This window comes from Podarcis filfolensis (assembly GCF_964270895.1).
Source record: "Podarcis filfolensis genome assembly, chromosome: 8".
Taxonomy (NCBI): Eukaryota; Metazoa; Chordata; class Lepidosauria; order Squamata; family Lacertidae; genus Podarcis; species Podarcis filfolensis.
Window position 1 is genome coordinate 55624450 of NC_139611.1, and position 226479 is coordinate 55850928.

The 226479-nt window shown below is 49.8% G+C and overlaps 9 protein-coding genes and 5 long non-coding RNA genes across 22 annotated transcripts; 9 read left to right on the forward strand and 5 right to left on the reverse strand.

The window, feature by feature from the left end:
• Positions 1-18927: 18927 nt before the first annotated feature.
• LOC310767879 lies at positions 18928-21249 on the reverse strand. Its single transcript, XR_014551086.1, has 2 exons — positions 21094-21249; positions 18928-20044 (listed from the first exon to the last, which is right to left on the reverse strand). It is a non-coding gene; the product is annotated as an uncharacterized lncRNA (long non-coding RNA).
• An 87-nt stretch (positions 21250-21336) lies between these two features.
• On the forward strand, positions 21337-24907 carry LOC310767910. Its single transcript, XR_014551121.1, has 2 exons — positions 21337-21686; positions 24775-24907. It is a non-coding gene; the product is annotated as an uncharacterized lncRNA (long non-coding RNA).
• A 53744-nt stretch (positions 24908-78651) lies between these two features.
• On the forward strand, positions 78652-79903 carry LOC310767886. The gene is made up of 2 exons (XR_014551093.1): positions 78652-79546; positions 79738-79903. It is a non-coding gene; the product is annotated as an uncharacterized lncRNA (long non-coding RNA).
• An 863-nt stretch (positions 79904-80766) lies between these two features.
• Positions 80767-85940, reverse strand: LOC310767877. Of its 2 annotated transcripts, XR_014551084.1 has the most exons (4): positions 85842-85940; positions 85063-85302; positions 83662-83766; positions 80775-80895 (listed from the first exon to the last, which is right to left on the reverse strand). It is a non-coding gene; the product is annotated as an uncharacterized lncRNA (long non-coding RNA). The 2 variants fall into 2 exon arrangements; XR_014551083.1 differs by lacking the exon at positions 83662-83766 and having other exon boundaries at positions 80767-80895.
• Positions 85941-86213: 273 nt separating this feature from the next.
• POU3F1 (POU class 3 homeobox 1) lies at positions 86214-91032 on the forward strand. 2 transcript variants are annotated; one of them, XR_014551061.1, is made up of 2 exons: positions 86214-87876; positions 89861-91032. XR_014551061.1 is itself a non-coding variant. In XM_083625307.1 (1 exon), the coding sequence occupies exon 1, from the start codon at positions 86302-86304 to the stop codon at positions 87526-87528; it is 1227 nt and encodes a 408-aa protein (XP_083481433.1). In that variant the 5' UTR covers positions 86214-86301; the 3' UTR covers positions 87529-88243. The 2 variants fall into 2 exon arrangements, 1 of the variants encoding a protein (XP_083481433.1); XM_083625307.1 differs by lacking the exon at positions 89861-91032 and having other exon boundaries at positions 86214-88243.
• An 8800-nt stretch (positions 91033-99832) lies between these two features.
• LOC310767907 lies at positions 99833-109424 on the forward strand. The gene is made up of 2 exons (XR_014551118.1): positions 99833-100421; positions 103485-109424. It is a non-coding gene; the product is annotated as an uncharacterized lncRNA (long non-coding RNA).
• Positions 109164-115894, reverse strand: UTP11 (UTP11 small subunit processome component). Its single transcript, XM_083625366.1, has 8 exons — positions 115779-115894; positions 114828-114889; positions 113564-113666; positions 112670-112783; positions 112009-112102; positions 111411-111541; positions 109777-109887; positions 109164-109423 (listed from the first exon to the last, which is right to left on the reverse strand). Exons 1-8 carry the CDS (start codon positions 115839-115841, stop codon positions 109340-109342), a joined length of 762 nt encoding a protein of 253 aa, XP_083481492.1. The 5' UTR covers positions 115842-115894; the 3' UTR covers positions 109164-109339.
• A 4893-nt stretch (positions 115895-120787) lies between these two features.
• FHL3 (four and a half LIM domains 3) lies at positions 120788-143239 on the reverse strand. Of its 2 annotated transcripts, none has more exons than XM_083625357.1 (6): positions 142988-143239; positions 124751-124938; positions 123613-123787; positions 123273-123442; positions 122166-122352; positions 120788-122030 (listed from the first exon to the last, which is right to left on the reverse strand). In XM_083625357.1, exons 2-6 carry the CDS (start codon positions 124904-124906, stop codon positions 121879-121881), a joined length of 840 nt encoding a protein of 279 aa, XP_083481483.1. In that variant the 5' UTR covers positions 124907-124938; positions 142988-143239; the 3' UTR covers positions 120788-121878. The 2 variants fall into 2 exon arrangements, with proteins under 2 accessions (XP_083481483.1, XP_083481484.1); XM_083625358.1 differs by lacking the exon at positions 142988-143239 and adding an exon at positions 131826-131982.
• A 4747-nt stretch (positions 143240-147986) lies between these two features.
• Positions 147987-156155, forward strand: SF3A3 (splicing factor 3a subunit 3). Its single transcript, XM_083625249.1, has 17 exons — positions 147987-148184; positions 148292-148339; positions 148952-149004; positions 149260-149365; positions 150617-150689; positions 150929-151020; positions 151424-151506; positions 151844-151982; positions 152165-152233; positions 152652-152719; positions 153256-153363; positions 153613-153682; positions 153784-153948; positions 154062-154172; positions 154512-154602; positions 154968-155023; positions 155898-156155. Exons 1-17 carry the CDS (start codon positions 148089-148091, stop codon positions 155973-155975), a joined length of 1506 nt encoding a protein of 501 aa, XP_083481375.1. The 5' UTR covers positions 147987-148088; the 3' UTR covers positions 155976-156155.
• Positions 156156-158524: 2369 nt separating this feature from the next.
• On the forward strand, positions 158525-166213 carry LOC310767836 (uncharacterized protein). Its single transcript, XM_083625349.1, has 9 exons — positions 158525-158579; positions 162203-162274; positions 162800-162859; positions 163108-163175; positions 163526-163624; positions 164104-164269; positions 164545-164609; positions 165127-165222; positions 165684-166213. The coding sequence occupies exons 2-9, from the start codon at positions 162235-162237 to the stop codon at positions 165933-165935; spliced, it is 846 nt and encodes a 281-aa protein (XP_083481475.1). The 5' UTR covers positions 158525-158579; positions 162203-162234; the 3' UTR covers positions 165936-166213.
• Positions 166214-167009: 796 nt separating this feature from the next.
• On the forward strand, positions 167010-188603 carry INPP5B (inositol polyphosphate-5-phosphatase B). 6 transcript variants are annotated; one of them, XM_083625166.1, is made up of 22 exons: positions 167010-167595; positions 167708-167778; positions 168143-168240; positions 168725-168754; positions 169516-169632; positions 174219-174321; positions 175203-175373; positions 175863-175964; positions 176673-176787; positions 178550-178666; positions 179556-179743; positions 180761-180872; positions 181386-181495; positions 182830-182965; positions 183553-183663; positions 184309-184471; positions 185448-185683; positions 186023-186139; positions 186485-186569; positions 187375-187502; positions 187624-187735; positions 188096-188603. In XM_083625166.1, exons 1-22 carry the CDS (start codon positions 167539-167541, stop codon positions 188218-188220), a joined length of 2604 nt encoding a protein of 867 aa, XP_083481292.1. In that variant the 5' UTR covers positions 167010-167538; the 3' UTR covers positions 188221-188603. The 6 variants fall into 6 exon arrangements, with proteins under 6 accessions (XP_083481292.1, XP_083481290.1, XP_083481291.1 ...); XM_083625164.1 differs by having other exon boundaries at positions 167249-167595; positions 167708-167809; XM_083625167.1 differs by having other exon boundaries at positions 167379-167595; positions 167708-167818.
• Positions 188604-190316: 1713 nt separating this feature from the next.
• On the forward strand, positions 190317-206253 carry MTF1 (metal regulatory transcription factor 1). Its single transcript, XM_083625195.1, has 11 exons — positions 190317-190506; positions 191289-191749; positions 194676-194914; positions 196040-196171; positions 196973-197046; positions 197481-197614; positions 198644-198721; positions 198990-199092; positions 199638-200149; positions 200336-200399; positions 201680-206253. Exons 2-11 carry the CDS (start codon positions 191339-191341, stop codon positions 202168-202170), a joined length of 2238 nt encoding a protein of 745 aa, XP_083481321.1. The 5' UTR covers positions 190317-190506; positions 191289-191338; the 3' UTR covers positions 202171-206253.
• A 1329-nt stretch (positions 206254-207582) lies between these two features.
• YRDC (yrdC N6-threonylcarbamoyltransferase domain containing) lies at positions 207583-210783 on the forward strand. Its single transcript, XM_083625345.1, has 5 exons — positions 207583-208161; positions 208363-208477; positions 209348-209467; positions 209717-209859; positions 210195-210783. Exons 1-5 carry the CDS (start codon positions 207773-207775, stop codon positions 210289-210291), a joined length of 864 nt encoding a protein of 287 aa, XP_083481471.1. The 5' UTR covers positions 207583-207772; the 3' UTR covers positions 210292-210783.
• Positions 210784-211200: 417 nt separating this feature from the next.
• Positions 211201-215580, reverse strand: MANEAL (mannosidase endo-alpha like). The gene is made up of 4 exons (XM_083625288.1): positions 214989-215580; positions 213868-213977; positions 213020-213096; positions 211201-212427 (listed from the first exon to the last, which is right to left on the reverse strand). Exons 1-4 carry the CDS (start codon positions 215467-215469, stop codon positions 211791-211793), a joined length of 1305 nt encoding a protein of 434 aa, XP_083481414.1. The 5' UTR covers positions 215470-215580; the 3' UTR covers positions 211201-211790.
• Positions 215581-226479: the final 10899 nt, after the last annotated feature.

The window sequence follows — 226479 nt, forward strand, 5'->3', positions numbered from 1 at the left end:
TTCAAATACCCTACCCTGGGTAGGTTACACTCCCTTTGCAGGAGCAGGTGAGCAGTCTGGGGATGATCCTGGATGCAGGTTTGTCATTGGAGGCCCAGGTGGCCTTGATGGCTGGGAACATATTTTACCATCTTTGTCTAATGTGGCAGCTGCAACTGTTCCTGGGCTGGAGCAGCTTGACCACAGCAGTCCAGGGCTTGGTGTCTTCAAGATTGTGTTGCTGTGATGCTTCCCTTGTGGTCATATTCCAGAAACTGTGGTTAGTGCACCGTGCATCCAAGCAGCTTATTATTGCACCAGCTGTTGATTTGTTACCAGGCCAAGTTCAAGGTTTTAATAAAACAAATAAGTGGAAGGGCTCATCACCCTCTTCCATTACATCACTTCTTGGCTTCAAATTGTGTGTGTGTGTGTAACCACACACACACACACACACAAGCAACAAAAAAGATACGTAAGCTAATGGTTTTGAGCTCAGATGTTTAAATTGATATTCTGTGTAAGTCCTGATGAACACCTTTTGGAGGGGGGAGAAGCAAAGGCCTGAAAATAAAGAAATGCATGAAATGAAAGGCACTGGAATATGAATAATGAAGGAACCTATTCCCAGCAATGGAGCAAGCTGATCGGGTGCCTGGGGTGGTGCGCGTGCCCTGCACCCAGGGATGGGGCTAGCCGTCCGCGGGGGTGGGGCCAGCTGGCTGTGGGGGCAGGGCCAGCCGGGGCAGGACACTCTGTGGGGCCTCTGAGGAGTCTGCCTGCCTCCTCCCACTCAGCTGCCCTACAGCTGAGGGCGAGGCAGCGGGCGGACCATTTGGAGCAGCGTGGAGCCTGTGGGCACCCAAGCCACCACATCACTCCCAGGAGAGACACGTGGCTCAGGCGCACTGCAGGCCCCTCATTGAGTGCCGCCCAGCATTTTGACACCCCCTCAGTGGTGACATCCGGGGTGGCCCGCCTCCACAGCACCCCCCTTCCTCTGTTCCTGCCTATTCCTGCTCAGAATCAGTTCTGTTCCCCACCTTCACACTGCCAAGATGTACCTTTGCTTGTCGCCTCTTTAAAATCTATTAAATGAGTGGATTATTTTCAAAACTTGCCTTGATGTTTTTCCACTGCCATCATCTGCCACAATGGTGTTTGGAAATACAGTTATGTGCAACATGTCACATACCCCAAGGGGTGTGGGTGTGGGTGTTAACTATGGCATAAAAACATTAGAAGAGTCTGGATCAGACTGAAAACCCATCTAGCTCACCATCCTGTTTTCCCATTTTGGGAAAGCCAACATGAGCACACTGCCCATTTGTGAGTCCCAGCAACTGGAATTGAGAGACATGATGGAAGTACTACATACTAATTCAGACTCTTGGGCTTCCAAATGTGCCCATTGGATCAAAAAGATGGGTGACCACTGCACAGCACTGTCATATCCCATAACTAAAGGAATTATCACTGCATATAGCATCCACTAGGTGACTCCATCTCCAAACACTGGCATACTGGCAGAATTCTCACTTCAAAACTGGAGCGTGTGTGCACCGTATTATTATGCCAGTAGTTACTACCATAGGCTTTAATTGGGCAGAAAGAAGCTTAGTAACTTTTGAGCTGCTGCCCAGAATATCACCAAATCAATGAAAGAGTCCCATCCTTGACAAGACTGAATAAAGCACATCAATAGTTTTCACTGAAATTGGAAAGAAGGGTATGATATGATATAAATATTGAACCAAACTGGGTAAATGTGCTCAGTTTATTTTTGCACTTGTTAGCTGGCTGTAGCTGTGGAAATCAGTTTGAAATTTGGCACATTCATAGTCCTCATCAGGTACATAATGTCTGCCAAGTTTAAAGTTGTTCACTCTGTAGGTGACATTTGCAGAAGCCACAGTATTCTGAAGCTTAGTATGGTGGAGCCGACTAAATGGGCATGTCTAGGCCACTTTAATATAATTTTTGCACCAGGAGTATTGCTATACAGACCAGTCCTTAAGATATGTTGGACCAGTATGATATTACAGTTGTGCCAGTCTAGTGTTTATACTGGCCTAGCCATGATGCTTAGATTTGAAAGCTAAAGTATTCAATATGTGCATATTGCCTGTGATGTTTTATGGAGCGGAGAACTGGACCGTGATACAGAGAAATATGAAAAGTTTAAGAACAATACAACACGCCATGGAATGTGCAGTGCTAGGAATATCGTTAAAAGATAGAAAAACTAAAAACTGGATACAACAAAGATCAAAAGTTAGGGATGTAGCGGAAAGGGTTGTTAACATGGACATAAGCAGGACATAATAACATAATAACACCTCTAGGCTTCACCCCACAGATCCTACTCAACGGAGTATGAACAAGCCAAAAAACCCATCAAACTGAGCATGGAAGATACCGAACCCCAAGCAGATCTAGCCAGGTCCCCAAAATTTTTAATCAATGAAACCAAAAGACCAAAAGATGCCATATATAACCAACCTTGAAATTCCAAAACAGCGAAGGGCTTTTATTCTGGCCCACTGCCAGTCCCTCCCTTCAGCCATCCAGGAAGGCCACTTTAGGAAGACATCATAAAAGGAGAGGAAATGCCTGTGTCACTCTGGACAACAACAGGACATGTCTCTTTTCACTGCCGATACTATACAGATATATGAGCCAGGTTCATCTTGCCTATACTGTATAAATTCCCAGGTAGCACAGAACAACTTTATACCTCCCTGCTACTTCAAGGTGAAAACCCAGACATTACATACTCAGTTGCTAGATTCTGTGCCGCCATGATGGATATTCGTCGAAGGATGGCCCAAAATGCAAGACCTGTGCTCCTTCACGCTCCCTCCCTTATAGCTGCTTTTAACTGTTTGTCACTGTTTCTATCTTTTTAAGTATGTACGATATAATCACCTTTTAATTACTAGTTTTTATTCCTTTCCTGTTTTAAGTCTTATGTGTTCAGTTTATCCGTATGTTTTATCTTATCCTGGTCTGTAACTGAAGTAAAGTTTGATACCGATACTGATGTTTGCAACCGGGCAGGAGTTGTTGCAATCTCCTGGTTGCAGGGAGGTCATCTTAAGAAGGGGGTGCACCTATATTGTGGATTGCCCCACCCCTCCTGTAGCGAGGTGTCAGCCACCCCATGGAATGACCCAGCCAATCCCCACCAGCTGGAGCTTGCAAGAAGTACAGGCACTGGAGAGAGCAGGGTAACATCACTCAGGGGAGTTCAGCTGGAAGACAGCTCCACATCTCTGGGTTGCCAGCAGGCAGAGGCAAAATTGAGGCGAGGAGTAAATAAGTTTCTCCAGACACACTTGCCTTGGCTCTTGCTTGAGTTTGCTTTCCGCTCAGCTGAAAAATGTCATCAGTTAAGTAGGGATAATGGAAGAGGGATGCTGGGGAGAGCAGCTTTCAAAGGACAGCTGCCTGCCTCCGGAAGGGCTAGTTCCCCTTCCCCCCAGCGTGATAAACGGAGCTGTGCGTCTGGTAACGGCTTCCCTGGGCACATTGCTCTTCCCAGCTCACACTTTGGAGTGACATGCAATAGCCAACACCATACAAATTGCCAGGATGGGCAGCTAAATGGCGAGGTCAGGGGTTAAATGAACATGGTTGTTTATGAGGACATGGCCCGCATCCATTTGCATTTTAATATTCTCTCTGTGAGACGGAAAACCATTTTGGGGGACAGCTTGTTTGGAAATCCCATTAGCGGGTTATTTATGGGACTCCAGACTGCATGACCCTTAGCCTTGTTTTGTTAAACATGAACTAGACATGAATCAGATGGGGGGGGAGGGGCTGCCCGGCTGCAATTGTTTTCTGGAGCACTAAATACTATTGAGTTCAATTATTCTTCACCTGACATCTTCGAAGTTATCCGCGTGATGACCAATTTCCTTATATTTTCCTTCTGTTGCCACTATTTCTATCTACTTTGGAAGTATTGCTGCCTTTTAAGGTGGATAGAAATAGTGGCAACAGAAGAAAAACCTAAGAAAATTGGGGATCATGAGGATAACTTTGAAGATGTCAGGTGAAGCTGGCTGTTACCTGAGATCCAGGTGAGGAGCTGTGTGTGTTTCTGCCTGGGACATAAACCAACCACAACTGGGAAGGCAGAGCTGGGCCAAGTGGGGCAGGGAAGGACTTAACGTCTTAAGCAGAGGCTACCGCCTTTGCCCAAGGCTCTTCACTCTTAAAATTATAGAATCATAGAATTGTACAGTTGGAAGGGACCCCGAGGGTCATCTAGTCCAACCCCCTGCAATGCAGAAATCTCAACTAAAGCATCCATGACAGGTGGCCACTCAACCTCTGCTTTAAAACTTCCAGTGAAGGGTTTTGTTGGTGTCTCATTGGGCCATCTGGCTGGACATTGTGAGAACTGGATGCTGAATTAGATGGGCTTCTTTGGGCCTGACCCAGCAGGTTCCCTTTATGCCGTCCTCTCTTGCTTCCTGTGCACACTCTCACAACAGGCTGGGTGCGCCTTCAGCAGAGCTCAGCTGCTTGGCCATGGAACAACCTAAGAGATCCCTGCACATCTGAGGCAGATGTAGGAGGGTACACAGCAGTCTATGGGAGCTTAAGAACATAAGAAGTGACCAAAGGCCAGTGTGGTGTAGTGGTTAAGAGCGGTAGACTCGTAATCTGGGGAACCGGGTTCGTGTCCCCGCTCCTCCACATGCAGCTGCTGGGTGACCTTGGGCCAGTCACACTTCTCTGAAGTCTCTCAGCCCCACTCACCTCACAGAGTGTTTGTTGTAGGGGAGGAAGGGAAAGGAGAAAGTTAGCTGCTTTGAGGCTCCTTCGGGTAGTGATAAAGCGGGATACCAAATCCAAACTCTTCTTCTTCTTCTCTTCTTCTTGCCCAGCCCCCTCCATCTGCCCATGGAAAGTCCCCAAGGGGGGTTCTTGAAGGTGAGGACCCTTTCACACAACTTCTGGTGAAGAAGGTGGCAAACAGCCATCATAACTGCATCTAGGATCCATTCATAGCCCCGGCCTCCACAAATCTGCCTCCACCCCTCTTAAAGCCATCTATGCTGGTGACAAATACCACAGTACATCTGAGCGCTGTGTGAAGAAGCAATTCATCCTTCTATCATATGGTGATCACACCTCATGGAGACTGTAGCAGTCTTGTGGGGAGGGGAGACGGGAACACCAGTCCCAGCTGCCGCCAAATAATATTCACACAAAGGACTCTTGAGAAGAGGCAGGACTGACTAGCCCCCAGTCTCTTCAGGGATATGAATATGCAATTTCTGGGCCCACAGCCCCCTCCGCAGAGTGCCATGCATGGCAAAGCCCTCAGTTGCATTCCTGTCTGCACCTTTGGAATGATTTGCGTTGAAATGCAAATTGTGCTTCTTGCTGTATCTCAGTCTCAGGGTATTTTTCCCTCCAGAAAAGTTTCGGACTGAGTTTAAAATAGATATTCTGTGTGAATGGTCTGTGGGCTTTTTCTGCAATGGTTATTTCAGTCTTAATAGAACCTGATTTTTCTCCCAGAAGGAAAAGGGAACAAAGTATCTTTAGATTTTTGTGACTAATTTACATGGCGTCCTCCCCGCACTTTTACATGTGAAATTATCTCACTGTGTCTTCGAATATTGCAGCAGGCGCTTCGGCCTGGAATTAAGCTTGCCACAGAGTTGTCAAAAATGACCACATTTTGCCACCTCAAACACCCTGATTGCAATCCAAAGCAATCCTCCTCTGTGTTCTGTCCCAGACAGGACTGGGCACTTGAGGGCATGGCTGATTGGCCCAGTGCATTGCGGAGCTGGTGAATACACCTGTAAAGCGGGGGAGTGGGGGTTGCAGTATACAGAGCTGCTTAAAACATATACCCTCTTGCCTGCCCTTCACACAGTAGTCTAGAAGTTAGTGCAAAGAGCTGAATATTTTTGGCCTGATGATGTTTGCAAGGCACCGCAAGGCAAGGATTTGCTGAACATCCATGTTGCATCCAAGCACTCAGCTGTACTGGTGCAAATAGAACATTTAAGTGAGTTTTAAGTGCATTATACAAATGTTACACTAGATGGCACTGTTAAGCTAATGTGAAATTCCATATATATTTTAAAACGTTTCTTTAAAAAGCATTGTCACAGTGTTGTTTATACTGTATATGTGCAGATTCAGCCCAGGTTTTCCAGGATCAGAGCAAGGGAGCTGAGGGACAGGACCTGCTGGATCCCTGTCTCAGCCAATTTTAGGAGCATTCAGTAAACGAACTTGGCATATTTCTTCATGTGTTTGTGTGTGCGTGTGCACTTATCCTTAAAAAGAAAAGGGAAAGCAAGTTGCCCTTTTTGTTGTTTATTCGTTTAGTCGTGTCCGATGCTTCATGACCCCATGGACCAGAGCACGCCAGACACTCCTGTCTTCCACTGCCTCCCGCAGTTTGGTCAAACTCATGCTGGTAGCTTCAAGAACACTGTCCAACCATCTCGTCCTCTGTCGTCCCCTTCTCCTTGTGCCCTCCATCTTTCCCAACATCAGGGCCTTTTCCAGGGAGTCTTCTCTTCTCATGAGGTGGCCAAAGTATTGGAGCCTCAGCTTCAGGATCTGTCCTTCCAGTGAGCACTCAGGGCTGATTTCCTTCAGAATGGAGAGGTTTGATCTTCTTGCAGTCCATGGGACTCTCAAGAGTCTCCTCCAGCACCGTAGTTCAAAAGCATCAATTCTTCTGCGATCAGCCGTCTTTATGGTCCAGCTCTCACTTCCATACATCACTACTGGGAAAACATTAGCTTTAACTATATGGACCTTTGTTGGCAAGGTGATGTCTCTGCTTTTTAGGACACTGTCTAGGTTTGTCAACTATTCACTTACAGAACAAAGGAGCTAGCATAGCCACCTTGTTCTTTTCTAGATTAGCAAATTAGGCTAGAACTAGGAACATTTTCTACGCAAGTTATGGATTCCCTACAATAAATAATTTTATTATTTTCTTACCCACAAGCATCTCTTTCAGTGTGTGGTTGCAACAGGTAAAGTCTACTCTGTACCTAAGATTGACTGGTGAAATGCTGCATGCTTTGCATACTAAAGGGTTTCAATAGGTAATTGAGTCAACTATCCCAATAGAGAGAAACAAACAAACAGAATGGATTTCAACAGATATAAATGTAAAGGCATGTCACCATTTTCACTTATGCAGGTTTTCCCTCCACAGGATGCTGCCTTCCTGCGGCTTCTGCGCATCAACTGCCAACAGTACAGGGGTCCGTTCCCTCTTTGTGCAGCTAAAACAGGGAGGTATGGGAAGAGGGGTCATTGTGGGGTGGGGGCAGTTCTGTCCCCATTTCCACCCTTAACTATTCACTCAGGATTATTTTCCGTATGAATCCTGTCTCAGCTAAAACTTCTGACTGAGAACAAACAGTTGATAGCAGTAAATAACGTCTGACATTTTATTTTTACTCCTGGATAAAAAATCTCCAGCAGGGTGGTGGAAATATGGAGCCACATTTTATTCCCCAGCCAGGAAGATTTGTACATCTGGGCCTGCAGGAACTGCTGAATCTATTTTCATTATAACAAACATTGATTTTGCATTAAAAAGTCTCATTATTTGAGATAATGACTGTTGGGCTCTTTAGTTATTCTTCTGGTTTCTAAATCATTAAATCTTTTGCATTTAAACTGCAGGTGGGAAAGCCGTGGGCCCCAAACCGTATTAGAGGTTGTTCTTATTTGGGGTCTTTAATGAAGAAGTGGTCGTCTTTAAGGCAGATATATGACATCAGGAAAACATCATACCTACTGAGCTTAGTTAGGCGGCAACGCTTTATTTATTTCTGTCCATCAAAACTCCAATGGGTCCAAAGCATATCGATTGTTGGATTAATATTAAGAGAATTAGAGGCTTGTGGGTCTGACTCCCCTCCCGTTCCGGACCAGCTTAGGGAGGGGGGAGGCTGCTCTCTCCCACACCAACAAGGAAACAATTCAAAACAATCCCATGCATATTTCTGCACATGTGGCCAGAGTTGCCTTTTAAATAACTCTGGGGTTTTTAATGGGGGGGCAGAAGGAAGGTGTAAAAATCTCTCTACAACGTGGTGGAGGGGCAATCATTAATGCATTATTCTGTATATCATATCGGAGGCCAGCCAAACGCCCCCTGCCCCCCCCACCGCCCAGCAGAAGCAGCATGAATTATTGACTCTGTGTGTGCTCCCCAGTGAATACTTTTCCAAGGTTATACTCTCTGATACTGGAATTCTGAATAAGGGAGGGAGGAAAGGATGCCTTGGCACAGAAGAATGTCTGACACAATCACGTTTTAGGGGATTTCAAGACCGCGGGAAGATTTGTATAATGTGTCCTTTCAGAGGCCGAGATGGGGGTTTAGACTAAGCACGAACCTTGCTGCATGTCAATTCCAGTCCGAGGAGGGGTGGGGGGCGGGGAGATTCCCTAACATGGCTACTCTTTTACCCTAAAGTTATGCAGGTTGAACAAAGGAAGGGGGTCACCCACATCCCCTAGGCTGGCGCTTGGGATGAGGAGAATTCAGATTTAGTCCAATTTTAAAGCCACACAGAGCTACAATTACCAGACCCAATGACTTGCATTACAGGGTTTGTGCCTTCTTCTTTTTTCCAGCTAAGCAATTTTATTTCCTTTCTTCACAATAATTCCTCATCTCTTCAGTGCCTCTTCCCTGTTCTTCTGGGATATGTTTTCTCAAATTTCCCCCTTCCTTTCTCTTCTACCTTACATTCTATTGCTATTTCTTCTCACCTGTTTTGCTATGACTATAAGGGAGAAGCTGTGAATGAGGAGGTTCCTGGCGAAGGGAGGACCAGGGGGAAAGCACCAATAAGGCAGGGATGCCACCAAGGATAATTTTCTAGGCCCAGTTCACAGGATATAGATTGGGCCTTCTGCTGCACTGGCAAAAGAAGGTATAAATTTGCATCTACGTTGTCATAAGCAAATTTATGCCCTTTCTTCATAAATCAGGGGCCACACACAAGGAATAAGATGTCTGACGGACAGAATGTCAACAGATGACGTTTTCCCCTTAATGGTGTTTACATACTAGAAAATGCTTGCCCTGTTGGATTTCTGCCTTTCACACAGTCGTTAAAGGCACTAGAGCCCTGCTCTACCCCAATGCCAATATTAAACCGTGCAAAAACAGAAACAAAAAAGTTACAGGCAAAAAGAAAACAAAAGTAACATTGGGGGAACATGATCATATCTTTTTAAATTTTAAAAAGTGAGAATGAGCATCAGTCATTGTGAGGTGATGAGACACTCTAAAAGACACCCTCAAAGCTAGGCCACTGAGTCCCTCCTTGCTCTCTCTCCATGTTTGGATAGCTCCTGTCGCTCCTGATCTTTAAGGCAAAAGACAAATACAATCCAGTTTGCCCATATGGATCAATGTCAGCAAAACCATCCCAAAGCAGTTCAATATTTTAAACTCGTCAATGTTCCTACCTCACATGGCTGTTGTGAAGATACAGAAAGAAGTCTAAAATGGATGCCAAAGTGGCAAACTTTGGCAAAAGAAATGCAAGCAGGCAATAAGGGATGCTAAAAAAGAATTTAAGGAGCACATTGCTAAAAACAAAGACTATCAACAAAGTTTTCTTTATCTTAATTTGTAGCAGGAGACTGGCTGGCCAGGGAGATGGGTGTCACTTTGAACAAGGAAGTCTAAGGAAAGCTAAGGAGACTGCAGAGAAGCTGACTGAATTCTATGCATAAGCCTTTATAGTGGGAGACATAGCACACAGATCCTTGTGGCTGAACTCATTTTCGCAGGAAGAGTCTGAGGAACAGAGACAAATCATGGTGATGAGAGAGGAAGTTCCAGGTCTTATTGACAAAAGAAAAACTGACAAATCACTAGGTCCACTTGATAATTTGGAAAGAACTCAAATGTGAAATTGCTGATCTTCTTACAAAAATATGCAACTTTCCCTTAAGATCAGCCTCTGTGCCTCAGGACTGGAAAGTGGCCAATTTTGTTGGTGCCCAGAGGTTATAAAATGTTTAGGCATTTTGGTTCCTAGAAACATTTCTCAAATGATTAAAGTGAATTGACATAGATTGATGACAGATATATCTCTTGATTGGGAAAGATGGGATTTACTTACCCTTAGTATTTGCAGCAGTACCTACGAGGAATAAGTATTAAGGGGAATGAACTACAGTGGTACCTCGGGTTAAGAACTTAATTCGTTCTGGAGGTCTGTTCTTAACCTGAAACTGTTCTTAACCTGAAGCACCAGTTTAGCTAATGGGGCCTCCTGCTGCTGCTGCGCTGCCGGAGCACAATTTCTGTTCTCATCCTGAAGCAAAGTTCTTAACCCGAGGTAATATTTCTGGGTTAACGGAGTATGTAACCTGAAGCATATGTAACCTGAAGCATATGTAACCCAAGGTACCACTGTACATTGGAAGGTTGTGGAGTCTCCTTCACTGGAGGTTTTTAAGCACAGGTTGGATGGCCACCTGCCAGTGATTCTTTAGCTGTGGTTACTGCATTGCAGGGGGTTTTGGGCCCCTTCCAACTCCACAATTCTATGATTCCATAAGGTGGGATGGTAGTCAACAAGTCTCTCCTCTGTTGTCTCATTCCTGCTCCCTCTCCTTCAGAGCCCTCTTTCTCAAGTACCTCCCACTCCTAGTCTAAATCAGAGTACTTAGAGCATGGGTAGGCAAACTAAGGTCCAGGGGCCGGATCTGGCCCATTAGCCTTCTAAATCCGGCCCGCGGATTGTCCAGGAATCAGTATGTTTTTACATGAGTAGAATGTGTCCTTTTATTTAAAATGCATCTCTGGAGGTCTGAGGGAGGTCTGAGGGACAGTGGACCGGCCCCCTGCTGAAAAAGTTTGCTGACCCCTGACTTAGAGGGAATCATGGCAGTAGGGATACTTGGGAAAGGAACTGGAATAAAATGACCAGTATCATAATGCCATTATATAAACTGATGGCGCAATCACATTTGAAATACTGCTGGCAGTTCTAGTTGCCTTGCCTCAAATAGAGTTCATAAAAGGGGAATCCAAATGATCAAGGGGCTGGATCATGTGTGCGGAACCTCTGGTCCTCCAGATGTTGCTGAACGATGGCTCCCATCATCCCTGGCCATTGACCGCATTGGCTGGAGTTGTTGCGAGTTGTAGCTCAGAAGCATCTGCAAGGCCAAAGGTTCCCCACACCTGGGCCAGAGAAAGCAATATTTGGGGCTTTTTGGTTTAGAGAAAAGGTAAGGAAAAGGAGATATGATGGAGGTGAATAAAATGATGCATGGCAGGGATAAAGTGGATAGAGAAGTATTTTTCCTCCGTCTTTCATAACACTAGAACTTGGGGCCATCCAGCGGAGCTGCATTTTGGAAGATTCAGGACAGATAAAATAAAGCACTTTTTCACACAGTGCTTAGTTAAACTTTGGAATTTGTTCTTACAATAAAGTTGTGATGGCCACCAACTTAGATAGCATTAAAAGAGGATTAGACTAGTTGATGGAGGCTATCAGTGGCTACTAGCCACAATGGCAATGTTCTATCTCCGCTGTCCCAGTTGCTGGGAATCACAAGTGGGGAAAGTGCTCTTGCGCTTGAGTCCTGCTTGCAGCCTTCCCATAGGCATCTGGTCAGTCACTGTGAAAACAGGATGCTAGACTAGATGGGCCCCCTGCAGTGGCGTAGCGTGGGGGGTGCAGGGGGGGGCGGGCCGCACCGGGCGCAACATCTGGGGTTAGGGCAAATCCATGGGTTAGAGGGCGCAAATCCACGGGTTAGGGGGCGCAAATCCACGGGTTAGGGGGCGCAAATTACTTGCCTTGCCCCGGGTGCTGACAACCCACGCTACGCCACTGGCCCCCTGTAGCCTGAGGCAGCAGGGCTCTTCTTATGCCTGGAGTGGCAGTACCTTGGACAGCTCCCAACCTGGTGGAGATCAGGAGGTCCTAGGGGGACAGGGAAGGGGCTCCTCAGCAGATTTCCAGCTCTTCAGGGGACTCTGACTATTGAAGGTCACACTTAAGGGGCTCTGGGAGACAAGACCCCAAAGTTCCTGAGTCTCCTGTGCCACAGCTCAGGCTGCCTCCTTCTGAATCTGTGCCAGGTTCCCTGTTTGAAGCTGGGCCCAGGACAGAAGTTTCTTCCCTTGTTGTTCTAGGATGACTCTAGAAGGTCTGTCCTCTCTCCTTCCCTTCTTATGTTACTGTCTGTCTTCTCAATCTAGTTCCTCCTCCTCCTCCTCCTTTGGAATTCATTACCCAATAAATATTTCCTTCTTTATTCTTTATTTACTTTGTCTCCTGGTTCTTTTGCACCGTGAAGTCTGCCCTCTTATTTTTTTTTAAAAAAACCCTGCTCTGGTCCTCCATTTTTACATATCATTTCCAGAGGTCTCTAGAATATTTTCTGTCTCTTTATTTTTCCTTTCGTTTCTACCAATTCCCTTCTTGAACCTGAGTTGTAGAGGTTTTGCTCTCTTTCCGTTCGACTGAGACATGCTCCAACTCGCCCTTCCAATTAGCTTCTTGCAGCAAAACTGAAGGGTTTGTTTTCCATCCTTCTGGATGTTTCTTTGGCCTTTGACACAGCTGTCCACTCCCTTCGCCTTTCTTCTCTTCATTATCATGGTTTTCTGCATAAGGTTTCATCATGGTTTCCATTATAACTTTCTCATTACCCTGAAGTCTCTTTCAATGGTCCCATTTCTTCAACTTTCCCATTTTCTGTAGGAGTTTCTGAAAAAGGATTGCTCTTCCTATCCCCTCACTTTTGCCCCATTATTCATTCATTTCATTTTCAATGCCATCTTTATGCTGATGATCTGCAGCTGTGCAGTTCTTGATCTGAACTCTTCCCCCCACCCTGCTTTCTCATTGCCATCTCTCATTGGATGAATGGCTCATTTCTTAAAGCTGATTTCTCCCAAAACTTATTTCACTTACTTTTGTAGGCACTTGGAATTTCTGCTGGGGTAGAGGCCAGTCTAAGTTTCTGGGCTATGAGGCAGAACTCTCTGCATTTTTCCATGTAGTGTTAGGGGCAACAGCATGTCATGTTGCTGAAACTTACAAATCCACCAAGTGCATTAAAAGAACAGGAAATAAATAAATGGATGGAAAGAATGGCAGCCACTTCCCAGAAAGTCATGTGGATTTTATCTACCAGATCAACACTTATGTTAACCAGGCTGAGAATGACTAAGAAGCAGAGACCCCTAAAATTCGGGTGGGGCTAAAAGGGTCATCTACTCCACCCCCTGCAATGGAGGAATCACAGCTAAACAATCCCCAACAGGTGGCCATCCAAACTCTGTTTAAAAACCTTCAGTGAAGAAGAGTCCACCACCACAGAGGTGGTAGCGCAGAAGAGCAAGGTGGAGGGGTGAAGAAGAGGGTGGGGGTACAGTAGCAGTGGGAGGCATAATGGTGGTGGGGCATCAGCAACCAAAGCTCTCTTGAAGGAAGAGCCAGCCCTGTGCTCTGTAAATTATTTGGAAGCTTCTGCCATTTATATGAAGCTGCCTTGAAAGTGGGGGTGTCAGCATATGTCATCTAAATAAACACAAAAAGTGAAATGGGTCCAAGATTGTGCTCATGTCAGCACAGCTGCTGTTCCATGAAGGCCACAACGGGGATGGGGTGGATGGGATAGAAGTACAAACTAAAAGGGGGGAAAGTGTTTCATTAGCTAATTTATTTTGCTGGTGGAGCAAGAGAGAAGGGGGATGAATGGAGAACTCAATCCAGTCTGAGCAGGAATCTGCCTGGCTCAAGGCAGAGGGAGACACACCTGGCAGAACCACTCCAGGGACCAGGTGAGCCTCATCAAACGCAGCCATTTTGCACACCTGTAAATTGCTTGAAAGCTGATAAATCACCCCTCAAGCACCAGTTAATCAAACGCTGATGCTTATCTCTCACTGGATGGTTGAGAGAGGGAATTCCTGACACCATCTTCCTCCTCCTCCTCCTGCTGCTGCTGATGTTCATGGATTTGTAATCATTGAGTTAAATGATATCCTGATCTGTTCTGAAACCACTCTGTGTCCTCTGGCAAAGTGTGATATGGCAGAGAAACCTGCTGGGCGATTTTAATCCCTTTCCCCCAGTGGCTTCCTCCTCTTTCACCCCCTCTTCCATATTCTGAGGGGAAAGACGCCAACACGAAACTTTGCCCTCTTTTATATACATTGAAAGGTATGTGGCTGTCCTGCCCTGCCCCACACCACCCTGGTGCTCCCCAGTGGGACCTGAGCTAATCTCCTGCTTGAGTGTATGGCCACACCTCTTGGCATTTACCAATTGAGCTGGTGATTATTGAACAGGCAACTAAGACCTGGGAGACCAGGATTCAAATCCCCACTCAACCCAGAGCTCACTGAGTGACCTTGGGGGCCAGTTACTGCCTCTCAGCCTAACATACCTCACAGGCTCATTGTGGGGATTTAATGAGGAGTGGGAGAAACATATATGCCACCTTAAACCCTGTGGAGGAAAAGGAGGGATTGAAACTCAATAAATAAACAAACCTCACTTTAAACCCTCTAATGGCTTCCCCTGGCAGTGTCATAAAGGTATTGTTACAAAAGCCCAGCGCCTGTCCCTCTCTCTGCCAAGCCATGGCCAGTGGCAAAGCTGCGTGCTCCAGCACCAGGGGCAGAGAGCAAGCGGGAGTTTGGCTGGTGCGCGTCCTGGGGGCGTGGTGTGTGCCCTGGGGGTGTGGTGCCCAACGCAGTAGGGGAGGTGCACGGCATGTGTCCGGGGGGACAGCCGCAATGGTACCCCCCTCCTCGATGGTGCTGGAGGCAGTGCACTCCCCTGCTCCCCCCGTTCCTCCACCAGTGGCCATGGCAAGAGTGCATGGGATCTCAGGCATCCACACGGGGTCTGTGTACCTTTAGAAGACACAGAAGACACAGTGGAGGCTGTTGTGCTTTAAGGAATAGGATTTATTTGCCTGTTTGCACCTTCCATTTGCATGGAGGGGGTCCAGATCTTACAGCATGGCTCAAAGCACTGCAGGCAGTCCTTCCTTCTACCTCACCAAGATGGATCTCCCCCTTCTTCCTCTTTCTTCTTCCCAGAAGCACCTTGCCCTCCCCCAGAGCAGTTACCCTGGCAACCTTTCAAACCCTTGTCCCTGTTCACATCTCAGGCCAGTTCTCTTGCATTGGCAACTACCTTCAATGGGCCCTCCATGGCTCTCTATTGTTCCCTTAGCTTGGCCAGGCTGCTTTGCATAACCCAGCCCAGGAATTCCCAGTCTGGCACAGCCCTGCAGTTTATGTCTCAATCCATTCCCCAATTAATCAAAACCCTGGCATTTCTTAATTTCTAGGGTTTACCCCAAATCTCTAACACCATTAAAGAACACTGAGGGGACAAGAAAAAACCTTATGAGGCTCCACAGCACAATTGCTGTGGAGCCAAGCAGGAGCTATCAGTGCTACCTTCTGAAATCTATCCTGCCAGTAGCAAAGAGGGCACTGCGTGACCTCCTGAACTTCCAGCCCATGGGGTCAGTCCAGCAGCATGCCACAGTCAATGGTTTCAAAAGCCATTGGCAGGTCCATGAGAACCAACAGAATCACACTCCCCATCTCTTCTCTGATCATCCCTCAGGGCAACCAAGATGGCTTCAGTGCCAAACCCTAACAGAGAACCTTGCTGGAAATGATTCACCTAGCCATGCCTGAACTTGCAAAGCCAGCACCTTGCCGCCAAAGGGGATATATTTGCAGCTAGGAGAGAGCTGTTAACAATTTCCCAGGTACAAAGTGGGCTTCTTAAGGAAATCATGTATCTATTCATATATAGAAAATATTTATTTACCTTTCATAAAAGATCTCAAAGTGGTTTACAATAAAAATACATAAACCCAGTGTAGCTACCAGGGCTCTTCAAACATGCTTTGTGGGAGGGATATTGCAAGAACGTATCACCTTGTTCTTGTCTGTCCCATGTTCTTTGCTAGTCCTGCTGGATATTCAAGTCCTTCTCCTGCTATGGTTCATGCCCACACAGCCACTCCAGTCAAAACAGCTACATACTTAGCCTTGTGACTTTTAATGTTGGAACTGGGTGAACTCTTAGCTGCTGCCTCCAGTGGCATTTCCACAGCTCTCCTTGACTCTTGGAGGTCTCCTTTGGGGCACTCCAGCCAGAACAGCAGTTGGACCCATACCACGCGCAAATGAACCATGGCAGTAAGATTTGCAAGCCGTATCCCTCACCCACCCACCCACCGCACAAGCAACAAACGCAATATCTCTGCCCCACTCACATGCCCAACAACTAGGTGCGTAAGATACATTTAAGTTGTTGGTACTGTTCCTCTCCCTAAATGCACATCAGCCCCTTCTTTCTCCTGCCACAGGCACCCCTCCTCCTTTGAGCACACAATTTAAATCCTGTAGAAAAATATATTTATTCTATGCCTGCGCTTCCAGTCCAAGAAAGAGTTGTGGAAATCAACAGCTGGTCTCAGGACTGCTGGCCCCAAAGAATAATCTGTGCAAGGCCCAGATGCACACACACACAAAAACACATCTTAAGTACCTGAGCAATAATCATCACTACTGAGTGGCTGTGAAGAGGCATCACCTGAAATCCCAAAGGCATCCGCTCTGTCGCTAACACCGCATGGACATCCAGAGATGTCCTGATGTGATTTTAATCTAACCACCTCTCATTGTGAGACTGACACTTTTGATGGGTGCTTCTTCTGGGTTAAATTAATTCAGGTAATTTGGATTTATTGCCATGTCTCTTGCCTGCAGAGCCCTCGCTGTGCGTTTCCTGGGCAAGGTGTGGTTTGGCAAAATTAGTCGGAGTCGCACCAATTTGCGCTTGTTTAACTACAGCTTCCTCCCCCACTGCTATTTGTTTATCTCGCATTTATTACCCACCTCCAAATCCAAGTTAAGCACTCAAGGGCTTTTTCTAGTCGCGCTAATGGAGGAGAAGAGATGCATCATTTGTGAATAATGTATTATGATGATACAATTTGGGTCTCTTAGCTCTAACCACAAAGTCCCGCCTTACATTATTTATAATTTACACACACCTTCGTAACATTTATATGTAAATATTTAATGCCCAAAGCAAGTTAACTCTTTGTTCTTTTTAATCCAAAAGTTAGAACAAGTGCAAGTAAAGAGGGCCATTGTTGATTGTGGGGAGAGGGTAAATTAATCTCTGAATGAAGCACTGTGTATCAATAAACTGATTGATTCATTTCAATTACAGTCTTGAGTCTGTGGTCTTTTATCACCTACCCCAGGGGTTGCTAAAGTGTACATTCAGACCCAGAGCAGACCACCAAATTAAAATGGAGGAAACGGTTGGATTGGATTGTCCTTTGTCTTTTAATCACTTGGATAATTGAAAGCCAGCCTTCTGCAAACTTTGTTTTTAAGAAATGGAACTACATCAAAACCAAAGTGCATCCAGTCCTTCAAATGTCTTTTCATAGCAGAAAAGTTGGTGCGCTACTGAACTCTGGAAGGAAAGTATTCTTTGAAAAAAACTGCAATGGAGGAGATCACAAGAGCTTTTACTGAAATGCCTGCACCATCTTCTTCACAATAGTGAAAGTTGAAAATAAGCCTGAAAAAATGTATTTGAGCATTGTTTAAAGTGTGCTTCAGTAGGCAAAGCCAGGCAGTTGTGCATGGAGAATGCAGCTGAGGGAAATACTTTTTTCCCTAAGAACAAACTATAGAGAAATGAAGCAAAGGCACCTATTTATACATAAAAGATATTGGCATAAAGACAAGGAGACCTGAAGTTCCATTTCAAACTACGGAGGTTTGCTTCAGGGCCATTTCTAGGAAATACAACAACGACAGAATTGTGTCAAGGATCATGTAAAATTCAGCAAGGAAATGGTTTGCTCCTGAGTTGAGCAATGAAACCACAGAAAGGTAATATCCTAATGCCATCCTACAAATCTATGGTGCTACCGTATTCCTCGAGGAAGGATTTCTGGCAAGCGATGGGTCGCACCTCACTGTAGTTGGTAAAAATGTGTTTGCTAAGAGTCTTGTGAACCTGATCAGAAGAGCTTTAAGCTAAATCCTGAGGGTGAGGGAGACAATATTACAGATAACAGATGAATACCTGGTACTCGGGACAATAGCTTCACTGATGTACAGGAAACTGATATGGTGCTCCAGAAACTTGTTAAAGAACAGGAAACTACAAGGAGGACAGAGGGAACAACTCATGGTTTCAGTTGTCTCTATACTAATACACAGAGTATGGAAGACAAGCAAGACAAATTTGAGCTCTTAATATAGGATGGCAAACACAACCTAATAAGTTTTACTGAAACCTGGTGGGATGAGACTCATGACTGGGATATAGAAATTAAGGGTTATAACCTGTTCAAAAGGAATAGACTAAATAGAAAATGAGTAGGGGGAGCATTATGTGTAAATGATGTGTACACTTGTGAAGAGATCCATGACCTGAAGAATGGAAGGCAGATTGAATATATATGTACAAATTGGAGGATAGGGAAACAACAGTGGCCTTACTGTGGGTGTCTGCTATATCAATACCAGGAAAGGTTATAGAACAGCCAGTCTGTGAGCACTTAGAAAAGGATGTTGTGATTACTAAGACCCAGTATGGGTTTCTCAAAAACATGTCATGCCAGGCGAATCTCATTTTTCTTTTCTTTTCTTTTTTTGGGATAGAGTTACAAGCTTGGTGGATCAGGATAAAGCTGTGTATCTTGATTTCAGTAAGGTTTTTGACAAACTCCCCCATCATGATATTCCTGTGGAGAAGCTGGTAAAACGTGGACTGGAAAAGTTAACTGTTGGGTGGATTTGTTGCTGGTGGACTGACCAAACCCAAGATACCCCCCTTCTGTTTCCCTCCATTGCCCACCTTCAATGAGGAAGATCAGGACTCTTGGAGTTATTACTTTATTATACAAAAAGCATTTGCTCCGGTCCTTTTAAAAATTACGACACTGTAATTGGAGTTCACATCCCCCTAGTCACAGCAGGCTCCGAGCCAAAGGAGATGTTGATCTGATAAACATTTAGAAAGACAACGGCGTCCGAGACCCAGGAATTGAGTTATCTTTGTTTCTGACAACTTTCTGACTAACAGCCCACCTTGGCAAGCAGGGGTCCCTTCCTTTGACTTGGGTTTGTCTGATACAATTAGAGACTGGCGGAATTAAATGGCCTGCAAGGAGGGAGGCTCCCCGAGGGTGGGGGGCAAAATGCCTGAAGCAATCTCCTCGCGGAGCAGACAAGTGACACTGGCTGGTGGATCAATATTGTCTGTGTTATTAATATCAAAAGCATATTTACTTTGTTTTCGCTTGCCTGGCCATCGTCCAATTCAGGGCCATGGCTGGCCCGAGCCATTTGCGTGCGCCATAATTTACTTTGCTGCGTTTTTAAGGTATTGTTTTGTCAGGGCCAATAACTGTGATGTTATAAATGATCCCACAGTCTCTCACTCCCTCTTAGGGGTAGATGCAGCAAAATTAATTTCTAAAAGTTTCATATCAATTACTCCCGTCCTTGAGTTATGCACGGGGACAAAAGCACAGGAGGCTTCAAGGCATGGAAGGAGCAGTACGAAGCAGCTTAAGGACCAGCTCGGGCATTTGACTGTCCCCTAATAAATGCATCAAATTAAACAACACTTGAGCCAAATAAATATTGGCCACTTAGCAAAAAAAAAAAAAACACCCACAGCATTGATTTTTATGGTGAGCAACATTTACATAATAAACCACTTGAGCAGAGAACCTGTCAGTTCATGAGCAGATGCCTTGTGGAATTGCCACAACAGCTGGTGTCACTCCAAGAGGACTTGCTGGATTTCAAAGGAAAGAAAAGATGCAGATGGAGAATCCCCTGATTCTTCGACTCCTGCTTGAAGAAGGAGTGCTTTCAGCTGGGAGGAGGGCTCTGGCGTCCTTGATGGGGAACACCAGCTCGGGGAAGCCGTGTCTCTCCCCTCCTCTCATAAGACTAGCACTCACGGGCATCCAATGAAGCTGTATGCTGGAAGATTCGGGACAGATAAAAAGAAGGATTCGTCACACAGCACAGAGTTAAACTATGGAACTCACTCCCACAGGAGGCAGCGATGGCCACCAATCTAGACAGTTTTACGTGACGATTAGACAAATTCATGGAGGGGGAGAAGGCTATCAATGGCTACTAGCCAAGATAGCTATGCGTTGCCCCTACAGTCGGTGGCAGCAATGCTTTTGAATACCAGATGCTGGAAACCATGGAAAAGGAGAGTGCTCTTGTGCTCAGGTCCTGATTGTGGGTTTTCCACAGACATCTGTGAGAACAAGATGCTAGACCAGGTGGGGTCTTCTTCTGTTCCTCTTATCTTCTTATACCATGGTCAGTTCTTGGGGTGCCGCTCCTCCTGCCTTTGGTGATGCTGCTGGGGGCGGGACACAGAGTGGGTGCCTCTGCCTGCCTCCAGCACTCCCCTCCCAAAAGCCAGTCAGTTAGGGACTGAGACCCCTGGGTGGCAATTTCCAGAGGGCAGCCCCTGCTGACTGGGGGAGGGGTGATTAAACAGAGCCTGAATTCTCGGCTTTGCAAAAGCTCTGCATCTATTTTCGGGGGGCGGTGACTGAGATGGCAGCCTTCGATCCCTTCCAAACGGCCTAGCAGTGCAATCTCCTTTCCCAGGGACTGCCTGTGGCTGCCTCTTTCCAGCAGGCCCTGACATATGGAAATGCCTTGTATTCCTATTGATTAGACACTTAAGCATTCTCTGTGTTAATTATCTTATATTTATATTCTGTGGGGAGGAGGAAGAAAACCGATGCTTGCATCACTCACCCTGCAGACAGGCCCTCACAGGGCCAAACTCTTTTGGAATGCAAATGCTGCCAAGGTGAAGAATGGGAAAGGCAGAAAGGCAGGGTGGCTGCAGTTGCAAGGAAATGGCTCCCCCAGGGCTTAATGCCATTCTGCATCCCATGGGGCAACATTGATTCCCCCCTCCCAATGTATTTGTGAAGTGCCCCAAACCTGGGCACAGAATTCCAGGGAACCCCATTACTGCCATCCCTGGACATACTCACTCAGGGAAAGGTCCTGTAGGACTAACAGAGGCAGAGAAATATTTTGGAGAACCATGTCTGGAGGTGGCAGGACAAAAGATGGGGAGGGGAGAGAAATTTGATCCACTTTGCGTAAACTGCCCTAATGTTAGGTTTCTGTTATGCCACTGTGCAGTGCTTGGAGTCACAAGATTCTGTTTACATTCCAGACTATTGGAAGTCTCACGGGAGACGGGAGACGGATGTTGATGTTACTGGCTTCCTGTTTCTTTGTTCCAGTTGCTTCTCTGTCTTTCACAGAGAGTTGATGCATATTCTTTTCTGTCCTGCGTAGTTAGAAATAAAACGTAGTGAGGTAGCTCATATTTCTCGCTCTTCTGCTGCTGTTTGGATACTCTGCGAAATGGGAACGTGCCTGGAGCCTCATCAAAGGCTTAGGTCATTAATCACCATCGGAGGAGATTCCAAAGACTCGACCAGTGGAGTAGAGTTCCGACACCTAATTCCCACCTTCTCAGTAAATATGTGGACAGCAACACAGCTGTTCTTTGAAATTCTCTCTTCTCTGAATTTTGCAAATGTAGTTTCTCCAGCCAGGGAATGTTTATGGAAAGGTACATAGTAGGATAAAACGTGTGTTAAAAAGGCACAGATGCATGAAAATAACTTCCAAAAATACATTGTATGAGGGGAAATCACTTTGTAAGACGTGTGTATACTAGGCACAATGGCATACAAAACTGCGAATCTTAGGAGAAGTTCACACTAAAATGCTGGTGAATTTTCATGAGGACTTTTTAAAATAAAACACACACACAAACCCATGTGGAAATAGAAAGTACTGAGGATCATCTAGTCCAACCCCCTGCAGTGCAGGAATATGAAGCTGTCCCATAAGAGAATCAAACCTGCAGCCTTGGTGTTAGTGGCACCATGCTCTAACCACCTGAGCTATCCAGTTGGTTGTTTTAATTATTGCATTTCTACCCCACCTTTCTTTCTCCAAGGACCTCAATGGTTCTCCCCCTACTCATTTAATCCCCACAATGACCCTATGAGGTAGGTTAGGCTGAGAGGCAATGACAGATCCAAGGTCACCCAGTGAGCATACTGGCCAAGTGTGGATTTGAACCCTGGTCTCTCCCAGGTCCTGGCCTGACATTGCACCATGCTGGCTCTCAGTTTGGCCTCACAAGCCACCCAGCTGCCTTTAAAATGCCTTATTGAGCCTCTCTCTCATTTCTCCATAAATGGCCTGACATTACATTCCTCCAAGGGTTTCAAGGTGACATGTGCACACGTATATACACACACACACACACACACACACACACACACACACGGCTTTCCCTTCCTTACCCCTATTTTCACAATGACAACCCAGTGGTGCTAAAACAGGGCTAAGCGTCTCCTGCCCCCTCTGGGTGTAATTATTTTGTGGGAGCGATCCACTTGCACCAGCACAACAAATCCACATTGAAAATAAGAGCTGCTGACAACGGAATAGACAACCTCAGAAGGTGCTGGACTTTCCTTCATTGGAAGTTTTGAAGCAGAGGTTGGGTGGCCATCTGCCAGAGATTCTTGAGCTGTGATTCCTGCATTGCAAGGGGTTGGGCTATTTGACCCTTGGGGTTCCTTCCAACTATGACTCTATGAAAAAGAATCAGGCTTTCTGCTGTTTGGAAAGCAATGGGGAAAGGCATTCAGTTGTGTGGGATGAACTGGTGATTAATGGCATGATGTTTAAGTTCCTTGCAAGCAAGCTGGGGATGGATGCAGAACAAAGGCTCCCCCTGCTCCCACAAACCTATCAAGGCAAATAGCTATAATCTCACCTCTTTGTCAGCCTGCTGCCAGCAAATCAGGATGATAGATCAATTAGCAGGTTGTCTGGAGGGGCCCTAAGAGAGACTGACTGGCCCAATGTCCCCCCTTTGTGGCTGAGCTGGGAAACTGCAGGCCCTCCACCAGGGCTTAAGCAGAAGGTGACCAATGGTTCATCCAGCCCTGGGCAGTGGGTGGGAATGGCTTGAGATTTAGCCTCATGCACAAAAGTTCAGACTGCAGTTTTGCCTGCCAGGGCCAGCCTGCCCATGAGGCAGACTGAGGCAGCTGCCTTGGGCGAGAGAATCCCATGGGACAGTGCCCCTGTAGGCAACCCACCTGCCCCTGCCGCCACCACTGGAGAAGAAAGGATAAGAAAAAGCTTCTTGAGATCCCATGATCACTGTGTGACCCTGATAAGCAAGGCTTCAATGTGGGGGTGGAGGGCAGGGGGAAGCAGCAGGGGGTCACCTTCCCATTTTGCCTCGGGCGGCGAAACGGGTTGGACCACCCTTGTTGCTGGCTCCCAGTCTCCTAAGCATGAAAGACCCTGTGTTTCAAGTAAGTCCTGGGTCTTTTGATGGAGGCTGCTCCCCATAAATTGCCTAGATCAGGTTAAATAATGCTCCCCTGCCCCCTTCTCCAGCTTGCAATTTCCCTTCCTGATGTCCCAAATTTTGGTTCAGCCTGCCCTATTGCAATTACAGCATAGCTGCTGCATTGGTATAAATCTAATCGACTTTTTGGCCTTGTCAGATTAAAACCTACCTCTCAGCCCACTGCAGTCCTCTAGATCTCCTTAAATCTGTACTTGGCTGAGGATTTATGGCCAGGAATTGCATTTTGCAAAATGATTAAAGTTACCAAACAGCCATAAAAAGTTGCAGCGGCAAATATCATTTTTTTGAAAGCCTTCTTAATTTATAAGAGGTGGAAGGTTTATTGTCATTTAGAATCCACAGTGATGCAGCAATTTCACATCCCACTGGTGCTTGTACATAGACGGCAGCTGGCTCATTGGTGAGTTTTGCATGTTTTAAAGTACCAAGTTTGGATCTGAGGCTGCCTGCAGAAGAGGGGAAATGTGGGACTCAGTCACAGCCCAGCGTTCTGCTCCTGGTGAGGCTCAGCCCAGTTCCTTTCCACAAGCAGGAAGGGTGGGTGAGTGGACAGATGGACGGGCTTTCTGGCAAGGGGATGCAGGCAGCTGAGTGAGCCCTTCAGTCCTGACTGAGGCCACCCCCCAAGAGAGCTACCAAGGGTGTTTGGTTCCCCCCCCCCCTCATCAGCACATCTTTAGAGTTTGCATTTACCTGATGTGGTTCTCCTTCAGATTTTGATTTCCATAATTCTGATGCAGTCAGGTGAGAGGGAGGACCCACTGGCACCCTTTAAGCATCCCAGATCTTGTACCTCTTGGCTAGCTGGCTGTTTAACAGGGAAAGTGCTTATCCCAGCTGCATCCATGCACGAAATCCGCACTCGGCACTTGTCTGCCAATTATTCTTAATTGGCTGGGACAACAGAACAGTCCGACTTGCTTGGGACCCGGATCCTGCAATTTGCTTAGGGCAGATTTCACTATGTGTGCTGAATTTTGAAATTCCTTAAATCATTAGTATTTTAGGAGGGAGAGTAGCGAAGCATTGCAAATGCGCACAACATCTGAACTCAGAAATGTGCTCCCTGCTCTCCAGGAACATTTATTCCAAAGTAATCTGCTGCCACAACTACACCTGTTTGCTATCAGGAAGACTGTCGCCTTTAAGATGTGGGCAAGTTCATTTCAATGAGTCTACAATGAGTATGTCTAACAATGGTTATCACCTGTTTGAATATAATTTATACATCTTTTTGCTTTTGCTTTTTTAATAGACTGCTTTTCGAACAGAAGACTTCACAAAGTGGTTTACAAAAATATGCACCAACAAATAAGCCATAATGCAGTTTTAAAACAAGATGAAAACAGACATTCCATGACATTTGCAACATACAAAATACTACTAAACTCACCATATGCTGAGAGTGCTCAGGCCAAAACTCCAAAGACACCTCCAAAGCGAAGGGGAATGTTGAGAAATGTGGTGTTTGTGTGGACACTGGCAATTTTGAAGAACACGACCCACCATTTAAAGGTCTTCAATGAACTAGGAGACCTGGCGTTTTTTATTTTTTTATTTTTTCGTTATACGGTGGGACTTCATTTCTTACACTTTAGGTACAAATTCTCAACCTGCACCGATGAAGGAAATTTGGTTTATCTTGATGGATCCTGAACATACGATGCGAAAAATACTTTGATATTCGACTCCTGGAATTGCTGGGTTTTTATTGATTAAATAAAGTTGATTGCTTAAAAATAATAAGAAGAAAAAAAATACATTGCATCTACATTTTGGAAAGCTTTTCTGACCATTTGCACACCTCACATGCTATTGTAACCAGATTTTGCATGGTGGTTCCTGAGATCAAGGAGCAGGTTTTTGCCTGTCTTTCCATACAGCTGGATTCCATTTTGAATTGCGATGGAGGGATGAACTTTTCAAGACCCCGATTTTAAAAAATAAAAATAAAAATGGGGGGTGTCCTTAGAATTCCTGAGCTGTGCCAAATGCGAGGCTGCTGGTGTTCTTATAATTACCGGGTGCTTATGGGGAGCCCCTCGGGACATGGTTTCCTGTGGGAAAACAGCATCTAAATAAATTAAATTAAAACAAAATCACCTGTGGAAATCCCAGAGCCTGCATGTGGACTACAGAAGTGGCCTGCAATTTGCTGGTGGTTGTAGAGGATCCCTTGCAGAATGCTGCTAACTCTCTGACGTGGAGCGTTACATGACCTTTGGGGTCCCTTCCAACTCTACAGTTGTATGATTCTGTGGGTGCAAAGCCCTGCAGCATCCATTGTCTTCAAGGTGGGGAGGAGGAGCACAGGCCCTTGAGCTGCCCAGCCACCCTCCCCCCCCCCCGCCTTCCAAAGGGGCTCCTTTTAAGCAAGGCTTCAATGTATGAAATATAAATAAGCATTAGCCGAATGAAATTAATGCTTCCAATATTGTTCTAGGTTTGCTCATATGCAGCAGCCGTTTATGAAATTGCAGGGGGATATTAGAGTTATATATTTGCAACCTGTCAACTGGCCAGTCCCTCTCCCTTCTCACTGCTCCGTACAGGAGGGGAGCTCTTTTAGGATAACATCAACCTTGGTGAAATACATCATGTTTCACTAATATATCCTCAAATGCCTGGTAAAAAGGCCTTGCCCCAACAACATATGAATATTTAAATGACAGTTAATTATTCATAGCACAGCTTTATTAATATTTGCTGCAGTGAGCCGGTGGGGCAGCACCGACGCCTCTCCCACCGGTACCACCTGCAGGGGCTGGAGGCAAAGGTGGTCCTGGGACTTGGGCGTTTCCACCCCTGGTAGGCTGGGGAGTGGGGAGGAGAATCCGTTTCAGACTAGCAAAAGGACTCTGCCTGCTGGATCCGATATCTGGAGAGGTCAGCCCTGGCTCATCTGAATGCCCCCTCCCTCCCTCCTCTAAGAAAGGGTCCATATTAGCATTTCCATGTGCATGGGGAGGGGGATTCAACTTTTAATTATTTAATATTGTTCAATTTCCTTTGCAGACTGCCATCTTGTTTTACGAAAGTGTCATATGAATACTATTTGAAATGAATAGTGGGTGTAAATGGCCTTACAACTTTGGAATGTCATATACTGGCTATATCCCCAGATTGCAGCCGGGGGAGAGGGGGGGTTCTGCGGCCAATTTGTATTTTGATCTTTGCATTCCAAATAGAGGTGAAGATTTCTAGTGACTGACAACAATAAAGGCTCTCTCATCAAGGCACTGAGAACCGCCCCTGGAACTTGATTGGCACTTTCATTCCACGTCTCCACCCCTGCGGTCCTACACGGGACACTCCCCTGGTGAGGATCAGATTTCAGTGGGGAATTGTGCATCTCACACACAGCTCTGTCAGCAGGTTGCAGGCAACTTTCCGCTGTCCTTTGAAACCTGGGTGGCTTTAAAGGAGGCTTGGAAAGATTCGCGGAGGAGGATGAAGCTATCCATGGCTACTAGCCACAATGGCTATGCTCTGCCACCGCTGTTAGAGGCAGTCATGATTCTGAAGACCAGTTGCTGGAAACCACAGGAAAAGACTGTTGCTCTTCTGCTATGGCCCTACTTGAGGGTTTCCCACAGGCATCTGGTTGGCCCCTGTGAGGACAACGTGCTGGACTAGATGGGCCGTTGGCCTGACCCAGCAGCTGTGCTCTTCTTCTCATGTTCTTATGACCCACATGATACACCGAAGAGCAAGGAGGCCATGAGCCCACTAATTGCCCAAGCAATTCTTTGTGTCAACCTCCTCCTCATTTCCCCTGGACTGGCATTTCTGTGGCTGAATCCCACTGGGAGGGAGGGCCGCCTGCCACGCTTCCCAGGCGCATCCGAGGAGTTTAGCCTGCAGCACTTGGATAGTTGAAAATTCAAGATCCGTGTTGACTGCCTAGGAGGCCACCGCACAGGACTCAGCCATTTTGCAATTGCACCTCATTAGACATGTTTGGGGGTTTATGAGGGAGCTGCAAGTATAAATATTATATTTGCCTCCAGGTTATCTTTAAAAATGGATTTCTCTCCTCCTCCTCCTCCTCCTCCTCTCCCCTCCCCCCTCTGTTTTTGTTGTAGCTTGTCAGCCCCTCTATCCAGCAAGTTCCCATCTTCAGGGCACTGCAGCAGCACAGCGTTCAAGCACCAGGCACCCTCTTGTCAAGGGCTGATTAGCCGGGTGATGCCCTGCCAATTAGGCCAGACTGCAGCCAGAGACAGCAAGCAGGGGAAAGTCACCCTCAACCAAGGAGGAGGAGGAGAAGCAGCTCCAGCTTGTCCTTGCTGTGCGAAACCAAGGTGGACATCCAGGCTGGGAAAATCACCCGGGGCTTCTCTGTGCTCTGAGACAATAAGTTTCTGACGAGAGGGAAGCAGAGATGCCTTTTGTTGGTGTTGCTGAATCAGGGAATTGAGCTTGTGCATCTCCCACCTACTGGCCATTTACCTAGATGAGGCTCTCGGCCTGCATTCTTCCCGAGATCTTTCCATGCCATTCCTCAAAACTCTACTCTCCTCATTTGCCCTCCCTAGCAGGAAAGGCTCAGAGGATGTTGTGGAGCCAGGAACACCAGAAAGATTGGCAAAATGCTCTCCTGCTCCTCCACCTGGAAGGTGGAAACCTCTCACATGTAGCCAGCAAAGGCTTCAGCCCTCATTCTTCCCTGCCCCCCCCACCACGGTCAAACAAGCCAAGACCCCTCTCCTTTCAGTGTCCTGGAAAGATAAAAGGAAAGAATCCTAGAAACTACTGAAGTTGGGGGTGGATTGGTTGGTCACTGCCAGATCCCTTGGGGAGTTGGCAGGAGATGTTTGGGGTCTTGCATTTGATCAAGCCAAGCAGTTTTTCAGATGATTCTTAGCATAAAATGCCAAGAGGAAGGCGCTCCATTTGTTTCTTTAAAAAAAAATCAATGAGATGAAACATTCCCTCTAGACCTATAATATTTATTTCAATGTTCTGTCAATAAATATAACAAGGTTAGCTTTCTATCAGGTTAGCTGGAAAAATCACTGAAGAGAAGTTCCATTTGTTAGACTTGATTACAAAAAGCAATCAATAAGGAAGAAATTGCCCCCTACTGCTATTAAAAAAAAAAAAAGATGAAGGGTTCCATGGACCCATTCTGGGGTAGATATTGTTACATTCTACCCCACTCTCCAGCTGTGTGAGACTTCAGGGGTACCACACACCTACCCTGGTTCGGTTTCCTTGGAATGAAAGTCAGTGGAGAATGCGGTGTCTTTAGGGTACGTATATGCAAAGATATACACAACCTGAGAAGAAGATGGGGGGTGGCTGACAGCATTGACACCCCAGCAGATCTTGTGTCTCCATTAATCACAGCTTTGGATCCAGCACAGATCAAGCATGGCTCTGTGCCTCCAACTTCCAGCTTGCTTCCAGTTCAGACACACCACACTGACTATTGTTCTCCTACCTAGCAGTTAGGTGATGGGGTTGAGGAAAGGCACATCCATTAGCCTAGAGGACACCATCACTTACAGTGGTAGTATGTCTTGCAACCTAGTTCATTCTTTTGGGAGGCTGACAAGGACACTTAAGTGGTGCTGGAGAGCAGGTGAGGAGGAGGAGAGGCTGCCACCACCACCGAGACCCAGTCTCCTATGACACATCAGCTCTGAGGTGCAGGCAGAGAGCAGGGCTGCCCTGGGTGGGAAGAAAGAAGAAGTGAATCAGAGTGCAAGGAGTCTTGATTTATTTATTTTTAAGTGCTTTGTGCATCCGGGTCTAATCTTGCCCCTTTCTAAAATTTGTTTATTGGTGTGTGTTTTTCCTTTTGTGAATCTACCAAATAATAAAACAAAGTAAGATCAGGATTCAGAGGTTTTCTCAGGACAGTGGAGGGTGTGTGTGCTGGGTCCCATTGGTGAAGTGATGATGACACTCTCCCTTCTTCAGATAGGAAATGCTCTCCTGTGGGGGACAAAAATGAGAGGTCGAGGAGGGTCAGTTGTGAGGGGGTGAGAAATGCCCCAATTTTCATCTGAGGAAGGCTGAAGGATATGTACATGTTGGATGTCCAAAATCCCCTCCCTGCCTTTCAGTTTCACCTGCAGGAATGGGGAAGAGTGGCCCACTCATTGCAAGTCCTCAGGTGCTAAGCAGGGAAGAGCTCGTGAGATGGAGGGTTGCTGTGCAGACAATTAACACCCCAGTTAAGCAATTAGAGGCCTTTGTAATTATTCACTGTACTGCACAACTGTCTCCTGCTTCAGAAGGAAAACGAAAGCACAAGTTTGGGAGGAAATCACAGGTGGGCATTTGTGGGGCCATCTGAGACTTGACATTGCCCAAATAACCAGGCCCAACAGACGCCTTCTGGCAGGTGAGCTCTCCTCACACCAATGTGGGTTGTGTTGGGGCAGGGGGGTCATTGCCCCAGAGAGGCACCTCACTCGTTAATTTATTTATTTGTGTACATATTCCCCCCCCCCATGCAAATGGTTACTGCAAAGCAGGTTCCAATAAGGGGAGGGGAGACTTGTGTGTTTCCCATGGGGTAGGGAGGGAAGTGGCTGCTTTCACACATATCCTTTCCTCAGGGCCTCTGCAAGGGAACAGGTAGCTAGGAAGAACTGTGATGGGTTCCCCGCCTTTGGGGTCCAGGTCAAGTGAGAAGGGGGTTGCTAGTTACAAATGTATTTTGCCTGAGAATTACATTGGGGTCTTAACTGGCCTTTGGGGAAGCTTTATTCACCCTTAATTTCATTTCTTATGTTTTAAACGTATTGTTAATTGTTGAACATTAGTGCTATAGCATATTAGGATTTCAATTATGCATTGTACTTATTGTATGGCTGAGTTTAGACTTCTGTGGAAATGCAGCCTGTAACTAAGCTGGCTGAGAAATCCAGTATTACTGGACTAGTATAAATATACCTTCTCAACTCCAGGGAGCACTAGATGGTGGTGATTTGGGTCCATTTCAACCTGACCTCAGGCCTGGGTTTGGGATAGGAACAACCTTGGCTGTATGGCGGTCACTTAGGTCAAAGAATGGCTGGGGAGGGGAGATGGGGCTTCCTTACTGGTTCTTAGAGGCTTTGGATACCATCAGTCATGGTATCCTTCAGGGCCAACTGGCTGAATTGGGCTTTGGGTGGGGGGTAGACATAGTATTGCATTGCCTCCAGCCTTCCTTAGCTGTTGATCTCCCACAAGGGGCTGCTGGTGGCAGAAGGGTCTGAGTGTGGCCTTCTGTGCCAGCCTGTGGCTTTCAGCCCACAAGGTGTTTCAAGGTTCCTTCTTATCCACTCCGCCATTCAAAAACTACATGAGGCAGCTAGGAAACATCCTTCAGAGGACTCATGGTCATCTATATGCAGATGGCACACACAGTTCTTTCTCCACCCGCTCATCCCAGGGCTGTGGAACTCTTGAACAAGTGACTAGAAGTGATTTGGGGGAGGAATAAAGGTGAACAAGCGGAGCTCAATTCAGATATGAACACAAGAAGAGCTTGCTGGATCAAGCCAATGGCCCACCCATGAAGGTATGTTCTGTTGGCTGAAGAACTGGTGGGTTCAATGCCAATGTTTTGCAAGGAGTTTGCTGCCGTGGGTCATGCCAGACAATCAAAGAATCATGGAATTGTAGAGTCGGAAGGGACTGAAGGGACTGTCATTTAGTCTAACCCCCGGCAATGAAGGAATCACAACTAAAAACAACAACAACCCTGACAGATGGCCATCCAACCTCTGCTTTAAAACCTCCAAGGAAGGAGAGTCCACCACCTTCCAAGGGAATCTGTTCCACTCTTGAACAGCTCTTACCATCCGAAAGTTTGTCAGAATTTCCTTTCTTGTCATTTGAATCCATTGGTTGGGATCCTCTCCTCTGCAGCAGCAGAGAACAAGCTTGCTCCATGAGACAGCCCTTCAGATCTTTAAAGGTGGCTGTCATACCCTTCTCAGTCTTCTCTTCTCCAGGCTAAACAGACCCAACTTTCTCAACCACTCCGCTTCATAAGGCTTGGTTTCCTGACCCTTGGTCATTGTGGTTGCCCTCCTCTTCACACCTTCCAGCTCTGGGTCAAGCATCTTGGGTGATTTCTCTCCCTATCTGGAGTGCTGCTTTCTGTGTACGATTGAGATGTCTGATTCTTTCTCCCCCTGCCCCCCTCCACTTTCCAAAGCATGAGTTCTGGTTTTGCTGTGGCCTGAACTCTAAGCAAATGCACCCCTCATTCACGGGGGACGCACCAGCCATGGCCCAAATGACAGCGAGCCAAGCTCTTCTCAAAGTGACATCTCTGCTCCTGCCGCCACTTTCAAAAGCCAGCCGTTGGGCCAGCAGCCACACAAGTGAGCCTTATTTATAGTCCTCCCCTGTCTGGCTCATTTCCTCCAACTTCCCCACCAAACGATCTGAATAGAAATGACACTATTGACTATCTGGGCAACAATAAAGCCCTTATAGAAATAAGATTTTTATAGTTTCAAGACTGCAGGCCTGAAGAGCATATGAATTACAGGAGGAGAGGGAACTCCAGTTGAGCCCATTTGAAGCGACCCCCTTTTGCTGGGGCTTCTGCTCAGAAGATGGCTTCTTGGGCTTGCTTGGTTTTTACAGCTTCCATTTAGCCTTCAGAAGCTACATGTCAATAAATAGACCACCTTGCATAGCTTAATACTGAGGTACAGCAACCAAAGGGGTGATGGGGCCTCAATTTGCTGCTGGTTAGCAAAAGAGGAGTGAAATGCAATCCCATCTCCCCCTCCAAAAATAGAACAGACCATTTAAAATATCTTTGCATTTTCAGCTCGCCAACTGTTTTGCTATCTTAACGTAGGAGGGGTCTTAATTAGCTTGGGTAGGAGGGCTCTTTAACTGTTTGCAGGGTGCAATTTCACCACGTGGGTGTGAGAGAGCAGCACTGGTGGGGGGGGCTCCCTTCCTAGATGCAGGAATCCATATGAATTTTCTAAACCATCTCAGTACTTCTAGCACAATCTGGTGCATGTCTGCTCATATTTAAGTCCCTTTGTGTTCAATTGGGCTTTCTGCTGGATCAGGCCAATGACCCATCTGGTCCAGCATCCTGTCCTCACAGTGCCCAACCAGATGCCTGTGGGAAACCCACAAACAGGATTCGAGAACCAGAGCAACTCTCCCCTTCTGTGGTTTCCAGCAACTGGCATGGTGCCTCTGACCGTGGAGGCAGAGCACGGCCATCATGGCTAGTAGCCATTGACAGCTCTTTCCCCCTCCATGAATTTGTTGAACCCTCTTCTAAGGCCATCTAGGTTGGTGGCCATCACTGCCTCCGGTGGGACGGAGTTCCATAGTTTAACTATGCACTGCATGAACATTAGCCTTTAACACATTGTTACTGGCCACTCCAATTTCTGTTGAGCAGTGCATGAGATTACAAGGCGTCCTGGCACTCAACCAGGGTTTGTGTTCCTTTGGGGAGAAATGAGGCACAGTGGAGTCTGCTGTGTCTTTGAAATATGATTTATTTACACATATTTAGACTGGGAGCTTTCAATGGAGAGAGATTTCACAGCATTCACATCTCTGGAGGAGCCCATCTTTCACAGCAGCCCAGCACTGGATTTCCAGATATCTCCATGCCCCTCTCCCAGCCTGCCTGCTCGCCAAGAAGATTCTGGCCTTCACGGCTGCTTATTCAGTCTTCCCCCTTCTTCTCCAACCTATAAATTTCAAAAGAACACCTTTTTCCTGTGTGACATCACACTTCCAGTAACCTGCTACAGTGGTACCTCGGTTGTCAAACATAATCCGTTCCAGAAGACCTTTCGACTTCCGAAACATTCAAAAACCAAGGAGCAAGGGGGGTTGTCAAAGTTAATGGAGAAAAAAGAAAAACATTCAGCAGAAGCCTTTTGACTTTCAAGGTGCATTCAAAAATGGAAACAATTACCTCCAGGTTTTTGGTGTTTGGGTCCCAAAACATCGGCTTCTGAGACACTCAAAAACCGAGGTACCACCATATTTACCCAGAATTCAGGCAGAGGGTCAATGACCAGTAATTATACCTTGATGGCCCTTCTCCTCAGAAAATCAGGGGATTTTCTGGTTTAGTCTGCATTTTAAATCTAACCTCTGGCAACTTCCCTTCAATACTCCAAATGTTATCTAAATTCTACCATCTACAGTGGTACCTCGGTTTACGTACTTAATCCGTTCCGGAAGTCCGTTCTTAAACCAAAACCATTCTTAAACCGAGGCGTGCTTTCTCTAATGAGGCCTCCCACCGCTGGTGCCCTTCCACCATTCGGCTTCCATTCTTAGACCGAGGTAAAGTTCACAAACCGGGGCACCACTTCCAGTTTTGCAGAGTTCTTAGACCGAACAGTTCGTAAACAGGGCTGTTCTTAAACCAAGGTACCACTGTATTGATTTCTAGCATTCCCAAACTCTAGCAGTTATTATGGGTGCCCTTGTACCCCAAACTCTGTTACCCCAGATCTGTAAGAATACAAAGTGAAAATATGGATTTTGCTGTACTTTGCTACACACACACCCCCTTATCAGAGCTGGCCATGTTTCAGTGAAGCATCATGAGAAATTGTGTTTCCTTCAGAGGCATGCGAGGGAATCTTACACAACCTTTCCCTAAGAGGATGTTGGCACATCACATCAAAGTGTGGAGGACACATCATCATTGTCTGTGCACACATTAAGGCCTAAGCACTTTTCCCCCCCAAAACTTATGCCCACCATCTACCCATTTGAAGAAGGCAGATGTTCTTCAAATGTGGGAATGGAATCACAGAGATAAAAATCTCCAAGAAAGACAAGACCCTGGAAACTGTCACATTTATAAGAATGCCAGCAGAGAATTGGCCAGCTCTGGACCTCATTTTAGATGCTTAAACTTTAATGCCTCTCTGCCGGGGCTCTGCAAAATCCCTGCTATGTTAGCAAGATGAGAACCTGCAATGCTTTGCAAAGGCTTTGAAACGGGGCGTGTTTGTGATACTGCCTGCAGTTGATAACAAACTTGTGTCTGAATTTAGTCTCAGCGAGGCAAGTGGCTCCTCCTGAATCCCAGGACTTGCAGTGCTGCTGTCTGATGCTCCTGATTGCACCCAGCAGGGAGCCCTTCGCAGTGATGAGAGAGAAAGATCCAACCTGTCTCTGCAATCACAGCAGAGAGATTTTTACACTGCTTGAAAATGCAAGCGCCTGGGGGAACAAGGCCCCCTTGGAGCCACGCACAGGAGCACAGTGGGGCTGGGAAGACCCTTTCGAAGTCCAAGACTGTTTCTTGGAGCCGGGTGAAAGCAGGGTTCTTGCTTCCAGGGGCCAGGCCCACCCTCTGTGCTTCACGCATTTGATCAGAAGCTTGCAAGGCTTTTGTTTCTGTTCACCCTCAGCCACTTGGCCTTGGCTGCTGGACTTGAAAGGCATCTACAACAGCCTGCTCCTGTTTGTTCCTTTCTTAGAATCATAGAATTATAGAGTTGGAAAGGGACTGCAAGGGTCATCTAGTCCAACCCCTTGCAATTCAGGGATCACAGGTAAAGAATCACTGATTGGTAGCCACCCAACCTCTGTTTTAAAAAACCTCCAATGAATAAGAGTCCACCACTTTCCCAGCTTGTCCATTCCAAGGTTGAACAGCTCTTATAATCAGAAAGTTCTTCCTAATGTTTATTTAGTTGGAATCTTCTCTCTTGTCTTTTGAGTTCATTGGTTCAGATCCTACCCTCTGGAGCAGCAGAACACAAGCTTGCTCCTTCTTCCATGGGACAGCCCTTCAAATATTTTAAGACAGTTGTCCTATGACATCCCCAACTTCCTTAGCCATTCCTCAAAAGGTTTGCTTTCCAGACCCTTGATCATCTTGGTCGCCCTCCTCTGCACACGTTCAAGCTTGTCTATACCCTTCTGAAACTGTGGTGCCCAGAACTGGACACAGAACTCCAGATGGGACCTGACCAAGGCAGTATAGAGTGGTACCATACTTGTTTATTTTTATTTGCAAGAACATATTATTCAACAGCATACTAGAAAAAAGTACAATACAATTGAATTGATCTGAGGCATTTGGTTTTTAAATACACAATCCCTGGGAAATGTAATCATTATTATTGGTGTTTTGGAGGGGGGTAGAATTCCAAATCTCAGCATATTTCACAGGAGGCATTTGAACATTTTAATCATCATTCATTTAGAAAATAAATTGATGTCATGTGGTTGAAAATGAATATTTTTTTTTTTTGGTCCTCTAGCATACCTTAAATTTTGAGTTAACTTTTCCAAAATAAACATGGGCCAGATTTCATGATATCATAAATCCTTTTTATTATATTGTATGATATAAATCCCTCTAAATAGTTCCATTTTCTTGTGATAACCTTCCTGGCAGCTATCAGTAAATATAGAATCAATACTTTATACAAGCCATCATCACTTGGCTCAGCCCACAGCCCCAGTAAAGCTAATGAAGAAATTGGTATCAATTATTGTGTTGTAATTAAATTGATTTCCAGGAATGCCATCTCCCCAAAAGCTGCCTGGGTGACACTCCCACCATAAGTGGAAAGGCGTGGCTTTATGTTTTTTCAAGCACCAGCATTTTGAGGACAGACTGGAATTAATAAAATCCCTGGTGTGTAGCACTACCTAAATATTATTTTCAAAGTTGGTTCTGAATCTGTGCTGAGACTGATTTCATAGTCACCTTGTTCCATATTCATTCCCATTTCATGGGATCAATATGATCACCCAAATCCTTTCCCCAACATTTTGCGGTCCTGTTAGATCACTTTCTGGTCTTGGCAGTTGCTCAGAAAGTGCCAGAACTGGATGTCATGAGTTATTTCAGCTAAAACAAGCAAGAAGTTCCATCTCTGTAGAACTTATTCAAACACATTACCTTGGTAATCCCCACCACAGACTTATCATTTTCTTCAAGGGACAGGTGTATTGTGTTTTCTTCCGCTTGTTGCCGTGCAGATTGGTACCACCACAAGTTTTGGCCAGGATTCTGGGTCCTAAACCACACCTCACTCTGCACTATTTTAAGGAGGCATCTCTGGAAACGCACAATATCCCATCCATTGTGCTGTTCCTCTGTTCCAATTTTATTTCCTTCTTACTCACAAACAGGAATACAGTGGAACCTCAGTTCTCGAACGTCTCCATTGAAGAACATTTCGGAACCCAAACGCCGAAAACCTGGAAGTAAGCGCTTCCATTTTCAAATGCACCTTGGAAGTCAAACGGCTTCCACTGTGTGTTTTTCAATTTTCTCAGTTGAATTTGCTGACAACCCTTTGCGCCTCGTTTTTTGAACATTTCAGAAGTCGAACGGTCTTCCGGAATGGATTACATTTGAAAACCGAGGTTCCACTGTATTTGGTCAGTAAGAAAAACAGGGATCCCCAGGAGCTCTCCAAGCATCTGCCAGGCTCTCTCCTCTCTGCACCTCCTGCTGGGTTTAGGGATGAAGCAGTTTCTACCTGGGTCTGTCCGGCCTGAACTACCCTGGAGAGTCCCTGAGGCTTAGAGGGGGCACAAGCCTTCTCGTCTCCCCTAAGGCACAGCTCCTGCATATGGCCCCCCTGCAGGGAAGCCCCAGCAGGGCCTCTGCTCCCCCTCCCCATGGCTCTGAAGGGCCCTGCTGCCGCCTCAGCTGTTCTTCATACCCCCCTCCCCTTGCAAGAGCTTTCCTGTTAAGCAAAGTGATAAGAACATGCAGTCACACTCGAGCGAAGTGTCTGGTGTGTGTATTTTCGTTTGGTCTAAAAAAGGGAGCCGGGTTGCGTTGTGTGAATGTTGATGCTTTGATCACCGCGTCACTAGAACTGGGGGGAGGGGGGAGCACAAGCCACTGTGGGGGGGGGGGAGGACTGGGCTTTGGGCACACAAACCTCCCTCAATGGCCACCTATCTTTTGAGGCAGAAGCAAAAAAGCTGAAAGCAAATTTGGATTAATCCAGCAACAACAGAAAATAAATTTCATGGGGAGCCTCAAATATGGTAGCCTGCTTGCCCTTTCAACTGTTCTCTCCGCACACAGTGAAAAACAAAAGAAAGAAAATATGGCATGCAAAATAAAGGAAATATCATTTCCCCCCCCCCCCCAGATCTGAATCCCACAGTAAGTTGTGAAGTTCCTTCTTCCTGCCTGAAGCAAAGCAATCCAGCAAGTAGGCGAGTTTTCTGGAACAAAGTGAGGGTAGCTTTAACTCAATACCATCAGAAGAGCCTGCTGAATCAGGCCAAAGGGAGTCCATCTAGTCCAGCACCCTCTTCTCACAGTGGTCTACCACATGCCCATGATGGGAAACCTGCAAGCAGGACCTGAGCACAACAGCCCTCTCCCCTCCTGTGGCTTCCAGCAACTGGTGTTCAGAGGAACTGCTGCCTCTGACTGTGGAGGCAAAGCATAGCCATCACAGCTAGTAACAATTGATAGCCCTCTCCTCTATGAATCTGCCCGATCCTCTTTTATTGGTGGCCATCACAGTGAGTGTGAGTTCCCTAGTTTAACAATGCACGACATGAAGAAGGACTTTCTTTTGTCTGTCCTGAATCTTGATCCAGCCAGGCTCACTTTCCCTGACCAGGTGGCACCTCCAGACTTCTTGGGTGTCTGTGAGCCTCAGCATGCCTGCCCCCTCCTGCTCTCCCAGTAGAGCTGCCCACCCACCACACCCACCCAGCAGCCAACCTCTGTGCAAGGACAGCCCCAGGACTCTCTCCCAATGGTTCCTGCCTCATGTTTTGGGACAGCAGTATGTAGAACAAGGCAGTGATGCTCCTGAATGCCAGTTTCAAGGAACTGCAAGGCTGAGTGCTATTCCTTATGGTTTTGAGGAGATTAGGCGTCTGAGACTTTGACCTGCATCTTTGCCCAGCAGTGGCGTAGCGTGGGTTGTCAGCACCCGGGGCAAGGCAAGTAATTTGCGCCCCCTAACCCGTGGATTTGCGCCCCCTAACCCGTGGATTTGCGCCCCCTAACACATGGATTTGCCCTAACCCCAGATGTTGCGCCCGGTGCGGCCCGCCCCCCCTGCACCCCCCACGCTACGCCACTGTTGCCCAGTTTTGCATTGATGGAATTCCAAATTTTGTGATGAAATGAACACGGTCTGTGGCTTCTTTCAGCGGAGTTGTCCTTCTCTGAGCTCAGTATACAGTCTTCACTCACCCTATTCATAACTAAAAAAATTCCTTCCAGTAGCACTTTAGAGACCAACTGAGTTTGTTATTGGTATGAGCTTTCGTGTGCATGCCTACTTCTTCAGATACCATGCACATGAAAGCTCATACCAATAACAAACTTAGTTGGTCTCTAAAGTTCTACTGGAAGGAATCTTTTTATTTTGTTTCGACTATGGCAGACCAACGCGGCTACCTACCTGTAACTAGACCTACTCATAACTGATTCATATTACACTGAGCGCATTAAAGTGTGGATGACATTGCATTAATGACACAGCATTTGAGGACGACATTGCAATAATGTAAAGGCAATTTAAAATGGAGAGATAACAGTATTTGTACTTAGAAGCCTGACTAGAAGCATTAAAGGAAGATCGTACCTTGTACATATATACCTTGTCAAAGCCATGCCTAACTTGATTCAAATGTGTAGCAACACCAGTGTGCTCTCTCTCTCTCCAACACTGGAGAGGGAGATCCAGTATGTGATATGGCCACTGGGACATCCTCCCAGGGACCAAAGGATTGCAACCGTCATTATCTTAATTAGGCTTTCCCTATGAGATGGCCACATAGGATGGATTTCTACATAAATGTGTACGGGATTGTGCTGTTTGAGAATATAGTGTTGGAGACTGACTGAGAAGTAGTTATCAGCTTGCAGATGGTAGCTAAGATATGCATCCCAAGGTGCACAGCAGAGGCGTGTGCATCAGCCACAAGATCCAACTTGTACCTGTACCTTTGGAAAGCAGCCCAGTCTGTTTCATGACTGCTCTGTGTCATTCCAATTTGACTCGTTATTCAGGACTGAATTAGATCTGTTAAAAACGAATCTCTCCCCCTCCCATTCACTACAATGAGGAAATGAAAAACAGCTATAACATGGTTTTTCCTCTTTTTCACAGAAGTGGGTGATATTAGCAGGCATCTCAGCCCCTTTGGAGTGGATTAAGGCTGAAAGGAGATAGATTAGAGATTTTCATGTGGAGTGCCTTATAAAGTTTTATTTTAAAAAACAAAGGGGAAATCCAAAACTTTTTCATTTTCTGGCTGAGTTGGATGCAAATCACAAACAATTATAGGGGATGAAGCCTGCCAAATTTCAGAGTAGTAGAGATAGTGGTCTCTGTTGCATCCCATCCAGGGAATGCCCTCAGGAGCTACAGGGGGTATCCCAGATACAGAAGACACAAGCCTTCTCCAAAGTACTCACTAAGGAGGGCAGGGTTGCAGCTGCAGCACAGTCCAAGCAAGCTATTGTATTAGAGTAGCGCACAATACAAACACACACACACACACACACACAGAGTTTTTGTATAAAAATGGGAGGTTGTGTTCAATGGTAATATTCAAGTGGACAGCCAACGATGCCATTGTGCCAAATCACCAGTCTTGCCATCATCTCAGTAAGTTCTGCAAGCTGGAGGCAACTTCTCTGCTTGCCCAGGGTAGCTTTTAAGGAGCTCTTCTTGCAGATTCTCAGAATCCCCTTCTTCACCACACAGGGACATTTCAAATTCTCCTGTTTTTCTGTTTCAGATGAATTATTGCTAAGAGACTCAGCTTCTTTGGGAGCGGGTGATGAGAGTGACACACCCCAAAGTGATGGTTCAACAGCCCTTGACAAAAATGCTGGCCCCCATCAGCTACCTATTCTTCCCAGACAAGTCTCCTCCCGGATCTCCTGATTTGAACCAATAAAGGCATGCAGCCCATCATCACCACCCTCTAAATGCCCTTAGCGCAGCTGCCAGGTCCTCTTGGTCCACTCTGGACAGCCCTGAGGGTGTGTGATGGGGCAGCTGCTTTTGCACTGAGGGGTTCAGAATGGGCTGCAATAAACATGTCGTGTGGCACTTTGACAAAGAAGATACCCATCACCCTTTGTTCTTTTCACACCCGGCAAAGATACAGGGCCTTGGAGGATACAGGTTTTTTTTTTATGGAGGGAGCTTTAATTAAGCATCCTAGTGGAGAATTGCGCTCCGCTTGCCGTTTTTCCATAATAAATCAGCAGCAACTTTGATGCAATATCATTTTCATCTAATCAGCAGCATCCCAAAATTACCATGTTGTTTTCCATCAGACGCACCACTAGAAATCAGATAATGTTATTTAACAAAGCAGCTTACCTAACATACACTTGGGTCAGGCTCGCTGAGAGTCGGGATCTAAACCAGCATGCAACCATTTTGGGGGGAAAGAGGGCAGGCTACAACAACCGCCTGGTCTCATCCTTTGAAAAAGACGTAGGGGTAGAACCAAAGTCTCTTCACCCAGGCAGTGCTGCTAATCTTAGCTGGCCTTTCCAGCTGCAAAGTTCTCTCTGCTACCAGAAAGGGCAGAGCTCAGGGACACAGCTGGCCTTTGCCTCAATGTACACAACACAAATCCCTCTTCATCTTTTATATCCAGACTCCAGTTCAGTGATTCAGAAAACAGCCCATCTTACTCCAAGGCAATTCATAGGCTGCTTGATGGGATGAGGTGCATCTGAGTTTGCTTTGTTATATCTACCCATCCACATTAGCTATTGGGAATTTTAAAAAATCTATTAACTCCCCCCCCCCGGCTCTGCATTTTAGCAGATGTGAATAAAATTTGCATTCACAGGGTAGCCCCATCATACTGGTTAACCTCTGTCAAGTTGCAGGCATAGAGGTCCAGGAGATTTCGTGCTGAGTGCTCTTACCATTTGTGTTGTTTTTTTTAAAATGGACAGAATTTTATAAAAAAAAATTAGGCATGTTTGTCCCTTTTGAGGGCCTCTCTCTATCCCTCCCTTCCTTCCTTCCTTCCTTCCTTCCTTCCTTCCTTCCTTCCTTCCTTCCGTCCTTCCTTCCTTCCCTCCCTCCCTCCTTCCTACCTTTCTTTCTTTCTTTCTTTCTTTCTTTCTTTCTTTCTTTCTTTCTTTTCTCTCTCAGCTTCACCTGCCTCACCTGTGAAGAGAAAACAGGGAAGAAGATGAGCCAGGCAGGCTGCCGCAAACTCCATGGGAGATAGGTGAGACATATATTTCTTTACATATTTGCACTTGTCAGATGTCCCATCAAGAAAGTTATCTGGGCGATTAAAAGTTGAAAAAACAAATTATAATCACAAATCCATTGAGCTTCAATAAACAGCATAACAATCCTACGAACAGCCATCTCAGGGCAGAGTTCATCCAACTTAAGCCACAGTCTAATAATATAGCACAGAGAGTCATAAAACATCAAGTAGAGCTAAGACACACGTTCAAATCACAGTGAGATGCAAAGATTAAGATGCAATTATTGTGAATTAATTCAGACCATTAAATACTTTTTAAAACCACTTTTTAAAAGCCTGGGATAAAAATTAAAAGGTCTTTGCCTGGAGCCCCCCCCCCCTTCCAAAATTTGGGTGCCTCCTACCCCCACCCAAAGGCCTTCTCTCTCAGCATCCACTTCTTAACCCTTCAACCAGGGACTAGCTAAACCTTGGGGGTGGGAGGACAGCTACTCAGAAAAATTCACTGAGGAGGGAGAAGAGCCTGGGGTCCCTTGCAAGCATACAGAGCTGCTGGCCTGATCTCTGGGACTCTGCAGCTCCACCACAGCAGGTGGCTGGAGGGGGTACTACAGCTCTCAGGACAGGTGTCCTGTGGATCCAGTAGCCTTCTAGTAGCACTGTCTTCTTGGTTTGGACACCTTGTTGGGTAGTGCCCACCTACACCTGTGGAACTACCAGCCCTGACAAATTCTCATCCACTGCAGGGAGAAGAAGCCACCTCCAAGGTAGGCCTTTGAGTTACAGATTCCAAACAAAAAATGTGCCAGAGCCCCACAGCTCCAAAGTCTTGAAACAAGACCTCAAATGTTGATAGAACTTCCTTGGAAGATGGTGAACTAACCTTCCCTGGAGGTCTTTAAGCAGAGGTTTTGGTGGCTATCCATTAGGGATTTTTTAGCTGTTATCCCTGTGTTGCAAAGTGTTGGACTCAATGGCCCTCGTGGTCCCTTTCAGCTATACAATTCCATGATTCATTGGAGGTAACCAGACAAGAGAGACCCAGAGAGACCCCCTCTTCAAGGCCTGCTGCTCTTTGCCCATCTGTAAGCACACAAATACACACAGAGAGACCCCTCACCACTCCGTAGGCAGGACAGAGGTTGTGCCTGGAATCCTTAATGCCATGATTTGCTCATGAAAGGCTGATCATCGTCCTTCCTCCCGAGGGGGGCAGACTTTATGGAATCGGCCCACCTCCAAGCTGCTTGCCATCCCAACGCCTCCTCCCCTCGCCTAGCATGCAAAATGAACCAGCTGTTGCACTGCCACAAAGGGGAGATCCCTCCTCAATGGCAAGAGGTCAAAGGGCAGCCTGTTGGGGAAAGAACCAGAACCTACTCGGGCCTTCTTGCTCCTTGTCTCCAGGGAGGAGGCGGCGGAGGAGGAGACTCTGTAATGGTGGTCACACAGCAACACACATCCCTTCTCCTCTCAGAAATGGAGAAGCCAGGAGTGGCTTACAGGCAGCCATGCAATTGGGCGAGGAGGAAGCTGGCTTCCCTGATATTTGGGTTGCCCTCTGTGTCACCTCGGAGCAGAGATCTTCCCCTTTCCGTCTTTCATGGGCAGGATGAGAAAGGAAAAGGAGAGCCCCAGAGACTAGAGGTGGCTTGCGCAAATTAAAAACAACATAAATAAAATACAAAAAAGCTAAAAACATAGAAAAGATCAGCATTAAAAAGGAATTAAACTCTAGTAAAATCAAAACAATAAAAAACTTAATATATTAGAAAACAGATAATAAAAACAGCATAGACCTATTAAATGCCCTTTCCTTAAAGGAAAAGAAAATCAGTTCCCAAAGGTGTATCAGAATAAAGCAGTCCTCACCTGTGGGCAGAAGGATAACAAAGAGGGAGCCATTCTGGCTTCTCTAGCGAAGGAGATCCAGGGGCCTGCCTCTCACAGAACCTTTTAGTAGACAAGGTCAAAAAAGTGGGGAAGGGGACAGGCACCCATGGGAGCCCCTTCTCTGTTTATTTGTCCCCTCCCTCTCCTGCACAGCCTGGGAATTTGAGAGAGGCCAGGTCTCATTCGAGGAGAGCCCATAACTTGGGAGAGGGTTTCCCCAGCTGCAACGTAACTAATGTAAGAGAGCCTGGGCAGTTTTTATTTGAAAATATTGGCAGAGCTAAGAGTGGGCTCATCCACACTTAACATTTGCCCTGTGCTTTCCAGGCACAGGTTCACGCTTTCAAGCCTGTTGTTGTTGTTGTTTACCCCACCACTTTCTCCAGGAAAACCCACTCTTTAACACTGAATCAGAACAAATGGAAATTCTGGTTTTCCTTGGCTTGCTTTTTTGCTCCAATTCAGTGGTAAAGAGCAGGTTCTCGTGGGAAAGCACTGGGGCAAAAAAACAAAACAGAACAAAACAAAACAAAACAAAAGCACTGGAACATGGAGCTTTAAAGTGTGGACCTGTGCCTAGAAATACAATATAAAAGGGTGCCTGGATGAGCCCAGTGGGTACTGCTGACCTCAAATCTTGCTGCTATGTTTACATTTTGAATCAATTTATTATTAGGGGACACTTATACCATCGTAAATTAAGCTTCCCCACCAACTAAAATTGCCCAAATGTTCCTTTGTATTGAAGCCATTGTCTGTCTCTCAGAACAGATGCCAGCGGGAGAAGGGGCTCCTGGAAGTTTATTGCCCCCTACTTTTAACACTGTGCTTATTGTAAAGGAATATTTATTTATACAAAAAGCCTGTCATCTGTTTATTTTTTGAAATTGGCAAGAGCGAATTCAGTGGCATGCTATGTTTCTTCTAAAGCAGCAAGATGTTGACTGCGGGGGGCACGGACGTCTGGGGAGAAGAGGGATCTGCCAAGGGAGGACGAGAGCAGGGATAATAGAATTGTAGAGTTGGAAGGCACCCAGGGGTCATCTAGTCCACCCCTGCAATTCAAGAACCACAAGAGCCCCTGGATTGTGTGTGGATGGCCAAAGGGGGAGGCCTAGCAAGCCCAACTGGACCCACAGACTGGCAGTTCCTCCACGTTGGCCCCATTCCTCCGGGGGGGGGGGGGAAAGCATCACCTCCACTGACCCCTCCCAGGTAGGCAGCAGATTAACATAAGGGAAAACACAGGCATCAAAACAGAAGCAGGAAAGGAAAATCCCAATACAACTCTTTGTTTCGTCTTGAGGTTTCCCAGAGGGTCAGCACATGAAATGGAAAATATCACCTGGTTCCTGGTTCTACAGGAGAGCATGTCTTGTGGCGACATTACAGACAGTCATGCTTTGCTGTACAGTCAAAAAAGGCTCGATACCTGTGGAATAGAAAGCATCTTTTTAATACTGTGATTTAATTGGATCATATATATTTTTGCAGAATCGTCAAATTCTACATATTGAGGGCTGCCCTGTTTGTGACAGATATATTGATTGGAAAGTATGCGGGGTACCTCTGGCAAAAAAGCTCCATTTGCTCTCTGGGTGCTCTGAACTTCGCAGTGGGGGGGACTCCACTGGGAGAGGTTTGGCTGCCTTTTATTGCCAAAACGTGCACCTGAGACAGGGAGCACTGATGAGAAACACACCTCCTCACAAGAAGCTGTTTGCTGGTGAGCAGCAAGCAGGAGAGGGAGGGGCTTCCCCTGCTTGTGGGCTGCTGATTGGTCACTTAGTGAACCAGGGTTAGAAAGGTCCTGGACCCTTGGATCCAGCCATCAGGGAGGCCCACAGACAGGTATGCCCTCCAAGGAAACAGCTAGAGCTGCATTGTGGAAGGGAGACCCAAGAGGCCAGCAGTCCTCCAAGAACAGGGAATGGGGGGGAGAGAGATCAGTTTCTCTAATTTGCATGCACCATTCCTTTGACCCTAATTAGCAGCCTATGATTTCTTCCATTTGCATAACAGAAAAGAGAAAAAAAAACCATTTGCATATTTGTAAATGAGGAGTGTTTCCTCTCCATGGGGCTTTGAGCAGCTTGTCATAGAGCAGCAGGAGAAGGGAAGGAGCAGAGTGGGTGTCTAGCAGCGCCTGCCTGGCAAACTGGTGGAGGCAGCCAGCCTGCCAGCGGGGAATGCAGCAGGCTGCCCCACCAGTCTGGGTGGCCGCCTGGCCCAGCCCCAGGCAGCAACGGAGGGGGTGTCACTCAGGGGGTGTCACTCGGGACATGGCACCGTTCAGCAGGCCCAGAGCCATCTCCTCAGGTCTCCATCTCATACCAATGGCTCAGTTTCCTGAACAGCTCCCTCGGTGGACTGGTGAAAGGAACCTGGGTGGGAGCAGATCTGAAGCACAGCCTTTGATAGGCTCTGCCAGCCATTCACCAGAGAGGGAATGGGAGGGGATCCACGAGCAGTGCACAGTTAAACTCTGGAACTCTGTCCCACAGGAGGCAGTGCTGATCATCAGACCGGATGACTTTAAAAGAGGATTGGACAAGTTCATGGAGGAGAAGAAACAGTTCCACTCTATTCTCCCCTTGGGCAGAGCCCACCTGAAGTCCTAGTCCAGTTCTGGGCACCACAGTTTAAGAAGGATATCAGCAAGCTGGAAAATGTGCAGAGGAAGGTGAGCATGGGACTGGAAACCAAGCCTTATGAGGAACAGTTGAGGGAGTGGGGTATGTTTAGCCCGGGTTGGACTAGATGTCCTCATGATCCCTTCCAACTGTACCATTGTATGATTGTCTGTGATGACCCACTGCAGCAAACCCCTTGAAGAATTTGCTTCACCCTGGAATTGAACCCACTACTTCTTCAGACAGCAGAACAAACCTTCCTTGAGAGACAAAGAGATTTTGACACGTTTGAAGTTAGAATTTAGGCTCCTAAGGGATTTTGAATGTGAGCTGTTTGTTTGATTTTCAAAGGGGTCTTTCTGCCATTGTAAACTGGGGTGGGGGGCAGGTGTTTTTGTGAGAATGCTTCTTTCCTGGCTGAGCTGGTCTCCCTTGCAAAGCGATGCCATGTGCAATACTTTCCTGTTCTGAGTTGCCTTCTCCACCCGCTCTGCTGCGAGATAACAGGGACACTATTGAGAAGGGAGAGCTGTTTTTCCTGCCCCCACCCCACATGGCTTTTGCATGTGCTACCTTACACAGCCTTCTGCCTCTCTCCTTGAGCTTTCTCTCTCTCTCTCAATACACATTTAAAGTCAATTTGCTAAAACAGATCTACATTAAATATAGCATCACACAGAACTAATACTTCACGTCAGGGGGAGGGTGAGAGGGAAGGGCGAGGAGAGAGTCTGGCTAGTACAGATTGCCTCAGTCATGAATATTCATTAGTGAAGCAAGAAGGGAAGCCAGAGTTAGCTTCACGACTCCCCCGCCCCACGCCCTGCTTGACACCTTTGCCAATATGGTCCAATGAGGAGTAGATGGACGCCCCCAGGTTTGGATGGCTGATGCCACAGCAAGCAGCTTTGGGCATCTGTGCCAGTCCAGGGACAAAACAAATATCCCTTCTCCCTCACATGCAAAGCTGCTTCCATAGCCATGGTGGAACCAGTGGACCAGGAGTGCTCCTGTCTTTGCTCCTATGGAACCATAGAGCCATAGAACTGTAGAGGGGAAAGGGGCCTAAAAGGTCAAGGAGAATGATCAAGGAGGTGGAATGACTCCCTTAAGAAGGAAGATTCCAGCATCTGAGACTTTCTCGTTTAGAGAAAAAGTGAGTAATAGGCAGCATGGTAGAAGTTTATAAAATTATACATGGCAGGGAGAAAGTGGACAGGAAAAAAGTGCCCCCCATAACATTGGAACTTGTGACCATCCAATGAAATAAAATGTTGGAAGAGTCAACAGTTCATGAAGAAGTGTAAACTGTGGAACTCACTCAGGGGTATAGCCTCTGTGCATGTACAGAGTTCATGATTCAGCAACTCTATTATACCATTTAAAGAGTTGCATCCCCTGATTAAATTACCTAAGGAAGAAAGCCATGACTGGACACAGGCCTGGCCAGGACGACTTTTCTGTTATAGCTTCTGGGGTTTGCGAGGCATGTGAGCCTCACCTGTCCTGAGCCTACTCCTGCTGAGGAATCAGGCAACTCCTCCCCAAGCTAGCAAGCCCCACCTGGGCTGTGGGTCCTTGCCTTGCTTCCCTCCAGATTGACAGCTGTTAGTTCTGGAATCCTGAGGTCAGGAGTGGCACGTCCCATTTTGCCACTTGGGGCAAAACAGGAAGTGCCACCCTGCTCTGCCACACAACAACACTACCAATGGGACACTCACCACCACTTAGCCACCTGCCAGTGGCATTGCAGCGATGCTGACATTGGTCCCTCAAAGAGCTTGCAAGATCTCTCCCAAATCTCAATAGATATTTTGCTCTCCTAGCAAGACTTTGATGAGATCTCGCAAGATCTTGCAGGAAATCAGCAGGAAATCGCCTATCTGTTTAGCTGTAAGTACCCACCTTTAATTTTTTTTAAAAAAAATTACAAGTTTCTCAATCTACCAGATTTGCACAAAACAGCAGGTAGGTGTGTGTGTGTGTGTGTGTTGCTCCAAGCCAGGAAAGCTGAGATCCATGGGTAGTTGTTTACATGTGCACATACACCTTTTGTGATCTACAATGCTTTCACATAAAAGCAGTCCAAAAATAAAAAGAGAGTGCAAGGGCTCCCATTACTGCAGCAGGGCTTTCTCACCCTCGGCTCCCCACACCCCCTCCAAGCCTCCCCAAGATCTGCTCTGGAGGGTCAGAAGAATCCATAGGAAGAGAAGCAGGACAGATCATCCCATCTGGCAAGAATAAATGCTTGTGCTGAGACTAATCAGAAGAAAACAACATTGATTTCCTCCTGTTGTTTCTGTTCACGTAACCCAAGATGGCATTAGCCTTTTTCCCTCCTCCTTTACAGCTGTATCACATTGTAGCGTTGGCTCATTTTCAGCTTGTGGTCCACAAAAGTGCTCAGATTACCTTTTCACATGTGTTCCTGCTGCTGCTGCTCCTTACTCATCCTATACTTGTGCCTTTGATTCTTGGCACCTAAACACAGGACTTTACAGGATTTATCTCTGCTGAATTTCATCTGGTTGGTTTTTGCTACAATATTCCAGCCTGTCAATATCGTTTTGAATCTTGATTCTGCCTTCCGTGGCCTGAGCTATCCCTCCCAGCTTCGTGTCATCTGCAGATTTGACAGGAAGAAAAAAGAATCCAGCCAAGTAAAAACAAAAAGGGTGATGAAGTTCATCTGGCGTGAGTTATTCTTCATAAACTAGGGATGCTCCAGGAATTCAATGTGTGCATGTTCTGAATCTCGCCGGTCTAATCTGTACCTCCTGGAGTGATGTGCATATTAGTATGTAGTTCCCTTTCAGATTTCACACTTCTCTGGAAATGTACAGTGTTAGGAGGTGGTCTGAGGGCTGCCTTCAACAAATAACCCTTCTTGTTTTTCAAGGGAGAGCTGCTCCAAGCAAGTGGAGAGTGGTAGTCTCCACAACCCCCTCCCTCCCCTATACGTGTCCAAAATGGGGCTGCAAATGCCCCTGGGGATGTCTGTCCCAAGGACTTGGACCAGACAAAATGACGGATGCCCCCAAAGGGCAGGAGAAGGAGAAGGAGAACAAGTCTTTTGAATCAGTCCTCAGACCACCTCCTAACACAGCAAGTAGATATTTTAATAAGAGCTTTTTGTGTTTGATAGATTTGTAGAATTGTAGACGGTATCCCAAGGGTCATCTACTCCAGCCCCCTGCAATGCAGGAATCACAGCTAAAGAATATCTGACAGACGGCCATCCATCTTCTGTTTGAAAACCTCCCATGAAAGAGAGTCCACCAAGGGACTTCAAAAGAGTCTGTTTCACTGTCAAACAGCTCTTACCATCAGAAAGTTCTTCCTAATGTTCAACTGGAATCACCTTTATTGTATTTGAATCCATTGATTCAGGTCCTACCCTCTGGAGCAGCAGAAAACAAGCTTGCTTCATCTTCCATGGGACAGCCCTTTAGATATTTAAAGAGGGCTATCATATCCATTCTTAGTCTTCTCCAGGCGAAATCCCCAACTCCCTCAACCATTCCTCATACGGCTTAGTTCCCAGACCCTTGATCATCTTGGTCACCCTCTCTGAATACATTCCGGACCACCATCTTGTCTTTACAGCAGCCAACTAGATGTCCCAAAGGAATTGGATCTCTACTTCCTATTTCCCTGTTTTGGCAGAACTGATCCTCTGCTCTCTGCTTCCTTTTCCTGATCCATAAGAGGGCCTCTCATTTTATTCCATGGCTGCTACACTTACTCAGGGGTCTTTGGTGAGGTACTCTATCAAAAGCCTTTTGAAGGTCCAAGTACACAATGTCAACTGGATCTCTACCCATCTATATGTCTGTTGACACTCTCAAAGACATCTAGAAGATTCAGTGGCAATGCTTCCCACAGGCTTTCCTTGGACAGCCATTAAGCTAACTGGCCTATAAATGCACAGATCCCTCCTGTAACCATTTTATAAAATGCGTATTTCACTGGCCATTTTCAAGTCTTCATTATGGAGGCTGATCTTAGAGACACGTTACATATTTTCTGTTGGCAGACCAGCAATTTCACATTGAGTTCTCTAGGAATGATGTCATCAGGACCCAGTGATTTTTTCAGTTTTTAATTCATCAGTAAGGCTTAGAACGTCTTTTCTTGTCACCACTATCTGCCTCAGTTCCTCAGACTCCCTTTCTGCAAAAGTCCTTTCAAAAACAGGGTTCTGCTTTACCTCTTCCACTGTGAAGACAGGGGCAAATAATTCTTTCAGCTTCTCTTTAATCTCTATATCCTCCTTTAGCATACCTTTGACTCCTTTGTCATCCAAGGGCTTGACCACCCCCCTAGATGATCTCCTGCTCCTAATGCATTTAAAGAACTTTGGTGGTGGTCTTTATGTTTCTATCAATATGCTCCTCAAATTCCTTTTCAGCATCCCTTATTGTCTGCTCGCGTTTTCACGAATGGTAGCTGACAGTGTTGGTTGGGATCCTGGGACGAATGCAGGAATTTGACACGGAGCACGCTGAGTTATGTGCCAAGCTGAGTTATGCGCAGGGAGCATCTGACTGGAAGAAATACAGTTTAATACAAAGCTTTGCCTCTGATCTTGAGAAGATTCCTCCTGGCAGCTGCTGCCTCCCTCGGCCGCCTTGCCAGGGTAGCGGGAAGGAGTTGGAGATGCCGGCGCTGATTAAGCCAGGCAGCCGGGCTGCATCTCCCTTTCAGCCCGTGCCCCTAATTTGTGTTCCATGAAGAGATGCAAGTAATAAGGACTTCTGTGGTGAGAAATGAGGCATTGGTGGCTGCAGCAGGACTCCAAAATGCAAAGAAGAGGTTGGGTCGCTGGAAGAACCTCTGGGTGGCCCAGTTGGGTCTCTGTGTCTGCAGAAGAAGGTGGCAACACAGACATGATGTGGCTGCATCAAAATCTAAGCATCCCTGGCTGCACTTGCTGCCCGCTTACCACTGAGCCAGGTTCAAAGTCCTTGTACTAATTTACAAAACCCTTAACAACTTAGGTCCAGGGAACCTCAGGAATCGCCTTGTATCTCAGTTCAGTCACTGAGATCACCTGCAGGAGCATCGCTGGCCATTCCCCGAGTTGGTTGAGGCTGATTTGGCAACAAACCAAGCCTTTAGTGCCATTGGCCCAGTCCTGGGCAACTCTCTGCCACTGGAGATTCAGCGGGCACCTTCTGTGCAAACACCTGCTGAAAACTTTTCTATTCCACCAGGTCTTGGTGGGCAATAAAGAACACGGCCTTCTGCAATGGTGGAAGGATCTGCAGCCAAATCACAGGTGCATGATTGCTAGTCACAAACAGGGGACTCTATGATGTCATATCCTCTAAACATTTGTGGCAGGATCTTCTTCTTCCTGTCGCTGCACACTCTTCTTCTTACCCACAATGGAGCAGATTGCCAGAGAGCACACACCATTTTGAATTGGACTGTGGACTTTTGTAACTCTTAACGATTATTGCCTGCCTGATTTTCATCACTGTACTTGTTGAACCCTGGCAAATCTTTTGATGTGAGTAAACCTTACAAATATTTTGTTTGTTTGTTTGTTTGTTTACTTAAACAGTCTGAGAGACATTTATTTGGTAAGAGGGAAACATAGAAGTCATATGGTGCAAGTCTGCCTAAGCATCCTTGGATGTCGTAATTGTTCTAGAAGGTTACATAACCTTGTCTCTAAAAGCTTCCAGAGATAAACTGTACATGGGTGGTGAATTTTCCCTGCTGAAATAGTTATCTGCATTCTTACACAAGCAAGAAGAGTGAGGATAATTAATAAATAAAATATCCTCTCCTACTCATCCAAATCTAGCCAACACAACTGATACCTTTTTAAAACTTCTTCTTTAGATGTATTAAACTGTTTTCACATTTTAATGATTTCATTGTACAGTTTTATTGCTGTAAACCACTTTGATATTTGTTTTCTAATATAGGGGTATAGAAATTATTTTTATAAATAAATAAATCTCTCACCTGGCCCTAATTAAATCTCCTGCTCCTCCATCTCACTGAACATATGAGGGAACTGAGAGACTGGGTGGGGCCATTAGTCCAAAACCTGACCAAGGCCCAGGTAGTTTCTTCTTGCATGAGCTATTTGTGTTGGGTGGGGTGCTAGCAGCGGGGGCCCTGCTCTTTCTGTCTGAAACAGCTTATCATTTTCTGGCCATTTCAAGGCAAGGCCGTGGAGCCAGAGAGCTCTTTTCAATACGTTGTCATTCTTGTCACCATGACACAACGCCATTCCCTGTGGGCCATGCTCTGAGGCTGGATATGAGGAACCTTTGTCTTCTGGATGTTGCTGAATGACAGCTCCCATCGTCTCTTGCTTGTTGTGGCTGATGGGAGTTGTAGTTCAGCCGGAGGGCCAAAAGTTCCACACATACACACTTGCTCTAGGGTATTGCAACACCTTCAGGCTGCTGATGGCAACACAGCTCTGATGCTGCTTGTAGCTGAGAGTGCTGAGAGTTGTTAGGAGGCCCTGATTCCTTCCCAGAGTTCCCTGGAAAGAGGGGTTGCTTTGTAGTTCTGTGAGGGGAACAGGGGTCTCTTAGCCCCCATAGCAAACTACAGTTCCCAAGATCCTTTGGGTGAAACCATGTCTACTTCTTATGGTATAAGAAGACCTTGAATGTAGATTGCTGATGAAGCCTCCAGCTTCTGGTCAAAATGGACTTTAGCAGGCAATAAATCCTCTTCTCCTGATCGTGAGCCGATATTCTGTTCTGCAATACCTGCTGAGATGTTTGTGTCTGGGGATCAGCTGCAGAAGACACAAATGCTTTGAAATGCAAGAAGCAACTGGATTTTATATCATCTCCTCTTGAGGAGGAGGAGGAGGAGGAGGAGGAGGAGGAGGAGGAAGAAGAAGAAGAAGAAGAAGAAGAAGAAGAAGAAGAAGAAGAAGAAGAAGAAGAAGAAGAAATTTGGATTTGATATTCCACTTTATCACTACCCGAAGGAGTCTCAAAGCGGCTAACATTCTCCTTTCCCTTCCTCCCCAACAACAAACACTCTGTGAGGTGAGTGAGGCTGAGAGACTTCAAAGAAGTGTGACTAGGCCAAGGTCACCCAGCAGCTGCATGTGGAGGAGCAGGGACGCGAACCCGGTTCACCAGATTACGTGTCTACCGCTCTTAACCACTACACCACACTGGCTCTCGGGTACCAGGGAGTGGCCTCTGCACAGAGTCTTCCTCAGGGACTAGGCCACTGGCCTTGGGCCAGACAGCTGCCAGCTCCCGGCACCAGGGGCTGCTGGATGGAGAACCTCCTCCTTCTCTTCCTTCTGTGTGGAGGAACAGCCTGGAGATTGGGTGCGAAACATTTCACTTTCTACAAAACCCCACTGGCAGCTGGCTGGCATGATGGGGCAGGCTGGGCCTCCCTGCATGTCCTGCTCCCCTGGCTGACTTCTCAGCAGCTGCCCTCACCTGCTGCAGGCAAGGTAATAACTTGAACCATGCTTAAACCCGCCTTGGCCCAGAGTTAGGGTGAGGGTGAGGCTACCGGAAGCCCTTTTCCAATTGGCCTTGCTCCTGATTAAGCTGGCATTGCCCTTGTTGTTGGTTGGACATTCCTTCTTTTAGTTCTGCTCAAAAACCTCACCCGTTGCTGCCCCCTAACACCTGCCTCAGGGCACTTCCAGACTGTCACTCTTCTTGGGTGGGATTTGATCACATCAGGTGGTGCAACTGAAGTTGATTAGTGCTCTTGCGCAATTATCCCACCCCGCACCCCACCCCAAATTTCCCCTTGCAATGAGGAAAGTGATGGGAGTCAGGTGGTAAGCAGAAGTGGGGAGAAGGAGATGTTCAGGCAGGCAGCCTCCATCTCCTTCTCCCCACCACATGCGCAATCAGGTTCCTCCCCCCCCCCCCTTTTCTTGCTGGGTGAAGGCAGGATATTGTAACAGTCCCTTTTGTGCTATCAACATCCTTTGCTGCTCTTTGGTTTCTCTTCAGTTTGAGACAGTCAGATATTCTCTTCGTTTTCCAACAGGGCCTTCTCAGTAGCTGCTCCCAGATTTTAGAACTCCCTTCCTACCAAAGTTAAACTAGTTCCCTCCTTGTTGTCCTTCGACTGGCAGGTGAAGACTGTTTTATCCCAACAGGCCATTGGGAACTGATTGTTTTGAAACGGTTTTTAAGTGTGCTGTGCTGTTTTGAACTATCTGTGTTTTAATAGATTTGGCTTTTTTAATGTTGTTTTAATTCTAGTAGGGTTTAATTACTTTTTAACTTACCATTTATATGTTTTTAGCTTTTTCTATTTTATCTGTGTGCTTTTAATTTGTGTAAGCAGCCTTGAGTCTGGAAAAAGGTGCATTTACAGATTGTGCACACTGGGGAGGGGCTTCATTTGGTGTACATTTCATGCTTGGTTTTCCCTCGCTGTAACGCTGGTAGCAGACCCTCCAAGTGTCCCTTTTTTCCAGGGACATCCCTGATTTAGAGAAGCCATCACAGTTTCTGATTTGATCCCAGAATGTCCCACTTTTCCTTAGGAAGTCCCTATTTTCATTAGAGAAATGTTGGAGGGCATGGAGTTATCTGACCCCCGAGCCATCTGATGGCAATCCTGTATAGGGAATTTTCTTTAATGTTTAATATTTTATTATGTTTTTATTTATATTGGCAGCTGCCCAAAGTGGCTGGGGCAACCCAGTAAGATGTGTGAGGTATAAACAGTAAAATTATCATTATGGAATGGAATGTCCTTATTTTCATAGGAGAAATTTTGGCAGGTATGTGGTACTGCGTACCTTTGAGTACCCCGGGGGGGGGGACACTGCGTGGAACTGGGCCAATGACACTAAAGGCTCAATTTCTTGTTGTTGTCAAATGAGCCTCGCCAACTTGGGGAACAACCAGCAATGCTCCTGCAGATGATCTGTGACTGAGCTCATACCCTCCAACATTTCTCCAATCAAAATAGGGACAGCCTAAGTAAAAGCGGGACATTCTGGAATCAGATCAGAAACCAGGACGGCTTCCCAAAATCAGGGATGTCCCTGGAAAATAGGGACACTTGGAGGGTCTGTGAGCTGAGATATAAAGTGTCCACAGCCTGAATCCTCACATAATGGGGATTGCAGGCTATCTCTGCTCCATGCTGCAGGGATTGGGGGCGACCCCAGGACCCTAGACTTTTTGCCTTCAAATGGCCCAGCCATTGCTTCTTTATCCTTCATGTTCTCTGTCTGGAAAGCAGGTTTTGGGAGGCACTGTTGTGAGCCTTCTGCTTGTGTGCTCGGCAGCCTTGAGGCCCCTTGACTGGGCTGCCAGTCTCCCTTGGGATGTGACTTCCTGGTGCCTCCCACCAATGCCTGCCACCTGAACAGACCTTTGCAAGTAGATACCCGGGTGCAAGCAGCCAATGTGCCATGTTGCCTGACATTTCTGGGAGGAATACTTTGCAGCTGAAATCTCTTTCCTCCTGGGGATAAAAGCAAAACAAATTTAAGGATTAAATCACACCAAGGTATAACCCCCCAGGGAAACTTGTGTTACTTATTATGATTATTTTACAATGTATGCCTCTGGAGCTGTATGAATACCATTTCAAAGGGGAATAATTTTCCGTCTTGCAGCCAATAGCGCATTATAATGCATTTGGGCCTGTGTTGAGTAATAGCTGCAACCCTCACTCCCCTGTGCTTTTCCCCTGTGGATTCTGAGGTTTTTCCTACATTCCCTGTCCACAGAGCAAGGAAGAGCTGCAAAGGAAGCCCTGAGCCCTCAGCTCAACAGAACTCAGCTGCAGGGAATGAATGAACATTTGCAGTGGGTGCTTGGCTGCATGGCTCTTAAATGCCTACATTTGTCTTGGGTTAGGTCAGGGGGCAAGGAAAAGGACTGACTCAACTGACCTGGGGCCAGGAGAGTCAAAGGAGAGTCTCTTCCCGGGTGATCCTGCTCCACTGATCAAGATCAGCTTGAGAAGAGAGCACCCACCTCACAGAATATCCTGTCTGTCACTGTCAGGACGTAGGAGGTAGGAAGATGCATTGCAGGGCCTAAGACACAGGGCTCCTCCATGACCCAAGAATTCTTGACCATAGGCTTGTTTGGCCAAACTTCGGCCACACACACACACACACTCCTCCTTCAGAGCCTGGTCCTATTGCTGCTGCTGTGTTTTAATTGTTAAGATATTAGGACTGTTTTCAATACAGTCTTACCCTATATGTGCACACTTAACTGCTTTGATTTGTGGAATTGGCATGGTTACAGCCAAGGCCAGCCCAATAAATTTTGGCACCTGAGATCCCACCCTCCCAACCAGGGAAGAAGGCATAAAGGAAGATCTACATCAGGAACAAAGGAGGAATTAAGATCTACATCGGCAACAAGGGTGGGGGGAGGCCAGCAGTGCCTCCTATCTGCCAACAGGCCTCTGTAGAAGCAGCATTGCTAGGTGGGGCAGGGGGCTGCCAAGGAGGCGGTAGAAATGGCCTCTAAGGAATGTGCCACAGCTGCTACCACCTTTGCAACAGTGGCAGCAGCTGATGTGTTCCTTGGAGGCTGGATTTGCTGCCCCTGTGGATCTTGCTGCCCGAGGTGGTCTCCTCACCTTGCCTGATGGGTGGGCCAGCCCTGGTTACAGGTGCCACATAATACCAATTCTGCATCTACAAGAAATCAATCTTTTAGTGTATCTGAAGTGTAAGTGGGTTCCCACGAGGCAATACGTAGTGATAACAGCAAGAACCTTTATTGAACTACAGAACTGGACAACAGGGGCAATGCAGCTGCTTATATACATTTCTGAAGCCCTGGGCCACTCCCACTCCCAACATGGTTGGCTGTCTAAATTTCCAAGCTGCAAATCATGACTCAGAGTTTAAGGGCCAATGGCAGAGGCCCAAATCCTGAAATGTTCTGTGATTGGATATCATGTATCGAATCAGGGGCTCAGAATCCTTAGTCCAGTCTCAAGCTGAGGCAAACACAGACCACTGTATACATAACAGTGTCAGCCCCTACACTCTGGAACTCCCTGTCTATTGATATCAGGCAGGCACCTTCACTGTACTCTTTTCCATGCCTGCTAAGAACATGTTTGTTTAGGCAAGTCTTGTTGTGTATCCACAGCAGTGACCAGAAGAAAATTGACCAATGAGAGGAGCACAGAGAGAAGAAACACTATGGTGCATCTGTAACAGTAAAACCAGGCACCTTCACCTGCCCCAGCTGCAATAAAACATGTCTCTCCTATATTGGTCTCTACAGTCACAGCAGGCTCTGTAACTCTCCAATGGTTTGACTTTACCTCTGAGGCTGCACGCTTCCATTGTCTCTCAAGACAGATGGAAGCCAACAACCCGGATATGTAGAAAGCTGATGCAAGTTTTAATCTGGTTTTAGTTTAGTGTTATGTTAACTTTTTGAAAGTGTTAGATTATTGCTGCTATTTTTTTCCTTATTGATAATTCTATTGTCTTATCTTTTTTGTAAACCGCTTTGAGGTTGTTGTTTTTACAATCAAGGGGCATGTAAATTTTATGAAATAAAGTAAATAATATGTCCTGTTTTTCAACAGATGTGAGCTGCCTTAAATACAAAGTGGAAAGGTGGGATTAAAAAAAATCCTATGATAAGCAAAATGAATTGAGTACTATGTTGGAAGGATTTAGATGAGTAGGAGAGGCTATTTTATTTATTAATTATCCGTCCTCTTCTTCCTTATGTAAGAATGCAAATACCCATTTCAGCAGAATAAATTCACCACCCATGCACAGCTTATATTTAGAAGCTTTTGGAGTTCTAAATGGTCCACCCTTACTCTCAACATGGTGCCAAGGAATGAAATGGCCAACTCCCTCTCCTGTGAGCGGCCTGTGCAGAGCCCAGCTGGGATCAAGACAAGGCAGACCAAGCCTTCCCAGGCGGCTGACTCTTTTCCCATTCGAGGGGTCCCTCCTCCCTTCCTGGCTTTCCCTCTCGCCTCTGTCCTTTGCCTCACTGGCTCTTAAGAGAGTACCTCACCATGGAAGAGGATAGTTAAAGTGTGGAAAGTTCCAGAATGCGCTTGAATCCCACCTGCAAAACAGTGGCATGCAATGAAGCTGAACATCGGACAGAGGAATGAACGGACTTCTTCGTGCAACGCGGAATTAAATTGTGGAACTTCCTCCCACAGAAGGCAGTGATAGCCACAAACCTAAACACCTTTAAAAGAGGATCAGACAAATTCATGGAGGAGGAGAGGGCTATTGATGGCTACTAGCCACAATGGCTGTGCTCTGCCTCCACAGCTGGTGGCAGCAATGCTTCTGAATACCAGATGTTGGAAACTGCAAGAGAGGAGTCTTGCTCTTGTGCTTGGGTCCTACTGGCAAGTTTTCCATTGAGGTTAGCATCTGGTTAGCCACTGTGGGAGCAGAATGCTGGACTAGATGGGCCACTGGCCTGATCCAGCAGGGCTCTTCTTATGTTCTTATGGCTGCCGGGGCTCAGGCTCCTGCTCCTGCTTCCCCTCTTCTTCCCTTCCCTTCGTTCCTCCGCTTGCTGCTCTCCTGCCAGGTCTCCACTGAGTAATTTACTGGCAGAATCTCTCCCAGAATCCAGCTTGAAACCAAGCTGTAAAAACAGCTGAGAGTGTAAATAATTCATGCCGACAATATGACTTTTTTATGTAAATTCAGTGCATTAACCCTCTATTATAATGATGGACGACAGATATGGGCGACGTTGCCTTGGTAAGAGCTAATGGATGGCCGCCATAAATTCACTGCACATTTTATTGTGTTGCTGGAAATTGTGCCTCCAGGCCATGCTGTTTACTTTTATGTAAAACTCTGGGTTCCCTAAATATTACAAATATTTTACATCCAACTCCTCAGCATTTCGGCAGAAAGCACAAATCAAGCTTTCTTCATGCAAGTTGTAATTAAAGGTTTGTTGTTTTCTTTTCTGGGGACAATTATCCAGAACTAAAAAGAGATATATTTCCCCCTTTAGATGTTCAGTCATTGGCTTATCAAAAAAATCCTTTTGAAGGAAAAGGGGAAAACCAGTAGATGCAACTTGCTAGGCTGCTGACTTGAAGGCCAGGTGGGGGTCACAGCATCTGAACATTTAGGAGGAGGGCTTAACACCGCTTTGCCTTCTGATCGGGGTTTTTTTTCCACACAGAGAATATTCTTCTTTCTTCTTTTTTTTATTTCTTTCTTTAGTTTTATCAGTTTATGTGCACCAGGTACAGATGAGCCCCTATGCAGAAATGTATATATATATTCTGCAAGCTGGGACAACCGCTTAGAAGTAATTTTGGTATATATGCAGTATATCAAACAAATAAATAAATCAGTATGATATGCCAACTTGCACCTCCCTCTAACTATATGGCAAAATTAGACATGCAACTGAGCTCACACCCCTACCGTCACTACACCTTTAAAGACCATTCTCACAGTTACAATTCCTAGCAGCCATTTGCAGACTAGAGTGCTCAGAATTGTTTGAAAGAAATGATGTGCTTTAAAGGTATGTTGTTTACATGGCCTACAGGCACTCTTAAACCACTTTAACTGTCATGGCTTCCTCCAAAGAGTCCCGGGAAGTGTAGTTTGTACACACACACACACACACACACACACACACACAATATTCGTTCGATCATTCGTATCCAGCTTTCCACAGAGTAATTCTCTGAATCATGTCCTGGTGGAATAGACCCTTCTCAGTAAACGTGGATGATTCATTTTCGTGAGGTTTAAACCAGGATCTGCAGGATGGTCAGTTTTGAACTGGAGTCGTTTCTGGAGAAATTGGCCTAAAGAAATGGAGAAAGAGAGATGTCCTCCTCCGTTTCTTCTGCGTCTAAGCTGTGCTGCGGTTGATGCTGTGATGTGGCTGCGGATTCTTCAAGTCAGCTCCACGGTTGGCTGTGGAGGACAAAAGATGCAGGATTGATGGCTTTCTTTCCTGCCTAGCCTGTCAGCATCTCAGGGGGCAGCCTGGAAACAAGGGGCCTCTGGGGGCCTCCCCTCCTTTTCTGCAGGGCTGGGCCTTTTGTTCTGCCACCAGCACCAGCAGCTGCATTCTCTGGGTCCTCCGTGTCTGTGCCCAAATGCATGACAGTCAGGAGAGGCCAGGGGCAGGTGGCGATGCAACACCCAGACCCTCCCTTTCCCCTTTTCTCACAACCCTGACAGTGGCAGCTTGTGAAAAGCCAACATTCAAAACTCTACTCTGCTTTTGAGGGGAACTCGCTGGCTGAATCACACCAGGAAGCCGCCACTTCCTCTTTTGTTTTGCTTGCTTATTTGCTTGTTGCATTTATATCCCACCTTTTTATCTAAGGAGTTCAAGGTGGCAGACATGGTTCTCCCCTGTTCCTCATTCAGTCCCCAAAACAAGCCTTTGAGGTAGGTTAGGCTGAGAGGCAGTGACTGGCCCAAGGTTTGATAAAGCCAGACACGCCCAGCCTTCTGTACACACGCACAAGCACACCCACCCATTTGGGATAGACATTCATTGTTTTTCCTAAGAGCTCCCTAACTATGCTCTTGTGACATGTTTTGTAGACCTGAAGGTTCCTAGTAGCATCAGGATGCTGCTACAGCAGGTCCTGCAGAGAGAAAGAGATCGTGCAGTGCAGGCTGATAAAAATGAGGGCAAGAAGGACGAGTTCCTCATGAGGCCTGGGGCCTTTGTTGCAGGAAGTGTTGCTGGTCACACCAAAGCATCCAGCTAGGAGACAGCAACCCCGAAAGCTTGTGAAGAGTTTCCCCTAAAAAATGAAATTGTGGAGCAGTTGCTGAGTCAAGTCTCAAGAAGTTAAATGCAATGTGGGCCACGCCCAGACTTTGCACAAGACCAAGCAGTTAGGATACCTCCTCTGAAGGGGTGGGTGGCCCTTGGAGTGAGCCAACTGTGCTATGGGAACATCCTTTGTAAGAACATAAGAAGACCCCTGCTATAAAAGGCATTGGGAAGCCATCTAATCCAACATCCTCCTCTCACAGTGGCCAACCAGATACCCCAAGGAGAGACCCACATGCAGGACCTGAGCATAAGAGCCCTCTCTCCTCCTGTGGTTTCCAGCAATGGATATTCCAAGGATTCCTGTCCCTAATCATGGAGGCAGAGCATAGTCATTGTAGCTAGTAGCCATCAATAGTCCTCTCTTCCTCCATGAAATTGTCCTGTCCTCTTTTAAAGCCATCCAGGTTGGTGGTCATCACTGTCTCCTGTGGGAACGAGTCCCATCATTTGTAACTACGCACCTGCAGGAGGAACAACTTTATTTTATCTGCCCTGAATCTCCCAACATTCAGCATCATTGGAGGTCCATGAGTTCGAGTATTATGAGAGAGGAAGAAAACCTTTTCTCTATCCACTTTCTCCAGGCCATGCAGAATTTTATTAACTTCTGTTATGACACCTCCTAATTGCCTTTTCTCTAAACTAACAAGTCCCAGATGCTGCAGCCTTTCCTTGGCATTGGGGAAATCCCCCCCCCCAGGCCCATCCTTGTGGAAGCCCCCCTTCCACCTCAGGAGGAGCAGGCATGATGGAGGGAAACCCACACCAGAATGAGGGAAGGAGCCTGATTCCTGCCTCTGCCTCTTGTGCAGCTGGCCTCCCAGTGTCACTGTGGCTGCTGGGGAGAGAAAGAACCTCCTGACTGGGGATGATGGGAGGGCGGGGAGGTGCCTGCGGAGGGGGCTGGAGGTTGCTCTCCTCCCCCCACCCGGTCCAGCCCCCCAGAGGCAGCCTTGCCAGAGCCTTGCAAGGAGTCTGATCAGGCTTCCCGATTTAATACAGCTAAGTAGTGCACTCTCTGCATATGAGGAACCACAGCCTGCTCTGAAAGGATTCGGAAGCATCTGTTTGAATGAAATGTGTTGACAACTGCGAAAGTAAAGTTTTTGCTAAGTCTCAGGAGTTTAGCCATGACAAGCGGTATTAATGAATTGAGTTAATTAAAAAGCATTTTGAGATGAAACAGGCTCTGCTCTATGTAAAACGCTCTTGTACATTAGACAGACATTATGGAAATATTGGCTTTGTACGTCGTAATGCAGCCATTTATAAAAGCTTCTCCAGATCCATGGATAGCGGCAGCAATTTGGACGGCTTTGGCGTGTCTTTGAAATTCATTGACTGCGGGATGTGCCTGTTTTGAGGCATGAAATTGGGATGGTTCCAGTCCCCCTCCCCCCCCCAAAATCCCACCCCTCTCCTGGGCTTTTTGGGCCAGAAAGCTTTCAGAGCTGCTGAGGTGGGGGAGGGCCTGAAAAACAGAGTCAGCCCTGGGAAGCAGCTGCCCAAACCGGGTGACGCATGTTGAGGCTCCTCCAGCAATGGATCAAGGCCTGCAAGTGGAAACAGTACTGGGTCTAAGAATCCCACAGGTTACTAGTCCCTAAGCAAATGGTGTCTTACCTTTCCTGAAAGTGTCTTTCACTATCAACATTTATACTGTTATGGGTTTGCAGGGAGCAAGGATCTCCTTACAATTCCTGGGTGCCAGACCTTAGATTTAAAATGCAGGCCAAACCAGGAAATCTCCTGGGGAGAAGGGCTATCAAGGTGTAATTACTGGACAATGGCTATCCTGTTGTTGACCCTCTGCCTGAGCTCTGGGTAAATAGCAGAATTGGGGGAGGCATGATGTTGGGAAAGATGGAGGGCACAAGGAGAAGGGGACGACAGAGGATGAGATGGTTGGATGGTGTTCTTGAAGCTACCAGCATGAGTTTGATCAAACTGCAGGAGGCAGTGGAGGACAGAAGTGCCTGGCGTGCTCTGGTCCATGGGGTCACGAAGAGTCGGACACGACTTAATGACTAAACAACAACAACAACATGGTGATGGAGCAAGAGGAAAGAAAAGTGTCCTTTAAAAAAAGAGGCTGTGTGGGGCAAGCAGATAAATGGGGAGGAATTGCTTGGAGCAGGGGTTTTGGGGAAGAAGAAGGAAGTGGGGAGAACTCCATGTGGCGCTGACTGAAGGAGGCTTCCCTGAGAGACCAGGGGCCGTGACTGGCCACTCCTTTGGACCCAAACTTGCTGGAGCTATTAGGAGGGCAACGAGAGGTGGTGCAGTGTTCTTAAGCCACTTCCATTGAAGGCTTCCAGGCGTAAATATGTGTAGAATAAACTAGTCTTTGCTGAGCCTTGATTTCCCCAATGGAACCCCAACCTGGTTGAGTACCAGAAACCCCCTGGAATCTTGCTGCCGCTTGGCAAGCAATAGGGGTGTAGCAATGAACTAACTTGCAGGGTTGTCGTGAACCACTCAGAACGTGTCCTACATTATTCAAATGGGGCCTTAGGGAGGCAGCAGGTCACAGGTCACACTTTACCCAGCAGCAGCCCCTTTCAAACTGACTGGGGGGCAATCCCTTTGCTTTGGGATCCCCATTAGGAAGATGTTCTTTTTTTTAACACCTCACTCTAAATAAGAGCCAAGTTAGAAAGAGTAGGAACCTTGGCTCCTTTGGTGGAGGTGGGGTAGGGGGAGGAGGTTCAAACTTGTGCCCAATCCTGGCAATGTTAAAACTTTAAGCTGTCTCCTATGGACAATGCTTATTTAAACTAAGCTTGAAAAGGTAAAGGTAAAGCACCCCTGACAATTAAGTCCAGTCGCAGATGACTCTGGGGTTGCGGCGCTCATCTCACTTTACAGGCCAAGGGAGCCAACGTTTGTCCACAGACAGTTTTTCCAGGTCATGTGGCCAGCATGACTAAGCCATTTCTGGCACAACGGAACACCAAAACCAGAGCAGTGCACGGAAACGACATTTACCTTCCCGCCAGAGAAGTACCTATTTATCTACTTGCACTTTTTGCCGTGCTTTCAAACTGCTAGGTTGGCAGGAGCTGGGACCGAGCAACGGGAGCTCACCCCGTCATGGGGATTTGAACCGCTGACCTTCTGATTTGCAAGCCCAAGAGGCTCAGTGGTTTAGACCACAGCACCACCCATGTCCCCAAACAAAGCTTAAGCAGCACTTAATTAAACTAGAGAACTCACTCCTGCAGGAGGCAAGGATGGCTTCCAACCTGGGTGGTTTTAAAAAAGGCATCTAGTTGGCCACTCTGAGAACAGGATGTTGGGCTAGGTCAGGGGTAGGCAACCTAAGGCCCATGGGCCAGATGCGACCCAATCGTCATCTCAATCCGGCCCATGGGCGGTCCAAGAATCAGTGTGTTTTTACATGAGTAGAATATGTCCTTTTATTTAAAATGCATCTCTGGGTTATTTGTGGGGCCTGCCTGGTGTTTTTACATGAGTAGAATGTGTGCTTTCATGCATCTCTGGGTTATTTGTGGGGCATAGGAATTTGTTCATTTCCCCCCCCCAAAAAAAAATATAGTCTGGCCCAACCACATGGTCTGAGGAATGATGGACCGGCCCACGACTGAAAAGGTTGCTGACCCCTGGGCTAGGTGGACGTTAGCCTGAATCTTATCTTCTTATGCCTAGCCTGCCCTAGCCTAATTCACACAGAGGCGAGCAAATGGTGGTGGGGGGGGAGAGATTCAAAGAGGACCCTCCTCCTCTTCCTCCTCCTCCCCTCTGCTCTGCCACATCAATCAACCAATGAGATGGAATCCCCCCCTCACCTCCCTCCCTCCCTCAGACAGCCTCTTTCTGAGCCAGAGTCAAGGGAGGCTACATCTCTTCCCTCCGCCGCACATTTAACCACAGCCACATTGCAAGATTAATGCCAGGGTCCACCTCCCCGCTCCCATGTAACAAAATAATGTAAATGATAAATAATTTAAAACACAAGTGCATCTTTATGTTGAAAAATGGGCTTCCCCCCTACCCCTCCTTTCCAATGATGCTGACCTGGGTGACAAGAAGTCCCTAAGAAGGAGGGGGAGGGGGATGCCTCCATCTGCCCCCCCCCTCCTGCCTTCTCTGCTGTGGTGGGCCACGGATGGGCTTTGGTTCATTAATAAAGGCAGCTCTTTATCTCCTCCATCAGACGTGACTCTTGAACCAAAACAACCGCCGGGGCATTAAATATGGATGGGCGGCAGTTGGATGCCACGGCAGCAACCCAGGTAAGTGGGCTTTGCCACCTCCAATTAGCATCCTTGTGGAGCGGCCCCGCCAGGGCAGTTCATTAAGCCTCCAAATGGAAAGGCTAATGCAAGCAGGACTGAACTTTAGGAGCCGTCGACACCCCCCCCCAACGCCTCAGGGAGCGGGAGGGGAGTTCTTGAGCTGTTGCTGCGACCTGTCCTCTGTGGTTTCTGGCTGCTGCAGGAGAGCAGAAGAGCCTTAGACTGCAACAGGCAATGAATGGATGCCTTTTGGTTGGGGAGGGCCAGGATACACAGGTGGTGTTGATCCTCTCCAAAAGTTGGGGAAGAAGTGGGTGGTGGAGGAAGAGAGGACAATTGGGAGGGGAGGCTGGCTAATTGGACTCTCTGTTCCAAATTCGGTTTTATATATGGTCCACTAGCCTTCCTGCGGTGGGTAGTGGACAGATGAGGACGAACGTGTGTAGAGAGATTGGGGTCATTGACAAAGCAAAGTTCTCTACTGGGTGGCCTTCAAATTCTCTGTGGTCCTTCCTAGCTCTTGTAGGAGGGATGGAGGCCTCAGAGTCTGGATATATCTGACCCAGGGACTATGCCAGAAGGGTGGCCCACGTCCCACCTGGCAGCCTGGGGGTGGGGGCTGCTGCCCTGGAGACAGGAATATCCTTGCCCTGGACAGAGGGTGGAATGAGACAGGTGCCAGGGGACCTTCCAGCTCTAAAGAGTTCTGGTTCTTTATGGGTTTCCCCACCACCACTCCTTGATTGGCTCAAGGTCCCACAACTGGGCCAGGTCACTGGGTCAGGGGAGAGAAGGGTGTGGGGTTGCTCTGGGGGAATTGCAAGGCATCAATCACTGCAGAGGTGTGTGAGGTGTGAAGTGGGGGCTGGGAACACGTGGAATTCAGCAGGGCAGAGCTTGTATCCTCATCCATTGCCAGGAGGGAAAAGGCGCTCTGGAAGCAGCACCCGCCCTCCAAGCGCATTCCGCATCCAGCCCGGGCCTGTCGAGATCATGCAGGGGTGGGCTGGAGCACCCTGGGCTGCATGGAACATCAACAAGGGAGCCTCTCCCAGCAGGCAGTGTCTGCCCCAAGAGACTCCAGGAGGTGAAGGGCAGGAGGGCTGCCATGGCCGGTGGGGGCAGCTGGATGCCCCTGGATCGCCTTGCTGTGGCTCATCCATTCTGAAATATGTGCCACATTTCAGGGCAAAGCACTCCCAAGGCAGCTTACAAAAGAGATGAAAGCCACAAAGCAATTTTAAAAATGCAAATAAAGCAACCCAGCTCAAAAAACAAAAACAAAAACCCACTGAAAACTGAAAACAGCAGCAGTCCTAAGCTATTTAACCCAACATACGATGCTTTTGGTAGAACACAGAATGAAACAGGCAGGATTCAAAGGTCCACTTTCAAACTCACAATGGTGGGGGCAGCAATGCTTGTGCTTGTGTCCTGCATGTACGTTTGAAGCATGGCTAAGTAGCTATCAATAGCCCTCTTCTCCATGAATTTGTCTATTATTCCTTTAAAGCCATCCTAGCACTGTGGGTTAAACCACAGAGCCTAGGACTTGCCGATCAGAAGGTTCGAATCCCCGCGACGGGGTGAGCTCCCATTACTCAGTCCCTGCTCCTGCCAAACTAGCAGTTCGAAAGCACGTCGAAGTGCAAGTAGATAAATAGGTGCCGCTCCAGCGGGAAGGTAAACGACGTTTCCATGCGCTGCTCTGGTTCGCCAGAAGCGGCTCAGTCAAGCTGGCCACATGACCCGGAAGCTGTACGCTGGCTCCCTCAGCCAATAAAGCGAGATGAGCGCCGCAACCCCAAAGTCGGCCACGACTGGACCTAATGGTCAGGGGTCCCTTTACATTTACCTAGTAGGTGACCGTCACTGCCTCCTATAGCAGGCAGATTATCTACAGATTAAGTAGTTTCTTTTATCTCTCCTGAATCTTCCAATTTTCTACCTCACTGAATAGCCATGAGTTCTAGTGCTACGAACCTGGAAGGGACTAATAAAACTAAGGACTCTCTGTGCTGCTTAGAGAGCACCTCCCCCTTGCAGATCATCTCCTGACCCCAAGAACTGAGGCTACCAGTTTCAGGATACCTTGTAATGGCATCAAAGGAAGCAAACCATGCCAGCCTTTGCCTTGGTGAGCCTGCTGGAGGCCACATACCCCAGAGGAGTGGAGGCAAGAGCCTTTTGCTCCCTGGCATTGGATCTGCTCCTCTGACAACCCCATGCACTTCACACAGAGCTGTATGAAGGAGCCAGAGCCAATTGTTCCAGCTGCCAACATGTCATGGCAGAGCTAGCAAGCCAAAGTAATATGGGAAAGGGGTGGCAGGAGATGGAGGCCACCTGGAATCTCCCCAGAGGGCACCTGAATGGGATCTGTGCACCTGCCTGCAGGAAGGACTGAGCTGGGTGTGACCCAACTCTCCCTCTCTTCTCTCCCTCTCTCTCACTCCTTCAAAGGCACCGCTGGCTGTTTGGAAGAGCACTGCCTGTGTGTTCTCCAAGTGGCTGCCAAGTGAATCTCCCAAAAGGGCATTTGGGGGACAGGGGAGATCCCCGTGGAAGGAGACCTTGGCCTGCAGCTGGAACAGAAGCAGCAGCAAGAGTTGTTCAGGGGGTCTAACTGGATCAAAAGGTGGTCCTGTAAGTCATGGGTGGGGCTGGATTGATGTCATATAGGCCAACTGCTTCTCAGCTCAGGCATGAAGGGTGGCCTCCCTAAGCCAGAAGGCCTGAGAACTCCTGGTTGACAGAGGGCTATCAGTCATCCTCATGCACATCAGCATGCTGGAGGGTGGCAAAATCAGGAAGCAGCTGAAGAAAGGCATTAAAAACGCCATCTGCAGCTTGGAAATGAGTGCCCTCTCTCCTAACTGAACATCAAAGAATAATAGAGTTGTAGGTTTTGAAGGGATTCCCAAGGGTCATGTAGTCCAATCTCCTGCAGGAATCACAGCTAAAGAATCCCTGACAGGTCATCATCCATCCTCTGCTTAAAAACCTCCCCTACCCTCTGAGGGAGTCCGTTCCGCTGCTGAATGGTTCTTAACATCAGAAAGTTCTTCCTAAGGTTTAGTGCTTTGCTCCTTCTGAGGTTAGTGGCAAAATCTGGGCAAAACCAGCCCCTGGGAACCTCCTATGCCTGGGGAAAAGGAGCAGAGCCTCCTGGGGCTTCTCCAGCTGTAGCCTCATCCCAAAGATAGTGATGCCACCATCCAGAGTTCTCCTGCAAGGATCTGTGACTTGAATGTATTGGCTGATTGCAGATCATTTGTTTGATGATATTATTGTCCATTTGTTTCTACAATATCAGCATGTAGTACTTTTTCCCATCTGTCTTATTTGCCGGAGACCATGCACCCGCCCCGCCCCCCCAGCACCCCTTTCAGTCCCTTAATCTATGCTTGGCTCTAGGTTCCAGTTCCACCTTGGCCATTGAGGCACCTTGGAGAAGCTGCTTTCGCACAACCAAGGTTCTACAAAATAGGAAAGGGGAAACTCAAGGGGAAGGGCATGGTTGTGTCTGAAGGACAAGAGTCTTGAAAAATAAGGAGCAGTCTCCTGAGTGTTATAAGCAATAATCAATAATTAAAAGCCTTGTTAAAGTATTGTTGGATTGTACTTCAGAAGCAAAGTAGTTAATGCTGCATTTCATGGTTAATTCAATGTCAATTAACTGATTGCTAACTTCCCTCCAGCTAAATCTTACTTGGTTCAGGGAGGAGGCATCAAAAGCATCCTGGCTCTAAAAAGCTGGATGTTCCCATCACTCATCTCTAGCTTCAGGCTTGGAATCAATGTTGACAGATGCACCATTGCAGTTTGATCAGCCATTTTGTCATGTCACCATTTCCTGGATTCCGCCACCACCACCAGCCCAATGGGACTAGAAAGATCTTCAAGACAACACCAAGGAGAGGTCATCTCCGCATGGATTGTCTTTTCTTTCCAGAGAAATTGATCAGCTTCTGAGCCACCCAAGCACTGTTGCCTTCCACATGCCTATGGAGAACATGTAGACCCCTGAGGTGAATAAGCCACCAGCAACCAGCAGCCCAAAGGATCAATTATGCTGGGTTGGATTTCAGCACCATGGCCAGATCCCATGGAGACAACTCAGAAGAGGCAACAATCCAGACATCCCAGAGTGGCCTGGGCACTTCTAGGGGTGGGGCAAGGAACTGTGTTCATCCTCTTCTCCTGCTGGTGTCCCAGGATTCTGCTCCAGAACCTGAAAATGTTTGTAAGCTTATTATGCAGAAATTTTAAGGCAGCATCCTTTAAGGTGAAAGGGGCAAGGAATCATTGCCTTCCCCTTGGGAGGAATGTGGTCAGGCCCACAAACAAACACTGGGTTTGCTCAAAGCCCTGAGCACACCCTTGTTTCTCTACCTAATCTGTGGAGTTTACTGCAGATCCGAGAAAACCTATGTCTGGGGACTCAAATCTGGAACTCACCAGCCACTCTTTCTTTAAGCCACTTCATTTACCTCCAAACGTTCAAGAAAGAAGACAGTGGAAAGGGACAAACCACAGAACTAGTCATTGATTTATACAAAACAAATTAAAACAAAGGGTTGTATTTCAAAACCTAAAACTCAGTGTAAAGCTGACAGGCCAGATTGCAAAGCATGTCATTGAAGAAGCTGGTTGAACAGAATGGTGTTGCCCTACTTTGGGAAAAATCATAAAGATGGCTGGGAGGTGGGGCAAACCTTACTGAGAAGGTTTTGCATCACTGCAAAAAGAAAAAAGGCCCATATCCCTTCCTTTGGCTCTCAGAGCAAAGCCTCTGAAGAGAGTCTTAAGGTTCAGAGAGGTAAACATGGAGGAAAGTGGCTTTTCTAGTAACTTGGTCCCAAGCTGTTAGGGGTTTAAATTAGCCTCAAAAGCCAGTGTGGGTGACAAGGAAGAGGCATAATCTGGTCAAACTGCTCAGTCTCAGGATATAGTTTTGGAGAAACAGCCATTTCTGGGCCATTTGTAAAAGGCAGCCTCATGCACAGTGCAAGACATTGCAATAGTTTCAACAGAAGGTGCCCACCCTGGAAGAATGGCAGATGAAGGTGATGGACTACATGGAACTGGCGGAAATGACTGGCAGAATCCGAGACCAGGGAGAAGAGTCGGTGGAGGAAGATTGGAAGAAATTTAAAGACTATTTACAGAAACATTGCAAAATTAATGAATGTTAGAATGATGTTGGAATGAATTTATGTGATTTTAGCAGAAATGCTACAAAGATTTAGGAAAAAACAGACTGTTAATTGGTGAAAGGAGGGAAAGTAAAGTTATATTAATATCAAGATAAATTTACAGGACAAAAATTTGAAAAGAGGGAAAGGATTTGCTGAAATGGATAATTGACCTAGAATACAAAAAAGGGAGGTGTGAGGAGGTCAGGGAAATATGCTAATGAAAGATAAGTAATGGGAAGATTTGCTGTATTTTTCCTTGATTTTTCTTTTTGCTTAATGGATTTTAATTCTCTGCTCTTTCTTTTTTATTTTTATTTTTTCTTTTTTGTATTTTATCTTTTTTTGTTTAAAATGATGTTTTTTCTTTTTTCTTTTTGTACCTCTAAAAATTTTAATAAATATCTTATAAAAAAAAACAGAAGGTGACCAAAGCCTGGGTCACTGTGACCAAGCCAAGAAAGGTCACTGCTGGCATCTCAGCCAAAGCTGATAAAAGCCAATTCAAGGCACAGAGGTCACCTGAGTCTCTAATGATGGTGCTGGATCAATTAGTTCCCTTTGAACCAGTTAGCTTGACCTTTACCCAAAGACTTCTCATCAAGTGGAGGCTGTAACAGCTTCAGTTTTGTGCAAGGCAGCTGAAGGCCCCATCAGCACCACCATCACTGCAGCAATGCAAAGACTGCAGAACTCTGGAGAAAGCCTGTCTCCATCTTTACTCTGGAGTAGGCAAGTCCTATCCATTCCGTATGGATCACTGATCCACCTTGGATCAGTGGAACACTATGAACAGGCAAACTGGTAGAGGATATCCATAACAGTAGCATGTCAGAAATGCACAAAAGTCTTGTCTCGTAGTTTGGAGTGCAGAGATTAATCCATCTGCAGTCCTGGGCTCAATAAAACACCACAGGAATTTGAATGGAGGGCAGAGAATTAATTCCTATAATAAGGACATAAATTGGAGACTAGAAAGAGCCTTTTCCAACTTGTTGGGAGCCGTTGACTCTTCTTTGCTCCCCCCCCCCCAGTAGAAGGCTGTCCTGATCCCCAGATTTGCAGGTACCCCTCTCTGGATGAACAACTGGTTTCTTTTTAATAAGTATTAAACCAAAATAATATTCGAAAGAAAGTGCCAAGGGCATCTGTCCAATTCTGAAGGCATTTTTGCTTTTGAAATGAGAGCACTCATGTGATAAGTAAGTAACACTGCTCTCACCAGTAAATAATAGTTTTATCTTTATTTGTTTCCCATTGTCTCATGAACAAAATCTTTTCAGTTACAAACTGTGGTCTGTCTCCCCTGGATTTCACATTTTAGGGCAGTTGTGGAGCCATAACTTCCATCCCCCCTGCCCCTGCTTGTTGGGCCAGATGGGAGTTGTAATTCAGCCATCTCCGGATGGCCAAAGCTTTCCCACACCTGCTTTAAGGATTGGAAAACTCCCCCCGCCCCCAGTTTACCTGTGAGATCACCTTACCCTAAACATGCCCACAGCCCACTCAACCACTTCGATCAACAGAACTGAAACTATTACAGGTGCCACATAATATTCATTCCACATTTGTAAGAAATCAATCTTTTAATGCGGGGGCACCTTACACTTTGGAACTCCCTGCCTATTGACATCAGGCAGGCGCCTTCATTTTACTCTTTTTGGAACTTACTAAAAACACTTTTATTTAGGCCAGCCTTTCCAGACGTATAGAACATATAGAATGTTGACGCATGTTCTAATCTGTTTTCAGTCTACAGTGGTACCTCGGGTTACATACGGTTCAGGTTATATATGCTTCAGGTTACAGACTCCGCTAACCCAGAAATAGTACTTCAGGTTAAGAACTTTGCTTCAGGATGAGAACAGAAATTGTGCTCTGGCGGCGCGGCAGCAGCAGGAGGCCCCATTAGCTAAAGTGGTGCTTCAGGTTAAGAACAGTTTCAGGTTAAGAACGGACCTCCAGAACAAATTAAGTACTTAACCTGAGGTACCACTGTATTGCTTTAAAAAAAAAGTTTTCAATAGTTGTTTTTACATGTTTTTACTGATAACTTTATTGTTTCGTTTTCTTCGTAAACTGCTTCCTGGCAAGACCACGACAACCAGCCTCACCCTTCTGCAGCACAGAGAGCTTTCCACGCTGAGATGTGGCAGGTCTTCAGGCTTGAGGGAAGTTTCTGGTTTCAGCCTCCTCTCTGCTCCAGAACAGCATCTTTGCCTCCACAAGTCTCTGGTCCCTGCAAGCATCCAGGGTACCGATTCCCACCCTGTCTCTCCCCCCTCTTCACCGTCAACTGCAGGCTTTGCATAGCTGGCGATGCTCGGAGTGTGTCACCACCAGCGCGATGCAATCTGAGACACAGCTTGCTTTTCTGCATCTCAGATCTCAGGGCTGAGCCGCAAACTGTACATGACACAACTAAATTAATATTTAAAAATAATTACTTGCTGCCTGGAGGTAAACAGAAAAAGGGCAAATAATTGATAGCAGAGGGACTGGCAAACTCCAAGTCTGTCGAGTGTTTGTGATGAGCTGAGGAGGTTCAAAGGGGTTGCGTGCTGGCGGCTCTGAGGAGAGGGTGGTTTTTTTTCCAGAGATCAATCAAAGGCACACATACAGCACCCCAGTCCCACCCAGCCCCCATTTGGGTCTCGGCTGCATTCAGTGGGACTTCTGCACAATTCAGGCAGTTCTAGAACTCAAGGCACACAACTTTTATCCTGAAGATATTCTAAGAGGAGGGGAAGGAGACGGGTTGTCCCTCTGTCCAGCGACATCTCAAGGAGGAGAACAGATGCTCTCAGCCGGATATTATGCTTACCAAAGACAACAAAGAATTTTGTGTTGCCTGAACAACTAATGCATTTATTACGACACTGATGTTTGTTGCAACAATTGCCCCTCTGGAAATTTAGGATTAGGGATATTTCCCATTTCTTGAGCACTTCCAAAAGTGTAAAGCTTGTTACAATTTGCATCTGAAATTATGTCAAGTATTGGGAAGGGAATAAAATCTTTTCAGTTAAGGAATGGTACGTTAGCAGCACACTTCTGTAAATGTCTCGTTATACTAGCATGCACATATATAATGAAATTTGGAACTCATTTATACAAAATGCAGTAGGCTTAAAAGTGTATTTGTTAACTGTTAACAATTGTTATAGTGAGATACTATACCCTTTTTTCCTTTCTGTCTTTCTTCACTTTTTAAAAAATACATTTTATGTTCTGTATTAATTTTTTTAAAATAAACAAATTAGCAAAGGTGAAAAAGATATATAGATATATATAGATATAGATATAGATATAGATAGATAGATAGATAGATAGATAGATAGATAGATAGATATAATTGTTCTATTCAGTTGTTTGGGGCTTACTCTAAAATAAATGGGTATTGGATGTGGGTGCATTAGCTCATTCTTGCTGCTGCTTAACAAATTCTTACACCAGTGGATGCTAAGAATCACATCTGTGAGGAGGAAGGAGGAGGGGAAGGAGTATCTTGTGCCTACCAAGTCAAGTCCAACTTCAGTATGAGGACAGGCAGAATTTTGCCACCACCCACATGCCTTTGCTGGATGCAACTCAAGCTGAATGGCCTATTTTGCCTCATCACTAACAGAGACAAGGATGATGCCCCCTCCCACCCCTCCCCCACCCTCCCTTCCAGACTCTGAAGCCTCTTTTTGTCATTGAAAGTGTGCATGAGCAACAGAAGATGGGGCAGCCCCTGCCAGAGGTGCACAGCCTAGTGACTGGAAGAAGCAGGAGGCAGGAGGCCTCATTAGGGTTGCCAGCTCAGAACTGAGGACTTGGCTGTGTATGGTTCAGCCTTGTCCAAATAGCTGCTGCTGGGAGTTGATTGAACAGGGAACCAAAATTATCTTCCCAGAGCCAGCCTCCCTCCAGTGAATCCAATTGCCTCTGGAGCCCTCTAGAGAGAGTGTGCGGCCCCCACCCCCACCCCCGGAAGCAACAGGGACCTTCTGCTGGGGGAACATCAGCACCCACCTGTGCGAACCGCTCTCTGGCACCTTCTGCCACCTGGATTCGCTTCTCAACCCCGGTGGGTTATCAGTGTGACGCCAGGCATGGGATTGGCTGTCATTAATAATACATGAGGCTGCCACTTGCTGGCTGGGTGCTCTGGCACCCTCTATCGCGGAATCACCGCACGGAGTGCAGGCAGAAAAGGGGCACCTGCAAGCTCCGAGAAATTGCTTTTAAAAAATAATGTGCCAAGAGAAGCCAGCGGGACTGTCTAGGGCTTTGCATGGAATGTCACTGATATGACTGTCTGACTGCTCAGGGCAGTGACCTCCTGGCGCTCAGGTGTAGAGTTGCAAGGGATTCCCAAGAGCATCATCTAGTCCAAATCCTCAGTGCAGAAATCACAACTGAAGAATCCCTGACGGATGGCCATTCCAACCTCTGCTTAGGAACCTCAAATGAAGGAGAGTCCACCTCCTTTCCAAGGGAATCTGTTCCACTGTTGAACTGCTATTACTGGTAGGTCTGTTCCCTGGAGGTGGCTGACCTAGAAAAGCTAAGAGAGGCACAGAGGTTGGTGGGTGGGGGCTTTCAGGATGTTATACCTGTGTCCTGCTTCAAGGGTGACAGCTCCCCTGCCGTCATGAAGCTGGAGCATGTGCAGGGGAGGGCGACCAAGGTGATCAAGGGTCACCCGTGCGAGAGAGCCAGTGTGGTGTAGGGGTTAAGAGCGGTAGACTCGTAATCTGGTGAACTGGGTTCGCGTCCCCACTCCTCCACATGCAGCTGCTGGGTGACCTTGGGCTAGTCACACTTCTCTGAAGTCTCTCAGCCCCACTCACCTCACAGAGTGTTTGTTGTGGGGGAGGAAGGGAAAGGAGAATGTTAGCCGCTTTGATACTCCTTCAGGTACTGATAGAGCGGGATATCAAATCCAAACTCTTCTTCTACAAACCAAGCCTTATGAGGAACGGCTGGGGGAGCTGGGTTTGTTTATCCTGGTAAAGAGGAGACTGAGAGGAGCAGTGATAGTCATCTTCAGGTATCTAAAGGGCTGTCACATGGAAGAAGGAGCAAGCTTCTCCACCCCCACCCCACCCCATGTTCTGGAGGGTAGGACCTAAACCAATGGATTAAAGTTACAAAAATGAGATTCTGGCTAAACTTCCAAAAGAAGTTTGGTTAAGTTTTGTTTGACAGTGGAACGGACTCCCTTGGAAAGTGATTAACTCTCCTTTATTGGAGGTTTTTAAACAGAGCTTGGATGGCCGTCTGTCATGGATGCTTTAGTCGTGATTCCTGCATTGCAGGGGGATGGACTAGATGGCCCTCAGGGTTCCTTCCGACTCTACAATTCTCTATGATTCTGTGAGTCAATAATGGTGCATTAATGTTGGATTTATACTGGGCCACCCACACCTTATTCTGCTTTCTTAGTTGTTCTGCAATGCTTCCCCACAATTGCCATCTGGAGAGGCCCTTTTGCACAGTACCCCACAAAAGTGGGACAAAAAATACACCAGAACATTTATTTATTTCTTTTTATTTCTTTTTATTAAATTTATATCCCACCTTGTGCCCAAAGGAGCCCAGGGTGGCAAACATGTCTGTGAATTTTTTTAAAAAAATCAATTAAAATAAAAACATATTTAAAACATTTTTTAAAAAAAAGTTCAAAACAACACAATAAAGCTTCTTTGAAAAAGGGAAGAACTTTTCACTTGCAGTTTGAAAAGTTGCAAGAAACTCTGGGGTGTTGCTCCTGTTGCAAGTGAAGCAGGATGGCAGACTTTCACAAGTGCAAGTAGATGTGGGTATGATAACATCGTAAGTGAGACAGGGAGCCTCTCTGTGCTGCTCAGATCCCACCCCAATGCTTCCCAGGCAAAAGAATGAACCGCAACAGCCTTGGGCTTTCATCCTCCCTAGAGCCAGGATTCCCCCCACTCCCTAGATCAGATTAATTGTGCATGTTGCTTCATAGAAATGTGTGCTCTGCCAGCAGTTTTAGGGGAGAGACTCAGGCAGGAGGGAGCACCTCAGTTAAGCAATGCAGGATGGGTGGGGCCTGGGAGCTCCATCAGCATTTCCCGAGAAGGGGTCCTGGAGCAGAGAAATAACTGAAGGCAGCTTGTTTTAGAAGTGCCACCGCTGCCGCCCCTGCACTATGGACCAGGTCAGTTGAGCCAACTTTTGCCAGGACCTCAAACCCTCCACCAGATACTTGCAGCACCAGCTTGCAGGGGCAATGGTTCAGCCCTACGTACTTCTCACAGAATCATACTTGTGATTCCTGTATGGAAGGGGGTGGAAGACATGTCCCTTCAAACTCTGCAGGTTCTATGATTCTATGAAGCATGAAGGCAAAGTCATGCCACTTCTCCATCCCTTGAGGACAGGAAGAACTATGAGCTTTTCCTGTGTTAACTACCAGGGTAACAGGGCTCCCACTGTACAGTGGTACCTCGGGTTACATACGCTTCAGGTTACATACGCTTCAGGTTACATGCGCTTCAGGTTACAGACTCCGCTAACCCAGAAATAGTGCTTCAGGTTAAGAACTTTGCTTCAGGATGAGAATAGAAATCATGCAGCAGCGGCGCAGTGGCAGCAGGAGGCCCCATTAGCTAAAGTGGTGCTTCAGGTTAAGAACAGTTTCAGGTTAAAAACGGACCTCCAGAACGAATTAAGTACTTAACCTGAGGTACCACTGTAATTGTTTTCCCCAGCCAGCATTCCCCTGGGATCATGGGAGTTGCAGTCTTGTAACGTCCGGAGGACCTCAGGTTCTCCAGCTCTGGCCTAAAAGAATACCACCACTCCTACAGCTTTCCAAATAACTACTAGCCCATGATGGCTTCTCTTCAGAATCCAGGAGACATGGGAGAGGAGCAGGAGGGGAACAGGAGTGTCATGTTGACATCGCTCAGTGGCCTTGTGTCTTCCCAGTGACCAGAGGCAAGGAGAGGTGGGGGCAGTGGCCCATCTTCCCATCATGAGAACACAAGAAGATCCTGCTGGATCAGGAGAATGGCCCATCTAGTCCAGCATCCTGTTCTCACAGGGGCCAACCAGATACCCCCAAAAAGGAAACCCGTGAGCAGGATTCAGGCACAAGAGCAACACTCTTCTGTCCTGTGGTTTCCAGAAGCTGGCATTTTGAAGCATTGCTGCTTCCAACTGTAGAGGCAGAACAGAGCCACCCATACCTGTAGACCTCTCACCACTTTCCCAGGCCACCACTGAGCTCTGGAAACGGCTCTCAGGCAGCCACCGCCACCAGGAGGATGAAAAGCTCAAGAGCTGCAGCAAGAGCAGCCAAGTAGCGCATCATCACCAGCACCATCTCCTCCACCACCAGCACCACGGACGAGTTCAGGCTGGAAGAGAAGCCAGTTCCTCCTCGGGGCCTCTTTGACAGCAGTGGGAGTTTGTTGGCGAAACACAGGATGAGAAAGACGAGTTGCGGAGCAGATCTCGGCTCCAGCAAGACGGGTTTGAGAAGTCCTGGGCCTCTGCCAAGGAGGCCCTTGCAACACGCACATCTCAGAGGCAGAACGAAGCAGAGGGAAACTGCTGGGATCCTGGCGTGGAAACAGCGCTGGCAACACCCTCCGAGAAGCCACTGACAGATGCCTCAGACGCAACTTTTCCATCCCATAAGTGATTAACCGCCACGTCACAAAATGAGGTGGGGGGGTGGGATGTGTGTTTGTGTGTGTGTCTAAGGGTGACTGTTTTTCACTGTGTGCACTGAGATTCACATATCTGTAGTGGGAAATCTCCTCTTGTTTCCCTTCACGTATTCCTTCGAAGTGCATATTAAGTTAAGCCATGTGGAATCCAGTTAGGTGCTCTCCAAATACAGTGGACCCTCTGGATACAAATTTAATTCATTCTGGGGGTCCGTGCGCACCCTGAAAAATCTGTATACAGAGGCACCGCTTCTGCGCAGATGCATGGCATGATAGAGCACTTCTGTGCATGTGCGAGTGGTGAAACCTGGAAAAATACTTCCAGGTTTGCCGCTTTCGCAAACCAAAGTTTACGTTACTCGAGAGTAACATAACCTGAGGGTCTACTGTATGAAGAGGATGCAAAGGCACCTGGTGACTTAATTGTCTCTTTCTACCATTTATTTATTTATTTTTATTTTTAAAAATTGATATGCTGCTATGTCATATCTATCTATCTATCTATCTATCTATCTATCACAGGCATAGGCAATCTAAGACCCAGAAGCGGCCCATGGGGATCATTTAACCGGCCCATGGACCCCTGCTGCCCGCTCGGTTGGCTCCCATGTGCCGTGCTAAACTGGCGCAGAGCAGAGCAGGGATAACTTTCTGCAATGCTGGCCAGCTTCCCATTGGCTGCAAGAAGCTCCTGCAGCCAATGGGAAGCTGCGAACACCTCCTCCACACCGGAAGGAGTGGAAATGGTGTTTGTGTGCACGCACAAACACACACACTGGCCCACCGTGGTGTCTGCAGGATCGTGAACTGGCTCATGCCCCAAAAACGTTGACGACCCCTGATCTATCATCTATCTATCTATCTATCTATCTCAAAGCAGTTTACAGCCATAAACCGTAAAAACCATAGGTTAAAAACCATAAAAAGGTTGAAAGAGTTAAGAACCAACTTCAGTTAACCTTTGCAGAAGGATGTGTTCCAAATTGCCTGCATAGGCCTGGCAGAATAGAAATTTTTCAAGCAAGTGTTTTATTTGCACATTGACAAGCAGAGGGTTAAAAAGTAGAGGCAAGTGGGACACCTCTTGCAGGCAGAGACCCATTTCCCAGGGATCTGACAGCCAAACACATAACAACGCTGGACATTTAGGAAGCAAATCCTTAACACTGAGTGACTTTGGGCCAGTTACTGCCTCTCAGCCTAACCAACGCCACAGGGTTTTGTGGGAATTAAATGAGATGGGGCAGAGCCAAGTGCACACAGGGGGAGGTGGGATATAAATGCAGTAAGTAAATCAATAAATGAGGGGATTGGAGGAACCCGCAAGTCTTGCTCTACGGATCAACATTTTTAACCATGCAGCTGCTGGAGCATAGCAGGGAGTGAAGGTAACACCTTGGTGGTCCCTTCCCAAGGATGGATCCCCTGTTTCTCAGTGGCGTAGCGTGGGTTGTCAGCACCCGGGGCAAGGCAAGTAATTTGCGCCCCCTAACCCGTGGATTTGCGCCCCCTAACCCGTGGATTTGCCCTAAACCCCAGATGTTGCGCCCGGTGCGGCCGGCCCCCCCTGCACCCCCCACGCTACGCCAGTGCTGTTTCTATTCCCTCTCAGCCCCATATATTGTGCCCAACGATCCAAGCCATGTGGGCCTGCAGTACTTAAGGGTCCCCCATGTGGGACCACAGCCTGAAAGGTACGGGTCACTCAAGCAGAACTGAAAAATAGGCTGCAGGATTATCTTAAGATATCATTTTTTTTAAATTGCGTTTTATCATTTTGGGTGGGAGCTTCCCAGAGAACAATGGTATCGGTGTGGGAGGGTGTGCAGCCAAAATCAGAAATACATGATGGCTAGACGGTCACTAACAGAGGCAATGGCACCATGGAGGGGACCACGCATAGAGGGGACTCTATGATGTCACACCCGCAAACCTGGTGGCGGGAAAAAGAAAATGCATTAATCCCTATCTCTTCCTTCCTGCACTCACTCTTTTCCTACCTGCAATGGAGGAAGACTTCTCTTTGTTTTCCTCCAGACAGCAATCTCCATTTTGAACTGGACTGTGGATATCTGTAACATTTTAAGGATTGTTTCTTGCCTGGTTTTCATCTGTTGGATCCTGGCAAGACCTTTGATGTGAGTAAACTTTGTTTACTAAACAGTCCGAGAGTGACATTTTTGTTAAACATAAAACAGGGAGAAGATAATCCAAGTCTGCCTAAAGCATCCTTAGATATCACAATTGTTCCAGAAGGTTATGCAACCTTGTCCTAATAGCATCCAGAGGTAAGCTGCACGTGGATGGTGATTTTTAACTCTGCTGAAATAGATATTTGTATTCTCACACAAGTGAGAAAGAGGAAGTATAATAACTGAATAAAATATCCTCTCCTCCTCATCTAAATCCATCCAACAATTGGGTGTCCTTATATACAGCAAACAATTTAAAACAACAACAGAGCTGCAGCCTCTGAGACAGGAAGGTATGATATCCTAGCTCCATGAGCCTGGCTTGGTCAAATGTTTGCTCAGCTTGATGCCTGCTTGGCTTCTTGAGAGAGTCTGCACATACCTGTACAAAGGGAAAACTACCCGCAAAGCCACAGAAGGAGTTTGTGGTTGATCTGAGATGTTCACCTGAGCCCCCAGCTCATCATGCTCCTGACTCACATTCCACACAACGGCCCTGTGAGGAGCAAGACAAAGAAGTTGTTGCCGTTCGCCCAACAAATCTGCGTTGTACTTCCTAGAAGGAATAAAAGAGGGAGGATTGTGTGAATTGTTACTGTGGCACACACACACCCTTGCATGAATCCAACTGGTAAGATGATCAAGAAAAGCACCAATTCCACAGTGGCATGTATGGACAAACCAATTCCCCATGTTCAGAAGTGCAATTTTAAGCAAGCATGAGTGAGTCCTTTACTCCCGAGCAAGCAACACCCCCCAACTTAGATCTTTTAAGCCAATGAAACGTGCCTGAAGGATTTGGAGCAAGCCGCATAAGGCAACCAGACTTCATCAGAGGTGGCCTAGACTTTAAAAAAATATATAAATACTGCTCTTCACCTGAAGATTGCAGGGTGGTTTACAATACGGAAACACTAAAATGCACAACACAGTAACAAACAAGAACAATACCCCCCTTTCCCTTGCATTTTACACCTCATGCTCAGGGCTCCTTTGCTGAGGGAGGACACCTTTGTGTGACAGACCTTGGCATTTGATAGCCCATCATGGACATCATGGATGATGAGACACCGCTCTTCATCCTTCTCACCCTCCAGGTGATCTATGCAGGTTCTGAACTGTTTTTAAAGGGTTTAATAAAAGGGGAGCCCTTGTGTGCTTATGTAGTCCTTTTAAAAAGTCTGCCATTCTCCCATTTCCTCAAAGATTCTCCACCATTTTGCATTCTAGCAGACCCCCTTCTCTCTTTCCCCTCTCCTCTCTCCCAGAACTCTTTACTTAAAATAACATTTAGACCCCATCTTTCTTTGCAGACAGATACTAAGCAGCTCAGAGGGAAACAACAATGCAAAGCCAGAAGCAGCAAAATCACCAGTTCTGAAAGCTATACTAAAAAAATGCCCCAGAAATTGAACCATTTTTAAAAGCAAGGGGGACACGGACGGACACACACACACACACACACACACACACACACACAAAGCTAGAGCCAGCTATTGCTCAGCCCAGTTCTCCAGAGGACCTCCCCACCGCAGTGGGTTCACATGGAGATATTTTTGTTAGTTTGTTTTTTTTTAAAAAAAAAGACCTGGGAACAAGAGCAGCCAAAGCCAGAGCAGCGGGTCCTCAGCACCAACTTCTGGAAGGACACAAAAGGGCACTGCCAGACCCATCCCAGGATCATCTCAGGAAGGAGTTTACAGGGATGTCCAGGGCACTTCCTTGAAAATAAATAAATCCCAAAGTCCATTCCTGGCTTGTGGGATCTTTGCTTTGTTTCCCGCAAGCACCCGAAGATCTGTTCATCGGCCTAAACCAAGTGCAAAAGACAAATGCTTTGCGTCAAAGCATCTCGAGGGCAGGAGCTTCGCCTGAGTGCTCAGAACTGAAGACAGCTCACAAGGCTGCGGCGCAAACCTCCACTCCAGGCTCGCCTCGCTCTCTCGGCAGCCAGGCTCGTTTTGGTGTTGAGCAATGCTGCATCTCAGCCTAACCTGCTTCTTGCCTCTCCTGCGGGAAGAAATGACAGATCTCGCCCCCCAACCTTTCGGGTTGCTCGTGCCTTTTCCCTCCTTCCACTTTAGAGGCTATATTTTTGAGCCCCCACGCCACACACACGGAAGCCGCTTCTTCGGTACTCGCGTCCCAGTAGGGATCAAAAGAGCCTCTGAGCATGTGTAGAGTGCCCACTAGCCAACCACTGCACAACCGAGAGCCACCCCAGGCCCTGTCCGCAGCTGCCGAGCGCGGCCCGCCTGGAGTTGCGTCCCCGAAGGCGGGCTGACTGGCGCTTGTGCTCCTGCTTTTAACCTCCGCAAGAATTCTCTTCTTCAGAGCGAGACAAACGCTCCCCTCGCGCCCTTGCCCAGAGGCGAAGGCTGGCGCGAAGAAGCCGCTTGGCTGTCCCGTCCCCTCCGCAGGCCACATTTTATCCGCAGAAGAAACCTGCGAGGTAGGCTAAGACCGAGAGGGAACGAGCTTCATGGCTCGAGTACACTCCTCTTGTTCGCCTCGCCTTCTTCCTTCGGGCTGCAGATCTGGCATCGAACCGGAGCCGACGCTGCCAGAAACGCTCCGGAGCGGCGGAAAGGGACGCCCGCGGGCGCTCCTTCCAGGCGACTCGGCGCGAGCGACACTCCGGGGCGATTCTCAGGCTAGTGCGGCGGCAGGAGCGGCGCTGAAGCCCTAGGAGCCGCCGGAGCAGGCAGGCCTGCTAAAGCCCCCGTCCCGCCCCCAACTGACCAACATGGCGGGGTCGAGCTCAGCTGCCCTCCTTGTCCACTGGATAAACCGCGTTAGAGAGGAGCTGAGCACCACCCCTGTGGTTTCTGCCCCCGATCTCTGTGAGGCTCTCTCAAGCAATCGCCCTCTGCCTCTTCACCGGCGTGGAAACAGCTACAGAAAAAGAAAGTTGGAAGGAACTCAAAGGGTCGTCTTGTCCAGCCCCCTGCTACGCAGGAATCCCAGCACAGAATTTTTGCCCTAGCCGTGCGTGGGCAGTCTGCAAGCTTGTAAAGTCTAGGACTGGGAGGCACTGGAACTGGGGAAGCGGGCGAGTGGTGCCCCCCAGCCCAGCAGCCGTGAAGTATTTTGGCCAGCCACTAGCTTTCAGCTTAACCTACCCCGCAGGGTTGCTGTGAGGATGAAAAGGGAAAAGGAGGAGCACTTCAGCTTCTCGAAAGAAAACAGTTTATTCACCAATGCATATATATTGCTCTTTATTAACGCGGGAGGGGGGCTCTTTTCACTCCGAAGCTGGCAGGAAGCCAGCTGGTGACCCAGAGAATGAAGGTCTCATTCATACAACCGCTCATTAACTCACCAGTGGCTCACGTGCCATCCTGTGCCCGTGAGGATGGACAGCCTGTGAGTCATTGGCCTCCGTGGCTCCTAAGGCGATAGGGTGGTTCCATCGCATCCGTTCCCTCTGAGAAGCAGCACAAACATGATTTGCATAAGGTCAATAAACACATCCTGACGTGGCTGTAGGCTGCGGAGGGATTGGGGCGCAAGGGCCAAAGATAAGGCGCGGGGGGGGCATTTCATCCCACTCTCCTTGTGAGCAAGAAACAAAAATTTGTTAGACCCCCAGCTCTGGAGGAGGGTGACTAGGCTTCTGAGATGATGGGAGCCCCCACCCGCCCCCACCTCTCCAACCGCTTGGCCTAGTTTTGCCCAACAAGCATTTCCGCCTGTGTCCTGCTGCTGCCCTCTGGGGAGAGTGTGAAAGTTGCAGGGGGGGTGACTGCGCGGTGCTCTAAACTGCTTGAGGAAAGGGTGGCCAGGGAAGGGGGAAAAAACCCTTTTAATTTTTATTTATTTATTATTTATTGCATTTACATCCCACATTTTCTCTCTCCAAGGCGTTCAAGGTGGCAAACACATTCCCCCCCCCCTTCTCATTTATCCCCCAAACAACAACCCTGTGAGGTAGGTTAGGCTGAGAGGTGGCGACTGGTCCGCCAAGGACACCCAGTGAGCCTCATAGCCCAGTAGGGATTTTAACCCTGGTCTCTTCTAGGTCCTAGTCCGACACTACCCACTACACAACACTGCCCGGTTTTTAGATGGGGGCCACCTTGATGCTGGAACTCAGTTCTCCCGGCGCTGCCCGTTCCGTGCTGGGAAGACCCAATGTGGTGCCATGCAGGCAGGAGCGTCCCTCTCTCCTCTCCCAGGGCCAACTCCTAAATAAAGTTCCCAATGGAAAATGCCCGGAGGAGCCCGGAGTGCTGAACCCGGATCTGGCAGGTGGGCACTGGAAAGCGAAGCCTTCACGAGGGGGTCGAATAAAACCTGAAACGGTTGTGCCCCTTCCAGCTTCCTGCGTGGCAGTGATGCGAAGGAAGGGCTGAGCTCCATCAACGTGGTCTAAGGTGAGTCTCTGCCCCGCTCAGCATGCGGAGCGCGCACTTGGAGTGGCTCAGAAGCCCAGCACACCCTCATAAAAGCAGCTGGGAGGATCGTCTCATACCCACGGCGTCCCCCATTCTGCAAGGGGAGTTGGGGGAGGAAGGGAACCTCAGCAACACACGAGCCCCTTATCCCATCCCAGAACCATCAGACAACTATGGCATCCCTTTCTAGAAACAAGTGACAGGAAAGAGAATTGTAGAGTTGGAAGGAACCGCAAGGGTCATCTAGTCCAACCCCCCCCCCCCGCAATGCAGGAATCGCAGCTAATGATTCTATGAGAGATGGCCACCGTCCTCTGCTTACAAACCTCCAGCGAAGGAGAGTCCACCACCTTCCGAAGGATCCCGTTCCTCTGCCGAGCATCTCTTGCCGTCAGAAAGTTCTTCTTGACGTTAAGTCGGAATCTCCTTTCTTGTCATTTGAATCCATTGGTTGCTAGTGCCTAGGATTTACGCTTCTGTCAGCAAGCTTTGGAGAGTAAGGGCCAAACCCGCTCTGGGAAGCTCAAACTCCTTCTGCTTCTCAGAGGAAGCCGTGCGCGGCAGAGCTGTGGAAACAGACATCAGCATCAGGAATGCGGGCAAGGGGGCGAAACTAGGCACTCACCCAGCGCTGTGGCCTCAGGGCGCTCCCTCTAGGTCCATCCAGGTCCCACTGCGGAGACAATTCCCGGAGACCCAAACATGCCTGAGAGAAGCGTTGGGCGAGGAGAAGGGCCGGCTTGCTCCCCTTCGGCCTCGCTCCGGAGCAGAGGCGCGCTCTCAGCCTCTCGCAGGCACGTTTCCTCCAAATTGGAGAGGAAGGTACACCCCGCTCCGCCCGGCAGTTTTGCCAAATCGTGGGCCTTATAGTTGTTAAGGGGCCGTCACAAAAGCAAGCCGATCTCTTCTTCACCCCCGAAATTCTCTCCCCCCTTCCCCCACGCGAGACCCTCAGGCCCGAAAAGGAGAGAGAAACTGGGCAACGACGCGAGGAAACCCCCCGCCCCGAGTCTGAAATAGGACCCGTCTGGAGGGACAGGAGTGCGTATTACCCCCGCCCCCCCAAAAAAAAGACCCTAGTGCCAACCCCAGCCGGCAGACTCACCGGGGCAGCGGCGGAGCTGGGGGAACCGGCGCCCGAGCTCCGGGAGGCTCCGCAGACGCGGCGCGATTGCTAGGGCGCCGGCGACCCCGCGCTGACTGGCTGGCTGGCTCTTGCGTCGCGTCCCGTCCCGTCCAGCAGGTGCTGCCGCCTCCGCGGCCGCGCCGCTCCCCCCACGCGCTGAGTGGCCGAGCGGCGCGCCCGGCGCGCCTTCCCGCTCCAATCACGGCCGGCGCCGGCAGACGGGGCGGGGGCGTCTCCCTTCGCCGGGGGCGCCCTATGGAGGTGCGGTGCGGGCTGCCAGTCGCGGGTGGCGGAGCCAATGGGGCGCGCGTGGGGGAGTGGCCGCGCGTGGGGCCGAGCCGGGACTCTAAAGCGCGTCCCCCCGCCGAGGGGGCCCCAGTGAGAGGCGCGCTGCGCGGGCCAGCCGACGACCCGACCCCACGAGGAAGCAGCTGCCGCCATGGCCACCACCACGGCGCAGTACCTGCCGCGCGGCAGCCCCCTCCTGGCTGTGCCCACGCCGGACGCCGAGCGCCTTCACCAGGGCCCCACGTACCGCGAGGTGCAGAAGATGATGCACCACGAGTACCTACAGGGCCTGGCCGCCACGCCGGGGCACCCCATCGGCAGCCTCCCGCACCATCAGTGGCTGCCAGGCGCCACTGGAGACTGGGGCGGCGGCGGGGGGGGAACCCACCTGGAGCACGCCAAAGGGGGCGGCGCGGGCCCGCGAGGAGACCTCGACGGCTTCCACTCGCGCTCACACCTGGTGCACCAGCAAGCGGGCGGCGGAGGAGGCGGCGGCGGAGCGCACTGGGGGCAGGGGGCTCCCGCGCATCACCTGGGCGGCTGCCCCTCGGCCATGTCCCCGACGGCCGCCGGTGGGCACCAGGCGCTGCTCTACTCTCAGGCGGCCTACCCGGGGCTTAACGGGATGCTGGGCCCGCAGGCACCGGCCTTGCACCTGCCCCATGGCCACGCTCCCCACGGCGGTCACCACCAGCACCATCCGCACCAGCACGAGGAGGCGGAGGCGGCGCACCTGGAGGGCTCCCCGCCGCACCTGGGCCACGCGGGGGGCCACGAGCCGGGGTCGGCGGCGTCGGACGAGGAGGCGCCCAGCTCGGACGACCTGGAGCAGTTCGCCAAGCAGTTTAAGCAGCGGCGCATCAAGCTGGGCTTCACGCAGGCCGACGTGGGGCTGGCGCTGGGCACCCTGTACGGCAACGTCTTCTCGCAGACGACCATCTGCCGCTTCGAGGCGCTGCAGCTGAGCTTCAAGAACATGTGCAAGCTGAAGCCGCTGCTCAACAAGTGGCTGGAGGAGACCGACTCCACCACGGGCAGCCCAGCCAGCCTGGACAAGATCGCGGCGCAGGGCCGCAAGCGCAAGAAGCGCACCTCCATCGAGGTGGGCGTCAAGGGAGCGCTCGAGAGCCACTTTCTCAAATGCCCCAAGCCCTCGGCTCACGAGATCACCTCGCTGGCCGACACGCTCCAGCTGGAGAAGGAGGTGGTACGCGTCTGGTTCTGCAACCGGCGGCAGAAGGAGAAGCGCATGACGCCCGTCGCCGCACCGCACGCGCCCGCCATGGACCAGGACCTTTACGCGCAGGGCGCCGACGCCTCGCCGACGCTCCAGCACCACCATCAGCACCCGCACACGCTCCAGAGCCCCGGGCAATGACTCGGCCCGGGCGGGGACGGCTCCCGAGGACTGGACTGGCCTGCCTGGGACTGGCTGCGGGACCTGCCCGCAGCGCCAACGGACTGCGCCCTCGGGGGCCGGCCGAGAGAGCCCCCGGCGCGGCCCTAGGACAGACAGATGGCCGAGCCGCCCCGCCCGACGACGACGACGCCGGACCGGGCAAGCAGCAGCAGAGCGCGCAGAGGCGCGTCAATTTATTCCTACGCCTGCTGGCGACCGACTCTCTTTCTAATTTAAAGTCTCTGTATTTATTTGAAACTCCACCGACCGAACCTGGAGCAGCAGCAACAGCCTTATGGCCGGCGGGAGAGACGCGAGAGGCCCAAGGTTTGAGCTGGATGCGGTTTCTTCTTGCGGGGGGCGGGGGCGGAGGGGTGCAACCTCTATTGCCAGCCGGGCGGTGTCTGGGAGAGGCCGCCTGGGCTCCCCAAAGCGACCCACAAGGGACTCGGCGCTCGCTTCCACTTTGCCCCTTGAATCCGGCAGGCGCGGAGGTTGAGGGACCGGGGGTCCGAACTGCCAGCACCCGATTCCCGCCCTGGCCCGCTGTGACTTCCCTTTGCTCGCACGCCAGGCCCGTCTCGGAGCCGGGCGCCCGTCTGTTGGGCCGGGTCCGCCACTGTATCATCCTGCTCCGTTTTTATTTATGTTACAGCCAATATTTTATTACTCGCATAAAACATTTATCCAGGAACCCGCCTCGTGTCTTTTTCTTTTTTGTCCCCATAAGCGCCGGGAAAGAGGAGGAGGAAGGTAGGGCAGGGCAGGACAGGGCGCGAGGCAGCTTCCAAGGCAGCGGCGGAGACTCTGGACTCCGGCAGGATTAAGGCGCAGGGGCCCTGAGACGGCTCTCGCTTCCCGCAGCCCCAGAGGTTTTCTTTCCTGCCCCCCCCCCGCCCCCACTGCCTTAAATCTCCCTCCAACGGTGGAAAAATTCTCCAGTGCCCCCGCTGAGACCCAGCGCCGGCACCCTCAGGCCTACAGGAAGCGGCGGCGACCCCAGTCGGGCCGTGCGTTTGGCTCTCTCGGTTTCCCCAGAAAACAGTATGCTCCGGGCCACCAGGGTTGCTGAAGAAAGGGCCCGCTGCTCTTTGAATGCCCCCGAGGGTTCCTCAACTTCCCTGGGAGGCAGCCATGGGCTGCGGGCATCTCTAGCCGGTCCCGCTCGGGCGGGCAGAGCCGGACCGTACAGAGGCGCTCGCTGGCCGGGTCAGGGCCGCTCACCTGCCTGCCTGGTCTCCGCTTCCCCACGGAGGCCCCTTCTCCGTCCTCGAAGCGCTTCGGGGTGGCAGCGAGGCGCTCCTCCCGGGTGCAGAGAGCTCTTCCCAGTAGATTAGGAGGTTGTCGGGACGAAGCCGGCCGGGGAAGGGTAGTTCAGTTCAGGCTTGCCAACCAGGCTGCGAAAAAGTCAGTGGAATGCGAGGCGACATTTTTTGTTTTGTTTTGTTTTCCTGCTGGGACCTCTCGGTCCAGCTTTGTGGTCATTGCGGAAAAGTTCTTTCTTTCTGGAGGGTTTTGAACTCTCCCTTTTCAGCGGCTGCCGCGGGGGGCGAGAAATCCTGCCCCCACTGGCCGCATTTTTTGTTATGTAGGAGCCTGGACCAATTTGAAATCCCCGCAGGGCAATAATTCACCAAGTAAAAACAATCTAGCAAACACTTTTAAGACAACAGCCTTTGAAAAAAGTTCTTAGATTATACAATGAACTAATTGAAACTGGGTGGTGAACTTTCAAACTGGCGGTTAGCTCATTTTATTTAGGACAATGCTATAGATGCCTGCGTGAGCTCAGTGAGGTGGGCACAGAGAATGCGCTTCTATGCCACCTTGTCCGCTCATCTCTGCAAGGTGGCGCTTGTAAAACGAGGAGCCCTCAGTGTTCTGAGCCCGATCCAAGAGAAAGTTCTCCTTGCCTGAGCCTCACTGAAATGAAAGGGCGACCCAGAGGGCGGGGAGGGAAGCAGACAGACCCCCACTCCCCAGCCTAGGCCATCTGTCTGCCGGTTCCCCTGAATTCTGCTGCGCCACACGCAGCTCCAAAATTCGCCATTGTCTCCTGGTGACGCCGCTGCCGGGGTCACTTTCTGGCATAATCCGCCTGCTCGCGCTTGATGCAAATGAACACATTTCAGAGTAGAGGAGAGAACATGCATTTGGAAATCTGCTTCCCTCTCTGGATTGCTTTTGTCTTCCTCTTGATAATGCAAATGCCCAGGCGGAAATGAAAATGCAACTTAAAAGAAAGAAAAGAAAACCCCAGAAAAGTCAAGGAGACTCATTCAAAGTGTTTGTTTCGCTGCTGTATCTCCAGGTCAGGGAGAGTTTGCGGTGGAATCTGATAGCCCAAGTGGGGAAGAGTTTAAGGAGCATCATTGGGGGAAGATGGTAAGTCTTTTTGGAGTTAGTCAGTCGCATGGCCTTCCTCCTCCGCCCCGCTATTCACATATTGAAAATGCAGAATCCGAGGGGGAAACCAGAGGACCCGCAGTCCGCAAAGTCGGCTGTGAATTAGCCCGAGAGAAGCCGGTAAGGAGCAGAAAGCCCCTCCCTCGCCCACCTTAAGCCAGCCTCAGGCCCTGCTGCTTTCTCCGTCCTTCAGTCTGCACCCCCCGCCCCGCCGCCTTTCAGTCTTTCGAGGCCACCCAGGGAGCCCTTTTCCTCTCTTTTCTGTGCTGTCAAAGGTCGTTTTAAGACAACTTTTGTTTAGCCCTGAAATGGCATTTCGTGCGAAAGGCACGACTCGACCAGGGTTGCTGCTGCTGCTGGGGGGGGGTTGTCTTTTTTTTTTTTTTGCTTGGGTTTTTCTCTAAGCTGCCGGGAAGCTGCGCCGAAGGGACCCTCTTTTGGGGGAACCAGCAGCGCCCCCGGATGCGGCTCTTCGGCAGAGCCACTTTCTAGAGTTGTCTCTGCCCGGATGGGGCTTGCTAGTGGCGGGGAGTGGAAGGTGCTGAGCCCCACGACGCCGGTTGCTTTCTCCACTCCTCGCGAAGAAGACGAGGCCCCTTTCCTTGCGTGAAAAAAGAAGCCCTTTGCAAGAGGTGGGGGGACTAAGGGGACTCCGTCCAGCTTTTCTCCGCTAAGAAGTCAGAGGAAGGGACGTCTTGGTCGCTCTGCTTAGGCGAGCGGGTTTTCTTGGGGCGGGCCAGAGGAGAAGAAGGCCGGGAGTCTTCGCTTCAAGGCAGCGGCCTCCTCTTCCCTTTGGGAACGTGGGGGCAGCCTCTGGAAACGTGGAGGGGGGCCGGGGTGGCGAACCAACCCTTTGGGGAGCCTTTCGAAGCTGGCGACCAAGCCCCATCGACTGGCGCCTTCCCCGTCTCCCTCCCCAGGATCCTCCTTTGTTGGGGAGGAGAGCTGACCGCTCCAGCCCCTTCATTACCGGGGTCCCCCTCTCTTCTGTATCCCGACGGCTTCTTCTGACGCAAATGGGGGCCAGGCGAGAGCAGAGGGCGGCTCCCTTTGTCTCCCCAACAGTCCCAACACCCCGTTTTTTTCCCAGGGGAAAGGGTCTTTCATGTCCCCATGCCCCCCCCCGCGTTCTGGCCCATCGTGGAACTGAGCCCTGTCCCCGCCCATCTGCTGCCCCCCACCCCCCACCCCCACTGAGGCGCGCAAAGAACCGGTCGCTTCCTTATTGCCACATTTCCAGAGAAGATGCGCCTCGTCGGCCAGTTGTGTGCCTGGTGGCCCTGTGAGCTGAATGGCTTATGGAGCCGGCAGCTACCTCAGCTGTGGTGGGTCTCATGGACTTGTCCAAAGGGCCCCTCGAGTGTGCGAAAGTGCATTGTCCCCCAGGGTCACGCGGAGGGGGGGCGTTTCTGTGAAGACAGAGTGCCCCCTACCGCCTGGCAAAGGAAGCGCAGCAGAATACTAGGTCACTCTGGCAATTTGTGGGGCGTTGCGGGGGGCGGGGGTGCTTCTGCTGGAAGCAGAATATAAATGAGTTGGTAAGTTCCATCAGCTCACGAATGTTGATGAGACGGAAAGCAGGTTTCGGAGTGATGTGGAATTCTGGACACATAAGATGCCGCGGGAGGGGAGGCGGCGACGTGGCTTTTTCTTGGGCAGCTGCTTCTGAGCGTGGGGAAGATACAGGGTAGCTCAGGCCACTGGCTTCCTGACATTTGCTCTTGCCCGGCTGCTGTTAAGCAAGCCCCCCCCCCCCATTGTCATGAGCCATTTTCATTTCAGATGTGCTCCAAAATCTTTACATTGTGAGAGGAGAGGGCAGAGGGGAAGGGAGGAGGGGGCGCTCAATCCGTGGCATCCAAAAGGCAGCACCAAGCCCCCTTCTGCTACCCCCACCACGCCCCACTGCGCCAAACCGTGTCCTTATGAGCCAAACTGGGCTTTGTGGATGCCACCAGACGCGGCCCAGTCCTAACACCCCGAGGGAGGGGGTCCCTCCTATCTCCCGCAGGATCACTCCAGAGAGCAGCAAAGGGGTTGGAGCAGACGGGGCGCGGGGGGGGGGGAAGCACCACCGATTCAGTGGGGCTCCAAGAAGGGGCAGAGAGCTTGGCCTCCGCCTTGGCACCGTGTCCCGTCCTCTCACACCTCCGCCAATGGCGCGCTGCTGCTGCTGCTTCTGCCACCACTGCACAAATATAAATAGACGGTGCCTGCAGCTTAATCAGGTGTTTTCCTCGGTGACTCACATCAGCTCTATCTGCAAAAGTTTCAATTAGATCTAATAAGAGCGGGCTTTGTTGCTGTGAGTAATCACAGGAAGGGCTGGGGAATTGGGAGGCTGCAAAGGCAGCATTAAAGTGCGCCGGGCTCGGCTTGCGGGGAGGAATAATGCGCGTGTTAAATCAGGCCTCCTGCATAATTCATGCCACTCGGTATCACGTCCCCTTTTCCCGGGTTGCCCTAAACCGATGTGGCTTCCCATAAAGCCCAGGATCATTGTCTGTGGTTGCTGGAGGTGCTTCCCCAACAGCAGGACAGGCTCTGGGGCGGCGGCTGATGCTGCTCCTCGCTCTGGGCTTTAAGTGGAACAAAAAAAGGGCTTTCCTGGGTCATATTTCTGGTCACCGGTGCAGAAATGCCCAAAGGCTTAGCTCCAGCATTCAGTTCCCTTTTGCTTCCTAACAGACAGTGGCCCTTTCTCATTCTGTGGGTAGTGGAATGCTGTTCACAAGTACAAAGATTTAAATGAGCAGACATAGGATTTTCTTCTAATGATGAGCTTTTTATTTTTATATTAAATTGTGCTCTTCAGGCCACAATGGTTAAAATGTTGTTTTTCAATTTCCCTTTTTCCAGCAGTAGCCCTTTACATGGAATGATGCATTTCTCACTTGTTTTAAACAACTGTGACCTTTTAAACATAACCATTATTGGAGTATTATTCTTCGTGTTTTCATGAAATGAGCTAGAAAATGTGTTTTATTTATTCATGAGGATATCGTGAATTGCACTTAGGACATTTCAATTCAATTAAAATGTACGTGTGCATAATTTTATAATAGTTCATTTGAACTAAAATAAAATAAAATAACTGGAAAAACAAGATTAAAATAAATTACATACCAGGAAGTCTTTTTGCAAAAACTAGAATTCGGAGAAGTCAAAAGCAAATTCCCACCCCCACCCCCCACCCCGGTAATAACTTAAAGGACATCTGCTGGAGGGCGGGGGGACAATTCTCATGGTGCTGCGATCTTAAACTGAGTTGTCAGTATCTGAAATTCTTTGCTTAACTTTGCATTTGCCTGGACTGCCATGAATGTTGCTATAAACTGCGCACAAAAGAAAAGTTAAGCATTTTGAAGGATTCTTGACAGAACTGGAAAAAAATGCACCGCACTTGGAAAAAAAAGGTATCATTATTTGAATTACAATCATTTTTTCCCCCCTCTTTTAATTTCATTTGTTAAAATGGAGTTTAAAATTCAAGGAGCTCTTATGGATACAACATAAACAGTTCCTTGTTATTCTTAAGGATTTTAATTGTAATCTTGTAAACCAGGTTTTTAATTTTAAAATGGTCAGAAAGGGGATATATTTAAATTTACATGTATTTCTAAATTATTTGGACATGTGTTTAAGTCTGTTTCTAAATTATTTGTGAAACTGCACAGAGCCCACTTGCAGCTCTGTAGTTTCAGGTCCTCAATTCTGGCCATGCATTTGGAGAAAGACGACGAATTCCTCTCCCCCACCTCTTGTCCTGTGGCAAGTCTCTGATGGAGGGGTTTTGGTGCAAACTCTTTGGCTGCTACAGCCCTTTCTCCTTGACTTGGGAGGAGTCACCCCCACAAAGCACTCTATAAGCCTGAGCTGAAGGACAAGAACTGGACAGCGGTGGCAAGCTTTGATTAAAGCCCAAATTCCTCGCAACATCTTCATTCTGTTTTGTTTTTCACCCTGAAGGTTTTCAAATGTCTGCCACTGAAAGATGCCCCAAAGGGTCCCTGTGGAAAGGGCTGTTTTCTTCTCCTTTCCTGTGTTGGGGCAGGCCAGGGTGGCAGGCAGAGTGTCCTCCATGCAAGTTTATCACCCCATTTCCTCCAGTATAAACAAAGTCAAACAGAACTGGAATGCATCGTCTTTGCGAATAGGTTTCTAGAGATAACCTTTATGCAGAAATGTTTCTTGTTCGTACCTATTTTGTTTTTAACAAATGTTGTGGGTTGCTGTTTTTTTAATATATATATATATCTATATCCTGCCTTCCTATATAAAAACACGCAACGTGAAGTTTGGAACATCTTAGTTTGTAAAAAGTAATATGAAATGGGGTGCACACACATGATAGAGGGGTGTAAAATTGTGAATGGCATAGAGGAAGTGGAGAGATGGAAGTTCTCTGGCCCCCAACATTCTCATGATAGCTCAGTGGGGGGGGGGTTGAAGGACGCTTCTTCACACAGCACCCAATTAGACTGTGGGAGTTGCTCCCACACAGTGTGGTGTTGGCCACATTGTGGGGCTTTGGCCTAAAAGAGGATCAGGCAAATCCAAGTCATGGTGTCTGCCTCCAGCCACTAAGAGCAGAGAGCCACGCCTCTCAAGGGCGTGGATCAATGGGGAACAAGAGCCTTTTTCCCCACGGACTGCCTGTCAGCTTCCGAGGGGCATCTGGTTAGCCACTGTGGAAACAGGATTTATTTATCACTTATTTATTTAAAAATGTACACTGCAGTATCATTTTATAAAAATATAAAATCAAAGCAATTTACAGCAATAAAAACATAAAACTATAAAGTTAAAGACAGCCATGAATTAACCATCGTGGAGGAGGGCATTCCAAAATGCCTGGTGGAATAGAAAAGTTTTCATTTAAAAGTTGGCACAGAAGGCGACTGCTGAACCTCTATTGGCAGAGTATTCCACAGCGCTGGGCCCATGATACTAATGGCCGGTGACACTGAAGAATGATGCTGGCCTAGCAGCAAGCCCTTTGGTCTGATCCTACAGCCAGGCTCATCCTTCCACCACCTCCTGGGCAGGAACATGGAGCAATCTGGCAGCTGATGGCAATTTTGTTTTAATTTTCCTTTGACTTTTCCACGCCAGAGTTTGCTCCGCTCTAGGGGGGGAAGAGCTGCAAATTGCCAGCTCTGCGCGCTTTTCTGCCCGACTCTCAATCCATCGGCTCAGTCTGCTGCAGAATACAAATATTGCTGGAGGAAGATTAAAAACAGGCCTGGAATGGCAAGCAGCTATAACTCTTTCCCTTCACACCAGAAGTTCTTGGCTGTCAACATCCTAAGGGTGAGAACAACGGGCCCTGTTTGTGCCAAAGCCAAGAGGGATGGAGCCCAGATGAGGGGTCATGGCAGATCTCACTCTTGCCCATCTCATCCAGAAGGTCTTATAGAATCCATGGGCAAAAGATGGAGGAAGTCAAAGGGAGCAGCAGACTTAAGGAAGTCATAAGGGGGTGGGGGGGAATGAAAATAAAAATAAAAATGGCCTGCTCAATTGCTCCACCAAGCTGGCAAAGTAAGGAGCCACTCAGCAGCCTCTGAAGCATGGATAAGATCTAAGGGAGAGAAGTCCCAACCCCCCCCCCCAACCTTGTTGCCTTTGGGCTTGCATAAAACACATCACTACTGGTGGATGGGATGTGGAGGGTTTCTCCTAGCAAGCATTCAGAATCCACAATGAATAACTTTTTATGCACAGTTGGTTAGAGCATGGTACTGATAATGCCAAGGTTGCAGGTTCTATCCCCATATGGGAGAGCTGCATATTTAGGTTGAATAAGATGATCCTCAGGGTCCCTTCCAATTTTATGAATCTAGGTCTCATGTGGAGCAATATGACCTTATGCAAGAGAACTGGAAGGATGGCAGAAATGGCGGGGGGAGAAGGGCAGAAGCAAGAAAAACACCAAGGACCTTTGAGGAAGGGCTTTGGCTGTTGGTTGAATGTTTGTTCTTCCTTTCTACTAAATGGTGCTTAATGTTTATTTGCTTGCTTGCTTGCTTGTTGCATTTATTATACCCCACCTTTTTTCCTCCAAGTAGCTCAAGGTGGCATACACAGGTCTCTCTCCCCTTTTTATTTTCACAACAACCCTGTGAAGCTAATAGACAGTGAGAGGCCTAAGGTCACACCCAGCACGCTTCATGCCTGAATGGAGATTTGAACCCTGGTTTCCCAAGCACTAGTAAAACCATTTCACCACACTGGTGTTCTGTTAACGGCAAACACACACAATGGGATAGAAAAGAGCAACTGGAACATAAAAACAGGTCTGCAAAGCATCATTAAAATGAAACTAGCAAAAACAGCCACTGCCCATTGAACCAATGCCCCCCTTCACCATAGACCTGGCTTTCTGCTTTGTTGATGGGCAAGGAAATTCTCCTACCATTTTGGAGTCCTGGGAAGGAAAGGAGGGAGGTGGCCTCTGCAATGTTTGATGAAGGTGTTGAAGAAACAAACTGCAAAGCTCTCAGATTTCGGAGTCAACTGTTTCCATGCCTGTGAGTGGCTAGTTGTGGCAAGGGCAGCCCTTGATCCCTGCCTGCGTCTGCAGTCAAAGCCAGGCTCAAGGGGCAGGGACCTTGCTCCCTGGGCCACCCTTGGAAATTCTGCTGCGCTGCCCAGTGGAGCTTTGGCTCTGCCTTTAACTGCTCTTCCTGGAGGCTGGGAGGTGGGAGCCAGGAAGAAATGCCAAGGGATGATCAATGCGACATGAAATCCTCTTTATTGACCACCTTTCACCTCTGCTTAAACTAATGACGGAGCCTCCACTTATCTGTCCCAGGGCTCTAGGCACATCAATTTCACAAGGCCACATAAATAACCAGGGGTCACAGGGCACCCCAGAGCGGCCTGTCAAGTGACCTGCCTGTCTGTCACGGAAGGAGTGGTGGAGCTCCAGCTACGGAGGCCAAGCTGGGCCCCAGATCTCTCACCAGGCCAGGCCTTGCAGTGTCTGGGTCTCCCTTCTGTAAGCTGCAAACCAGAAACTTCTGGGTCCATCAACCACCGAGGGGGGGGTGTTTTAGATGGACAGTGGGAAGAAACTGGTGGGCTGGTAGCCAGCTGGGGTGGAGGCAAGTGACTCAAGTTGTGTGGCTCACAAACTAGGCTAAAGGCAAGGGGCTCTCAGAGGCATGCAACAGGGCAGACTTAAGGAGGGGATTTGCATGCCCAAGTGCCACCAACATTACCCCATTCCAGAGCAGCAGGATTTTCTCTTGGGTTCTGCTGCGTGTGAGATGTCTCCACCAGTGTACTGGGTAAAGAGGCAGATGGAACCTGCCCTTCACATTTGTTGCTGATGCAAGAAGGGGGAAAGTGGGAGTTTGCCTCTATTCTCCACACAACAACCACAAGAGCTGCTCACAGCAATGAACATAAGACTCATGGGGAGGGGGTGAGATGAGGGGGTCAGAGGATGGGACTTAGATTCAAAACACCCTCAGGCTGCTTCCAGGTGAGTGTTTATTGTGGGGGTGGGAGATGCTTCTCATCTGTGCAAGTTTTTCACAGGGTTCACATGGCATCATTGCATCAAAATGCCATCTTGCACATCTTGCACATCCGCACACGCACACACAATTTAATCTGGATTTATCCTTTCTGGGGAAAATATTATGTCAAAACAAAATGGTAGGTGAGCCACCTGCAATGTCTGGAAGACCCATTGATAGCACTAAACCCCCATCTGGAATGACCCTCAGTTGAACATCCCCTGCTATAAGGAAGAAGTTCAAGAAAGATAAAAGTAAAGGGAACACTTCTTGGCCAAAATGGTGGAGAGGCTGCCGGGATCTCTGACCCAACTGAAGTAAAGAAGCATGACAACAAGGATCTTGCAAAAGCATCACCTGCAAGGAATGCCATTTGAGGTTGCACCAATAATTCCAACATTGCAAGCAAGGGGTAGTGCTTGTGTTTGCCCTAGTGGTAGGTCATGGCCAGCGTGCTCTGCCCACTTCTGGCCAACACCTTAAAGAACTGGAGAGGACAGAGTCAGAGGAACACCACAAAGATTTTCTCTCTCACTCACACACACACACACACACACACAGAGAGAGAGAGAGAGAGAGAGAGAGAGAGAGCGCGCAGGCAAAAGCCAGAGCAACTCTGGGTATTAGCTTATGTGATTGATGCAGCGGGGCACAGGTTCTATGCAGTGGCGTAGCTAGAACGGGAAGGAGGGTAGCCATCTATGGGGACGGCGCAAGTCACCCACTGGACAGGGAGAGCCGGGGCGGGGGCCGGCCACCTCCCGCTCAGATAGAGGGCAGCTGAGATGGAGCTAGCTGTTCCAGCACCTGGAGCAGTGCACATGGGGGCGGGGCTAGTGTCCCAGAGGGTGGGATGGTGATGACACCCCCCCTCAGGGATGACACCCAGGGCAGACCGCACCCCCCGCACCCCCCTTCCTCCACCAATGCTGCCGCAGCCAGGAAGGAGGCAGTGGCTGGAGCCACATCCCATGCTGCATTTTCAGGCAGCACTGGGCCCATCCACTGGAGGGCGCCCTGCAGCTCCAGTGCAGCCTGTGGCCCCCGCCACCCCCTTCCTCCACAACTGCTTCTAAGGATGCTTCACTCCATTCTCCTGAACTTGGTGCATGGATCAGATTGTTCTTAGTTGATTTGGAAGAGTTCTGGACTATTAAGCTCAAGGTGAGCTGTTCTAGACAACAAAACATGCACCCATTTCCACACAGGTGCTCTAAGAAGGCCCGTGCAGTGCTTGTCTGAGACCCAGATGGGAGTCTTGTTAGAATAAAGTTATAAACTCAACCCAAAAAGTAGCTGGTCCCTGACAGCTCCCCGCCCCACACTGGCCAGCTTAGCCCTCTGAAGATTGGGGCAAGTGTACTTGGCTGTCCCCCCACGCCCTCCCCCCACCTTTGCACAAACCTGGCCCTAAGTGTGTAAGTTAGAAGGTGGTGGACTCTCCTTTCTTAATCAGAGATTGGATAGTCATCTGTGATGCTTGCATCGCAGGGAGTTAGACTAGATGATCCTTGAGGTCCTTTCCAACCCTACAGTTCCGTGATTCTCAGTTCATTCTGAAAAATGATGTTCAGAATGCCCAGATCCTATTAGCAAAGACATTCCATTCCATTCCCAAATCAGTCGGGTAGCTCTGTGCCAGCTAAAATAGGCAGAGAGATTAGGAACAACCCAGCAGTAGGCTCTGTTTCCGATTCTCCTGACTAAAGCCTGACCCTGGAGGAAGGTTCAGGATCCGGTGGCCGCAACAGCAGCTCCTCTCCCCCTTCTTGGCAGCCTGGCCAGTGCTGTGCAGGAGGGCCTCAGCCCCACGCCAGCCCAGCGCGCGTCACTGGCTCAGGGCATCCCTTCCTTCTGACGACAGTTGGCAAGCAGCTGCATAGATGGGATGGTTGCTGCTTCCGTCCACCCGAGGCCTCCTGGCCAGAGTTCAGCTCTCCCGTCCTGGAATGCAGCTGGAACACGGAGTGCATTCAGCTGGGGCTGGGCAGGGTGCTGCACTTCACCCAGATGTGCAGCAGGCAGGCAATGCTCCCCTGACTGTTCCAGCAAGGAGAGAGGCTCCCAAAGCGATCCCACGCACAGGGCTAGCCAGATGGGTGGCATTTGCCTGTCTGCATCTGGCAAACACAGCTGTCCCTGTGCCAAGGGCAGTGGGCACATTCCAGCAGCCCACTTTAACTACTATTTATTTATTTCATAAAATCTATACGCCACTTGATTGGTTTTAAAAAAACAACAACAATAATCTCAAAGCGGTTTACAAAAAGGATAAAACTACACAATTACCACTAAGAAGAATTAATAACAATTTAAGACTTTCAAAAAGAGAGTAAAATAGAGTAAAAAGAGATAAAAACTCGCATCCGCTTTCTGAATCTGTGGGTAGGCTTGTCTTAGCAAAGATCCTTTTAGCAGGCGTCGAAAAGAGTACAGTGAAGGCACTCGCCTGGTATCAATAGACAGGGAGTTCCAAAGTGCCAAAGAACCTTTTGGCAGCCATGAACCCTGTGGTGGCCTGGACTGAAGGGACCCCTCTTGCCTGGTCCTTCATGCTCCCACCACCTGTTGTGGGATGTGACATCACTGTAGCAGTCAAATACACCATTTCCTGTTTGCCCAGAGTCCAGAGTGGACACACACGGGGATGTTACTCCAGCCAGGAGGACTTCCTGTCATACCTGTCTGGAGCATCCTTCCCCTGCGTGTGACCAGGTAGATGGGCATGACCCTGGGAGACCCCATAAAAGGGCTGGTCACGCAGCCATCTTCCCTTCTCCTTTTGCTGATTCACCTTGTTCCATCTTGTTGTTCTTTTGCTCTCTGCTGGCTCTCAGCCAGCAGCACATGGGCTCAGTCCCCATATGGGATGAACCCACTCTCTCTTCTGTAACTGCAAGCCAAAGCCTGTCTTCAGGATCACACTGTGAACTGAATGTAAGCAAACTTCTTATTACTTTTAAGAGAACACTGTTGTGTCTTTATTCTTTTTAAGAGGGAATCAAAGGGGAATTTACCAGGAACAAATACAAACTGGACAAGCCAGACTGGATTGCTTAACTCAAGAGATTCTAACGAATCTACCAGCTAGCTTCTTGCGATATACAGGGGAATGTGCTCTGCTACCAGCTCACTAGCGTGAGTGAGGAAGGATATTTAATCAAGATATCCTCTCCTAATATCCTCAACGTTCCCACATCTGTCACCCTGATGGGATCTAGGCCAGGCAACTCTGTTAACAAGGCCCTCCATGTTCCCAAAGCAGAACACTCTGCCCCTGACCTAGGCAGAAAAAGGGGTGGGGTTGTGACTTTTCCAAGAGATGGGAGTGATGGGGTTCAGGCACACCTTGAAGCCCTTTCGAAAGGGTACTTGGCACATGCTCAAAAGCCTCTTTTTGGAAGCAGGTGTTTCCTTTTCAGAGGAGAGCTTCATCCTTTGATCTGGATATTTTGTGCAGGGGGGCTTATTGACTGCTTGAGGGGGGCTGCTGTGCCTAGCTGCTGAGCTGAGCTGCACTGCATCCTGCCCTCTGTCATTTCCGGGGGGGGTGGACTTTCTTATTTTGATATTCCCTTTCCCATTGACTTCTCTTCCACCAACCCCAGGTGTCCTTGTTGCCCTTCAAACCAAGGGGCAGAGGATGTGCCCAAACACTGCCAGGCCCACAGCCCTCCCCTATTGTTGCCGGCTCTGCTGCAGGAGCTTCTGCCCTCATGGAGCTTCTGCTGGCCATCCCAGGGGAGCTCCACCAGCCCAGCAGCTCATCCACTCATAGGAACATCGGAAGCTGCCTTATCCAGAGTCAGACCACTGGTCCATCTTGCTCAGTACTGTCTACATTGAGTGGCTCTCAGTGATTTCTCCCAAGCCTACCTGGTGATGCTGGGGATTGAACCTGGAACCTTCTGCATGCAAGGCAAATGCTCTACCACTGAGCCTGTGTGACTCCTCCTTAGCCTTGAACTGGTGGGTTGCAGCCTGATCCAAGGGCAGTTGCAACAGGATAAGAGATGAAGAAATGAGTCCCCCAAATGCATGTTTGGGTTAAAAGTGGATCCTGAACCTGAAAAGGCTGAATATACCTGCTCTATGGGATTGTACCCAGAGTCTGTAGTAATTGGGCCCCTTTAAAATCAAGTTTCAGATCTCCATAGGAACTGAATGAAGCCAGCCCAAGATTCATGGGCAGCTGCGATGAGAGATTTCACCTTTGGGGGGCCGAGACTGTGCTCCCAAGAGAGCAAGCGAAAGGCCTGACGCAGGCAGCCACCTCCCTTTGTGTGCATTTATATTATTATATGCAGCAAAGGGAACATTCTTGCCCAGAAGATGCCCGGGGAGGGGCCGAGCGGCCGCCTGAGCTCCCTTTGTGCAGCCTCAGCCTGCGTGGGCTGAGCCACGGATCGGGGTCCCTCCATGCAGCGAGCACAAGGGCCACCCTGTGAGCAGAGCGGGCCTGGGAGGGTGCCAACAATCCTCGGAAGAATCAAGGCTTGTTTTGGAAGGTCAGCCCCCTGGCCCTCGTGTAGGTGGGCAGCAGTAGATAAGAAGGAAACATTATCTCTCACCACGCAGGTCTGCAAGACCCATTTCGCAAGGCTGGCACAGGCCACAGAGCCCTCAAGCCCCCGGGGAACAAAGTCCCCAGTGTGGGCATTCAGCGAAGCCTTTTCTTCTGGAGGGAGGAGAGGAGGGGTCTCAGTGTACACTCAGCAAAAGCACACACTGCTGACAAGTCCCCTACAAAGGGCACTTGAGCCTCCGGCAGAGCCCCTCATAAGCACACAATTGTCCGCCTGCTGGGACATTTATTTGCTCGGGCAGCAGAGAGACCACTCCAAAAATGTGACTCCTGGAACCACAGTGTTTCCCACCCCCGTGCAGTGGGAGGCTAGAGCCACCTTAGAGGAGGGGGCCGGTCACTTGAGGACACGCACATGCCTCCCACCCACCCCCAACACATTCCTTGGTACTCCACCCTGTTTGTTGAGGGATTAGGAAAGACTTGGGGGCATAAACACAAGCAGGGCTCAAACTGGGCTTCAATGCACTGAACCCCTGCCAGCCAGCCACCCACCATGTGCAGCTGTGCAGACTCCTGTCTCTCTGTTCTGCTGTGGTGGGATAGCCAGGTGGAGCTGGTGACCAGCTGCTGGTGGTGGTGGTCCTCTTTGAGCCAAGGCAACCTTCTGATTTCCCTGTATGGCCGGTAAAACCAGATGCTGTCTTTCACAGGCAGACAGACAAGGGGTTCAAATTCATACTCTTTAGATGAGGTGGTGGGCTCAGTGATGACTTCTTCTGAAGTGGGTAGCTCAGTCACCACTGCTGTCCCACCAGGCCTTTTACCCCCAATCCCCCAGAGAAATGATGGTGCAGGGTTATTTCTGATGCAAGGGGCCTTATTCAGGAGGTGGGGGGAGGATTGCTACCCTACGGGCATCTGTGCTACGAACTCCTTGGAAGTAGGGCATACGTAACACTATGACCACAAGGGCCTTTTGAGTTACAGTTTCCAGTCTATGGAATACTCTCCCCAGAGAGGTCTGCCTGGCGCCTCCGTTGACCTCCCTGTCCTAAATGAGGTTCCATACCCTGGAAGGTTGAGGTCCACGGTTTAGGAGCACTCTTGGATGCTCAGGGGGCAGCTGTGGCTCCAAGTGGTTTTACCCAATTTCCAAAGTGTATTAATTCCACCTTTCCCTGGAAAAAGAGGTGGTCACTGTCAAACATGCTACCATCCTATCAAGATTAATGCCTGAAAGATGCTCTCTGTGGGGCTGCCTTTGAAATAGGTCTGGAAATCAAGAGGCAGTTGCCAGAACTTCACCCGGGCTGTTTCCAGAGTTGTACAATCTGCACAGACTGCCATTTGCTTTCTGGGCCCGATTCAATGCCCTAACAGTTTGGGGCCAGGATTTGTGAAGGGCCATATTACAAGAACTTACTGATATAACATGAACCTGCTGATATAACACTGTGTTTGCCTTGCTCCAGGTCACGTTTCCATTAGAGGTTCACTCAGCTGGGATACAGGAGGCGAGAGGAGTCTTTGCAGTTGCAGTACCCAGGAAACCAAAGGAGCCCATTCATTTAAGACCCTTTGGGCAAACTGTAAAAACATGTTTATTTCACCAAGCACTGAGTGTTTTCCTCCCCTCCACTGCATTTATTTTAGTTAGCTCCAATTTAACATTTAAAAAAATGTGTAACAAGTTCTGCATTTTATTTTTTACTGATACATTTTTAAAGATTGCAAGCCACCATAGGGCCCATTTGGACTAAAGAAAGGAAAAGAAAATCCCTGGAGGCTGTGCCAGGAGATGGTGCAGTGCTTGCAGAAGGATGAATCCCTGGAAGTGGAGCTGCCAACAAATAGTGGTTAACATCAAAACAGCTCCCCACCTCCCTGCAGGACTCCCACACCTTTACACACCTCTGCCTCATTTTATCTTCTGACCCGCTCCCCTGTGACCAGGCCAGGCCTGTCCTGTCCACTGCAGATGAACCAGATCTCACAGTGGGGTCTCTGAGGAAGCTTCCTTGCTGTGCAGAGGAACCAATGCAGTTTGGAAGGAGGGGGATGTAGGTGTTCCTTCACTGACCATCTTGGATCTTGTCCTCTGCCTCCCTGCAGCAGCCTGGCATGGATCAGCCACCGCTCTGGGTCCAAACTGGTGGGAAGGTGCTCCTGCTATGCATGGAGAAGGTTAAAGCTCACTCAGGTAGTGGGGCAGGCAAGATTCCCTTTGGTCCTCCTTCTCACCTAATTACAACAACCCTGTAAGGTAGGTTAGGCTGAGAGGCACTGACTGGCCACCAAGGTCACCCAAGTGAGTTTCACAACTCAGGTGGGGATTTGAACCCTGGTCTCCCAGATCCTAGTCTAACACTCTAAGCACTACACCACAGTGGCTCTCCAAAGCCTATCCTGGTCTCGGTCGACTGAGAGTCTCTTTCAGTCAGAGGCTGGAGAAAGAGCCAGGCCTTGGGGGAGCTCCCCCAAAAGGGCATGAAGAGGCTACTTAGACAGTAGGGAGATATTTGAACAGCTGGGGTGGATGGGTGTAGACCTTGCATGTACCAGCAGGGCTCAGAGGGTGGGCTGCATGAGGCCAGGAGCATGGAGTGTGTGCTGGGTTTTATGAATGACTGAGGGGGAAGGTGCCTGGGTGCATCTCTCTGATTCTCTCTCTGGGCTCAGGTTTGCACGCAGGGTGGGTGTTTGTTTGCTTGCCTGCCTGCCTGCCTTTGCACCTTGGCAAGGCTGCGTCTGTGTCTGTCAAGGGGGCTGGGAGTGGGAGAGCCACGCCTGGAGCTGGGAAGGAAGGAGGCTCCCTCCCTCCGCGTCTTGGCGATAAACTGCCCGCCGTTGCCAAAAATAAATGTTCACGTTCCAAAGGCGCGCTCAGATCGCACCAGCAGCAGCTCATTAGAGATGCATATCGCTTGGCGGAGGTCCCACACCCTCCAGCTCATTATAAATATGCAGTTGCTGCTGGCTCTACCCCAATCATCTCTGCAATCAGAGCTTTTAATTAGGTTAATTAAATTGTATCAAACCTCGCAGGGACACAGTTCCCTGATGCTGATGAGCAGCCAAAACAGACCTCGGCTCCAGCTCTGACTAAGAAGAAAGCCTGCCTGTCCCCCTGCCCCCAGCTCATGACAATGCATGAGGAAACTGCTCGCCCCTCCCAGAAGAGCAGCGGAGAGGGTTGACTGGGGGCTGGGGGGGGCTCCTGGCAGGGTGTCCAGGGCAGCCCATCCATGGGGCTTTCAAGTACAGGTAGGTGTGTATGTGAGTGGTTTGACTGCTTGGTCCTCTCCACCAGCAAAATTATTTCCCCAGAGGGGACCCCATGCCACTTATTTGGGCTGCTCATTCATTCTGCCCTGAAACTCCACAGAAGCCCCCAGGCTGGATTTGGCTGACCCGTGCTTCTTCTCACAGCACACAAGTTAAACTATGGAACTCGCTCCCTCAGGAGACAGTGATCGCCACCAACCTGAATGGCTTTAAAAGGTTATAGACAAATTCATGGAGGAGGTTATCAATGACTACTAGCTGCAATGGCTATGCTCTGCCTCCACAGTTAGGAGAGGCAGCAGTGCTTCTGAATACCAGCTGCTGGACACCTCAGGAGGGGAAAAACTACCCTTGTGCTCAGAGTCCTGTTTGCTGGTTTCCCTTTGGGGCATCTGGTTAAGAACCGTGAGAACAGGATGCTGGCCTAGATGGGCCTCTGGCCTGATTCACAGGCTCTTATGTTCTCCTCCTGCTCCATGCCAGGGACTGGCTTTCAAAGCAGCTGGGGCTGGAATGGGCTCCAGCAATGGTTCAAGAGAAGCCTTGTCAATATGTTTCTGGCACACTATGGCAGCTGTTATTAACTGCCCTGACCTGCCTGGGAAAGAAGCAGAGGCTACCTTGAACCACCTCCTTCTCTGAGGACTCCTCAAGCACAACGAGGCACCAAAGGCCCCTCACCAAGGACCCAGCGTGGAGCTCCAACCATGCCAATGCCATGACTTCCTGTGACGGAGTGACAGCCCATGTTCAAACCGCGGGAAGCCTCATGTTGACAGCTGTGCCCAAGATGCAGGCTAGCTGCTCCTAGCAGTGGCAATGGATTCGAAAGTGCAATTGGGTTGCTCTTTGTCAGAAGCCACTCTGGAATATATCAAACCACATGCAAAAAGTCCCAAGTTCAAACCCTGACCTCTCCCCTTCCTTTCAGCAAGACACTGCCTGAAACCATGGAGATTCGCAGCCAGTCCCAGTGAAAGCAAGGCTGAGTGAGATGGGCTGGCATGGTGGTCTAGGACAGCTCCCTACTCTATGCAGGGTGCAGGCAGGCAGAAAAGCTTCAGCTTGAATTAGCCCAGTGGGATTGCAGCCAAGGTGCTCAGTTGCCTCCTATCTGACAGAGAGAAGGCTGCTGCTGCTCTGGGACAAACTCTTGATCAATCTGCAGGCTTGCAGAGAGGATTTAAAAAGAAGCCTGCAGGGCTCTCTTCTCCACAAACATACCTCACACACCTCTGAGGGAGGCCAAATTCAGAGAGCAGGGATAGGCAAACACCCTTGGCTTCCCCCGATCAGCCACCCAGAAGCCCAGGCAAGTGGCCCCCAAGCAGCCCGGGCTCAGGACAGCAAGCGGGCAGCTGGCTCTCTGCCCGGCTGTGGCACAAGCAAGTAGGTTATTTCCCAAGAGGGCTCCACCACCCTTTGCCACACACTGAGTCACCTGGAGCCCAGATGCACCATCACCCAGCAGGGAGACGGGGAGGGAGGGAGGAGCTTCCAGCTCCCAGAAACCTGCCTGTTCAGTTCCTGTTACTATAATTATCCCCAGCTGCTTCTCTCCCCCACAGATCCCTCCAGGCAGGCGCTGGGGGCTCAGAGACCCCACCCCATGCTTCCCACTCAAGACTTCACCAGGGTTGAGAAATACAGGAAAGTCCTGCAGCAAAAGAGCTGTATGGGTGCCTCAGCACTCAGTGGGGCTGAGCATTGTCCCAGGGACACTGGAAGAGAAAAGAGATCTGTACAGCAGCCCTAGTTGCCAATCCAGGCACTTTTCTGGGCTTCTATCTGCAGCGGGAAGGGCCTGGAGGACCTTATGGAAGCCTTTTCCACATTCCAAGCATGAATGATGCCAGAGCTGGCCAAGATGACCCCAAGTCCAAAGAAATTGGGTTGGTGGGGGGGGGCTGAGCACCTCTTTTGACGAGGTAAGGAGAACCTGGCAACAAGCCTCCAGCGACCCCTTGGCTCTGAAAGCTCCATGCTGACCTGCTAGAGATAGGGGCATGAGAATCACCTTCCTACAAATGGCTCTTAGAATGCCTACTCAAGGAGGAAGACGTTACCAAATGCTACTGCTCACACTGGCTGCATCATCTCCAGGCTCAGAGATGGGAGCATGTTTCTGAATTCCAATTATTGGGGGGATCAGACGGGGCAGGGAAGTGCTCTTGCACTCAGGTCCTGCTTTTGGGCTCATTTGGGCCTTGCGAAATAAGAGTGCAAGACTAGACGGGCAGCCTTTGGTTAGATCCAGCCTCCAGGCTCTTCTCATGCTCCTCTGCAGCCTTTCACCCTCACAAAACCCTGTAGGGATTGGATGAGGTTGCAGGAAAAAATACTGCCCCAGGTGTGAGATGAGCAGGGCGACACTCTGCAAGATTGAGGGCCGAAAGAGGAAAGGAGGGACCGACCTTAGCAAAGACTTTGCATGCCTTGTCTAGGAAGCAAACCTCCCTGCACCTAATCCTGGGTTGCTGAGCTACAGCGTTCTTGATGTAGGTGGGATTGAACACCTGCCACAAGTCGGCAGGCACACTTCCAGGACAGAGGCAGCTGGGATGTCTGCCCCAAAATGCATTTCAGATCCTTCCTTTCTCCTTCTGCCTTATATAATACTGGTGTGGAGAATGCAGGAGATTCTAATGGTGTGCATCATACCAAGTAAACAGGCCTCTGCAGGATCATCAGCCTGGATCACCAAAGCCTACCACCTAACATACACCCATCAGGTGCCCAGAGGAAACCAGCAAGGCCCCACCTTGAAAGAATACAGGATGCCCCTCACTCTTTTGCCTCCTCATATGGTTGGAGAACATGGGGGGGGGGGGACCAGAGGGGCACTCATCGAGGTGAGAGCCTGCAGCCTATGATGAGGGTGTCCCAGCTGGGCTTCCCTCTCCTGGCAGCAGAAACCCATTTGCAAAGGTCCACCTCGAAGAATGCAGTTCAGCTACACACATTAAGAACAAAAGTAAACAGAAACCCCAATTGATCTTGCTGGAGACAAAGACCTGAGCCACACCACAGGGGTCTGCATGCTGAAAGCAGCATCAGCATCAACTTCAAACAACATTGGCTCAGTTCTTTGGTATCTCAGATGGGAGTCAAGGCAAGCAACCTCTGGCTGAGTGGTTAGGAGCACTCCAGCAGCTCCCTTTCCGCTCTGGCTGGCTTTCCCCCAACCAGCACAGTCCTCTGCAGCCACAGAGCAGCACTGCCACCTGCTGGGCATTCCGCACTAAGCCTCCACTGCTAGGCAAAGTCCAAGAAGCTCAGATGGGCAATGCCAGCTGGCTGCTCCTCTGGAAGGCTCTCCCTGCTGCCCTATCAGAGTGGCACAATATATTGTACCTGCGGAGAGCAGAAGGTGGGCAGAATTTTACCCTCTCCACATCCCAGGCGGGGCTCAGCCAAACCCCTTCAGAATCCTTCAGAAGCAAAGCAGCCTACGGCAGGCTAGTCAATCAGCACAGCTCACCGAGTGGGGGAATCTGGGGCTGCCATGACTCCCAGCCAATCCTTCTCTCTGCCTACACAAGAGGAAACCAAAGTAAGCCCCATCCCAGACAGGGAAAGTCAATATTTTTGTAATCTCAACTGCCAAATAACTTAATACATGGAGTGAAGAAAAGAAGTACCTTCTTTATGCAAGTCTCACTGCTCATTTTGGTTTGAATTTATTATTATTCACCCACTTGCATTACATACCCAGGTGTTCCAGTGCAGAAGTTCAAAATCTGGAGAGGAAGAGACATTTTCTTGCCAGTTCTGATGGGTTGACAAGGCCACCTTAGGGCCCCATCTCTGCATGTTCAATGAGCCCCTTCACACAAGCAATAGAAATCAGAATTGCTCCCACTGGATTTGTTTGAAAAGAAGGTATACAAGACAACATTTATTCTGAAAACGAGAAAATGAATTTGTGCAATGAGACGGCTCCACCAAGAAAAGCCACTTGCCGGGGTGAGGGTGGGGGAACCTCCTCTAAGTTATCGTGGAATAAGATGTCCTTCATCATACCCACCACAGCACACGGCAGTCAGCGCTTCCGCCTGAACTGGAATTTGTAAATAGCTGGCTGGTTGACGGTTTCTTTCTTCAGCTTCACTTTGTGGGCTTTGTCCTGAAATTGGGGGAGAAGAAAGTGGGGCTTCTTAAAGCAACATACCCTTCTCATAAGGCTCAAGAGAGAAAAGCCAGGCATAGGGTAGGGGGCTGGGAAGCAGCAAGGAGTCAAGCAACCCATCTTAGATCTCTCAGTCTCTCAAACTGGTTGTGGAACTGCCCACGTCACCCTTGGGAAGCAGGAAGGGCTGACTGATCCTCTCTGGAGACACACATTGACCCCCCTCCCATGTTCCCTGGAAAAGAGGCAGGAGAAGCCACTGTAAGGCAGTAGCAAGATACTGCCACCTCAGCCAAGAGCAAAGGGAAGCAATGGTAGGTGGAAGGCAAAGACACAGTCTGCTCCCTCACCAAAAGGTCCTTCCGGGTCTGGAGCTTCTGACCAATGACAAACATCTTCCGCTCCCTCTCAATGCGCTGCTTCAGGAGGCTGTACTGACTCTTCCTCTGGCGGGCTAATTTCTTAAGACAAAAGAGAGAGAGACATTTACTGCTTTTGGCAATGGACAGAAACAAGTCCTCTCTGAAACGCCAGGTGTCTCCAACCGATCTTAAGGAGAAGACACCATGCCCAAGGCTGCCTCCAATTCTTTCTTGGTTGGTTAAGTGAAAGTTCCCAGCATACCCCACTTTCAACCTTGCAGGCAAACCTTCCCTATTCCAATGTTCTCCAGATGTTGCTGGACTACAATTCCCATCATCATCCTTGACAAGAAGTCATGCTGGTTGCTGTGAGTTGTAACTGAGGAAGGGCACCTTCACCAGAGTCCATCTCACAGCTAAACATTCAACATGTGAAAAAGCAGTCCTCTGCAGCCAGATTCTCAAGAGAAACCACAGACACCCTGCAGTAAAACTTCTCCCCTGGATTCTCAAAGGGACTTTCCCAAAGGAGCATCTTCCTTTCAACCCAACCCTTCCTAACTATTCACAGCAACAGGCCAAGGAAGGACATAAACATATACTAGGCCAGTGGGATGGGGTGGGTTGACAAAAGCAGGCAGGCTGCTCTGGGAACCCTGGAGGTCTCACATCTCACCACAGCAGGTACAGAGGGAGTTTGGGCCTCTCCTATGGGCCTGGTTCAATGCCATTTCCAGGGAGCATGTTGCCGATCCCCACGGCACCCAGGCCCCAGGCTGCCAGACCCAGCTTTCCCGAGCAAGGCCATCTCAAGGCAGGTGTGAGCTAATTAGCACCATTGAGGACGACGGATCCAGACTTGTTGCACCTTCAGAACGTGACAGTTCTTCTGGAAGAGGAGAGAACCCACCAGTCTGAACTAGCACAGCGACTTCAGCAATATGCCAACAGGAGGGTGGGGACCTTATCTCCCATCTCCCGCCACAGCAGTCTCTGCCTCAGCAGTTCTGGATGGCCTCTGCATTCTTCTCAGGCTGCCGGGTATTGCCCAATGTTTCTGCTCCTCTAGGCTTCCTCCTCCTCCGTATCCCAGGCAGGAGTCATGTGACCTTCTGCAGAGCTTCCTGATAGGCTGGAGCCAATCAAACTGAAAGGGGAGGAAGAAAGGGGGGAATCCCCTTCCCCCACTCTCAAACACACTGAGCAGACGTCTGGCTCCCTCTGGCCCATTTCCCAAATCATGCAAGCCTGAGGACTATAAATAAAATCAGCAGCCGCCAACCCCGGGCTGAGAAATATTTTCCTTCTTATCCGCCTACCTAGATTAACACGTCACCCCTGTATCTGCAGGGAGCTGAGAGAACTCCAGCACCTCTCCGCTAGTCCTCATGGCACTTGGGGCGAAATTTAGCATTACGCAAAGTACCCAGAGTAAACCCCTTGAAATTAATAGCTGAGATCCATTCATTTAAGTGGGTCCACACGAGCAGAACTCAGCTGGCTACAAGCCGAAGTATGCAACCATGGCTCAGGACAAGAACGTGGATCCTCCCACTTCGGCACTCTCAGTTTAGCTCCCAAGCAGAAGCCTCTGGGGGCTGATAAGCAGCAACTGAACAGACCTTCAACTGGGCCTGGGTGGTGGCCCCCCGAACGGCTTCCTTCCGCAGAGTTTCAAGGGTCGGCCGGTTGTACACTCTGCCCACCAGCTCCGGCGCAGTGTTCAGATGGGTGGCAATGTCAAATCGTTGCACTGGAAAAAAGAGAAGGCCCTGGGGTTGGCAAAGTCAGCCAAGAAACACCACTCACCAGACACTCAAGAGCCCTAAGGAAGGGTCATGCAGAACAGGAAGAGCCTGGGGGCTTCTGAATACCAGGTGCTGGAGGGCACAGGAGGAGGGAGGCCTCTTGTGCTCAAATCCTGCACTCACAGGTTTCCCCTAATGGGCAACTTGTTGGCCATTGTGAGAGCAAAATGCTGGACTAGAGGGGCCCCCTTTGGCCTGATCCAGCAGGCTCTTATGCCTCTGGCAGCTCCCTCCCTTCCCCTCTTCCAACTACCATCCCACAACCCCCACAGCATTCTTCAGCACAAGCGCATTAGAGTCAAAGGAGAAGGATGAGAAGGAAGGCTCCTCTGAAGGAAAAGTAAACAAGAAAGAGGAAGGTGGGAGAGAGCAGCCAAGTGCCCCCCTCACCCGCCGTACATGCCCCCCTTACCTTCCTTCTTTGTGTCAAAAAAGAATGTGTGCTTGTTCGGCTGCTTGCCCTCAGCTTCCAGCAGGTGGAGCTCCGACTTCAGCCTTTCAATTTTCTGAGGGAGAAAAGTGACTCAAGTCTTCATCTTTGCTGGGAGCCACAGAACCAGGCGAGCTGGAAGTGGTGGGGCAGGACCTGAACTCAGGGAAGAGCACAGGCTTTGCACGCAGACTGTGAAAAGCACAGTCCCCAACACCTCTGCCTGACAAGCAGAGGCCTTCCTCTGCCTGGGATGGGCTACCACCAGTCAGAGTAGGCAACAGAGAACCAGTGGGACCAATAGGCTGGCCTGATAGAAAGGAGGGTCCCCTGAGGCCATCTGTCTAGGGCAGCCTCCCAGCACAAGGCATGACCATCCAGCTGCCAGGCAGCTCTCCATGATCATTCATCCACAAAAACCAGACCAGGGTGCCTCACACAAAACAGAAGCACGGTGGAAAGCTTGACGCATGGCTCTTGAAAGCAAGCCAAGCCACATATAGGACAGCCAAACACAACCACTACTCCTTCCCAACTCTACACGTAGTAGACCAGGGAGCAGCATTTACAGGGGTGACTGTTAACCCTTCAATGAGTGCCAGGAAGTAAATTCCCTTTAAGTCCAGTGGGAATGTGCTCTAACCTTGACTTCAGCTACCCGCTTCATCTCAATGTATTTCAGATCCTGTGTCTTCATCAGCTTCTGCTGCTCCACCGTGGTTTCTTCTTCCTGCTTTTTAATTATGTGAACTCCATCCTGCCAGTAAGAAAACATATATACTTTCCGGTCAGACACAGTCAGTGGTGCCATAAGAGCTTAGATTGGGCTGGGGCAACAGAAACCTAAAATGACAACAATCTCTGCAACAGATCTGACTGGTTAGGCACTGTAGAACAAGCCAGTAACCCCCCTTTTCCCTTTGGCAAACAAACAAGCAAACAGAACAGGAAAATTAAACAGGAATACTCCAAAGATAAAAATAGCAAGGATGGGGTTTCTTGTGCTCCACAAGATGTAGGAAAGATGGAGCGGACAAATATACAGATGCAAACAAGGGCATTTATCCCTACCACCATCCAGTCAGTCAAGCCATGAAGGTCAACAGTAGAATCTACACTGCAACTGTCTCTCCCCCAATGCAGCCCCACATAAGAAGAGCCCATCCATCTGGATGAGTCCAAAGGCCTATCTAATTCTCTTCTTACATTGGCCAACCAAATGCCCAACTGCAAGCCAATAAGGAGGACTTGAATGCAACAGCACTCTCCCCACTTCCAGTCTGCAGTAACTGGTATTCAGAATCAGACTGTTTCTGACAGTGGAGGTAAAATAGAGCCTAATCGTCTATGCATTTGTCTAATCTCTTTTAAAGCTATTCAAGTTGGTCACAGAACACACACACCCTTCAAAAATAGTCCCATCCTATTCTCTACTCAGGCTAATAAGACTATTTGATCCACTATCTGCTTCTTGGACAAACAAGCAGGAAGCCATGTCCCCCCTTTTGCAGGGCTGCTTCCCAAGGCAGACTCTCACCTGGAGCTGCACGCGGGTCATTTTGTAATAGAATTCATCCGGGTTCTTCTCCTCGGCCTTCCTGCGAAGCGCCTGGAGCGCATTCCGCTTCTTATGGTAGTCACTGAAAGGCAACAAAACATCCACATTAGCACAGCCTTTCCACACAAAGAGTTTCCTCCACAGAGAGGCTACAAATGGGCTAGAAAAGGGGGACAGGGAAGAGTTGCTCCTTCCTTTACGCTTCTGAATATCAGCTGCCAGGCATCACAAATAAGGAAAGTGCAGTTGCACTCAGTTCCTGCTTGGAGGCTTCCCACAGGGATTTGGTTCTCCACTGTGAGACTAGGATGCTCGACTAAAGAGGCTTTTGGTTTGATCCAGTGGCAGGGCTTTTGTATTTCACCAGGAACTAATGCAAGCCTCTGCCATAAACACAGAAAAGTATTACAGATGATTAGGGGAATGCTTTACCCTCCAAATGTTCCAGATTAGTTTACTGTAACACACTCCACATGGTGCTGCTCATGAAGACAACTCAAACCTCAATTTGTTCAAGCTGCAGCCGTCACATTGCAGCCTGGGACTCCATTTAGATGGCACACAACCCTTATTTTAAAACAACTACATTGGTTGCCAATTCATTCTTGGGCCCAATTCTAGCTACTCACAAGAATTGGGCCCAATAAAATTTATTGAATTGATCAATTATAATCAATAAAAATACTTAACTAACTGAGGTTCTGCCCCCCCAACAAACGCCTGCCCCCCAACAAAAAACCTGCCAATGCCCATGGCGGAGACCCCATTTCCTTGCCTGCTGCAAGAGAAGCCTTCCTGTTCATCAAGTGTTGAGCAGGGAAGTGAAGTAGCAGAGACCTCCTGCACACCATTTTGGGGTCAGCACATTTAAGGGTCAGACAAACTTGACACAGCCACATTAGTGTGGTGCAGTGGCCAGAGTGCTGGACTAGGGACCTGGGAGACCAGGGGTTGAATCCCCACTTGGACATAACATTCACTGGGTGACCTTGGGCCAGTCACGGCCTCTAAACCTAATCTACTTCACAGGATTGTTGTGGGGATGAAATGAGGAGGGATGGGTATTAAATGAAGAGTGAGGAGAACCATGTACACCACTTGGAGCTCCTTGGAGGAAAAGGTGAGATATAAATGCAATAAATGATGATGATGATGATGATCACATTGCTGCAGTGCAAGACACTGGCAGGTCCTAGTGAGCAGCTGCAGGAGGCATATTGTGAGAGTGAGGGACATTACTCACTTGGCACGGAGCTTGTAGTCCTTCTTCTTTTCAAGGATTCCAAGATTCTTTCGGGAAGCTGGCTGGGGGATGGGGAGCAGGGAAAGAGAAACAAACACACATGGGGACAAGTGCTCAATAAACATAGTAGGTGGATATATGTGCAAGGTGTCTTATTTAAAACAAACAAGTAGACTACTGAAGTTTAAGCTTGTTTTATAGCACATGTATTAATACCAGGGGAAAGGCCTGTAAGGTCAGTGGCAGGGTGCCTGGCTTCCATGCAGCAGGTCCCAGGTCCAATCCCTGCCGGCATCTCCAATTAGACCTGGAACAGGACCCTGGAGACTGGCCACCACTGCCAGTCAGTGCAGACCACACTGAGCGAAGTGGGCCCAGTTGTCTGACACCCAGCTACCTCGGAAGGTGGCGAACTCTCCTCCACTGGAGGTTTTTAAGCAGAGGACGGAAGGCCATCTCTCAGCGACGCTTTTGCTGTGATCCCTGCACTGCAGGGGGTAGGACAAGATGAACCATTGGGGTGGGGTGGGGTTCCAACCGGGCATTTCTACTGAACTTCTGGACCGTCCGCAGCGACCCAGAGGGCAGAGGGGCCTTTCCGTAAGGGAAGAAGGAGGAAACCTTCGGGTGCCCTCCTAATGCAGCTCCTCGTACAACAGGGAGGCGTCGGAAGCGACACCCCCCGAAGGCGGAGAGAGGAGCTCCAGAGACGCCGCGGCCTCGGCTCTTGAGGGGCAGCCCTAGCCACAACCTCTAACCTCTTCCCCACTCAGCCAGGGCGCAGGGCAGCGGCCTCTAAGCCAGGCGAGGCCCCTGCGAGGGTCCCTGGCCCTTCCAGCCCAAACCTGGAAGCGACACCCGAGGCAGGGGGGAGGGAAGGAAGGGAGAAGCCGCCACCGGAGATCGTCCGCCCGTCCCGCTCCCCGCGGCGCCTCTGCCTGGACGGCCAACCTGGCTCCGCTCGCGGTGCTCCCGCTGGCGGGACTTGCCCGCCTTCTTGAACGCCGCCGACATGCTTTCGAGAGCCAGGCACTTCCGCGCCGTCGACTTCCGGTCCCCATCTGGCCCACTTCCGCTCGGCGGGGACCGAAGAACTAGGAACGTGCAGAGGAGAGCGCGTACACGGATGGAAAGAGAAGCGACGCCTCCCGTTGGGATGGAACGAGGGAGAAGCGTCAGCCGCGGGGCGAGCTCAGGAGGCTTCGCCGGAATTCCTCACTCGAGCTCGCCCTAGTCCCAAGCGAGGAAATACATCTCCCTCCTCCCATTCACCCCATACCCTGGATCAGGAATCTCCAACCTTATCAGACCCGTGACCCACTTTTTTATAGAATCATTGACCTGTAGGGGTCATTGAGGGTCTCTAAATAGGTCATCTGGTCCAACCCCCTGCAGTGCAAACCCAAGCAGGCATTTGGGGACCCATTTCTTACTCTTTTATCATATATTTGCATGATGGAGTGGGCTTCTAACAAACCACCTTGGATCAGAACCCATTAGTGAGTCCTGACTCCCGACACATCCAGTGCCCTCCTTGGGGGATCCTGAGAGGTTTAAATGTGGCACAAGTCCTGCTGCCACTGAGTTCAGATGGGAGGGAGGAGGGTGTAAGAGGAGCCCCCACCCCCACTTCCTCATTCTCTTCTCATTTGTGGTGGAACAAAGCATATTTTTAGGGTGTCGCTCCCCTGCCCTAGTTTCTTATTCTTTATTTTATATTTCGGCTATAAAGGAATTTTTTATAATAATTACATTCCGTTGTGTTGTATTCGCGTTATTGAAATACCCTCAAATGCAAGATTTTAACCTAAATGTTCCGAACGTAGATGCAGGGGTTCAGGAGAGAAGTGCTCTAGGAGACAGGCACACAGTAGCAAGCAATGATCAGTGCCTGGAGCGCCTAGCAGAGACCTGAGGGCACTGGAGAGGTTTATAAGGGGGAGAGGGGATGGGTGTCCCTTGAGTACTTGTACCTCAGCCTGGGAGGGTCGTAGACTCTCCTTCCCTGGAGGTTTTTAATCAGAGGTTGGATGGCCATCTGTCAGGGACTATTGAGCAGTGATTCCTGCATTGCAGGGGGTTGGACTAGATGACCCTGGAGTCCCTTCCAGCTCTACCATTATATTCTATGACTAAGGCCATGCTTACCCTTTTCCCTGCTCTCTACATCCAGGTTGTGATTCCCAGAGTGATTCCAGGCCTTTGCAAATAGGAAGCTTAACTCCATGTTTGAGCTGAATGCTTCCCTTGGATGTAGGGTTAGGGGAGGGTTAGGCTGCTCCCTGCCGTGGGGGAGGAAGCGTCTTACAGCAGTGCGGTGTAGAAAAGTGGTGCAGGGGAGAAAACGAAGACCTTTAGCGGCAGTTGCACTTTGTAGAAAGCCAGTGTAGTACAGTAGCTAGTGTGTCAGGACACTACTTGGCCACTACTTGGGCCAGTCACTGCCTCTCAGTGATACAATCCAGAATTCTGCCGCCTTCACTTTGCTTTTGAGGTGTAGATCAGCTCTCCGTCTCTGGGTGGCAGTGGCGAGAAAGATGGCAGGGGAGAGGCAGCCCTCCAATGGAGCAGAACATCCCCAGCCCCAGAAGAACTCACTGCAGCTGGGGACCCCCCTCCTCACCCATCTATCCCTTCTCCTGTTGACCTGAAACAGCTGCTTCTGGCATTGGCTGGATGAGGAAGCTGCCTAGAAGAGGACCAGGGATGTGGGGACAGGGAATAGAGTCCACTGTTTAGGAAATGCCCTCCACCGCCGCCACCAACTTGTGCTGGGACAGCAGAGAGGCCTGTACTGCTGCTGTGGGACAGAAATGCGTGTGAAGGGGAGGCTGTGTCTATGGGAAAGGCAAGGCTAGCTGCTAGTTTACTGGGGGCAGCCATTCCAGCAGTGGGGGAGCTGGGAAGCAGATCTCACTCTATTATCAGTTCTGCTAGGACAGGCCAGCCCCATCAGGTCTCTTCTCCCTTCCATATCATCCTGGGGACAGCCATTGCATCAGACTACATCAATGGCAGAGATGGGAAGCAGAAGGCTCATTTCATCAGCTTTGCCCCGCTCCATCAGGCACCTCCTGTCCCTGAACTGAGCCAGCTGGCCAGTATAGGAACTGTTCAGAAATTGGTGCCTGAATTTGGAATTTGGTTTTCCTCTTCCCTGCCTGTCTCTTTCCCTTGTGTGTCATGTTTTGAGTTTTCTTTAGATTGTCAGCCTGTGGGTAGGGACTGTCTTGTCTTGATTGTACCTAGGCTTCCCTGAGAGCCTTTCTTACCAAATGCTCTAAATAAAATTAATAATAACATGGGCCTGGGGATCTTTGCTCTTGGAACTAGTGAACCAAACCACCGTGGTCTCTGCAACAGCCCCACAGTTGCCACTTAGGCTCCACCTTCCCTGGCTCTTCCTTTGTGCAGACTTGCCGTTGCTGACCACCTGCATGCCCATATCCCAAGCGCTTGCCTGTAGCTCCTTGAGCAAGGTGATGGGAGGCTGGGTCTGTTCTAGAGAGCCTTTCCCTGGAGGCTTTGAGCTGAGGCCGTGTTGTGGTTGGGAGGGGATGGCTGAGTCCACCAGGTGGCATGTCAGGGGCTAGAGAATTCAACTCACAGCCTTGGGGTCAGGTCGACCCATGAGCTCATCAGTGCCTAGGCCACATACCTTAGGCCAGCACTCACCTTCAAGTTGGGCAGGCTAACTGAGCCCCTTTTGGGAAGAAGCAAAGCCCTCATTCCTCTTGCTGGGGGTTCCCAGCGGACAGGTAGAATGTGGTGCATGTCTCTATAACTCAGCACACCTTGATTTGCACATCTCTCTACAATCTTGCCATGCTTCCTGTCTCAGCAGAGCCACCTGTGGGGCACAAACCTTAAGCTGTCCATGTTTCCCCTTCCCATCATCAAACTAGCCTCCTCACAGTGGGAGGCAATTGCAGAGGCACTCAGGACCATGGCTGGCACCCCTGGATGGAAGCAGTTGCTATTTGCACTAGAGTCCTGCTTGTGAACTTCCGATACAGGAACATGGTTAGCCATGGTGAGAATGCTGGACCAGATGGGCCCCCCTGGCTTGATCCAGGAAGCTCTTTTCCCAACACTGCAGAAATTTTAGGTCCCAGGGCCCAGTTGAGCTCCTTGGAAGTATGCCAGTTTTCCCCTCGTGGAGAAGGCAATGGGGTGGGGTTTGCAAGTAGCGCTTGGGGAGAGTCCTAGCCCACCTCCCTCTGAAACTAGATACTGTCCCAGGGAAGACCAGGCTGCTGGTGGGGACTGAGGACCTCGAGCCATAGTCCAGCCCAGAGTGCAAGTGGCTGAACCAGAGGCAGGAGGGCAGGAGCATAGGAAAACTGCTCTTCCTGTTGGGACATGGGAGAGTGCCAGTGGAAACTGATTTGAGTCTCTGCCCTGGACAGCACTAAAGGGGCATTTTTGGAAAGGAAAGGCATGCAGACTTAGATAAACAGGGCCAGGTGCCGAGGGAGGGAGGGAGCAGGCAATTGTATGGCTGATAAAGGCACATGGGTATGTGTAAGATTCTTCCCCTTTCACTCTTCAAAAGCCTTTTCTCACTCCAAGACTGTGAAGCTGGCAAAAGGAAGGGACCCAAGGAGGAGTGGGTACCCGCCCCCTGTCCCAGCACACACAGGTGAAAACAGGTCCAAACAAGCCAGCAAGTGACCAGCTCATCTCTCCTGGAGAGACTTCCCTGGACAGAACAGGCGGTGGGCATCTAGAACTAACCAGCCCAGTGAAGCAAGCCCAGCATGGCTCACAGGGGGCAGCTTCTGCTTGGCAGCACAGGCCTTTGCCTGATCCAGCAAGGCACTTTTTCCAAGGCTTTAAGAACTGCTGAGTGTGCACTTTTGCTTTGCAACTTAAACCCTTCAGTGGCCCACACTGGGGTTCCAGGGAAGGAAATGTCGAAGTCAGCATTGAGGAGTGCGCTGCAACTCCTAAAAATGAATGGGTGGGTTGGGGGTGGGGGAGAGACACATCTAAGAGCTAAGCAAAGGTCTCAGGCCTCACAGACCGCCTTGCAAAGCCTCCTTCCCTGCCTGAGCCACAACGCGCCCCCCCCATGTCACCCAGCCCAGCAATTTCCCTCCCTGTGGTTCCCCAGCCAGAGGAGCCTCCTGCATCCAAGGCCATTTCCACCCCCACCATCGCCTTCCAGCCTTGCCCCATTACCTCACCACCCTCCCACTCCCTCCCCACAAATAAATCAGGCAGGCAAAGCAAGTCGTGACCCATTCATGTTGGGATGGGATCCAGATGTTGCCGGCCACAGGCAGCTGGGCCATTTCCTTTTTTGGAGAGGAACGCCAGGCCGAGGGGGATCCCAGGGGCCCAGAGGTAACAAAAGCCTGGTAGCTGGATCTGTGGGGGAGGGGGGAGGGCTGAGCATCCCCCCTCCCTGCGCTCAGAGCTGGATGGGGGAAGCTGCTTTCAGAAGAAAAAAGGCTCTTCCAGAGATGCACAACAGTTAGCCTTGCCCAAGTTTGCAAGAGCGGGAGCGGTTCCACTGCATCAGCCCAGAGATCAGCTGCCCTGGGTCCATGTCCCAGCAAGTCCAGGGAGCGGGACAGGGTTGCAATTTCAAGAATATTTTGTCTTCTGTTTACAAGAGTCCAAGGAGCCCCCACCCTGCTGCAAAGAAGGCTGTATGCAGACAGATTCGGATCCCAGAATGCGTGTGTGTCCGTCCGTCCTTCTGACAAACACAGAAGGGGTGGAATTATCCAATTTTCCTTCCAAACAGCCACAGGGCAAAGTTTTGCATGTTCTCAGCCTGCTCTGAAAGCCACAAATGGGAGGTGAGGTGGGGGGAGGAGAGACAGGCACCGATTGCCCTGCCGCCGCCCCCCCCCCCCCCGAATGTGAGAAAATCAAGTGCAAATTCCTGACGGGGCAAATGCAATATTTCCCCCCTCCCTCCCACAAGTTGCTAAGAACGACATCCATGGTCCAGTAACATGGTTTATTATATAAAGCCAGAAAGCGGGGGGCGGGGGGGGGCGGGGCAGACACTGGCCAGATATGGGCAAGGCTAGGAGGAGTCCCCCCACCACCACCTCCAACAGGCAGAGAGAGAAACACACACACACACACACACACACACTGACTCCCCCACTGCAAAATATCCAAGGAACTGGCTACACAGTACATGAACAGGATGGGGACAAAATATTCCCTGGAAGAGGGGAGAGAGAAGGAGCCAGGAAGAAAGTTTAGGATATAGAGAATAGGAGCCAGAAGTGGCTTCCTGAAGCTGGAGAAGATGGGGGGGGGTCACTTTGGTATCGTTCTGGAGATCCTGCTAGGCAGAGCAGCTGGCGCTGAGCAGGCCACAAAGTCACTGTGGGTGGAGAGAGTGCCAAGGCCCACCCAAAGGGTCCTGAGCACCCTCAGCGCCCACCCTGCAAGGGAGACCCACTTCTGGAGCCTTGCCTGTTTTGACAAGTTTGCTTCCGGGTCCACTCACCCTCCCCTCCTACCACTGCAGACAACACTTGGGGGGAGAAAGATGGGTGGGGGCAGGACCCCTGGGGGGCAGGGAGGCACAGCACCCTCCCTCAGAGGCTGCTAAGAGGTGGGTGGGGCAGTGCCCTCCTTCCAGCCTCTGCTTCCACCTCCCTCACTTCAAAAGGAGGGAGAAGGGGGGACTCTTGGCAGGGGGGGAGAGCTTGGAGCTGCTAGCCTCAGAAACTGGAGACGCCACCCTAGAGGCTCAGGGCAGGGGTTGGTGGGAGGTTGGAGGGGCTGCAACGGCTTCAGACATACATCCCCCCTGCATCCCATGCCGGGATGACCTTGCATAGACAGGCTTTGCTGGGCTGCAACAGCAGGAGACAGGGGGCGGAGAGGGGGAGCAGCCTCCCACCTCACAGCACAACCTCTGGGGACAAAGTTATGAGGGCGTGTGGATCCAGCCCCCGAGGCCCAGCCACAGAGAGGCAGGGAAAGGGAAGCAGGGAGGGAGAATCCTCTCTGCCCCACTGCTGCTGCTGCTTCAGGATGCAGGAAGCCTGGAGGACAACCGGCACCAGGCCCAGCCTCAGAGGTCGCTAGCGCAATCGCGGCAGAGGATCTCCTTGTTCTCCGGGATGAAGCCCTTGCCCACAAGGGAGGCAGCACAGCGGGAGCAGCTGAAGCAGTTGTGGTGCCAGTGGCGGTCCTCAAAGGAGACGTATTTGCCCCCTCCAAAGCCTGGGGGGAGAAAGAGAGGAGGATGGAGAACGGGATGTGGGCACGGCTGGGACTTGCAACAGGGCACCCCTCCCTGGCCCCCATCCTCAGGGGTCGCAGGAGGCCTCCGTGGCTCCGCCCACCTCCCGATCTCACCTGTGATGGGCTTGGTGCAGGCGCTGCACTTCTTGGCGTAGAGGCTCCCAAAGCACTTGACACAGTAGGGCTGGTCTTCCTGAGAGGTGAACTGCTGCCCGGCCAGGGGGGTCTGGCAGCTCGTGCAGACGAAGCACTCCTTGTGCCAGGGCTCATCCCGGTAGGTCACGCCTCCCTTGGTCAGCGACTGAGCGGGAGAACAGAAGAAGAGTCTGGGTGCTGGATCGGGCCAAGAGTTGCCCCTCCAGTCCAGCATCTTGCCCTCACACTGGCCAGTCGGATGCCTCCAGTGCAATGGCAGAAAAAGAACAACTACATTTTGAAGCTGGAACTGTCATGGGGGCTCCTATGCAACCAGCAATGAGGTTTGGATCACAACTGTTAGCTTCTTCAATAGGGTTGTCCCGACACCTTTACAATGTCTGTGCTGCTGACTGTCAAACTTTGGGATTGTTGAAATATAGGTAAAGGTAAAGGGACCCCTGACCATTAGGTCCTGTCATGACTGATTCTGGGGTTGTGGCACTCATCTCGCTTTCTTGGCCGAGGGAGCCGGCGTTTGTCCGCAGATTGCTTCCGGGTCATGTGGCCAGCATGACTAAGCTGCTTCTGGCGAACCAGAGCAGCGCACAGAAACGCTGTTTACCTTCCCGCCTAAGCAGTACCTATTTATCTACTTGCACTTTGATGTTCTTTCAAACTGCTATGTTGGCAGGAGTAACAGGAGCTCACCCCAATTTGCATTGTGCCACTCCAGTTGGGTCTACTAGACCCAAAATCGTTAAGCAATGTGGACTAAATTGCTTCTGGGGTCCCTCTGGGATTAGGGGCCGTGAAGCTTCAGCTTAATTAGTTTCATAGTAGATCTGCCCCTGCTCCAGTGGGAAACCCACAAGCAGAATTTGAGCATGAGAGCAGCACTCTCCCTTCCAGCTACTGATATCCAGAAGCATTGCTGCCTCTGACTACACAGGCGGAAGAACAGGAGTAATACGCACAGAGCCCCCTGTCCACCCACCCAACCCAAGCCTGCAGGGCCTGAGAGGCCCCCTGCCCAGCTGTCCCCCTCCCCCCGCACACTAGTTAAAAAAGCAGACGGGGCCCCACCTTCTTGCAGTGGGTGCAGCGGGGGGCGAACTTGCTCTCGTAGCACGGGACGCAGTAGTAGTCCTTCTGCTCGGGGATGAAGGAGCGAGCCCCGATGGGCTGCTGGCAGCCGCTGCAGAGGAAGCAGTGCTCGTGCCACGTCTGGCCATTGTACTCCAGCTTCCGGGAGCCTGTGGTGGGGCATTGCAGGGGGTTGGATTGGATGACCTTTGGGGGTCCTTCCCAAATCAACAGCACTATGATTCTAGGGAACCCACGCTAGCCGTGGTGACCCCGGCTGCGGAGGTGGCTCCCCTTGCCCCCCTCCCTCGTGGTCGGGGGGGAGGGCAAAGCAGCCCACCTGGCATGACCACCTGCTGGCAGGCCACACACTGGGAGGAGAACTCCCGGCAATAGCAGTCGTTGCAGAGCAGCTCCTGGCCCTGGCAGGTGAAGGGCTCGTCGGCTAGGGAGCGGTCGCACCGGAAGCACCGGAAGCAGCCCTCGTGGTAATGCCGGTCCTCGTAGTAGAGCTCCTGGAGTTGGGAACGGAGGAGAGGAGAGGTCAGGGGGCAATTGCAGTGAGAGCCAGCGGGAGGGGGCTTGTCTGAGAAAACAACGCCCTTACGCTATGGTCCTGGGGTGGAGGGAAGAGGCAAACGCACACCTTTGAGGAGGAGGAATTCGGAGCCCTCTCTTACCTATCTTTCTGTGGAAGAGGCTCTAGGAGGCCAAGAAGCAACGTGCTGCTGCATCATAGGGGGCTGGACTAGATGGGCCCTGGGGTCCCTCCCAAGTCTATGATTCTATGATTCCCCAAAGGTCACCGGTGAGCAAATACAGAAGCAGCCCTAAGCGTGGGTCCATTTCCACCCATTTTGGGGGTGCAGTCAGGCCAAAGTGGGTCTACCTGCCCCAGCAGCCTCTTCTCAAGATGCTCCAATGGGAAGCCCCCAAGCAGGGCAGAGGCGGTGGCCCCCCTTTCCCATGCTGCCTAGCAGTTAAAGAGAGCCATTTGCCTTCCCCAAGGAGGTATTGTTCAGCTCACCTTGCTGGCTAGCAAACAGGGGGGCGGGTGTCAGGTCATCTCATTATCCACAAGCAAAAGCTTCTCCTTTCCTAGCCTGTCCTTTCCTTGTATCACAGCTGGTCCCTTTCAGGAGGCTGCACAGACACACACACCCCCTGCTCACGAACTAGAGAACTCGCTTTAGTTGCCAGAAGGACCTACCAAGTGGGGACCCCCCCCACTTCCCTTAGGGGTGCTGCCTGCTGGATCCATTTAGCACATGCTTGGAAAGGGGAGGGAGATCAGCTTCATCAATGGGACTGGTTGTTACTTCTAAAGGTGCCTGACATGCAGGAGGGGCACTGCAAAAATCCCCGGTGCTTGGAGGATCCCAGCTCATGCCTGGGCCAAAGGCACCAGGAAGACAAGGAGCAGCCACCACCCCCCAGGATCAGTTGAGCAGAGGGCTCCCCCCGCCTTGTCCCCTCACCCTGCAGTCGTGCCCGATGGGCTCCTTGCACTCATCACAGGTGTTGGCAAAGTGGGTATCATAGCAGGGGATGCAGAAGGGCCCCTCGTCCACCTGGATGTATTTGCGCCCGTAGAGGGACTCCTTGCAGCTGGCACAGTCAAAGCCTTCAGTCATCCTGCTGCGGGCCGGGACTCTGCACAAGGGTCCTGGGGGAAGAGGGAAGAGAGCGGCTGTTAGCCTCCTTGCCCAGGCAGAGAAGAGGGGGAGTAGGAGAGGACTGCTGCCTTGCTGGCTGGCAGACTAGCAAGGTCACCCAAACGCTTGCAGGCAGGACCGAGAGAGACTCAACTCCTTTCTTCCAACCCCTTGTGGCTTTGGGGTGCTGGTAGAAAGGACAATTCCAAAAGTACTGAATTGCATGCACCCAAATTTCCAGTGCAGCTCCACACACCTCCCTCAGCAGCTCCTAACCCTGACAAGGGTTAAAGTCCCAGTTGGCAGTGACAGAAAGCTGGGCCGAGGCTGTTCCTGAGCATGTGTTCAGCTGGTGGGGAGGGATGGGGAAGCCACTCAACCCTGTAGCAAAGGAGAGTGCCAAGTCCCACTCTGGTTTCACAGATCCAGTCACACCTCTCTCTCTCTCTCTCTCTCTCTCTCTCTCTCTCTCTCTCTCTCTCACACACACACACACACACACACACACACACACACACCCCAAGGCCTGTCATTTAGGGCCCGCTTACAGCTGCCCCTTTCTGGAAGCAGCAAACCTTCCAGGAGCCCTGGGTTGATACACTGCAGATCAGGCGCTTAGGAGGACCGAGGTTGCCTCTCCAGCATTTTGCAGTGAGGGGGGCTCTGCTAACCCTCCTGGAGAAGAGGAGCAAAGTCCCCTTCCGAGGAATCACTGCATTCCCCCAGCCCCGCAACCTGCAACCCCTTCCTGCTTGTTCCCTGTGCTAACAAAGAGGTCAAGGAACCCTTGGAAGGCAGGCATCTGCTGCTCTCCAGATTGGAACTTCTGCCGCGTGCCTGGACTAGCTGGCCTGGAACCAGAGGAGGGTGAGCCATAGTCCTGGCCTCCAGGAAATTCCAACATTTCAATCCTTTCGAAACAAACCAAAGACAAAGGGGAGGAGGGGGAGGAGGCAAATCTCACGGCCCCCCTGCAATGCTGCTTTGAAATGGGAGTCCGTGCCTGAGCTCCCTTCGGGCCATGGGACAGGGGTAGAGGGTAGGGCACACAATGGTTGGTGGTGCAATCCTATGTGAGAGTAAGCCTCACCAACACAGCGGTGTTTACATTTTGAGTAAAATACTCATGATTGTGTTAGTACTCGCAACAGATGGTTCTATGTAGTGACAGTCTATCATTCTTGTAGAGAAGCCAGCAAGTATTATCTTCAGGAAAAGGGTTACAGTACTTGACCACATCTGGCCCAATCCAATGCTGCATGCTCATGAATGTAGCAGGACTTGCTCTCCAGTAAAAGTAGACTGGGACTGCAATCTTGGATCCTCAACTTCTCCTTTCAGTTTTATACTATTTGTTTTATAAAAAAAATTATATACTGCTTACAGTGGAGAACTTTGGGCTCTCAAATTTCTCAAGACCGCCTCTGCCGCTTGACTGCAGAAAAACCTCAAAGCTGTTTACAAAAAAATTGGTTCTATTAGCTGCGCCTCTTAACGGCCACCTGACATGCAGAAATTCACCAGGTGAAGCTCTTAATGACATGGCTAGACCAGTGGTGGGAAAAGCAGGTTGCAGCCAGAGATTCTGCACATGTCCTTAGAAGAAAAAATACTTCCCTTCTTAGAGCGGAGACAGAACAGGGCAAGAGAACAATGCAAGGCTTTGATCACGGCAAGCTGGGTGACTATTCCCTTCCTGCAATAATACCTGGCATGTATCAACCCAGGTCAGAGAAGCCACGCTGAAGCTTGTGTGCATTGATGGGACATGACTCCTGGGAGGTTTTCTCAAATTTGCCCTAACGCCTTTATGTCGGAAGGACTGCACAGAACCTGGCAATTACTGCTCTAGGTGGTGGTTCTGCCCGCAGCCTCGGCCGTTTTGGAACTTGGTTTTTGGAGAAAAATTACACACCTCCCCACAAACAGGACCCTGCCGTTGACTCACGTGAACCTCTTCACAAACCGAAATCTGAGCAAAGCTTTCGTGAACAGTCTGCTGATGGCAGCCGCCTGGCTCTGGCAAAGCTCAGGGAAGACTGAAAGGGGAGTATTATCATCGCTGGAGTATTATTGGTATTGTAATTAAGGGCCTCTAGCAGCAATGATGGAGAAATTAATTAATGCAAAAGCTCAGGGTACTAAAAGGCCTCTCAAAATCAAACAAGCTTACTAAAGTGTTTTTATTAGGTGTATTAATTAATGCAAAATAGCTTTTTTATAGCATATGATTTTGCACTAACTTTCCTTTAGAGAAATTATCAGACCTATGCATTTATATCTCTTTATCCAAGCCCCCACTCCCTTTGTAGGGAGATTTGTATGCTTTTCTGTTATTGGTTATCTTTCTGTCTTTATGGTATCTGTCTGGAAATGAAAAAGGAAAAACAGTAACTTTTCTTTTTCAAGCAAATGCACTCCTGGCCATACATAAAAGCCAAAGAGCACAAATTCTGACATGCTGCTTTAGGAAGCTTCTTGCCGTGGGGCCTTGCCCCAAAGCCAGCCACAATTTTCAAAGAATGAGGAGGAGGAAGAGAATTGACTTCCTGGATACGGGATACAGGAGGAGCAACTCCGTGCCAGAGGAGGCCAGTCCCTTTGCCAGCTGAAACTCTCTCTCTGCAACTGCCAAGGCAGCATTAAGCCCAGCCCAGGCAACACCACCAATCTACCTTCCTTTCTGAATTTAGAAAAGCCCGGTCTGTCTCCTCTTGCTCACCTACGAGGGTTGCCTGTGCTACCCCAAGGTCTCTCTGGCAAGGGCTCTACTGCGTTTACTAAACACCCAAAGGGGAATCGAGTGCCACAACTGTCCCTCGCTGAGCCTCCATCTTTGAGGATCTCCCCCAGGACAGGGTGGCGTCCTGCTGCTGCTGCTGTAGGAGCAGCCGAGTTTCCCTGGTGGCAGAAGAGGGGGGCCGGCAGAGGCAACAGGCTGATATTGCTCAACGACTCAAGGAAAGTTTTCTCCAAATTTGGTCAAAACAGTCCCTCTCGCTGTGGCTCTTTGTTTGGAGAGCTGCAGCTTAGGAGGGAGTTATTTCCAGCGGGAGGGACATAAATCAGGTATCCAAAACTGAAGACACAGTGGCAGCTCTTGGACTGCAGCACAGCCAGCTTTCCCACATTTGTCCTCTTGCACCCGATATCGCAGCAGTGAGAGTTCAAGGGAAGCCATGGCAGGGAGGGGGAGAGAGTGCAGCCGAGACCAATCCTGATCCGTTTTCCAGACTATTAGACAACCATAGTCCTCCCCCTGTCCCCCCCCCCCCACAGGCAAGCCCTTCAAAATCTGGAATAGCACCAGATCCTAAGGAGCAGGAAGTCACTCAGTTTACCATCCCTCATGCAGGCATAGGAATACAGGCCATCTGCCGTGGGGCAGGGATGCAAATGGCAGCCCTTTGGGATGGGAAAGGGGTCTCTAAGAGTGTGACTTGGGGGGCGGGTGATGCTGCAGGCAGGAGGGGAACATGCAGCACCTTTTCCTCTTCCCCCATCAGAGCAGAGGTGGATTGAATTTCCATCTGCACAGCTGAGATTTTCCAGACCTGGTGAGAGTGGGCGCGCGCACACATCATCTGGTATCAATTACAGCCCCATCACAAGCCGGAGCTAACTGCAAATCCGTCTCTGCCATTGCAAAATCTCCCCATGGGGACCAGGGCGCCTTCCTTGCCAACTCCTTCCTCTGAGCAGCCTGCAGAAGGAAAGCGGCTCACAGCTGCAGGCTCTGCTGGCCAGGGCACCAGGTGGTATTAAGGGATCTCGGAGCTGGGAGCAGAGTGTTCTTTCAACAACAGGCACTTTGACTTTTTGGTGCCACAACAAACCGTTGCTTGCTCCGAGATGCCAATTTGAAGCAAAACATTCCATCCTCTTGGGAGATGTCTGGAGGTGCTATGGGACACCTGGCCGCCTTGAGTCCATCCATTTAGGACCAGGCTAAAGGGTGCTGCCTGTGGAAAACAGCAGGCTCTTGCCCACAAAACCAACTGGACAAGACTGCAGAGAGCGAAAGTCTGGCTTTTCTCGGCCTGAAGGGTCAAGGCTGAGGGAATTCCCTCTGCTTTCTTAGGAGAAGAGATCAGAAAGCCCAGAAACTGGTGGAAATAGCCTAGAAAAGACAAGCTCCCTCCATGAGGAAGGCCTCCAGAGAAGACAAGCGACCCAGTGGCTGGCCCTAGCTGTCTTAAAGGGACGATCCAGAGGATGCCTTCCCCAGCCGAGGCACGAGAGGGGAAAAGCTACCTTTGCACAGCTGACATCCCAAAGCATCCACCTTATCAGCTTGGCCCCCTTTGGGGTTTCTCATCTGCATTAGCCAAATAGGCCCGGCTTCCTCCCTGGCTTTTTCAAAACCCTGCGAGGATTTCTGCCAAGTTACAGAGCCAGATGGGATCTTGTGCCGCTAAAATGGGCGAGGGTTTCTTGAACTGAGAACCACTGCACACATAAAGAGCCTGGCTGGTGGATCAGGCCAAAGGGGGCCTGTCTAGTCTAGCACTCTGTTATCACAGGGGCCAGACAGATGCCTCTCGTCTGGAAAGCCACCAAGCAGGTCAATGGCAGGGCTATCCCCACCTGCTACTCCAAGCAGCCCATGGTACTCAAAGGCCTCCTACCTCTGGCAGGGCAGGTAAGACCATGGCCTGGGGCAACCTGTTCCATCTTCCCACATGAGGGGAAACTAGAAGGTGCAACCCTCCCACCAAAGCCCTGCTTACTGGGATCGCATAGTGGCAGCTTCTGGCAAGATCCCACATGAGCTCTGTGAGATCTTACAGGAAGCCGCCACCACTTGTCCTCACTTCTCTGGTGGTGGCGATGGCGGGCAGACTCTGAACCCAGCCATCGTGAGCCCGATCACCCTCCATGAACTTGTCCAATTCTCTTTTAAAGCCATCCATGTCAGCAGCAGGTGGCCATCACTACCTCATGGAGGCCTTCTTCCACTGGAAAAGGGAATGTTTGCTTGTTGTTGTTTAGTCGTTTAGTCGTGTCCGACTCTTCGTGACCCCATGGACCAGAGCACGCCAGGCACTCCTATCTTCCACTGCCTCCCGCAGTTTGGTCAGACTCATGCTGGTAGCTTCGAGAACACTGTCCAAGCATCTCGTCCTCTGTCGTCCCCTTCTCCTTGTGCCATGTTTGCTTACAGTCAGGCGAATCTTGGTGGAAAAGGAAGGCTGACACATGCAACACAGAATCTTCCACCCAAGCTCCATGTGTGACATTTTGGGTAGGATGTGCAATTGTTGGAGACAGATACTGTGAAAGGGCTGACGGAAACAATTGCTAGCAACAGGCAGGCAAGGTAAAAATTCCACCACACACCCACAGGAAGAGCTACAGACTCAGGGGTGTGGTGGGCATGATCCAAGAGCCTATAAGGGGCCCCCCACCCTGCAGTGCCATGGAGCAAAGGGCCTACATTCTGCACAGGGGCCTCACAGGCCAGGTGGGTTGAAGAGGCTGGAGGTGAGTCGCATTGCCTCACCCACCTGCAGAGAGACAAGCCAGCGACTGTTTGCTCAACTGAAAGGAAACACACACTCAGAGCAGTGGCATCTCCAACCCACCCACACAGGCACAGCTTGCAACACTGGAAGGAAGACGTTTGTCTTCCTACATGCTAAGCTGTTTGGTCACAATTTCCATTCGCTGCGCACACAAGCACTTTTTCTGGCCTGCCAAGGTTAGGTGAATCAGAAGGCCCCATAAAAATGAAAATAACTGAAAAGGACATGTCGCCCGCTGGCTTCAAAGAGGGCTTCCTTGCTTCCTCCCTAGCGGATGCCCTGCTTTTTGCACCAGGTGTTAAGAGGGCACAGCACTGGCACCAGCCCTTTTCACAGCACACGCAAGCCCCTCGACATGCCCTTGTCACAAGGGCAATGTGGAAGGAGGCATTCCCTGTTGGGGCCCATTGCCAGTGGGGATGGCATTTCCCCATGGCAACTCAACCCTCCTTTTCTCAAGAGCACTCAATGACACCCCAGACACAGGCAACCTCCAAATGGCAGTCAAGCTCATAATAGCGGTGTCTGCTTTCCACTGGAAGGCCTTGACCTTCGCTGTTCCTCTGGCCCGCACAGCTATCAGAAGCAACCTCTCTCCAACTGGAAAGGAGCTCCCGTATTTGGGAGGCAACCCGAGTCAAGCAGAGACTCCTGACAGTTGGTGAGTCATTTTCTGGGTTTCCTCTAGCACCTCTCTGAGCAGCAGGCTGAAGCATGAGCCGAGGTCCCTTCGGACTCCCAGCCAAGGAGTCGCTGGCTCACAGTCTCCGCGGCGCTCGAGAAGCTACGAAATTACCCCTTTGCGGAGGCTCTGTAACCTCTGCCGTTGTGCGGTTCAAACAGATACCACCAGCAATTCCTCCCAGCCCAGAAAGTTCAGACAGTTTTCATTTTCTGAGTAACAGAGCATTTTTGTCGGGTGAGGTAAGCATCCTCCAGCTGCCAGGTCCTGCTCTCCGCTAGGATTGCTTAAGAGCATTGCTGCAGGAGGTTTGGGTGGTGCTAGTGAGAGAGACAGACACACACACACACACACACACAAACACACACACAGCAGGCGAGAGGCGGCAGGCAGCAACCCAAAGCAGAAGCCGAAGAAGCAGAAGCTCTCCTCTCCATGCAGCTGGGCAGGACTCCCTGGGGCCTGGATTTCCCCTTTGGCACACAAATAAGGCAAGGGAGACAAGGAGGGACAAGGAACATGGCCCACCCTCTCCAAATGCACGTTCTGAATGCATTCTCACCGAAATGTAAGAAGAGTCTGCTGCTGGATCAGGCCAATGGCCCATCTAGTCCAGCATCCTCCTCTTACAGTAGCCAACTAGATGCCCTACTGGAAAACCCACAAGCAGGATGTAAGCACAAGAACTCACAGGGCTCCTTTGGTTTCCAGCAAATGGTATTTGGAAGCATGGCTGCCTCCAATTGTGAAGGGAGAGTAGCCATTGTGGCTAGTAGCCATGGATGGCCTTCTCTTCCATGAATCAGTCTAATCATCTTTTAAAGCCATGCAAGTTAGTGGCCATCATTGGCTCCTGCAGGAACAAGTTCCATCATTTTAACTATGCCCTGCTTGAAGAAGGACTTCCTTCTATGTGCCCTGGAAGACTAGCTAGGGCTTGTGTGTGTGTGTGTGTGTGTGCACGCGTGTGCATGTCTGCATGTGCGCACAGTCCCAAGTGTGAACTTGTTTGTTTTCTACGGTTTGTTGCTTTTAAGTTATAAGCAACAGGCAACTGGGGAAGCATCAAGTCCCACTCATGTATCTTTCCATGCGCTGAAAAATACGCCCAAGTGCCCTTTGCTGCAGACGGCATTCATATCCAGTAAGTGATGAGATTCAGGCCATCTGAAAACAAAAGGCACTATAAGAAACCCATGAAAAAGGGTCCTGATGAGTTTGTCAAGGGGGAGGTGGCTGCGCCAGAGAATGGTCATCCAGGTGGACAATGTCAGCAGCTCAGCAGGTGAGCAAGCAGCGCCTGAGAGGTGCAGGTGACACATCACAAACAAAGCTGGGGGCAAAAGAAAGCAGTGACAGGGAAGGAAAACCATTGATGCCAAAGACCCCCCCACACTCCAGAATGGGGTCCCTTGCCTCTCTAATTGTGCCTGAGCCCTACATCAGACCAAACAGAGATGGTCTTCCAACCCCCTCCCCCACACCACCCATTTCATCCTGGAGTTTGGCCCCTCATCTCTCCAGACACCATGCAGAGACCTCGGGGCTGGCAGGAGGGGCCTGAAGGTTGACAAGGAAGGCAGATGTGAAAATCCTCCAGTCTATTTTTTGCCCCTGCACGATCCAGGCTCAAAAAAGAATAGGGAGGCATCTCCCGAGGATGGTGAAAGCAGCAGGTGGGAAAGGGCAGGCTCTTAAATTGGGAACGCACCAAGACAGAGGGGGTCAGCTGCCTCTGACATTTTGTGCGGCCACGTGACGGGGCACAAGGGGGACCCCTCTTCAAGAGCTGCCTCTATTCTGGAGTTGTATTTTTAGTCTGGGAGATGCCAAACATTCAATGAAAGTGTGTGTGGTGGGGGTGGTGGAGAGAGATTAGAGACCTGGAGGCAGCAACTGCTCTTGGCTCAAGGCTGTAGCTAGAAAGCAGAGTGGCAGGGAGGGTGTCCTGGGAGGGCTAATGCCACCAACACCCACCTGCCAGGCTGCGAAGGATCAGTCGCCCCAGAGAAATGAGATGGATCAGCCGCCCCAGAGAAATGAGATGGATCAGTTGCCCCAGAGAAATGTGGAGCTTGCAGGAGCTGCTGCAGCCCCAGAAGGTAAAGCCACCCCAGTTGGGAAGCCAAAAAACTTTATTTCCTGGGCAGCTTTAGAAGGACAGAGTCCCCAAAAAGCAGCTGCCAACACATTACACTCAAGCTGCATAGAGGCATCCTTTGTGCAGTGGAGAAGCCTTCATTTCCCACCACAAACCTTCCCATGACATGCTGAGAAATGGGTGCAGAAGACACAGATCCAGAGGGGTATCTGGGCAGGGGTGCTGGGTTGGGTGAAGGAGCCCAAGGGACCAATGCAATGAAAAAGGTCCCTTGAACCTCTCAGTCCAAACATCCAGAAACACTTTGTCAAGAGCAGCATGAAGGTTTTCCAAGCTATACTGAGGTTTTTCCTCTCTTTTTCAGAAGTACAGATCTGGATCTGTTTGAAGCCTCTTAAAACTTTCCTTCTGGGGATACCCAGTTCTGCAGAGAGGCTGGGGATTGAGTAAAAACATTCCCAGCACCCTCACACAGCTACGATTCCCAGGGGCTGCTGTGACAGTCAAAAAGGGTTTTCATGAGATTCAACTCTGCTCTGCAGACATGTGCGCACAAACACTAATGGGTGTGTCTGATGTCACACGCAGAGAGAAAGAGCACGCCTCACCCAGGGCATCCAGCAGGCCCCTCTGTTGCACAGCATGGAAAATGCCTGGAACAAGTCGAAATCCCAGGCAGGGCTGAGCCCCAATTGCCATCAGGGGACCAGGCAATAAAGGCTGGGAGCAGCCCAGAGAGCTATTTGGACTTCCACCGCCAGATCTCTCATGAAGGGGCTCTCTCAGGGGCTTAGGAGCTTCCAAAACTGATGGACGGGTGGAATGGCCTATAGAAACAGGGCAGAGGGCAATGCTTGCAGCTCCTGGCTTGGCTGGAAAAACCCCAAAGCAGCCCCCGTTTCCGGGAGAAAAACAGAACGGCAACAGCCTTGCTGTACCAGGAAACCCTCTGGGGCCAGATGGGGACCTCCCAACGAGGAACTTTCTTCGGATGAAAGATGCCCCATCCCTGTGAACCCAGGATGTCTCCTGGGAGGAAGGAGGAGTGATGGTTCCCTGGAGGAGAGCTGGAGAAGGAACATTCCAGGCTGCTGAGTCAAACTGCGGGGGGAGAAAGGGGTGGATGTTGTGGCTGCCTCACTAGCCTGAATAATTGCCAGCCAAAGGTAACCTAGGGGTCTCAGAGCGGGCCTGGGTGTGCACTGGGTGAAGCCAGGAGGAGCTCCCCAAGGGCCATGGGCCTGAGGCTGAGGCCAGCTTGAGGAGCTGTCCAGGGTCACAGATGCTCCAAGCTTTTCAGGTCCTGCAAGAAATACTGGCCACTATTCCTCTTAGGGACACTGTGAACCCTCCATATGAAGTTCAATGGCCAAATAGGAACACTGAAGTCATTTCCCAAAGTGGCTGTTTCAACCCTGAACATAAATTCAGGCAGCCCTTCAGGAGGCACCTTTGACCTTCCCAGGTTCAGAGAAAAACCAGCTAGCATGGCCTCTTACATGACCTCCAGATTGCAGCAGAGCTGCCCATCACCTTGAAAGGCGAGCACAGGGGAGATCCAGCCCCAGCCACCTTACGGAGCCTCGTTCCCCAAAGACAGCAGTATGCTGGGGCAGCATAGCAGACCTGGACAGTCCTGAGCTGCCCCAACACGCCCTTTTTCCTCCATAAGGAGGTGCTCTCAGCAGAAGAGCTTCCACCAAAACACACCAGAAGCAGCGACAGAGCCTGTCCTCAGCAAGACTCCTATGGCCCCATCATCACTCAGGTGCAGGCAGGGTGAGCCCAGCCAGGCACGTAGCTCCAGAGAGGAACCCCCCCCCTCCCCTGGATCCACCTTCGTTAATGATTTCCTAGTGCTCAGAGACATTTAACCCTTTCGGATGTCTCCCCAGTCAGTTACACAAGGAAGGCAGCTTCTTCCCACCAAGGCAGGAGCAGCCAATAAAGGAAAGAGCTGCTTTTCTGCCATGGTCAGACCACCCCCCTGGAGGCCTGTGTCCACTTCTGGGCACCACAAGGATATTGACACGGTGGAGTGTTTGCAGAGGAGGGCGACCAAGATAATCAAGGGTTTGGAATTAAAGCCTGAAGACGAACAGTTGAGGGAGTTGGGACTGTTTAGCCTGGTGAAGAGAAGACTACCTAGAGTAGGCAGGGCTGGATGTATGTGAGAGAGACAGACCCGAGAAAGGACAATGAGCTCAATTTAGTTCTAGGACTGAAAGCAAATTCCTGGGCTCAGAATGTTCTCCGAGGAATCCAGTGTGTTAATTCGGTGTCTTTGCACCCGGCTCTGGTTGGCAGATCTTGGAGTTCTAGTAAAAAGAACAAGGAGATCTGACAAGCCTGAAGTGCACCCACCTCCCAGAGGTCCTGCTTAAGTTTTAAATGAGGTGGGGAGTGCTGTTGGCTCAAGCCAGCCTGCCTGTGGCTGGGAATTCCACCACCTATTGGAAATCTGGATTATGTGGGACTGTTCACGCTACAAGTTACAGAGCAGCGATCCAGACAAAGGATGTCCTGCATGCCCACAGGAGCACCCATTTGCAGGATGGGCCCTGGCACTGAACACAGATGGCACTGTGACTGAGCCCCATGGAAAGAGTGGGCAGTATGGTCATCCCAAGCTCCTGGGGTGGGACACGCTGCCAGCTGGCCTTGCAATGACAGGCAGGGTGATGGTTAGCAATGAGAGAACTGCCATCCTTTCCAGCTATGAGGCATCAACACTCACTCTACCTTCACTGGTTCCTCTTCGCTGCGACTGGCCATATTTGTAGCGATGAATGCCAACAGAGAGGAAAATCCTGGCTGTGCAACAATGGAAGCCCCACTGAATCTGTCATCAGAGGCAGCTGCTTGGCTCCAGCTTGGCAATGAAGGGCACTCCATGGGGAGAGAGGCCAGGTTGCTGGGGTGGGGAGGGGAGGTTTTTGCAGATCCCTCTGCTGGGATTCCAAGCTGCTTCCATTTCCTGTGCCACATCCTCTTGCTGGGGGGCTGATTCAGCAAGCAATTTCCCCTCTTGCCATAGAAGGGTGGCAGGCAGGCAAGAGAGCTTATTTGTGGCACACTGAGCGCAGGCTTGGTTCTAGTTTTCAGAAAACACTGGGCACCAAGAAGAAGCAAGACTGTCTGGCCTGCCCAAGTGCTGCTGGGCAGAAACACTATTGACCAGAATTTTTTGAGTTCTGGACTGAACGGGTCTAGTGTCTCCTGCTGCAGGGAATCAAATACAGTGGTGCCTCGCAAGACAAAATTAATTCGTTCCGCGAGTCTTTTCGTCTTGCGCGGTTTTTCGTCTTGCGAAGCACGGTCCGTCGCAATTGCACCTCTTCAAGTGGCTTTAAGAAAAAAGGTAACAAACTTGCAAGACGTTTTTGTCTTGCGAAGCAAGCCCATAGGGAAAATCGTCTTGCAAAGCAACGAAAAAAACGAAAAACTCTTTCGTCTTGCGAGTTTTTCGTCTTCCGAGGCATTCGTCTTGCGAGGTACCACTGTATGGTATTTTAGTAGAAAAGGAGTGTGCCTGCAAAGATGATAGACAGCTAAGAGATGTTCCTACAGCCAAGTCAAGTCTGTGGTGCAGTGGTGACGGTGTCGGCCTATGACAAGTGACACCAGGGTTCGAATCCGCACTTGGCCATGAAGGTCGCTGGGTGACCTTGGGGACCAGTCACAGGCTCTCAGCCTAGCCTACCTCACAGGGCTGTTGTGGAGATTAAATAAGAACGGGGAGGAGAAGCAGGTAAGCTCAGTGGGGAAAAGGTGGGATATTAATTCAATAATAAAATAATAATAAAGGAATAAATAAAACAAGTCATTCATTTGTCTTTAACATGAGAACACAAAAAAGCCCTGCAGCTGCATCATAACAAAGGCCCCTCTAACAGATCAGCAGGTTCTTGCAGCAGCCAATCAGATGCCCCAATGGGAAGCCCACAAGCAGGATCTGAGACCTGTGATTCCCAGCAACTGGCATTCAGAGGCAGAGCACAGCCACTGTGGCAACTGGGAATCAATAGCCTTTGTCTAATCCTCTTCCAAAGCCATCCATAATGGTATCCATCACAACAAGTAGGAGTGGATTGCATCCTTTAACTTGGTGTGCTACGTGAAGAGGTCTTTGCTGCTCTTTGAATGCTTGCAAGCAGCAGCAGCCCAGCAGAGCATGGACCTTCCTCCCAGTCACCTCCAGCCTCCTCTGTAATGAGTCACTGAGCACGAGTCCCTTTAAGAGCTGAACAAATAAATATTAGTAAAAATGAGGAAGCCAGCAGAGGCTGGGTCTGCACTCTGCTTCTTCTGCCTTGCACATTTCCCACAACAGGAAGCCCCACATCCGCTGCCTTATTCCAGCAGCCTTGCGGAGGGCTTCCCATGTGGGGAGAAGCAGGATGCAGAACCCCCAAACCACCTGCAGCCTGTCCCTGCCCCTCAACTGGACAGCCCTCTCCACGTCTTGTGCAGAATCACTGTGTCCCACTCGTTTTGGGTGCAAGCAACGCCGTCAAACAAGGTGTTGTGGTCAGAATGTCAGACTAGACCCTGGGAGCCTAGAGTTCAAATCCCCACTTGGTGGTGAAGGTCACTGGGTGACCCTTAGGCCAGTCACTGCCTCTCAGCCTCTATTTACAGGAATCTTTTGAATTCTGGACTGAAAGGGTCCAGTGTCTCCTGCAGGGAATCAAATGTGGTGCTTTAGTAGAAAAGGAGTGTGTTTGCAAAGATGATAGACAGCCAAGAAGATGTTCCTACAGCCAAGTCAAGTGTATGGTGTATTGGTGAGAGTGCCAGACTACAACCTGGATGAGACCAGGGTTTGGATCCCCATTTGGCCATGAAGCTCACTAGGTGACCTTGGGCCAGTCACTGCCTCTCAGCCTCACCTACTTCACAGGGTTGTTGTGGGAATACCATGAGGAGGGGGAGAACCTTGTACACCACCTTGGGACCCTTGCAGCAAAGGTGGGGCATAACTGTGATAATAATGAAGCACACGGCTAAGAAATGGTTTTCAGTAGGATTCAGAGGCACCAGATTCTGACACTCCAAAGCTAAACAGCGAAATGTGTGCCAATCCCACCACCAAGCCTATACGGCATTCTGGGGACACCCCAGAGTTAAGCTGTGCTCCGTACCACACAGACCTCCTTTTTGCACATACAGTACTCTTTCTGTGCTTTAAGTAGTTGTCCAGCAACCATAATATGCCACAAGCATGTGTGAAAGGCCCAGGATCCTGCCCCCGAGGTCCCTATGAGGCATAAGCACAACCGTGAAGCCCCCAGGCGTTCTGGTACTCAACACCCTATGAAGAAGGGTTGAGCACCGAAGGAGCTACCCTTGCCAAAATCCAAACCCTGCCTTGGGAAGGGGCATCTCAGCACAGAAACTCTGTGTATCAGGTTCCCCTTTGGGAGCCAGGTGCCTAAACTCAGCAGTTCTTGCCTCCCAGCCTTGGAGAGCCACCAGTTTCAAGAGCTTGGGGTTGATCAGCTGCTTTGCATGCAGAAGGTCTCTGGTTCAATCCCCAGTGGCATCTCCAGGGAAGGTTGCCTGAAAGCTTGAAGAGCCACTGCTGCCAGTCAGTGTAGACAATACTGAACTATCTGGACCAATGGTCTGACCTGGTAAAAGGTAGTTTCATATGTTCATATCTCTCATTTCCCTAAGCATCAGAGTGAATGCAGTATCTGCAGCTTCACCTTTTTCCAAATGCCTCTCCTTTCAGAGTGCAAATATCTCATAGTTATATGTCTTTGGATAAGTGAAACTAGTAAAAAAGAGAGAGAGCATGAAATGTTGCTGCCGCCACCGCAAGCTGGGTCTCCTGTAGTCAAGGCAGGCTTTGATTGCCCCAAAGCTCAAAGATGCTCCTTCCAGGAAAGGCAACCACAGCCTTGGCAGCAGAGGAAGAGTCACCAGACGAGGTGCCAGATCAGCATCTCCAATATGATGCTGGCACCGTCTCAAATAGATTAGTCAGTTTATCGTCTGCAGTGGATTCCTTTGTCTGAGGATCTCTTGGTGTGATAAGGCAAGGCTGCCCCCAGAACACTGATGCAACAGCAGCCTTGGAGCCTGGCCTCCAGCCTAGCCCAAAATGACAAGGAGCCCTCCAGCACAGAAAGCGCAGGCTGGCTGGGTATGTTCAAGGGTTCAGCCCCAGCAAGCCTCCCCTAACTGAAAGAGGAGAGTCAAAATCTAGCTATGATGAGGCATCTATGCAAACAGACCACGTTGACTTCCAGCTGCAGGCCCAGCACTCAGCAGGTTGCACAAGCCTGTGGGGGCAGGCCAGGTTTGAGCCAGCAACACCCATGTTTGTCAGCTCCTTAAAACGCCACCCATTTAGCTAAACAGACCTGTCCCTTATGCTCAGTGCTGCCATAACAAGAGAGGAGTCCGGGACAAGGCCTCCAGTTCTAGACCAAGAGGAGGGCAACTTAAGTGGCATGAACACCCATTTTACAGTTTGCTTCAGCTGCTTTTAAGCAAACAAGAGATGAGAGTATTCACACATCAGAGGATTCCCCTGCCACCCAAGTGTTGAACCAGAGTGAAATTACATTGGGCTCTTTGGAAGCTTATCAGAAGCCCTACAAGAGGAGTTTGGCCAAGATGCCCAAATGAGAACTTCCTGCCTTACTAAAGTCGATCTTCTCCTGCCATGTTTTGCTGCAGAGCAAGAATGAGATCCTCAAGTGGATTTTGGAAGGCATGGAAAGCATCCCTGGATGGAAGGAGGTCATAATCCACCAAGGAGCATTTGCAAGTGTGAAGCTAAAAGCAGTGGCTTCTCGTGAGAAAGGCCCTGAAGCTGGATCAGGCTGAAGGCCCAACTAGTCCAGCATCTTGTTCTCATAGCAGCCAACTAGAGAGCCAGTGTGGTGCAAAGTGTTGGACTAGGACCTGGGAGACTGGGTCATGAAGCTCACAGGTTGACCTTGGGCCAGCCGGTCATGGTCTCACAGCCTAAACCTACCTTGCAAGATTGTTGTGAGGACAAAATGTGGAGAAAGAGTAGTATGAACTACAGCACCTTGAGCTCCTTGGAGGAAAGGTGGGGTTCAAAGTGTTTCTCAAAATTGGGTCTCCAGCTGTTTTAGGACTACAACTCCCATCATCCCTGATCACTGGTCCTGCTAGCTAGGGATGATGGGAGTTGTAGTCCAACAAAATCTGGAAACCCAAGTTAGAGAAACACTGCAAACTAACCAGATACCTATAGGAAGCCTACAAGCAGGACTTGAGCATAACATCTACTCTCCCCACCTATAATTCCCAACAACTTCAGAGGCATACAGCTTCCAACAGCAAAGGGAGAACAAAGCTTTATCCTCCCTGAACTAATCTAATTACCTTATAAAGCCATCCAAGTTGGTGACCATCACTAGAGCTTGTGGTAGTGAATGCCATAATATAACTATGCACTGAGCAAGGAAGGACTTCCTTTTGTCTGAATCTCTGAACATTTAAAGTCAGGAGGCAGCCTGGGGGCTCAAGGCTTCATATTTCCTATCAGTTTCTTGTTTGTGCAAAGGCAGTTGCTTTTACTGCATTGCATTTGGTATGAATATATATATATATATTTTCTCTCTCTCTCTCTCTCAATTATGTTGGAAGCCATTTGGATGAAATATTTTAATTTAAGAAAACCATGTAGGAAATATATTACTCAGCCACCCTGCTGACTCAAGATGAAAAGGTGTCCCCATGTGCTGCAGAGATGAGCCCAGTCACCTTGGGGCACAACACAAACTCGGAAAAGTGGATTTCCTTGTGAACAACAACACATCCTTCCTTTCCTCCAGCCCTGAACTGTCCACAGCTGGACAGCCCAGAGACACCCGCAGCAGCAGCAGGAAGAGAGGGCAGGCTTCCCCTTTCCGCAGGAAAAGCAAACATGGAAGGCAGGGTAAAAGAGCATGGTGGCAGTGGAATGAATCTGGAAATCCTGAAAACTTGATTCCCAGCACACTTTTTCAAAAAACAATAACGCACAAAGCGTCTGTTCACAGGGAGTTCATTTAAGCCAGTAGCCATAAAAACAAAAGAGCTGGAATGAATCCATTTACAAATGTTGTGGGTGGGTGGGAATGTTAGTTAGACATTAACAATCAAGAAGCCTGAAGCTTCAACTCAATATCTTATGCCAAGTCAACTGTGGGACCCTTGTGGCCACAGCTGGCTCCCGTGCCTGCACAAAACTTATTTGCCATATTCGCTGTACTGCCTCCTCCGAACCCTGTAATTGGAGCACCTACATTCCCAAGATTGTCAATTAGAGCACGGTCATATTTAGGACACACCCATTTGGGACAGGGTCTGCACTGGGATGGAAGAGAACCTGACTGAATCATTCTGTCTCATTGACCAAAACTGTCATCCTGTCCAAAATTGAAGGGACATCTGGCTGTGCTCATTTCCCACATATAACCCCCTCTCCAAAATTTCTTTGAGCGTCCAGAACTCTCAGTTGAGGGTTCAACAGTCACATGAAGAAAATTCTCTCTTGGGCGAGGAGATTCATAACACACGAAGCAGCAACCTGAACCTGAGGGTATGAGCTCCCCCCACCCTGCAAATCCTGTAACACATCCAAAGGACATGGGGCTGGTGTTGAAGACGGACACAGCCACATGCAGCAGCTGGCGGGGGGGGGGTGTAACCCGGACCCCCAAGCTCAGCTCTCAACTGGTCTTTGCCACTCACAAGACACGGAGTGGAAAACAGATCAGAATGGAAGGGGTCTTGGGGGAAGGCAAGGGATTTCTTGTCTTTATAACTTGGTCTTACTCTCAAAACCTTGGAGAATGTTGAGGGCAGGCATACCCTACCGTTAAACAGGGTCAGGCTGCCCCAAGCGTCAGATTTTGGGGAACCTTGCAGGCCCCCCCAGGCCAGCTGTTTAGCACAAATCTCTTGGTGGTCGTTGGAGTTTTCTGTGATAACCATTGGCAGGGACGAGTCAGCGCCATTTGGGCTTCCTGCCTCAGGTACTAAACAGGGGGACATCCCCTACCAAAGCGCCATGGAATCCCCAGGTATTATTCCAACTTTCCGCAAATTCTCTCATTCACACATTTGCTTCCGACGTGAAGAGTGGAGGTGGGAAAAGGCCTTCCGGAGACGTGGAGACCCCTTGGCCTGTTTTGTTGCCCCCCTCCCCGGCGTTGCTGGGCCGGCGCGCTTTGTCTCCGCGCGTCGGAAGCTGCACGGGACGGGGAGGTCCTCCCCACCCCCTCTGCCCTACCTGGGCGAGGCTGCACAGCGCGCTTCTAACCGCGAAGCCGGGAAGGGGACGCCTCCCTCCGCCAAGCTCGGTTTTCAAGCCCCCCGGTAACCGCGTCTGGACGCAGCGGCAGCTCCGCCTTTGCCGTCAGGGGGAAAAGTTCCAGGGCGCGTTCCCCTGCGGGCAAACTTTCGCTGCCTCCCGGGACCGGTGAGGGGACCCGCTTGCCCGGGGGTCAAAAGGGTCTCAGCCCGCGCCCGGCGTGGGGGAGGTAGAAACGGGTCTGAGCTCTTTTTGCGCGCGCGCACCCGAAAAAAGGGACGCCTTCTTCCGTCGCGCAGGCAGCCGAGGAGTCGCGCGCCGGTTCGCCGTGTCCTACTCCGGCTGCTCCCGCTGGCAGGCGATTGCCACGCGGAGCCGGCCAGGGTGTGAGCGCCGGGAAACAAAGCCGGGGCGATGCCACCACCCCCTCGCCCCCCGCCTCGCTCCCTCCAGCCGCCGCCGCGCCCACCTGCTGCGCCCTGTCCAGCCGCGGATTCGCCAGAGGCGCTCGGCTTGTCCCTCTCTCCGCCTGCCCGAGTCGAAGTGGCGGCGGCCGCGCCTGCTTCCCTGGCCTGCCTTCGCGGGGCGGAGCCGCCGCCGCCGCCGCTGCCCACTAGGGAGGGGAGGGGGCCGCCGTCGCCGCCAAAGGGCCCGCCCAGCAGGAGCCCCCTGCCTCCGGCCCAGAGGCCTCCTCGCCCCGGCTTGGCCCGGCTTCTTCCTGGGCGCGGGGCAGGCTGCCCCCGGCCGGCCGGCCGGAGGGGCAACAGCAGCAGTCATCGCCGGGCGTCCCCTTGATCCTGCCCCGGGACTGGATCAAGGCGGCTCCGCTGGCCCGACGGTGCCTGCCCTGTCCTGGAACAGCAGCAAACGCAGCCCCAAGGCGGTGGCGGCATCGCTGGTCCCGGAGCCCGCAGTTCCACTGCCCCGGTGCGCTAATCAGATCAAAGGCGCAAGAGGCTTCCGCTGTGGGTTTCTTTGGAAATGAGCCCCCCTATACCTCGAATTTAAATGGGGCTCGTGTCCAAATAAGCATGCACAGGATTGCGGCTTTGATCTTATACTGCTCGTGGTTATACATATTATACTAAAAGTAAAGTTCCATTTAAGACAGTCGTGTCCCGTTTAAGGCAGTCCGATCCACTGGGACCACTCCAATGGACTCCAACATAAATAGAAGCCCTCCCCGCTCCGATGCTGCTGGGTCAACCCTGAATGCGGGCTCTTCCCGTGCTCAACCTGATAGGTCGCATCAGACCTCTGCTGCCTCCCTCCTCTTTGTTGCTCGAGCCAGGCTTTCCTGCTTTACAAAACAAACAAAAAACCGTGAAAGATTTAGCAGCACCCAATCCTCGTTGCTCCGATTCAAGTTGGAACTAGAGTCGCTGCAACTCCGCTTCCATTTTTCCAAAAGGGGTCGTCCTCTTTTCAATACAAAATGACAAGAATGTTCACAGCATCCCTAGAAACAAAGCATGGCAACCTGGGATGGTCCTGATGATGACGCCAACACACAAACATGAATTTACCACAATAGGGAACACACACCCATGCCAGAGAGACCCGCCTTGCAGCTGATACCTGCTACTGTCTGTCTCCACACATAGGGGGAACAGGGGACAAGGGACAGGGATCCCACAGCCCTCCTGGGTCAAGGGCTCAAGACCCACCCAGGGAAGGAAATTCTTTTGACAAGGAGCCAATGGGCGGGATAGGAGACCCTACAGCAGCAGCTGTAGCATGCCTCATGTTGGGCACTGGGCTGGGGAGCTGGGGATGGAGATGGAGCCTTTGCCCCCTACTCACCTTTGGCATGTCTGGGGGTGGGAACCTCTAGTCAGGGGCAAAAGAGAAAGATCAAGGCCACAATACCAGCAGCTCCACAGGGCAGGTTCCTAACGGCCACAGCAGCACACAGGAGTCAGGCACTGAAGGAGGCTTTTGCTACTCCGCCCCTTGCCCCACTGCCTTAACTCCTGATTATGAAGGGCTGGCACCCTGGAGAGGTAGAACAGCTTGTGTTTGCCATGCAGGGGTCACAGGCTCCCATGCAGGATATGACCTTACACCAGGACACCCACCCTTCCTTCCTTCATACGTACCTAAGCAGATCAGGGGAGCACTGCATAGACCAATCTTCTGGATCCTGTATTTACCCCCCCACTCTCCCCCCACCCCATGACCAATTTCTCTTCTGCTCTATTGGCCAGCCCTGCTGGGCAGCATCTCAGTGTGACTCTTCATTGCTTCCCACAAGTGATTTGAGAAGCCTGCAGAGAACCTGAGAGGGGAGAGCAGGAAGTAACCCATAGTATTTAAAGGACTGGGGTACAGACCCATTACACCCACACATTTGAATATCACCATGGTGCATCTGCAGCAGCACAGCTGGACACCTTCATCTGCCCCAGCTGCAACAAAACATGTCTCTCCCACATCTGTCTCTGCAGCCACAGCCTCTGGGCAAATTAAGGTGGATGGTTGTGGTTTCACCTGCATTGTGTTTTGCAATTCACACAGCCACCCTGGAAGAAAACTTGGGTTTGTTTTTTTTTTTTAAATGAATTTTTTAAAAGGGAGGGGAATGGGTCAAGAGTTGGGGCTGTGGGGGTGGGGCATTCGTCTGCCCCCTAACAGTGCCTGAGCCCTTCAGACTCCAATCCCTCTCTATCATGCCCTATCAACAAATATGCAAGTTCACAGCCTTTATTGAGCAGCATCCAGGATGGAGGTGATTCTGAGCAGCAAAGACACAGGAATGAAGTTGCTGAGCCCCAGTCAGGAATCCCAGGAGAGCATCTGAGCCTGGGGCACTGGATTAATGTGTTACCGCTACAAACAATGCTAGGAATGCCTTAACATGTTGCCTTAACTATCATGGCGCTTGCCAAGGACAGAGCAAAGAGGTAAACCCCATGCAGGAGCATCTCAGCCACTTCTGCGGGTAATGGGGTGAACCTCCCTGCTTTACACGCAGAAGGGAGGAATTGCAACTGGAGCACACAGTTCCTGAGCCAGCATACTGTTAAATGTGTGTGAAGTGGGAGAGAAGGGAGATTGTGCCACCTGGGTACAATGCTGTGCTCGTGACTTAGCCTCTCCCACTCCCACCCCAAGCTAGGAGGGGAGGGGAGACGGCAGTGACTGTGTGTGTACCCACACAGTGTGGTGTAGTGGTTAAGAGCGGTAGACTCCTAATCTGGGGAACCGGGTTCACGTCTCCGCTCCTCCACATGCAGCTGCTGGGTGTCCCTGGGCCAGTCACACTTCTTTGAAGTCTCTCAGCCCCACTCACCTCAGAGTGTTTGTTGTGAGGAAGGAAGGGAAAGGAGAATGTTAGCCGCTTTGAGACTCCTTAAAGGGAGTGAAAGGCGGGATATCAAATCCAAACTCTTCTTCTTCACACACCCTGTCCTCTTGCAAATTACAGGGTGGGGGGAGTGGTCCTTGAAAGGTGTGTTTGGCCAGTCACTCTCATGGTTGGGCAGCATCATCCTGGAGGAGAGACCCTCTTAAGAATATTAGGGGGATGGGCAAGGGAAGGACCACACCATGTGAAAAATGAACATAATATTTTAACTGCAGTTTATTCATTTTCAGCTTTGTATTCTTGTTATAAAAAAAAGTGTGCCCATAACCTAGGTTTAAGGTGCCATTCAGCTCCTAGCTTTCTTATCTCAGTTTCTAACACTGTTACTCATATGTAGCAAAGGGAGGGGACAAGAGTAGGTTGCTGGTTTGCTGCAGACGGCACCTTGTTTCAGCAGGAAGTTGGTGAGAGTTCTGATTGGGAGTGACTGTGCTTTTTATCATTGTAGTGATGGGTGGTTTGGCCTCCATTGCGGAGAGAAGAGAGCTTATGCAGAGAGTTCCGGTGGAGAGTCCAGAAGCCTCTGAGCCCTCAGCAGTGATCTTCCAGCTATTCCCCTACCATAATATTAATGAAACGTTCAGAAGGTGTGTTTTTTTGTAGGGTTTGGATCCCTTTTGAATAATTAATATTGTACAAATTTACAGCCTGCCCTCACTCAACAACTTTGCCCCCCCCCAAAAAAAGTTTTTGTGTCCGATTTATGTGTTGACCCTATTTATTACTTCCAGGACAAACAAGTGTGGGAATGTGCCCTGGCCCCCTTGAGCCCCTCTCTATAAACACCCCTGCAGCCCCTTTTTGTCAGAAAAGCAACCTAGTCAGAACATTACCAGGTGGGGGAAGGGACCAATTTGCCATTTTGTGGAGTACGGGGGTGGCGGCAGAGAATGAGCCAGTTCAGCTTATATGCAGCTCTCAGAGTAAAAATAAAATTTATAAAATGTTCCTTGCTATAAGGCAGGGGTGGCCAACTGCCAAGAGACTGCGATCTACTGACAGAGTTAAAAACTTGCAGTGACCTACCCCCTTTTTTTGGGTTCAGGTCAAAGTTTTTTTAGGGAGGAGGAAAGCCCCTTTTTGGGGGGCGCAAGGCAGTAATGTTGACCTTTTTTTAGGGAAGACCAAGTTGTTTAGCTTCTTTGGGGGGAGCCAGTGATCTACCACAGACGTCTAGTGATCTACCAGTAGATCACAATCTACCTGTTGGACGTGCCTGCTATAAGGCAAGTATCTGACATTTACAAGTTATCAGGAAGAAAAGGCACTGCTACTGTGGCACAAAGTTGGAGGGCAACTTTGGGCGATCACGGGTTCTGTATTGGTCGCGCGCATCCCCGTCCTCCGTCAGGGGTTGCTACATCGGTGGACAGGGCAGCTTCGCCCCACTGCTGGAGATGGGGAAAGTCAGGGACCTCCCACTGAAGGCAATAGCCGAATCCAAGATGCTACTTCCCTCCGTGTTCCACCAAGCCCAGGACAGGGCACAGCTTGATTTGAGGCACACCCCATTCCCACCACTGCAAGGGAAGGTCCTCCGGCAGGGTGGCCCTAAAAAGCTCCTGGCCCGTTGGGCGCTAGCAATCGCCACGCAGCAAGTAGGGGAGTGGGGTACCCCCACAAAGAGCTTCCTGTCTCATCACTTAATCAGGCGCCCCCAAAACACACACACACACACACACACACACACACACACACACGTGTCTCCTTTATCTCATCTGGCCCAACGGGGGCTTCTTCCGGGGCCAGCAGGAGCCGAAACAGCCATCTCTTTAAAAATAAAAACAATGGGCGACTCTCTCAGCCTCCAGCCCCACACCCGCGGGGAGACAGTTTGCTCCATTCTCACGAGACATTCGCGTGTCGGAATGGTCACAAAACTGGGCACGATCCTCGTCCCCTCACCCCCCGGCTCTGCAAGGGTTAATGTCGCTCGCGGATGAAGGGGCGGTGCGACGGTTCGTCCCCCGCCCTCGCCAACCCCGAGCAGCCCCATCCGCCTCTGCACGTCCCGCGCCGACCCCCATAGCTATAGCCATAGTGTTTCCGCCGGAACTCTCCTGCGCCGGGGAAGGAACAGCGAGGGACCGCTGGAAGGGTGGCTTCCGGTTTTGAGGGTTCGCCACTTCCGGTCCCGCCGAGCGGGACTCGAGTCTTAATACCGGCCTCCTCCTCCGCTGCCGCTGCCGCTGCCGCCGCCGCCATGGAGACCATCCTGGAGCAGCAGCGCCGCTACCACGAGGAGCGCGAGCGGCTGATGGACGTCATGGTCAAGGAGATGCTCACGCGGAAGTCCACGGTGAGGAGGGGGAAGGGGAGGCTGGGGGCGCCGGTTCCGCATCGCCCCACACCCGCGATTGACCCGCACCCCCTCATCCCTCTTTGTCTCTCTTTCCCTCTAAGCAGCTTCGAGACCAGATCAACTCGGACCACCGCACGCGGGCCATGCAGGATGTGAGTAGGCCGGGCCTTGTTTTGGGGGGGGGGGGCTTTACCTTACTGTTTATTCATATGCCGCCTTTCAACTAAGAAGGCTCCCAAGGCGGCTGCCAAGAACAAGCGGGTATATACAAGTGCAAGAAAGCAAGTCCAAAAAACCGCAAATGCAAATGATAACATATCTGAAGAATTCCAGCAGGATTGAAAACTGAACATATCCACACTCCTGCCAAAAAGGCAAAGACCATTCCCTAAAACAAACGTTAAGAGGAGATAAGAATGCTTAAGTCATCATCTTTGCCTTATAAGGGTTCCAGGTGGGGCTGGGAGGGGACGAGGCTGGTGCCTCTTCATGGTTCCAGCAGACTCTCCCCTGTAGCAAATGATGTTACATTGGCATAGGTGGCACTAAGAAAGCTTGGAAAGCAAGTAGGAGGCATAATTCAGTGACACAAGATGCAGGAGCAGCAAGTGCCTCAAGACAACCAGAGAGGCAGAAGGGACAGCTGATGGTGCAAGGCTGCTGTTTTACCATGAAGCCCAGCCCCTTCTAGTTTGGGGGAGGCTGCTGCTGCCACCAGAGCTGTTATGGCTGACTCCTGGGCCCTGCCCCTCTTTTCCTTCCAGAGATACATGGAGGTGAGCGGCAACTTGAGAGACTTGTACGACGACAAAGACGGGTAAGAAGGGTATTCCTACCTGGCAGTTTCTTTGGGGAGGGGGCAGCAGACTTTGAGCTGGCAGGACCTGGTGGGGGCCTCCAGTTGAATGGGTACTGGAAAGGAGGGGGAGCACTTAAAATCCAGAAAGCACGGACTGCTGTTGTCCTTGTTCCATGTGCAGCACCAATCAGGCCAGATCCCTTATTTCTTTCTCCTTCTACAAGCAATCCTGCTAGCCGATCTGAAAAGGCTTCCTCCTCCTGTTTTCTATAGGTTGCGGAAGGAAGAACTCAGTGCCATTTCAGGACCCAATGAGTTTGCTGAGTTCTACAATCGTTTGAAGCAGATTAAAGAGTTCCATCGGAAACACCCAAATGAGGTGTGTGTGTGTGTGTGTGTGTGTGTGTGTGTGTGTGTGTGTGTGTGTAATGAATCCTCAAGGAGTAGCACCACTGACTAGTTGCCCTACTAAGTCTGAAGACCCTGGGATTTCATGGTTGCTTCTGGTATTGTGAAAGTGACTTGACTGTCAGTGCTGTAGCCTATATGCTATATTTTCTAGTTTGAACTTTGCTTCTAGTATGGAAAGATGCATACAGGAAGCAATCTCCACTATCTCTTTTCATGCTGTCCTTTTATGCACCAAATACATGCTGCTTTTCTTCCCAAAACCTTTTGGCAGTTGTTCAACTTCTCTCCTTGTCTGCCTCCCAAAATTTGGTAGTGCAGTGGTTCCCAAACTTTTTCATGCTAATTCCCCCTTGGTTCCATAAATTCACCTCCAGTGACTCCTTACCCTACAAAAAGCATTATTCAGAATAGTGGTTTGCACAACTCACTAAATAAGATAATAACACAATAAAATGCAAAACAGTAATAATTAATTGCACGCTTATTCAAAATCCAATTAAAGCTATTTATCTTAATTAATTCAACAGAATTGATGAACTTGATCCAGTAATACTTGCTTTTCAAAGCCTGATAGTTATTTAGCAAGATTATTACTTATCACCTTTAGTAACTACTTTATTATTCAGTAAATTAATGTGATGGACAGACTTGATAAAGTAAAATCCGTTTCCCAATGTCTGGTTTAAAGCCACTTTGCAGGAGCCTTAAATCTCCATGTTTCGTAAGAGTTGATTTCTTTGCTTGGAGAGAAGTTGGATGACTACACCAAAATCACATTCCACCAAATATGATGTTGGAAATGCAACAAGGAGCTTTTTAACCATTGTCAATAGTGCAGGATATTGATCAGAAATTGCCTCAAAAGTGATAAGAGTAAAAGAAATAAGCAGTAAGAAGTGAATAAAGTGTTTCATTCTAGGCTTTATCCTGGTCAATCATAAATAAGCGAAAAACATGCTTGTAGAAGCACATCTGCAGCAGCCCCTAAGTAACCCCACCCCACCCCAGGAGGCGATACCACCCACTTGGGGAACCACTGTTGTAATATGTCTGTTCCCTTAATCTTCTGTTGTCTCCTGCAAACATTTCTTTCCTTCATGTCTTGTCTAACTACTAGCATAAGGTCTAATGTATTTTGTATCAGGTATCACTGCATTTATTACCTGTTCATTATCTGACCTGTTAATCCTAAACACCTGTAGTAATCTGTCCCTTGTAGATTTGTGTGCCGATGTCGGTGGAGTTTGAGGAGCTCTTGAAGGCCCGGGAGAATCCCAGTGAAGAGGCTCAGAGTAAGTTTTAAATCTAACCTGTCTGGCATAACCCCTTACTTGGCCCCCTATTCTGATGCCCATTACACTTTCCAGATAGTTGGAACAAATGGGCCTATTGCTGCAAGATTGCTTCTTGCTTGTCTTCATCTGCACTGTAGCCAAGCTAGAGGAAATGCTCTTTGTTCTTGGCCTGGGGATTCAGTTCTCTTCCTCATTATGCCAGTTCTGAGTTGTCTGTCTCTATTTGTTTTCTGCAGACCTTGTGGAGTTCACTGATGAAGAAGGATATGGCCGCTACTTGGACCTGCATGACTGTTATCTCAAGTACATTAACCTCAAGTCGTCAGAGGTGAGATTTCCAACCAGGTTGTCTAGGATTTGGAAGCATCTCTTGTCCTCTGTTCTATACCCAAATGGCCCTGCCCACCAACAAGTATAGCATGCATTAGAGTGCAAACAGAAGGAAAAAGGAATGGAGAAGGAACAAGCAACAGGTGTTCAAGCACTAATTCTTAATAGCTTCAGAAATATTTAATAACCAGGGAGACAGTTCTGGGAAGAGCAAAATGGAGGCAGGTGGTCCCAGCTGAACCAACAGAGTTGGCCTTTCTGTCTCCCTCTTCCGCCTAATGGAATGCTGTTAAGGGGGTGAGCGGCAGGGAGTAGGGATTATCTAGGAAACGATTCAGTGCCTGCATTGGGATCTTGCATGAAGTCACAGTTAATTATCTCTTTTTCCCTGTCCTCTGCAGAAATTGGATTATATCACATACCTGTCCACTTTTGACCAGCTTTTTGACATTCCTAAGGAGAGGAAAAATGCTGAATACAGGAGGTGAGAACTCAGAACTTTTTGGGGGGGGGCGGAGAGAACAGACATTAAACTCTTCCAAAGCCTCTAATGTATCTTTAGCAGTCTGGGCTATTTTTTGTGCTCTGCTCCTAAAGTTATTAAAGCCATTCAAGTTGTTTTACGCCCCCCAAAATCCATTGTGACCAGATTTTCTCTGTCACCCACGTGGGCTTAGTAACAAGCTGAAAGAACCATAAACCTTGTTTGGCATCTTTCTGTGTAGGATCTCTGTTGGCTGGCTCATTGCAGCGGGGTGAGAAGCATTGTTTGATTATGAGGCAGTCACCTCCTCCCTCTCTTCCCTTGGTGATTGTTACAGGTACCTGGAGATGCTCCTGGAATACCTGCAGGATTATACAGACCGAGTGAAGCCATTGCTGGACCAGAACGAGCTGTTTGGCAAAATCCAGGCAGAATTTGAGAAGAAGTGGGAGAACGGCACTTTCCCTGGTTGGCCGGTGAGCAGTGCCCAGGATGGGGTGGGAGCTGGAGGTTTTGCAAGATCATGGTCCCTTGGAGCATGTCTCTGCTGACAGGCTCCTTGAACCACCTTAGGAGCTTCAAGTATTTGGCCACCAAAGCTGTGGACTGTGTTTTTGGGGGATCTTGAGCCACTAACCCTCTTGTTTTCTCCTGGCAGAAAGAGACCAGCAGCGCCCTCACCCATGCTGGGGCCCACCTGGACCTGTCAGCCTTTTCTTCCTGGGAGGTTTGTTTGCCTTTTTGAGCCTGTCTTGTTGGTTCTGGGAAGGGAGCAGGAGGGCAAGGGCTGCAGCTCAGAGGCAGAATACCTACTTTGCATGCAGAAGGTGCCAAGTTTGATCCCCAGTGACATCTCTGTTTAGGGCTGGGAAAGACTCTCTGCCTGAAACCCTGGGGAACCATTGCTGCTAGTCAGTGTAGACAATACTGAACTAGATGGACCAGTAGTCTGCCTCTGTATAAGGCAGCTTCCGGGCTTCCCAGAACAGTTGCTGCTGCTGCCGCCGCCGCCGCCGCCACCGCCGCCTTTGCTCGCTGTGGTGTGCAGGGACTTTGGCTAGGTTTCTGCTACCCATTGCCTGGCCAGACGAGAGAAAGATGGTTAACTTACAGCCAAGTCATGTCAGCTCTGCATTCTCCCACAGGAATTGGCCTCCCTTGGACTGGACAGGCTGAAATCTGCACTGCTGGCTTTGGGTCTGAAATGTGGTGGGTAAGTAAAGGATTTGTTTGGAGCTGGCTGTGGGGGGGGGGGGTTGTTGTTGTTGCTGCTGGACCCTGTGTATGACACCCAGTGAAGCTGAATGCAGATAAAAGAAAATACTTCTTCATGCAGCACAGAGTTAAACTAAGGAACTTGCTCCTATAGGCAGCAGTCATGGCCACCAACATAGGTAGCTTTAAAATAGGGTTAGATAAATTCACGGAGGAGAGGACACTTGATGGCTACTAGCCCTGATGGCTATGCTCTGTTTCCACAGTTGGAGGCAGTGATGCTTCTGAGTACCCTTTGCTGGAAACCACAGGAAAGGAGAGTGCTCTTGTACTCGATTCCTGCCTGTGGTCTTCATACTGGGGCATCTGGTTGACCACTGTGAGAACAGGATGTTGAACTTGATGGGCCACAGGCCTGATCCAGCAGGCTCTTATGTTCTTACATGAGAGGTCTGGCTGTTTGGATGGGCTCTGGGTTTATCCGGAACTGGAGATGCAAGCATGTAAAGCGTTTCTTCTCTTCCTTCTCTCCAGGACTCTAGAGGAACGTGCTCAGAGGCTGTTCAGCACCAAGGGCAAGTCTCTGGAGGCCCTTGACCCTTCTCTCTTTGCCAAGAACCCAAAGACAAAGGGGAGCAAGCGGTGAGGCACATGGGGGTATGGCTGGGGTGAAGTTGAACATATCCTGCTCAGATCACCTTCTTGCAGAGGAGCAGCTCCTTCTTCCTTCCTTCCTTCCTTCTCTGTCAGTGGCTGGGTGGGAGAGATGCTGTCCTTGGCTTAGCTTTGACTAGTAACCTGAGCTGTGGGGCCCATGTGGGTCCTCCTGGCGCTGCAAGTGGGGTGGTGTGTGTGTATCCTTATCCCTTCATTGAGCCATTTCCTTGACAGGGACACTGAGAGGAACAAGGACTTGGCTTTCCTGGAAGCTCAGATCTACGAGCATGTGGAGATTCTTGGGGTAAGCTCTGTCTCCCATCCTTCTCCCTAGCCATTGGGATTCTGTTGTGGTTCAGTAGGCCTCCTACTGTACTCACTGGCTCTGTTTCCCACCCCTTGTAGGAGCAGCGGCAGCTGACTCATGAGAATGTGCAGCGCAAGCAGGCACGGACCGGTGAGGAACGCGAGGAGGAGGAGGAGGAACAGATCAGCGAGAGTGAGAGTGAAGACGAAGAGAACGAAATCATCTACAACCCCAAGAACTTGCCCCTTGGGTGGGATGGCAAAGTAAGCCCGGCTCATTGTGGGGCTCGCAGCACACCCCCGGGGATGGGAGGAAGCGACTGCTTTGTGTGCTCACACTCTCTCTGTCTTCCTCCCCCCCCCCCCTTGCCTTGCAGCCCATCCCTTATTGGCTGTATAAGCTCCACGGCCTGAACATCAACTACAATTGTGAGATCTGTGGGAACTACACCTACCGTGGGCCCAAAGCTTTCCAACGACACTTTGCGGTAGGACACTGGAAAGTGCCACAATATTTATTTGGGGAGTGTGTGTGTTTGTTTGGGCCTCAAAACAAATTATCAGTTTGCATAAGGTTCAGGGCTCTTGCTAGGCAGCAGCCCTCGAATCTTAACGCTTGCAGAGCCCCCACTGTGCAATGGGGAGGGGGACCCTTCCCAACTGGCTGCTTTTTAGCTTAGCCTTCTATTTGAGATCCAGGTTGTGTGGCAGTTCTGCATGGAGGGCAGTGGCCCAGGCCAGCCTCTTCTCTGCCCTCCTTCCCCCCTCCCTCTGGAGCACTTTGGCTCCGTCATGGCCAAGCCTTGATGCTCCTCTATGTTCCATAGGAATGGCGCCACGCCCATGGAATGCGATGCCTGGGAATCCCCAACACAGCTCACTTTGCCAACGTCACGCAGATTGAAGATGCTGTTTCATGTAAGTGGCCACAAGTTGCCTTCCTGGCCCTGGGTTTACCTGTGGCTGCCAGTTTCACATTGTGGGGGCCATCCTGTCAGAGTGATGGACCTGCTCTGTCAGCTACTGGCTTGTGCTGTGATTTGTTTACCTCTTTGCTGGTGTGCCAGGATCAGCAGAGTGACTGGGTGGGTGGAGCTTCTCAGAGGGGCAACTCATGGTGTGGCAGGAGCCTGATCCTTTACCCCTGGTTGGGCAGGGGTGCACGGCTTCTGGTGCTTCCCCAAGCAGAGTAGCAGCTATCCCTCCACCTGGGCATCTTGGGTTGTGACTGGGAGCTAGCAGTTGACAGTCGCCTCTGACAGTTTGTGCATGTGTGTTTACAGTGTGGGCAAAGCTGAAGCAACAGAAGGCTTCGGAGAGGTGGCAGCCGGACACAGAAGTAAGCTGGGTTGGGACATCCCTTGCAGTTGTCTGTTGGGAATGGGACTGGGAGGACCAGGCCAGGGGTTAGTGGTGTGTGTGCCTTCAGCTTCGGTCCCCATGCCAAATTCTACCGAGGTCCCCAATGTTTAGCAAAGGGAATGCAAAGGCTGGCGCTGGCTAGCAAAGCCCATTGAAGTCAAGGGGGATAAGAACTATTGGTTGTTACTAGTCATGTGACCAGGGTGAAATGTCCCAGGGTGGAGAGGAGTTCCTCCCATGTCTAGATTGGCTGTTTCCTCCATAACTGTCCACCCTATTTCCCCTCCTACACAGGCATCTGTTGTGTGTCCCTGCCCCACTCCCAGCATGTAGTTAACTAGCTGGTGGGTTTCATTGGTCTAAACATGTTTCAGTGCATTGGTTTCTCCCTTGGCTACTGATTCCTCCCTTTTGTGTTTGGGTGAGGCTGTTGCAGCCACATAAGCAACAGCACTCGGGGCTGAATGTCAGAAACAGGGCATGACAGCTCAGTGGAGCCTCCATATTCAGATGCATCATAGAGGGGTGCTGGAATGCTCTCTGTTGTTCTCCTGCCTTGCTTCAGGGCTTCCCAGAAGCACCTGATTGGCCAAAGGAGCCTGGACTAGATTGGCTCCTCAGAGAGTCTCAGCAGAGGCAGTGCATCCCATTTTGCCGCTTGAGGCCGATGCCGCTCCACTTCTCCCCCAATGGTAGAGCTGGCAGGGTGCCTGCAGAGGCTTCTGTTGCCTTTGGCAGTAGCTTCTGGGTTTCAGCGCTTTGCTGTCTCCATGGTGGGGGAGACCTTTGCCTTAGGGCCTTGGTACTGCTTTCCTGGTTTTCCCCACACCTGGGCTTCTCTGTCAACCTAGGAGGAATACGAGGATTCCAGTGGGAACGTGGTCAACAAGAAGACCTACGAAGATCTGAAGCGCCAAGGCCTGCTGTGATCAGAGGAGATGTTGGCCCAACGCACCCCACCCCAGACCTCCCATGTTGCGTGTGTGCCTGTTCTTCCCCCCTCCATGGGAGCGGGTGCTTCAAGGACACTTACAGCTCACAGGGTGATGATTCCTGTAACAATTTTTTCATAAAAAATAAACCTTAGTTTTAAAGGCAGAAGGAATGGGCACCTGGTGTGGTCTTCAGCTTTATTTGATAGACATGTTCAGGCTTCCAGCTTCTTTCACACGTAATGCATCCTTGTTCACTAGAAGTGGGACACAAGGCACAGATTCAGTCCCTCACTGAGAACTAAGCCAGAGTTGAACTTTCGCTTCCCAAAGATACAGAAAATACTCCCTCAGAAGCTGGTAGACTCTTTCATTGGATATATTTAAGAAGATATTGGATGACCATCTGCCAGGGATTATTTAGCTGCGATTCCTGCATTGCAGGGGTTGAACTCAAGCCTTTGGGGTCCCTTCCAGCTCCACTGGTCTATGATTTTAGGGTTGTTCCTTTGTACCTCCTTGTAGTTCACTAGGCCCGTTTCTGTTTCAGTTGAGCGGGGAGGAAAAGAAGAAAGTGCCTTTGTTTGCAGCTACTCAAGGCCTGGCTGTGACAGGCAATTGTGTTCACTAGGTTTCCCCAAACCCACCCGCTTCTTCAGCAGCTGCTGGTAAATATCCTGCTACTGCTTCCAGCTCCTGGGTCCTAATGCCTACAGACACCTTTCCCTCTGAGCAGAATGCTTCTCTTAAGGGCCATTTGCTCTGGAATACAGCTATTGTGGCTCTGAGGCAGGGAGTTGCTGGGTGGAAAGGACAGGCATGCCCTTGCAGGTCTCACATGTGTATGGGACAAGGGGGTTGCAATCTAGTTGGAAAAGGAAGTAAAACCCTCCAAAGTTGCTACAGTGGTGGCGGCAGCGGCAGCTGCTGCTCTGGCAAGCCACAAGGGAAGACCATAACATGACCCACCACATGTAACATCTGTATCTTCTGAAGTCTCTGTTTGGGGAAGGACCACACCTCAATTCTAGAGCATCTCCCTTGCAAGCAGATGATCCCAGGTTCAGTTTCCTGCAGCATCTTCCGGTTGTGTTGGAAGAGACTCCCACCTGGAGAGCTGCTGCCAGTCAATGCAGACAGTACTGAGCTAGATGGACTAATGGTCTTGATTCAGTATAGGGCAGCTTTCTGTGTTTCTCTTCTCCCTGGGTTTAGTTCCTCTTTTTCTTGTTATTTCTCTGCTGCTACCCAAGGACCCCAGAGACCTGCTGGGAACAGAGAGCGTGGCTAATTACCCTAATTGGGATGGATTTGTTGCTGTAATTGCCTGAGGAAGGCGAGGCTCTGATGGGCACCTGGGGGTGGCTGCAGCCTGATTGGAAGTGGGAGAAGGGCAATTTGACTGAGCTGTGTTCTTGGGTGCCCTGGTTGGGGGAGATTTGGGGTGTTCTGCCACGGGGAGGGGGGGCTAAGTTCAGAAGCTATTCCATCTCACTTGAGGAACAACCGTAGACTTGTAATGGAGCAGCAGCATTTATATACAGTCACACAGACTCCCTTTCTTGATAAAATGTATTGGCAGCATTTAGACACACACCCAGACTCTCTTCTTTGAGAAACTCCCTCTCGATCCTCCCGAAAGTGGCCACTGCACTTTGTCTGGCAAGGTCTTTGTTTCTGCCAATTTTCTGCAATGCATCGCCCAGGTGAGGAGGTCTCTAGGAAAGGGTGGGATGTAGGTTTTGCCTCCTCCTAGCTGTGGCTTTCAGCAAGGCAGCTGCTCCATCCTCAAAGCTGGCAGTCTCTCCCCGCTTCCATCCCAAAGACGCCTTCCCTGGCCATTTCTCTCAGAACAATATAAAATCCTCCTATTGACTCTTCCAAGCTTAGCCAACTCTAAAGACTGAATTTTTTTTAAAAAAAGAAAGGGTAGCCCCCTCTCCCCAGGGGTAGTATGAGGGGGGTTGTCCCAAATACCCCAGGTCTCCTGCCCCTTCACTCCACCCCATCCTTTGTTGCATTGCTTGTGAGGCCCCCCACCCCCACCCCCTTAATTTATCTCTGTACACCTACACCAGTCTATGCCAATCAGTATTGTGGACCTCCCCCCAAGTAGTGCCCCTCTCCACAGCAGCCTAACCTTTTGTCCCATTGAAAGATGTTTCATAGGTGAAGAGGAACTTCCAGCTGTAGAGTGGCACAGGCAGGTCTTTCTGATACTAGAGGTCTGCCTGAAAAGCTTGAATTGTCAGAATCCTTATTGTAAACAGCATACAGTCTTTGTTGGGGGGAAGGATGGAACTCCTTTCCCCATCTTTTATGAGGATTATCTTAAGTGATCTGATGCCTTTACTCAAAGACTCCCTGAAGCCAGCCTTGGTGATTGTGCCTCATCATGCCATGTGTTCTGGGCCCCATGTGGGGAGAGCAGCCCTCGGTTGCCCAGAGCATCATGGAAGCAAACCCCTCCTTTCTCCCACCACTCCACTCTACCTGCTGGTTGGTGCCATCTCCGCTTGGGCGGGGAGGAGGGCTCCCCAAGGGGCACCTCTTCTGCCAGCACAGGAGGAAGACATTGCTCAGACAGGCTTCTAGGGCGAGGTAAGTGAGCGCAGCTGGTGGGTTCCTTTGGGGGACTAGCTAAGGAAGGCGGGAGGGGGGGTGCATGTTTGAGAGAGTGTATGTATGAGAGACCTGCCTGCTACAGAGGGGACTGGTCCTCTAAATGTATTGAGTTGGGCTTCTGAGTGAGACAATCCATCCCTGGATGAAGCAGAGTTGGCTCCTCAGCTTGCATCCTTAACGTACGATGGGATCCTGAACGAGCAGCGATCAGGTGGGGTGGAGGCCCTCTGAAAGAAAAGACATTCCCCAAACCCTACCAAGCTCCAGCTCCTTAGCTGGAAGGATGATCTGTGGATTATACATTTTTCTGGATTAGAACTCGAATGCTTTGGTTCCTGAGGTCTCCCCTGAATTTGCAGCGCTTCCTTGAGGTTCTAAGGGTTGAAACCAAGCGAAGGAACGCAGAGCATCGTGGCATGAGCTTTGGTGTTCAGTTCCTTTCTGGCAGACCTCTATTTTGGGAAAGTGAATGGGCTGCACTTCATCATCCAAACTCTGGTATCTTTCTCAGATATGCAGAGCCTTTAGGGAAGAGCCCAGGCCCTGCTTTTTCAACTAATGGCTTAGTTGTGTCCCCCAAGCTTCCAAAGCGATTGTCAAGAGTGTTGGAGATGACCCAGGGCTGAGCTGATGAGGTTTTTTGCTAACTGTTGGGTGTAGGTTGGCTGGCCGGAGGTGCTGGTAGGATATAGGCTTCTGTTCTTGAGGGTTTCTGTCCTTGATGTCTGTCTACAGCTTTCCCATTTTTCCTCTGGGGCTCAACCAAACACAGGGTTGCTGGGCCAACGGCATTTGTCATTAGCGAGGAGCCCTGGGCCTCTGGGCGTGTCATTTTCCAGTCTCCATGGCAGCCACTGCTTGTGGACCTGCAGGGGTTCCTGGAACTCAGCCCACAGCCTTCATAGGTCTTTGTACTTGTTGCTGCAAGTGCTCTTACCCCTTTGACCGCTTCACCAGCAGCTGCTTTAATGGCATTAACGAAGCACCACAAGAGATCAAGGCCTTGGAGGGTTATCAGGCTAAAGGCTAAGCAGATTTGACCAGGGAATGAGACACAGAGCAGCCAAATGCTCAGTGCGAGAGCCGTTGTTGCTGGTGGGAACAGATAATAGAATCATAGAATTGTAGAGTTGGAAGGGACCTCAAGGGTCATCTCATCCAACCTCCTGCAATGCGGGAATGTAGGAATCTTTTGAAGGATGTTGACTGGTGGTCAGTCTTCTTGGTGGCACAAGTCAAGGTCCCACAGTGGACCAGTGAAGCTTCAGATGGTATGGACTCCTTGAATTTAGCCTGCGCAATCCTGCCAGTATGCCCAGTGCAGATAATGGGGGTGCCCCAGAGATGAGGCAGGGGCAACTTCTGGTTACAGTAATGTGCTCCCTGGAGAAGGCTTGCCCATGGCTGACTCTGTTGTGTTTTCTGCACCGGTCAGAGACATTCTGATTCTACCTTTGACTTACTGACTCTGCTTGTTAGATTTTTCTATGTTCCTGCATTAAGTATGTATTCTGTCCTGCTGGTTTCCCCCCCCCCTATTTTTCTTGGGGTTTCCTTGTTAAATCCTTTGTTGCTAAGCCCCCTGAGAATAGCTACACTATTAACTGTTTTAATGACTTGCTTTAGTTAAGAAGACATTGCAAGATTTCCCAAGGAGGAGGTGGGGGGGCGTGTCTTCCAACACTGCAGGGAAAGGCTATACCAGCAACAATCCATAATGGCACTTCCTGTCCTCTTGGAATCTGGAATAAGCTTCACATGGAATAAGATGCATGAGACTAATTGTAGGAGACACAAGAGAATCATAGAATCATAGAACTATGTAGAGTTGGAAGGACCTCAAGGGTCACCTAATCCAACCCCCAGCAATAGATAAAGTGATCCGGAGCTGAAGCTGCTCACTCCCCCCCCCCCATCCATCAGTTTGCAATCAAAAGCAGCCAGACTTTCCCTAAGACTTGCTCAGTGTTAGGTTTTGCTGAGTCTCTGAACAAAGAAAGCTTGGCAGATACTAAAAATGCACCTCAATGTGCACAACTTGATGCTCCAAATTGGCACTTACTTTCGTTTGTCAAGAAAGCTCCTTAGGCTGAGGTAACTATGCCTTTTCCTTTAAAACAAAGCAAAACTACATAAGAAGAACCTGCTGGATTAGGCCAATGGCCCATCTAGTCCAGCAGTTTTCATTTTGTGACGAGAGATCTTCATCTCTCACCACCACTATCTGTCTCAGTTTATTAGACTTGCCTGCCGCAAAGGTTAGTTCAGGCACCGGGAAATGCCCTACACTATCTGCCGTGAAGAGAGCTGCAAATAATTCACTCAGCTTCTCTGCAGCTCCTATGACTCCTGCGGTGTACCCCCCCACTGTCAACTCTCATCTTGTCCCCGCTTCGTCTCTAGCACACTGCCAACTAAACATTCACCATGTCACTCTGACTACCAGAAAGTGACACTCCACCCATCTCTACACTGGCTCCCTGTCTGCTCCAAATCCAGGGTGCACCCCCCTGCAGAGCCTGGAATGGTCTTCTCTCTTTGCTGCTCTCATATACCTAAAGGCCTCTCTGCCTGTGACCTTCTTTCCACAGCCTTCAGCCATCCCAAGGTCTCCTCCCTCCAGCAGCTCCTCTTGAATGCCTGGAGCTGCCTCCCAGGATGCCTGCCTGCAAAACCCCCTCCCTGGCTTTCTGCAATGAAGCCCAAGGCCATGCAGCCAAAATGGAGGCACATCCAGCTTGCTTGCTTGCTTCCTCTCTTCTTCCTCTGTGGTTATATTTAAGACTGGAAGCTCATCAAGTGAAGGTGCTGCCCTCCTGTACCTCCATAAAGAATCAGGCACACAGATGGCACCACACAGAAATAATGAGGGGGGGTCTTCCATGCTGGTCTTCTCCTTTTGCTGGGTTTGTTTAGCACTTCATGGCTCAAAATTGGCAGCATCTGTTCCGGGAGGTGCTGCAGGGCTGGGATCTAGCAACAGCCTGAGGCAGTGAAGCTGTTGTGGGGGACAGCAGCCTGTGCATAATCACTCTCATAGAGAAAGACCCAGCTGACTTTCCCCAGGAAGGCAGGTGTAATGTCTTCTATTCTGACTCCCTCCAGTGGATGTTACAGGACTTGGGGCAGCTCAAGTTCTGTCCTTGCAGACTGTGACCAGATCCAGATGCTCTGCACTGGGGTGATCCAGCTGGCTCCAACTATACTGGCCAGGTGGAGAAATGGCTTGATGGTCCAAAGCATCTCCTTCTGCCTTTTCTCCTTGAGTGAGTCACTTTTCAAGGGCCCACTGGCAACCACCTTCCTGACTATTGTGGGCACACCTGATGCCCTGATCAGATTCCTAGCCAGTGACTGCACAGCTTCATTACCTGGATGAGAAGACCAAAACACAGGAATGTGCAAAGGGCCTTGCTTCATTCGACCCATTGCTCCTAGTGAACTGAGATAGGTCCTGCCAAGACCCTGTTTAGAATCCTTTCTACAGCTTTGTCTTGAGTTTAGGGGTTGCTTGCATCGCCTCTTTGTGCTCGGGGTGTGCGTGCCGAGAAATCTGAGAAATGCATACATACGTTCCTTCCCTGTTGCCCACTCTGCAGGGTCCTACAGGATTAGATCCCCTTGGCTCGAGATGGCAAGTCCCAACAACCACCGGATTCTCCCAGCCCAGGGTAAGAGGCTTCATTGTGGTGGAATTTCTAGCAGAGGCGACAGCCTGACATGTGACTCACTCCTTGGTGAAGGTGATATTTGGAAGACACAGAGTGTCTCCTGAGCAAGTCAGAGGAACCAGGGTAGTATTGGGGAGTGGCTGGCTGTTGGATTTCTGCTTGCCCAACCGTCTGGTAAAAGAACAAGAGCCCCACTCCGCACTGGCGGAGGAAGAGGGGGGCGGGGGGAGCACACTGCCCCTGGTACCACGATTCTGGTGGGGTGCCATCACAGCTCCCCCCCCGCACTGGCTGCCACACCCCTGCAGGTGGTGTCCCACCCCCTGGCCTGCTCTCTGCCCCCGGTTCTGGAGCATGAAGCTCCGCCACTGCCCTAAAGAACAGTGGTCTGCAATGGGATCCATCAGTGCTTTGATGGGACATTGTCTGATGGTTCCCTACAGTGAGCTGTGGGTGACAGAGGTGCCTTTTCTCTCTGCCTTTCAAGAAACAAACAAACATGGTCTTTCTTTTTTCCATCTGCAGGCATCTTTCTCCTCTGGGTTGCTCTGCACTTCAGCACTTGGACCTCTTGTATACTGGCAGGTGAGAGGGCTGGCTGGCTATGTGCTGGGAAGGGGAAGGTTCTGTGTAGGGAGCCCCCTGGGGCACAGGCTGAGGAAGAGACAGATCCTTGGTACTTCCTGCCACTTTCCTCTATGCACCTCTTGAAACATAAGCATGGCTTCAGTTGCAATCAAGGCTTCTGCTCCACTCAGGAAACCATTAGCAGGAGCAGAGACTTCCTTGGCTCGCACACCAAGGGATTTGCTAACCTCTTCTTCCTCTTTCAGAGCCTGGGCCCATTTCAGGAGCACCCCTCGTCCCCAGCAGCTCAGCGAACAGCACAGGCATGATGAACGTAAGAAACTGACCCATCATGACGCTGCTGTGTGTGGGGTGTGTGTGTTGGGCATTTCCCAGTTGGAGGTGATGGGATGGGAATGTCTGGGTGGGGGGCAGGCATGGAGTGTCTGCTCCTGGCTGGCTGCTGCCGTTTGGTGAGAAGAAACATCCTGCAAATGGAAGTATTCATTGGGCAGGTTTGTATGTGAGAGATAAGAACCAGGAAATGATTCAATTGGGAGGCCCAAGTCAGGTCCAGGTCGCAGGTGAGAGGTGCTACTAGGGCACAGGATGCTTGGCCTGGGGAGGCCAGGGCAGCTGTCTAGTTTTCTTGCCATGAAGGTTCAGCTCCATCTCCCTCTGCAGCTCACATGCCAGAGCTTCCAGTGTTCCGGGGAGCGATGCTACCATGACGAAGCTCATGGGAACAACACAGAGACCTGCCACAACGCAACACACTGCGAGGTAGGGAGCCCAGAGGTGTTGCTTATTTGAGCAGGGTTGTTTTAAACAGTTTTAAAGTGTTATATGTCAATTTGTATTTTTTATTTGCATTTTTTGGGTTTTATAAAGTTGATTAATACTCTACAGCCTTTTAAAATGTGTTTGGGAGGTATTGTTCTGATGTTTTTGTTTTAACTTTTGACTTGTGTTTTTACCTTGTATTTTTATCCTGTGAACCACCATAAGATCTTGAAGGGTGGTACAGTATATAAACCAATAATAATAATAATAAATAAATAAAGCCCCCCCCCCCTCCGGAAGAGGCTGCAAAGGACTGTGGGTGGCCTTGGCCTCCGTTCCTGGACTGTGTTCTTACAAGTGTGGGGAGGATCAGCTAAGGGGCTGTGGGGTCCAGCCACTCCTGCTTCTCTGCATGGATCATAATGCAGCGATGGTCAGTTGCCAGCCTTGCCCTGCTAACCCTTTGTTGGGTCTTGCAGCTCTTCCGCCTCAACACTACCAGCTACACAGCCCGGTGCAGCAGTGAGTGTGGGGGAATCAACGGCACCGACATGTGCATGCAGAATGGCACCATCAGAATGAACTTGTGTTCAATGGAGTGCTGTAGCTCCCCAAACTGCCTGCTCCTCAACGCTACAGCCTACGGTAAGCTCCCCCAATGGGAGGCCTCTTAGGATGCTCTGCTTGGCAGGATTCCTTCTCCCTGGGGAGGCTGAGCTGACCTATGGGGCTTCTGGGCTGCCTTCGCAGAGAGGCCTTTCCTGGCTCTGGGGACTCAGTCCCTGGAGCAGCTGAAGGGCAGGATTTCAGCCCGCAGCCAGCCTCTCTCCGACCTGCCAGTCTGGCATGACAGCTTCTCCTGTCGGTCAAGAGGTCCTGGGGGCCTCAGCCAGCTCCTCCATCTCTCATGTCTGTTCTAGGTGACCTGCCACCCACCACCACGCCAGCGCCCACCACTACCACCACCAAAGCACCTCCCAAAAATGTAGGTGTCACTTCATGTTCTGGCAGGGATGGCTTGTTTGCTGGCGGGGCAAGTGGGCAGGTGGCATCCTCAGAGTGGGTGGGTTGGTGGATGAGTGGGAAATGGGATCCTGGTTCTTTTCCTATGTCCTCCCTCCTGCCCAACACCAGGGGTGCACACACATACACCCCAAACACATTGGATCAATCATTTAATTGAAGAGCTGTTGAGCAGAGGGGGAGATCCCTGGAGACAGCAAAGAAGTTGGGCCCACCTCCTCCCAGAAAAGTCTGGGCTTTTTTGTGGGGTTTGTCTGCCTTGCCCACCTCTCCTTCCTTCCTGACAGCCATGGATGGCTCTGGGCCATCCAGTCCAACCTGCAGAGATGTGTGACTGTCTGAACCCAACTTGACAAATGCCTGCGTCCTTCTGAACAGTCCTGATTTGTCTGGGGATTTGGCTGAATCCAGTGCACAGCCCTGGTGTCCACAATTCAATGGCCTGCCTCTCTTTCCTCCCTCGCTCCCTCCCTCTGTAGGGGAAAGTGTGCTCAAGCTTCACCTGCCATGGAGAAGGATGCTACAAGGGACAGAAGCATGCGGCCGGCTGCATCGTGGGCTTTGATTTTTGCGAGGTACCGTTCCTGAAATAACACCCCCCTCCAAACGCCCAAGCCCTTGTTCTGCCCTCTGAATGGATCCCTCTTGCTGCAGTGCCTTAGAATGCATCTTGAGCCTTGTAAGCTCCTTACAAACCAGCAGGAGCTGCGTGCCTCAAGAGAGCAGCAGGTGCCACAAGGCAAACTGGAAAGGGGTGGGCAGTGGCCAAGTGCACACTCTGATGGCTGTCGTGAGGATTCTGAAATGAGAATAGTTAGCTAAATGGGTGCTGGAGCATCCAATGGAAGGCTGCTGTTAAGGACAAGAGATCTGAAGTCTGAGGAAGAAAGGGGGAGGCCCACCAAATTGCCATCAGCAGCCCTGAGTGCCAGCTGCCCTCTGCAGGCACCCTGCTTGATCCTGGGCCCCCACACAGCATCAGTGCCTGAAACAGCAGCCAAGCTGGTTCCTGCATCTGCTACTTCTCTCCCTCCAGATGAAGAAAACCGGCCCCCACTTTGTGGCTGGATGCAGCAAAGTCTGCAAAACGGCTGGCCCGCCCTGCTCCGCGGGGTCCAAGGTGCCCTGCTATCAGGAGTGCTGCCCGGCGATGCCCAAGACCAGCTGCCTGAAACTGGATGGCAAAGTGCACTTCAATGGGGCCAAGCAGGTGGCAGCCCTCACCCCCCTGCTCCAGCTGCTGGTGTGTGCAGCTGTCCTCAGCCTGAACTATGCTCTCCTGTTCTAGGCCGGGCACAAGTGAAGCTGAGCTGGCCTGTTCGGGTCCTTAGGTGGTGGCAAAAAAGCAACTCTCCCTTCTCTGTGTGTGTGTCTCTCTCTCTATGCCTTGGGGAATCCACTTGCTTTGGGCCTTTCTCACGAGGCATCCAACAAATGCCTTCCCCCCTTTCCTCCTTTTTCTTCCAGGGCCAAGTGATTTATGAACCTTTGGGCTGTGTGAGCTTGCGATAAAGGGTGATATATAAATCAAATAAATAATAATAATAATTTAGCTCAGACCTACATAATCAAGAGTCACTTTCTTTCCCTCTGCCCTGGTCTGAAAGATGGCAGGAGATCTGAGCTGGAGCCAGCAGGTCACAAGCCTGATCCTGGGGGCAAGTGACAGAAGCGACAGGAATTCTCTTTTGGATTAAATAGGGGAGGGTGTCCTATCTATCCAGGAGCAGCTATTTAACTGTTTTGAGACCGTTTCAGGTTTGCAGAAAGCTGAAGGTTGCCTTCTGTTATTTGACAGAGTCCCAAGGGCTGTACAGAAAGCCTCTAATCAGGGTAGGGAGGTGAAGGAAAGGGGGAGAGTCCCCCCACCTTCTTCTTTAAACTAGCGTGACCCTGCTCTCTCCTGGCTTCCTGCTAGCTGGCTCTGTGAACCCCCTTCTGGCTCTGCAGGGGTGATGGGCCAAGGGAGAAGGGGGGGAGTTTGCTTATCCCCCCTAAAGGTCCTTGCTGCCATGGCTGATCTTAGCTGCTGCCTTAAATGAGGAACCCACTTTCTCGCTGGGCTGCCTGTCGTTCTCCACCCACCGCCCCACTCCTAGTATCAGAAATGTTTCTCTTGCCTAAAAATTGCAAATAAATCTATTTAACTAGATGAGCAGTGTGTGTGTGTTTAAAGTCCATGTCTCTGCCCTGGGCCTGCACCGTGTCTCCTCCACAGAGGCAGAAAAACCACCTAAGGTTTTTGCAATCACTGCAACAGGTACTGGTAGCTGCCAAGATCAGCGGCTGATCAATGAGGTCTGGCCCTGGGCGCCTCCTTGCTTTTCGGAGGTCGCCTGCGGTCCTGGGCCTTCTCAGGCGGCCACACTATGTACTGAGGGGCGGGGGGGGGCTGCACCTTCCAGGGGGAGCTGGCAGCATCATTTTGGGGAAGTGGCAAGCTGCGCTGCCTTGCTCAAGTGGCAGCAGACGGGGCGGGTGGGTGTCTAGCTTCGGCGAGTCCGTCGAGCAAGGAAAGGGTTTGCAGCCCGGGCAGTAGCCGCTCCGTGGGAAGAAGGCCGGTGGCAGGAGCCCGGAGCCGCCCTTCCCGCGCCTCGTCGGGGCCTGGGAGCGCCCATGCGTCGGCGGCCTCCTCCTCTCGCCTTCCTGCGCCCGCCCGGGAGGCCGGAGCCGCCAAGGCAGCCGCGGCCAGGCCGGAGGCGGGACCCGTCTTCTCCCCCCGCCCCGCCGTGCTCAAGGAAAGAGGCCTGCAGGCTCCAGCGCCGCCGCTTCCTTCTCGGCTCGGTTCCTGACGCTCCCCGGTTGCGGCGGGGGCTGCCGGCCGGGTCCGGGCGACCCTCTCCCTCCTGCAGCAGCAGCGGGGAGTGCCGCCTGCCCGCCATCCGCGCAGGATGGATCAGTCGGTGCCCATCCAGGAAGCGCTCTCGGCGGGGGAGACCTGCCTGGTGGTATCCTTTGGGGGCCGCCCCGGGAAGGACCAGCGGGGGGGCGGGCAGGGTGGGGCGGGGGTGGCTCGCCACTCCGGCACTTTCCGGTCCCTTCCTTGACCTCCTGCTGCAGGCGGTGCAGGGGCTCCTGGCTGGTGGGGAGAGCCGGCTGCTGGGCCTGGTGGAGAGCCACGGCAAAGCCATGTAAGTCCGCCGCGCCCGGCAGGTGGGACAGGTGAGACAGGTGAGGGCAGGAGCCGGGCGTGGAATGGAGGAGGCGGGTCTCTTCCTTCCTCCCCGCCCCTCCGTGCGGCTGCTGCTCCTCCTTTCCCGGCTCCTCCGTCTCGCGCGGCCCCGGAGAGGAGCAGGTTCCTGGGAGCGAGCGGAAGGGGGCGCTGGGGATCCCAGAAGGGGGCCGGGGGAAGTGGGTTGCGGAGAGCACGGAGGGAGGAGCGGGCTTGGGACAGCAGCATCTCCGGGGTGCTGAGACGTGGTGGGCGAGGTGCTGGGGCCACGATCCTGGTCTCTGATGGGGAGGGCGCGGGGTCTCCCGGCTCTGTCTCCGCAGGATCTGCCTGTACAGCCACCGGCGGATGGCCATCACCGCCGAGGACGTGCGCCTAGAGAAGGTCCTGCTCCTGCAGGAAGGCTTTGCCGTGGAAGAAGGTGAGGGCCAGCTCTCCTTTCTGGCTTATTGACTTCGTTGCCACATTCCTCTGCAGGAAAGGCTCCGTTGCCTCCTCTCCCCCCCCCCCCCGCGAGTCGGGGCACTTGAAATGATTCCCGTTGACCCACTTGAGTAGGAGGAATCCATGACGAATGATCCCCCAAAGAGCCAGGTAGTGGATGCACTCTTTGGGGAACGTTGTCACCCGTGTTTCTGTCCCTTGGCCACCCCCGCCCCAGATAATGAATAATCATTGACCAGGCCTTATGGCGGGGGGGGGGGGCTTAGGGGGACCCCTTTGGTGGCATTTCCACCAGCCACCTGCCAGGCAGCTTTTAAACTATCTTTTGTATGTTTTTAGCTTTCTGTATTTTATCTGTGTTGCTTTAATTTGTGTAAGCCGCCTTGAGTCTTGGGCTAGGAAGAAGGCAGGATACAAATAAATAACTAAAATAATAAAAATAATAATTTCTCCTTTGACAGTCACCCTGGAGAATGACCTGCACATTGTAGGTAAGCATCTGCTGTGGTTTTTGTAAACAATGATTCCCCAGAAGTGTGATGGTGCCATCCCTTCACTTCTTGGATTGCTTCACTCACTCCCTGGCAAGCAGAGCTGTGAGCAGCACCAACGGGGCCATGGATTGTTCTCCACACTACACAAATAACCAAACTGTTGTACCTGGGAAATGCTACAGCATTCACTGACTGGGCAACACACAGGCCCAAGCCAGCCAGGTCCCACTGAGATGAGCTCCTCTGCTTTCTTCGTTCTGCCTCCACTAAGTCTTTGTTTCTTATTTAATTTCTCTCTCCCTTCCCGCCTCCTGCCTTCCTCCTCCTGCCCCACCCTCTCTGAATTCTGAAACTTCACCAACCACACACTTCAAAGCCAATCTCTGTAACCCATGTGGGCTGAAATATTGCTTTTTGAAAGATTAAAACTTGCCTTGTTTTTGTGTACTAGGCACACATGTGGAGCTTTGCCTGAAGGTGCTGCCACTGATCCCCACTGCTGTGACCATATGTTTATTGTTCATTTTATAAGTGTGCATGGTGCCCTTCAATACAGATATTTCCATGGTCGCTTATGGGGAATGAGAATGATGCAGCCATTGGCTTCTGGGTAGCTTTAGCTGTGCCCAGGTTTGTCCATGCTGCTGCATTGTGGGGCATCAATAGGAGTGCTCCTGCAGCTTATTCTCCAGAAATGCTTCTACCAAGGTCAGCCCACAAAGTTGTTTATGCTGCTCTCCTCTCTCCTTCTCCTATAGGCTCTGATGTCACTGTCCAGATCATCTCAAGCGACGCCAACTTGCTAGTGCAGCTGCCTTTTGGTTCCCAGACACAGACTTTCTTGACAGAGGTCAGGAAGCGCTGCAGCCCAGCAGGTACGAGACTCTGTTGCTGATGGGAGGGCCTCGAAGTTTGGGCTACATTTGATTTTGCAAAGGACTGGAGTGGGGGTCAGTGTTGAAGTCCTGAGGCTTGTATGGGAGCTTGCCACAGTGACCAATTCTTTAAAAGGCTTCAAACCACCATATACCATACTAGATTGTCACTGATGCGTTCCAGTGCTGCATTTCATGATAAAAAATATAGTCTGGGCTTCCAAGCCCTGGGCTTCCCTCGGTCACAGAGCTTGGCAACGTTAGAGGAGCCTATGTTGTGCAAGTAGTCTAACAACCCACTGAGGAACAGCTGGAAGTATCTTGGTCCCTGATGCTGGCAAGGACGTAGCTTGGATCCTCCTTGTTACAACAGCTCCACTGTTGTTACAAGGCTGCCTGGTTGTTTGCAGTTCAAAATGCTGGTTGTGACCATAAAACCCTATATGTCCAGGCTACCTGGAGGACGGAATTTCCCCAAATTAGCCTGCCTGGGCTTTGAGATCTCCTAGGAAGGCCTTTCTCTCAGTCTCACGACTTTCACAGGCATGCTTGGTGAGGACATGAGAGAGGGCCTTCTTAGTGGTTGCTCCCAGATGGTGGAACTCCCTTCCACAAGAGGCTAGCTTTTCTTTAGCCAGCAGTCAAAAACTTTTTTGTTTTGACAGGCCTTTGGCCACTAACTGGCTGTTGTGGTAGGGTTTCTGAGGGGTGGTGGTGGTGGTGTGTGTGTGTCTTTGTGCGGTTTTAAATGGTTTTAAGTGGTTTCAGTGCTGTTTGTAATAGAGTTAGTTTTTAATGTCTGTATTGATTGTTTGTGCTTAGTTATATCATATTTGTTTTAATTTATGCTGTGAGCTGCCATGCGTCCTGCACGGGGAGTATAAGTCAGAATATAAAATAAACAATTAAATCCTCTGCCTGTGAGAGGATGACCTGGAGAGAGCAAGTGAGCAAGATGCATTAGTCATGGTGGGACAGATCCGGTGCTTGTTTGCTAGTGCAATGGGGCCTCCACCAGACTCGAAACCCACTCTCCAGTGCCACTCTAGGGCAGAATGGCAACAAGACAGCAGCAGACAGTTAAGACAACAAGAAGGAAGAATCCAAACTCTGCCTATGTGCTGTTGTAGTTGAGTGGTAAGACTAACCAGAAAGAGAGCCTCCGAAATATATCTCAGTGCAGCACAGTGGATCATTCTACCCCCCTCCTTCCATTAATGGGGTCCTCCTCCTACCTAATTTATTAATTTCATAAAATTTACACACTGCTTGATTGCAAACAACCTAAAAGTGGTTTACAAAACAACAACAACAACAACAACCCAGGATAATATTATAAATAGGAAGCATTAACAACAATAATTTAAGACTTAATAGAAGTAAAAATAACTATAAACAAAAACAGATTCAAACTCACATCAGCTTCATAAATATCTGGGTAGGATAGTCTAAACAGAAATGTTTTTAGCAGGTGCTGAAAATAGTAGGGTGAAGGCGCCTGCCTGATATCCATAGGCAGCGAGTTCCAGAGTGTAGGTGCTGCCACACTAAAATACTGAATTCTTACGAATGTGGAACGGGTATTATTATGAGGCATCTGTAATAGTGCCAGTTCCTCAGATTGGAGCAGTTGACTGGGTGAACAGGAGGTAAGGCAATCTCATAGGTAAACTGATCCCAAGGTGATAAGGGTCTTATATCCTAATAATAACCCATTGAACTTAACCTTGAACTTATGCCTTGAGTGACTTCCCCCTTTCCTGCCCAGAAGTCCAAGGGGCTGCCACTTTCCTCTCCCACATCCATCAATCTCTCTCCCCCACCCCTACTTACCCAAAAACCTTAGCCTTGTAACTCCCAACTGCGGTGAAGCTCAAGCGCACTTGATCGGACTCTTTTAGCCTTTCTTCCCTCACCCCTTAATGTTCCGCCAGCGGGACAGACGCGGGAGTAGAGCTGCTGGCACGACCAGTATTATGTATGGCGGGTCGTCAGCGCACACGGAGCTTCCCAAAGCATGAGGGGGCCGGTCCGCTTGCAATGCTCATTGTGATGATCATGACCATCAACGATTGAATCAAGGCATTTTTAGCCGCGGCAGCGCGAGGCGAGGGAGTCCGCATCTTGCCATTCCTCCTGTGGGGGCGCTGCTGAGCTCCGCTGGGCTGATCTGGATCCGCTCCACCCTCGGGCGGGGGCGTTTCTGGAGGCGAACCCCACTGTGATTGGCTGAGCCGAGCGAAGGGTGTGGCCTGGTGGGCAGCCGCTCCTGGGATTCAGACCGGGCGATGTGCGCTTCTTGGCTGCGGCGCGCAGGTAGGAAGAGGCGCGCGCTGAGGACTAGGCGCTTGATCGCGACTCGGGAGGAAGAGATGGCCCGCCGTTGCCTGCGGTGCCCGGCCGGCCGGCTGGCTAGCCTACTGGCGGGAAGCTCCTTGGAGCGGGGGGTTCTCCAGACTGTGCCCTACCTCGCAGGGCCGTTGTGAGGGAGGCAGGGCCGCCGCCACTTGCATCGCCTGGAGAGGCGGCAGCAGGTCCCGCCCATACTAGAGCCCGGTTAAGGGAAGGAAGATGCTGGGCCCCTTCCCCGACGCGCGCTGCAGCCCTAGGCCAGCCCTGCAGGTGCTGGCTGGGCGGGGGCAGCCCCGAGGCGCGCCCTCTTCCTGCTGCTCCGGGCCACCCGCCTTTTCCTCGGCTGGCGCTTCTTCCGCGCAGGCAGCTACGCTGGAGGAGGAGGAGGATTTCACCCTTGTACTTTGGCTACATTTTCCACACACCCAAAGCGGCTTTTGCCCTGCCTGGAGGGATGGAGAGAGCCGGGCTCCTCTGCAGGGAGGAGTCGGGAGAGATCCGTTGGCCCGGAGGCAGGAAATCCTTTGGCGGCAGACAGCCGCCTGCCCTCCTCGGGTCCCTGGTTGCTCCTGCAGCAGCAGCAGCACCTGCTGGTTCCTGGCTGGGAGCCCATTCCGCCTGCGGGGAAAATGTTCTCTGGGCGCGGTGGGCTTCAGGGCTAAGGGATCCCCCCTCCAACACTTTCCTTCTCTGCCCGAGCAGCCCCCACCTGCTGCCTGGCGATGCTCCATGTGGAGGCAGGAAGCTCTTTGCAATGTTGCAATTTCAAGGCTCTTTTCCCCAGTCCCAGGCACGGCTGGCTTCAGGCTTTCCTTGTGGGTGGGGGTGGTGCAATCCCCCACCCCACCCGATGCTCTTGCCTGGCCTGGGCTTGTCTGCAAGGGCAGCAGCGGTTGGGCTGCTTCTGGCCTCAGAGAAGTTCGGCTGGTTTCTCTCCCTCCACCCCAGTGCCTCTTCCTTTCGTCATCCTGCAGAAAGTGGATTACCAACAGGAGCGGATGTTGCCGTTTCAGCCAAAAGAATATAGAGATGTTGAAAGTGGAGCTTACTCACAAACACTTGATCCGTAGTCTACCGAAAGAAAATTCTTTACAGACAGTATTCCCCATTTTGGACACTGGGATGTTGGGCTTTAGGAGGGAGCTTAACCTGCTGTTTAAAAAAGTTCAGGGTTCCTAAAGCATTAATCAGAACTCAGTTTCAAATATTCAAACTTCTGAAGTTTGAAGGTTTGCTAAATTGTGACTGTGGTTGCACTTCTTTTTCAGTACCCTGGAAGACCCCCCCCTCCCCAGTATGTGGATCCAGTGGTTCCTTGAGCTTTGAAATGTGACTTAAAAACAAAAATACAGCACCATCAAAAGCTCAGTCTCTAGGAATGTAAGAGATTGTGAGTGATTGGTGTGTCCGTGTGCTATTTGTGGACTCAACCTCCCCCCCCCCCATGCTGCTGAATCACTTTAGATGTTTCTGGCTTTGCTCAGGCAGGCTTATCTGGTGCAGAGAGGGTTGCAAAATGGGCAGCTTTGCCTGCACCCTGTGATTTTAATACTCTACTTCTGGCCTGGAAGAAACATAATGTGAAAAACTGCTAATAACACCATTGGCATTCGGATAATCTGCTAATAACACCGTTGGCATCTGTCTGTCTCGGGAGCTGATGGAGGGGTGTGCTTTTGCAGGTGAAGTCAAAGACCACTTGTAATTAAGTAGTCTAAAAACCCAGTAACGTGAAGCACAGATGACATTGTCGTTTCTCTGGGGCACGTGATTGTCCTGCTGCCTGCTTTTCAGACTAGTAAGGGGTGGCAGAGAAAAGGTGGCTTTTGTGTAGGACCAGAACATTAATCCCTTGGAGAAGGCAGGAGCAGGAATTTGGATCTGGGAGGCTGCCATTGGCTATGCTGGATCCTCTTCCCTAGCTCACAGGGCTTGCTGCTTCTGCTCTCATTGTGGCCTGTGGCTCTGATCTGTGCTAAAAGGCAGCTTGCTCGCTTTCCTCCCAAGTTCTCCCTCTTGCTATGTTCATCTTTTTCCGCTTGGCCATCCCTGAGACCAACTGTGAGGAGCACAGCATTCTGGCAGCCTGCCCTTCCCCCCACCCCAAGGAATGGTGAAGCTGAGATAAGGAGGAGCCTCCTCCTCCTCCTCTGAGAGTCAGCCTTGGGCAGGCTGAGATTTCCCAGGCACTGGTCAGAGACAGACAGCTTTCATGGGCTTCCTTTCGCTTCTAGGAGTTGCTGGGAATGAGGACCCAAAGCAGAAAGGGAAACAGCCACCAGCTATGAACCAGATGGGCAGCACAAGTGGTGCCAGTCCTGCTGCCGCCGTCCCCAAGTAAGTTGAACATGACAGCCACAGCCAGCCTTGGAAACATGTAATGTAATGGGGTCAGAGTGCCTCTGTGCCTTTTGCTTCTGGGGTTGCCGGGCTTGGATTGCAGTTCAGAGAGTGTCTTTTTCTCAGGCAGACTTCCAAAAGTTAACAGGAGCAGAACCTCCCTGAAATTTCTTTTACTATCCCTTCCTTCTCGCTTTATAGCAGTGGTTCCCAAACCTTTTCGGGCCACTGGCCCCTTGGTTCTATAAAAGGCATTATTCAGAATAGTGGTTTTCATGACCTACTAAGGAAGATAATAACATAATAATAACACACAGTAACAATTGCATATTTATTCATAATCCAGTTAGAACTAATTCAGCAAAATGAATGAACTTGATCTGGTGTTACTGACTTTTCTAAGTCTGATAGTCATTTGCACCTGCAGCACTGCCCCCCCGCCTCTTAGTACCCCCTATGCAGGGAGTCCCACAGCCCCTCAGAGGGCACCACTTTGGGAACCACTGTTTTAAAGAGTAACCTGCCTGACATGTACTGGGCCACTCCAAAGTGCCAGATAAGACCCTGTATCTAATGGGGGGGGCAGTCCTCACCTGTCCTCTTGCAGACCTGTAAGGAGGGCAGTGGTCCTGTCTTGAGGATGCAACACTTGTAAGTGTAGAACAAAGTGGGCTTTTCCTTCTGGCACTGACTTGGCAGTGAGGGGGAGGCATGTGGGCTAGTGTTGCAGCCCCACTTCGGCCCTCCTTGTGCCAGCGTGGGGCTCCTGGCTCCTCTTTGCTTTCTGCCAATAGCAGCAACAACTGAAATAAACCAACCCCTGCCCCCCTTCCCAATCTCCCTCCCTCCCTCCCTCTGCCCTTTCCTCTCATTTCCAGGCCCAACAAGCCCAAGAATGACATCACCAGTGAGATGGTCCGGTCCTCCAGTGTGCTGGTGTCAGAGGAGATGCGGGGCTTGTCCATGCAAACCTTTGGGCTGAGAGACACCATCATCAAGTCTCAGCTCCTGCAGAAGGAGGATGAGTACACATACCTCCAGGGCTTCAAGTAAGGGTGATTCTGAGAGAGCAATGCCGGGTGGTAAAGGCAGCTTCACGCTTCCCCCAGGGGGATTCCTTGAATGACCCTGAGCCTTTTCCACCACAAATGCACAAGCCCCTTGGCTATTTGCCTACTAAATTTATTTATTTATTGCATTTATACTCTACCTTTTTCTCCGGTGAGCTCAAGCTGGCATAGGTGCGTGTTTCTCCCCTTCCTCATTTAATCCCCACAACAACCTTGTGAGGTAGGGTTTGCTGAGAAGCAATGACTGGCCCCCAAGGTCTCAGTTTCATAGCTGAGAGGGGATTCAAACCCTGGTTTCCCAGGTCCTAGACCAACACTTTAATCATTGCGCTACGCTGGCTCTCACTCAGGTGCCAGGGCGGCTGCGCCTGGGTGCAGAAATGGCAGTGGGGTTCCTCCTCCTCCTGTGCTGGTGGGGCAGAGGTGGTTGGCAAGATCCGGAGCAAGATTTTGTGTGTTTCCTGGCAGGTTTTTCGTGGGCACATACAACGTGAACGGCCAGTCGCCCAAGGAAACTCTCCAGCCCTGGCTGAGCCACGATGCTGAGCCCCCAGACATTTACTGTGTGGGGTATGTGTGGGGTGCTTCTTATCCATTTATTGTTATGTTTCTCATCTATCTTTTATCTCCTCCAAGGAGTGAAAGTAACATGCATGGGTTATCCCTTTCTCATTCTGTCTGTACATCAGCCATGTGAGGTAGGCGAGCCTGAGAGGCAGTGACTCACTCTCAGGTCACCCGGTGAGCTGGGTGGGAGGGATTTGCACCTGCCATCCCCTCCTGCCCTAGTCGTCCTCCTCTTCCTCTTGATGAGCATTGCCCACTTGGCTACACCTGTGTGAGCACTTGAACACTTGGATGCCATCTGGTTTAATTGACGCTTCATCTTTCTGCTTCGCTAGGTAGAGGAGGTCTCTTGCTCCTGCAGCCACAGGAGGCAGTGTTGGCCACCAACCTAGACTGCTTTAAAAGAGGAGTGGACAAATTCATGGAGAGGGTTACCAATGGCTAGTAGCTTATAGTGGCTAGGCTCTGCCTCCAGAGTTGGACGCAGCAGTGCTTCTGAATATCATTTGCTGGAAACCGCAGGAGGAGAAAGTGCTGTTCTTGTGCTCTATTCCTGCTTGAGGACTTTCCATGAGAGCATCTGGTTGGCCGCTGTGAAAAGAGGATGCTGGACTCTATGGGCCATTGACCTGATCCAGCAGGTCCTTCTTGGGTTCTTCTCCATGGAGGGAGGGTATGCCCCTAGCTCATGGTTTGCTGTCTTGAATGCAGCTTCCAGGAGCTTGACCTGAGCAAAGAGGCCTTTTTCTTCAACGACACGCCAAAAGAAGAGGAATGGTTCAAAGCTGTGACCGAGAGCCTTCACCCGGAGGCCAAGTATGCCAAGGTAAGCTGGCTTCGGCTGCTGAGAGGGCCCAGTGACGACCTCTTTCTCCCTGAGGCTCTTCTGCCCCTTCACGCAGCCCTCTGTGTGTGTGTGTTTGGGGGCGGGATGTTCTGCAGAAGAGGTTAATGGCAGGAGTTGGGGACAAGGGGACTCTGCTTCCCTGTGAAGGGCTGTAAAAGAGGGGAAGGCAAAAAGGGGCCTTCTGTAAGGAGGGGGGGAATTCCATTTTCCTTTTTTTTTTTTTTTAAATACATATTTATTAAAGTTTTACAAAACAAAGAATTCATCATTTCAAAATGTATCATTTCCATACATAAAGCTCAAGGGAAACAACAATATATGACAGAAAAAAGAAAGAAATGAAAGAAGAAAGATAGAAAAACAGAAAAAAAAGAAAAACACTCTTTCTTAAATTTATAAAGTTCCATGCCCCTCTGTCTTGACCTCCTCACATCCCCCTTTTTTGTGTTCCACTTTACTCCAATCAGATTCAGCAAATTCAAAACCTTGTTTCAACCATACTTAATGTTATATTCTAATTATTATGTCCCCATTTTCCATTATTTTAATCCGTACCTCATCTTATGAAATATGACATAATATTGTTCTGTTCATAACCCCTTATCCTTTTTTTCCTTAGATTCTTCTTTTCACACACCTTTGGCCAAAGTCACACAAACCCTGTTACTTTTACTTCCCACATCCTATTAACACTCAAAGATTTTACAGTATTTTTGTAGATAGTCCTTAAACTTTTTCCAGTCCTGTTCCATCGATTCTTCTCCCTGGTCACGGATTCTGCCAGTCATTTCAGCCATCTCCATGTAGTCTATCACTTGCGTCTGCCATTCCTCCACGGTGGGTAGATCCTGTGTCTTCCAATATTTAGCTAAAAGTATTCTTGCTGCTGTTGTTGCATACATAAAGAATGTTCTATCTTTCTTTGTAAGGAGGGGGGGGGGAATTCCATTTTCCTTCCAGGGCAATGTGGGCAGCAGCCAGTGAGGTCACACCTGGCATATTGGCAAGCTGGAACATTAGCAGAGGGCAACCAATAAAGGGCATGGAAAACAAACCTGATGAGGAACAGTTCAGGATGTTTAACCTGGAGAAGAGGGGACTGGGAGGTGATATAAGAGCCATCTTCAAATATCTGGAGGGCTGTCACATGGAGGATGGAGAAAACTTGTTTTCTGCTGCTCTGGGGGTATGACACGAACCAGTGGACTCAAATGACAACAAAGGAGGTTTCGACTGAACGTTAGGAACTTGAGAGCCTGTGTGGTATAGTGGTTAAGAGCGGTGGTCTCGTAATCTGGGGAACCGGGTTCGCATCTCCGCTCCTCCACATGCATCTGCTGGGTGACCTTGGGCCTTCTTTGAAGTCTCTCAGCCCCACTCGCCTCACAGAGTGTTTGTTGTGGGGGAGGAAGGGAAAAGAGAATGTTAGCCGCTTTGAGACTCCTGAAGGGGAGTGAAAGGTGGGATATCAAATCCAAACTCCTCCTCATCCTCCTCCTCTTCTTCTTCTTCTTCTTCTTCTTCTTCTTCTTCTTCTTCTAGGAAGGACTTTGATAGTAAGGTGGTGGAGTCTCCTTCACTGGAGGTTTTTAAGCAGAAGTTGGATGGCCATCTGTTGGGGATTCCTGAGCTGTGATTCCTGCATTGCAGGGGTGTGAACTAAATGGCCCCAAGAGGTCATTTCTCTACAGACCTGTTATTCTACAGCCTTTGTGTCTTTGTTTCCCTGGTTAACATGCAGGTAAAGCTTATCCGGCTTGTTGGGATCCTGATGCTGTTTTACGTCAGGACTGAGCTCGCTGTGCATGTTTCTGAGGTGGAGGCCGAGACGGTTGGCACGGGCATCATGGGGAGGATGGTGAGTATTCATCACCCTCAAACTGGGGGTGGGCAGGGGAGAGTCTGCTGTTGCCATTCTGGGGCCACCCAGACCTCTCTCTGTGACAGCCTTGCAGGGTGGTGCCCCCTCATCCTTTCTGGGGTGTGATGAGGCTGCTGATGATACCAGCATCTCATCTACTCTTGCATGAGATGGACATGAGGGGGCCTTTGGGCTTTGTTTGGCCTGGGTACCAGGCTCCCCTGCAGAACGTGGGCTGCATCTGGACCCTCTAAAGGTTTTGAGGGGTCCCAACTCAACTCCTCAAAGTTTGCCAAACTCAAAGTTTGGCAAATTTGCCAAACTTTAAAATATATATATATATATTTACTATTATTGCATTTATATACCATTCTTTTGCAAAGAGTTCAGTGTGGTGCACACACTTCTCCTTTGCATTTTATCTTCACAACAGCTCTGTGAGGCAGGTTAGGCTGAGAGGCAGTGACTGGCCCAAAGTCATCCAATAGAATTCATGACTGAGCGGGGATTCAAACCCTGGTTTCTCCCTGATCCTAATCTGACACTCTAACCACTCTGACTCTGCACTATCTGCTCCTGTGGGTCCTCTGCAATGATTCTGTGATGCCCAAAAGTTTTTGTGAGTTACCGAAATTTCTCCTTTAATTAAAACTTGGCAATGCCCGCTTTTACATAGTTTTTTTTAGCCCCTTGGCCCCCAAAAGGTGAGCCACCCCCTGCTTCGTAGGCCCTCTCTTTGCACCTTCCTGCTTGCTTCAGAGAGGTCTTGGCTGGTTGCTTTGGAGTCTGTTCTGCCTGCTCCTTCCATAGCAGGCAGGGAACAGAGTCGCCACCTTCTCTCTCTCTCCTGGCTCCTCCTCTGCTGCTTCTGCTTCTGCGAATGAAGGGCAACAAGGGGGGAGTGGCCATCCGCTTCCGGTTCCACAACACCACCATCTGCTTCGTGAACGCCCACCTGGCAGCCCACACCGAGGAGTACGAGCGGCGGAACCAGGACTTCCGTGATATCTGTGGACGCATGCAGTTCTGCCCGCCAGAGCCAGGCCTCCCACCCCTCACCATTGGCAAGCATGAGTAAGTGGGGGCAGGGGGAGGGAAGCAAGTGGGAAAGGATCCAGCCTCTTCTGTGAAGTTGTGGAGCAAATATGGAGACTTGGCTTTATGGGTTTGGGAATAATAATAATAATAATAATAATAATTTTATTATTTGTACCCCACCCATCTGCACTGTGTTTTCTGTTGTCTTCTTATGGTATGTCTCCTCAGGGCCTTGTCTCGTCTCTTCACCCCCACCTCACCCCATTTCCCTAATTTTAAATATTTGTTTGGCTTCACGTAAATTTGATTCTATTACCTACCGTTTCTTTTTTTAAAATGAAAAGCAGTTTGGGGAGTGGCTGCTTAACCCCATTCCTGCCGTTTTCCCTTTCAAAGTACAACCCCACCCCATCTTGCACGGTGTCTTTCTCCCATGAAGGAGGGCACTTTGGATGGAGAAACAGCTGGAAGGAAAGGAATTCAGCAACAACAGCTCTCCCTCCTTCTGCTCATAGACTTCTATAGTTGCTTTTCATTTGCTTTTGGAAAAAGCCACTCCCAGGAGACAGTTGCATCTATCTGCTGTGTAATCTATAGTTTGGTTGTGCTGCTTATTTCATCAGCCAAGACAGTAATGGGAGTCCTCTGGACTACAGTTCCCATCATCCCTGGCCTTGGCTGTACTATTGGGATTTGGAATCCAACCGGAGGGCTACATATTTATTTGGGGAAATCACCACCAGTCTCAAAGCAGCTCTCTTTGCCACCACTGTAGTCTGCTGCCTGTCTTCCACCTTCTAGCTATGTGAGGTGGCTTCAAGTCTAGGACTTGTGTGAAGGATCATCTGTTTCCCAGACCTTCTGGTGGTCACTGATTTGCTTCCAAGTTAGTAGGAGGAACTAGGAAGGTTGTGGGTGGGCAAGGAGCTGGGAACATCTCTTCATTTGCTGGGTTGACACTGTGCATCTTGGGGTTACGTGGCTGGGAATAGGAGCTGTGAAGAGCCTCAAGGGTGCTGGAGCCATTTCCTTACACCAGCGCCTCCCTTGCAGTGTGGTCTTGTGGCTGGGAGACTTGAACTACAGGCTGGAGGAGCAGGACGTGGAGCGGGTGAAGAAGCTGGTGGAGGCCCACGATTTCGCCACCCTTTATCAGCATGACCAAGTATGTGAGGGAGCTTTCGGTAGGCAGGCGAGATCTGCCTTCCAACAAGGGTCAACCTTCCAAAGAGAGAGTGCAGAGCTCTTGCAGCATTCATGGGGCCAGGGCAGGTGTTGGAGAATGCTACTCTGTTGCTGCAGCTGGTTCCAGAAAGTGGCTAGGAATGGCTGGGGAATCTTTCAGCTGCAAGAGTCCCTTTACTTCTCCTTTGAATAAATATTTTCATTAAATTTTTGAGAAATCTAAGCAAATTTAACAAAACACAACTGGACTGTTATTCCATCAAGACTGAAAACAGTCCCAGTGAGTTCCAAAGGAGCCTTAAGACATGTAGCATAACCAATCAACTATTTTGCTCTACTAAGTCAGGAGTTCTAATGGACATGGTTGGCCTGCATCAGGAGGCAGGATTTGCTGCAAGAAAGCAGGAAGGGAGGCGTGGACAGTCCCGAGGGAGGCTTGGGTTCGAAAAATGCTTTGCTGCTCAGTTTCATCTCTCCGCGCTTTCCTTCTCAGCTGAAAAAGCAGATGGAGGCCAAGGCGGTCTTTGAAGGCTTCCTGGAGGGAGAGATTTCCTTCCAGCCAACGTACAAATACAACACTGGGTCTGATGACTGGGACACCAGGTAGGCTTATCAGGAGCGCCACAGCCATTTTGGGTGCTCTGTTCTTTGCATGTCACCATCTCTACCAGGGAAATGGCGATGGTCCAGCCCAGAGGCTTCTCTTGTGCAGATGTTTCTCTGTAGCATCTGCACAAGACCAGACCAAAAAAACATGTATGCAAAGCCATTTTAACCTGTGAACTTATGTTTTGTTTTTTGTTTTTTAACATCCAGTTAGCAGCTCTTAGAATGCTGCTTTGGAGAAAAAAACCCTGAAATACACAAGCTAGTGATGGCCCCCCTCAGAGGGCTTACAAACTGGGGAAAGCACAAGCAAAATGTTCCCCTTGGCTTAATGCTGGCAAGGGGATGTGGCAGCCCTTCCCACCATTTTGAAAGCTGCCACTTTTGGTTAGTACAGTAGTACCTCGGGTTACAGATGCTTCAGGTTACAGACTCCGTTAACCCAGAAATAGTACCTCGGGTTAAGAGCTTTGCTTCAGGATGAGAACAGAAATTGCGCCGGTGGCGATGCTGTGGCAGCGGGAGGCCCCATTAGCTAAAGTGGTGCTTCAGGTTAAGAACAGTTTCAGGTTAAGAACAGACCTCCAGAACGAATTAAGTTCTTAACCCAAGGTACCACTGTAGTTTAAAATGGCATGAAAGGGTGTATTTTACTGGATTCATCCCACGATGTGGGAAAAGTCATCTCTGTTTAGAAAGAGGCCTTGGAGATTTCTAATGCAGAAAGACTGCAGATCTAAAAATAAGCAACTATGAACTTTCGGTTACTTTTTATTACATGTTACTGTTATTTTTATGAGATGTTATTTTTTGTGGTTGTATTTTTAAACTAAGTTGTAGTTTTTTAAAAAAGTTTTTAATGTAGTATTTTAAATTGTTGCAGTCTGCACTGAGATCTTGGAGTGAAGGGGTGGGTAATAAATTAAACTACAACAATAATGTCCCTGGACTTAGGAAGCTAACCTCTCCTGATATAGTTTACAGAAGCATTGTAATTTTATTTGGCAGTTACATATTTCCCTTTTGGGAGGTTTCCAGCGGGGTGCACGGTTCTCTTTCCAGGTTCATCCCATGTGGCTCTTAAGCCTGGGGCCGGTCCACTCACTCTCCAGAGCAGGTGAATTAATAGAACAGGAACATCCATGTGGAGTATGGGGAAGCTAATGGGGCAATGCGGACCACCATTCCTAGGACATCTCTAGAAACCGTCCCTGCAGACTTCAACTGTGGGCTGCCAGTGACTCCTACATCTCAAAAGATGGCAAGGCTTTGTTCTTGGGTTGAAAGCAGCCGAAATGACCGTTCTTCTCCTTGCTTTGCCTCCCATGCAGTGAGAAATGCCGCACGCCAGCCTGGTGTGACCGGATCCTGTGGAGAGGGAAGAATATCTCTCAGCTGAGCTACCGAAGCCACATGGCCTTGAGGGGCAGCGACCACAAGCCAGTCAGTGCCATCTTTGACATTGGGGTAGGCATCCGCCTCCTTCAAGCCCGGCTGGTGTGAGAGCCTGGGGAGGGCTCCCGTCACTCTGGCTCCCTCCATTTTGCCACCCTCTCCTTCTCTTCTACAGAATCATAGAGTTGGAAGGGCACTCCAAGGGTCATCCAGTCCAACCCAGAATCCCAGCAACCTTGGCTAGCTCTGAAGCTGGCCCAGACACTGTGCTGCACAAGGAAATGCTGCATCTTCCACCTTCACCCCCTCCCTTGCAAAAAATAAAAAAAAATCTTGGGCCTCCTTTCTGTAGGTCTTTCCTGTGCACCTACCACATGGTGACATCTCTCCTTATCCACTGAGCTTATACAGTCCAGGGGTGAAAGGGCTGGAACAAGGATTATGGCTGGTGTAAGCCAGAGGAGTGGGATTGCAGGACCCTTGATCACTTTGGGGGGGGGTGCCCCATGGGATGCGTTTGACAGCCAGCTTCCTCTGCAGCTTGCGTGTTGGGTGCTTAGTTAATATGGCAGGTGATGCTGAGGACTCCTCGGAGGGGGAACCTCCTCCCCTCTGTCTCTCCCCCCAGTGACCCTTCTGCTGCTGCATGTTCCATTCAGGTGAAGGTGGTGGACAAGGAGCTCTACCGTAGATCCTTCGAAGACATCGTGCGCTCCTTGGACAAGATGGAGAACGCCAGCATCCCGTCGGTCACCCTCTCCAAGAGGGAGGTAGGATCTGCTGCTGCTGCTCTGGCCAGTGGGCAGGATCAAGAGGCTTGCTTCTGGAGATACAGCCCCACTGGGCCTGCTGGCTCAAGACCACGTATGGGGCACAGCAAGCTCGTGGCATTCCATATAACGAGCCTCCCAGCGGACCTCTTTCCCAAGCTTGCCGCTGGGACCTGGATGTTCAGTGGAGCTTTTGGGGGTCAAGCCCTTGGTTCATAGAATTGTAGAGTTTGAAGGGACCTCAAGGGTAATTTAGGGTCCAACCTCTGGCATGCAGGAATCACAGCTACAGAATCCCTGACAGCTGTCTGTCTGACCTCTGTTGGAAACCCCCCAATGAAGGAGAGTGCACCACCTTCCGAGGGACTTTGTTGCACTACCGAATGGCTCTTACCCTCAGAAAGTTCTTCCTAACCTTTAATTGGAATCCCCTTCCTTGTCCCTTGTCCCTTCCATTGGTTCAGGTCCTCCCCTCTGGAGCAGGAGAAAACAAGCTTGCTCCATCTTCCATGGAGACAGTTCTTCAGTTATTTGAAGATGGCTTTTTTATCCCCTCTCAGTCTCTTCTCCAGGCTACATATGCACAACTCCCCTTTCCCTTCCCACCCTTCTCCTCCGTGTTTGTGGTTCTTTCCCCACTCACAGTTCCTCTTCAAGGATGTGAAGTACATGCAGCTCCAGATGGCGTCCTTCACCATCCACAATGGGCCCGTTCCTTGCCAGTTTGAGTTCATCAACAAGCTGGATGAAGAAGCCTACTGCAAACCATGGCTGATGGCAAACCCCAACAAGGGCTTCCTTTTACCTGGTGAGCTGGGAGCTCTCTGTCTTTTCATGGGGTTTTACCACTCTTCCTGCCTGATCCTCCCCCCGGGTGACAGCCACAGATTGCTCTTGACCAGCCCAACCTGATTCAGCATCCTGTGGCTGTGTGCACCTGATCCATCCAAGGCCCTCCAAATATGCTCAGTTTGATTCAAGCTTCGGACAAATCTGGTTCAGAGCTCCAATAGCCACAGTTGCTAATATCACTTCATTGATCTGGAGAACAGCCATGTTTGTAGCAAGAACAGCAGAAGTCCAGCAAAAATTTAAAGACAGATTTATTGCGACACGAAGTACCTTTTGCATTTCACCAGCTGTCAGGGCAGGGAGGGCTCTGGGTATCCATGAGCACTCTGTCAGTGCCTTATCCAGTGACCCAGACAGTCGTCTGCCTGCAGTCTTTGCACTCACAAAGCAGCCACCCCTCCCCTTTTCTTGGAGATGTTGTCAAGTGAGCAGCTCCAGGCCCCTCAGTTTGCATTTATTTACCGGTATTTGCATTTATACCCCGCCTTTTTCTCCAAGGAGCTCTAGAGTGGTGTACATGGTTTTCTCCCCTTCCTCATTTAATCCCCACAGCAACAACCCTGTGAGGTAGGTTGGGCTGATTGGCCCAAGGTCGCCGGGTAAACTTGGTGGCCAAGTGGAGATTCAAACCTTGGTCTCTCCCAAGTCCTAGTCCAGCGTTCTAACCACTACACCACACTAGCTCTCAATTTATCCTTTGATGCCTTTGACACTGTGGATCCTGGTGGTGTTGACAGTGGGGCTGGGTGAGCATTTTGTGGGTTTGCTCCGGAAAGTTTCTTTCAGCAGGAGCTTGCTCATCTTCCATCAGGGACCTTCCTTGCAGGGATCCATCTTTCCTCCTCTTTCTCCCCACCCCACAAACTACATGTGGTTGTGAGATGCTTTGAGGCTCGGTGCTGTCCAACTGTCCAACTTCCTTCTCCCTGAAGATGCCGAAGTGACGGTTGAGTTGGAACTGTTTGTGAACAAGTCAACAGCAACGCGCTTGAACTCTGGAGAGGACCAGCTGGAGGACATCCTGGTGCTGCACCTCGACCGGGGCAAAGATTACTTCTTGCCCGTGTCAGGGAACTACCTGCCCAGCTGCTTTGGGTGCCCCCTGCAGACCCTGTGCCACATGAGGGAGCCCATCCAAGAGATGTCACCAGAGGCCATCAGGAAGCTAGTGAGTTCTTATGGCCAACCAAGTCTGCTGCCCTTCATCCCAAAGATATTTTGGGGAAGTTGGCTTGGGAGGAGGATTGCAGACTAGGTGACTCTTTGGGGACCTTCCAACTCTGCTTCATGTGCAATGCTGCTTTGCAGAGGATGCTGCCTCAGACTACACAGTCCTTCCAATCCAGGACTGTTCACACTGACTGGCTATGGCTCTTCAGGCAGGGGGGCATTCCCTGTCCTACCTGGAGATGCCATTGGGAATTGAGCTTTGGAGTCTTCTGCATATAGAGCAGGTGCTCTGCCACTGGGATTATGGCCTTTCTCCAACCCTGTTGCTCCCTTCCAGGTTCTGCTGCCATTATGGTCAAGTGATGATGATGCCTCCTGGCCCGAGAAGCCCTTGGACATTCCTAAGGAGTTGTGGATGATGGTTGACCACCTGTACCGCAATGCTTGCCAGCAGGTTAGAAGGATGCCGCTGGACCTGAACTTCCTTTTGTGTGCTTGGCCTTGTTATGGGAAGAGGGAAGGATAGGAGCTTAGCTTTGGCAAAGCCCAGCAGGGGCAGGAGTGCTCATTAAATGCTGGGGAACGAACAGTATCTATGGTGCTTGCTAACTAACAAGGGGGCTTCTACACTGTTTGTGCCCTGGAGTTTGGCTGCATTGGGTTCATTGTGCCCTTGGGATGTATGATTGTATTCATGGGTGCAGCTCCACAGGAAGGCACTTCCAGCAGATCTAGCAAAGTGAAACTGATCTCTTTTTTTGCCTTCTTTGCCTTTTACTGTGGCTGCTCACGTTTGCAGGAGGACCTCTTCCAGCAGCCGGGCCTGAGGGTCGAGTTTGAACAGATCCGTGATTGCCTGGACACAGGGATGATGGATACGCTCAGTATCCTTGGAGGAAGTGTGTTTGAAACCAGGACTGGCATTATCTTTCTCTCTCCCACCCCTTGTAATTCAGTACAGTACAATTGCATATTATGCACGATTTCAACCATATGCGGTTGAAGGCAGGCTGGTTGAAATTCTACAAGTTAAATGCAAGCAAGGCAGAGGGCTTAAATGCTCTTGCCACGCTGGGAAAGCCTTCTAGTGTTTCTGGAACGTAACCCCTGCATAAGAGGCAATTGTACTGCATTCCCTTGTGGAGTCTGCTGATTCTCTCTGCAAAGTACAGTGGTACCTCTGGATGTGAACAGGATCCGTTCCAGAGCCCCGTTCGCATCCTGAAGCGAACGCAACGTGCGTCTGTGTGTGCACGGGTCGCGATTCGCTGCTTCCAGGTGACGTCATTTTGAGCGTCTGCGCGAGCAGCAAAACCTGGAAGTAATGCGTTCCATTACTTCCGGGTCGCTGCAGAGCGTAACCTGAAAACGCTCAACCTGAAGCTACTTCAACCCAAGGTATGACTGTGCATGTTTACCCCCTCCCTCCCTTAGCAGTTCAGCCAACCCGATCCCCATCCCAGCTACCTATGAACTGGGTTTCTGTGCCAGATGAGCAAACATTTCTCCCCCTGTGAATACCTTATTGCAGCTAGTTGTCATCTTGCATTTTTTTACTGCCTCTGTGGTTGTGCGGCCCCCTACGCTGGGGCCTCCTTATGGATGAGTGGGCTTTCCCAGTGTCTCAGCATTGCAGCTGGCACTGGCCTCATCTTGGCGACTGCCTGTTCCTTAAACATCACTGGCCAGATGGCAGCAACCACTCGGTGGCGGAAGCTTTGCTGCTCTTCTTGGAGAGTCTCCCTGAGCCAGTCATCTGCTACACGCTGTACGACAAGTGCTTAGAGGCTGCTGACAGCCATGTGCTGAGCAATCAGGTGAGCCAGTAGAGGCCGGCTGCCAAAATGGGAGACATGTAATGCCAAGAGGCTGCCTGGTCCCTTGGTGGGGGAAGTGTGTTTGCATGCGTGCGACAGCTTCCTTCTCTGTTGTTCCCAGGTGGTTTCCACGCTGCCCAAGTGTCATAAAAACGTCTTCAGTTATCTGATAGCATTTCTGCGGGAACTACTGCAGCACTCTGTGAAAAACCACTTGGATGTGAATATTCTTGGTAAGAACTGATCCTGGCTTTGGTGGATGATCCTAGGATGAGTGAACTGGGATAAACGGGGTCGTGACCTATTTGATTTAAATGTTTTGGCATGTCACACACCTGACAGGAATGCAGCTCATTTAACTATGCCCTAGAGCAGCTTGTTTCAAAACATAGGTTGAGCCAAGTGGAGGTGGTGAGTTGGCATTTCAACTCCTGTGCATTTAATTATTCGGGACACCGTGCCAAAAAACCATCAGCTGGTGCGGTGGGCCTTGAGAAGGGCAGTCATCCCCCTTCATAGCTCCTTACATGGAACTCAGATGCCACTTATGTATGCAAACACTAACGGATTTTTTTATCATGTTTCTTGTGCAGGTAGCATATTTGGGGGACTACTGCTCCATCCCCCTCCTGGTCACACCAAGCCAGACATTGCCGAGAAGCGGAAAGCTCAGCAATTCATCCAGCAGTTCCTCTTGCGGGAAGAGATCACACTGTGAAGGCCGAGGACTAGTAACTATAGGCAGGGCCTGTGTAAAAAATAGTTTTGTATATTCAGAAAATTAGATTTTGCAGTAATTGTGGTTTTTTTAAAAAATGTAAAGACATGTACATACTTTTTAATTCTGGAGCACAGGTCAGGTGGGAAGAAGCAGCTGCTACTGTGTTAGCAGCACTATAAAGCACAGTGAGTTTTTATATTAAACCAGCAGTCAGTCTGCACACTGGATCTTGACTGTGGTATGTCCTGTTTTGTGACAAAACAATGTCCTCCTTTATCTGCCATTGCCTTAATGCTTAATCTTTGATAACCTAAATCAGCTACTTTTATAAGCAAAGAATGTAACATAAGTATAATTAAACATTTTAACTTATTAACGTCCATGCTGCTTGCTCTCATTTTTAATCCAAGGAGGTGTCTGGCTTGGCAGCAGCAACACCTGAAGGGCGCCTTTGGGATCTTAACATAAGAGCATAGAATCTGCTGCATCAGGCAATGGCCCATCATGAGCATAGCCATCATGGCTAGTAGGCTTCGATAGCCCTCTGTTGGATAGAGATCAGGAGTGTGCACAAAGCTGGCTTAAAGCTAAATCTCTGGCCATTCAAATGCCACACTGGCTTCATGTCTAGTTCATGGCACTTGCTGGGAGCCTGGTTCACTCTTTTTGACTGGAGGGAGTCTGTTGATTCTCTGAATGGGGTTGGAGGCCCAGGACTGTGATCACATTTTGTGTTCTTACAAGGTATGAAGGCATCACAGCCAGGATTTGCTGCCCTGACTAGCAACAATGTTTGATGCTGTAATTGCAGGGGAAGCTCTCACTTCCTCCTTTTCAGTCCTGCCTTCCCCCTATTAGCGGGCTTACCCTCTGGCCTCCTAGCCTAGAAACAGTTTCCTGTGCCCCTCTAACACAGTGGCGTAGCGTGGGGGGTGCAGGGGGGGGCCGGCTGCACCGGGCGCAACATCTGGGGTTAGGGCAAATCCATGGGTTAGGGGGCGCAAATCCATGGGTTAGGGGGCGCAAATCCACGGGTTAGGGGGCGCAAATTACTTGCCTTGCCCCGGGTGCTGACAACCCACGCTACGCCACTGCTCTAACAACCACAGTGGAGGGTTCATGGAACACGCAACCTTTCATAAATTGAAAGGAAGTGTGCGGTGGGGCTCTGAGAATGTGTGCGCAAGCCCCGTAAGAAGTGAGAGAAACATTTCTCTCCATTTTCTACACACACCTATTGTGTCCCTTTCATTCCCTCCTTCTTAAGTCTTCAATTGTTGCAAGCCAACTGCTTGATTATTTTGGCTGCCTGTTTCTGCCCTGCTCCCCTGGTGTGGTGATGAGGCACCTGCCAAGTTCTTTCAAGCAAAGAGCAGCCTTAATTGACTGGGTTACCACCTACACTGAGACTGGAGTGATAGGGAGACAAGTAGGCAGGCAAGAGACCCCCCCCTCTTGTGCCCACTTGGGGCCCCTCCAGGCAACCTGCTCGTTAACGAGCCTTTTAATTAGCAAGCCTCTAAATTATCGAGCCTTCTCCCTGACTTCAATTGTACCTGCTCATCCTGGGGTGCTTTTATAAACTGCTTTGACATTATTATTGTTTTCAAGTGAAATAGAAGTCTATAAAATAGATATGCCAAGGAGCGAATCGTCCTGCGTTCTTCAGGCTTTTAAAGCACCTCTCCATCATTCATCCACGCCACTCTTTTCCAGTGCATTCCCTCGCCCACTTTCCAAGCCGCCCGAGCCTTTTTCTGGGCGGGCAAAAAAACCGTTTCAACTCCAGCTGCGCGCCGCGTCCTGCCTCCCGCCCCGGCATCTTCCCGTCCACTTCCCGCAAAACAGATGCAGCCTGGACTCGGTGCCAGAAGAGGCTTTTCGCTCTCCATAAGGGGAGGGAGGCTGCAAGGTCGGCCTTGCCAGGCTCTCGGATGATTCACAACAGCCCTGCAATGAAGACCCGACGCTCCGACTCCTCGCGGGTTTGAAGGCATCCGTCCCTCCCGAGGAGACACCGCCGGCGCACCGCTCTAGCCTCTCTCCATCTGTGGTAGGAGGGGGCGTGGCCGGAAGAGGTGCTTTCCCGGCCTGCCCCGCGCTGCTCGGAAGCGGAAGCGCGAATGTCTGAGGAAACCTCGGGCGGACGGACCGAGCGAGCCGAGCGGACTGACGGGCGGGCGAGCGAGCGAGCGAGTGCTGGCGCTCGGGCTGCGCGTGGCAGCCGAGCAGGCGCCATGGCACTGAGACGGGCCGGGCTGGGCCTGGAGCTGGACGCGGCCGGTGAGATGCGCGCGGGGCGGACAGGCGGCCCTGGAGCGAAGCGAGCCTGGAGCTCGGGCTGCCCCGAGGCTGGCCCTGTCCTCCTCCTCCCTGTCAGAGAGCCGCCCTCACGCGGCGACTCGTGGGTCACTGTCGGGGGTGGCGGCGAAGCGGGGCCGCGAATTCCTTTCCCCCACCGGGCGCGGCGGCAGCTCCTTGGGATTGTCGAAGCGGAGCTTGTTGGGGCGACAGAGCCCTCCTTCGGCTGAGTCTCTTTTCAGCCGCCTCCTCCTCCTGCTGCTGCTGCGACTCTTTCAGTATTAAGCGGGGAGGGGCAATTAGTCAGCCAGCCTGGTGACCGAAAGAGTGACCCACATAATGTAGCCTTTCGGCTGGGACATTTGCAGAATTTTACAAGCAGTCGATGTATATACACGCATATCGTTGGCTTGTCTCCTTCAAAAGCCAGAAGGTGCCATGCAAAACCCAGCAAGTCTCCAATGCTAGGGCGGGGGGGGGGGCGGGAAGAGAGGGAGAAGTAAGACTTTAAAGATGCATGTTTTTTGTAACATTAGCAGGACACATTTTGACTCAAGTGAGCCTTCTGCAGGGAGTTATCTGTAGAAAATATAAGGGCGCTGGCTTCACTGCACTTTAAAAACCTTGTAAAGCACGAAGAACTGAAGCAACTATGTGCAATAAAGGAATCCTAAGACAGTAAATTGGGTGTCAAATGGAAAACAGTACTACTTACTGAATGTTCATGAGTTCTGACTGCTCTGTTCTACGTGATCTTTTTACAGGTGAGCTGTCTTATGTTCATTCTGTGACCCTTCTGGAATGCCACTAAACCATGGGGGAAAACAGTCCTGAGAATGTCATCTATTACAAAGTGGAGGAAGATGACTTGGCCCAGGATGATAAACTGTTGTGGTTTGTGGACAAGAATGGCCTTGTCCCATCCTCATCCAGGACAGTGTATGACAGAACAACAGTCCTCATTGAACAAGACCGAGGGCCATTGGAGGACGAGGAGGATGAAGGGCAGTGTGGGGATCACTTGCCTTTTCTGCCTGATGGTCACGAGGACAGATTTCCTTTGATAGCTGACCATGAAGGAATGTCCCAGGGTTATGTTCAGCACATTATTTCTCCGGATCAGATTCATCTGACGATCAATCCTGGCTCAACTCCTATGCCACGAAACATTGAAGGAGCCACCCTTACTTTGCAGTCAGAGTGCCCTGAGACGAAACTGAAAGAAGTAAGTAGCAGACTCTAATCTAATCCTGCTCCTCTATCGGGAGGCATGTCATATGACTGTATGGAAGCCTGTATTGCTTTTTGTGTTGCATTTAAAACTCACGGGGTCAGTTCTGGAAAAGTCATCATCTGAAAACACCCAAGAAAACAAATTTCCTCATTCTGTAGTGTTTGGCCTTTTCCCATACTTGTGTCAGAGAGGCCATGCCTAAGCTGATCCTGAATGTTTTCACATGTTGCTCTTCAAGTCAGGTTTATATAATACAAAAATGCACTGTTACGCTTCTAAGTATCTTTAGGAAAAGGGTGAGCAGAACTTCTCAGGTTTGGGGGGTGAGAGACAGCAGTGGTTTCCCTTATATAGCAGGCATATAGACTTGCCTACTTTCCATACTAAGCAGTGCATGGGTGAAGGGAAGCTTTTGCTACTTTTTCATGCTATACACCCTGCCTTGGGAGTTTTCACAATAGTAGAACATTATCGCTAGGGCTGTGTGTGCCATGTGTGATTTTTTAAATAAACGTTTCTGCACTAGGATAGAAAAACAAAAATCTATGACCAATATACATTATTAAGGTTTGCGCTGAGTGCTACATCCTGTAATAATGTATAGTCAACACTGTGCATAGGTGAGACAGAACAGACAATAACGGAGAGAAGCTCCGAACTGTCTGAGTTTTGATGTATGGATTAGCAGGAGGGTGTATGCTTTAGAGAGGCAGCTAAGAGATACTTCTTGACTTAAATCTTGGAATCACTCACAAAATAATGAAGAGGGCCTTTAGTTTTTGGAGTGCTGATAATGAACAAAATTCCTCAAGCTTTATTTTTTATGAATTAATCTATCTTGAATTTAAGGGTGTTTTATTTTTATTTGTTCAATTTATAAACAAGCAAGCACATACATTGAAACTGGCTTAAGATTTAAAAAACAGAAAAATCCTATTTTTAAAAGGCAGGATTTAAACGTTACACCCACTCAAAGCCACAGATAATTAAGAGCCAAAGTCCTAGCGAAAAAGAATTGTTTTTGCCTGACATTTAAATCAGTTATCATACATCCAGTTAAGGGAACCACCTATTAATGGTGCGTCAGTCTTATCTGAATTGTGCTTCGGTTTATTGGCTCTCATCAAGACCATTACCAAGGCAAGACATTGGTTCAGCACATCCACTGCTGTACCCACAAATGTAAAGGAGAAGTAGAACTTCTCTTATAAGGAAGTAGACTGAAACTTTGCACAAACAGAATCCTGAGAAAGTGGGCTTAGCAGATTGTTTCTGGCCCTTTGAAATCGTAGGTTGCAGTTTTAAGTCTGCAGATCTTAAAGCTGCTCTTTTGGTTTCAATATGACTGCCACAGTTTGGTTTGACGACTTCAGCCGTATATAAGCCCAGTATTTCTGCAGATTTAGAGAAGGGCTGAAAGTTCATTTGATATACCTTTTGCCTTCTCAAAAAAAATTAGGAATATTGAGACTGACTTAACTTCAGGTATAATAGATTAACTATCTCTTTCTGCTGCTCTTATGGAGGACAAAATCCGCCAGGAGCTTCTAGTCTATTGCCTTATGTTCAGATGATTATTGAAAGCAGCTGCTTGGGAAACGATGGAAGAAGAATACATATTTGTGTATGGCTGATAATTACAGAAGGGGGCAGCATTTAATAACTTATTCTGAAGGAAAACTACTGTTCACATATGATTATGACAGGGCCTTCTCCATGCTGGTAGACTCCCAACTCCCACGTCACCCCTGGCCATTGAGCAGGCTGGCTGCTGGAAATTATAGTCCAGCACACAGGTGTTCTCCACCCACCCCGGTGTGAATAATACTTTGTTTAGTTGTAAATTAACATAACTTAGAAGTCACTGTTTGGGAAATATATGAATTAGTATCAATGGGAAACTTGATTTGATGCATATGCCCCTTTGTCAGAGTCCCATGTGCTCCCATGTGGCACAGAAGAGTCGTGTGCACAATTAATTGCACATTCTGTTGCCAACCAACTCAGACCTGCACATGGAGAACAAGCGCACCCTGTGCCAAAGGGAGCTTCCTTTGCAAGTTGTGCTGCTCACTGCTTTGGGAACCTGGCCAGAACTACAAAGTCTGGTCATCAACCCCACAGCTGGCAATGGGAGTACAGGAGCAGCACATGGCAACCTTGGCAAAAAACTAAGTTAAACCACTGAAATTAGTAATGTTGCATCAGTTGCCAAAAAAGGTCTCTGACCCTTCAGGTATCCAGAAAGATTACATTCTGCGGTTGTGCCTGTTTGTAAGTGGCACCAAACTGGGCAAAGTCTGAAGAGCTGAATAAAATATCTGAGCCTAAAGCACCGGCGACAATCCAGGGTCCATTGAGAAAGGGACAACAGTGGCAGCAGCAGGGTCTTTTCTCCTTGGAAACAGCACAGTCCACAAGGGAGTGATAGCAGCTCAACCAGAAGGAGTAGCAGCAACATCTGTGAAGAGGGAGTTGGGGAGTGCTTTGCAGGGAATTGGGGGATGCACTTCTCTGCCTTAGGCCTCTCAAAACTAGGCAGGAATCTCTAGTCTCCCTTGTAATAATTTTAACCATCTGCAACCATTTCAGGAGTCTTTTTAGGTTCCAAAATTTTGCATGTGCAAACCCACAGGCTACATAATCCCTTATGTTTGTTTGTTTTCTTCTTATAACTAGCTTTCCTTTTCTTTCTTATTTTTGATACATTTTGCATGCTTTCTTTACCTGTAGAGGGAACATCTTTAAAACCTTCCCCTACCTACAGGGTCTTTTTTTTTGCAGCCAGTATTCATGATGGGCCTTTGGCCTGATCTAGCCAGAGCTGTTTTTATGGCAACTCTTGAAGTTAACAGTGGAACCCTTTATGATTCTTTGATCAAGAATGGAGACTTAAAGTACATCATGTTTCTGGCAGGTGAAGCGTTACCAGTGCACATTTGAGGGCTGCCCTCGGACCTACAGCACCGCAGGTAACCTGCGCACCCACCAGAAGACACACCGCGGGGAGTACACTTTTGTGTGCAACCAAGAGGGGTGTGGAAAGGCCTTCCTAACATCCTATAGTCTCAAAATCCATGTTCGAGTCCACACCAAGGAGAAACCTTTTGAGTGTGATGTCCAGGGTTGTGAAAAAGCCTTCAATACACTGTACAGGTAAGAGCAGGAGCATTTCCTCCTCTGTCTCTCAAGACAGTGCCTTATTATACACAAATGAAATGTCAAAGATGTAACCACAATGTTAAGCCCAAGGGCAACTAAGTTGTGGCTCTCCCAATGTTGTTGGACCTCCAACTCCAAGTAAACCCCAGCATGGCCAAAGTTCAGGGATGATGAGAGTTGTAGCCTAGCAACATCCAGAGAGGGACCTACAGGTTAGCCACCCATGCATTAAGTGAAACATCTTTCCTGGGGGAAATACTATTTTCCTTGCAGAAATCTCTCTCTCACACACACACCAGTTCTTGTTAGCTCCTCCGAAGTTTATTTCTCAAAGTCTAGTTTCCGATTGAGAGGCTGCTGTTCTAAGCTGCCTGCAAGGGTTTTGGAGAGGAGCCTACTTGACTGCTAGGAAGGTGCTTGGACTACTTCAATGCACTCTATGTGGGGCTACCTTTGAAGGTGACCTGGAAACTGTAATTAATCCAGAATGTGGCAGCTAGAGTGGTGACTGGGAGTGGTCGCCAGGAACACATAACACCGGTCCTGAGAGATCTGCATTGGCTCCCAGTACGTTTCTCAGCACAATTCAAAGTGTTGGTGCTGACCTTTAAAGCCCTAAATGGCTTCAGTCCTATATACCTGAAGGAGCGTCTCCACCCCCATTGTTCAGCCCAGACACTGAGGTCCAGTGCTGAGGGCCTTCTGGTGGTTCCCTCATTGCGAGAAGTGAGGTTACAGGGAACCAGGCAGAGGGCCTTCTCGGGAGTGGCACCCGCCCTGTGGAAAACCCTCCCATCAGATGTCAAGGAAATAAGCAGCTATCCTGTTTTTAAAAGACATCTGAAGGCAGCCCTGTTTAGCGAAGTTTTTAATATTTAATGCTGTATTGTTTTTAACACTCAATTGGGAGCCGCCCAGAGTGGCTGGGGAAACTCAGCCAGATGGGCGGGGCATAAATAAATTATTATTATTATTATTATTATTATTATTATTATTATTATTATTAGCCGATTTTGCTTCTCGGATGGAAGCTGCTGTTTCCCTGTGCCTCCCTTGTTGGTGAGGCTCAGTTCAGAAGAAAGAGGCCTGTGGTAATGGAGCCCACTTCTTTCCTTGTAGGTTGAAAGCCCATCAGAGGCTTCACACGGGAAAAACATTTAACTGTGAATCAGAGGGTTGCAGCAAGTACTTCACCACACTCAGTGACCTGCGGAAACACATTCGGACCCACACCGGGGAGAAGCCATTCAGGTGAGCCACCTGGCTGGAGGCCCTGATGAATCCTGGGTCCTTTGTCAAGCCTTCTGCTGTAGAACAGGCCTGGTTTCTCCTAGCTTCCTGTCTGGCCCTACATGGGGGGTTTGGACTCTTAGTCTTGAGCCACATGGCTTTTGACTCCTCTCTGGCCTGCAAAGTGTTGGTATTGAGGCTTTCTTGCCCTGGGTCCACCTCTAGAGAATGTCCTGTGTGTCTGGCAGGACCCATATAGCCTTTCAAATACATCATCATCCACCTAGTATTTTTGTTGCCCTGTGGTTGTAGTCCACATGTGGGGAACTGGTGGCCCTCTAGATGTTGTTGGACTCCCACTTCCACCAGTCCCAGCTTGTGTTGCCGAGGTCAGGTGAGGAGAGTTGTAATGTAATGTAGCAACACCTGGGGGTCCCCACCACTTTGCTACTTAGGAGGGAGAATTTCAGCAGCAGTCCCAGTACTGCAGTAGTGGGAGAAGTCACCGGTGCAGGGTTTTCTCTCATTGCAGGTCCTCAAAGGCCCAGGAGCCCTTCCCCATGCTGATGGTGCCCTGGTCAACCACTGAGCTCCATCTCAGTGGGATTGTGAGACTGCATTGGCGGATGTTCTGCTTGCTCTCTTTAAGTCTTCCCTAAGTTATAATACCATGTTCAAGAGCAGGGCTTCCCTTCTGCAGAACTTTCCACTACCCTGTGTGCAGATTAATGCATGGCCCGAGGCTGCTGGGAAGCAAGAGGTGTGATTGGAACTGGTTTCTGAATGAAGCTCCTTGCTGATTTCTCCATCCCTCTCCTGTAGGTGTGATCATGATGGCTGTGGAAAAGCCTTTGCTGCAAGCCACCACCTGAAGACGCATGTCAGGACCCACACCGGTAAGGCTGGGTCTATTGAATCTCTTTCCTGCTTCCTTAATGCTAAGCAGCTGCAGCCTAGATGTGGCCTCATGGAGAAGATGTTTGGCGCAGCTTGCCTGATAGGTCTGAGTGGTTAGATGATGCTGACTCAAAATAAAAGGCCAGTTAAAAGTTTAATAAACTCAACCTTGCTGAAAGCAGCCCAGGATATCTTGGGAAGGAGAAGGGAGCACTTTATGAGATGACAGTCAAGGCACATTATTTTGTGTTGAAGCCTGCTACATCAGGATCTTGTACAATGGGTTCCTGGGCACCCCTTACCCCTTACACACACTGAGCATGGGAGTGTGATTTAGTTTCTGGCTCAGTATTAGCGATCCTGGAGCTGCTGAGCAACAAGGAACCCAGAGGGTGTTGGATGTGTATAAATCCATAGATTTTTGCCATTGTAGGTGAAAGACCTTTCTTCTGTCCCAGTGATGGCTGCGAGAAGACTTTCAGCACACAATATAGCCTCAAGAGTCACATGAAGGGACACGAGAAGGGGCCCTCCTATGCTATGCTGTCCAACAACAGCATCTCTGAGGTGGGTGCCTTTTTCTCAGAGAAAATGTCGTGATTGGTGCACTAGATAGCATGGTGTGCCTTGGTGAGTGCCTGTCAGTATCCAGAACTCTTGTGGAAATCCAGCTCCTTTGGGACCTTTGCAGGTGAAATTACACATGCATGCAGAAAGGTAATCTGCTTTTTCACACAGTGCATCGTGCTCTGCCACTCAAAGAGATTGATGGCTTGATATGAGCAACACTGTCTGTATCTGTAAAATATGTTTTTATGCTAATGCTATAATCGTAATGCTGGTGTTCTTGTTCTTATGGAAGGCTAAAGATGAGCCTAGTTAGATGTGTAACGGATTTCAGGAATGCTGATTTATTAGGTTCAGAGAAATGCTAGATAGGGAAACTGAATATAAATGCAGACTAGAGAAACTGATGGGGGAAAGTAGCCCAAGAAGGGTTAGAATTCCTGAAAAAGGAGCGGAATCACAAAAAATCCCAGTGAGACAGAGAAATGGGAAACCTCTAAGAAAATGAATGCTTCTGCACAACAATCTTTGTAAGGAGTTCAAAAAAATGAAAAGGCATGTCTAAGAAATCGGAGGGGCAGGTCATCAAAGATGGGCACAGATAAGTAGCTCAGACTTGCAGGGACAGTGTCAGAAAAGTCCCTGTCTGTGATCCCAGAGAGTCACTGTTAGCCACATAGACAGTGCTATTGATCAAGGGCCTGGCTCAGTACAAGGCAGTTTCCTCTTTTCCTGTGTCATCCCAACAGCCATAGTGAGGGCCTTTGTGAATCCTTGGAGATAAATGGCATTTGTTGTAGTTTCCTTCTGCTACCAGCTGCCTTTCTCAGTTAGTGATCTGTGACATTTCACATAAAATTTTTAAAGAAAGAGATAGAAAATGTATTTGGGCCTAAGTCTCTGATCACCTTCACTGTTGATAAGTCAAGGACTGGTGCTCTTGAAGAGACTGGCATTGTGGGGCTATAACCAAGCTCATAGTTGCAACTGCTGCATTGCTTAATGTAGGCTTCCTCTCCACCTCTGCAGGATACAAACCACTCACTCTGTCTCAGTGACTTGAGCCTCATGTCCACAGATTCAGAACTGCGGGATAATTCAAATCCAGTAAGTATCTCTTCTGACAGCACAGTGGACAATGTGGGTCATAGAAGCAGCCTTCTGCCATTTTTTAAAGAGCTCACCTTCCGCCATTCCTGTGGTGGACTTCTGTGGTGTGGCTGGAAGCAAGCAGGCTTCTTGTATCTCCCTGAGCCAGGTGCTTCAGGGATGTCTGTTCTGAGCAATGCAGCCTGAGTGTATTGGTGGCCTCGCCACCAGGCTCAACCACAGACCAGCTGACTTTGCATGCCTCACTGCTCCCTCCTTTCCCCAGATGCATGGACAAGACCTGAGTACAATCTCACCAGCAAGCATTTTTGAGTCCATGTTCCAGAGTCCGGAGCCTCCTGTAAATCAGGAAGACGCTCAGCACACAGGTACAAGTCTGCATCTTCTCTTTCATTTGCTCCATAGATCATTATTAATCTTGGACAGCACAGAGAATTTAGTGAACTGCCCCAAAAGCTTAACAAGTGGAGGCCTTGGTAGGCTTTTGGTGTCAGGTGTGCAGGGGTGTATGGTTGGTGGGAATTATACGTGCTGCATCATACTATAATTCACAGAGCAAAGCTAATGAAGAAAAACACTCTCTGGTAGCCCTGGGTGGGAGAAGAAAGGCCCAAAGGGGATTAGCCTGTTTGAGGAAGCCTGAGATGGACTGCATTGAATAAAAATGCAGTGACTACATAACGTTTGCTGTCTGTGGCTTCCATGAGTCTCACCAGAGCTCAGACAGCAAGAGCAGTGTATGGCCAGTGAGGCCTCCCTTTTGCAAATGCCATGGGCCGCCTTGATATAAATGCTGGTGCTGTTTCTGCCTGGGCTACCATCCAGACGTGTCATGGCCACAGCTGGGATCCTGCATGAAGTGCTTTTCAGGATCCTACTAAAGCTTTCTCACCATATGCTTCTCTTTTGGCAGACGCCTTGGTTAAAGATTTTGGTGGTGAAGCAGACCCAGCCCCTGCTGCCCAGCCACCCCTCGGAGAAGCTGCTCCTTTGTCTCTGCCACTTGTTCTTCAGCTTGGCATCTCTGAGCCTTCTCCCCCAGCACTGCTTCCTGCCTCCACTGGCACTCAGCAAGCAGCCTACGGAACCCCTGCCGCTGTCCTCCAGTCTCCAGAAGTGCCTGCTCCTAATAGCACACTCTTTGCACCCAACCCCCAGGACTTCCTACAGCACATTCAGGCATCTCCACAGCCTGTTGGGAATCCCCCTGTCCCAGCAGCAGCACCGAGTGTTGCTGAGGTCCTCCCCAGTGGGGTTCAGACTGTGCCTGTTGGAGGGAACTCTGTGCTGGCTGGCAGCCCAACCATCACCATCACCCCATCACAAAGTGCAGCCATTCTGCAGTCCAGCATTGTCATGGGAGAGCAAAACCTCCAGTGGATTTTGAATGGTGCCAGCAGGACCTCCCAGAACCAAGAACAAATGGTGAGTGACCTGAATCCCATGCTCCAGCCCAGAATGTGTTATGAAGAGGGATTGAGGGCTCCAGCAGGTGGGGTAGAGCTGGTACTGCCCTGTTTCCAGAGTGGGCTGGGATACTAATATACTATTTGTTGATTTCTGGACTTGGCCCTTGCATTCAAAAGTCTTTTTTCTTTCCTTATGCCAAAGCCACAGGCTCCAGTGCTGGAGAAGGTCTTCTTTACCACTGCCCTTCCTGTTGCTGGTAATGCAGGTAAGTGACACATCCAGGGATCACAATCTTCCCTTTCATCACTGACACTCACAAGGGCAGATGCTGAATGGGCTGGAGCTTGTGTCATGTCAAGGAGGACCCACCTGGGAGGGGGCCGTTGAGGAACTTGCCATTAGCTTTCTTCTTTGGGGTGTATTAGCACTCAGTGAGGGATAAATCCTCACCCCAGGGCATCTGCTTCCCTCCGCTTCTCTCAGTGAGTGAAATGAGGGAAATCGATCACTTTCCCATGTACTTGACTTGTGTGTGTTCCTCTCTCATATTATTTCAAATTTAGTTATTCTTCATGAATAAATTGTATAAATTCCAAAGGGAGCCCAGCCCAGCTCACAAGAATAAAATGACATAAAAACATTGTTAGCATTGTTAAAATATTACAGAAAGCAAATAAAACCAGCCATGTACAAGGTTCTTAAAACTATTGGCCAAATGCCTGGATAAATAAAATAATTCTATGTTTCCTGAATGCAAGTAAAGGGGGGGGGTTCCTGATTTCCCTTGGGAGGGAGTTCCATAGCTGTGGAGGTGCCACCAAAAATTCCCTGTGTCTCAGGTGCCTGTCCTTTGCACTGCTACTCCTAGTGAGGGGCCTCTTTCCCCAGATCACTGGATGGCACTGGTGAGGGCACTCTTAAAGTTACTTGGTTCTATATATTCATATTAACCCCTTAAAATGGGCCTAGTGGCTTATGCAGTGGCCTGAGGAGTGAGATGATACAATCTCTTGCCATACTGTACAATAGCTAGGTGGCACAGCAGCCAGTTAGTCAACCTGGAAGAAAAATTGTGAGAGCACCTTTTAGCCATGAGTGCCTGGGCCATGTGAACTTTAACCCCAGGTTATGGACTAACAGTTGAGCCAGAGAGAATGATTCATTCCTCTCTGAGCAGAAAATGGTTACTGGGTGACACAACCCTGCAGCCAGGTCGGCTGCTAGAGAGTCTGTGTCACCCTGTTTGGTTTCTGATTCCTCCAGTTTTGTTCCATCACCTGAGCTACTTCCTGTTGCCTCAGCCTCGGGCCAGGAATAGGCATACTTGATCCCAGCAGCACCCAAGCTTTGCACCTGGTGTAAGGCATGCAGAGGGAGAGAGGGAATGTGGGGGAATCATGTCGTGAGAACAGGCTGGCAGCAGTGGTGGGTGGCAAAATGTGCATTTCTTCCCATTAGCATTTCTGTTGGGAAGCCCTGAGAGGTACAGATGGACAGGCACAGGGGAGTGCTGGTGCCTCTGAACTGACTGTTGTTTCTCCCCAGGGAGCTCTGTGCAGCAGATTGGCCTGAGTGTGCCCGTGATCATCATCAAGCAGGAGGAAGCCTGTCAGTGCCAGTGTGCCTGTCGGGACTCAGCCAAGGACAAAGCCAGCAGCAAGAAGCAGAACTGCTCCTCACAGGGCTCCAAGGCATCAGGGGAGCCTCCTGCGGCAGCACCAGGGCCTCCGCCTCAACCCTTTCCCATCAACTTGGCTGCCAGCACCTCCTCTGCTGCTGCTGCTGCTGCTGCTGTTGATGCCGCCACCACCCTCTCTTCCACGTTGCCTCCTTGCGAGCAAAGCACTCTGGCAGGGAACCCCTCAGACTCACAGAACCACTCCCTAAGTGCCATGGATGTCTCAGACTTCCTCTCTCTCCAGAGCCCCGAGGCTTCCGCCTCTGCCTCCTCTCCACTGATTCCAATTGAAGCCCTGCTACAAGGGGAGGAGGAGCTTGCCCTGGGTGGAGGCCGTGGTGGCAGCTTCCTCAAGTGAAAAGGTGAAGGCAGTCCTGTCTCTTTATTACGTTGGCTTGTTGTGACATGAACCCAAGCCTCAGAGTCACTCTGAGCGAGTTTTGAGGGCCGGCTGCTCTCTGGTTGCACCTTGCCAGGGGCACAGGAGGTTCTTGTTACAGCTCCTTGGGGGTGCCTTTACTACTAAGTGTGCACTATTATGGGGGGAGGGGGAGAGAGAAGAAATGTTTGTTTGTGAGGGAGGAGCAAGACTCTCTTGCTGTAGAGGCAGCTGCACTTTGGCAAAGTGGTGGACGGGGAGACTCGAGTGCTGAAATGCAGGCCAGGCACATCATCATCATCTTCATCATCTCTCCAGAGTTTGCACATGTAACTCAGTCGGCTTGCTCCAGAGTTGGGGCCCTGTGGTTTCCACATCTTTTGACAGATTACCTGCTTGGAAGGGCGAGTGCTGCTGCCTCTTTCCAGGTGGGCTGCTTGGGGGTTTGCACAAGTTCAGGGGCTGAGAGGATTTGCACTGATGCAGCTTGATCAGAAACAGTCACCCAGCACAGCAGCTTCTGGGGTGAAAACGCCCCTGTGGAAGCTTGTCAGGCCTTTGCAAAGGTGGATTGGCAGAGGTGCCTGTAGAAGACTCAGCTAGTGAGGAGGGGCTGCTTCTGCCACTTAGGACCCACCCAGCTAGTTCTGGCAAAGCCCATTCCCTGAATGTCTCATGGCTGCGTCATGTCATGAAAGTGCTGGTGCTAAGCTGGCCAGTCCTCCAAACCCTCCAGTCCCCGTCCCCCCAGGTTTCCTCTTCGCTGTTCAGCCTTCCCAGTCCTGCCCTCAGCCTGTACATTGGAAGGGGCATCCTTTCTTCTAACTTACTCAGGGTAAAATCCTAACACGGACTGCCCCTCCCTCTCCAAAAGCCTCTAAGGTTTCAATGTCGCCTCGGAAATGTTTTATTTATATGCCATTGTTACTTTTAAAAAATAGATGCCATTCATAGTGTTCTTCTGTTTGGTAGCCAGCCTCCTTGTGTTCTAAGGGAGACAATGCCTGGCAGACAACTGCTGTGGGGTGATGGCAGGCTGGACAGGAACACCAACAGGAGTTGCGGAGAAGAAGGGACTTGAGGGTGTGTTTGTCTAGCTTCAGTGACAAGCTACCTCTGTTGAAATCCCCTCTTCTCCACAACTGTTGAAAGTGTGTGAGCAGCCCACCAGTCCACCCAGTCTGAAGGGCAGGCTTAGGTGTGTTGATGGGTAGCAGAAGGATCATCTGCTCTCAAGCACCCCCTAGGCAGTAGCAGGGCAGAGACTGTCCTTGGGCTGGAGATCTTTTGGCTGTAACAGTTGGTTGGCCTGCTGCCTCTTGGCCATAGGGCATAGGCGATTGCTTGTCCTAGAACTCCAGGTGTGGTGGGACTTGGTACTCTTTGCAGGGCTTCTTACTTTAGCAAACAGCTGGGGACCTGGGTGAGCAGAGCCTGGAGAGCTGCCTGTGACAGCAGCCTGTCCTGTCTTGCAGGCCGCTTTAGGCAAACTTTGTCTGGCACTGCTGCCCTGCTTGGGTGTCTCTGGGAGGGCTGCACACGGTGGTAGAGAACAGGACAGCCCTTGGGGTTCTGTTCCTTTATTTATTTATTGTGTTGTTGTTGTCGTTGTTGTTGTTAAATTGACCATACAGACTGGAACCTTTTGAATCCCTCTCCTCCTCTTCCTGTGCTGATGAGGGTTGCAGAGCCCGAGGTACCCCATATTCAGGCGTGGGGAGGGTGCCAGGCTGGGCAGTCAAGAACTGGGCTTTGCACAGCTCAACCCCTGGGCTGTTGACCGTCTGTGACTTCCAGGCCTGCAGGGAGGTTCAGGGTTGGGTGGCTTGGTCAGGCGAAGGAACCAGGGAGCAGCTGAGGACTTACTTCTGACCCCTATAAAGACCCTACTGGGAGTGGAGTCTGCTGCATTTGCTGGAAGCTGCTGCTACTGCTGGAGTCTAGAGAAGGAAACATTTTGCTGGGGCTCCTCCAATGACACTAACATGCTGGGCTCTAAAATGCACTTTAGTTCTCTTTAAACTGACTGCTGCAATTTTGTTTTGTAAATAACTTTTCACAAAGTTATTAGGGTTCTTTCCCCCCTTTACCCCCTCTGAGTAAAAGTTAAATGTGGTTACGCAAAAAGAGCACTTAACCTCTGTGCAATATGTGTAGCTAGGCGTGGCGTCCTCATACGCTCTGTGTGTGCGTCCAATGCGTGTCCATGTGCGTGCGTGTGAGATTAACAGAATTGATGTGGGAACTGGCTAAGCTGTGTGCTCTGCCTTCTTCAGACTTATGCATGTTTTAAGCAAATGTCCAGTCTATGCAAAACTTCCACTAGGAGCCTGAACTGAATGGAATCAGGTTGGGTCACTCACTCATTCCGAGGTGACTTTGGTTACAGTTGAATACATTCATAGGGTCGCAGCTGCCATCCTTGTCTTCTGAATGCCCCAGAGAGGGAAGTGGAGGGCAGGGAGGCAGATGCAAGCCGTCCTTACATTGGCATGCAGCACCTTCTAGGGTGGATGTCAGATTCCTGCCTTACTGCACTGCAAGGGTCTCTACTGCAAAACTGGAAAAACCCTTCATTTCCCAAAAAGGAGTGGTATTTTCCTCTGGCACCTTCTCCAAGCACATTGCTAGTGATTGATTTGTAGAAGTGAGCTATTCAAAATGCTAAAGGTGCCAACGAGAGAACCTACTCTTGAGAAATAAAGAGACACAGAAAGAGGCAACTGCATTGCCTGCTAGCTACCCTCTGCAAAACCACAAAAGGAAAAGCTTATTCTTTTTAACATTACACACTCTGGGTTTTTCTTTTTTTTATCGGAGTATTATTTCTCCTTTATGTCTTTTAGAAATTGTGTCTCCAGTTTTGGGTTTTTGTTGTTTAAATAAGCATCCCGTGTAGCTGGGTTGAGAGCTGACTTTTCAACTTTTTCCATCTTACATTGTTTCATTTGGAGGTTTGGACTCTGGTTCTGCACTGAGAAATGCCAAGGAAACTGGATATTTATGTAGGGTGTGTGTGTGTGTGTGTGTGTGTGTGTGTGTGTGTGTGTGTGTGTCTCTGTTTGTGGAAACGGTGTGTAGCCCACACTGTCTTCTTAGTCGTATGCATGCTGGCCAAAAATGGTTTCTATGCAGTGGACACTTTCAAGGAAATGCAGATTCTACTTTCCTTAACAAATGGGTGTTTTGGCTTTTTGTTCCCCTCATATGAACTTCACTGGTAAAGCCCAGGGAGATATTTTAATTTTTCTTCTTCTGCAATCTGTTAATAGAAATGGCTCATTCCTTTGCTCTGCAGTGTTGTGTCTTTCCAAATGCTCTTTTTTGTGGGGAAATGGGAAGGAGCTGCCATTCATTCTGGCAGAGACAGAAGTTAAGGTTCCTGGGGTACCTGAGAGAGGGTTTAGGCTGCCTCTTTCCCAGTCACTGCGGGTAGGGAGATGTCACCATCTGTTAACACTGCATGTGTGCGATAGAGGGGGGGGTAGAAAAACCTTGCACAAGGGGGAATTTCAAGCCCCTTTCCCATAACTGCCACCTTCCCACATGGGGTGTGAGCTTGTGCCCTAGAGTGGTGTAACTGGAGGCCCCCAAAGGCTCTCGGGTAACTTTTGCAAAGTGCCTTTCTGGGTCTCCCCTCCTAGCCCGGATTTCCTCCACAACAACACATGGCATTGCTATGGCTCCATTCCAGAGCTATGCAAGGAGTGAAGCGGAGATCATTTGAAGTTGCCAGTTTCTCTCAGGAGTATGTGTTTTGTGTTTAAACAAATTTAATTTAACTGAAACATGGGAACAAATGTCCTTGCATTGAGTGATGTGAAGATGTTAGTTACAGGTACAGTACTTCCAAAGGAAGAGCCTCTCCAAAACCCCAGAAGCATAAACATGAATTTGTATTTTTGAAGAATGTAAAATGTGAAATAACCGTGTTTGCTTAACTGCTCCATTTTGTATAAAATTAATATTGTACTTTGAAATACCTGCAAGGAAGTGGAAATTAATTTTTTAATTGAAAGCAATATTAATACCACTGGGATCCTAATTAAATGCTTATTTAAATCTGGTGCCTTTGGAGGAATCATTTCTGGAGGTGATGGGAATTATTTTCAACAGGTTTTAGCTTAGTGACAGAGCACACACTTTGTATGCAGAAAGTCCCTGGTGTTCAATTTCTGGTATTTTCAGGTGAAGTTATGTAAAGGCTTCCCCAAGATTCCGAAGACGCACTTAAGACAATCTTGAACTAAATGGACCAAAAGTATGACTTGGGATAATGCAGCTGCTTGTGTTTCAATGTACTGGAGAAGGCAAGAATGCAGTGCTCCATTCTGCCTGAGCTGAGGTTTAGGAGGAAGTGGTAGCTTCCAATAATTAGCTGACCCAAGACCCAGAAGAGTGGCATTGCCCCAAGTGAGGTATTCCATCTTTAGTTTGTGGACAGGGTTAGTGCATCCCACAATGCCCCATGCCCTAGAAAGCTGCTGACTGGGCTACTGTAATGCATTGTAGAGGGCTTCTCCCACAGGCACCTGCCTGGCTATTGTGGGAAGAGGATGCTGAACTAGATGGGCTCTTAATTTTCACTGTGTGTCCTGCGAGGGCAAACCTGATCAGTCGATGAGACAGGGTGGAGCCTTCTCTGTGGTGGCGCCCCATTTAGAGAATGCTCCCTCTCTCTCCTGTTTGACTAGCGCTGAGGAGAAACCTGGGTGAAACTGGGGGGGGGGAGACCTTTGCCCAAGCACTAGGATGAGCCTAAGGGGGCAAACGCTTCTCTCAGCTGCCTGGGTTGCTGCTTGTTTATGCTGCTTGGCTGCTCTCTCCTTTGGACACATATTAATAACTTTGTATTAATATTAATAATATTAATAAATAATAGTACTTATATTCTTAGCACCTATTAATAATAATAGTTAATAATAACAACTGCAAATGTTGGGGTGTTAGGCTGCGACAAAGCATCCTTCACCTTTTATTTACAGCAACTATTATGTTACTAATTACAACGGCCGCTTGCGGCGCGTGTCTGCCTCAGACGGTTCCACGTCCCCCAGCCCCTCTGTCCAGGATGGCGCGTGTGGGGAGGGGTCGTGCCTCCGCCTCCCCCCAACCCAGTCTAGTTCTCGGAGCTCCACCCGGCTAGCAGGGGAAGAAAGCAACTGCGCAGCCGCAGAGGGGCGAGCCCCTTAGTACGCCTCGGGCAACGAGACACATAGGCGGAGTCTGCCCCCTGGGGGGCAGGTCAGTCTACCACTTCACACGTCTATGGTCTGCAATTGGCGTCCGGGGGCTCACGCAGAGCCTAAACTTCCTGTAAGGAGCGGAAGCAGTGCTTGCCCGGGACTCTCTAGGGCTATCGCCTCTCTCAGCTTTGTCCTGGGCGGCGCCGCCACTCCTTCCGCCCCGATAGCCGGCGCCGGGCAGAAGTTGCGTCATGGCAGCGGCTTGCGGCACAGGAAGTGTCGTCCCCGTGCGAGGCGCGGATGTAGGGGATCGGCGAAGCGGAGAGCGTCGTAGTGTTCGCTTGACTGGCTGAGCCGCTGGCCGGAGAGGGGCTCCTTCGCCTTTCCTTCTGCGCATGTACAAAGCGCCTCTGCTGCTCGGTCTGAGGCTCCGGCGTTGCTGGTGCTGCTCCTTCTCCTCGTCCTTCCCGGTCAGACCTTGGCGCGGCGGCGGGGCTGCTGCTTCTGAGGAGGGCGCACCTTCCGCTCCTGGACTGCCGGCTATGGCGAGGGTCCCCCTGCCGATGCCTCTGCCGGCTTCCGGGCCGGACCGTCAGTCGGCGCTATTGGCGGCGGCGTCCGCGCTGTGCGCGGGCGGCCTTGTGGCGCTGCCCACCGACACGGTCTACGGCGTGGCCTGCCTGGCGCAGGACTCGCGGGCGCTGGGGGCCGTTTACCGCCTGAAGGGCCGCGCCGCCAATAAGCCCCTCGCTATCTGCCTCGCCGACGTCGAGCACGTCTACAGGTGCGGCGGGGTCGGCGAAGGAGGTGGGGGTCTTGCAATGGGGGGGGTGGCCCTCCCTCCGCCTCTCCTCCTCCTTCCTTCGGCGAAGCAGGGAAGTCGGTGGATAGGGCCCCCGGCCGCTTCTGCCCCTTCTGCTTGCCTTTGGCTGCGTGACAGAGGATGGGCTCACCTTGTGCATACTTTCTCCTTCCCCTTTTGTAGCTACTGTAACGTTTGCGTGCCTGACAAGCTGCTGCAGGAACTCCTTCCTGGGCCAGTGACGCTGGTCCTGGAGCGCTCAGACACCCTCAACAAAGACTTGAACCCCTTCACCCCAGTGAGTCTTGGCTAGCAAGTTCTATAGAGACCCTTTTACCTTTTGGAGAGCTCCCAGTTTCCCAATAGGGTGCTTACCAGTTGGGTGTGCTCTTAGGTTGACATCAGGGTGGACCTTCCTCCATTCCAGGCTAAAAGGCAAATCTGATTGGTTGGGAATATTAGTGGAGATTTTAATTTTCCTCGGGATTTTTTTTTTTTAAAAAGCTATTGCCGGACTGCAAGTCTCAAGCCAAGCCTGGCTACTTCTTTTCCTGTTTTAGTTTCACTTAGTTATGTGGCCTGGGAGGGGTGGCTGCATTCTGAGATGGGTGGGATAAAGGTGCAACAGATTCCTACTTCCTGTCCTATTCAAATGAGCAGGGGTGCATGTGGGTTGTTCTTCTCACAGTGCAGAGTGGGGAAATCTCCATACCAACCTGCCCACAAGATCTGCTAGGGATGCTCTTCATGACCCGGTGGTAGTAGTGGAGGCCTGACTACTTAGGATTTTCTCTGTGTCTGTGCATTAGGAAATTTGTTGATCCCCCTTTCTGTTGCCTAGCCTTTTTATATTCTTATTCCAGCAGACGTTTAATTTAGTGTGTTAAGGGGTTTCCTGTGTTTTGGTAGATGAACTTCTTGTCTTATTTGCTACACCTGCCCTCTTACTTTTTTTTTACTGAATTTAACTTGTGTTGGACTTCACTGTAAGCTATCCTGAATGCTGTTGTGCAGTGGAAAGTGGGGCATATACTGTATATGTATGCATGCTTTCATATACATGCATGTATAAATATCTTGCCTTTTAAAACTATATATACATAAAAGCTAAAAGTAAGTAGTGGTACTCATTCATCTCTTCCTCTCCCCCACCCCGCTTTTGTCACAGTTAGTTGGTGTCCGCATCCCCAGTCACTGGTTCATCAGGGAGCTGGCCAGGGAGTGTGCTGGCCCTCTGGCCTTAACAAGCGCAAACATCAGTCAGGGGGCGAGCTCCCTCACAGTCACGGTAAGGGCTGCTTGAAACCTGTAGGACGGGATGATAATGGAAGCCTGGGTGGCTCTCCAAGTCCCCAGGGAAGGGCATTATGTTCCATTTTGTTTTAATTGGCTTGCTCCTCTCAGATGGTAAAGCCACTGTGTGTCTAAGCAAGAGCTTATGGTACCCTTTTCTCTGTGGTTGTTGGCTATTAGCATCTTGTGGTGCACACTGGCTCAGGAGCCTGCTAAGCTCTTACGCTCTTCTTTTATATTTCAGGAGTTCCAAGAACTCTGGCCTCACCTGTCACTTGTAATTGATGGGGGCCCCACTGGGGACATCCATAGACCAGAGTCCCGCCTAGGCTCTACCGTGATTGACCTTTCTGTTCCTGGCAAGTTCAAGATCATCCGGGGAGGATGGTAAGCCTCACACAGCCTCCTCTCCACCTGAGTGGCATTTGTAGGCTGCAGAGTTGTCTTTCTCTGAATAGGATGGAACTATTTAGCCCTAGGACAGTGGTCCTTGGGGTGTGTGTGGTGGTGGTCCTAAAGGAGGCAGGCTCCTGCTGCAAATGATTCCAAGAAGCACACCTGCTTACTCCTGCAGGTGGAGTGCCTTGTGAATTGTGTCAAACCTCCTATTTTGACTTTGCATTTAACACACGGATGATGCTAAATTAGCCTTCAAGAATATTAAGCTGTAAACAATGCAGATCTTGTCCCCAGCATCTTACTCCTTCTTTTCTTTTCTGCAGTGCACTTATTCAGACCGTTGAGATCCTGGCAGTCAAGTATGGCCTGACAGCTGATCTGCCTATATGTGGTCAACTCACACAGTCTCTGGGCAAGTAGATGGTGTGTGACATATCAGGAAGCTGTTTGCAAGAGCCTTGTCCTGGAAAGTATAACTCTGCCCTTCTTGGGTGCAAAGGGAGCCTCCCCTCCTTTCCCAGTTGACTTCTGTGACTCCAGAAGGATCTGGCCCTGATGGGGGCGAAGTATTTCCTCCTTCCTGGCATTTCCTTTCGGATTTAGGGAGGGGCACACACTTCTGTGCCTAAGTATCCCTCCCTTTTAGGAAGTCTGTCCTCTCTATCCCTTGAACACTTGGCCTGGAGGGGTTGAAGCATTTGAACAAGACAGTGCAGCTGACAATCATGGAGTGTATAGAAAAGCAGGAAGATGCATTTTGAGGGGCCCTGGTAGGTGGAGCTTGCCTGTGACCAGGGGGGACCAAACTGCCTTGAACCCAGCTCTACTGAAAACAGAGACCAGACCAGCCACTGGCGGGCAAGCAACAGGCTGCACTTTTGACCAATATCATTAAAATGGAAACCTAGTGCATGTTGGCCTCCATGTTCTTTAGTATGCGGAGGGTGGGGAATTCTAAGACTGGGGGGAAATTACCTATTGGAGGGTGACATGCAGTATTGATAATCCTAGTGGTGTAGAATTAATGGTAAAATGAGAATCTAGCTCATTTTCCCCATGCAACCACTGTAGAGTTCACTTAGTAACTTTGCCTGAGCTGCAGGCATGGGGCCCAAACAGCACACTTGCTCGTCTTTCCAGCCCAGCCCAGCCCCCAAACTATTCATAGGTTGGAGTACAGTACAACTCACTCCCCAAAGTCTGCAACAAGCTATTAAGGAGCAGTCTCCTTTTGAAGCAAACGCCAAAACTCCATGCCCCATTAGCTCACTGGGGCATCACTTTTTCTGTTCTTGCTGCCTGTCTTGAAGGAATAAATGTCAATGCCAATGAGGTTCTTGTTTTATTGCAAGACTGGGTGCATTTCTGATCATTGGAATTCCAAAGACATAATACAGCATGTGGTTTCTGAGAACTTTTCTGCATACACAAATTGTCTAGGTTTTGTTTTTTTAATAAGGGTAGGGTTATGTTTGCTGGGAGCAGCAACAGGGTAGAGGTCTAAGTAGCAGTGGCAGCAGAGAAGGAATAAATATCCCTGGAACTGAATAGCAACAGGGATGTGCTGTTCAGTTTAGCACCTCCTGCAGAACTCAGATTTGAAATGAATTGTCCTCTTGGCTTGTAGCAGGCAAAGAGATTTATTCTTTTAAGGAAAGCTGAGGGCTTGGAGTGAGGAGGATTGCAAGAGCACTAGCCCAACTATATCTGGGGAGTTTTGCACAGTCGTATATCAGTGTGCTGCCCTGCAGGAGCATAGCAAACCTCTCAAGAGGTATTTCAACATGAAACACAGCTCATCCCTCTTCACCCAGGTTCCAGAAACTTACAGCTCTGAGAGCAGCTTCCTCCACCTGAATGGCTACCAGCTTCTCTCTGGGTCTCTTCGTGCCCAGGAGAATCAACCCTTCACAGCTTGCTCACATGAGCCACTGTTCTTTCTCTTTGCTGTAGTGCTCTGCCCACCTACGGGTTAGTTCCAGGTACATGTCCGGCTGGTGGGGCAAGTAGTCCAAGTAGAGCCGGGTCAGGGTCTTCTTGGGCATAGCCTTCTCGATCTGGGTGCCTTCGTGCCATTCATTGAAGGACGTGATGGAGACTATCTCCGGGCGCACCATGAGGGCGGCCTGCAGGGCCGTCTCGTAGTACTTGCCGTTTACCCTGTTCCGTGTGTTGTGGTTGTTCCAGGGGCGGATGCTGGTGTCGATGTAACCAGGGCCCACACTGGGGATGAAGAGGAGGTTGTTGGAGTCACAGAAGGCCTTGATGGCTTTCCAGTTCTGGTGGGAGGAGCCGTAGGAGAAGCCGTTGGAGGCAAAGTAGGTGTAGAGCCCGTCGTAGCCGGCGGAGAGGATGTCGTGCTTGTGCCCCTCCTCCACCAGCAGGGCGATGAAGACGGCGTCATAGGGGGTGTTGCGGAGAGAGTGGGAGCCGGAAGGGGTGAGCAGGTTTGCCCATGCTTCGGGTGGCGTAAGGTACGAGTCATAAATATAAAATAAAGGCAGCCTCCGGCCCGTGCTGGTCTTGTATCTGTAGAAAGCATCATGTGTTCCATACCTGCCAAGATAATAGGCTGTTTAATGCCCCACATTTGGCCTTATAAGTCCACAAGCAGCCTAGAGAAACTTGGTCCTGCTCTTAGCAGAGAAGGCAGGTTGCCTGGTTTTCCCCTGCTCTGAATGTTGCATCATTACCCTCTTTGCTTCCAGTTTCTCTGATTTTCTATACCCATTGCAAGCTGAGCTCCAGCACTGGGGTCCTTTGACAGGGAGACTGAGCAAAGAGCCAGCTTCTCCCCCTTCCAGCCAGCCCAGCAGCCTGACTGCATCACCAGTATCTGAAGGTTTTTAGGTTTTCATATGAGGGCCATTTTTCTCCAGCCAAAAGAGCAGATTGCCACAAATTCAATAAGTAGCATTTAAAACTTACAGTTTAAACACTCTTTATTTATTAAATAAGCAACGCTCATCTTCAGCCCTGAGTTCTTGGGTTTCACACAGGCAAAAGTGGCCCTTTGTTCTACGCAAGCCTCTCAAGGGTAGGAATGGCCTCTCCTATCTTTTTAACCCTTTGCTTTCCAAATTGGCCACTTTCTTGTCATTTGGACTCTGGCTGTTGTCATCTTTGGGCCTCTGAGTACTGTACTTACTTGTCTATGATATATTTCACATTGCTGTGCAGAGTGTTGTCATCGCGCCCTTTATATGGCTGTATGTGGAAGGTGACCTGCAGAAAAGGAACACGGGGCAGCAGCAGCCCCAGCCACACAGTCAGTGGGCAGCAGCAACTGCAGGAGTAATCTCCCACCCCCGCTCCCACCTACATTAGTCCTATCCCTTCACCACAAAAGTTGTTAAAGGAAGGTGGTGGACTCTCCTTCACTGGAGGTTTTTAAACAGAAGTTGGACAGCCACCTGCCATGTAAGATTCATTCTTTCCCTCCATTTTTGTTCCTTCTTATGTATCAAAATCAGTTTGGTGGGGTGGAGAGAGAAGAGACTGAACTGTCTCAGGCAGGCATGGCTCTAATACTACAGTCATACCTTGGGTTGAATGTGCTTCAGGTTGAGCACTTTCGGGTTGCACTCCGCAGCAAGCCGGAAGTAATGGAGTGTGTTACTTCCGGGTTTTGCCGCTTGCGCATGCGCAGACGCTCAAAATGATGTCATGCGTGGAAGTGGCAAAACGCTGCACGCACAAACGCGCTGTCGTGTCTTACGTTCTATTCAGGATGCGAATGAGGCTCCGGAACAGATCCCGTTCGCATCCCGAGGTACCACTGTATTTTTATTCCATGAACTTCCAGATTTTGCCACCCCATTACAAGGCTTCAAGCAGGGAGAAGCTAACCAATTAACAGGGACCCCCTGTAGTTCCCCTTTGCACTGTGGATGACTGCTCATGTGTGGAACCCCCACCAACCCTGGCTGCCACATAGTTGGAAGCAGCTGTCATAAAACTCGCCTAATAGCCCCAAGCAGTGGCAACAACAGGCACCTGGATTGCGTATCTGTGTGCGGCGTCCAATATGAAGGGCACCAGGCTCTCAGAGGGCTCACCGTTGTCATCTGCTAGGCCAGGGGGGTACCAGGACAGAACCATGACTCCTGCAGAGACAGAGAGGATTGTGCCCACCCGCAAGAGCTAAGACTGCCTTCAACATCTGGCCGCTTTAAAATCTGAAGATGATGCCCCCCCTTAAATATGGATGCTGAAAGCCTGCTAGGCCAAAAAGATAGTCGAAACCATTGCACCTACCAGCCCTCAAAGAACTAACCTGCCCCTTCTTCACTTGATGCATAGAAACTATGGAACTCCCTCCCACAGGATGCAGTGATGGCCACCAGCTTGAATGGCTTTAAAAGAGGTTGAGACAAATTCAGGGAGAAGGTTATTGATTGCTAACCATGGAGGCTATGCTCTGGCATCACAGCTGGAGGCAAGCAATGCTTGCGTATAGCGGTTGTCCTGTATAGCAGTTGCCCCCGAATCCTGCTTGCAGTTTCCCACAGGCATATGATTGGCTCTTGTGAGAACAGGATGTTTGGCTCTGACTCGGTAGGCTCTGTTTCCTGATCCCTTGTTCCGTGCCTGCCAATAGCAAGACATCTGGCCTCTGCAGCAAAAGCGGTGATGGGGGAGGAGCTGTCCAGGACAAGGCAGTGCTGAAATTTCATCTGAGGTCCAGATGCTGAAATTTCAGACTTCAGCCTCTCGGGGTTGCCTGGAAACCCCAGAGAAATAAAAAGAAAGGTCTTTGGCTTTGGATGCCGCTAGTGCAGATGTGGCATTTCCAACCCCCCACCTCCCACCCGCCAAAGCTAGACGAGTTGCTGGCAGGGGAGGCTGTTATCCTTTGAGGAGCATCTCTGGGCTTCCCCTCTGTGATATGAGGGATATTTTGCGGCCTTGGATGCTCCCAGAGATTTCAGCAGCCGGTGATTCAAGGGGCGACGAGGGGCTTTATGGGGCAGCTTCTGAGCGGGGGTCGGGGTCTTGTAGGGGTGCTTAGTCTCTCGATCGCCCTCGCCAGCCCGACCAGTGTGCCACCCCTCCCCCGGCCTCCTTCCTCTCCGCACCCCTACCCCGCGGTCGGTTGGGGACGCGCCCTCACTGACCGATGGCGGCGGCGCGGAGCTGGCGCATGTGCTCCTCCAGGACTGCCGGGTCGCGGGAGCTGTAGGGCCCGAGGGCCGGGTAGAAGCTGGCTCCGATGTCCTCGGGGGGGCTGTGGCGGCCTTTCGGGTAGCTGGCCGAGATTTTGGGGTCCCAGTGGGGCACCATCACGTGGTCCCAGTGGAGGTAGCGGCTGTCGAAGCGCGGCGTCCCGTACCACGTGTAGTAGAAGACGTGCAGCGAGGAGGAGACGGACGGGGCGTCCCGGTCGGGCGGGGGCTGCGCCCCGACGGGGGGCGCGGGGGAGTCGGCTGGGGCGGGGGCCTCCTTGGCCTCTTTCTCCTCGGGCCAGGGCCCCGGGAAGCGGCGGCGCCGGGGGTCGTCGGGTGGGGGCTTGAGGGTGCGCAGCGCCAGGAGGGCGCCCAGGACGAAGAGCGCGCAGAGGAAGAGCGCCAGGCAGGCGCGGCGGCGCAGGCGCACCATCCCGGCCCCGAGCCCCAGCTGCTGCCGGCCCGGGCGGGCAGCCTCCCCGCTAACGGCCCAGGCGAGGCGCCGGCGCGGCACTTGGGCCCGTCTGCCTCCCGCCCTGCCCTCCCAGGCGGAAGAGCCCAACGGGCGGCAGGCCGGGCGACGCGCACTCTTCCCCCCGCTCCCGGCCGTTGGATGGTACGGTCCATGCATAGGGGCGGGGGGAGGAGGCCGGCGTTAACCTCTCATTGTCCAGCCAGACTGCGCTGGGCCTGGGTCAAGGCACGGCAGCTCCTATTCCAGGCACGGGCGTCTTTTCTCACGAGGGAGAGGACTGGGCAGGCGGCGAGCCGCGGAAAGAAGGGCTGATGGCAGTTATTGCAGCGATGACTGAAATGTTGAACAGAGAGCTCCCCTGCACCAGGAAGGGTACCCGTTAGAACTGTATAAGCCATATTCGGCTGCTGTGCCCAGCCCTAAGTCGCCCGAGGAGCCCAGCAAGCCTCTATCTGCCGTTGAGCCATCTTGCTCAGTCTTGGTGGTGCTGGCTGACAGGTGCTCCCTATCCATACTTGGGCATTCTGCATTCACGTGGGTGCGCTGCTAGAGAGAGAGAGAGAGAGAGAGAGAGGTGCAGCCTGCTCTTCTCAAGAACAGCAGGCGGTCTGAGGGTACATGCTTTAAAAAAAAAGCGGGGAAATGATAGCCCCAAGAAGAGGGCAAAACACAAGTGGAGGATTGCAAGTCGATTCTTCAGCTGGAGAGCTCCTCTGCCTTGGACAATGCATTGACAGACCGCGAGATAGCAAATCTCTTGTCCCCAGAGGCGTAGCGTGGGGAAAGGGGGAGCCGTGGCCTCAGGCGCAATTTTGAATGGGGGCGCAAACAGTCGCCCCCACAGCAGGCTCCTTCATTGGTGCCTGGCTCCGTGCCAGAAGGAGCTGCGCCTTGGCTGCGGTGCTTGTGCCTGGTGCAGTTCCGCCCCCCCCCCCACAGATCAGGCCTGACCTGGGGGAGGAGAGCAGGAGAGTCGGCGACAATGCTGCCGTCCACCCCCCTTGGCTGCGAGGAAGCAGCTTCCCCGCCCCACTCCTAACCCTGAACTGTGGCGCGTGGAGGGTGCCCTCCGCGCCCTTCGGGGGCGCGCCCCGCACGCACACTCTGGGTTGTGCCAGCATATGGTCCTACGCTGCCTGTTCCTTCTGGCACCAGCCGGAGTCTGGTCGTAAAGCTCTAGCTGGTGCAGAATGCAGTGGCTGGATTGCTGGTGGGCAGCCAACCGACAGCATGCAAAAATATCAACACTGTCTGCCCATAGGTTCCAATTCTTTGCATGGTTATTCTTCAGCTTAGAGTAACTTGAGGACCACCGGAACCTTTATATCCCAGTTCAGTCACTGAGGAGTGCTGCTAGTCCCCCCCCCCCATGTTAGTTGCCCCTACAAGGGACTAGAAGGGAATGTCTTCATATAAGGAGGAGTTCCCTGTACTCCAGGGGTGATGAGATCCTCTGAAGAAATATGAATTGCTTGGGCTGAGGAGGAGCAAGGTATCAGTCTGGGTCTTTCCAGGGATGAATTACTGGGTGTGGTGCTTGGGCTCAGCTGAATGAGTGCCCTGGCAGCCTTGCATTGCATGCAAAGAACTGGAAATGCCAGAGGAGGAAAGCCAACTGGAGTTGGACTGCTGGGAGGCACACACCCTATCGGTTTCCCTGCATGATATTGGAGAGAGCATCGTCTGCCAGATCTTGTGATACAGGTCTGCTGTAGTGGGAATCTTCTGCACAGGTCTCTCTCACTGGCCGCTCTCTTTGAGGCCGGTGGCCAGGGAAACCTGGGCCTTACCACTGCCATTCTGTATGCGGTGGGGCTCTGTTCTGTTCTCACAAGGGAGTCCCTGCCAGATGAATGCCTGCTGTGTGGTGCTGTTGCTCATCCTCTGCCTACTCCATTGTTCTTCTAGTTCTGGACCTCAGCTTTCATGATAAGCAGAGTTCACCCAAACATTTCCAGGCCCTTGCTTCCTTGCTTCCATAATTTCCCCCCAGTACCTGTTACCCTACCCTATAAAAAGCATTCAGAATAGTGGTTTGCACAAGCACAACCTACTAAGGAAATCAACAATGGGATCAAAATTTAAAGCCGTAACAATTAATTGCACATTTATTCAAAATCCAATTAAAACTATTTAGTTTAAATAATTCAATGAAGTTGATTAACTTGATCCAGTGATACCAGCTTTTCAAAGTCTGGTAGTCTTTAATATCCCCAGTGTCCCCTTCCTCTTAAAAGCCCCTTAGGCAGCCCACTTTGCCACTGCACTAGACAAAATACAGTAGATGCTGGTGGAGGCATATCTTCCTGTTGGCTGCAGTTTGGTAGATGGGCAGCAGGTGGCACTTTACCACTGTGGGGAGAGAAGACAGGAAATACTGTAGCAAGCGTCCCCCCCCCACCAAGTGCCAGGGATTCTGCTTGCCTCATGGAATGCCTTGCTGTCCCTCCATCCAGAGTGGTGTCCCGCAAGAAGCACATCAAGAAGATGCTCAACTCTTTCTAGAAGTGGAATATGGCCTTTCCATTTGCTGCATAACGAGAAGCAGGAAGGGGGCGAGCCTGAGACTCTCCGGACTAGTAAGAAACTCTAGTTAGCTCAGTTGATTAGAGTGTGGTGCTGATAATGCCAAGGTTGCAGGTTTGATCCCCATATGGGCCACCTGCATATTCCTGCATTGCAGGGGGTTGGGACTACCATCCAACTCTACAATTCTATGATTCCCCAAGATGCACAGATTAATGAATCACTGCATCCTCCAGCTGGTACTGGGCCATTCTGCAAATACTAGCTTTCACGGTGCCTCAATGCACCTGCATTGCTTCTTCAGCTCAGCTTAGGTTGCCTCACAGAGTGAGTGAAATGTCAGCTGCCACCCAGGCACCCTCCTCTCCTCAAGAAAGTGCTTGTCAAATTGTGATTGTGTAGAGTATGGGGGAGCACAAATGTGTGTGTTTTGGGTGTGTGTGGTTATGTACTCCCAACTTAACAACTTTTAACCATCAGCTACTGGAAAATTAATCTAGATTCATGCTTGCTAACCTAAATGCAACCAGCCCACAACTCTTCTCTGACACTTTGCTCATCAAGGTCACATCAGAGGAAGGGGTTGCCACAGAATTAATCTAGGATTTGGGAAGAGTTAACACTTCTGCCTGCTTTTATGGAGGGAATCACAGCATGTGCAGCTACTTGACCCCTGTTCCCTTTTGCAGAAAAGTCGCATTCCCTCCCCTTGTCTAAGCTAAGGTTGACTACATTTTATTTCATTTCTGACTAGGAGTCTGCTTGACTTACATTCATCCTTGTTTGACCAAGAGATGAGGTGGGAGGGCATCTGTGGGCCTTTGTGAATAAGGGAGGTATAAACTGGGCCCATGGAGCAAAGCTGGGGAGCTAACAGCCCAGGTGTGACTTGTGGGATCTCCTGTCCCCAGCACCACATTTAATTGATGGATCAATTAAGGCATGTATAGATCCCCCTTTGTCAAAAGGTTACTGGCACTTTACATTGCAAGTACAACATAATAGCCATGCAACATGAGCACTTACATGCATCTATCTATCTATAAACAGGAATGTCAAACTGTCCACAGATCACTTCAGTTGCCATTCCTCTCACCTCAAAGCTCCCAAATGCCAAGAATGTTGTTTTTGTTTCAAACATTGCAAATTGTGGATAAAATGGATTGTTTTAAGAAGTGGCAGAGAGATATCTCTAGATTTGTCTGGCAGGGCAAGAAGCCTCGTATAAAATTTAAGATATTAACAGATGCAAAAGAAGGAGGTGGATTTGCCCTGCCAGACTTAAAACTTTATTATGAATCAGCCGCTTTTTGTTGGCTGAAAGAATGGCTGCTTCTTGAAAACACTGATGTGTTGGATTTGGAAGATTTCAATAATGTATTTGGTTGGCATGCATATTTGTGGTATGATAAGGTCAAAGCACATAAAGCGTTCAAAAGCCATATTGTTAGAAAAGCACTGTTTAATATTTGGATAAGATACAAGGATCTACCTGAAAATAAAACCCCAAGGTGGTTGTCACCAATGGAAGCGAAGGCTCAGGAAAAAGTCAATATAGAGGCTAAATGGCCGAAATATTGGGAAATTTTGGAACAAGAGGGAGATAGACTAAAATTGCAGAGTTTTGAAAAATTAAAAAATAAAGTGCGAGATTGGCTCCATTACTATCAAATAATGGAGGCATATAATTTGGACAAAAAAATAGGCTTCCTAGTGGAAAAATCAAAATTGGAAACAGAACTGTTAGACTCTAAAGTTAAGAATTTGTCAAGAATGTATAACTTGCTGCTGAAATGGAATACTCAAGATGAAATGGTGAAATCTGCTATGATTAAATGGGCACAAGATGTTGGACATAATATTATGATGGCTGACTGGGAACAGTTATGGACCACTGGTATGAAATTTACGGCATGTAATGCCTTAAAAGAGAACTTAATGAAAATGATCTATAGGTGGTACATAACACCAGTCAAGCTTGCAAAAATTTACCATTTGCCTGATAATAAATGCTGGAAATGTAAGGAGACAGAAGGTACTTTCTTTTACCTTTGGTGGACATGCCCAAAGATTAAGGCATTCTGGGAGATGATCTACAATGAAATGAAGAAGGTATTTAAATATACCTTCCTGAAGAAACCAGAGGCCTTTCTCCTGGGCATGGTTGGCCAATTGGTGCCAAAGAAAGACAGAACGTTTTTTATGTATGCCACAACAGCAGCAAGAATACTTATTGCAAAGTACTGGAAGACGCAAGATCTACCCACCAGGGAAGAATGGCAGATGAAACTGATGGACTACATGGAAACGGCGGAAATGACTGGCAGAATCCGAGACCAGGGAGAAGAGTCGATGGAAGAAGATTGGAAAAAATTTAAAGTATACTTAAAAAAACACTGTAAAATTAATGAATGTTAGAAAGATGCTGGAATGGATTTACATGGTCTTAGCAGAAAGGTTACAAAGAATTAAGTAGAAATGGACTGTTAATGGGTTAAAGTGTAAAATTTAAGGTTAAATTGTGTTAAGATAAATTAAGGAACAAAAATTGAGAAAGAGGGAAAGGACTTGCTGGAACAATTATGAAATAGAATACAAAAAGGGAGGCGTGAGGAAGTCAAGGAAATAAGTAAATGAAAGATAATGATATGAAAATACTGGATGTTCATGTTTTTTAAATGTTATTGTTTAGTTGTATTGTTTTTGGGGTTTTTTTCTTTTCTTTTTCTTTTTTTGTCTTAGTGTTGTATTTTTCTTTATTTTTGAAGTATTGTAATCTTTTTTATTATTATTGTCTGTTCTTCTTTTTCCTGTAATTGTTAAACTTCAATAAATATCTTATAAAAAAAAAACAAAGCTCCCAAATGCCTTCATTTGGAGGTACCAAGCCCCTAACCCCAATGGCTTGCTCTCTCTGCAGTGATTGCAGACAGATGCAGGAGGGGGTGGGGGTGGGGGAGAAGGAGAAGGAGACTTCTCCTGCTTGGGCCTCTGCCTTCTTTAAGGTAAGGAAGAGCAGGGCAGGTTCATATCAGGCTGACTTCTGGGAGCCTGACCTCTTCAGCAGCTCAAGAAATTCTGCATCTTTTGTTTGGTGACTGTAGGAAAAGTAAAGTAGTAACTTTATTAAAAGTGGCTTATGTGTATTAGAGCTTTGGAATCACACAGAACACTTTGTCAGACTGGTTAGGGTTTCTTTTCATTTTGTTTAAAGTGAAGGAATGGGAGGAAGACCTTGGAGGAGCCTACGACTCCAGGAAATTATTATTTATTCATTTGTTGCATTTATACCCTCCTCTCCCTCCCTCAAGGAGCTCAAGGTGGTGTATGTGGATCTCTGTCTCCCCATTTAATCCCTACAACAACCCTGTGAGGTAGGTCAGGGCAAAAGGCAGAGACTGGCCCAAGGTTACCCAGTGAGCTTCATGGCTGAGTGGAATTTTCAACCCTGGCCTCCCACGTCCTAGTCTGACACTCTAACCACTGCACCACACTGCCCATCTCCCCTCCCCTCAATGCCCCCACTCCTTTGCCATCTCTTCTCTGCAGGCTGGACTGCCCCACCTGATAGGGATGGAATAAAAGGCTGTGGGCAAGCAAAGTGGGCTGTGTGGACCGCTTGTTCTGCTTCCAGGGACTGCTGGTGTCTGTGGGGTCCAGATTCTGTAAGCAAGCAGCTGGGTGCAGCTCAAGGAAGGAGGAGTAATCCTGGGAATCACTTTGCTTTGATCCCTTGCAATGGCAGGGATGGAGTGCCCTGGTGCTGGAGGCAGAGGCGGCTCTGCTCCCTTTGGAAATGACTCCTCTTAACTAAGCTGGCTGCTCAGCCATCCCACTGTCAGCATCAATCTGAGGTTAATTGTCAGGAGGCACCTCCAAGGTGGCCTTTGCTAGTTAGCGCAGGACAGGAAAGGAGATCGCATTGATGGGAGCTGGAGAGAAACCAGCACTTCCCTGCTCATTTTCTCTTTTCTGTGGAGGGAAAGAGAAGCCAAGGCAACTTAGCTGCATTTACATTTTAATGGGAAATGTCTTGCCTGCCTGCTCCTTGAGGACTCACAAATTGCTTTCCAATCCTGGACAGCTGCCTCATATGACATCAAAGAGCCCCCCCCCAATTGTAGCTCAGTTACAGTAGGGGGGGACATTTTCCCACTTATGGTCGGAGTGCCCTCTGGCATCCAAATTTTGGACTGATGTTTTTGAAGCGCTCTTTAAATACTCCATCCAAGCCTGCCCCACAACTTGCCCTTCTGAACTTCAATTCCAGTCTCAACCCTTGATCAGCATATAGACAAAATCCTGAAAGGTTCAGTACAATGTTGTTGTTGTTGTTGTTTAGTCGTTTAGTCGTGTCCGACTCTTCATGACCCCATGGACCAGAGCACGCCAGGCACTTCTGTCCTCCACTGCCTCCCGCAGTTTGATCAAATTCATGCTGGTAGCTTCAAGAACACCATCCAACCATCTCATCCTCTGTCGTCCCCTTCTCCTTGTGCCCTCCATCTTTCCCAACATCAGGGTCTTTTCCAGGGAGTCTTCTCTTCTCATGAGGTGGCCAAAGTATTGGAGCCTCAGCTTCACGATCTGTCCTTCCAGTGAGCACTCGGTGCTGATTTCCTTAAGAATGGATACGTTTGATCTTCTTGCAGTCCATGGGACTCTCAAGAGTCTCCTCCAGCACCATAATTCAAAAGCATCAATTCTTCGGCGATCAGCCTTCTTTATGGTCCAGCTCTCACTTCCATACATCACTACTGGGAAAACCATAGCTTTTACTATACGGACCTTTGTTGGCAAGGTGATGTCTCTACTTTTTAAGATGCTGTCTAGGTTTGACATTGCTTTTCTCCCAAGAAGCAGGCGTCTTTTAATTTCGTGACTGCTGTCACCATCTGCAGTGATCTTCAGTACAATAAAACCACGCAATCAAAACCTGCATTTAACAATCAAAATACTGTTGTACTGTATATAACATTCACAAATCCTCATTGTGTTTTGTAGAAACCTAGCTACTATCTTCATCTTATCCCCATCCCGGTTAAACATTAGAAAGGCCACCTTACATTCACCTGACTGTCACTCCCTGCTAACAACGAACCAATCAATGAGCTTAATCGAATTGTCTGATACAAGGGGCAGTGCAAAAGAACCTGCTAGAGTCAGACTGATTCTATATGGCTCTGTCCACAGGGGCATAGTCTCTCTGCGAATGGAATCTTCCCTGTAGTATTGCCGATGGTAGCTTGCTAAGAAGAATCCACACTAAAATGCTGAATAATTTTCATGAGGATCTTTTTTAAACCTGCAAATAGTTGCTGAATTTAAGAGATCCACAAATGACAGATCCTTACCTCCCTAGTGTGGACCTCTCTCTCTAGTCTAAAGGTAAAGGTACCCCTGACCGTTAGGTCCAGTCGCAGACGACTCTGGGGTTGCGCGCTCATCTCGCTTTATTGGCCGAGGGAGCGTTTGTCTATAGACAGCTTCCGGGTCATGTGGCCAGCATGACTAAGCCACTTCTGGCGAACCAGAGCAGCGCACGGAAATGCTGTTTACCTTCCCGCTGGAGCGGTATCTATTTATCTACTTGCACTTTGACGTGCTTTCAAACTGCTAGGTTGGCAGGAGCAGGGACTGAACAACAGGAGCTCACCCCATCACGGGGATTTGAACCGCAACCTTCTGACTGACAAGCCCTAGGCTCTGTGGTTTAGACCACAGCACCACCCGCGTCCCTGCCTCTCTAGTCTAGAGGGCTCCTAAGAGGGAAGGGACCAGCCACCCAGCTGGGGCTGCTCCTGCACTGAACAGTGAGCCGCATTGCTCTCCATCTGGCCTACAAGGTGTTAAGTTGTGGGCGAACATATCAGACGACACAGCGATTCTTCCAAAGCAGCTCTTTATTTGTAAGCTGGAACAGAACTGAACTGAGGAGCTCAGTCAGCCTGCTTATATAGAGCTCCACTAGAATGCAACAGTAACCATTTTCTGTAACTAGCCAATCACTGAACGTCACTTTCGATCCTTCATTTGCATAACTATCTACAGTATCCCCCTGCTGGCCCAGGGTGAGAACTTCAGTACATAACACAAGGTACCCTCCAGCTCTGCGTGGGACTGATCCAGGAGTGATGATGTGGCAAAGGCCACATCACCAGAGGAAGAGGGTAATGAATGTCTTTTTCTCTGTGTGCTGCTTCCCCCTCCCTGAATTTGGCCAGGCTGCTTCCCCCTCCTCTCTCTGCTCAGTGGCTCAAACAAGCTCTCTAAGGATGCTCACTTCCAACATGGGGATCAAAGCTATTAGCCAAGTGATAAGAATGAGCACGGGCACAATGGAAGCATAATTACACTGTAGTTAATTGAGTTTCATTTGTCAGATGTTCTTCTAAAGGCACATCAGAGATGAATGAAGCTTTCTGCAGTGATCTATATTAAGAACATAAGAAACAGGCCAAAGGGACCTCATCTAGTCCAGCCTCCTGGTCTCACAGTGGCCAGACAGATGCTCCAAAGGGAAGCCTGCGAGCAGGACCTTAGTGCATCTCTTATAGCTCCCAGCAACTGAAATTTAATAAATAACCGGTATTCAGAGGCACCATGACAATGGAGGAAGAATGTAGCCATCCTGGCTAGTGGCCTTTATGAATTTGTCTAATCCTCTTTTAAAGCCGCCCAAGTTGGTGGCCATCACTGCCTCGTGTGGGAGAGAGTTCCATTGTTGTGTGAATAAGTTCTTTCTTGTGTCCTAGATCTGCCAACATACAGCTTCATTGCATGGTCCCAAGTTCCAGCATTATGAAAAGACTAGGGAAAACTTCTCTCGGTCCAGTGTCTCCACATAATCTATAGTTTAATGTGCCTCCATCATGTTCTCTAACTTCTCATTCCCCTTTCTCCCCCCTAAACTAAAAACTCCCCCAAATGTTGTTCCTCTCCTTTTAAGGGGACTTGCATCAACTACCTGATCATTTTAGTTGCTGAACCTTTTCCAGCTCTTTCAGGGGCAACCAGAACCGTACACAGTATTCCATGTGTGGTCACACCACAGATTTCTATAATGCCGTTAGATACCAGCAGTTTATTTTCAACCCCTTTCCTAATGATCCCTAGCATGGAATCTGCCTTTGCCACAGCTGCTGCACACTGGCTCAACATCTTTTATCAAGCTACCCGTTACAGCCCCAAGGCCTTGTTTCTGATCTACCACCACCAATTCAGATTTCATGAGGGTATATGGGAAATTATTGTTTGTTGTTGTTGTTGTTGTTGTTGTTGTTGTTGTTACTTGCCCCAACATGCATCACTTCACACTTGTTTCTGTTGAGGCTCATTTGCCATTTTACCGCCCATTCACTCAGTTCAGAGAGGCCACAGCCAAAGGCCTTATGAAAACCCCTTCCTGGATTCCTGGGCCCACATTTTGGCATGTTGCATGGCTGGAAGCATCACTTGCCATGCAACGGAGGCCTCTGTCTTCATCTACCTATCACAGCCTGTAACTAATTGACTGTTCACCACGTGAGGCCCTTGCGAGCTCCAGGCTAAGTTGCCGCAGGAACTTTCTTCCAAAAGAAACTTGAAGAAATTGCTTGATTAGCAATTAGTAGTGCAAAACCAGCAGGTTGGGACTTTTGCCAAAGGTGGGCAAGCATCAAAACGGGCTCGTGGCCTCGGCTGCTGCTCATTGTGCCTGGCACTCTGTCATCTAATTTTTAGAAGCTGGTGGGGGGTAGGAGCACCTAATCTAATTGTGTTGGTCATATTTTGCATCTTTTAATTACTTGCCCTAGAATTAATTAATGTTTATACGCCTGGTTCAACAGAGGACAGTTTTGGAAATCTCAGTCTGGAGATGCTAGGAACAGGCATTTTTGCCCAGGTGGCTCTTCAGAGCCGTGCAGGGTCTGCACTCCTAGGTAAAGGAAATGGGGTTTCTTTTTCACAGCACCTGGAGCTCACATCTGAAGGAGGCTTGCTCTGGGACCAAGGTGAGGGCTGGCTTCATGGCTTCTAGTCCCCACATCTGTTCATGCAGCTTAGGGCTCTCAACAGCCATGACCCATGAGGACCACGTGGGACCCCTTGTTCAGAGGCACTTCTGATTTTGCATTTCTGGAGGCAAGCACCAGAGAATGGCTCTGCTCTTCTTGGAGACTCCATAGGAGCACCTGGCAGCCCATTACAGTGGTACCTTGGTTCTCAAACTTAATCCATTCCGGAAGTCCATTCCAAAACCAAAGTGTTCCAAATCCAAGGCGTGCTTTCCCATAGAAAGTAATGCAAAATGGATTAATCCATTCCAAACTTTTAAAAACAACCCCTAAAACAGCAATTTAACATGAATTTTACTAATGAGACCAATGATCCATAAAATCAAAGCAATAAACAATGTACTTCAGTCATACAATCAATCTATCAGTAGCTGAACTGGGTTCC

What these genes read in the sequence shown, in the direction of transcription:
- FHL3 (XM_083625357.1), bottom strand. Translation starts at nt 124,906, where the DNA reads ATGACTGAAGGCTTTGACTGTGCCAGCTGCAAGGAGTCCCTCTACGGG. An exon ending in CCATCGGGCACGACTGCAGG is followed by an intron (nt 123,788 to 124,750) that starts GTGAGGGGACAA and finishes TCCCAACTCCAG; the next exon opens with GAGCTCTACTACGAGGACCG. An exon ending in CCAGCAGGTGGTCATGCCAG is followed by an intron (nt 123,443 to 123,612) that starts GTGGGCTGCTTT and finishes GCCCCACCACAG; the next exon opens with GCTCCCGGAAGCTGGAGTAC.
- SF3A3 (XM_083625249.1), top strand. Translation starts at nt 148,089, where the DNA reads ATGGAGACCATCCTGGAGCAGCAGCGCCGCTACCACGAGGAGCGCGAG. An exon ending in TTAACCTCAAGTCGTCAGAG is followed by an intron (nt 151,021 to 151,423) that starts GTGAGATTTCCA and finishes TGTCCTCTGCAG; the next exon opens with AAATTGGATTATATCACATA. An exon ending in TTGGGTCTGAAATGTGGTGG is followed by an intron (nt 152,720 to 153,255) that starts GTAAGTAAAGGA and finishes CCTTCTCTCCAG; the next exon opens with GACTCTAGAGGAACGTGCTC.
- LOC310767836 (XM_083625349.1), top strand. Translation starts at nt 162,235, where the DNA reads ATGGCAAGTCCCAACAACCACCGGATTCTCCCAGCCCAGG. An exon ending in CCGGATTCTCCCAGCCCAGG is followed by an intron (nt 162,275 to 162,799) that starts GTAAGAGGCTTC and finishes TTCCATCTGCAG; the next exon opens with GCATCTTTCTCCTCTGGGTT. An exon ending in GACCTCTTGTATACTGGCAG is followed by an intron (nt 162,860 to 163,107) that starts GTGAGAGGGCTG and finishes TTCCTCTTTCAG; the next exon opens with AGCCTGGGCCCATTTCAGGA.
- YRDC (XM_083625345.1), top strand. Translation starts at nt 207,773, where the DNA reads ATGTACAAAGCGCCTCTGCTGCTCGGTCTGAGGCTCCGGCGTTGCTGG. An exon ending in CGAGCTCCCTCACAGTCACG is followed by an intron (nt 209,468 to 209,716) that starts GTAAGGGCTGCT and finishes TTTATATTTCAG; the next exon opens with GAGTTCCAAGAACTCTGGCC. An exon ending in AAGATCATCCGGGGAGGATG is followed by an intron (nt 209,860 to 210,194) that starts GTAAGCCTCACA and finishes TCTTTTCTGCAG; the next exon opens with TGCACTTATTCAGACCGTTG.
- MANEAL (XM_083625288.1), bottom strand. Translation starts at nt 215,469, where the DNA reads ATGGTGCGCCTGCGCCGCCGCGCCTGCCTGGCGCTCTTCCTCTGCGCG. An exon ending in GCTCCGCGCCGCCGCCATCG is followed by an intron (nt 213,978 to 214,988) that starts GTCAGTGAGGGC and finishes CTGTCTCTGCAG; the next exon opens with GAGTCATGGTTCTGTCCTGG. An exon ending in CACACAGATACGCAATCCAG is followed by an intron (nt 213,097 to 213,867) that starts GTGCCTGTTGTT and finishes CCTTTTCTGCAG; the next exon opens with GTCACCTTCCACATACAGCC.
- MTF1 (XM_083625195.1), top strand. Translation starts at nt 191,339, where the DNA reads ATGGGGGAAAACAGTCCTGAGAATGTCATCTATTACAAAGTGGAGGAA. An exon ending in GCCTTCAATACACTGTACAG is followed by an intron (nt 194,915 to 196,039) that starts GTAAGAGCAGGA and finishes CTTTCCTTGTAG; the next exon opens with GTTGAAAGCCCATCAGAGGC. An exon ending in TCCTGTTGCTGGTAATGCAG is followed by an intron (nt 200,400 to 201,679) that starts GTAAGTGACACA and finishes GTTTCTCCCCAG; the next exon opens with GGAGCTCTGTGCAGCAGATT.
- INPP5B (XM_083625164.1), top strand. Translation starts at nt 167,264, where the DNA reads ATGCGTCGGCGGCCTCCTCCTCTCGCCTTCCTGCGCCCGCCCGGGAGG. An exon ending in TCTGATGACTGGGACACCAG is followed by an intron (nt 181,496 to 182,829) that starts GTAGGCTTATCA and finishes CCTCCCATGCAG; the next exon opens with TGAGAAATGCCGCACGCCAG. An exon ending in CAGAGGCCATCAGGAAGCTA is followed by an intron (nt 185,684 to 186,022) that starts GTGAGTTCTTAT and finishes GCTCCCTTCCAG; the next exon opens with GTTCTGCTGCCATTATGGTC.
- POU3F1 (XM_083625307.1), top strand. Translation starts at nt 86,302, where the DNA reads ATGGCCACCACCACGGCGCAGTACCTGCCGCGCGGCAGCCCCCTCCTG.
- UTP11 (XM_083625366.1), bottom strand. Translation starts at nt 115,841, where the DNA reads ATGTCGGCGGCGTTCAAGAAGGCGGGCAAGTCCCGCCAGCGGGAGCAC. An exon ending in AGCACCGCGAGCGGAGCCAG is followed by an intron (nt 114,890 to 115,778) that starts GTTGGCCGTCCA and finishes CCCATCCCCCAG; the next exon opens with CCAGCTTCCCGAAAGAATCT. An exon ending in CCACCCAGGCCCAGTTGAAG is followed by an intron (nt 109,888 to 111,410) that starts GTCTGTTCAGTT and finishes TTTTGTCTTAAG; the next exon opens with AAATTAGCCCGCCAGAGGAA.